Source organism: Mustela putorius, unplaced genomic scaffold (genome assembly GCF_011764305.1).
Source record: "Mustela putorius furo isolate JIRA1106 unplaced genomic scaffold, ASM1176430v1.1 tig00000487_pilon_pilon_pilon, whole genome shotgun sequence".
Lineage (NCBI taxonomy): Eukaryota > Metazoa > Chordata > Mammalia > Carnivora > Mustelidae > Mustela > Mustela putorius.
Genome location: NW_025421399.1, coordinates 2,629,120 through 2,911,469, shown reverse-complemented (window position 1 = coordinate 2,911,469; position 282,350 = coordinate 2,629,120). Strand labels below are relative to the sequence as shown.

Here is a 282,350-nt window from a genome sequence, read left to right as displayed (position 1 = left end):
CCCCTCTTTCCTGTGATTTGCTCCTCAGTGCCCAGACTAGGTGTGCACCCAGCAAAAAAGGGGAAGTTCTCACCAGGTAGGTGGAGGGAGGCGCTTCTTCCTTAGGGGCTATTAGCAGAGCTGGTGGCCTGGCAGAGCTACTTGGAGTCTCCCTGGGGGGAAAAAATGAGCGCTGGGTGAAGCGGAAGCCAACTCCAGGCCTTAGCCATTCTCTGGAGCAGGAACAGACGAAGAAGGAAAGAAACACCAGAAAGCGGGGAGAGAGAGCGAGAGCAAGAGACAGGAGTGAGGATAGGTAAGGGGCCCAAGTCTTCAGTCGCCAGTTTGTTAAGCACAAATGGTTCCAGCCATGATCTGTAAGGACAGAGCCCTCTCTGGGTTGGCTGCCCTTCTTTTCCAGGGCATCCCTAGGAGCCAGAGGGGTCTCCAGACTCTCCCCAGTTTCTACTCTCCCTCCACCACCTCAGCTGCCTGTTTTCCCCTCCAATCATTTTCTTGGGCTGTGCCCTTCCCGCCTTCTTAACTTCCCATCTGCTGTCTCACTGCTCCCAGGCAGAGGGACCTGAAGGCACCAGTGGCCACTTTCAGCCTCTCCCATTGGCTAATAATTTTTACAGTTGCTTACTAAAAAACAGGAGCCCTGCTGGGAGAGATGGAGGTAAGACTGGGAGTGAACTTAGCAATCAGCTCTGCCACTGGACGATGGGAGGGGCTGAGTCTGAATCTCCTGCACTTTGGCCCACACTTGGCTAGCCAACAGCAAGGTCTTTACAGGGAGTCCCGGCCTAGAAACTTGCCGGTGCATAGGTGAGCTCTCTTGCTCCAAGGAGTTTCCCACAGGGAACCTAATCGGGGATTCCCCCAAGATGTGGTAGTTCAGAATGCCGGGGGACAGGCTCCCCATCCTCAAACCAGTGTCTTCAATGCTTGTCTTCTAAGGAGCTTGTCTCCTAGCTATGGTGGGGGTGGGGTGCAGTTTTGAACCACTCTCTCCCAGAGTGGCCCCTTGGCTCAGTCCTACAGCAGGTGCCTCCCTCTCCACCCCATCCCCCCACTCTGTACCCACCCCCACTTCAACAGACTGCTCATTAGTTAATAATGTTAACGTGGCTGCAGCTAGTGATTAAAACCATTGGTTTGACTGAGACTTAGCGATCAACATCCCTGGCATAGTTGTTAATCCCTCGGAAATATGTTTTTAATAATCATAGGGGAGGTCAGGGTGGGTGGTCCTGGGAGCTGGGATCCTGTTCCTCCTATTCCCCCAGTCCTCGGTTCCCATGGTTTCTCTTAGGCAGGCACTCTGGGATGTATTGGAGCAGGGGAACCACTTGGGAAGACTGGCCAACTCTGCAGCAGACGGGGATGTGGGGCCTGGGGCACAGCTGCCTCCGCTAATAGGGCAGGGACGGGACTGTGCCAAGGGTGTGGCCCACATGGCTAAACGAAGAGCCCAGGGTCAAGAGCCCTTAGCCACGTGGAAGGATTAATTCTGAGCCCTCTATTGTGCACTCCTGAGCCAAATGCCCAGGGAGGAACCAGGGGTCCCGAAGATCCCCTCACCAAAGCAGCCCAGCTGCTTCTTCAGTCTGTTCCAGCCAGAAAGGGCTTAAGTCAGAAGGGTTCCATGTCCACACCCTCGGGTTTCTGGGGCCTCCTGATCATCCCATTCAATTGCTGAATTTATGTAATGCTTTTAATAATACATAATTATAATTGTTAAAGGAACAATAAAATAGGCATATAATACATGTAAACTATATATTAATATATTATGTGCAATAATATAATGATTATGATTAACATTTTATTGACTGCCTCCTTTGTCAGGCCCTTTATATATATTACCTCTTATGTTCGGAACACCCTGCCAAGCAGGCCTTATTATCCTGTTTGATATATGAGAAGTCTGAGACTCAAAGTGGTTAACTTGCTCAAGGTCATAAAGCTAATAAGGGACAGGGCTAGCCTAGCACCACCCCTAGGTCTCTGGCTAACTTCAGACCCATTCTTTCCCAAGCCTAACACTGTAGGGAACTCGAAGAATAACATAATACACCGACGGTGTTATTAAAACACTGATAGTCCAGGGGCGCCTGGGTGGCTCCGTCGGTTAAGTGTTGAACTCTTGGTTTCAGCTCAGGTCATGATCTCAGGGTTCTGGGATCCAGCCCCAGGGCTGGCTCCTCGCTCAGTATGGAGTCTGCTTGTCTTTCTCCTTCCCTCTCTCCCACCGCTTCTACTGGTCCCTGCTCATGCTCTTTCTCTCTCTTCAGTAAATAAATAAAATCTTTAAAACAAACACTGATAATCGAGCTGCCCGGACATGGCACATGTGCACACACACACACACACACACACTAAAAGTTAGATGATGGCACAAAATAGCCTTTGGCAAGCTGATGCCAGGCAATGTGGCCAAGGGCCCAGGGAGTGGTACTGGCAGTAAAAGTCACAGTTTGGAGGCGGGAGGGGCCACCAAGGGCATCAGGGATCCCTGAAGACTTTATGGGGCGAGGAGAGAGATTTGCTGGGTGGGGTAGGTGTTGGTAGTAGGGAGGCAGGAGCAAGGTGCACAGGGTGAAAGTTCAGGGGCAGTGAATAGATCAGGCTGGTCTACTCCAGCCCAGTAACTTCTGTCCCTCCACTCACCATCCCCCATACAGGCCTGCCCTTAATGGTTGCGGGGCTTCTGGCAAGAGTACAAATAAAAGGCCACCAAGAAATTTTCTAAATATTTAAAAGTTAAAAATCAAGTTATAAATCAGTGGTAAATAAGATAGAGCTTATTATCCTCTTACCTTCACAATTCTGCTTTCCTAATGACTTTGGAGCTCTGCACTGGAACGCCATCCTCTTACCTGCCCACCTTCTCTTCCCACCACCAACTGGCTTCTGCTCTGCTCTGGTGAGGACACCTGCCCAGCCCCACAGACAGCCATCCCTTGACCAGTGGGTGTGCACATTTGCGCTGGGCTGCCCTCAGCAGGATGGGTGGGGGAAGAGCTCTAGCGACCTTGGAAACAGTCTAGGGTCGCTTTGCTGGGGAATTTTGGGGAATAGTGAGGCCCTCAGCTCAGATGCAAAATTTAAGGGACACTGAAAAGCTCAGTAGTCATTTTTTTTTTTAAAGATTTTATTTATTATTTATTTGACAGAGAGAGATCACAAGTAGGCAGAGAGGCAGGCAGAGAGAGAGAGGAGGAAGCAGGCTCCCCGCTGAGCAGAGAGCCTGATGCGGGACTCATCCCAGGACCCTGAGATCATGACCTGAGCCGAAGGCAGCGGCTTAACCCACTGAGCCACCCAGGCGCCCTCAGTAGTCATATTTTAATGCAATATTTTGAAATCAAAATTAAAGCAAAATATCCATTATAAAATACCAAAGTTTTAAATAAAGACTGGATCAGTATTACTGTTTTGGTTGTTCAGGTTTTTGTCCTTTTTTTTTTTTTTGCCTCAGACTTCCACATAGCACTAGGCCAGGAGCCCTCACTCGAGGGGACCATGTAGGTTCTGGGTAGGCATATCCCATGGATTCTGCTCTGTGGGGTGGGGAGTGACTGGAGGCCCCCAGGGCAGGGAACCCTCTTGCCTAAAGCCTAAGGGTGGTACATCCTGTGCATTCCCAAAGCCCTCTGGCATCCAGCAGACCCTCTGACCTTTAGTAGGCCCTCAATAAATACTTCTTGAATAAGCACATGAATAGCACTAACTTTTCCAGAATCATCACAGTCCTATTCATTACAAGGTTACCAAGTGAGCTGGGCTACAGTGACTCAATGCGGGATCCCTGTTATAGGCATATTGGCTGGGTCAGGGCCATGAGTCTGGGAACAGAGGCAGGGGACCTCAAGGCTTAGAGAAGACTGATCCAGGATCCTGAACAGTTTGGGGCAGCAGGCAAGGCTGTGGTTGAAGAGAGTGCGCCCCAGGAGGAGAGCCAGGAGAGATGGTGGCCAGGGGTCTCAGAGGCTCAAAGGGAGCAGAGTTCCAAGGATGGCGAGGGGGGTTTGGATTCGAGACTTCCGGTGGGGGTATGGGCGTAAGGAACCAGGAGGGAAGAACTGGTTCCCAGAGGAGGGCTGAGGAGCAGGCTGGGGGGAATGAGCAGGAGCAGGACACAGAGAAGGGAGCTATGGAGTCTGGCAAGAAGAGGGCAGAGTCTGGACTGAGTGGCAAGTGCTTGCTGGTCATAGTGACCAGGCGCCTGCAGAAGGGGAGGAAGGGGAGTAGAAGCCTCCGAGTGGGGATCCCAGAAGCCAAGAACAGGTCAGTTCCCCAAGAAAGGTTCTGGGCAGCCACCCCCCTCAGCACGCTCGGGTTACACAGCAGTGTTTCCTATTTCAGACCCTAAGCCCTCGCCGGCTGCTCAGCCTCCGCCGCATCCGCCCTCCCACTCCCCCGCCCCCCCGCCCCCATTCCCCAGAGAGGGACAAACACACTTGATATATGAAGTGTTTCCACCTCGACTCTTGGGAATCCCACAAAGGCTTCAGTGTGCCGAGGCCCCTCCTCCCTTTCCACTCCCAGCTCCTCCCCTCCCTTCTGTCTGGGAGTCTGGGAATGCCTCCTTTTCCTGGGGGGGGGGGGGTTGTACGGCAGAGAGAAGGAGGACCAGCCTTGGGTGTGGAGGATTCTTGTCCTCTCCAGCCGCGCCCCTCTACAGCAGGCGGGTGTTGGGGAGCACTGGGGGCACAGGATGATGATCCCGGGTACGGCTTCAGGCTCCAGACGTCCGAAGGGTGATGGGGGCAAGGGGTTGGGGGCAAGGCGTCACTCACTTGCTGCCAAACGATGCTCCCATGGATCAGGGGGACGTTACCCACACACCACCCTTTCCTCCATACTGGAAGCCAAAGGAGAAATAGTATTGGAATATAATCTTCAAACACACTCTATGTGCCAGCCATGGTGCGAGGCCATTCTACAAAAACCATGGCCATTCCTTCCCGGGCAGCTTCTCAGGCAGGTATTTTTACAGCTGAAGACGTGGTGAGTCAAGGGACTTTGGAGGCAATTTGGCACCGTGTTCCAGACCCTAGACTGGGGCAGCAGACAGACCTGGGACCAAATCTCAACTCATAGCCTCATGAATGGGGCATGTTTCTCTACCCCCAAAGTTTCAGTTTCCCCATCCCTAAAAGAAGGGTATAAGGCCCCTCCTAGGCCTGTTAGAAACATTAAAAAAATAGGGGAGCTTGGCTGGCTCGGGCCACTTTTGATTTCAGGGTTTCAAGTTCGAGCCCCACATTGGGGGTGTAGTTTACTTAAAAAAAGAAAAAAAAGTCTTAAATAAAATATTGTGTGGGAACTACCTGGCAAGTGTTGTGTAGTAGTTGCAGAGATGACAATTATCGCACAGTCTCAGGTCCCATAACTGGTAGGGGGCAGAGCAGCCCCTGAGCTCTCCACTTCTCTCAGGGGGCAGGAGCCCCCGGCCCAGTGGCTTGTGCTTGGAAGGACCCCGTCCATTGAGGCTGGGAAGGGGATGCGTGTGTGTGGGCAGGAGAGGACTGCTTTCCTTCCCGGGAGCACCCTGGAGAAGGGCAGATCCACGTTGACTCCAGAAGAGCCTGAAATCTGGGAGGCTTGAGGACACAGCCGTCCCACCCCCAACCACAGGCACTGTGGGGAGGGGAAACCCAGCGCGACGCAGTGGGTGGTCTCTCTGGAGCTCCCCCTGACTCAGAGAGAAGCTGCAGCTGGCCCTGGGCCACACCAGCCACTCACGCACGCGGCCAGTCACACCACACGCCACCATCCCTCTAAGTCTCCCCGACGCCCACACGCGCGGTATGGTGAACACGGAGATGGGCACAAGTGGGGGTTTGGAATAAAGTTTTACATGGGGCTGAGGGAGGCTGTGGGCTGCGCGTGGGTAGTGCGCACCCACGCGGAGGATAAGCTTTGGGACTGGGTGTGTGTTGCGCGCGCGTGTGTGCACGCACACTCGAGCTCCTGCAAGCCCGACCGGAGCCGCGCCCGGGGCCCGGGGGCGCACGGGTGTGTGCCGTGTGCCAGGCTCTGGGCTCGTGTCCACGTGCGTGACTGCAAGTCCGACCGACCCCCTGGGGCTGGGGCGCTGCGGGAAGGGTCAGCCGGCAGTCTGAGCCACTTTTCATGTGTCAGGAAAATCGGGCTCCCCTTTCCGGAAGCCTTCCCAAGGAAAACAAACCGAGCCCAGCTCCCGGGGCAGACGGGGAGGGAGCCGGGGCTGGGGAAGGAGAGAAGGTGGCTGAGCTCGGGGGAGGAGGTCCCCAAGCAAGGAGGTCCCCAAGCAAGGAGGTCAAATGACACCCCTTTGGCTCCACCCTATGACCCCATTCTGATCTCTGGAAGTCGCCTGCCTTTTGCTTTGTCCTAGGAGGGCTTTGTCCTCTTTCTCCCCTTCACATCCCTTTTTCTCCTCTGGGCTCTGCTCTCCCCCTGCTTTCTTCTCTCCCTTCTCTTTCCTGTGCTCTTCTCCAGGTTTCTCTCCTCCTCCCAACTCCTACTACTCTGGCTGCCTGCCCATCACCCCTGCTTCTCCCTCACCTAGCAGGCAGGAGCCCCGACCATCTGCTACCTCTGAGAACAAGGGTCAGAAAGTCCCCATAAGGAGAACTACAGGTGTACAGGTCCTTTGGGTTTTGTTGTCGTTGTTGTTCTTGTTTTGTTTTGTTTTATTTATGGGTTGTTTTTAACTTTTGTCTTTCGGTGCCAGATTGGCTACAAAGCCCCCTGGCTAGTGCCTTCAGCTCTGGAGGGAATCTTTTATTTGTTGATTGACTAACCGACTGCTCCCTTAACCACATGTTTATTAAGTACCCCCTTAGTGCCAGGCCCCGTGGTTGTGGTTGGCCCCAAAGCTACAAAAGAGTGAAGGAAGCAAGAGAAAGAAATGGACTCTGCCTCGCAGAATTTTCAGACTGATGGGGGAGTCAGAAATTAATCAAAGCCACACACATAATATAAAATTAAAACAATGTGAGGGCACTAGACAGAGGAATACATCTACATGTATGCGTGGTGACAGCCTCTAATGAGGGAACTGACCTGATCAGGGAGATGGGAGACATTCGCTGAGGAAGTGATTAGCCCAGATTTGGGGACAAAGTAAGAGTTAATCAGGCCAAGGAGTGGAAGAGGTTGTGAAGTGACACAGATTATTGGATTGTTGCAAGCACAGGGAACTGCATGTGCAAAGGCCCTGAAGCCAGAGGGAGTTAGGTCTGTTTGTGTAACTGAACTAAGGTCCGTGTGGTGAGGAGAGGGAGCTTGGATGAACCTGGGGTGACAGCCTGTACAGTTGTTCATCTTGACAAAATTCATCTTGACAGAATGCCAATATGCTTTATTAGTGTGACCTAGTTTGTAATTATTTTTTTAAATATTCTATTTGTTTATTTGACACAGAGAGAGATCTCATAAGTAGGCAAAGAAGCAGGCAGAGAGAGAGGAGGAAGCAAGTTCCCTGCCAAGCAGAGAGCCTGATGCAGGGTCCGATCCCAGGACCCTGAGATCATGACCTGGGCAGAGGGCAGAGACTTAACACACTGAGCCACCTATGTGCCCCAAGTTTGTAATTTTTTAAAGATTTATTTATTTGACAGAGAGAGAACAAGGGTGCACAAGCAGGGGGAAAGGGCAGAAGGAGAGGGAGAAGCAGGCTCCCTGCTGGGCAAGGAGCTACTGTGCAGGATGCCTGGGGCTTGATCCCAGGACCCCTGGATCCCCACCTGAGCCGAAGGCAGACACTTAACCAATTGAGCCACCCAGGTGCTCCTATATTTTTAATTTTTTAAGTTAAGAAAGTATAAATGCATTAAGACTTTTAAATGATTAATTTTTTTTAATTAAAAAAAATTTTTTTTCCTTACCACAACAGCAGACATACATATTGGAAGACCATTAGCGCACAGACCTGGGAGACAGGTGGGAATTTTCTAATCTACAGGTGATGCCTGGTCCACACATGAATCCTTAAGGACCTCGATGTTGAAGGTCACTGTGCTGGGGAAGGGGGGAGAGGAGGGGATAGAGAATTACCCCAGTGTGTTGCCAGGCCTAGGTCCCACAGAAGAAGCCAGGCTGAGCCCAGCTCCACACCCTCTGGTCCCAGTGGGTCTAACCCTGGGCTCTGCCACCCCGGCCATGGTGGCTTGGGCTTGGGGGGTGGGGAGGGGCAGGCAGACAACAGGGGCTGGGAGAAGGATGGGAGAGCTGAGCAAGAAGGAGAGAAAGAAGGAGTAGACTATGAAGCATGGCCTGTGGACCGGGAGCTTGGGCATCACCAGGGAACTTGCAGGAACTTCAGATTCTCAGCCCCCACCCTAGACCTTCTCGATCAAAATCTCTGGAGTGAGGTGGACTTCATGGCCTTATGTTTTAACAAGTGACTCTCAGGCACTGCTCAAGTTTAAGAACCAGTAGTACAGAGGGGAAAGGTTGGTGGGGAGCACTCTCGGCTGAATCAGTGGAAACAGGAGTGGAGTGGAACATTCAGCCATGCCATCCGGCCGCCATCTATCCCTGGGTGCTCCACGGGACCCCAGCGCTCTTCCTGTAAGTCTTTCTGATGGAAGGGTGCCAAGATGGAAGTAACATGGCTCCCTTAGGCCCCGCCCCCGCTCTAAACTCTCCGGGGTCCGGGTCATTGTCTGACCTCTTGTGCTGGGGTGGAGAGTCCCCCCCCCCACCAACCTAGTCCACATGTGTGGGGTGAGGGCGGGGAAGTGACTCAGGAGGGGTGTCAGGCCAGGCCTCCTGGCAGACCCAGCTGTCCTTTCGCATCCACGCTGCCCCCTACCTCCCAGCTCCCTTCCAAGGAGCACACCCAGCAGCTGCAGGAACCACCCAGCCTGGCCCAACTCTAGCCCCGGGGTCCCCCAGCTCAAGAGAAGTGGAGTTCGACCTGTTCTTCCTTAATGGCTCCTCCAGGACCTCCACAAAGGGACCCAGACCCATCACAGCCCAAACCTGTGACACCCCCAAAGACTTTCTCTCCCTCCCCCACAAATCTCCCCTACTTGAGGGTATTGGGAAAAGCTGCCACAAGCCATGTCCTCACCCCAGTGCCCCCTGCCCGAGCCCCAAATCCAGCTGTCGGCTCCTCGGGTCACACACAGCCCACCCCCACGGAACGCCATCCCACTCTGTGGGTGGGATCTCATCTCATCTCAGCACAGGCCAAGCAGCTGGCCGCACCACCTGCCTCAGGAGAGACCAAATGGAAGGCAGAGAGGAAGGGCAGGGGTGGGGGAGGCTCTGAGGGAGAGGAAGCAGGGGTGAGAGGGCTGGGGCCAGCAAGTCTAGGATGTTAAAGCTGGAAGGGATATTAGGGATCAGCTAGCGCAGTCTGGACATTTCACAACACTCCCCCAGGCGGGAGAGATGGTTGCAGCATCTGGACACAGAGAAGGGCTCTACTCCATCTGACTGTGGTCGACCTTACTGTTCACTATCTTCCAGGAGCTTCCTCTAGTTAACTCCGTATTTCTTCTCTCCTATCATTCATTCTACTACTCCTGACTGTCCATAACTGGTACTTGGTTCATTAATTTGCCTCATATGCACCCCATATAATTTTTTATATCCTAGAAGTATGTATGCCTCCACCATTGGACTGGACATTTCCGAAGGACAAAGTCTATGTCTCTACCATCAGACTAGGTGTTCCCAGAGGACAAATGATGTCTCCCTTCCACCAGGATACGAGCTCCCTGAGAGTAGGGGGCTGGTCTCCCCTATTAGACTAGCATTCCCTAAAGGCAGGAACTGAGCCTCTGGAATTTTGTGAGTCTCCCACTCACCTCTGCGATTCTGTTCCACAGAGCCAGCTCTGGTTTAGTCCCTCAAACATGAGGCCTGGAACCTAAAAGCAATGAGCGCCTTGGACAGGAATATTCACTTCAATACTATGCCAGAAATGCGTGGTGCCCTTTGGAGCTGCTGGGGCCAATGCTTTGAGGCACGACCTGGGAATTCTCAGACAACTACTCCCATTCCTTGCCCATCCCAAGATTCCAAATTTTTGTCAGAGGGATTGTCAGCCTTTGTGCCCTGTCCCAGCAGCCCTCCTAGAAATTCTCTGAGGTTTTGAAGGGAGCTCACTTACCTGAGCTGGAGACCCTGTGAACTCAAGGACTGTTGTGGGGTGGGGGTAAGAGGAGAAGGGCCTTCCTTCTTTCTGTTGGCTGAGGCCTCTGGGGATGTTTGAGACAAATGATCCTTCCCCAAAGCTCTTGAGGCCCCAGCGTCTCATTGACTCTCTCTCTCTCTCATTTGTCCCAGCCACCCCTCACCATCTCCAGGATGAACTTCAGCTTCAGCATGGGCACCAAGCTAACCCTCTCTCAAAAAAAAAAAAAAAAAAAAGAAAGAAAGAAAAGGAAAAAGGACAAAGAAAAAAAGAAAGCTAACCCCCTCTCTATGGACTCGACCATAAAGCCTTCCTCTCTGCTCCTCAGAGAGGATGCTGGGATTTCTGTCACAACTCCCAACCAACCAAAGTCCTAGTAGATAGAGTTCATTCTAGAACCTTCCTGGCATCATCCCCCTGAACATCCAACAGCCCCTGCCCCCATCTGCAGACTGGAGGGTTAGAGCACTTTCCACATTACGCTCTATTTGCCATTTGCCGATGTGACTAACCCCACCCCAGCTCTGAAGCCTGTACTGTGAAGGATGAGCTTCTAATGGTCAATGTCCTCATGCACTTTTGCAGCCCGGTAACCAGCAAGATAAGTGGTATAGAGGTTTGGGGGCTGGCTGGATGGATACACAAAGGTACATGATCTGTACAACAACCCTCTACAATTCATAGGACAGACTCTATCCCAGTCAAGAAAGCAAGGCTCAGAGAGGCAAAGAAGTGTACCCGGGGTCCCGCAGCTAGTCTGTAGAACTGGAACACCGGGCCAGGCCCCTATTGCAGCGCTAGCTCGGAACTGAACCCAGGCCCCCAGACTCCCCATCCTGGGAGCACTGTGTGTGGTTGCCCAGGTCCCACACTGCACCTCTCCGGGAGGGGACCCAGGGTCTCCTGGAGTTGCTGGAGGATGTGACCCAAGCAGCTGCCTTCCCACTCACTGCTCAGCCCTCTTTGTGCCACATTCAAACACTTGAGGCAACAGGAATTCATTACCTTCTCCCGTTGGTCACGGTGGCCAGCCAGAGAGGAGCTTGGGTGGGTGGGTGGGGGATTTGCTGGTAAGGATCCCTAAGGAGCACACAGCAGCAACCCCCCAGCACCACTGTGTGCCTCCTGCCTCCCCAAGAAGGAGCGCTTCTGTCAAACCTCCCCACGTCTGGACAGGCCCCTTACTTGTGCCCACACCCACCCATCCACACTCACCTCCCCACACACTGCCCCCCCACACACACACACAAGTGCACCATGCGCTGCGATCCAGGTGCAGGGCCCCAGATCTCCAAGCTCCTGATGGGAGACTCAACCAAGCAGGGGGCTGAAAGCCTCTCCCCACCACCACCCCGTGTAGCAGAAGAGCCCCGTCCCCCTCCACTCGTGTGCAGGGCCCTGGCCCCTCCCGGGGAACAAGGCTGGGATTAATAAGCGGCGCGGCTCCCTCCCCTAATGGGCTCCAGCTGCACAAACATTCCCAGAATTCAGAGCCGCCTCTGTCTGGGGCGGCCCAGGCCTCAGCTCCAGCATTCCTGGCCCCCTCCCCCACGGAGCCCGGGACAGCTGCTCCGGAACTCCGGCAACTGGCTGGGGATCGAATCCCAATCTGACTTTTGCAGAGGTGGGGGGTATTGGAATGACGGGGGCTGGGGGTAGGGTGGAGTGGGGAGCAGGGGAGGAGGGAAGAGGTGAATCAACTCCGAGGGGACATCTCAGTTCCCGCCCTCCCTGCCCCTCCCCTTCCCGCTCCGCCCACCCTTCCCCAGCAAGGCTTACCCTCTGAGCTGTAAGTATCAGGGGCCCAGCTCCGTGTAACCTGATTTGTCTCCTTGGGCAGTACCTTTGACTGGCAATGCCCAGGAGGAGGGGACAGGACAGAGCTGGGAGGAAAGATAAACATCTCCCCTTGGGTTTTAAGACATCCAGCTGTGTCTCTGTCGGAATCTAACGCCTGGCAGGAGCTTCATCCCAACAGATTCTTATCAAAGACGGGTGGGGGAGTAGCAAAGGGAGCAGGAAGAAGGAAAGTGGGGTCCTCACCCTCCCATGATCCTCACTGGGAGGGACACTTAGGGACCCAGAGACAAGAGTTCTAAGTAGACAAAGAGGGGCCATGGTTGATGACAGCTCTGAAGCCGTCTGTGTTCTCTTTCCCATCTCTGGATCGGGGCCAGAACAGGTCATTCAACTGTCCTTACCCAGTTAAGCTAGTCTGTGGGACACCAAGGGCTGAGGCTAGGCGAGGAGTCCTGTGACTTGAGTTTGTACTAAGGGCCATCTGAACAGGGGATCAGTGGAGAGCACAGGTCTCCCTAAGGGGGGCTTGGGACTGGGAGTGTGTGTGTGTCTGAGGGCCCAAGCATGGATTCAGTGTCACGGAAGTGAATGAGTGTGCACACACACACGCTCCTCAGCCTCTTGGTATTCAGAAATGCCGTAAGTCCCACATTCATTGGGAAAGGCTGTCTGCTGTCACTGCCTCCCTGGTTGGAAGTGCCCCTCCATGGGGCATGTGGTGGAGAGAGGCTAAGAAGAGAAAGAATGGTAAAAGAAAAGGGAGGCCAGAGTGGGGAGAGCCCTGCAGGAGGCTGTGTGGGCAGCAGAGGCCACTGACTGGTGAGCTGAGGAATGTGGCCTCAGCTCTGCCATGAACCAGGAGGAACTTTGGACAAGTCACTTGGCTTGACCTGGGCCTTGGTTTCCTTATCTTGAATATGGAGGCAGGTTAGATTAGAATCTCTCCTGATTTCCTTCTTAGATTCCACTGTCACTAGAACTAAATTTGGGGGCACAGGGAAGATGTTCCATCTCCTCAGACCTGTGCAGATACAGGCTTTGGGCGGGCCACCAAGAGTCGTCAACAGGGACTGCATGAAAGTTACTCAAGACTCCCTCGAGAGACAATCCAGAGGAGGGGGGTGGTCCTTACCCCGGGGAACCCCAATCTCCAGAGGCAAGTAATGGCGGATTCTCCCCACCAGCTGCTCTCAGTGGCAGACCTGTGTGATGGGGGAAGTGGGCCGTTGAGACGGGGAGCATGGGGTCAGTCACCCTCCTGTGCTCGCGTACATGCTCTCCCTCCTCAGGCCCCTGTTGAGGGATGTTGACAGACCTCTCCAGGTCTTTGTCTCCACGTCTGTCCTCCATCACCTGCTTCTTCCTGGGCCCGCCATTTCTCCATGGAGGCACAGAAGGGATGGCTCTCTAATAGTGTTTGAGCCCTTTAACTCCTCTCCTTCCCCAGCTAAGGGAGCCACTCCTGAGTCACAGGGAGCTGAGGTGAGACCTTCTTGGGTAAAGGGAGAGACTGACGGCCTCTGGTTGGGGCAGGAAGTGAGGAACTGAACCCCATTTAGGATTCTCTCCAAGTGAGCCTCATTAGTCATTCGTCTGGCATTTAGTGCCTAGCTACTTGAGAGTTAGCCCGTCCTGCCTTAGAAAACAAGGAACACAGAGAAATAACATTTCCCCCAGGGGTGTGATGTTAGGAAAAACAAATTCCTTCCCCCCAGAACCAAAGGTAGAATGGGAACCAACCCTAGGCTGACCCAAGGAAACAGTAATCAACAGGCAGTTGGGTTTCAGAGCTGTTGATGTGGACCCAGGAGCAACAGGAGACCAAGATGCCTGAAGCCCAGGGCTGGGAGCCCTGGCTTCATCATAAAGCCAAAGGTAGGGGTGACTGGGTGGTGCCTGGGTGGCTCAATCATTGAAGCCTGCTTCTCCCTCTCCTACTCCCCCTGCTTGTGTTCCCTGTCTCGCTATCTCTCTCTCTCCGTCAATTAAATAAATAAAATCTTAAAAAAAAAAAAAAAAAAGAAAGGCCGCAGGTATTTAGCAGGGATACTGGGACTTTTAAAAGTGAAAAGAAGGAAAGCAGCAGACCAGGGAATGTGGAGTTCTAAGGCATAGACGGGAAAGACACTGAACTTCTACCCTCTCTCTCCTGTCCCTCCCTACTTCTTTCAGCTATCTATTGGGTAACAATCCACCCAAAACAGAGTAGCTTAAAACAACAGCAATCTCGTTCGCTCATGATTCTGCAATTTGGGCAGGGCTTGGTGTGGACGGCTTGTCTCTGCGCCGTGAGGTCTGGGCTGGGAGGGCTCAGCTGGGTCTGGAGCGCAAGGATGGATGGCTTTCCTCCTGTGTCTGGTGCCTCCGCCAATGTGGCTGGACGAGATGGGGGCCTCCCCATCTCCTTCTTAGTGTCTCATTCTCTCCCCCTCTCTTTCTAGGTAGCTTCTCCCTCTCCCGCAGCGTGGTGGCTGGCTTCCAAGGGGCAGAAGTGGGCGCTGCGTCAGGCCTCCCAAGCCCTACACTTGAACCGTCAGGACATGGGTTTGGCTGCATCCTGTCCATCAAAGCTAGTCAAAGGCCACGCGAATTCAAGGAGAGTGGAAAATAGCTGAAAGGCTCCGAATGGCGAAGGCATTGCAGTGGTCATCTTTGCAGACCGTCTGCTGTGTGCCCCTCCTCGTGCTCCCCTTTGGTCCCTTTGGCTCACTCAAGGGCAGACCTCCTCCCTCAGGTGTGGTCCTTAACCCCTTCTAACCAGTGCTCAAGGTCTGCTGTTTCTGCTTCACCGGTGCCTCTCAAATCATTGACACGGTCCGTCCTCTCCTACCTGGAATGTTCCATAGCTTCCTGAAAGGTCTCCTTTTTCCACTCATTACCTTGTCGCTTTCCACACGGAAGACACACAGATCCCCTGCGGGGGGCGCTGGTGAGACGGTGGGACGGAGGAGCCTGGGAGACCCGCGGTTCATGATGTGCCCTTTTTTTTTTTTTTTTTTTTTTTAGATTCCATTTATTTATTTGACACAGAGAGAGATCACAAGTAGGCAGAGTCAGGCAGAGAGAGAGAGAGAGAGAGAAACAGGCTCCCCGCTGAGCAAAGAGCCCAATGCCGGGGCTCCATCCCAGGACACTGAGATCATGACCTGAGCCGAAGGCAGTGGCTTAACCCACTGAGCCACCCAGGTGCCCCGTGATGTGCCCTTTTATACCACACGTATACCATCCAAAAAACTAAAATGCCTTTTAAAAAATCACCCAGGGGCGCCTGAGTAGCTCTGTTGGTGAAGCATTCTAACTCTTGATCTCAGCTCAGGTCCGGATTCAAAGTCATGCATGAGTTCAGGCCCTTCACTGGGCTCCATGGCCAGTATGGAGCCCACTTAAAAAAGATCAGCTTAAGGGTTTTTGGTTTTTTATTTTTTATTTTTTTAATTTTTTAAAAAATTTAAAAGTTTTATTTATTGACAGAGAGAGAAGAGATCACAAGTAGGCAGAGAGGTAGGGGGAAGCAGAGAGAGGGGGAAGCAGTCTCCCTGCTGAGCAGACAGCCCTATGCTGGCTTCATCCCTGTTTTTGTTTTTTTAACCCCTGAGCCTGGCTGGCTCAGTTGATAGAGCATGTGACTCTTGATCTGGGGGTCATAGGTTTGAGCCCCACCCGGGGTACAGAGGTTAACTTCAATAAAACTTTAAAGAAATGGGGCACCTGGGTGGCTCAGTGGGTTAAGCCTCCACCTTCCTTTCAGGGTCCTGGGTCTCAGGGTCCTGGGATCGAGCCCCACAACAGGCTCTCTGCTCCTCGGGGAGCCTGCTTCCCTCTCTCTCTCTCTGCCTGCCTCTCTGCCTGCTTGTGATCTCTTTCTGTCAAATAAATAAATAAAATTTAACAATTAGTTAATTTAATTTACTTAATCAATTTTTTAAAAAGAACTGGAAGCCTTTTATAAAAATCGATTCAAAGTCAAAACAATTTTTTTTTTAAAGATTTTATTTATTTATTTGACAGACAGAGATCACAAGTAGCCAGAGCAGTAGGCAGAGGCAGGAGAAGCAGGGTCCCAATTGAGCAGAGAACCCTATGCGGGTCTTGATCGCAGGACCCGGGGATCATGACATGAGCCAAAAGCAGACATTTAATGGACTGAGCCACGCAGGCACCCCTCAAATTTATTAATAGGTTAAAAAAAAAAACACCACAAATCCTCCTTGTGTCAGTCTCCTGAAAACCCCTCAGTGATGGCCACAAGCTTAGACTCCCTAACTGGGCTCACAAAGCCCTTCATGGGCTGCCCCACCCAGCCCCCACAGCCTCACCCCTTCCTACTCTGCACTCTACCTCTCCCGCTGAGAAGAACTTCTCTGACCTTCCTGCAGTTCCTGGAAAGCACCACTTTCTCTTTTGCCTTGAAGCTTTTGCACAGGTGACTGCTCGCAACACTCTATTCATCATTCAGGTCTCAGCTCAGATGTTGTTTCCTCCAGGAAGTCTTCCGTGATCCGTAAAGCTGGGGTTTGACGCCTCTTCTATGAACTCCCATAGCACCCTGGACTTGACTAGCTCCATGCTCATCAGGGTGCAGTGTCATTTCCGCCGCTTCCCCTGTCCCTCCCACTAGAGCCCACCCTGTGAACAGGAGGGGAACCAGGTCTGCATTGCTCACTGCTGCTTCCCTAGCACCTTTGAAGGAGCTTTCTACACACTGGTGGAGGAAAGGAAGAGAAGAAAGGAGGAAGAGGGATGTCTGGGTGACTCAGTTGGTGAAGCACCTGCCTTTGGCTCAGGTTATGATGCCAGGGTCCTGGGATCGAGTCCAGCATCGGGCTCCTTGCTCAGTGGGGAGCCTGCTTCTGCCTCTGCCTGCTGCTCCCCCTGCTTGTGCGCTCTCTCTCTCTCTCTCATGCTCTCTCTGACAAATAAATAAAATCTTTTAAAAAATAAAAGAAAGAAAAGAGGGGCGCCTGGGTGGCTCAGCGGATTAAGCCTCTGCCTTCGGCTCAGGTCATGATCCCAGGGTCCTGGGATTGAGCCCCACATTGGGCTCCATGCTCTGCGGGGAGCTTGCTTCCTCCTCTCTCTCTTCCTGCCTCTCTGCAGGCAAATAAATAAATAAATAATAAAATCTTTAAAGGAAAAAAAGAGGACATATTATATTATTCCACTTCTAGAAGTTCTAGAACAGATATAATTGATTGTGATAGAAATCAGAATTCCCTAGAAGATAGCGGAGAGAAACCGTCCTATAGCTTTTTTGGGAAAGATTTTGTTTATTTATGGTGCACCTGGGTGGCTCAGTCGGTTAAGCTCTTAGGCATCTGCCTTCAGTTCAGGTCATGATCTCAGGGTCCTGGGATCAAGCCCTGCGTCTGGCTTGCTGCTCAGCACAGAGCCTGCTTCTCCCTCTGCGCCCCTCCCTCTTGCTTTCTCAAATAAATAAGTTTTATGAATTTTATGAGTATTGACACATGTAAAGATTAATTCATCTAGGGGCACCTGGGTGGCTCAGTGGGTTAGACCTCTGCCTTCGGTTCAGATCATGATCTCAGGGTCCCGGGATGGAGCCCCACATGGAGCCCCACACTGAGCTCTCTGCTCAGTAGGAGCCTGCTTCTCCCTCTATGGCTCTCCTTGCTTGTGTTCCCTCTCTCTCTGTGTCTCTCTCTGTCAAATAAATATGATCTTAAAAAAAAGAAAAAAGACCAAAAATTTGTCTATCCACTCTTTATACATCTATCTGTTCCCTTCCTCCCCCAAACCTCCAGTGGTTTCTTGTAACTACGGCATAAAGTCTGGTCTCCTTGGCACTAAAACATTCCACCATCTGCCCCTTGGTCACCTCCCCTTCTAGACTTCTCTCTTTTGCCTCATGCACCCCTTACCAGTACAGGTTCGCCAATCCATCAAGAGGTTGGCGATCCATGCTTTTTCCTTATGAGACTCCCGCCCACCTGCATGGGATTCATTGCTCCCCCATCTTGCCCTTCGCAGCACTTTTGCTTGCAGCCAAGTAGCATGTAACCTGACCTCCTGCAGATCAGAGCTATTTATATATGTTTCTCTTCCTGTCTAGAATGTCTCACGTGGGTGTAGACAGACCTCAGTCCCTTAGATTGATTGACCAATAAACCCTCCAGAAGTCAGAGACAAGATCAGCGATCAAACCTCTAGCTCAAGCTCTCAACTCGGGTCTGAACATCAGAACCACATCAACTGCATACTGGATATCTTCTCCTTAAAGTAAATGTGCTCAAAACTGAATTTATGGGCGCCTCGGTGGCTCAGTGGGTTAAGCCTCTGCCTTCGGCTCAGGTCATGATCTCAAGGTCCTGGGATCGAGCCCTGAATCGGGCTCTCTGCTCCGCAGGGAGCATGCTTCCTCCTCTCTCTCTGCCTGCCTCTCTGCCTACTTGTGATCTCTCTCTCTCTCTCTCTCTGTCAAATAAATAAATAAAATCTAAAAAAAAAACCAAAAACTGGGGCGCCTGGGTGGCTCAGTGGGTTAAGGCCTCTGCCTTCGGCTCGGGCCCTGATCCCAGGGTCCTGGGATCGAGCCCCGCATGGGGCTCTCTGCTCTGCAGGGAGCCTGCTCCTCTCTCTCTCTCTCTGTCTGCCTCTCTGCCTACTTGTGATCTCTGTCTGTCAAATAAATAAATAAAATCTTTAAAATAAAAAAAATAAAAAAAATAAAAAAACCAAAAACTGAATTTATTACCTCCTTGTGGCGGAGACAATCAGGCTTACCACGTATTCCCTGTGCTCCCCTATACTTTCCAACGCTCTGTAGTCAGGAGAGGCCACAAGACTGGTTCTGGCCAGTGAAATGTGGATGGAAATGATGCACACAGTATCCAGGCTAGGGTAGTAAAACACACCCCCACACACTCCCACAGTCCTCTAGTAGCTCTCTCTTCTCCTGCTGTGTAGCTGAGGGCTGAGGACAGGAGTGAAGAAGCCATGCATTGTAGCTGGTAGAGCCTCTGTCAGCTTGGATCCCTGAGTCACTGTATGGACTAGAGACTCCCGCTGACCACACGGGACCTGTAGTGTGAGTGAGAAGACAAAAGAAGTCTTTGTTTTGTTAAACCAATGAGATTTTGAAGTTATTAATTACTGTAGCATAACCTACATGATCTTAATAGATTCTCCACCCTCAAATCTGCATATCATCTTTATTCCTTCCATTTGTGAATGGCTTACCATCCACCCAATAATCCCAGATAGAAACCTAAAGGTGCTTCCTCCATCACTTTCTTTTTCTTCTTCTTTTTAAAGATTTTATTTATTTATTTGACAGAGATCACAAGTAGGCAGAGAGGCAGGCAGAGAGAGAGGAAGGAAAGCAGGCTCCCTGCTGAGCAGAGAGCCCGATGTGGGGCTCCATCCCAGGACCCTGAGATCATGACCTGGGCTGAGGGCAGAGGCTTTAATCCACTGAGCCACCCAGGCGCCCCCATCACTTTCTTTTTGATCTGACCAAGAGAGCTTGGGCAAGGCCTCCTCCAACCCCTGCTGGGGCTCAGAATCAGCATCCCACCTGACTTCTCTACCTTTAGACTCCTCTCTTCAGCCATTCTCCACGTTGCCTCCAGAGTTCTTTTTCTAAAACACAGATCTGATCACAATACTCACTGGCTTAAAAACCTCTACTCATTCTTTATTTTCTATAGGATAAAAGCTAAAAACCTGAGGCTGGCACCAAGTACCTTGACTGCCTGATTAAGCCACCTGGCCAGTGCCTTCCCTGCCACCTGGTCCTCTAACATCCAGACACATGGGATGCCCAGTAAGCCCTCAAACATACCGGGCTTTCATGGCCTCTCAGTACCTGCAAATATAGCTCCTACTACCTGGAAATCTCTTCCTTCCCTTGTCTTCCTGGCAAATTCCTGTTCCTTTTTCCAAAATCCAAGCTGAATGACTTCTCTATGGAGCTTTAGTCATATAGCCAGGCAGAATTATTTTCTCTCTCTTCTGTGTTGCTCAGGAACCCTGAACCTTCCTTCTGCTAGCATTTTTCACAAAAATTTTAAGAATCCAGGGGCACTTGGGTGACTCAGTCAGTTAAGCATCTGCTTTGGCTCAGGTCATGATCTCAGGGTCCTGGGATCGAGTCCTGCCATCGGGTTCCTTGCTCAGTGGACAGCCTGTTTCTCCCTCTCCCTCTGCTGTTCCCCTTGCTTGAGCTCTCGTTCTCTCTTTCTGTCAAATAAATAAATAACCTCTTTAAAAAAAAAAACGAAAATGAGTAAGTAAAAAAATAAATAAATAAGAATTTAAGGATCCCTTTACAAGTTTGAGCTTCCTACTAGGCTGGGAGCTCTTCAGCCGTAGAAATAGTATCACTCATCTTTGTATTCCAAGGGGCAAAGCAGGCAGACATGTATTGGAAACATGAGTAAATGAATGGATGAAACAAGGAAAGAATTTTCTTCGATCTGTTTCTAACTCACTGAATATACCATTTGGAGCCCAGAATTTCCTCAGTATGCAGTGTTTTGGTTAGCTGTTGCTGTTTAAAAAAATTACTTCCAAATTAAATATTTTTAAACAACAAATATTTATCATCTAGCCGTTTCTGTGGGTCATAACGTCAGGCGGAGCTTAGGCGGGCGTTTTTGACTCCCCAAATCTCACAAGGCTGCAGTTAAGCTGCCAGCTGGGGTTGGGGTCTCGGCCAAAGACTTGACTAGAACAGGGTGGGGGGAAGGGAATCTGCCTCTAAACTCACTTACACGGGTGTTGGCAGGCCTGGATCCCTCACCACGCAGGGAGGAGATTACACCAAGAACACCAGGAAGCAGGGATCACTGGGGACCAACTGAGAAGCTGCCTACCACATGTAGTCATGTCATTTTTCCACTTTATTTTTTTAAGGATTTTATTTATTTATTTGACAGAAAGAAATCACAAGTAGGCAGAGAGAGAGGAGGAAGCAGGCTCCCTGCTCAGTAAAAAGCAGGGTGCAGGGCTCGGTTCCAGGACCCTGAGATCATGACCTGAGCTGAAGGCAGAGGCTTTAACCCACTGAGCCACCCAGGCACCCCAGGTTAATACCTTTGAAAGCAAAAATCTTGATCCCTGAGATGGTAGCAACAAAAAGCTCACCTAGCTCTGGTGAAAATGAATGAGTGTGTGTGTGTGGGGGGGGGGTGGTGGCGGGTGTGCACACACACAAGCATTTGTGCACCCAGAAGTCCTGAGAAGGAGCCAGTCATTTCTGCACATTTATAGTAAAAAGCAGAGATTCAAACCAAGGATTTTGTATGGTGACCGTGAGACAGAAGGCATGTATGGTGGTCCACAAGGAAGGGTATGTTGAGATAGAAGAACGTTCCATTCTGTTTTTCCCTCTAGGTCTAGAGTTAGCAAACTTGGGATCTGGACTTGACTTGGTACAAAGAGACTGTGGGGTCCTAGGGTTATCCATTTAATCCTCCTGGTTCTCCATTTCTTCTAAAGATTTTTTTTTTTTTTTTTTGACAGACAGAGATCACAAGTAGGCAGAGAGGCAGGCAGAGGTGGCAGGGGAGGCAGGCTCCCTGCTGAGCAGAGAGCCCGATGCGGGGTTCAATCCCAGGACCCCGAGACCACGACCTGAGCCGAAGGCAGAGGCTTAACCCACTGAGCCACCACGTGCCCCTCTAAAGATGTTATTAATTGATTTTAAGATTTTACTTTCGGGGCACCTGGCTGGCTCAGCTGGTTAAACATCCAACTCTTGATTTTGGCTCAGGTCATGATCTCAGGGTTGTGCCATTGAGCCCTGTATTGGGCTTCATGCTCCTGTGGAGCCTGTTTGGGACTCTCTCTCTCTCCCTCTCCCTCTGTCCTTACCCTCCTCTTAAAAAAAAAAAAAAAAAAAGATTTTACTTTTCAGTAATCTCTACACCCAGTGTGGGGCTCAAACGTACAATAGTGAGACCAAGAGTTACATGCTCCACAGACTGAGCCAGCCAGGCACCCCCGTCATGTAATCTTTTTTTTTTTTAAAGATTTAATTTTTTTTTAAGATTTTATTTTTTTTTAAGATTTTTTTTTCCCGTCACGTAATCTTTTTTTTTTTTTAAAGATTATTTATTTATTTATTTGACAGAGAGAGATCACAAGTAGGCAGAGAAGCAGGCAGAGAGAGAGAGAGAGGAGGAAGCAGGCTCCCTGCTGAGCAGAGAGCCCGATGCGGGACTCATCCCAGGACCCTGAGATCATGACCTGAGCCGAAGGCAGCGGCTTAACCCACTGAGCCACCCAGGCGCCCCTCCATCATGTAATCTTTAAGAGACTTTTAATCTCTATTATTCTGCTCTCTAAGGGAGGGGGTTAATAACATGGGCTCCAGTGTCAGACAACCTGGGTTCAGGTTCTAGGTGATCACAGTTACAGGCTGTTAACTTGAAGAGGTTACGTGACTGCTTTGGTTTCTGCAACCCATTTTTTTTAAAAGATTTTATTTATTTAGGGGCACCTGGGTGGCTCAGTGGGTTAAAGCCTCTGCCTCTGGCTCAGGTCATGATCCCAGGGTCCTGGGATCGAGCCCCACATCGGGCTCTCTGCTCAGCGGGGAGCTTCCTTTCTCTCTCTCTCTGCCTGCCTCCCTGCCTGCTTGTGATCTCTGTCACATAAATAAATAAAATCTTTAAAAAAAAAGATTTTATTTGTTTATTTGACACAGAGAGATTACAAGTAGGCAGAGAGGCAGACAGAGAGCCGGTGGGAAGCAGACTCTCCACTGAGCCGAGAGCCCAATGCAGGGCTTGATCCCGGAACCCTGAGACCATGACTGAGCCAAAGGCAGAGGCTTAACCCACTAAGCTATCCAGGCACCTCTCTGGAACCCATTCTCAGGAATAAATGAATTAATGCATGTCGGGGCACCTGGGTGGCTCAGCAGGTTAAGCCTCTGCTTTCGGCTCAGGTCATGATGATCGAGTCCCATATAGGGCTCCTTGCTCAGTGGAGGGCCTGCTTCTCACTCTGCCTGGTGACCCCCTGCTTGTGCTCTCTCTCTCAAATAAATAAATAAATAAATAAAATCTTAAAAAAAATTAATGCATGTCAAATACTTAGAACAATTCCAGATACATAGTAAGTACTTAAAGAACTTAGTTACGTCTCAGTAATCTACTGCTGCGCAACAAAGTACACTAAAACCAAGTAGCTTGAAACAATAGCCATTTTATTATATCCCACAATTTATGGGTCAGGAATTTGGGTAAGGCTTGGTTGGGTGGTTCTTCTGTTCCACAGGCATCGCTGAGGATACCTAATGATATTCAGCTGATGGATGGGCTGGTCTGGGTAAAATAAGATAGGTAAAATTAAGATGACTTTACCTATCTGTCTAGTGTGTTAGTGGGGATGGCTGAAAGGCGGGGCTCAGCTAGAACTATTAACCAGAGCACGTACATGGGCCCTCTCTCGCATGGTGGTCTCTGGATAGTCTAACTTCTTATATGCCAGCTCTGTCAGCCTGAGGGTGAGGGTTCCCATGAACAAGGTCGAAACTGCATGGGTTTTCATGACCCAGACTTATCCGTCCCATGACATCACTTCCACCATAGCCAACTGGTCAAAGGTGAGGAGTCAAGGGGAGGAGACATATACTCCGCCTTTCTACAGGAGAGTCAGATAATTTGAAACAAGGTATTATAGCCATCTCACTTTCTGCCCCCAAGGAAGTTTCCCATATGAATCTTACTGGGATGTCAGTAGACCAATCTATCCTTCTTTCTCTGGCAAGGAATTGGGATTATGTCTCCTGAGACATCAAGGCAACCAGTTCGCACACATATATCCGTCTACACACACCCAGACATAGTTGCACAATCAGATCTGGTACATACGTAGAGCCAACGCTTCTTCCGTCTGTAGCCATGTCTCAGGTCAGGGAGACCCAAAGTCCTGCCCCAGAGTTCTTTACCAGGAAGTTCAAATTCACTGGCCATCCCTGCTCCTGTTGGCACAAAAAGAGGGTGTTGGTAGGGATGGAATCCAGTCATTGATTAGAGAGAGGGCATAGATCCAAAACCCACTAACATTTGGCTTTCACATGTCCTCTGGTGTGTGTGTGTGTGCCCGCACCCCCTGGTTCTGATTGGTTCAAGTCAGTAAAGAAATGAGATCTGCTGTTGCGAGCAGGCAGGGGTGGCTCAGATGTGTGCTGCATGGCCAAGCCAGCGTGATATTGAAATTTTGCTGGGGCTCAGCCCAAATCCTTACTTAGATCAGCTCTGGCACTCTCCTCCACACTCATCCTATGCTCCAGGCACGTTCTCCTTGCCGTTCCCTGATTATGCCATGTTCTCCCATGGCTTTGCCCGTGGGGTTCCCTTTGCCTAGAAGGCCCTTGTTTTTTTTCTTAAGAACCCCAGTGTTTTCCTTTTGTATCACATGATACAGCCATCATCTGCTCATACGTCCACTTTCATCAAGAACAGAGACCATGCTCTAGTCATCACTGTCTCCCCGTGCCCAGGAGAGAACAGTGGTCAACACTGGTTGAACCAATGGCTGAACCAATAAGATTTAGCAACTATTTCTCCTCCACATCTCTGTGCTGCCCGGCTCCATCCCACGTCCCTGGGCCCCTATGAGAAGGGGCAAAGGTCTCAAAAGCCAGCGTGGAAAGTTTGGGCTGGATTCTCGAGGCCCTAGGGAGACTCTGCAGAGTCTCAGAAAACAGGACAGGACAGAGTGCTGAGCTGTAGGGGTGCGGCCCGCAGACCCAGAGGCACTCACACTCCTAATGGGAAAAGCCAGAGGATCCTGCAAGATTTTTCCAGGGTGGGGGAGGATGTCTTAAAGTTTTCAAGCCTCAGTTGAAATTGTCCATAAACACACCTGGTTCTGTTGGGTTAAGTATTAGGGTCTGTCGGGAATACTCAGACCTGGACCTGAGCCAGCACCTTCCGGGAAGAAGAGGATTCTGGCCGCAGGGATGGGGGCAGGTGCAGCTGAGAAAAGAGGTCCCCAGGACCAGCTCCTTTCCATCGAATGTGCAAACAAACCCTCCAGGGCATCTTGTTAAAATGCAGCTTCTGATTCAGTAGGTATGAGGTCAGATCCAAGATTCTGCTTTTTTAGCAAGCTCCCAGGTGATGGTACTGGGGGGGGGCAGGGGAGGGGTGGAGGGGAAGACTGGGCAGAATGCAGATGGACTCACACTTTGAATTAGAAAGACCTAGAAAACTGGCGTTAAGATCCAGACCCTGAGGCTCAGGCCTTAGATGGAGAGGCAGCCATCAGCAATGTTACAAAAATGTTGCGGAGATCATGAGATAATGCAGTATAAAGCCAGCCTGACACTCATTTGATGTACTTGGGAACCTTTACATTCTCTGATTCTCTGACCATGACAGACATCACTAGTGGATTCCAGCACTAGCTTCCATCCAACCGAGAGGATGCCTCAGAATCCATCTTAACACAGTACTCTGGGGAGCCACTACCAATTCATGACAGCTGGCATGAGGAATGACCCCATTTGCTACTTCCGGTATTGTGGTTAAGAGTCTGACTGCTTTCCCTCTTCTCGGACTGGCTAGATGCCCTCTAAACAGCTGTTTCCATGAAATCCGGTGACTTTAATATGCTGTAATTTGAGGTAAAGACGGCACTCATTTCATGGCTCTTGTGAACATTAAATGCTATTATGAAAGTATAGTGCTTAGCACGGCGTCTCGCCCATAGAAAGTACTCAATAAATTATGGCTACCACAAAGGATGAATGGGTGGACTGCATAGTTGGAGGGGATGAGAGGGGAGGGGTGGGAAAGAGGAAGGTGAGGGAGAAAAGCCAGAGCTCAGAGTGGGGAAGAAGAGGTTGACAAAGACCGTGCCAACCTCAGGGGGTGGCTGGAAGATTTTAGCTCACTCTGGATGGAACTGAGCCCCCTACCACCACGGAAGCTGTTTGAGGGGAAGGGGTGCCTGGTACTTATCATCTTGGGAGTTCTAAGCTCAGAAAGTCTTGTCAAGGAAAATTGTGAATGACTTGGAAATGGTTAAAATAATGACTCTGGAGGGGGGATTACTGTGTCTCCTGGCAGGTTATATCTGAGTCTTATTATCGTTGAGTTATTTTCCAACTCAGGTGACTGATAATAATGGAAATTATTTTGGGCCATAAGATGTGAATTGTGTCTGATGAAGACGCAGTTGATATCACCCAGTGAGTATTGCCTAGTTGTCCATGAAGCAAATCTACGTAACGTTCGTATATCGAATGCCTCGATATCTTTCCATTCTTCAGAGTCTCCTTGACATCTTACAGATTCCTTCATTAACTGAGGAGTTAAATGAAAATGTTGATGTGTTTATTGTCTGTATTTGTATAAGAGTAATTATTCTTTCTGGTAGAAAAAAAATTTTTTTAACATTCTCCTTAGCAGTGCAGACTGAGCAGGAGGTTTCCAGAAACTTCTGTCCTAGAACTTCTGTCCTAGAAGCAGGTCTCGCATGCTCAAAAAAACAGATCACATATGTCAGGTTTATAAGGGATTACGCACAATTTTATTGCATGCTTTATACTATCCAAATAGATACATCATGATTCCATATTTGAACATAGATATATTCTCAAACACTTATATAGTAAGCTTATTTAAGAAAACATAAAAACTCAGAAATCCCATTAATCCATTCATTGGCTTAAACTAGATGGTCTCCATGTGGGCGGGGACTGAATTTGTGCTTCTCTATAGTTTGGCAAGCTCCTGAGCCATGGTAGGCTTATACTAACTATACACTCAGTACTGAGCCAACACAGTAAATAAGCATTTACTATGTGCCAGCCACTGCTTTAAAGATTTTACTTGAGGGGCGCCTGGGTGGCTCAGTGAGTTAAAGCCTCTGCCTTCGGCTCAGGTCATGATCTCAGGGTCCCGGGATCGGGATGGAGCCCCGCATCGGGCTCTCTGCTCGGCGGGGAGCCTGCTTCCTCCTTTCTCTCTGCCTGCCTCTCTGCCTACTTGTGATCTATCTCTGCCAAAGAAACAAATAAAATCTTAAAAAAAAAAAAAAAAATTTTTACTTGAATCAGATTGTTTAATCCTCAAACCAGTCTTGAAAGGTAAGTATTATTACTATTCCTATTTACAGATAATGTACAGAGAAGTTAACTTGCCCAAGGTCAACACCTAGCAAGTGGCTAAGGCAGATTCAAGCCCAAGTTGTCTGTCTCCAGAGCCTGTGATCTTGGGCACCCACTATGTGCCAGGCGTATTGCTAGGCTCAGGGATACAGAGATGAAAGACCAAACACGGGCTACCCCTCAAGGAGGTCATAGTCCTGAAAGGAGACGAACAATAATGGTGATGTGCCGGGACCATAGAGAACAGTGTGGCGACAGGATTGGCTAGGGGTACGGTTGTCTGCAGAGGGGCCACTCGACCTCAGGCACATTCTGAGGCAATAAGAGTTACTATCTAGGCTAAGGAAAGGGAAGGACATTTGAGCCACAGGAACAGTACTTGCAAAGTCATGGAGCATGGCGGGTCTGAGAACATCAGAGTTCTGGAGAAGGCACAAAGGAGTGTAGGAATGGATAGTGGGAAGTGAGACTAGAAAGCGAGGAGCCAGATCCAGACCTTGGTAAGCCTTATGTGCTGAGGGAGGGAGGGGGTTGGGACACTCTCTGGAGGCCTTGCAAGACTGTGACCAAAAGACATTCAACCCAGTAGGCAGAAATCCCTTCAAGCCACGTCCCACCCCACAGAGTTCCCTGGGAGGCCTAGACCCAGAGGGAAAGGCAGTAGGGGTCAGGGACACACCCAGTGCCACCTGGAAGCAGTGGCTGGGACCCCCCCCCCCACAATTCCTGCTGCTGTGTCCCAGCCCCCACCAGCACAGCATGGCCACTCTAGGCCCACTCCCTGCTGTCGCATTCCCCCTTGAGGGTGAGGCCAGAGATGAGAATCAGGCGCCCTCCCTTCCTCCATCCCTTCCCTGCCCGCCTTCTGACTCTACCACCCTCAGCAGCTGCAGGGCTTGGCACACCCATGGCCCCCATCGGAGGAAGAACAGGAGACCGGAGCTTCCTGGGGGAGCTGGGACGCTGGGCTGTGCCCTCCCCTCCCAGCGGGCTGAGGCTGGTGATTAGCTGGGTTAATTATATCCAAACCATTTCCGATTGGCACAAGCCCACCCACCCACAGAGCCTGCCCAGAAGGCGTGCAGGCCCAGCCCGGGTCAGGATGCCAGGGCGCCTGCTACCCTGGGAGGGGTCCTGACCCCAGCCGGGACCCAATGGGGAGGGTGGTGGTCCTCCCAGTTCCAAGACCTCCTCCCCTCCCCTCCCCCCAGGCCGCCTCCTCCACACTGGCTAACCCCATCCTCCTTTTTCTTGGTCCCAACACAAATCCCTTTCCTGCCCCTCCTCCTCCAGGTTTGGAATGAAATCTCGGGGCTCTGAGTTCCGCAGGAGGCCCCTACATAAACACTCTGATTGGGGCTAATTATAAGGGCCAGGTTGGGAGGCTGGAGCCTTCAGAAAGCTTGGCTCTCAAACAAAGGGCCCAGGGCTCAGCCCGCAGCCCAGGCCGGCTCCTCTCCAGGCTTCATTAGGAATCAGGAGGGTCCTGGGCCATAGGCAGTCCTCTCTGAACCCAATCAGTTGTTCCTGGGTTTATTCCACGTCCCAAGTCCCGTCTTGTCCTTTCTCCAGGCATCAGATCCCAGCCCTGATCAGGCAGTCTGGAAGGGCCACAAGCGGGCCGGCTGTGGAGGGCAAAGCCAGGCAAGGCAAGGCCCCGAAGGAGGGGCTCTCGGGCTGTGAGGCTGGGACTGGGGACCGAGGAGGAGGGCGGAGGGGTGGGGGGAGGCGCAGGGGTAGAGGGGAGGCAGAGGGGTGGAGGGGAGGTGCAGGGGAAGCCAGCTGTGACAGCCCTAGCCCTAATTAGCCGGCTTCAAAGCTGGCTGGAGAGAGAGCCCGCCCGTGTGTGTGCCCTGCTCACTCAGGCGGGTAAGACATTTCTGTCCTCATCAGAGGAGAGAGGGAGAGAAAAACATGGCCCAACCACCTCCGAGAGCCTCTGGACTGTGAGCTGGCATCCAGAGTCAGGTGCAAAACCCGGGAGCATAGGAAATCACTCTATTTTGTTAAAACTATCAGCAACAATAGGGTAAAAAGCCCTGAAGAAATGTACATCCTTTGATGCAGATTCTTTTAGGAATTAACCTAAGTAATGGGAAGAGGGCTACAATTTACCGAACTTTAATGTGCTGGCTCTGTACCCGCACCCATCTAATCCTCACGCAAGCTCCCGGGACCGGTACCGCGGCCTTTTTACTGATGAGGACAGGGACTCCGAGGTCAGGCTCAGAGCGGATACCGTCTCGTGCCCAAGTCTGCACTCACGACCATGATCGGCCTGTGTGTGTCTGTCTTTTGCCTGTTTTTTTCCCCTCGACTCCAAAAATATTACTCATTCCCTCGATAATCTGTTACCTTCCAGAGAGGCAGGGTTGAGGAATAATCTGGGTTGGGGGATGTTCCTGGTTTTATAGACCTGATGGTTTCCTCTCCTCCTGATCCCCCTTTCCATAGTAGAAGTAATTGGACACTTGTGGCGCAGATTCCCCCCAACACACACACCCCCACTCCCCGCCCCAGGAAAGTTATAAAGGATGCCCATTGAAGAGGTGGAGAGACCCACTCCTCAGGAGGAGGAAATGTCTAAACCAGGAGCTGGAAAGCTAGCTTGGGGATGGGGCAAGGGGCACAGATAAGAGAATTCGTTGACCCCCCAAAATTCATGCAAAATTGTGTGTTCACAGGAGTCTGGCCAATTTCTCCCAGGAGAAGCTCTAGATTTTTCAGGTTCTCAGATGGGTCAGTAGCCCAGTTTAAAATCCAACTTGAGGAAAGGAAGGTGAGTGTAGGGAAGGAAGGGACTGTGTTTCCGTGACGGAGATGAACAGAAGCACGATGCCCTAGAGTTGGCAGAATCTGGGCTCGGTTTCCCCAGACATGGGCCCCACAGCACCCTGGGACAGCATCTCTCCGCTTTTGGAATCCAGCCCAGATCTAGGGCTCCAACACCCTAGAATCCAGAAGTCACCAGCTCCAGAGCCTAGTGATCCTCGCTGTTGGCGGATGTTTAGAAGAATTTTGTCGTGGAAAACCTGAGGGTCCTCTTCTGGGGCTGGTTCTTAAAGAACACAGAGTTTGCAACGAATGGAACCATTTTCAGGAGGAGAGTTAGGGGTAGGGGGTGGAAAAGCCAAAGTCTGATCAAGGGAGGAGGGAGGAGTCTGGAGGAAAAAATGCCCTAAGCCTAGAACCTAGACAACCAGCTTCTCCTTTGTGGTCTGGGGGTTGGACGGGAGAACAGGTAGGAAGCCTTGTGAGACCAAAGGCTGGTCTCAGGTGCAAGGCTTTCCTTTGGGCTGTAGACCTTCCACCAAAGCCTCCCTTAGCCCCTTTGGGACTTACCCATAGGGTGACCAAGAAATCTGCAAAAGTAGACTCCCAAGCCCAGGTGTTTATCATAAGGGCATAGAGACCCCTCTCCAGGTGGGGCAGAGCTCAGACAGTTTGCCTCTGGGTCTCTGTTCCAGGCTCAGACTCTCCGAAATTTCCTGCACTTTGGGCTAACACTTCCCTCCTCTGAGAGCTGGTTCCTTAAAGCAGTGACAACAGCCAGGCAAGAGTTCCCCCACTACTTTCTATCAGGTAATTAGCCCTTTGCCCCCCACCCACATTGGGGAAGGGGAGGGCATCTAGAACTGTCCTTTACCAAAGAGGCAATTATCACGTATCTTCTCCCCCCAACACACACCACCAGAAAACTCATTTTTTCCATTTTCTTGGACCCTCTTCCCCTCCACTGGCGGGTGACTTTCAGGGACGGAGGTTAAGAAGGAATAACCATCTTTGCCCAAATTCCCTCCCTCTCACCCCAGCTCAGGGAAGGAAAGATTATTGTGGGCAGTCCACCATGTGCTCCTGCTATCAGCGTAAGAGCCCACTGACAGATGTACCCAAAGCAGGCAGAGCTGGGCTCCTGGGGGCTTCGAGGCAGGAGGAGGGGTGCAGGGCGGGCTCTTCCGCGAAATCTTCAAGAGACCAGCTCTCCCCACCAGGCTCCATCTCCACCACTGGAACCCCTCCCCCCACCCCCAGGCTTTCACCATTCTTTCCCAGAGAGGCACTCACAATTTGTAATTTAACTCTTTCCTCCAGGCCTTGTGGGGTTCCTTTAGAATTTTGCAACAAATGGAGCTACAGGGGAGTGGCTCCCCTGCCTGCTGCTTTGATAGTTGTTATCATCTCATATTAGGACTTGGTACACGCCCTCAGTTGAGAAAAAGCTAGTTTTAACTTATAACGTTGACCCCTCCTCCCCCACACAAATCATTTGGTGGAAGGTTACATATTTTGAGAAGGGGGCTCTGCTGAAATCCCCAGGCTTCATACAATTCCAAACAAAGCCCCACATACGACTTCAATTACCACCAAACATTTCCAGGTCCCCTCCCCCAACATAAACTAACACACACAAACAAATTCAAGTAGGGGTTCTAACTTACTTTCTCCCTTATCCCAAAGAATGCCAACAAAGGGTGGTAAGGCACCCTTTCCCCCATATTTTAGCTAAAAAAAAGCAAGGTCTGGGGCAGGGAACCTCTTCTCTACCCCAACCCCCAACCAAGTAGGTCGGGGGAGAGGGAAAGGGGGGGGTGTGGTTTGGTTAAACTAATAAAATGTTACAACCCTGTTAAATACAATTAAAGGGCTAGATCTCTAGAAGATAATTAAATGTGCTTTATTATGATTATTAGCTTTTAATTTGCACTATTATCAAGAAACAGGAGATGGTGAAAAATTGGGTTCTGTGCCATACTGGTTCCACCCCACCCCTTGGTCTTCAAATCAATCATTTGGAGCTAAAATTCTAAAATATTCCAAATAGTTGAGGGAAATGATGTGTATTGGAAATTGCAATCAATTCTCATACCAGCGGGAAAGACACTTTAAGAAAAGTCTTGCCTTTTATTTTGGGGTTTTAGGGAGAAGATAAGAAACATCTGTTATAAACATTCTATCAATCTTGAGATATAGAATGTCCTGTAAACACCCAACCCCACCCCCACAGTCACAAAGAGACTGCCTAGAGCCTTCTTCCAAAGCAAAAATACCCACTTTTTTTTCGTTTCCCTTTCTGGACAAGTTTGAAAAGAAGTCTTTTGTCAAAGTTAAACTAAAAATCCCACCAGCCTATCCGTCCCCTCCCTTCAACTCAACCCATTTTTATTGCTTTTTTTTTTTTTTTGCGGGGGGCAGGGGAGACCCAACAACAAAAACCCACACATAAAGCACAAACCAACCTGCAAACTTCTTATCTGAATGCCAGAGAAGATGTTCGGTTGGGAAGTGGCAGGGAGCCAACTACAAGGGAAGGGGAAAGACACAAGGGCATCTCAGAACCCCAACATTTGTGAGCTAAGGCTCTCCCTAAAAATGGAGACAGTCAGGATTGGTACTCAAGGTAGTGGCGGAGGTGGAGTGGGGGGCGGTTTTGTTTCGGAACACATTTCACAAAGCACTACAAAGCACTTTCTGCCCACTCCAAGCGCTTGGGGCAGCAAGCTGAAAAGAAAAAAGTCAAAGAGAAGAATGATCTTCCAGCCTGCGGGGGGAGGCGGCCATTCCGCACCCCATCTCGCCCTGTCCCCCCATCCCACTCGCGGGGTTAGCCGATCTCTTTGGGGAATGCTCCAAAGATCGAGTGAAGGAGACAGGACATGTGGGGAGAGACAGGGAATAAAACAAGAAGAACCCAAGTTGGGGAAACACCCAACGACTTCCACAGGCCCAGTGAGAAGGCTCACAGATTTGGCTCTGGGAGTTGAATCTAACCCCCTCCTCCACCTCGTCCCAGAAACACCTCTTCCAGCAGGCCCAGCCCTGCCAAAACACCAAAATATTCGAACCAAAGTAGGGGATGGTGTTTGAAAAGGGCACTGAAGAAAGGAGAGGACCCCCCCCCCAAAGCCCCCTCCCTTCATTCCTCAGCCTCGGGGCCCCTTGGCGCTCCCCCCTTTTTTTCCGTTTTTCTTTTAAATAGAAAATATATAATTAAATTTACAAGACTATTTACAGTTTTAATTACAAACCTGCTGGGGGCATCGAACAGAGTTCTCTTTAAAAGGCAACCTAAAAGAGAAATGGTTTCGATTGTTCTTTATTTAAAAAAATAAAATAAGGAGTCTGTAGGACGCCCCCCACCCCCACCCCCGCAGAGGCAAGGCGCCCCCCCAACGCCCCGTGCGGGCGCGCGGGCGGGGTGGGGGGGGAGAGGCCCGCCTGGGGACACGGCCGCTGGGGCAGCCCCTCACACGGTGGTCTCGCCGTGCCGGCTGTTGGTGAGCCGGGTGTAGAACTTTCTCCACGAGTGCAACGTCTTGCCGGACCAGATCCAAAAGCCCGACGTGATGCCCACGATGAGCGTCATGAGGTATTTGATCATGTAGACGGTGAAGTCGGGCGACATGCGCGGCGTGTAGTGCGCCGGGCACGGGATGGCCAGGCTCTTGCAGTGCTGGCTCACCCACGAGCGCTCCCAGTGCTCTCGAAAGGCCTGCTCGTAGAAGTAGCAGGCGATGACGATGGTGGCGGGCACGGTGTAGAGCACCGAGAAGACGCCGATGCGCACCATCAGCCGCTCCAGCTTCTCGGTCTTGGTGCCGTCGTGCTTCATGATGGTGCGGATGCGAAAGAGGGACACGAAGCCGGCCAGGAGGAAGGACGTGCCGATGAACAGGTACACGAAGAGCGGCGCCAGCACGAAGCCCCGCAGCGGGTCCAGGCTATTGAGGCCCACGAAGCACACGCCGCTCAGCAGGTCGCCGTCAATCTGGCCCATGGCCAGGATCGTGATGGTCTTGACCGCCGGCACGGCCCACGCGGCCAGGTGGAAGTACTGCGAGTTGGCCTCGATGGCCTCGTGGCCCCACTTCATGCCCGCCGCCAGGAACCAAGTGAGCGACAGGATGACCCACCAGATGGAACTGGCCATGCTGAAGAAGTAGAGCATCATGAAGAGAATGGTGCAGCCCTCCTTCTTGGTGCCCTGCACGACCGTGCGGTAGCCGTCCTCGGAAAAGCGCTCGTTGCACACGACGCGCTCCTGGAGCACGAAGCCCGCGATGTAGGCCACCGAAACCATAGTGTAGCAGCCCGACAGAAAGATGATGGGCCGCTCCGGGTAGCGGAAACGCTGCATGTCCACCAGGTAGGTGGTGACGGTGAAGAAGGTGGAGGCGCAGCACAGCACCGACCAGGTGAGGATCCAGAGGCGCGCAAAGCGCGTCTCCTCCTGCGAGAAGAACATGGAGCCGTCGGGCCGCGCGGGCTCGCAAGGCGCCGCGCAGTCGCGCTCGCCCAGGAACTTGTAGCTTAGATAGGACGGCACCTTGAGAACGCGCGGGCAGTGGAACGGGTGCTCCAGCGTGGCGTAGCGCGGGGGAGAGCCGCCGCCGCCGCCCGGGCCACCCGGGGTGCCCCCGGCCCCCGGCTGCAGGCCCGGCGGAGGTGCGGTGGTGAGCAGCGCCGGCGTGCCGTCCTCGGAGTGGTTCTGGCCCACGCAGATCTGCTCTGCGCCGTGGCGCGGAAAGTGCTCGCAGCGCAGGCGCTCGGGCCACTGGAAGCCGAACTTGTTCATGAGCGCCTCGCAGCCCTGGCGCGCGCGCTCGCAGATGGAGCGGCACGGCGGGATGGCCTGCTCCAGCACGGTGCACACGGGCGCGTACATGGAGCACAAGAAGAAGCGCAGTTCGGGGGAGCACTGCACCTTCACCAACGGGTAGAATTGGTGCACCTCCAGGCCCGCGTCCTCCTGGTTCGTGTGGCCCAGAAGGTTGGGCATGATGGTCTGGTTGTAGGCGATGTCCGTGCACAGCGGGATGGAGATGGGTTGGCAGAAGCCGTGGTCTGGGATGGAGATGCCCTTCTCCCCGTGGAACTGGGCCGGCCCAGCGGCCGGCAGCAGCAGCAGCGGCAGCAGCAGGCGGGGCAGGGCGCTGCGGGGCCGCATGCTGGCCGCCGCCCCCCACTCGGCTCCCGGGCGCCCCCCCGCCCCCGCCCCAGGCCCGAGACCGCGCGCCTTCCCCGCCGCCGCCTCGCCGCCGCCTCCCGCGCCTCTTTGCAAAGTTTGCTGGCGGCCGCAGAGTTGGGGAGGCCGGGCGGGGGAGGGGGGCGGCGCGCCTGCCGGCTAGCTCGCCGCGGTCCGACTGAGCCGCCCGAGACACCGCGCGCTGCTTGCCCTCTCTCCTCTTCTTTCTCCTCCTCTCGCCTCTCCCCTCCCTTCTCCGCCCAGCGACTCCTTTGTGCGTTCCTCCAGCCCTCACCTCGGCCTCTCCGATCCCAATTAGTCGGTTTCAAGGGGGCCCCCGCCGGCGGCCCCGCCCTCCTCTCAGCCCCCCAAAAAGGGATCCTTGAAACCGCCCCGTCGAGATCTAAGCACCATCCCAAAATGTGCTCTCGGCCAATCAGATTTAAACCCCAGGACCAGCCCCGAGGGCTGGATTGGTCGACCACAACATAATGAGATCAGAAACCAGATGCCAACAAAACTTTCCCCCCCCTTTTGCTTTTTAAAGAGACAAGCTATTATTATATTAAGGGCTGTTTGCCCAGCACGGGATTTCTCCGGAGTCGCGGCGGCGAGATCCGGAGACACACAAGCCCCAGAATTGCGGCAGACCCAAGCCACTCGGCCCTGGATCACTCTTCTCCTGGGGGCCTAAGGCGCTCACGCTGGTACGGCTTCTTTAAATCCTTGCCTCCGCCCCTGCTCCTAGCACCCCACCTATTCCAGTCCAGTTTTTCAAATCAAGTGAAAAACCTCAACTTTAAAAAATGTTTCAGAGAGAGAAACACTTTTTTAAAAAAATGAGCGGCTCACAAAGACATTTCTCTCAGCTCCTCCTCAAGGAGTGCAGACAAAAAGTTTCACCTCACCTAGTACGCAGACCCCCTAGGAGTTTGCCTCGCCCCTCCCCCTTAAACACACCCTTAAATAACCCTCTGAAAAATGAGAGCCTGTCTCTTTAAGAGGCTCTTAAAGGGGCCTGGACTCCAGGGCGTAATTGCCCCGTAGCGAGCACAAAGGAGCCCATTATGGTTCTTTGTGTTCGGTGGCACCTCAAAGTGAGAAAACTCAGGAACTTAGAGGCCCAGAGCTGGAGGGTTGGGGCGGGGGTGGTAGGGGAAGAGGTGAAGGAGAATGGCCGAGAGCTGCGGCTTCTCCCTCCCCTTCTTCCGAGGCAAATCTTAATTATGCAAAGTAAAGTTTAGTTGCCATAACGGGGAGGTCTTAATCGAAAGTTAATGGTGGGGGGTGGGGGGTGACGGGCAGTTTTGAGTGAAGAGATGACTTTCTTAGGCCGTTGGGGGCATTTTCCTCCTCTCTCCCCACCTCTGCCTCCGTCCCCTAAAAGCTTCCAGATACTGTCTCCTGGAAGAGAGGGGAGTTTTACCCAAACCTTAAGTGATTCCACACCAGAAAGAGGTGGCCTGTGTGGCGAGGGAGAGGCTGGGGGGTTGTGGCGGATTACCTACCCCATCTCCCCCGTCTCTCACCTGGTTGGGGATGGGTGGTGGCCGCCAGAAGGGTTCCTACTAGTTTAGAACGGTCTTCTATCTTTCCCCTCCTAGGATTTTAAATTTGGGAAAGGGTTTGGGGGCGGGGAGGTTAGGAGGGATTTGCGTGTAAATCTCCAGGGCCTGATACTGGATGATGGATCAATTACCTCTACCGTGTCTTCCAAGGGAAAGGGGGCGGGGGGGGGGGGCGGATAACTTAAAAAGAAGAAAGAAAGTTGAGTTTTGAAAACCCTTTACTTCTCAGTACAATAAGTCCTCCCAGCCTGGCGAGGTGTTTCCTGCTCTGATCTAGAAAAGGATTGCTTTGCAAACCAAACAGAAACAACAAAAGAGATTTGAGAGAAAAAGAAGAATGGAATGGGCAGCAGCAGAAAAAAAAAAAACAAAAAACTCTAAATGGATACGTATAACAGATCCAGGTTGGACAGGATTTGACACACACCCCCCCCCCCCAGTTGAATGATAAGCAGATTTTCAAGTTCTTTACAATGTGAAAATGGTCCTTATTGTATCCTGAAGAATTTTTCTTTTCACTACTTTAGGAAGAAACCTTCCTAAAGCATTCTAAAGTATTCCTAACGTGCTTTTTGCTCTCCATTCCATTTACAGCTCACCCCCAAATCCACATGGTTAAGGAACAGTCTAGAGTTGTATTCTGGAGGGGCCTGAACCACACCTGAGGGCTCCTCCTTCAGTCTCCCCCTCCCAGTGTATCCCTGTGCTTCTCTAGAGCTGGGACCAAGCCCCTGAGCTGAGCAGGGAAAACAAAAATGAGTAAGACAGGCTCCTACTCTCCACTCAGGAAGCTCACCGTCTGATCGGAAATTGATTGTCAATCTCCAATAGAAATGCAGCATCTTCAATTTCCTTCCGTGACAAACCTGTTTTCCTGCCCTGGGGCCAGTTTTGAGTGACGGTTATCCCTTCCACAACCACCCCCACAAAGGGGGAGCTGGAGGTGGAAAAAAGAAGTCACAGGCCTTCTTTCATTCACGCAGAAAAGTGTTCATTCCTTCAACAGACTTTTCTTGAGTCTTCTCATTTCACACCACTGCGGTAGGTGCTGGGGGGTGGGGGTGGAGGAGGGAGGGGTGCAGAGGAAAATGGCGGCATCCCCGACGGTCAAGAGTTTGTGGTATCCCGGAAGAATAGTCATTCTACTGAGATCCTGCACTTATCTAGCATTTCTTTCTTTCTCCCCCCCCTCCTTTTTTTTTTTAAGATTTTATTTATTTATTTGACAGAGGCAGCAAGAAAGGGTATACAAGAAGGGAGACTGGGAGAGGGAGAAACAGGCTTCCTGCTGAGCAGGGAGCCCAATGCAGGGCTCCATCCCAGGACCCTGGGATCATGACCTGAGCCTGAGCTGAAGGCAGGCGACCAAGGACTAAACCACCCAGGTGTCCCTTATCTAGCATTTCTACATGAAATAAGAAATCACGCCTGGGTGAAATCACGATATTTCTCCCTTACTCTTGCCTTTTCGTGTGAGGATCTGGAATGTGAACAGGACCAGAACCTACATCTTCAGGTTTTCAGGTCTATCCACACACTTTCCACACCACAAACCCACCTTTCAATGGCAGGAGATCAGTAACTAAAGGAAATGAGCAGATTCTCTCAGTTTAAACAGTAGATTATGTCATATTGATAGGTACAACAGTTAATTCTGATTTTTTTTTTTTTTTTAATTAGCTTGAGCACTGACCTGGACCTGATCCCTGACTCGGATAGTCATTTCAGTTCTTTGTACCTTAGGTTCACCATCTGCAAAGTGGGAATGAGCCAGCAGATTTTTAAAATATGAGATTTACACATCCAGAGTAATTTCAGAATGACAGGAATACATTTTACAATCATGAAGAACCTTTCAAAACATGAAGTGACATGAATTAAATATTTATTCGGCAAACATCCTTGGATACAAAGGGTAACTACTACCATTTCTTTTTTTTTTTTTTTAAGATTTTATTTATTTATTTAACATAGAGAGAGAGGGATCACAAGTAGGCAGAGAGGCAGGCACAGAGCAGGCGGGAAGCAGGCTCCCCGCTGAGCAGAGAGCCCAATGCAGGTCTCCATGTGGGCCTCCATCCCAGGACCCTGGGATCATGACCTGAGCCGAAGGCAGAGGCTTAACCCACTGAGCCACACAGGTGTCCCACTACTACCATTTCTTGAGCTCCTATTGAACACTGCACATACACAAGAAGTATTGCATTGGGTTCATGGATGAAGAATCTACAATTAAAAATAAAATAAAAATTCATTCATTCAGGGGCGCCTGGGTGGCTCAGTCATTAAGCGTCTGCCTTCTGCTCAGGTCATGATTCCAGCGTCCTGGGATCGAGCCCCACATCTGGTTCCCTGCTCCGAGGGAAGCCTGCTTCTCCCTCTCCCTCTTTCCCTGCTTGTATTCCCTCTCTCATGTCTCTCTCTGCCAAATAAATAAATAAAATTATTTAAAGAAGAAAAAAAAACAATTCATTCATTCATTTATTCATTCATTTATTTGTTCAAGATGAAGAATCTCACCTTAGGTGAGATTTGACAACTTTCTCAACGTCACAAAGTGTCCGAGCTGAGATTTAAACCCAGGCCTGCTTGGCTCTTAAAGCTGTGTGTGCGTTCTGTCTCCTACACCACACAGCCCCTAATGTTTTATAAGAACTGTGTGCTTTTATGCACTTAATTAGGTAGTGATCACCAGAAGCAACCCTGTTCCTGGGCAGCTTGCATTCTAGTGGAAGAGGGAGACACTCACACTTATCACATAGTCACTTAAATGGATGCAAAATTGCCACAGGATTCAGCGGTATGGAGGGGAAGCCTATGCTGAGGCAGTGTAATACAGGAATCAGACTGGGTTGGGGAGGGCAGTGGAAGATTGTGTAGTTGTAGTGAGGAATAAAATAGAATGAGGTAAAGAGAACCCAGATCCACAGGGCTTTGCAGACCATGTGTGAGGCACTAGGTATAGAAATATGAAGCCCCCATCTCAAGGTGGGGATGGGCATTCCAGCCCGAGGGACCAGCACATGCAAGGGTATGGTGGGGTCAAATGGTTGGAATGGGCAGGAAGCCCAAGAATACACAAATTTGGGCCTGCTAGAGCCCTGTGTAGGAGAATGATGGCAGAGGAGATTTTAAATAAGCAGGGACCCTAGATATCGTGCACCCAATCTGGATTCCTGCCGTTGGAGATATGCTGGAGTGTGGGCAAGGGAAAGAGTCATGCCCAAGATTTAGCTGGTGCATTTGGGGAGACATGGGCAACATGACTTGGGTGAGTCAGAGATACCAGTTAGGGAGAGATTACAAGAGTCTGGGCAAGAGATGGTGAGGGCGTCCAATGAGCAGAGGCTGTGTAGTTGGAGAAGAGAGAGGACGGAGGAGGCCAACCAAGGTTTCTGACCAAGATGCCCTGATGTCATTAACGAAGCTAGGAAATGCAGACCAGGATGTGTAATGAACTCAGGCGAGCTGGTCCAAGCTGATGGTACATCCAATGGAGGGTGCCCAGAAAACAGGTGGCTATTCTAAGCCAGGGGCCAGGTGGGGGCTCTAGGCTAGATTCAGATCTGGTAACTTTAGGCTATGGTTGTTGCTAGTGCCTAAGATCACCCAGGGAAGGTGGATTGGGTGGGAAAACTAGAGCTTTGGAGATACCAACATTGAGGACAATGGGTCGAGGAGGAGGGAGACTGAGAAGGAGTGGTGGGGCCAGAAGAAAAGAGGCTAGCCCTCGTGTGAACTACACAGGCTCACTTCTCAGGACACTGAGAGTCTCAAGTTGGTTGAACTTGAATAGCTAAATAGCTGTTGTGACAATTCAATGAGGTAGAGCACGGCACTCACTTGACCTGATACAGGCTAAAAAGGTGGCTCAGTGGGTTAAAGCTTCTGCCTTCAGCTCAGGTCTATGATTTCGGGGTCCTGGGATGGAGCCCTACATTGGGCTCTCTGCTCAGCGGAGAGCCTGCTTCCTCCTCCCTCTCTGCCTGCCTCTCTGCCTACTTGTGATCTCTGTCTGTCAAATAAATATATAAATTTTTAAAAAATCTTTAAAAACATAAATAAAAGCTTGAAAAATAATAGCTATTGTTTTCAATTCAACAAGGTTTTGAGTACCTACGATATGCAAAGCAGACAAAGTCTATAGAGACCTGGGCTCCAGCTTCAGGAAACTTCGGGTCTAGGGGGGTGATAGTCTGCCATCTGCTTCAGAGCACAGCTGCTGTTCAGCCCTGAGGAACATTTCTGGTTGGTCTTGGGCTTCTGCGGTAGGGTGGGAGCCCAGATGTCCCCAGTGCGCAGTCACAGTGCCACTTCCCTAAATCTCGAGGCATTGACTGAACGTTTCTGGTTGGTCTTGGGCTTCTGCGGTAGGATGGGGGCCCAGATGTCCCCAGTACACAGTGAGAGTGCCACTTCTCTAAATCTCGAGGCACGGCTGTCAGTCATCTCTCAAGTTACAAACCCGATATCTGGAATAATTGTTGGGGACACATTGTAATGACAGTTTGCACTCCGTTTCAGGGGATGTTCTGTTAGAACAGAAAGCTCAACCCTGCAGAACAGAGCAAAGAGCTGGTAGAGAGGAAAGAAACCTGGTCTGAGGCTCAGAATGTTCTGGCTGCTGGCTCCCACACCTGCCGAGTGAGCTTGGGCAAGTCAATTTGCTTTCCCTAGCTTCAGCTCCCTCGTCTGTAGAGGGGGGATCATGAAAACAATTATTGATTTTTACCTTTGGGCCTGATAAAGGGAGCTGTGAAAATCGTATGTTTGGATCGTGGAAACTCCTTGCCCAAAAGGCTTGTGTGTTACAGGTAAGCGAAAAGACAGCTTGGCAGCAATATCCTGAACACCATGAGCCTGCTCAGAGACAGCACAGGGAAATTCCTTTGGCTAAGGAAACCTGAGGGGCTCTTCCCAGGGCTCCCCACTCTCACACAAAAATCCTCTTGTCTCTGGCCTTTCATTTTTCCAAGGAAAAGACTCTGGGTAATTGTGTGCCTGCTTGTCTCCTTGTTTCTTTCCCATTAGAACCTCTGCCTTCTGGAGAAATCACCCCCCCACCCAGCCCCCAGCAAGGAAAGGAATGTTCCTGAACATTACTGGTTGGTCTTGGGCTCCTGCGAAGAAAGGAAACCCCTTTCTTCATTTCCTCAATCCTGGGTCAGCATTCTTTCTCTCCTGAAGCACCCTCTACCCTAAAGGAAAAGGGGGGTGTATCTGTTTAGGAGGGGAGGGCTAAGGAAGAGAACTTAATGTCAGATGCTTTGAATCTTCAGTTTTTATTCTCTAAGCGAAAGGAAATACTCTCAATGGGGAAAACAAGGTTTGAGCCTTCAGAGAATCTACGGGGCTACCCGCTACCCCTCCCCTAGCGCACAAGGTATCTCTCTCTGCCTGGTCAAGAATCTTCCTTTTCCTCTTCTCCCAGCCTGGCCACTAAGTCCTGGAATTGATTTCAGGTGAGATGCTGAATTTCCTCTCCCCGAACGTGGTCCTCCACTCAGCTTTCAGGGAACCAGCCCTTAGAAATGGGCCGCAGAATCATCAGGTCTAGGACTCCCAGAGCCCCCACTGCCTGTCCACTAGTAGGTCTCTTTCAGTGCACCTCATCCCACCCCCTGCCAAGTTCCAAGTCTGTCCCCTTGGCAGTGGGGACCCAGTGGGAGGGAGGGGGGGACTTGGCAGAGAGTACAGCTGTTAGGCCCTTCCACCACCCTTCCCCAAGGTCTCTGGATGGCAAAATGGGCCATAAAAGGATTAAACAGATATAACAGATGATCTATTAATTAAGGACTTTAATTAACCCAGGCCTAGGCCAAGCAAGAGCAAGGTGTGGGCTGCTCAAGAGCAGACTGGGGAAAACAAAGCTGAAAAATCAGTGTTGAGTTTGGTTAATGAGGTTCATGGGGGTGACTCCTGCCATCTCAGTCCCAGGAATAAGTATCTCTGGGAGTGAATGAATCAGATATTTTGTCTCCTGGAAAGTTCTAGAAACTAATGCCAAGAGGAGAGGAACGGGGAGAGCCGGAATCATAGATTTGTCGATGTGGAGGAGTCCTCAGGGTTGAAGGGGGTGGGGGAACGCTCACTTGGGGAAGGATGAGAGATAGGTTTGCTTCCCCAGTGGGTTCCCTCCTGCTCCAGCAGAGGACCTCTTTCTGCTACTATCTGTACCCCATCTCCCAACTTGCTCTCTTTTTTCCCTCCTTTTTCCTTTCTTTTCACTCTCCCTTGTCCCCTTCACTTCTCCCAGAATTTCTCTCATTTTCCTCCAGGCTGGGCCACCTCACCCCCTCCCCTTTCTCCTTCCTGTAACTTAAGCTGTAGTTGGGAGTTGGAGGCGCTGGGCTGCTTTGAAAGGAGGCCCCACTGCTTTTCAGGGAGGAATTGAAACCATGGAGCTGGGGGTGAGGGGAGGCAGAGGGGGAGGGGGCGGCTTGAGAAATCAAAGCCGCTGCAGCTCCATCTGGGAAACCAACTTTGATTTACTAGTGGGGACCTGGCTCTCTAACACCCACCCCACCCCTTTCCCTGGACTTTGCTTTGTGGTGATAACTGGGGGCTGGGGAATGGGTTTCTGACTCCCTCCGCTAGCCCAAAAGCTTGTTCTTCTCCTGGGAGAACCAGCCCCAGGAGGCAGGCACGGGGGATCCTGGCTAAGCAAGACTGCAGAAGTTTCTGGAGGGGACCCTGGGAGTCTGGAACTGGGTGTGGAAGGGGACCCCTGGGAAGAAGGATGGGTCCTCCTCCCTGGCTGCCTAGCCCTGCAGACTTGGCCCTGCTCTGACTTGAAGTGATGACCTCCCCTGAGGTGTGGGGCTGGGTTGGGGTGTGCTGTCCGGAGAAGGCCAGGGCTTGCTCTCAGAACTGGGAGCTTGAGGGCTGGGGCTGGGGAATAAGAACCAGGAAAACAAAATTACTGAGAAAGAAAAGGAAAAAAAAAATCTGTTTGGATATTATTTTGTGTTGCCATTCAGTGTGGGCTCAGGACATCGCTGGCTTCCCACGGGGACTCCAGGCCACTCTGGATGGCAGTGCCAGTCTTCTCTTCCCTTCCTCTCCTGCCCCCTGTTTCTGTTTGACCTTGCTCCTCGTCTCTCAAATCCTTAAACTCCCCAAGGTTTAAGGTGCTCTGTCACCACTGTAATCAAAGTAGGGTCCCAAGGGTCTTGAACATCAGGGCCAGGGTTGGAAGAAAGGACGCAGTGAGTCACAGCTCCAAGACGTTTTTTGTGCCTGTCACTGAGGGGTCACCTAGTTCTCCTAGGTGCTGGTCCTACTGATGGGGGGCTTAAATCCCTAGACTCCTGGGTTCCAGCAGGCCCCCTGCCTCTGCACCCCCACCTCACTGGCCTTTTTCAGGGTTTAAGCATCCAATCTTCAGAACCAGCTCTCAGGAAGGGAGAGCAAGGGGCTAACTTGGCTCATTGTACCCCTGAAAAACCGAACTTTTGCAGAGCTCACAGTACTATGTGGAATTGCACCACTGGAGCTTCTGCCCCAGGACCATATTCTTGAAAGCCTGAAGTCCACAGGCCTCAGAATCACAGAAGAAGGGGCCCTGAGGCAGGAGCTGCCTATTAGAAATACAGATTTCTGGGGTGCCTGGGTGGCTCAGTGGGTTAAAACTTCTGCCTTCAGCTCAGGTCATGATCCCAGCGTCCTGGGATGGAGCCCCACATCTCAGGCTCTCTGCTCAGCGGGGAGCTTGCTTCTCCCTCTCTCTCTGCCTGCCTCCCTGCCTACTTGTGATCTCTGTCAAATAAATAAATCTTTTTTAAATGATTTTTATTTTTTTATTTGACAAATGGAGATCACAAGGAGGCAGAGAGAGAGGTGGAAGCAGGCTCCCCACTGTGCAGAAAGCCTGATGCGGGACTCGATTCCAGGACCCTGAGACCATGACCTGAGCCGAAGGCAGAGGCTTCAACCCACTGAGCCACCCAGGCGCCCTAAATAAATAAAATCTTAAAGAAAAAAAAAAAAAACACAACAGATTCCTGGGTCCTCCCGATAATCAGAATTCATAATCCTCCAGTGATTCTTATGCACACTCCAGAGCTCTCTGCTTTCCAGAGCACTCAATTAGCTTTCTGAGCCCTGGGTAATCTTGGCAGCTACCCAGTCTTGCTCTATACCCCACTCCAAACTCATTCAACAACTGTTCAAACTCAAACCCCAGTGTCACTTTCCCCGTGTTAATTTCTAGTGCGGTAGACAAGATGGACTGGCCTTCAGCATCCATTCCCACCTCCTTCTAGGTACCTTCCTGTGCTACAGAGGTTAGAAAGCCAAAACAAAAACAAACAAACAAACAAACAAAAACCTCATGGCTTAGCCTCCCTTGCAGCTAGAGGTCCAGATACAGAATGCATTCCTTCATTCCTTTGGGACTTGGAAGTTCAAGGGAGATGAGGCCATGATCTCGCTGCTCTATTTCTGCTGGCAGGTGAGGTCCTGGAATGAAGTGTGCCCCTTGTTCAGCATCTGTGGCAGGAGTAGAAGTTGGGCTCATGATTCCCCCTACCTGATGTGGCAAAAGCGGCAACTCCTCCTGGAGGCTCATTTCTGTGTCTTCATTATAAAGTCTGTTCTTCCGGTCCCCCTAACAATTTTTTTTTTTTAATGAATTTATTTATTTGCCTACTTCCTTCTTTTTTTTTTTTTTTTTTTTTTTTTTTTAAAGATTTTTATTTATTTATTTGACAGAGAGAAATCACAAGTAGTCGGAGAAGCAGGCAGAGAGAGAGAGGGAAGCAGGCTCCCTGCTGAGCAGAGAGCCCGATGCGGGACTCGATCCCAGGACCCTGAGATCATGACCTGAGCCGAAGGCAGCGGCTTAACCCACTGAGCCACCCAGGCGCCCCTGCCTACTTCCTTCTGAGAGCATGAGCCAGCAGGGAAGGGTAGGAGGAAAGGCAGACTCCCCGCTGAGCAGGGAGCCCTATGAGGGGATGGATTCCAAGACCTTAAGATCATGACCTGAGCCAAAGACAGGCAGATGCTTAACTGAGCCACCCAGGAGCCCCTCTAAATACATTCACTTTGAGGGTTCAGGTTTCCACATAGGAATGTGGGAGCACAATTCAGTTCTAGCACCTTAAGTATCCATTTATGTAAAGCACCCAGAGTGATCTTAGTTTCTATACCTTATCCTGACTTCACTTATGACCTACACAGAGCAGAACCCTTGGTGTTTTCTTTCCTTTTTTAAAAAAAATATTTTATTTATTTATTTGACAGAGAACACAAGTAGATAGAGAGGCAGGCAGAGAGAAAAGGGGGAAGCAGGCTCCCTGTTGAGCAGAGAGCCCAATGGGGGACTCGATCCCAGGACCCTGAGATCATGACCTGAGCTGAAGGCAGTGGCTTAACCCAGTGAGCCACCCAGGCACCCCACCCTTGGTGTTTTCATACTTTATGTCCTTGCCTCACTGGGTCCTTCCATAAAAGCCCTTCCACCATTGTAAATCCTTCAAGACTGGTCCCTGTGGTGTTTTCTTGACACTACCCCCACACTCCTTTCTCTGGGAGTGTGCTTATCTGGTGACATTTAGTACTTGGTATGTCTAACCCCCCCAGTTCTTAACAAGATAGTTTCTTGAGAACCGAGGCTGTGTCTTAGTTTCTGTGCATACTCTTGGGCTTATTAATAGGTGGTATATAGTAGGTGCTCAGTAAACATTTGTTAAGTGAATTAATGCCCTCTAAAAATACGACAGGGCCTGAAGAACTCTCTAGTGTGGGCAATCCAGAGATCCAAGCCTCCTGCCTGGACACCCCATCCAACCCCCTTACTCTGACAGCTTTGCCCACCTCTGGAACCCAACTTAGGGAGGCAAGAAACCAAGCTTTGAGAAGTAAGCAAGCTAGGTTTCTAGGGTCCAGGTTTCCATCCTCCAGTTTTGACAAAATTATCCAATTTCTTAGTTTTTTTTAAAAGATTTTATTTATTTATTAGTTCAGAGAGAGATCACAAGTAGGCAGAGAGGCAGGCAGAGGGAGAGGGGGAAGCAGGCTCCCTGCTGAGCGGAGAGCCTGATGGGGGACTCAATCCCAGGACCCTGAGATCATGACCTGAGCTGAAAGCAGAGGTTTAACCCACTGAGCCACCCAGGTGCCCCCAAATTAACCAATTTCTTGAAGCCATATTTATTTATTTAAAGATTTTTATTTATTTATTTGACAGACAGAGATCACAAGTAGGCAGGGAGGCAGGCAGAGAGAGGGGAGGAAGCAGGCTTCCCGCCAAGCAGAGAGCCCAATGCGGAGCTTGATCCCAGGACCCTGGGATCACAACCTAAGCTGAAGGCAGAGGCTTTAACCCACTGAGCCACCCAGGTGTCCCTTGAAGCTGTACTTAATTGCAAATGTTTTGGTCCCCAATCTGTAGCGTAAAGGGAAAAACAAATTTGATACAATCGTGGCACTCATGAAGTGGCTCCAGGAAACTGAAGTGCTCAGGTCCCGGCCTTAGTACTTACTAGTTCTCTGACCTTCAGTGAATCATTTTGCTTTTCTGAGTATCAGTTTCTCCATCTGCAGAATGGTACAATAAATCTCTCCTTTTCCCCTTGAAGTGAGGACGGACCAAGAAAATGGATTTGAAGAATTGCTTTGGGAAAAGAGGTTTAGGGTGGTGCATGCTGTTTTGTAACCTGGAAGCAGATTGTCAACCACAGGTCACCCGGAGAGGCCCCTGAACACAGGCACACGACAGTGCTCCCTACTTCACTACTACCTTCCCAGGACGGGTCACTCTGAGCCCTCTGGAGTTCAGACTATTCATCTGTAAGGTAGGGATGTGAATCTGCTCTCTCGCTGGGTGGGGAGGACCAGATAAAGTTGTCAGTGAGCAGTCAATGGACACTCAAGTCTTTAATACTCATTTTCCTCCTCTCCTTAGACCAGGTAGAAGCAGCCAAGGATGAGGTTTCACGGGAAATTGTGGCAGATGTCAGACTTCTAAGGCCTGAGGGGTTCAGGATGCTTTCGCCCCCAAGGGCTGGGTCTCTCTGATCAAACCGGGAGGAATTCTGTGGTCTGGGATCTAGCAGTATAGAGGGACAGATCTGCCTATGCTGGATTCAAAGAAAAATCTACAGGAGACTTCAGTTTGGGGGACAGAGTGTCAAGTCCTCGTTGAAGCTGGTACTCACCCAGTCTCTCTCCAGGCATCCCTCTTTTGATACCCTCCCCAGCTCCTCCATAAAGTAAGCATCCCAGAAGGCAAGAAACTCCTTAGGAAACAAAGAAAGAGATCAGACCTCAGTTGAGCCCTCTAAATGTCTCCTTTTTTGGGGAGAGGCTTTCATGTTGAGGCAGCTTGGAGTGGGGGGACCCCAAAGATGGAATTGGGAGAGGTAGCTCCTACCTTGTGGATGGGGGTCATTGGGAGGAGAAGCAAACACTTCCCTCGGCTCTCCAGGAAGCTTCCCTTCCCCACAGCTGGTGCCCCAAGGATTCCCCCCGCCCCTCCACCCCGGGCCCTTCCCTTAGAGAGAGCCTGCTGAGCCTGGAATGAGAAGAATCTGAACTACAAACAGACCTCCCAGAGGCACCCCAACTCTCCTCTAACCACTCCAAGCCAGCCAAAGCCCGGCTTCCTGGAGTGGGAGGCTGACTGAGAGGCTGGGCTGGGGTTTGAGCTACAGAGAAGGGGGCCAAGGTGGGGGGGGGTGTACTTTTTTCCTGGAGAAGGAGGGGAGGAAACGGTGAGGGCAGGGTAGGGACTAGGCCATACAAGGACTATATTTTCCAAACCAAAAATCAGAATCAGTAGGAGGAGGTTTGCAAAGGCCAGGGGGACTGAGGGTTTGAAGCTAAGCCTGTCCCAGCATAATCCAAGCTCTGAAATCCCCATCCTAGTCACCCCGATATAAGGCTAGAGGAGCAAAAGAGCCCAGTCCCTCCCCTCCCCCCAGTGCTCTCTTCCCTTCACTTGGCCTCCCTCTCAGCCAGGGTGGGCCAGAGAGGGTCTCATGGGCCTTCCAGGGGCTAGGCTCTCCAGTCCTCAGTCTGGGCTGCGTAGTGAGTCTGAGCAGGCTGTGAATGAACTTTGAGGGCTTGAGGACAGAGGCTGGAATCAGAGGAAAGATGGAGGGACCTGCCAAAAGGACCAAAGGCACAGAGCCAAAGGGGCCTCTCCTGACTGCCACACTTCTCCAGGTCCTGGCCTCCTGCCCACTGTCCCCCTAGGGTCCCTACCCCCACCTGGACCCAGCCCGTGGCTTTGATGCAAGTTAGCCCGGGCTGTCTGTGCCGTGGAAGCCCAGGGAGTGTACTAGAGGGGGGTAAGCCCGAAGAGGTGACCAGGAGGAGAGGCTGCTAGAGCTGGAAACTCCCGTGGGCACCATGACCTCTTTGCGGGGGCGCTCCCTCCAGCTTGTACAACATAGCTCCTGCCCAGGGTGGTATAGAAAGGCCCAGAGCCCGCAGCGGGCTGGGGAAGGCCGCTGAAAAGGCAGCTTAAGGGCTTCCTGCTGGGTGAGAGGGATTAGGGGCCTGTGGGGAGGGAGCCAGGCAATGAGAAAGGCCCTGGCCCAAAGCCAGAGCCCTTTGGCCAAAGGCCCTCTGGGATCAGGATCCTCTGGGTGGGGAGACGGCAGGGCTCCAGCGAGGGCAACACACTGGGATGCGAAGATACCTCAGGGCCCCAAAAATAAAGAGAGGAAGGAAGGGGAGGCAGCACTGCTGGGTGAAGCAGCACACTTCTAGTCAGAAAAGGACGGAGGGGAAGGACGGACTCCGCTGCGATCTGCTACCCCCCAGTCTGAGGTTCCCAGGCTGCGAGGGGAGCCGCTCTCTGCTTCTCAGCGGCCCCTGTGTGGAACAGAATGAAGGGCACCCACACAGGCCAAAGTTTCTGAGCGTGGATTTAGGGGCAGAGCCAAGGTGGCCACGAAGGCAAGCTGGCCTCCCCCAGCCAGCGCTGGGCTCCATTGCCCCATCTGCCTGGGCTCCATTGCCTCATCTGGGAGCTGGGCTCACAGGAGTGAGTGGGAGGAGCCAGGGTGGAAGTGGGGGTTGAGGAGGTGGGGAGAGTCAGGGGAATCTGAATTCTCCTCTGGGAACACCCCCCCCCATGTAGGGAGCAAAGACCTGTTCCACTTATGGTTATTGTCTGAGAGCCGACACGTGCATTCTAGAAATTGTAAAGTGCTAGACAAGTGTGAAGTACCCAGACCTCATTATCCCTGGAACATGCGTGCTTGTAGAAGGATGGATGTTTCCAGAAGGGCAAGGAACACACTGAGAACTAGCGCCTGCCCCGCCGGATACTTTGCCTGTCAGTATCTTCATGAGAACTTTAAGTGCATGGTTGCTCTTGCCCCCATTTTATAGATGAAAAAACTGAGGCTCAAAGTTATGTAATCTCTTGTCCAAGTCTATAGATGCTCACAAAACTGCGCATCCAAATTAGAAGGCAACACTCTCCAGTCTTTAAAAGGTTAGGTGGCCCCAGAGTTCCTGTGTTTTTATAGGATTTCTCCAGAGGTTCAATTCTTTCTTCTCCCTGGTTGGGCTCAGGCTTAGATCTTCCAGACCTTTCCCACTCCCCATAGTACAAAACATTCAGAAGGCTGGCAAAGTGGATGAGGAAGTCTGAAAGGGGGCCCGGCTGACCAGATAAGATCCGCGTGGCTACCGGGTCCATTTTCTGGGAAGGGGTTCCAGCAACGGGTACTTCAAGCTCAGGGCAGCGCAGGATCAGAGCTGCCCTGTCTCCCAACTCGGCTGGGCCAGCCCCCTTCTTTGTGCTCAGTTTTTTCCCACAGCCCCGCAAGGGGGGTGCTGGGATCCCGGGCCCACCCCCCCTCCTGCTGGGCAGCACCCCATCAAGCCCCACCATAAAAAACTCTGCGGCGGCGGCGGCCGCGGCGGCGGAGGGGGTGTCCTCACTCCGAGAAGCCAACGGCTTTCTGGGGAACAAGAAGCTTGCTAATGGCTTGGGCCCCTTCCCCAGCCCCTGGCCCCAGCCCTGGCTCCCCCAGACAAAAAGCTGCTTTACATGAGAAGAGCAGGCTGGCCTGGCCTTCCCCGGGCACTCAAAGAGGCGGCAGCCCCTGACAGCCGAGCGACTGCCCCTTCCCCCATACCGAGGCCTCGTTTAGTTGCAATTAGCAATTCTTTGCAACCCACGGGGCTGAGGGGGACGAGCCCCTCACCTCCCAAACCAGGCCTCCACGCCTGGGCTCCCTTCCCCTCCTCCCTCTGCCTCCTCCCTTCCCCCGCCCCTCCGCGCTGCCCCACCCCCAGCTCGGGGTTAGTCCGCCCGCTTCCTTAGAGCACCCAGAAGGGCCAAACCTGGGGCGGCTTGGGGAGGGACGGAGCTTGCACAGGCCGGAGGACCCCCTTCCCTGCCCCTTCCCTCCTCTCTTCGCACTTGCAACCTCCTCTCCAAATGTGGCTTAGCTTTTGGATCCGTTGGAGGGGCGGGATGGAAGGAATAGAAGGTTTTAGGACGGGGAGAGGGTGAGCTGGTGGTGTAGGGCGCCGGGTGCTGAGGGCGGGGAGGAGTCTTCTCTGGCCGATCTGACCTTTGCTGCCGCAGTGTGGGCTCCCCCTTCACTGAGGGTGTCTCAGGGTAGGTCTGGGGCCCTAGAGCCTGGATTCCACTCCAGCCAGGCAGGGCCAATGTGGTACAGCCTGAAAAATGAAAGTGGAGTAAGAACTCCAGGGCCCTTTTTAGGCTCACACAAATCCACTCCTTGGCATCTGGTCCCTGTGGAGGGTGGGGTAGGGGTACGTACGAGTGAGGGAAGGGGAAGAAAGTCTTTATCCCCATTAGTAGTTTCCTCTAGGGTCCGCTTCTTCTGTCCAAGTCTCTGGTAGTTTCTTACCATCGCCACCAGGGGGAGCCCTAGGCACAGAGGGGCCTCTGGGTTGCCTGGCTATCCGAATGGGTCTGCCCTCTAGGTCTGCCCTCTAGGTCTGTCGCTCTCGCAGGGACTTCCTTTCTCCTTGGACCCGGGCTGAGCATACCTGGAAGGGGAGATCCCATCCTCTAAGGGAATTCTGCCCCGGCTCTAAAGGGTGTGTGGACGATGGGGCGGGATGTCCCACACTGTGGCTCAGCTGGTGATCCAGAGACAAGGTCAGGTCAAGGGTCTAAGTCTCCCCAGGGCTCATCTCCGCTCTCAGTGCAGCATTTTTGGAGGAATCCAAGATTCCTGGCTGGTACTGTGGACTTCTAGGGGGCTCCAGGATGTATGAAAGCAAGAAGACAGGTGTGACTTAGAGGCAGAACCCGAGGTTTTTACTGAGCCGAGTTGGGTTTTTTTGGGGGATCCTTTGCCCATTTTTAAAAAAATAGTTTGCATTTTAAAGATTTTATTTATTTATTTATTTGACAGAGAGAAATCACAAGTAGACGGAGAGCCAGGGAGAGAGAGAGAGAGGGAAGCAGGCTCCCTGCTGAGCAGAGAACCCTATGCGGGACTCAATACCAGGACCCTGAGATCATGACCTGAGCCAAAGGCAGCGGCCTAACCCACTGAGCCATCCAGGCGCCCCTCCTTTGCCCATTTTAAGTATTGATATTACACTACCCACACAAGTGTGGGGAGGGCATGGTTTAGGCTTGGGAAGTAAGAAAGAAAGTTCTGACCTCTTTCAGCAACCGTCAGTGGACTCTCAAAATTAACTTCCTGGGAAACTGGTCTCACCGCACAACCAGGGAGGAAACTGCAGATGGAGACCCCAGGTGGTTCTAGAGAAGGAATCACTTAGGATTACTTCCTGTGGAATTTGCACGTAACCGCCACCACCCCCCCCCTTCCCTTTAGAAACCCCTAACTTCTGTTTGGGGAAAAAAATGTGTGCCCCATAAATGAAGAAGAGTTGGGAGTTCCTGCCCAGAGCTGAAGGGCTCAAAAGAGTAGAGAGGCCAGAAGACAGAAAAGGAGAGTCCTCTCCGCGAGGGGAGGGAGGCAGGGGTGACTCCCCCAAAATCTGTCCAGAAGTTTCACCATGAGGCCTGGAGTCTAGATCCTCAGAAGGGCTGGGGAAGGCTGAGCCTCTGGACACCTGGGATCCTCCCTCCTTTGGCTGCTGAGGGGCTTCGATCCTTAGACCTGCAGAGGTGGTGAGGCCCTCCTGGCCACCCACCTCCCCTGGGAGGAAAGAATTTAATGGGGGTCAAGTGTTGGGAGCTCTGGGCAGGAAGCAGTTGTGAACCAGAGGCAGGAAATGCTCCTCACAAGTTATCCTCTCACAGCAACCTCCTCTGAGGAGTTTGGTCCTCAGGGCCCTCAGGGAGTGGCAAGGAGGAAGAGGAGGAGAGGGAGGGCTGATCTGCTACTCACTGCCCTGCCCCCTTTCCCTCTCTCCCTCCCCACCCCTGCTGGAGTCTGAGCTGGCAACTTCCCCAGTCCCTAGGGCCCTCCCCAGCCTTGGGTTCCTGGAACTCCATCCTGCCAAGAGCTTTCCGTCCCACAGTCAGAGCCCCCACCTCCCACCCCACAGTCTGAGGGCCCACCAGCCTTGGCTCCCTCTGCCCATCCCAGAAGCACTCCTTGTCCCATCTCCCCGGTCGACTTGGGGTTCCCTCTGCTTTGCAGCTTTGGCATTGGCTGTCCGCACTGCTTCTCTTTCCAGGGTGGACTCCTGCAGACCTCTGGAGTTCTGAGTCCATGTGGAAAGCTTCCCTGGGCTCCTTCCTGTACCACCTTGGTCTCACTTCTCAGGACACACACCACATTTTTGCTTGGTTTAGAATTACTGGAGATCCTGTCTGTCTCTCACTGGGCTGAGAGCTCCTAGAACTGTCCTCCAGAAATAGAAGGCGAGGCATCTACACCATTTGAATGTTCTAGTAGTAAACATGTGTTCAAAAGTAAAAAGAGGGGCGCCTGGGTGGCTCACTTGGTTGAGTGTCTGCCTTTGGCTCAGGTCATGATCCTGGGGTCCTGGGATTGACCCCCACATTGGGCTCCCTGCTTAGCGAAGAGTGTCTGCTTCTCCCTCTTCCTCTACCCCCTGCTCTCGGATCAAGCTCTGTCTCTCCCATTCTCTCTCTCAAATAAGTAAATAAAATCTTAAAAAAAAAAAAAAGAAGGGATGCCTGGGTGGCTCAGTCAATTAAGCTGCTGCCTTCAGCTCAGGTTATGATCCTGGTGTCCTGGGATCAAGTCCTGCATCTGGCTCCTTGCTTGGCAGGGAGCCTGCTTCTCTCTCTGCCTCTGCCTGCCATTCTGCCTGCTTGTGCGCTCTCGCTCTCTCTTTCTGACAAATAAATAAATAAACTCTTTTTTAAAAAAAGAAGAAAAAGGTGATATTAATTTTAATGATATATATATATTTTAAAGATTTTATTTATTTATTTGAGAAAGAGACAGTGAGAGAGAGCATGAGAGGTGAGAAGGTCAGAGGGAGAAGCAGACTCCCCATGGAGCTGGGAGCTTGATGCGGGACTCGAATCCGGGACTCCAGGACCGTGACCTGAGCCAAAGGCAGTTGCTTAACCAACTGAGCCATCCAGGTGCCCTGATGATATATTTTTAAACTGAATATATCAAAAATATCACTTCTACATGTAATCAATGTAAGAATTATTAATGATATATGTGTACATTGCTATATATATGTATAGTATATGTAAATAAATGTATATATATGTGTTATATATATACACATAAATATATATGTATTTAAAGGTTTTTTTGAGTAATCTCTACACCCAACGTGAGACCCGAACTCACACCCCCAAGATGAAGAGTTCCATGTTCTTCCGACTAAGCTAGAAGGGCGCCCCTTTAATGCTATATTTTATATAGATTTTTTTCAGACGAAGTCTTTGGAATTCAGTGGGTATTTTACACTTACAGCGCCTCTCAGTTTAGATTAGTCATGTGCTCAGCAGTCATGTAGTTAGTGGTAGCCATATTGGACAGTGAGGTTCTAAGGATCAAGGATAGAGCCCCGTGTCTGTATGGAGAGTCCAGATGCCATGTTGTTTAAGAAGCCCAGTTGTTGGAACCAGACACCCTGGCTTTGAATACTAGCTCAGTCACTAACTGTATGACCTTAGGACATGTCCCTTAACCACTCTGTGCCTTAGTTGTCTCATCTGTAAAATGGGTCTAAGGAGCCTCATGGGGGTATCGTGAAGAGTGTGTGAAGTGCTTAGGACAACATTTGGCACATAGCAGTAGTGTTCAGTAAAGGTTGGCTGTCTTTGTCTCTGCGTGATGCTAACCTTGGCCCCAAACAATTGTTAGCTGAAAGACTGAATGAAAGAAATAGTCCTTCCCCTGCAGCAGATGGGAGCAGAAGTAAGCTGGGTGGGGTGAGTGAGTTTTGTCTGGAGAAGTTGGAACGGGACTGGAGAAGAGAAGGCTGTGGGTGGCTGGCAGAAGGCTCTTCAGAGGGCCAGACGGAGGTTTATAGCTGTGCTGCCATGGAATTTGGAAACAGTAACAGAACAGCATAAGGCCGGTATGATTCATTGCTGAAATGCAGTTTCTGAGGCTCCAAGAAGGGAGGTCTAGAGTTCTGGAGCCTTCAAAGAGCAGGGCGAGGTTAGGAAAAACAGCCAGCAGTGGGTGATAGGGAGTTTGCTGAGTGCTTGGAGAAAGGGACTAGTTAGGACAAATGGTCTGATGGGTGTCGGGCCCATCCCCTTGCGGGTACCCTCCCTCCCGAGCTTCTGGCCTCTAGGAAAGGCAGGCGGGAACCGGCTGCGGGCTGCATTTTGAGGCCACAGCGCCCTCTGCTGGATGTGGGCGCCTGGGGCGGCGGCAGGAGTGAAGGGTGCAGAAGTTGGGGGAGGGGGTGACAGAACTGCGTGGGGGCAGGTTCTGTGCCAGATGCGGTCCTTCCCGATCCCCAGACACCCCCGAGGAGATCAATCGGAATCTCTTGACAAGGATGTAGGAAGTTTATTCAAAATGAGCAAATTCTGAATCTCTGAAGCGTGGGTTCGCATCCGTTCTTTATTTGTTCGGTTGGTATAAACATGTACTATATTAATTTCTAGGGCTAGGAGTTAGAGACAGATATAGTAATGGTGATAGTAATAATAATAAAACCATCATCATGCCAAAATCCTAAAGATATCATTATTAACATTGCAGCTAAGGCTCATCTAGCCCTACTATGTGTCAGGGGCTATCCTTGGACACAGCTGACAGATGTCAGAGCTGGACTGGAGTGCGCCCGGGTGACACCAGGGTGTGTGCACAGAACTGTCACGTTACCTCCTGCTTCTCTGAAATAATCAACACTCTTTTTCCATTCATGTGAGATATGGTGAGTCCGGGTGCTTCAGGAATCTGGACATTTCTTATTTCTGTTTCTGCTTCTTTGACTGCTGCTGAATAATTTTGGAAAAATTAGGGCTAACATTTATTGATTTGTTGTGCACTGAATGTAGGCACTCTGCTAAGCATACTGTTGGATTAGGGGGACCTGGGCGGGGGGGCTCAGTCGTAAGCATCGGCCTTAAGCTCAGGTCAGGGCCTTAAGCTCTGGTCAGGGTCCTGGGATCAAGCCCCGCATCTCAGCAGGAAGACTGCTTCTCCCTCTCCCACTCCCTCTGCTTGTGTTCCCTCTCTCTGTCAAGTAAATAAATAAAATCTTAAAAAAGAAAAAAGCATACTGTTGGATTAGCTCTCTGAAGGCCCAGAATGGCCCTGTAAGATGACCACTATTATTTTCCCATTTTACAGAAGGGGAAGAGTATCATTTTTCTATTGCTGTATAACAAATTGCTGTGAACTTCATGACTTGAAACAACAGACATTTTTAAATTATTTATTTATTTTTAATATTGTATTTATTTATTTGACAGACAGAGATCACAAGTAGGCAGAGAGGCAGGCAGGGAGAGGGGAGGAGGAAGCAGGCTCCCTGCTGAGCAGAGAGCCCAATGCGGGGCTGGGGCTAGATCCCAGAACCCTGAGATCATGACCTGAGCCAAGGGCAGAGGCTTTAACGCACTGAGCCACCCAGGTGCCCCAACACACATTTAAAAAAAAATTTTAGGAGCGTCTGGGTGGCTCAGGGGGTTAAGCCTCTGCCTTCAGCTTAAGGTCATGTTCTCAGGGTCCTGGGATCTAGCCCTGTTTAGGGCTCTCTCCTCAGTGGAGAGCCTGCTTCCCCTCCCTCTTCTCTGTCTGCTTCTCTGCCTACTTGTGATCTCTCTCTCTCTCTGCCAAATAAATAAATAAAATCTTTAAAAATATTTTTAAAGATTTTTAAAGATTTTATTTATTTGACAGAGAAAGAGTGAACATAAGCGGGGGAGGAGCAGAGAGAGGAGGAAGCAGACTCCCCACTGAGCAAAGAGCCCAACACGGGGCTCCATCCCAGGACCCCAAGATCATGACCTGAGCCGAAGGCAGAGGTTTACCCCACTGAGCCACCCAGGCGCCCCACAACATGCATTTATTATTTCATAGTTTCTATGGGCTAGAGGTCCAGACGCGGCTTATTGGGTCAAGGTCTCACAAGGCAGCAGTCGAGTTGTCTTCTGAATTGTTTTTTTATCTGGAGGTCTGACTGGAGAAGAGACTATTTCCAAATTCGACCAGATTGTTGGCAAAACCCATTTCCTCCAGGGCACAAGACTGCAGGGTCCAGCTTCTTGCTGGCTGTTGGCTGAAGACATTTCCTTTCCACCTGGGCTTTCCCCATGTATCAGTCAGTGTCTTCCAGAGAAATTTCACCAGTAGGATGTGTGTGTGTCTAAAGATATTTATTCCAAGAAATTGGCTTCCATAATTGTGGGGGCTGGCAAGTCTGAAATCCATCGGGCTGACTGGCACACTGGAAACTCTCAGACAGGAACTGATGCTGTTGTCTTGAGACAGAATTTCTTCTTTATTCCTCAGGGAAACTTTGGTTTCATTTTTAAGGATTTTTCAATCGATTGGGTGACCCCACCCACATTACCAAGAAGAATCGTTACTTGTTTTTTATTTATTTTTATTTAAGATTTTATTTATTCATTTGAAAGACAGAGATCACAAGTAGGCAGAGAGGCAGGCAGAGAGAGAGGAGGAAGCAGGCTCCCTGCTGAGCAGAGAGCCCGATGCGGGACTCGATCCCAGGACCCTGAGATCATAACCTGAGATGAAGGCAGAGGCCTTAACCCACGGAGCCACCCAGGTGCCCAGGTGTTGACTTAAGTCAACAGCTTGTAGATGGTAACCACACCTACAATTTACCTCCACCTAGCTACGCCTGTGATGGAATGACTGTGTGCCAGATAGCCTCGCCAAGCTAATACACGACACTCACCGTCCCACCTAACGTGACTGTTTGCTCACCAAGCCAGCCAAGAGCATCTCTGGAGTGGGTTGACCAGCCGGAGGCCGTTTTCTACAATGAAATTAATAATGTGAGTGACATCTCCTCCTCTTTGCTATATTCTACAGAGTTAGAAGCAGGTCGTGGGTTGTGTCCACAGTCGAGGGAAGAGGATCCCACCAGGGTGTGAGCATGAGGAGGGGTGGCTGTCCGAGAATCTGTCCACCGCAGAAGCTAAGACTCAGGGAGGTTGGGAAAAGGCCTCGGATAAGGCAGCGGTGAAGCGGGCGGCCGGTCAGTGGCTCTCCTGACAGCCGTCTGTCGGCTCTACTCTTTGCCGAACCCATTTCCATGTGCTAGCTGAGCCCAGGTTCTTATCTTGGCCTCGGAGAACCTGGCCTTGTAGGTGTTTAACCATCACATTCAGTCTCAGGATGCCGGATCTGAGCCTCCCTGTTCCAGAATGCCTGGTTCTCATCTGCCCGGATTTCTTCTTGGAGGTGGGCATGTCTCCAGCCGTGCGGTGGAAAGACCCTGGTCCGCTCTCAGCTTTGGTTCAGCCACCAGCTCTCTGAGGACCCTGGCAGGTCCCTGGACCTCTGCCTGAACCCCAGGGTTCCCGGGCTCCTCCCTTCCCACACCCCCACATCCGGGCCTTTCCGTTCACTCTCTCCCCCATCTGCCCGCCACACTCCGGCCTCCCTGTCCGGAGGGGAGAATCCTGGAGTAGTTCTGTGCTTCCACTCCCATCTCCTTCCAATCCATTCTGCTCCACAGCTGGGATGATCACGTCATCCCCTCCTGGAAACTCTTTGGGGACTTTCCCCAGCTCTCGGTATCCATGGTGAGTTTCTCAGTCTGAACCGCAGGTCCCTGTGCTGTGTGGTCTGGGTCACACCTCCGGCCTCCCTTCCTGGCCACACAGTTCCATGAAGGCAGAGACTGTGGCTCACCGTGGCCTCCAGGAAGAGCCAACACCTACCTGATAAATGACAGCAGTGCTGTGTGAAGGAATAGAGTGAATCAGGCGACCCTTAAGGTGCTGCTTGTGGTTCTTCTAACCTCTGTCTTCTTCCTCCGATAACCTAATCTCGGGCAGCCAGGGGTTACTGTGACGGGATTCGACTGGATCCCCCAAGCGCCACACTAGGCCTTACTGTTATTCCTGCGCTTGTGTTTCTATTCCTTAGGGATTGTGCTACAAGTGACGTTCCGTATTTACATATAGGCCTGTGCCCTAACAGCTACAGTGTGCATCAAAGTCCAAAGTTGACCAGTACCTTTACTTACCTTCCACCTGCATCCGTAATGATGCCAGGATTCTTTCACTTTATGTAAAAAGGACCATTTGTGTAAACTTTATGCACAGGAAAACATTCCCTTATGAAAAGGAATCACTTGGGGCACCTGGGTGGCTCAGTGGGTTAAGCCTCTGCCTTCAGCTCAGGTCATGGTCTCAGGGTCCTGGGATTGAGCCCCTGGGTCTCAGAGAGCCTGCTTCCCCCTTTCCCTCTGCCTGCCTCTCTTCCTACATATGATCTCTCTCTCTGAACTAATAAATAAATAAAATCTTTAAAAAAACTAAGAAATTGGATAATTTTGTCAAAACTGGAGGATGGATGAAGAGCTTGGCTTCTTGCCTCCCGAAGTTGGGTTCCAGAGGTGGGCAAAGCTGTCAGAGTAAGGGCGTTGGATGGGGTGTCCAGGCAGGACGCTTGGATCTCTGGATTGCCCACACTAGAGAGTTCTTCAGGCCCACATCGGGCTCTCTGCTCGGCAGGGGGGCCTGCTTCCCCCTCTCCCTCTGCCTGCCTTTCTGCCTGCTTGTGATCTCTCTCTCTCTCTGTCAAATAAATAAATAACATCTTTAAAAAGAAATCCTGTACTCTTTGGCGGCCACTCCCCATTCTTTTCTTCTGGAAGCCCCTGGCAACCACAAATCTACCTTCTGTTTATGTCTATGGATTTGCCTTTTCTGGACATTTCTTGTAAATGGAATCACACAACATGTGGACCTTTGTGTTTGGCTTCTTTCACTGAATACAATGCTTTCAAGGTTCCTCCATGTCCTAACATGTCTCAATACTTAATTCTTTTTGTGACTGATTCCATTGTATGGACAGACCACAGTTTGTTTATGTATTCATCAGTTCATGGACATTTGGGTTATTTTCACTTTTTGGTTATTATGAGAAATGCTATTATGAACATTCATGCACAAGTGTTCATTCCTTCTCGCAGCTCAGACCTTCTGTGTCTGATCACTTTCCTTCTGTCTGAGTTGCATCCTTTAAAATTTCCTTCCACAACTAGCAGAGTGAAGCTCTGCTAATGGCAAACTTTCTTAGTTTTTACTTGTTTGAAAATTTGCTCTTGAACGCTAGGTTAGAAGTTATTTAATTTTTTTAGAAGTTATTTTTTAAGTAATTTCTATGCCAACGTGGGACTGAAATTGATGACCCTGAGATCAAGAGTCACGTGCTCTACCAATGGAGCCAGCCAGGTACCCCAGAAATTCTTTTCTTTTTTCTTTTTTAAGATTTTACTTATTTATTTGAGAGTGGGAGAGAGCATGAGTGGGGGTACAGGGGTAGAGGGAGAAGCAGACTCCCCACTCAGCAGGGATCCCAAAGAGGGGCCTGATCCCAGGACCCTGGGATCATGATCTGCGTTGAAGGCAGACCCTTTAACCAGCTGAGCCTCCCAGCCTCCCCCAGAAATTATTTTCTTTCATCATGTTCAAGATATCATTCCACTGTCTTCTAGTTTCCATTACTGTTGGTGAGAAGACTGGTCTTTTATTTCTAGGGCCACCTGGGTGGCTCAGTCGGTTAAGTGTCCATCTTAGGCTCAGGTTATGATGTCAGGGTCTTGGGATCAAGCTCCACAATCGGCTCCTTGCTCAGCAGGGAGTCTCCTTCTCCCTCTCCCTCTGCCCCTCCCCACCACTCATGCTCTCTCTCTCCCTCTCTGTCTCAAATAAATAAATAAATAAAATCTTTAAAAAAATATTTTTAAAATTTATTTATTTATTTGTCAGAGAGAGAGAGAGAGAGAGAGAGAGAGACACTGTGTGCACAAGCAGGCAGAGTGGCAGGCAGAGGAGGAGAGAGAAGCAGGTTCCCTGTCAAGCAAGGATCCCAATGCGAGACTCCATCCCAGGACCCTGGGATCATGCCCTGAGCTGAAGAAATAAATACCATCTTTTTTAAAAAAAAGATTTTCTTTCTAGACTTGTCACTCTAAAGTTTCATTGTAATATAGCTACATGTGTATTCTTTTTAAAATTAGTTAATTAATTAATTTGTCAGAGAGAGAGAGCACACAAGCAGGGGGAGCAGGGGGCTGAGGGAGAAGCAGGCTCCCTTCTGAGTAGGGAGCATGATGGGGGATTCAAACCCAGGCCCCTGGGATTATGACCTGAGCTGAGGAGAGATGCTTAACCAACTCAGCCACCCAGGCATCCTTACATGTGAATTTTATTTTATTTACTTTGCTTGGGATTCTCTGGGCTTCCAGAACTTGTGGATTGATGCCTCATCAGTATTGGGAAATTCTTAACCATTATCTTTCAAATCTCGCCCTTGCAACATTCTCTGGTCATTTCCTTCTAGAATTCTGATTAAGCTACGTTAGACAGTTTCAGTGTATCCTTCGTGTCTCTCAACCTCTTTTGTCTTTTTGCCCCTCTTTTCTGCATTCTGGGTCACTTCAGTTCCATATTCCAATGCCTTTCTGGGATTCCATTTTCCCTTAGGCTTTGGCCTAATTTATAACTCCGTTGTCATATATTTCTGATATATTTTTTAAGATTTTATTTATTTATTTGACAGACACAGATCACAAGTAGGCAGAGAGGCAGACAGAGAGAGAGGGGGAAGCAGCTTCCCCACTGAGCAGAGAGCCTGATGTGGGGCTCGATCCCAGGACCCTGGGATCATGACCTGAGCTGAAGGCGGAGGCTTTCTTTAACCTACTGAGCCACACAGGTGCCCCTATTTCTGATGTTGTTAAGGAGATGTTTAATATCTTTTTTTAAAAAAAAAAGATTTTATTTATTTATTTGACAGACAATGATCACAAGTAGGCAGAGAGAGAGGAGGAAGCAGGCTCCCTGCTGAGCAGACAGTCCGATGTGGGACTCAATCCCAGGACCCTGGGATCATGACCTGAGCCGAAGGCAGAGGCTTTAACCCACTGAGCCACCCAGGTGCCCCAGGAGATGTTTAATATCTTTTATAAAGCATTTGCGGTTGCTTTCAGCGGGGAGGTTGGTCTGAATAACTATCTAGAATAACTTACTAGAAATGGAAGTCCCACCATCCTCCTCATTTCCTCTGCTTGGTATATATTCTCCCTTCCCTGCTGAGCCAAACTGGAGCCATTCTCCAAAGACAGCCTTCACTTCTGCCTTTCCACCTCCACTGTTCCTTCTTGCCCTTTTGAACCTTCCCACCCCAGAACTAGAACTGATCGTCTCCCATTCGGTGGCAGCACCTTGGGACTTCTCTTGCATTGTTTAGTTATCAAGTAAATGTATGGATTGATTTATTGGCCCCCACACTAGATGATCAGCTCAGAAAAGGCAGGAATAGCCCTGAGCAGAGGCTCCAAATCCTGACAAATCAGTGGGGTGGGGTGGGGTGGGGTGGGGATGGGTGAAATTCAGGTTCTGGAAGTAGTTTCTGATTCTGACCAGGCATTTAGGGGTGTAGTTTAAGATTCCTCCTCGAAACTGCTTCATTAAATCCCTGTTGGCCCTAACGGACCTCCTGCTCAGAACTGGAGGCTGCGTGGAGAGGGAAACTCCCAGCTTGGAAACCCAGGATCTGAGATTTCCTTGGGGCCGACGAGGAGGCGCGAAGGCGCCTGTATTACCTCAGTCGGTCGGTAGGTGGCAGTACACACATACTCATTGCCGCTCTAGGAGCTGTTTGTTCACTTCCTGGTCCGCTGGGGCCCGAACTGGGCACTGGGGCGTGTGATTGACCCAAGCTAGACAATGCACAAGGGCCAAAACAGGATATGATAAACAACCTCCCCTCTAACGCTCTCCCTGTCCCCTCTCCCCCTGGGTCCCCTGCTACCGCAATACCCACCAAAGTCCAGTTTCCAGTCCGGTGTTTCCTGTCTGCTTAGTTTCCGCCCTTGCTGTTACCGCCTTTTCAAATGCTCCTTTCCATCGCTCTCGTAACTGTCCTCAGCTCAAAAAAATTGTTTTGAATCGGTTACAGTGATCTTAAACTTTAGATATGTAGCTATACTCTGGTTTCTCTTCAGATCAAATAAATCTTTCGCCTTTTAAACTTTATATATGATAATGAGTGCTAAGAAAAGTCTGAACCCACACTGTGCCTTTTTTTTTTTTTTTTTTTTTTTAAGATTTATTTATTTGCGAGAGAGAGCATACTGCGCATACACAGGCCAGAGCAGGGTAGGGGGGCGGAGAGAGTCTTAAGCCGACTCCAGCCGACTCTGGGCTGAGATCCCAGCCCCACACGGGGCTTGATGCGGTGGTAGATGCGGTCGGTGCTGGATCTCACAACCCTGAGATCAAGAGGAAACCAAGAGTCAGATGTCCAACCAACTGCGCCCCGGCCAGGTGCCCTCCCAACACTGTGCTTCTTACAGGCTCCTTCCTATCCCCACACCTGACCAGTGCACGTTAACAATTCTACCTAATGTCTGTCTCCCCCAAAGTCTGGCAGGCCATTTTTACTAAATATCCTAGCCCAGATACTCCTCAGGTTAAATAGTAAATGTCACTAAGTGATGGTTTCGTCCCTTAGCCTTAAGAATCTGCAGAGGGAAGGAGGATGTCTTGGCCCCTTGCTTTCTAGAAATTCTTAGAACAGTTGGCCTCAGATTTTCATGAGCATCAGAATCATGTTTTGGGAGGGGGCGTGGTATTTTGATTTGGCAGAACTGGGGTGGGGCACCATAGTTTGCATTTTTAACAAGCACTCTAAGTTATTCTGACCCCTTTTTAAGAATCTCCTCTAAAGTCAAGATCCATATAGATGGGGTGCTTGGGTGGCTCCATGGGTTAAGCCTCTGCCTTTGGCTCAGGTTGTGATCTTGGGCTCCTGAGATTGAGCCCCACATCGGGCTTTCTGCTCAGCGGGGAGCCTGCTTCCCCCCTCTCTCTGCCTACTTGTGGTCTCTCTCTCTGTCAAATAAATAAAATCTTTAAAAAATCCATATAGATAATTGATTTTCTTTCATCTCCATTTAAATTCTCAGAGACAGCTCAGACTTAGCATGTCTAAAGTGCAACTCTTGGGGTGCCTGGTTGGCACAGTCAGTGGAGTTTGTGACTCTTGATCTCAGGGCTGTGGGTTCAAGCTCCATGTTGAGTGCAGAGATGACTTAAAAAGTAAAAGCTTTAAATAAATAGAAAAATTTAAAAGTGCAACTCTTGATACCCTCCCAAATTTGTCCACTGCCCACACAACTTTCCCAATCTCAGTGAATGATTCCATATTCCACCTAGTTACTCACACCAGGAACCCGGAAGTCTTTTTTTTTTTTTTTTAAGATTTTATTTATTACTTATTTGACAGACAGAGATCACAAGTAGGCAGAGAGGCAGGCAGAGAGGAGGAGGAAGCAGGCTCGCTGAGGAGCAGAGAGCCCAATGCGAGGTTCCATCCCAGAACCCTGGGACCATGACCAGAGCTGAAGGCAGAGGCTTTAACCCACTGAGCCACCCAGGTGCCCCTATTTATTTATTTTTAAAGTAAGCTCTACACTCAGCTTGGGGCTTGAACTCACAACCCTGAGATCAAGAGTCACATGAGTCACACACTCTAGCAACTGAGCCAGACAGACGCCCCGATGGGGTCTGTGAAAGATTTCCCTTGTGTGTGGAGTAGGCTCCAGCTCCCGTGGCGGGGGGGTCCCCGCTTCACCTCTAAATCCTCTTCCTCCACTCTTTGTGGTCCCTCTCGCTTGGACTGGCTACAGGGTCCAGTAGAAAATGAAAATGTGGAGCACAGTATGAATGTCAAGATGTAACAGTTAACCCCCTGGGGTGTGTTAACCCAAGGGTGGGGCCCTTCTGAGTACAGAGCCTTCTGCTACCCGCCCTGACTCTGCCTGGAACTGTCTGCCCCAGTTTATCAGACCCGGCTCGCAGCTCAAATGTCACCTCTGCAGAACTGTGGCTGCATTTAAAGTAGTTTCACCCAGCTCCTCTCAGTCCCGTCTCTCTGTATCACATCACTGGGTGCTCCTATCTCCTCTGCACCTGGCCGTCTCTGAAATGATCTCACTTGTTTACTTGCGTATTGTGTCTGTCCCCACTTTCCCCCACTGCCAGAACGTGAACTCAATGCAGGACCCCTCCTGCCAAGTCACTTCGGTATCTCCAGCACCCAGAGCTTCAGACTAGGCACACAATAAATGTTTCATGAGTAGAGGTATATATGCTGAAGACTGCCCTCCAGGAACTGGTGTAGGGTAGAGGAGTCCTACAGCTGGCAGGAGTGGGGGGGGGTGTTTGTTTGTTTAATTATTTAAATTAATTTTTTAAAGATTAACATTTAAACAAATTTAAGTATTTTATTTATTAAAGAGAGAGAGAGCGCGCACAGGGTGGGGGACACAGAGGGAGAGAGAGAAGCAGACTCCCTGCTGAGCAGGCAGCCCAAGGTGGGGCTCAATCCCCAGACTCTGACCTGAGCTGGAGGCAAATGTTTAACAGACTGAACCACCCAGGCACCGCTTCAATTTTTTTTTTTTTTAAAGATTTTATTTATTTATTTGACAGGTAGAGATCACAAGTAGGCAGAGAGGCAGGCAGAGAGAGAGAGAAGCAGGCTCCCTACTGAGCAGAGATTCCCGATGTGGGGCTCGATCCCAGGACCCCGAGATCATGACCCGAGCTAAAGGCAGCGACTCAACCCACTGAGCCACCCAGGCGCCCCCCCCTTTTTTTTTTAATTAAGTAAACTCTACCTCTTGTAGGGCCTGAACTCACAACCCTGAGATCAAGAGTCACCTACTCCTCCAACTGAGCCAGCCAGGCTCGCCTGGTTTTTTTGTTTGTTTGTTTGTTTGTTAAGATTTTATTTATTTATTTGACAGAGAGAGATCACAAGTAGGCAGAGAGGCAGGCAGAGGGGGAAACAAGCCCTCCACTGAGCAGAGAGCCCAATGTGGGGCTCGATCCTAGAACCCTGGGATCATGATCTGAGCCAAAGGCAGAGGCTTTAACCCACTGAGCCACCCAGGTGCCCCTTGTTGTTAGTTTAAGAGAGGCATGGGAAGGCCATGGGGTTCTGGTTTTAGTTCCTCACCTACTACATGTATGACTTTGGCCAACTGACTCTACCTGCCTTAGCCTCCATGTCATCTTCCACAAAATGGTGGAAACTATACAGTGACAGCTCTTTGACAATATTGGTGGGATTATCAGAGCAAATTTGAGATGAAGGTTTGGGTTATTCTTATCTCTCCCTAAAGGAGCAGTGGGAGAGAGCCATAGGAGGGGCCCGGGGACAGTCCCTCACCTAGCCATCAGGGACTTGCTCCCCCACATGTTGTATCCAGGACTCCTCAGGAGACACAGCTGGGTCCACAGGTCCCAAACAGAGACAGCTCTTGGTTTCACCGTCCTAAATGTCCCTCCAGATGAGAAAGGAACAAAAATCTGATTTCACAGATAAGCAAGTCACCTTCCCCCAACCATGCAAACCAAACCAAATAAATAAACCAGTAACCCATTTTTGTGCCTTCCACAGGATGCAGGCTCCAGCGGATGGCGTCCAGGACACGCTACCCCCAAATATGGCACGGGGACATATTGAATATTTCAAGGAATTAAAGGAATTCAAAACATGACAGGTGGACAGAGGGTTTTCCAACGTCCTGAAGCGGGTCATAAAACTGCCATGTGTAAGTGCTCTCTGAACCTGCTGGAAAGAAGCACCCTTATTTCTGAAGACCGAGGGATACTGGGAAGAAGCTGAAGGAACAGACCTTGCTACATTTCTCTCAGTTGATGATATTTACCTCATACTCTTTATCCTATCATATCTGTCTACCGCTTTCTACTCTTCATCAAACCTAGCAGAAAGCCACTCAGGTTTAACTATTTCTTTCTTCCTTCTTAATATTTATTTATTTGTCAGAGAGAGAGCACAATCAGGGGGAGCGGCAGGTAGAGGGACAAGCAGACTCCCCACCGAAAAGAGAGCCCGATATGGAACTCGGTCCCAGAACCTTGGGACCATGACCTGAGCCAAAGGCAGATGCCCAACTGACTGAGCCACCCAGGTGTACCAGGTTTAACAATTTCTTTGGGTCTTCATTTCCTCCTGCAGGCTCCCATGCCATCTACAACTCGCCTTAAATAAATCTGTGTGCTTTTTGTCTCATTAATCTGCCTTTTATTACAGGGGTTCCTAGTGAGAACTTGAAAAGATAGAGGAGGGGCGCCTGGGTGGCTCAGTGGGTTAAGCTTCTGCCTTCGGCTCAGATCATGATCTCAGGGTCCTGGGATCTCAGGGTCTCTGCTCAGCAAGGAGCCTGCTTCCTCCTCTCTCTCTGCCTGCCTCTCTACCTACTTGTGATCTCTCTCTCTCTGTCAAATACAAAAAAAAAAAAAAAAAAAAAACTTAATAAAAAAAAAAGAAAAAGAAACAATATAAAAAAAGATAGAGGAAAAGATATTTTCCTTCTCCTACACAGCCCTCTATCCATACTTACTGACCCTACACCCTTGTAGGCTATGGGCCTCATCAATGAATCCCACTCTAGCCATTTGGTTACCAAGAGTCTGACTTTGGGTGAGATTGGGGTTGTGGAGGTCTGGAGGGAAGGAGGGCCTCCTAAGCCTGCCCTACCTCTTTCCTCCTTTGCCTTCAGTGCCCTGCCCTCCTCTGCCATCAGCTTCAACGTTCCCAGTGCTGGGCTTTCCCTATGCCAGTTCCCACTGAATAAATGTCTAGTCGGGTGTCAGGGAGTGGAGGTTTTATATTATGCTGACTGTAAATATTTTTCACAGTTACGCTATGTTACCGAGTAACATTACTATCATCAGATTTTTTTCTTATGGGGCACCTGGCCAACTCAGTGGTGGGGCGTGTAATTCTTGATCTCAGGGTTGTGAATTTGAGCCCCACATTGAGTGTGGAGATTGCTTAAAAAAATAAGATCTTTATTTTATATTTTTAAAGCCTTTATTTATTCATTAAAGAGAGAGAATACAAACAGGGAATGGGGAGGGGCAGAGGGAGAGAAAGAAGCAGACTCCACTGTGAGCAAGGAGCCCAATGTGGGGCTCAATCCCAGGACCAGGAGATCATGACCTGAGCCAAAGGCAGATGTTTAACCACCTGAGCCACCCAGGTATCCCCCCAATGATAGAATCTTAAAAAATATTTTCTCTTATAATTTTGTCCATTGAGGTAAATTTTCTCCCCCCCCCTTCCCCCCTTCCCCCCTTCTTTACTTGGTTTTCTATATTCTTAAAAAAAAAAAGAAAAGAATTCATTTATTTAATTGAGAGAGGGGGGGTGGTGCAGAAGGAGAAGCAGACTCCCCTCTGAGCAGGGGGCTGGACCCCAGGACCCTGGGATCAGGACCCTCAGATCAGGACCTGAGCAGAAGAAGGCAGATGCTTGACCCACTGAGCCATCCAGGCACTCCTTGGTTTTTTATATTCTTGTCACTGATTTTTCCCCTGCAAACACTTTGGAGAAGTATAAAAGCCTCTTTCAGACATACTAGTATTCCATCAGGTTTCTTTATGGTTTGGCAACAACCTTCCTGGGGCCTCTTTTCTCCTGTGTCCTCCTGAGTTTCATCTGGATTGGGTGATTTTAGGCCTGCCGCATAGCTGTTGTCCTGGAATGACTCTACACGCTCACCCTGGGAAATGTCTTCACTTCTTTCTCAGGCTGGATGTCTGATTTCTGGATCTCAAGTATCCCATTTTCTTGTTTTACTCTCTCATTTTGCTGTAAAGCATTTTTTGGTGGCTTCCAGGAAAGGATCTTTGGAAAATGGACTTTTGTGAGAGCTTGCAGGTCTAAATGTCATTTTCCTCTTTCATGGTTGAATAATGATTGGGTGGATATAGATTTCTAGGTTCAAAACCCTCCTCTCAGAATTTTCAGGGCATTACCCCTTACTCTGGTGTTTTGGAGAAAAGGATCATTCCAATTTCCAATCCTTCATATGTGACTTCTTTTTCTTCTTTGAAAACCTGTAAGAGCTTCTCTTTATCCCAGTGTCCTGAAGTTTCACAGTGCTGTACCTGGCAGCAAGCTCTTTTTCCATCCATTGTGCTGGGCCCTCTCAGGTTGGACAGTTAGGCCCTTAGAACTGTAAGGGCTTATTCAGCCAGAGCAGCCCCACACCTGTTGAGCTAGGTGATAGGCTGGTTCAAATGTCTACTAGGGTAACTTGTAATTCAGTTGGTCACCTAGCATGACTATGCAGCTTTATCTGTGTGTTACAATTTAATTGGCCACCTATGTGTGGCCAGGCCCAACCACATGGCCTTTGCTCTATAAAAATTAGTCTGGAAAGCTGGGAGGGGTTGTCCTCTCTGTAAGGGGCGGCCCTGACTGGTCTGTTTGACTGTCGGTTTGATTCTTGATGCTTGGCGTGAAATAAAGCTTTGCTTGACTTTTACTTTGTATCAGTCTTGCTCCTTTAATCACGGACCCATTACTGGGGTCCCCATTTTTGGGGGACCCAACATGAACCAGAAAAAGGTTACATGCTATTTCTTTAATATGCTCTTTCTTCATCTCCCCTCTGTTCTTTCTGGAAACTCTGCTATTCAGATACTGGATTGATCCTTCTATTTTCTTATATGTTCTTCCTTATTTTTCTTCTCATCTATTAAAAAAATCCTTATTTAGTGCCCCTTATGTGTCATTTATTATTCTAGGGGTTAAGGATAAGGAAGGGAATAGAGGGGAGCTTGGGTGGCTCAGTTGTTAAGTGTCTGCCTTTGGTTCAGGTCATGATCCTGGTGTCCTGGGATCTAGCCCCACGTTGGGCTCCCTGCTCAGCAGAGAACCTGCTTCTCCCCCTCCAGCTCCACCATGCTTGTGTTCCCTCTCTCACTGTCTCTCTCAGTCAAATAAATAAATACAATCTTTAAAAAATTAAAAAAAAAAAAGGGACGCCTGGGTGGCTCAGTGGGTTAAGCCTCTTCAGATCAGGTCATGATCTCAGGGTGCTGGGACCGAGCCCTGCATCAGGCTCCCTGCTCAGCGGGGAGCCTGCTTCCCCCTCTCCCTCTGCCTGCCTCTTTGTCTACTTGTGATCTCTGTCTGTCAAATAAATAAATAAAATATAAAAAATTAAAAAAAAAAAAAGAAGGGGGTAGACCTGAGAGAATCTCTGCTCTCATGGAATTAACATTACATTTTAGAAAGTGGTAAGTACTAAGGAGAAAAATAAAATTAGGGAAAGAGGCTAGAAAGTTCAGAATACTGAACTCTGTGATTTTGGGGTTTTAAAAAAGATTTTATTTATTTATTTGACAGACAGAGATCACAAGTAGGCAGAGGGGGGAAGGAAGCAGGCTCCCTGCTAAGCAGAGAGCCCGATGTGGGGCTCAATGTGGGGCTCAATCCTAGGAGCCCAAGATCACAACCTGAGCCAAAGGCAGAAGCTTAACCTACTGAGCCACCCAGGTGCCCCTGAACTCTGTGATTTTAAACAGGGTGATCAGGGAAGATCTTACTGAGAAATTAATATTCAAGGAAAGACCATAGGGTGAGGGGCAAGCCACATGGGTGGATATCTGGGAAAGAATGAGGCAGCAAGAACAACATATACATAGCCCCTAAGTGGGGCAGGCTGACACAGGAGCAGGCCTTTGGGATCAAGGTATAGCAAGTCAGTGTGCCCAGAGAGAAGGGACACAGTGGACAGAGAGGAATGAGGTCTGAGAGGTGAGGTGATGATGGTTTTTAGTGTGAATGACAGGCAAAACCACTGGAGGCTTGCAGTAGAGGACTTATGTAATCTAACTGACCTTGTAACAGGATCACCATAGTTCCTCTGACTACTGTAGGGGGTCAGGGTGGAAGCAGAACACTTAGGAGCTCTTGCCGTGATTAAGGAGAAAGTAAAGGTGGCTTGGACCAGGGTGTCTTTATATTGTCTTTTGGGAGATTTCTTGCCATTTTATTTCCTAACTCTTCTATTGAATTTTTCATTTCTGCTTAAGACATTTTGACTTTCAAAAGTTGTTTTTTCTTTTTTAAAGATTTTATTTTTTTATTTGTCGGAGACACGGCAAGAGAACGGACACGATCGGGGGAGTGAGAGAGAGAGATACAGGCTTCCTGCTGAGCATGCAGCCTGAACTGGGGTCCGATCCTAGGACTTTGGGGTCATGATCTGAGCCGAAGGCAGACGCTAAGGACAGCCATCCTGGCGCCCCCAAAAGTTACTTCTTAATCTCTGAATATTCTTTTCTCTTTTTTGGCATCCGATGCTTCCTGTTGTCCTTATTTCCTGAGGTAATCTCCTATCTCTGTGGATATTGATTACAATTCTTTTGATGGCTTCTTCTACTATTTCCATTATTTCTGGTTCCTCTGAATTCCACTTGCTGTTTTTTAACTTTGTTTTGCTTTGTTTTGGGGTGGGGTGTTTCTGTCTCACAGGTTTCTACCAATGTCTGGTTATTTTTGGCATACATTCATACATAAGAGCTGAGTGGAAGCTGTGTGTGGTTGGGGCTTCTGGAATGATGGACTTTTCTGTGGGATATCTGGACTAGAACATGACCTTTGTAAGTTGGGGAGACTCCAGTCCTATTTTTGGTATGTGTAGGATTTTCCCCACTGAGCTGGAAGAAGCCTGCCCCCAACCAGAATGTTAGCTTTTACCAAACCTTCCCATATACAGCATGGTATCTATTTCCTTATCTGTGCCAGATACGTTAAAAGAGTCTCTTTGTTTAGTCTTTTCAGGGGAGAACCCTCCAGTTTACTACCTGGGTGGGAAAAGGGGTTTAGCGTTTTACTGCTCTCTAAAGTGCCTTGTAACAAGTCCTGTTTTCAACTCCATCTACTTCTTCATCTTGGTACCTAGTGATTCCAATTCCTGAATTTTTGTGGTACACCTTAGCCTTAGTCAACTTGTTTCCCAGCTTTCCCACTCTAGGATGTTGTTTTCTCTATTCTACTAAAGTCATTTCCATTTATCTGTGCTCTCCAGGTTCCAAGATGTTTGTTTGTTTGTTTTCCTTTCCTTTCCTTCTTTCCTTCTTTTTTTTTTTTAAGATTTTATTTATCCATTGGACAGACAGAGATCACCAGGCAGAGAGGCAGGCACAGAGAGGAGGAAGCAGGCTCCCCGCTGAGCAGAGAGCCCGATGCGGGGCTCAATTCCAGGACCCTGGGATCATGACCTGAGCCAAAGGTAGAGGCTTTAACCCACTGAGCCACCCAGGCCCCCCCAAGTTTTTTTTTTTTTTTTTTAGATTTTATTTTTATTTATTTATTTTTAAAAGATTTTATTTATTTATTTGCCAGAGATAGAGGCAGAGAGCACCAGCAGGGGGAATGCAGAAGAGAGAGAGAAGCAGACTCCTGGCCAGGCAGGGAGCCTGATGGGGGCTTGATCCCAGGCCCCAGGAGGATCATGACCTGAGCAGAAGTCAGGCCCTCAACCAACTGAACCACCCAGGTGTTCACCCTTCTCATCCTTTTACTGTCATCTTAGTAGGGCTGAGAGGGAGAAGAGGTAAATGCCTCATGTGTATCCATGTTGATTCAATCTGCCACATATACCCTCAATCTCTTTACAATGTTTACAGTCTGTGTTCTTCCTCTCAGAGTTCTTTCCACTGCTTACAATTGTATTCTGCTTGGACTGGGGTTTGATGAGGCAAAGGGTAACAAAGGAATAGAAGATACACATCCTTCCCAAAATTTACATTCCACTTGACTCTCTCACGGTAGCGTAAGGGCTATTTTCCATTTTGTGATTTCTGTCAACTACTCTCTTCAAAAGCAGGGAAGTCCTCATACTCCCTCCTACCTGTTTTATGTATTTTGGCTGAGGGAGCTGGAGGACTGGGTGAGGTCCACAGAAAAACCATAGGATGGAAAAGTCTGAATCATAACCCACAGTCATTGCTGGGTCTGTGGCAGTAGAGATTACTACATTCAACTTCCTTATTTTATAAACGAAAACTGAAAGCCAGAGAGCTTTAGTTGATTTGGACCAACTTCGGTCTCTTGAAAAATACTCTAATAATAATATCCTAAAAATGGCAACTCTTAGCAGTCGAGGGGCGTGTGGGTCTAAAGTTCCCTTTGCTTGAAAGCTGCAGGGATGTGTGTGTGTGGGGGGAGCCTTGCCCCTTGCTTTTCCTCAAAGGCCAAAGGTCATTTCAGAGGTCTCATAACTGTGCTGTTTTATTTTTTGTAACACTCATCAACATTTAAAATTATGTAATTATTTTTACTATGTATCTGACATCTCCCCGCCGGAACGTAAGCCTCACGAGAAAAGGGGTCTTTCCTGTCTGCTTGCCATTTAATCCTCAGAGCAAACTGGGAATCGAAGTAGTCTGGCTCCAAAACCCGCGCTTTCAAACTGCATTATATTGCTATGTAGTGAATAAAGCAGAGAATGGACTTCTGCACACACACGAAGACGAGAGGGCAAGAAAATAGACCCTAGTCGGGGAAACCAGCAGGTGGAAAACATCCCGACGTAAGCGTATTGCGCCCTTGTAACCTTTCTCTCCGGAAGCGCTTGCCGCTCTCCGGCGCGAGTGCGCACGCGCTGCCGTCGGGGTCGCTCTGGGCCGCGAGCGGAGAGGGGATTTAAGGGAAGGTTCCGCCTCCAGGGCTGAAAGGCGCCTGCGCCGACGGGGCTCTCTTCTAGACGCCCTTTCTCGCTTCCTCCCTCCCTCGCCTGCGCGCGCCGGGTGGGCGTGGGAGGAGGCGGGGAATTGGGGAGGGGAGCGAGGGGGCGGGTGTCGCGGGAGGGAAGGAGCGAACCGGAGAGCGTCGTCCTGAGAGGAGTGAAGGCGGCAAAATGGCGGACCGCTTCTCCCGCTTCAACGAGGATCGAGACTTTCAGGTAAACACGGGCGTCGCCGAGAATCCGGGAAGGCGCTGGCGGAGCCGGCACGTCCTCATTCCCCGCTCCTAGTTCTTTTCTTCCAAGCTCTGCTCCGGCTTACGAACTGGCTTGCTCTTCTCCCGCCTCCCAATTCCTCTAGGGGCCTCCCAGCTTGAGGCGAGGCCGCATCTCCTCTCACCTCGTATTCTCTTACCTGTTAAGCTCAGACCGCCGGGTTTGCAGCTTTGGCCTGCTCGGGTGGGTTTCGGAAGCCTGGTTGGGCCGCAGACTGGGGACGGTGCTGCCCTCGGGTGCTCCGGGCCTGTGAAGGCGCCGGGCGGGCTCCCGGGGGGAAAAGAGGGATGGGTTGGGAGGGCTTCGGGCGGGTGTTGCTGAGACCAGGGTTTCCGAATTTCTGGGATTTGCTCGCACGGCTCTTCTTCGGTCGTCCTTCGTCTATCCTCAGTATGCTAAATCCCTTTCATTGTGTGGCTTTCCATTTCTTCCCATGGTAAAAGGATCCTTGAGGTATCAGCCGCCTCCTTGGTTGGTCAAACATTGAGATTTCTCTAGGCGTAAATGTTGCTGTTATTAGACCGTTCATCTTGCTTGGAAAAGAGTAAGTTACAGGACTGTGGTCGCTGTAAGCTTAGCCCCAAATCCTCCCTCGAAAGATTTTAAGAAGCGTTAATGATAAGGGACTTCCTTAGCGCGTGAGAACTAGCTCCAGAAGCTCCTTTTTTTCTTTCTTTAGTTGCAAATGCTATATGGAAAAATGTCCTTGTGATGACAGGTTATTATCGAGGGAAAAATAAAGGCCAAATTAGAATAACGCGTCTTTCAGTTGTTTTAAAATACCTTCCTGTTGAGCATTGTTATCGCAGAAATCTCGGCGACTAAAAGGGATTTAGTAGAAATTGGCTGTTTCTAGGGTAAAATACATCCTCAGAGTCTCAAAGAAAACACTGCATTACTACCGCATATCCTGGCAACAGCAATTTGGGTCAGGAGAATGAACATCAGAACTCAAGTTTTTATCCCGCTGCAGATCTTCCTCCGAGTAACATGGGATACTCTAGATACGTTTCAGAAGGCAGTTTGAAGGGTTTGCGTTCCCTGAGATGATGGAGTTGGTAAACAAAGCAGTTAAACAACAACAGTCTAGTGCATGGAACGCTTGTGATAAGTTTTGCAGCAGTAAGGGATCAAGGGGCTGTTGAAAAACCTTGTGATCATGCGCCTGCTGTCTAACTGCAGCACAATACAGGATCTCAAGGTGTTTAAGAATATAGTGCAGGTGCAGGGAAGTTGAAGCAGTTCTTATATAGCCATTTGATCCCTGAGATTTTTTTTTTTTTTTAAAGAGCTCCTGCGTGAGTAGGCTACAAGATGTGTGGGCTTTTATTGGTAATTATTTTAAAGAGACCTGTTAACTAAAATCTCAAGTGCTTTTCAGAGGAGGAAATTTCAAGGTGACCTAATAAAATTGAAAAGAAATAACATGGACAATTAAGTGATGAGGGAAAATGGCTCAATCACAGAATTTCAGCTGACTTAAACAGATTTGCAGGGCCTTGAAAGAATTTGACACCTGAATAGCAGATTGTGAATGCTGTCACCTGAAAAAATTGAGAAAGCCTCTGCCTTTTCTAGTAAGGTGACTTTCTCTTCTGATATTCTAGCTGGGTTTATCTGAAACCTGATGGGTAGTTCTATGAAGATAGTACGTGTATTTTAAGGTTTTTTTCTGCTTGTATGTTGGAATAACCCAACTCCTGCAGCTAGGAAAATGTTGGTTTTCTAAAATTCAGATCTCCTAATATGGGTAAAATAGGGAACTGGGAATGAAAACCTTTTAGACAACTAAAAGATGTTAAAACTTTTGTAAATTATTATACTAACATTTCTACTTCTTTCTTTCTTTTTTTTTTTTTAAGGATTTATTTACTTATTTGACAGAGACACAGTGAGAGAGTGAACATAAGCAGGGGAGTAGGAGAGGGAGAAGCAGACTTCTGCTGAGCAGGGAGCCCAAGGTGGGGCTCGATCCCAGGACCCTGAAATCATGACCTGAGCTGAAGGCAGAGCCACCCAGGCGCCCCTAACATTTCTATTTCTTTTTATTAAATTTTATTTATTTATTTGATAGAGACACATAGTGACAGAGATAGCAAGAGAGCAAAGCAGGGAGAGGGGGAGCCCGATGTGGGGCTCGATCCCAGGATGCCTGGATCCTGACCTGAGCCAAAGGCAGATGCTTAACCGACTAAGCCACCCAGATGCCCCTGTGCTAACATTTCTTTTATTTTCTTTTTTAAAGATTTTATTTATTTATTTGACAGACAGAGATCACAAGTAGGCAGAGAGGCAGGCAGAGAGTGAAGCAGGCTCCCCGCTGAGCAGAGAGCCCGATGCAGCACTCCATCCCAGGACCCTGAGATCACGACCTGAGCAAAGGCAGAGGCCACCCAGGCGCCGCTGTACTAACATTTCTAAAAAGTATCTATTTAAAATAGTCAACTACAATAAATTAAAAAAAAAAAAAAACTTAAAGTAGTATTTCTTCGGGATGTTTTAATAAGAAAAAATACTGATTTTCATTAATGATATCCTTCAATTTATAGTTATTAGGGAGAAAATGTAAGAGCATGCTCCTGTATATAGTACATCTAAAACATTTTGAGGTTGGATTATTAAAATTAAATGTGGCCTCCTTTTAAGATTTTGAGTGATAAACAAGGTGAAACCATTGAGTACATTTGAAAACAAATCCAAAGTAGGTTTCCGAAGAGTGCATGGATCCTGTTGCTTTTAAAAAGATCTTCTTACAGCACTAGAAATTTTTCTGTGTATCTTCTCCAGTAAGTTCTAGATGACTGTCATTTTTTTGGCTTTAAATTGGCAAGATAACTAAAAATGATAAAATTTCACTCTTTGCCAATTTACCATCACTTGCAAATTTTGGAGATTTTGTGGTATCTTGAACTTAGTATGGAGTCAGAGGTGGATTCACTTATTTGGGAACACCTGAAGTTTCAAAGGTGTTTTATGTAGTATGGTGAGGAGCTTAATTAATGGTGGCATGGCACCTGAAGCACTTAGGAATATAAAGAGTAATCATTATTAAGAACATACATTTAAACATTTTCACTAACTTCATTTTAATAATAAATAGGCACCATTCTACACACTATATGTGTATTTTCTCATAGTCTTTGCAATAACTCTATGAGGTAGGTACTATTAACGCTCTTTTTCAAATGAGGCAGCTGAGGCACAGAGAGTTAAATAACTTGGCCAGGTATATATAGCTGGTAGATGGCAGCACCTAGAGTCCCACCCTGGCTCTTAAGACTCTTGAACCTATGCACATGGCCATTATCTCTACTGCCACTTACATATTTTATATAACTAATTGAGTCATCAAATACAGAGGATAAACTTACAAATTATGAAGAATAAGTGAGCTTTTAGAGAGGTTATACAGTTAGTTTTTACTGTGTTCCCTTTTGTCCAGAACGGTTTCTTGTTCTCCCAAGGACTTAGAAGGAGACTTCTGACAGTGATGAGTTACACTATAATAGAGGACATATTGTTAACTGTTATTTTAGTTTAGACATTGTTTTGTGTGGCGTTTTTAAAAAAATATTTATTTATTTATTTGTCAGAGAGAGAGAGAGAGAGCCCACACACAAGCAGAGGGAGTGGCAGGCAGAGCAAGTAGAGGGAGAAGCAGGCTCCCCGCCAAGCAAGGAGCTCCATGCAGGACTCCATCCCAGGACCCTAGGATCATGACCGGAGTCAAAGGCAGATGCTTAACCGACTGAGCCACCCAGGTGTCCCTTGTGTGGTCTTTTTAAGTGATCTTTTTTTATCTTTGGAAATCTTTGTGGTTTAGACTCGTATTTATTTTTTAATGTTTTAATTCTGACTACTGCTTTAAAAATCTGACCTCAATTTCTTTTTTTTTTTTTTTTTTAAAGATTTTATTTATTTATTTGACAGAGAGAAATCACAAGTAGATGGAGAGGCAGGCAGAGAGAGAGAGAGAGGGAAGCAGGCTCCCTGCTGAGCAGAGAGCCCGATGCGGGACTCGATCCCAGGACCCTGAGATCATGACCTGAGCCGAAGGCAGCGGCTTAACCCACTGAGCCACCCAGGCGCCCTCAATTTCTGAATGAGACACAACTTATGCCTACATTTACCAGATTAAGGCATATTTGCTCACTGATTAAAATGTTACACAAACTAATGGAAAATACGTAGTATATGTAACTTAAGATATAGATGTATTCAGTACTTTGAATTACAGGTTCCCTAAAGAAAGTTTTGTTTGTACAGAGATGTACAACTGTAAGATGTTGTTACACTGCTCAGTGTTTAGTGGTTGTGTAGCTGTTAATGGTGATGCTCCTGAATGCTATGAGGAAATATGTTCTTCAATTCGTGTTCCTGCAGATAACTGGTGATTTAAAGTAGCCTTTCATTCTTGTTCTGAATGTGTTTTGCATTAGATTTCTAATAAAAAGGAGTTATGATAATCAATGAGTAATAAAAGAAGAGAATAAAAGTCTTAAAGTGCATAGTAAAAATAAAATTACCCAAGGGTTTTCTATACTATATGTAAGTAATCATAATGGTAAATAGTAATAAGTCATGTGTTACTTTATGTAGTATGTAAGAGTCCTGGTATTTCATGTATGATACCAGGATGTGACCTTCAGATAATTCTTAGTTGAGACCATTAAATGAGAAGGTTACAGTTTTAAAATACTTTGATCACAGAAGCATCTTAGTATATTTTCTGTGTGGTATCTTGCATTCTAATGTAGACGTGGTGGAGATGACAGATGACACGGGGAAGACTCTGCTTCCAGGGTCTCCCATCATCTGGAAGAGATGCCACTAGTTGTGGAAATCAGTGTGCACTTTGCTTGGGATACTGAAATTTATGCAAAATCATTACTACTCCCTTTCCCATATATATTATATAGGTGGACAGGGTTGGAACCAAGGCTGTACCATCAAAATACTGTTGATAAATTGTCATTATTAACAAATGCAAAATTATTGGTTAGTATATTTTCAGGTGTTCAAGAGTTACCGTGTAAGGTTAGCATAAGGGAAAGTTCTCTGGTGGTTATTTGAAGGATTAAGGTAAATATTCAAGGTAAAGGGTACTGGAAAAGGGACAGTTAAGGAATAACATCACAGAGAAAAACATAAGTTGCATTGGAGGGACAATGGGGTTGGCAGGAATTGCGATCACAGGGCTTCATGTGACAGTATGCTTACTTGTTTTCAAAGTAGGCATTGAGACCAAGAAGAAACTGATCTAGACAGATTCATTATTAGGCTGATTATTTACAGGGCTGTTCTAGTGCTATCAGCATTACAGAAAAATAGGTGACCCTGTTGTATTCATTCCATTTTTTTCTATCTGTATCACACAATTCCCATTAGAGTACTACAGAAACTCTTTTTTCCCATTTTCTTAGATATTTATGATAATTTATATAACCAGAACTAAAATTTGTGACTTAAAAAATTTTTTAGACTCATATATAATTAGCTATACTGATTCTTCTGCTTCATAGCTGAGATATATTTCCATGTAATTTCCATCTCTTTAGGTATATGATAAAATGAAAAAAGGACAGTGTTCTCTTGTGGCCAAGATGACCATTTTCTGGGGTATCTGGCTGGCTCAGTCAGTCCAGCATGTAACTCGATCTCAGGGTCACGAGTTTGAGCCCCACATTGAGTGGTGGAGTTTGCTTTAAAAAAAAAAAAAAAATTACCATTTTCTGGAAAGGATTAGGAGTTCATGAGATCTTGAATTATGGATTTGAAACCCATGTGGAGATTTCATTTTTTTTCTTGTGACTTAATAAGTTTCTAATATTTTATTAATGTAAATGGGTTCCAGCTTGAAGTAGACATCCAGTTCTTGAATTCTATTAACATTCCTTCCCTGAAACAGTTTGGTACTTTTGCTTGTATGTCTGGCATTAAATCCCTTTTCATATTAGCATCGCCGTTTAGCATTAAGTGAGAGCTGACTCATGGTTAATTACCAAAGGAATTACAAATGACCACAACAGATACTGAAAGAAGTCATTGATTTGATATTGCAGTGGATACCAGAAGATGTTGTAATGATTTTCCAGTTATAAAAAGTGAATTGTCCATTTAACTGTGGAAATCTATCTGAATGTGCTTAATGCATTGTATTAATTAATGCAAAAATTTAAATATATGCAGCTGAAAGAATATACTATATTGTCATACTAAATGATTTCTCTGTGATTTAACAGATGCATTTAATATATTATACATAATATAGGAATTTATGGAAGAAAAAGTAGCCACAGTTATTTTGGCATTATATGTAGGTTAATAGCATATAATATTTTAGTAAGTGCCCTAGATAGTAAGAAATTAAAGTTAGGGCCAAAATAGTAGTTTCCTGTAACTTAATTTTAATTTTTACTAGTAGTGTCGAGGTAAGATAAATCTTAAGTTGTGCATCATTCAAACAAGCAGAAGATGTCTTTGTAATATTAATTTGGTCTCATCTCATTAGGGTTCAGTTATTTGTTATCATCCTTCTCTGACAGTTGATTTCAAAGAGGAATTCAGTTTATCTCTCTGTTTTATGGAATTGAAATACAAAACAGCCCTTCAGATTTAGTTTTTTTTTTTCAGATTTAGTTATAATAGAAAAAATCATCGCTCATATTTTCTGACTGATATTTTAGATAATGATATTTTAGATAATTTTTGTTGGAAAAGTTAGTACTTTTATCTTATGGTTCAAGGAATATTTTTTAGTGTTGATGAGGGAGAAGTAGCTTGCTTTTTCAACCTTTTGTAGATAATACTGATCAAAAATCAAGAAATTAATTGGATAATATAGATAAAAAGCTTAAGCTAATGCTTGTGCATTTATATGCTGTAGTCAGTAATTTCCCTTATTGCTTTGAGTAATGCTATAAGAAAAATTATGAAGTATCTTAGAAGGAGCAAAAATGGTTAAAAATTTAATTGGTTTAATAACTGCCTTAGGGTATCTGCATAAGAGATACCAAGGGATATATTACCTTCAGAATATTTTCTAGTATATAAACTTATTTTTTTTTAAAGATTTTATTTATTTATTTGACGCAGAGAGGGAGGGAGGGAGAGTACAAGCAGGGGGAGGGTCAGAGGGAGAGGGAGAAGCAGGCTCCCTGCTGAGCTGAGAGCCTAATGGGGGACTTGATCCTAAGGACCCAGGGATCATGACCCAAGCTTAAGGCAGTCGCCCAACCAACTAAGCCACCAGGTGCACTAAACTTACTTTTAAAAAGGTTGTTAAAATAATATTTGAATAGTAGTTGTACTAAGAAGTGTGTGTGTATAGAGAAAACTTGAGGCTAAGAAAAGGAGCTTTTTGTCCTAGATTGAGAGGTAACAAAAGTAACAATAGTATTTACTACTCAAAATCAGCAGGATTGTTAGGTGAACAGCGTAGTCAGTAAATAAAAAGTTCAAAGTAAATGAGAGAATTCTTGAAGTGGAATGGTTGGGCATGCCTTTATGAAGAAAGTAGCATTTAAGCTGGATCTTGAAAGCTAAGACTACATCTTTTTTTTTTTTTTTTTAAGATTTTATTTATTCATTAGCGAGAGAGAGAGAGAAAGAACATGCACACTCTGGAGCAGGAGCGGTGGAGGGAGAAGCAGACTCCCTGCTGAGCAGGGAGCCAGATGTGGGGCTTAATGCCGGGACCCTGAGATCATAGGGAGGCATTCAGTTGGAGAAAATAGCCAGGGTAAAAGTATAGAATTGGAACAGGTAGAATTGTTTGTTTTTGTTTTTCTCTTTGAACAATGATTAAGCCATTGTACATAGGGAAAAAGTGAAAGCTGAGGCTACAACAATTAAGTTTTATTTTAATGCTCTAATCAGGAATGTTCCTAGCTTTATTTATTTATTTATTTATTTATTTTTAAAGATTTTATTTATTTATTTGACAGATAGAGATCACAAGTAGGCAGAGAGGCAGGCAGAGAGAGAGAGAGAAGGAAGCAGGCTCCCTGCCGAGCAGAGGGCCTGATGCTGGGGCTTGATCCCAGGATCCTGGGATCATGACCTGAGCTGAAGGCAGAGGCTTTAACCTACTGAGCCACCCAGGCGCCCAACACGGTTGTTCTTATTGGAAGATTAATTCAGACACAGTTGTTAGATGTGCTGTATATACAGTTAAAGCTGTGATAACCAGTGCTCATCAACCAGAGTTAATGTGAGTGGGGGCAAGAGAGGGATTATAATAACGGACTGTGATTGTAAGCTTGGTGGGTGGGGAGATAAGTAAGGACTTTTGGGGTGGAGGGAAAAGTTGGATCGAGTCCCGCATCAGGCTCTCTGCTCAGCGCGGAGCCTGCTTCCTCCTCTCTCTCTCTCTGCCTGCCTCTATGCCTACTTGTGATCTCTCTCTGTCAAATAAATAAATAAAATCTTTAAAAAAAAAGTTGGATCAATGGATTGTAGTCTGCAGTGGGGTTTAAGAATTGTTGGAGTGATGGGAGGTGGGTGGGGGATGAGGAAAAGTATAAAAAGGATTAAGAGTTTACTTACTGTAATGAGCACTGAGTAATGTGTAGACTTGTTGAATCATTGTATTGTACACCTGAAACTAATAGAACTTTTTTTCTCCCAAAGATTTTATTTATTTATTTGACTGAGAGTGATCACAAGCAGGCAGAGCAGCAGGCAGAGAGAAAGGGGGAAGCAAGCTCCCTGTTGAGCAGAGAGCCTGATGTAGGGCTCCATCCAACTACCCTGAGATCATGACCTGAGCCACCCAGGCGCCCCTAATACAGCATTGTTAATTACACTTCAGTTAAAAACAAAAGAATTATTGGAGTTGGAGGTACTAGAGGGAATGAGCTGTTACAGTTGGTAGAGCATAGTGCTTGAAATAGAGATTATGAAAGATTTGAGATTATTGGTAATGACATGATAGTGAAACGGCTAAAGTAGAATGGAGGACAAGATCATAAGAAAGGAAGTTAGGGAACTAAGACTTCAGGGTGTTGTAAAATCATCTAACCTGGATATAAGAATGGTAATATTGTGTAGTTGTATACTGTTATGGTTTAGTAAGTGTGCTTAGATACATTCTTTTTTTTTTTTTAAAGATTTTATTTATTTATTTGACAGAGAGAGATCACAAGTAGGCAGAGACGCAGGCAGAGAGAGAGAGAGGAGGAAGCAGGCTCCCCGCTGAGCAGAGAGCCGGATGCAGGACTCGATCCCAGGACCCTGAGATCATGACCTGAGCCAAAGGCAGCGGCCCAACCCACTGAGCCACCCAGGCGCCCGATACATTCTTGTCTAATTTCTTCCAGTAGCTCAGTGAGGTAGATAGATTAGATAGGAACTCTATTTTAGAGATGGTGAAACTGAGGCCCAGATAAATTATTTTGCCTAATTCAGAGCAGGGGTTTGAACTTTATCTTCTGATTTATTTTGTAATTTATCTTGTATTTTTTTGGTAGTGTTCTTTTTGCTGTGGTGTATAGATTGGTCTCTTTTTGAGGAGATGAGTGTTAGTTTTATCTACAGTATGCAGAGCACTGTTTCCCTTTAATACATGGCAGCATTTTCTACCAGTTACCTATCTGGTAGGAAATGGTTGGTATGTTTATCATTTTTGTTTTCTGGTAACCTCTTGGTGTTATAAACTTACTTAGTTATGACTTCTTGCTGGCCTTTTCACTGTGCATAGGTTTACCAGACAGTTCCATTTCCCAAACATTTATTGAGTGCCCATGTATTAGCATGGCATCATAAAGGATAAGAAATAAGATAAAATCAGTCCATTTTCATTTGTGTCAGTAAAAAGGTAGATGGGAGAGGAGATGGTACTTCTACTGGATGTTGTCAAATTTGGGTACTATAAACTTACCCTTGACTGTTGGAGCAGCAGAAGTTGACTGCTGTGATAGCTAGTGATGATATTATCAGCCTCTGTTCGTTGGTATGGGCCCTGTGCCAGGATATTTTGGAGATATTTATCTAATCCAAGTAGCATTTTTTTTTTTTTTAAGATTTTTATTTATCTTTTTGACAGAGAAACTCTGAGAGGGGGAACACAAGCAGGGGGAGTGGGAGAGGGAGAAGCAGGCTGTCCACTGAGCGGGGAGCCTGATGCAGGGCTCCATCCCAAGACCTAGGGATTATGATCTGAGCTGAAGGCAGACACTTAACCAACTGAGCCATACTGGTGCCCCTAAAAATGAAATCTTTTTTTCTTTTTAATAACTTTATTATATTTTTAAAGATTTATTCATTTGTTTGTTTATTTATTTATTTATTTATTTGACAGACAGTGAGAGAGAAAGCGCGCGCACATGCACACAAGCAGGGTTAGCAGCAGAGGGAGGGGGAGAAGCAGGCTCTCCACTGAGCAGGGAGCCCGATGTGAATCTCGATCCCAGGACGCTGGAATCATGACCAGAGCCAAAGGCAGCCACTTAACAACTGAACCATCCAGGTGCCCCCCCCACCCCAAAAAACCAAACTGGAGCATCTGGTGCCATTGTAAAAGGTGTATCTCTTTTCTTTTCACTTCATTGTTCTGCCATCCTTCAGTTTTCTTTTATTAACCTGGACATGCCAGGCTCTTTTCTTTCTTTCTTTCTTTCTTTTTTTTTTTTTTTTTTTTGGTTAATTAAAAATTTTTAAAAGATTTTACTTATTTGAGAGAGAAAATAAGCAAGGGGAGGGACAGAGGGAGAAGACTCACCACTGATCAGGGAAGCAGAGTGGGGCTTGATCCCAGGACCCTGACTGAGATCATGACCTGAGCCAAAGGTGAACACTTAACTGATTGAGCCACCCTGGTGCCTTGCTAGGCTCTTTTTTTAATTTTTGGTTTTTTTTTTTTTTTTTTTTTTTTAAAGATTTTATTTATTTATTTGACAGAGAGAAATCACAAGTAGATGGAGAGGCAGGCAGAGAGAGAGAGAGAGAGGGAAGCAGGCTCCCTGCTGAGCAGAGAGCCTGATGCGGGACTCGATCCCAGGACCCTGAGATCATGACCTGAGCCGAAGGCAGCGGCTTAACCACTGAGCCACCCAGGCGCCCTAATTTTTGGTTTTGCATATGCTCTTAGCTGTCTTGAATTCCTGCTACTGTACTTTTATAGTCTTCAATATAAAAGTTTTGGTGTCACCTCTGACATCTTCCTAAGTTGAATTAGTTGATTTTCTGTGCTCCCATAGCACTTTGGTCATATTTCAGTAATAGCACTTTTACTGGCAATAGTAGCAGCTCACAGTATAGAGGGCTTATTACTTTGTTGTGTGCACCATTATTTCATGTAATCTGCCAGTAGGGCAGGTTCTATTATCCCCATTTTACAATGAAAAACTTACCCAGATCCACATAGCTAGTTGAAGAGGTAGCTTTCAGGTATTTTGGACCAGTGTTGGCTCTTAACTACTGTGTTTTTACCTCTCTTACTGTATACTTCCTTATAGTTTATCTCCTCACACTGGACTTAGAACTCCTTGGATGCCAAGTCTTTGTTTTATTCATTTTTCTAGCATTGAGCCAGGGTCTGGCACCTAGAAGTTGCTCAGATATTTGAATTCACAGTTAAGGAAAGTCAGGTATTCACAGTTAAGGAAAGTAAGGAGAGGCTTAGTAGAGCCTGGGAAGCCTTGGGGACTCAGCTTCCTGCTGTACTGTGGATTATCTAGGTTGGGCTATTACTTTTTGTGGTAACCTATAAAGCCAGTTGAGGGATATTCAGATTTGGAGTCTGTATTAATGGCTAGTTATAATTTTACATTATTATGTATTAAATATAATTACAGCAGTCGTCTTTTAGTTGTGTTTCCTTTTGTGTGAAACATTACACATATACTTCTTTACCTGTGAACTAGTGCAGAAGTTTTGTCAGACCTCTGAATAGAGATCTATCATAACCAGCCAGTGGTGAAAGAAATACGTTACTATAGGTTTCAGATTCTTTTTTTTTTTTTTTTGAGATTTTATTTATTTAGAGAAAAAGCAGTTGGCGGGGGGGGGGTGCAAAGGGAAAAGGTGAGAGAGAATCCCAAGCCGATTCCGCACTGAGCACAGAGCCCAGTGTGGGGTTCGATCTCACAATCCTGAAATCAGGAGTTGGAAGCTTAACTGAGCCACTCAGGCACCCCCAGATGAATTAAACTGTTGTCTTCCTGTCTTTCTGAATGCCTCAAGAATTGTTTGCTGTATTTTCATGCATTTCTGAAAAAGGTTTATTTTTTTTTTTTTCTCTCTCTCTCTTTTTTTTTTTTTTTTTTAAGATTTTTATTTGACAGAGATCACAAGTAGGCAGAGAGGCAGGCAGATAGAGAGGAGGAAGCCAGGACCCTGGGACCATTACCTGAGCCCAAGGCCGAGGCTTTAACCCACTGAGGCACCCAGGTGCCCCAGGTTTATTTTTCCTATGGGGTTTTTAAAGTTGCTAATTTTTCAATGTAGGGCTTTTATTGGAAACAGTTCGTTCTTTTTCTAGTCAAATTACCCAGAAAATTTGATATTGCAAACAGGTGTGCATGTATTTTTTTTTTTTTAAGATTTTATTTATTTATTTGACAGAGAGAAATCACAAGTAGATGGAGAGGAGAGGCAGGCAGAGAGAGAGGAAGGGAAGCAGGCTCCCTGCTGAGCAGAGAGCCCGATGTGGGACTCAATCCCAGGACCCCGAGACCATGACCCAAGCCGAAGGCAGCGGCTTAACCCACTGAGCCAACCAGGCGCCCCAGGTGTGCATGTGTTTTTAGCCCAGTATGTGATATCCTCATACCCTTGACCCAGTGTAATGTTTTTCAAGTTCTTTATGATTTGCTGAGATTGCAAATTGAGCCAGTTATCTTTCCTGGTAATTTACATAGAAGTAAATTCAATAAATGAATTTTTCATCTGGGTATTGACTGGTTTCAGCAGTGCTTTAAAATAATAATTTATTATTTTGTACCTCTTTATTTTTTTGAAAAATATTTTTTATTTTTTTTTAGAGAGAGAGAGAGAGCACAAGTGGGAGGGAAGGGCAGGGGTAGAGGAAGAAGCAGGCTCCCTGCTCAGCAGGGAGCCATTGTGGGACTTGATCCCAGAACCCTGGGATCATGACCTGAGTGAAAGTATGTGCTTAACCCTCTGAGCCACCCAGGCTATGCAGTGATGCTATAGTGTAATAATCTGGATTTAACAGCTGAAGACATAGGCCTAGGCCTAGACAGTTTTGATAATTTATTTGCCCAAGGTTATACAGCTAGCAAATGGTTGCGATTTAATTTCAGGTATCTCTCACTTCAGAGTTCTTTGGTTTTTATAATAGTATACTGAAAGTCATTGTAAATCAGACTGTATGATTACGAAAATCATGAAGAATTGGGGTTTTTGAAGATGTTTCTGTCCACTTTCTAAGTGGAAATAACTTTTTTTTTTAAAGATTTTTTATGGGACGCCTGGGTGGCTCAGTTGGTTAAACAGCTGCCTTCGGCTCAGGTCAGGATCCCAGCGTCCTGGGATTGACTCCCACATCAGGCTCCTTGCTCAGCAGGGAGCCTGCTTCTCCCTCTGCCTGCCATTCTGTCTGCCTGTGCTCGCTTTCTCTCCCTGACAAATAAATAAAATCTTTAAAAAAAAAAAAAAAATTTATTTATTTATTTATTTGACAGAGATCACAAGTAGGCAGACAGGCAGGCAGAGAGAGAGGAGGAAGCAGGCTCCCTGTGAAGCAGAGAGCCTGATGCAGGGCTCAATCCCAGGACTCTGTATTAATTATAATACAGAGCCGAAGGCAGAGGCTTTAACCCACTGAGCCACCCAGGTGCCCCTAAACATATCATTTTTTGTCTATGGCAGGTAAAATCAGCATCATTACATGTTTTGAATTTAGAAAGTCCAAATTATAAACAAGTCTGTTACTTGAGTTGTAAGGTAGGGCAGTGATTAATATATCCCCTTAGTGACATTAGACAATCTCTTAGGGAATAAGGTAAATATAGTACAAAAGATAAATTTTGGTTGGGGAGATTTGAAGAAGAGAGAGGGGAATGTCCATAATATGCAGCTTAATAGCCAGAGCCAGGTGCTAAAAGATAGGGCTAGCATGAGTGGTACAATATACTACCAATGATAAAATTACTTTAAATTTGGCTCATACATAGTTTAAATGGGAAAAATCAGAAAGGATTTAAAAGTTGAGTCTCTATAATCCTTGTATTAAATAATTGATTTGGCAGTGCATCAGAGAGCTTGAATCCAATGACTTTGACTATGAATAACGGTTTTTCATTAATTTTGGGGGGAAATCTTGTTAAACTTTAATAGTCATAGGAAGATAGAGGAGAACATCACCTCTTCAGGGTCTTGAATATGGTGTTTTACTATTTGAGATTATGGTCTTTTGATTGTGATCTTTAAAGAATTGTCCCAATAATTTATCCTCTTCTCTAGTTTTAATTTTCCCTATTAATTGCCATATTTAACTATTGGAAAGGGTACAGGTGCAGGATTGTGTAAAGTCCAAAATCAGCACTGGTTAGCAAATAAAAGATTCCACTTATATGAATAAATTTAGGACAGTCCATGTCTCTGTTTATATTTAAATGATCTTCACAGCTAAATTTGTAAGAGAGAAGTTTCCACATTTGTCCTGTGCTTGGAAGCAGAATCCTTGACCTATAAGGAATTAGGGCTATCGTGTATTTTAATGACATACAGGTCAGCCAGGTTCTGTTCATTTATAATTAGACCCGCCACAAGTGGAAGCTTTTGTTGAGAGAGGCAGTTGAAAGAAAGTCCGTAGGGTGTTATGTATATACATGTGTGTTTTAAAACAATTTTTTGAAAAGTGAAACTGCTTCTAGTCTGGTCCCTTTGAACTTAAATTTCTGATCAGCATAAATGAAAAATAATATTTCAGTTCTGAAAGCAGATAGTATATGGATAGAAAGAGTTGATTTAGGCATTGGAATTAAGTGTTTTAAGCAGTCATCATTAAAACTAAATTTTAAGAATACTTTAATGTAGGATTTGTAAATTTTCCCGGGGTGACCATATGTCGTAGTTTATGCCTTTTGTCATGGCATGTTTACCCGTAGCCTTCCCTTTTACTCTCAAAGTGCCCTGGTTTGTAAGATACATTATGTGATCATCCTAATTCTAATGGGATTTGAGAGGTCTAAATGAGATTTTGAAAGCAGGGTAAAGCAGGAAAAAAAAATATTCCTCTTAATATCCCTGTTGAGGCCTGTACATAATCAAATGCCATATTGCCTATTTTTGGAAAGAATTTTTTTTTTTTAAGATTTTTTTTGGACAGAGAGAGATGACAAGTAGGCAGAGAGGCAGGCAGGGAAAGAGGGGAAAGTAGACTCCCCGTTGAGCAGAGAGCCTGATGCGGGGCTGGATCCCAGGTCCCCGAGATCATGACCTGAGCCGAAGGCAAAGGCTTAATCTGAGCCACCCAGGCGCCCCCCCCCCACCTTTTTAAAAAAATAACACCCCCCCCCCCCGTGTGGGGCTTGGACTTAGGACCCCGAGATAAGGAGTTGCAGGTTTTAATGACTGAGCCAGCCAGGAGCCTCTGGAAAGAATGATCTTAATAAGTCTAAGTTCATCAGGATGATGGAAATTGTATGTGTGAGGAAAAATAAGAAATACTACTATCATCATGGTCACCACTACCACCCCCACCCCACCCCCACTACTACTACTACTGTTCTTAAAGTTTGTAGGATAAGCACTACTGACTGAGCTACCCAGGTGCCCCAGCATTGGTACAGTAATATTAACTAAACCATAAGCCTTATTTGAATTTTACCACTTTTATCCACTAATATTCTTTTTCTGTTTCAGGATTCCACCCAGGATTCTAAATTAATCGCATGTAGTTATTTCTTCTTTGTGTCCTCTAATCTGTAATATTTCCTTGGTCTTTCCATGTTTTTTGTGCTAACTAGCAGGTTTTAACTAACTTTTCTATATGAAATACTGTTTTATATAGTTTACAGTGGTGGAAACATGAGGCTAAGAATCAGGACCCCAGTGCTAAATTGTACACCCGTTACAACTTAAAGTTGATGTAACACTGTGTTTGAACTATAAATAAATAAAATTTCAACAAAAATAAAATTACATTTATTCCTACCATATACCTTATCCCTGACCCAAAGAATCAGAAGTCTTTGTGAATTTGGGACAGTCTGTGTTAGTTTCTTATTTGTGAAGTAAGGATGATTAAAGGGCGCCTGGGTGGCTCAGTCAGTTAAGGGTCTGACTTGATTTTAGCTAGGTCGTGATCTCAGGGTCATGAGACTAAGCCTTGCTTGGGGCTCCGTTCTAGGTGTGGAGCCTGCTTATGAAGATTCTCTCTGTTGGGTTGCCTGGATGAGTCAGTCAGTTAAGTGGCTGACTCTTGATTTTGGCTCAGGTCATGATCTCAGGGTCTTGGGATCAAGCCCCACATGGGGCTCTGTACTCAGTAGGGAGTCTGCTTTAGCATCTGTCTTTCCCTCTGCCCCTCCCCCCCTACACTTATGTTCTCTCTCTCTCTGTAAAATAAATAAACCTTAAAAAAGATTCTCTCTCTCCCTCTCCACCCTGCTCACATGCACTCTTGGTCACTCCAGAAAGGAAAAAAAAATTTTCCTCTAAGTATAACTGATTGCCACATCCTGTATTATCTAAGTTTGTGAGGATAAGGTTTCTGAAGTTATTTTATAAAGCTGAAAGAATCTGTGCATGTCTGAGTGTATGGAGTGGTACTGACCTTTCTCAAAACTTTATTTTAAATCTAAAACAGTTTTAGATTTATGGAAAGAATGTTAAGATAGTAAGAGTTCCCATAGATATGCACCTAGTTTCCCTTATTAACATCTTACATTAGTGTTTGCCCATTTGTTACCATACTAACAGACTAATAATCTTTACCAATGGATATTGATATATTATTATTAATTCCAGTCTGTATCTGTATCCTTAGTACTCCCCTCATGTCCTTTTCTGTTTGAGGGTCCCATACAGGATACCTCATTACATTTAGCTATCATGTCTCTTTAGAACCTGTTTGGCTGTGTCTGTTTGTAATAAATTTTTAAAGGGCAAAAATTTAGTTAATGTTGTAATTGCCATTAATTTGGGGTATAATTTAATAAAAATTTCAGTTGTCTTAAGTACCTATATATGTTGCTGTTTTGTCTTGTTTTTTTTTTTTAATTTTAATTTTAATTAATTTATTTTTAATTTAAAGATTTTTATTTTTATTCATTTATTTGACAGATCTCAAGTAGGCAGATAGAGAGAGGGGGGAAGCAGGCTCCCCGCCGAGCAGAGAGCCCTATGTGGGCCTTGATCCCAGGACCCTGAGGCTTAACCAACTGAGCCACCCAGGCGCCCAAAAGTGAATATTGTTAAAATGCAGGCTGTGTTGTAACAGTAGAAAGTGAAGGAAAACCCTACTTCTTTCGTTCTTTTTTCTTCTTTATATTTTCAAATGAAAATATTTATTTTTTAGAGAGAGAGAGCACAAGCAAGGGGAGCAGCAGGTGGAGGGAGAAGCAGGCTCCCCGCTGCGGGGCTGGATCCCAGGACTCCAGGATCATGACTTGAGCCAAAGGCAGACACTTAATGACTGAGCCACCCGGGCACCCATTGTTTTATTTCTAAGAAGTAATCACTTACCAGCTTTATAGTTTTGTAGCAAAATTTTAAAATGGACATATTTTGGGGAAGAAATGTTTTGGAAATGTTGACCATGGGTATACTCAAAGTATTACCTCTCTTTTGTTGTTTACTTTTTTTTTTTAACATATAGAATTTATTTTTTAGAGCATTGTTAGATTCTCAGCAAAATGGAGCTGAAAGTAGAGTTCCCATATATCTGTTCTCCCTTCACACAGTGTCCCCACCATCAATATCTCATACCAGAGTGGCATGTTTGATACTGTTGGTGTAGTTCTGTTGGTTTTGACAGATGACATGTATCCACCATTAGAGTATTATACAGAACAGTTTTACCACCCTAAAAATGTCCTGCACTAAGCCTATTCATCCGTTCTTATTCCCTGAAGTTCCAGGCAACCACTGATTTTTTTTTTTTTTAAGATTTTATTTATTTATTTGAGAGAGGAGAGCAGGAGCAGAGGGAGAGGGAGAAGCAGACTCCCATCTGAGCCAGGATCCCAGTGTGGGGCTTGATCCCAGGATCCTGGGGTCATGACCTAAGCCAAAGGCAGACGCTTAGCTGACTTGAGCCACCGAGGCACCCCAGTGTCTGGGATTTTAGCCATTCTGTTTTATATGTAGTGGTATTTCATTTTAATTTGCAATTTCTTAATGATGTATGATGTTGATCATCTTTTCTTATGCTGATTTGCCATCTGTATTTTTTCTTTGGTGAGGTATCATTTCAGATCCTTTGCCCAGTTTTAAATTGGGTTCTTTGTTTCTTATTTAATTTTATTAATTTCTTTGTATATTTTGGATAAGTTTTTTATCAGATGTAACTTTGGAACTGTTTTTTCCCAGTTGGTGATTTGTGTTCTCATTTTCTTCACAGTGTCTTTTCCAGAGTAGAAGGTTAAAATCTTAACAAAGTTCAATTATTTTATTTATTTATAAAAAGATTTTATTATTTATTTGACAGATCACAAGTAGGCAGCGAGGCAGGCAGGGCCGGGGTGGGGAGGGTGGAAAGCACGCTCTTCGCCAAGCAGAGAGCCCAGGACCCTGGGATCATGACCTGAGCTGAAGGCAGAGGCTTTAACCCACTGAGCCACCTACGCGCCCAGTAAAGCTCAGTTTATTATTTTGTTTGTAACTCATGCCTTTGGTGTTGAATCTAAAAAGTCATCACCAAACCAAGGTCATTTGTTTGCTTTTACTTGGTTTACATGTCATGGAATAAGACTACATTATTTTGGTGGTAGGTGAAAAATGTTTTATGCTTTTCCACCAAGGATTATTGCCATTGTTGTTAATATTTTTCTTTTGTAGGAATTAATGGCATATGTTTTTGTATTAACAAATTTTAAATGACTTAACCATTTTCTAGAGGCTAAATTTAATTCAGCTTAAATTTGCAATTGTGAAATTTTAGATCAAGAAATGACCTAGGGGCGCCTGGGTGGCTCAGTGGGTTAAGCCGCTGCCTTCGGCTCAGGTCATGATCTCAGGGTCCTGGGATCGAGTCCCGCATCGGGCTCTCTGCTCAAAGGGAGCCTGCTTCCCTTCCTCTCTCTCTGCCTGCCTCTCTGCCTACTTGTGATATCTCTCTCTCTGTCAAAAAAAAAAAAAAAAAGAAATGACATAAAAGAGTGTCCAGTTAAAGTTCTTTATTTTGTAAATGAGTACACAGTGGATGCGAAACGTAACACTGTTTGAAGTCATACAGCAAATTAGCAATATCTATAGGACTTAGAATTGGTGATAAACAGTTTAAATTACGAAGATGAAGCTTGTAATGATAATTTCTCTTGTGTGGAAAGTATTTTTTGGTTGGTAGGTGCTTTTTATTGTTTGTGACTTGGTATTGTAGTCCTAATATTTAAAAGGGTAAGTTCTAAGACCGTGAAAAATAAAAGCAGTTTTTATACTTCTCAAATGTTGCAACTAATTGGCTGGTTTATTATGGCAAATGAAGCAGATACTTATGTCAAGAAGTAATCTCAGTTCACTAATTCAGTTATGGTGAGTTGTGGAATATTGCTTTTCAGGCTGTTTAAAGTCATCTTCTATCACTAAAATCATATTTTTAAAATAATTACTTGAAAGAGAGATTGAGGAGGTGGTGCGGGAGGGGCAGAGGGAGAGAGAAGGAGAAGCAGACACCCTGCTGAGCAGGGAACCCAGCTCAATCCCAGGAACCTGATCATGACCAGAGCCGGAGGCAGATGCTTAACTGACTGAGCCCTAGGTGCCCCTAAAATCGTATTTAAATTTAAAAAAAAAATTAAACTTTAGGTGTTCGTTAGATGTATTTCTTCAAATCAGCTCCTGTCACATTTTCAGTATGCCACTCAGTTTTTGTCCATATAAAGAATCTTACAGGGGTGCCTGGGTGGCTCGGTGGGTTGAAGCGTCTGCCTTTGGCTCAGGTCGATCCAGGGTCCTGGGATCGAGCCCCGCGTCGGGCTTTCTGCTCAGCGGGGAGCCTGCTTCCCTCTCTGTCTCTGCCTGCCTGCTGTTCTGTCTACTTGTGATCTCTCTCTGTCAATAAATAAATAAAATCTAAAAAAAAAAAAGAAAATCTTACACAGTTGTAATTAGTTAACTGCCTTTTTTGTTTTTTCCCCTTCTGTGTAACTTAACCTGTTTCTGTATAGTTTTAAAGTTTTTATTGTAACTCCCTGATTGTTGTGTTAATAAAATAGTATTAAACTCTTCCCCTATTGGACATCTCCTGCTGCTGTTGTTTTTTTTTTTTTTTAATAAGATTTATTTGAGAGAGAATGTGAGAGCCCCCCCCTCAGTTCCCCCATTGCCCGGGAGGAGGGATAGAGGAAGAGTCTTAAGCAGATTACACGTGGCTGTGTCTCACTAATGGAGATCACCACCTGAGCCGAAACCAAGAGTTGGATGATTAACCTACTGTACCATGCCATAATTGAAATTTATTAAAGTTGGGATTATATGATGATGATTCCTAGATGCCTTTTTTTTTGTTTGTTTTTGAATAGTCAACCTCTCAGCAGCAAAAGAGCAATTCTGGTGTCAGTTATTGAGAATGCTGGCAAAAAAATTAACTGAGCTTGTGGCCTTTATGTCTGATGTATTTGCTTTTTAGGAAAAGTTTCGAATGTCCAAAGAAATCATGATTTTATTTTCTTTTTATATTTCAAAAAGTGGAACTTATATATTTTTGAATCAACACGACTTTAAAATTTTAAAATAATGTCATTAGAAATTTATTTCAAATGGTGCTAAGCATTTAAAGATAAACACAGAATGGTTGTGATTTCCATTAGAGTATTTAAGTCTTAGGGTATTAAGTATAAAATTCAGAAGGAAAAAACATGGAGTTAAAAACAGGGCCTCCCTCGCATCTCTTGTCTCTTAGGCACTCAATTCTCAGAGTTTATCTGTAGTATCAGCTTGTAGATGTATTCTAGAGTTGCCTGTGCATGTTTTTTAGTTTTATTTATTTATTTATTTATTTATTTTTAATGATTTTTTTTTTTTTATTTGAGAGAGAGAGTAGAAGTGGGAGGAGGAGCAGAGAGAGAGGGAGAAGCAGACTCCCTGCTGAGCAGGGAGACAGATGTGGGGCTCCATCCCTGGCCCCCCAGATCATGACGTGAGCCACTCAGTCACCCAAGAGTTCCAAAGGTTTAGAAAAACTTAGCTGGCTGTGTTTAGCAATTTGTTAAGTATCTTACTTGAAACATGTTCGTAATCTACAGAAGGATTTTCTAAATGACTAAATCTGGGGCACCTGGCTGGTTCATTCAATACAACTCTTTGATCTCAGGGTTGTAAGTTTGAGCCCCACATTGGGTATAGAGATTAATTAAAAAATAAAATCGTTAAAGTGATTTTAAGTCTACAGATGAAAGGATTTTGCTAATGATTCATTATCTGTTTGGAAAAATTTGAGTGATCTCTTGTGCAGTAAGGATGAACTAGAATGGCTTTTCTTAGATGTCCATATTCTTTTTTATGGAGTTGCTTGGTAGTTCTCTCATAATATCTGCAGGTGTTTGTGCTTTTATTATATCATCTTGGATAGTGATAAATTTGGGGGCAGTTCTCTTTTGATTTAAAGCATGGTTGTCCTAAGTTACTCTAAAGTAACTTTCAAAATAGTATCCAGTTATTGTTGGTCGGATGAGATTTTATCTTTAAATCCTATAGAGCTGTGGAGTGAAAGAGTTAATAGATTTAGTGAGGCATTGTTATGCAATGTGAGGTTTTTGAGTTAATCTGAGTATTTGGATGTTTACTATTTGGGAATTTTGAAGCACCTTGCAATTAATGCCTTGTAGTAACTATTTTTAATCTTTTAAATGTTGTTTTAGAAGTTAAAAGAAGAGGCAAGTGTTAATTTTAAAGAGATTGTCAGACAAAATACTGGAGATAAATCCTTTCAGGATTTATAGCTATTTTTTTCATTTTTAGTATTTGTTGATGATTGCTTTTCCTCCTTCTTGGAATGTCAGCTCTTCAGTTTTTAGGATTTGCTTTTTTTCTTTGGAAAACCCATTCCTGTTACTCTTTTCTTTTGGATAGACTCTTCTGCAAAATTTTATTTTTATCATTTTTATTGTAGTAAAATACAATATAAAAGTACCATTTTAAGTACTTTAAAGTACAGTTCAGTGGCATTAAGTACATTAGCTGTTGTATGACCATTATCACCACCACTGTCTAATTCCAGGATTTTTTTTTTATCAGTACCACACAATTTTAGCACCTAATTGTTCTGTGATGTTTAGCCACCACATTTTTAGGGTTATAAGAGATAAATAAGATTTAGTTTTGTTCTTAAGGACTTTACAGTCTGATGAGAGAAACAAGTAACCTAGTGTTTATGATACAGTGTGGCAGATTATATGTTTTATATCTCTATCATTACGTTTTTTTTTTTAATTTTTTATTTTTTATAAACATATATTTTTATCCCCAGGGGTACAGGTCTGTGAATCACCAGGCTTACACACTTCACAGCACTCACCAAAGCACATACCCTCCCCAATGTCCATAATCCCACCCCCTTCTCCCAAACCCCCTCCCCCCAGCAACCCTCAGTTTGTTTTGTGAGATTAAGAGTCACTTATGGTTTGTCTCCCTCCCAATCCCATCTTGTTTCATTTATTCTTCTCCTACCCACTTAAGCCCCCATGTTGCATCACCACTTCCTCATATCAGGGAGATCATATGATAGTTGTCTTTCTCTGCTTGACTTATTTCGCTAAGCATGATACGCTCTAGTTCCATCCATGTTGTTGCAAATGGCAAGATTTCATTTCTTTTGATGGCTGCATAGTATTCCATTGTGTATATATACCACATCTTCTTGATCCATTCATCTGTTGACGGACATCTAGGTTCTTTCCATAGTTTGGCTATTGTAGACATTGCTGCTATAAACATTCGGGTCACGTGCCCCTTTGGATCACTACGTTTGTATCTTTAGGGTAAATACCCAATAGTGCAATTGCTGGGTCATAGGGCAGTTCTATTTTCAACATTTTGAGGAACCTCCATGCTGTTTTCCAGAGTGGCTGCACCAGCTTGCATTCCCACCAACAGTGTAGGAGGGTTCCCCTTTCTCCACATCCTCGCCAGCATCTGTCATTTCCTGACTTGTTGATTTTAGCCATTCTGACTGGTGTGAGGTGATATTCTATCATTAAGTTTTTTTTTTTTTTTTAAGATTTTTTATTTATTTGACAGACAGAGATCACAAGTAGGCAGAGAGGCAGGCAGAGAGAGAGAGAGAGGGAAGCAGGCTCCTTGCTGAGCAAAGAGCCCGATGCGGGACTCGATCCCAGGACCCTGAGATCATGACCTGAGCCGAAGGCAGCGGCTTAACCCACTGAGCCACCCAGGCGCCCTCTATCATTAAGTTTTATTCAACCAAAATTTTACCTTGAAAAATTGTGCCCTACCACTCCACACACTCAATTAATGTAGGCTCTTTAGTCTTTTCATTTAGGTCAATTAAGGACTCAACAAACCATCATGCCTGCTTCTGTAACAAAAAGGGAATCAGAAAATTGGTATTCGGATTTAATGCCAAATTATGAGCTCTTCTTTTCTAATGAAGCAGGGAGATGAGAGAAAACCATAATTAGCGAGAACTTCCTAGTTGTCTGCACCTATCCGCAGCTGAACTGTTTTGACTTATTCTAGTTGCAGTGACTCCTTGCTTGATTATGGTCAAATATGGCATTACACAGACATGTTTATCTCTCTCGGCAGATCATTTGAGGAATAGCTGTGTTTGGAATAACGTGTCAAGAGATTGTGTGTTCAAATTCCTTGAAATTTGGGAGTTAGCACTTAAAGTTGAATTTTTTAGCAGTTTTAGTTAAAAGCAATGTTACCAACGTTGGGCAGTATTATAGGTTTTGTTTTCATTCTTCTGTTACTTATTTTCTTTAGTACGGGATTGTTTATGAAAAGTTAAACATGGATCTTTGTTTCTAAGATCCTACAGTCTTCGTAATATAGTCAGTCTGAGAAGAAGTTAATAATCCAAATGCTTTTTAATAGTATTTTAATTAGCAATTTCAGTGTTTGCAGTATAGGAAGAATTCATATTACTAGGCCTAGACTCCTCTAATAAATTATTTTTGTAGATTTAGAAAAGTCTGAATTTTTGACACAGTTTTGATTGCGGAAAAAGAATGAAAATTTAAAATAACAGCTAGTTTGATTAGATTATTAATAATTTCAGCATTTATTACTTTTGAAAAATAACTGTAGTCTTGTTCTTTCAGGGTAATCACTTTGATCAATATGAAGAAGGACATTTGGAAATTGAACAGGCATCACTTGACAAGCCTATAGAATCGGTAAGATGATCAGTGCTTAATTTTGGGTCATAGTTAGTTAGGTAGTGTTCGTGTGACACTTGATGTGAATGAATTTAAATTTATTAATTTACAGTACAGTTTAGAGTGGTTTTTTTTTGTTGTTGTTTTTGTTTTTTTGCATGCCCTACAATAATCAAATAGAGTTTGGGATGTAATCTAATATTTAATGTTTTGGGAAATTGGTCTGAAAAATCTAGAAACAACTTAGCATTTGATGAAAAAATATCATTTTGGTCCATAGTGATACTCTGTTAAAGATAGCAAGTTAAAGTTTAGTATTTTTGTAAATTGAATAAAGGAGTAAAATGTATTTTGATCCTTGAAAAGCTTCACCTTTCTTGGGGAACACAATCACGTGTGAAATGTTCCATTAGGAATAGTTGACTAATACAGTTAACCAGACACTTGTGAAAAATGAAAAATTTGGTAGCTTATGTAGATGTCTGGTTTTTGTGAAAAGCTGATTCTATCTCTTTACATGGCTTAGTTTTAGATACTGATATAAAGTAATAGAACAAGGGATTTATTTTCCTGACTTAATTTTTTTAAAAAATCCCAATTTTTAAACATTATTTTCATTTTGAAAAGACTTTTATTTTTAAATTAACACAGTTCATTGTTAAAAAAGTCTAAACTTGTCAGTATTGTCAATATTTAATATTTGTGGTTAGTGTACATATTTTAATAAGGGTTTCAGTGAGTTATTGGTAAACTTGAGCAAAAATGACCAAAGAGGAAATCTTAATCTTTATAGCAGTCAAGACATATCCCCTCTCCTTTTAAGAAACATTAGCTTCTCCTCCTTCCTCAGGAAGATAAGGCAGTTTAGAGAGCACAGATATTTTAACTTTAGCTTTTATTTTCAATCTGTAACATAGTAAAGGATCAACATATATTTATGTTCCTGATTAGGTTGGTGTTGTGTGTGTGTTTGTGTGTGTGTTTAGATGTTTACAGAAATTTACACAACTTGGGGTGTTCGACATTTTTCTTCCACAGCAGTTGGCCCATATTAGCTAAGCAGCCATGATCTGGTTTGTATTGCACGGTCTGCCTTTTTTTAATTTCTTCTCTAGGGTTTCTTTCTCCCCCACCTCCCCTTCTTATTTCTGTTCTTCTGGTCCAGTGAACACTGCATATAGTACCTTCTGTCTTAATGTGCTGGCATGATGCTAGACTTAGGCATGGCAGTAATTGATGACGCATGTGATAATGCTGCAGAGGGAGAATTCATATCTGATAGTTTGCTGAAAGCCCAGTCTTGTGTTTTGATTTGAGGATATAATGCCAAGTCCACATCGCTTAGTTAAAAATCACTGAAGTATGTGCCTTGTTATATCACCTAGGGAATTATCACAAGGCAGAATTTTACAATGAAGTCTGTAAGCTAGCTAGATTAGTATTTTGTACTTGAAAAATAATTTAATTTTCATAGTTTAAGAACAGATAGCTATCAGAAGCAAGACCCAAGTACCATATCTACAAGGTACATGGTTAATATTCTTAAATAAGCTGCATTCTGTGGGTACTCTAAGTAGTAGGAAATGTAATTAGACTAAATTTGCACCTTAGTATTCATTATTACTATACTCAATAAAGATTTTTTAAAAACTTTAATAAACATTTCTAAAGCAATTTAGGGCTGCATTTTAAAGTTTTGGAAAATTCCTTCCTTTGGTGTGTGAGGCTAATGCTGTTTTTCCTCTCACACTGTCCAGGATTTTTTCCAGCACATGTCATAGGAAGAATGCTATCAGAAGACAGTCTGACTGAGTAATCATTGTTAAGTAATCTCAAAGAGTAGGAGTGGAATTGATACGTGCTCTATTTATTGAGCAGTATTATCTTCACTTAAAATAATGAATGGTATAGTACTCAACTGGATATTTAATTTTTAAAAAATGAATAAGTGTATGTTCAGAGCTGTATATTAATAAATTATATTTCTAATGAAAACTTACTCCTGAAACAAATAAGTAAATATTATTGATGTGGTAGTTTAGGTAGTGGGAGGAGGTGCTTCCTAGTCTACATTGTGTTAGATAGAAGTGGGGACACACAACAGGAGGGATTTTATTTCTTTTACCAAATCACTGGGGAACAAATTGATTAAAGAAAGGTTTTAAAGAAACTTTTGCTAAAACAATTGGCATGAAAGTTGGTAGTGTGGTATCAATTCCCCTCTTCTCCTCCCATCCCCCACCCAAAAGAAAGTGCCCTATCACCTAAGGAATACTCACTAAATAAGTATGTTTTAGTTATATGGCTGGTTGGCTATATTGAACTCTTTTGTTCTTAGGGGGAAAATGGCATTGCTTCTCACATATAGAGTCTCTGCTGAATTAAAATCTTTCTCTGCAGCAATATCTGTTGAGAGGTGCTGACTGTTTTGCTACAGCATGCAACTCAAAAGTGGCTGGAAATATGCAGCTTTGGGAGTCTACAGATCATTGCAGGAGCTAAAGGTCTAGTCATTTTTTTTTTTTAAAACAAAGGTAATCTGCAGCAGCTGGTAACTGTGGAAGTCTCTGCACAGGTTTGTGCCAAGAAATATGCCTGTGTGAAGGGTTATTGTGAGTATAGGATTAAGGTCTTTTCCATTGGTAATAGGGTAAATTTGTTGCAAACTGGCAAGATGGGGAATGCAATACAAAGACTCAATAATGCATTATGCTTTTAGTAAACTTCTGAAGTCCAGATTTGTTAGATGATACAGGTATTTCCTTTCAATCAGGAAGTGTGGGAAACACCTCAAAATCCATCATTTATAAAGTATTTCATAATTTTTGTTTAAAAAGTTTTATTTCCCCTACTTTATTTCAACCAACCAGATATCTTTCAGTGAAATTTTTGGTCAGGAATAAAACTTTGTTCTAAGAAAATTATGAAAGAATTGCCAGACAACTTGATTAGAGAAAATGGAAAGTATTAATGTTTTACCTTTATTACAAAAAAACTTCTTAGGATTTGAATTTTAAGTTATTGCTTAATGATTTTTTTTAAGTTGCACCCATTATAATTATATGCTCTATGTTTTTAAGAAAGATAAACTACTTAGAAAACAAAACTTAATCTAAAGCCATAGCTCAGTCTAGAATTCCACATAGTTCCAAGAACTGGTTGGTGTGATTTAGGATATAATGGTTTTTATTACTTTTGTCACCGACAATGAGAAATGAGATGGGGGCATGATTATAAGCTATACCAAAGGCAAAATACCTGCATCATAGTAAAATTGTCACAGTTGCTGTTGGAAGTAAAACTATCATCAGCCATTAGTTGGTCTTTGTTTTACCTGATAAAAATCCTGTCTTTATAGTTCTTAGGTTGACTGAGCTGTTTAAAAAAATTAATGTACGTTTTCAAACTCCAGTTGCTGATGTTTACTTTGCTCATGTAGGGATTTAGAAGTACATGTATAATTGAGTTTTGTCATGTTGCATATCTGTTTAGATCTGTGGACTCCACTAGTTCCAAACTGTAACTATAAGACTGCTGATTTGACATTTAGCAGTGACCATATGTGGACTGCACTATAAATAATGTGCTTCTTGGAGCTGAATGGTGTAGCATTACTATATGGCTTTTCTCTCTAGTCTTCATTGTGTCATCTGTAGTGAGCTATAGATTTTTTTGTTTCGGGAATTTTTACAACTTGTTGTTTGCATGGGTTCACCTAGTAGCATTTGGTTTTTGCTTATAGAGTCTTTTAATACACAATCAGCAAAGCTTACAATCCACTCAAGAGACTTCCCATTTTTGTCACTTGAAAATGGTCTAAAGGGTGTAAATTGAATGTGGCTGTCAACTGAAAGAAAATTGAGTGTGGAGTTAATAAACTCATCCAGTTACTGACATAATTGTAGTATAGTTTTCTCTTGAGACATGATATTCTGTTTCCTGCTATAAAAACTGGAATCAGACTCTTGAAATAAAATAAATTTTTATCTGTTTTTTGGCAGGGTCCCATTTTACAGATTGATGGTGCTGTTGCCAAAATGGTCATTGTTATTATGATGGAATATAGTTTATGGAGCAGAAAAAATTTCTTGGGAAAATTTTCTGCTTGATAATAAATACAAGTGTTGAGGAATGGCTGAAACAATAATGAGGGTTTTTTTTTTTTTTTTTCTGGTATTGTGTTTCAGCATGTTGATAGTTTATAATAACTTACATTTCTTGCTTTCAGAGATGTTCCCATTTAAGAATTATATTCTCCTTTCTTACACATATCATAGAAGGGAACAAAGAATAATAACATAGCATTTTAGTTATAGATTTAACTTTAGAAATAGAAAAGAAAAAAGGCCAACTGAGATAGTAGGTATAAAAAGTTTGGGTTTTCAGTTCAGTTTCATGGTTTGACCAGAATTAAGAAATTCATAAAGAAACCAAAGAAAATGCCACACTGCCACCATTTTGGTCTTGAGCACACAGAGGAAACAAATAGCTTGTGGTAACTCTGAATTAAGTGGAACCCAGTTTTTTGCCTGCCTCCCTTGGGCAAAGGTCAGTTGCTTTATCAGTTAATTTAGGATGAGTATTTGCCTTTATGTGCCTGGCTGGCTCAGTTCATAGAACATGCAACTCTTGATCTTGGGGTCATAAGCTTGAGCCCCATGTTGGGGGCAGAGTTTACTTAAATAGGTAGGTAGGTGGGTAGGTAGGTGGAATTGTCCTGCAGTTCTTCCATGTGCATCTAATTTAAAGCAGCCTGTTATTGTCATGCCCCTTTGTCAGTTACAAACCAGACAGTGTTATAAAAGAAAAAGAATTCTGTTACTTATTTTTGGTTCTATGACATTACAATTAAACCTTAAATTACGTATTTTATTTTAAAATCAAACACAGTGGTTTTTTTTTTAGTTTTTTTTTTTTTTTTTGAAAGATTTTTTAGTCACTACTGAAGTGACTGAAATAGTAAAATGCTGCTACTTAGAGGTAAATTTAGTGCTCAGTGCCCTTGTTATGTCTAGGTTACCTGTTTGAGCTTTAAATCACTTACTCCAATTTATTGTCATAAATAACATCCATGGGAATAATTAGAAAAATCACAACTCCAGGTAGAGATAGGAGATTACTATTTTCACAGGCTTATGAGTGAGTTCCTTGTTCTTTCACTGTGAATGTTCAGTGAACATTTTGATCATTTCAGAGATAGGCAAGTCTGCTTTGTTCTACTTTGTTATGAGGTATTTTGGTGTGTCTTCCTTGTGTTACCCATTATCCCTAAGCCTATTGGATTTTTGACAAGTGTTTATAAAACTTCTTTTCTTTTTTTGGTAGGAAAAGGGACCATACTGAATACTAGCCCTTTCTGCAGAGATACAGAGCTGCCTTTTTTCCTCCAAAAGCAGGTAGTCTGGAATGATAGGAAAGGTCCAGATTTTCTGTATTAGTCATTCACTTAATCTAGGAGGTTGGTAAGGGGAAGAGGTTCTGGGAGAGGTATGTCCATTGTTTCTGTTGCCTTTTGTTGTAACCATAAGGACATAGAGTGGCATGGTAATTTTAATATAGACCCTAACATTCTGTTCCTTGTTAATAATTAGGAATATAAATTTAATTAAAGAACAGTTTTCACCTAAAGTTTGAGAAATGCCACTATCATTTGTATCAATAGCTTTTTTTTTTTTGAGGTGACAGCCATCTTGAGTGGTTTTGTAAAAGTGGTGCTAATGTGTATAATCCCTAAAGTTTTCTTTTTTCTTCCTCTCCCTTTAACATTTGCTTTTCCTTTCACTGTTGTCAGTCACAACACGCTGCTCTTGAATCTCTCAGCTGGTCTTGACTCGTGAATTTACTTATGCTTTCACTCTTCTTTAATAAATACATTAATTGCAAGCAGTGAATTGAAAACAAGACAAAAAAAAAAAACGACCATTAGTGATTGGACAGTTTCTTACTTTGTGTTACATTTAACTGTTCTTTTGACAGCCCAGTTTTTAAAGCCAGGTTCGTATGGAAATGCTTTCACTCCACTTGCACTGCTTTTGGAAATAGCATACTGCTTCATCTGTCTGTTTATTTTAGTGCATTCATAATATAACACAGTCAGCATAATGTCTCATCTCCACTTAGCCAAAGATTGAGTTTTCTTAAATAAAAAAAGGGGGCAGCAATTTTTGTCAGCATGGTTTAATATCCTAAATCTCTGTGCCAAGTATAGTTGTAAAATTATAGATATAAAAGTAGCTGATTAAAAGATTAAACAATAATTTAGTCAACTACATAATCTTAGAGTCATTCTGCTATCCTTGTCCTTTCCATAGTTACTTACTTGTAGGAGTTATGATATAAAGTAAGGATTTTATGTACAGGTAAGTTTATATTTATGGTAGGATAATAAAGACCTCTTCATTTTCTGCTAACACTACTTGTATTAAGACTTTAATTATTTTTTAAATTTTTTAAGTCTAGTAATGTGGAAGTCTTCAACTGAGTTTATACATAACCATGGCATTTTCAAATTCTTTTAGTTCCTGGCAAAAAGTAATTTCTAGTGACCTTTTGTGTACCATATTGATATTTTATCTATATGTTTAAAACAAGAGTATCTTGTTTTTTTTTTTTATATATATATATTTTATTTATTTGACATAGAGAGAGAAATCACAAGTAGGCAGATAGGCAGGCAGAGAGAGGGGAGAAAGCAGGCTCCCTGCAGAGCAGAGAGCCCGATGTGGGGCTCAACCCTGGGATCATGACCCGAGCTGAAGGCAGAGGCTTTAACCCACTGAGCCGCCCCCCCAAGAGTATCTTGTTTTAGAAACAAATTTTCTTCGTCTTTTTTTTTTTGAAACAGATTTTCCATTATTGTTTGCTCCTTTTTTTTTTTTTTTTTAAATGTACCGAGATCTGCACCACCCTCCGACCCCCAGCCTAATCACTGAAGTAATCAGTTGCTCAGCCAAGTTTTCCTGTTTGCAGTTTGCATGTTATAAACTTGTGGAAGGAAACTGTCCCCACAGCCCCCAACTTAAAAAGAACATTGGGGAGGCTTACTCTTCCTCTTCTAATTTACCGTCTGAAAAGAAAAATAACAATAAAATAATTTTTTTTCTATAATTTTAAAGACCATTTTATCTATGAATAGGGAGCTAGAAGATAAAAAACAGTTTTAACAGGAGATGTTTGATTTTAAATCAGTAATTCGTGGCTTTAACTTTTTAGATGGATTCAGGAAATAGATTATTTTCTTTTTGTGTGTGTATATTTTTTGTTGTTGGGTTGTTGTTGTTGTTTTTAGGAAATAGATTATTTTTAAATGGTGATACCAGGTTAGTACTGTAAATTACATTTTAATGCATAGAGAACCCTTTGTGTTTGTTATTTGAAAGTGTTCCCATGAGTTTAGGAGCATTTTAGCTGACATAGTTAATGGTTATATTAGTTTCGTCTCCATACTTTATAATATTTTAAAAAGCAAACGGGACAAAGATATGCAGAGGTTTCTAAGATCTTGAACCCTTACACAGAAGCTGACATTAATTGTTGTTTCTGGTATCTTTTCATACAATTTACATTAAAATACCTTTTCTGATGTGCTCCTAGGAAGATGAGACATTATGTATATTGATTTTTCCCCCTACATGCACTAATGGTTCTTTACTGTTAACTTATTGCTAGGCCTGTTTCATTCTAACATTTTAGCATTTTTGTTAGATTACATGTTGAAATGCATCACTCAGTCTGTGCTTGAGCTCATTTTATTTTTCTGTTTAATCAGTTTAATTTCTTGTTTTACTAACCTCACTGTTTTTTCAGTTTAATATTGGCTGCATGCTAGTTAAATATTTATATATTTTATATATATATATATATATATTAAAAAAACCAATCAAGTCTAGCCTGGATTTTGCTCTGATTGTGTTTTCATTTCTAGTGGTGGGGCAGTCTTACACTTACAACTTACTTTGTATCATGAAAGCCTGACACATAAACAAAATAACTAAACACAGTGTAGATTTTCTTTAAAAAAAAAAATCTTAAAGTGGTGCTGTCTAGGTGGTGGATATGATTGTATAAGTACCTTGATTTTATGCTTTTTAATGTTAGTTTTAAACTTCATAAATGTATTCTTCCCCTTTTCCCTTCCTTTTTTTCTCCTTTTTGAAATGTTATGTACAAAAGTTGCCCAGCACACCATCAGAAAGGACCCTTACCCCTATGTTCTTCCCATATAAAATATTGGTCAGCATTTCTTTTTACATTAATGCCCCTTTTATTGGGCACATTTACCCTATTATTAGCATCTTTTTGCATGCAATATGTAGAATTATCTCTTGCTCGTCACCTGTTTAAATGTCACTAGGAAGGGAAGAATATATTATTGGAATATTTTTGGTTTGTCTCTCTGTTCTGTCTGTCAGGATAATATTGGACATCGCTTACTCCAGAAACATGGGTGGAAGCTGGGCCAGGGATTGGGAAAATCTCTTCAGGGTAAGTTTTTTAAATGTACAAAAAGAAAGAAAGAAAAAAAAATGTTTTTGATTTGATCTTATGCTTGAATATATTGATTGTCTTTTTTTTTTTCCCCCTTAAGTGTTTGGGCTTTTCCCCCCTGCCTTTTCTCCCCTAGAACAGTCTATATTTTTCCTATAACTGTATTTTAAGTTACTATTATGCTAGTAGTTTGCAAGAGTAAACTATGTCATGAATACTTTCAGGTCAAACATTGTGTGTGTATGGCTGGACTGGTTTTAAATTTTTTTGGTGGGGGCGATGGGTGATGGGTGGGTAGAGTAAAAGAAACACACTGTCTCAGAGTGTGCTTTCTTTGTGTCATTTAGCGATGTTGTATTGTGGCCTCAGTATTATAAAAGGAGCCATTCAACAGCAGAATTTAATTTTTGCCTTTCCAAAGCTGGTGATTGCCCATGGTTCTTTTTCTCTGCAGTCAGAAGCCACATAGTAGTAGAGAGAAGAATTAACCCACATGAAACAAAAAATGGAAGCAGAAGTTTGTTTCTTAAGACTCTCTGAGCAGAGGTCAATTTCTCAGGTTCAGATCAGGCTCTGAAAAATATATGACTTAAAATTTCCATTGCATTTGTTTTTCTTTTAACTGTAGTAATCATTTGGATAAAAACAAAATACTTACATTCTCCTTTTGAGTACTTGTTAGTTGGAAACCAACTCCGTTCACTTTTTAACTCCTTCATGTTCATGAGATACTATTTATTCTTCGTGGATATGAACACTACTTCAGAAATGATGGGAATCATTGCACTACTACTTCTGGTCATGGGGAGGGGTCTCATTGTATAAAGGGATCTTTGAGGAGAGGTTTACTTTTATTGACTAATTCTTTGAGTTTTGGAAATAGATTTTTACATTTTGGGAAGTCTAATCAACTCAGTTGTATGTGTTAAGGGCACAGGATAGGGCATAAAGTGGAATGTTCTAGTCTTTAAAACCTTTGCTTTTTTTTTAAGATTTTATTTTTTTGAGGGAAAGTTGGGGGTGGGAGGGAGGAGCAGAGGGAGAGGGCCAAGCAGACTCCGTACTGAGTGTGGAGCCTGATGAGGGGCTCAGTTTCACAACCCTGAGATCATGACCTGAGCTGAAACTAAGAGTTGGACACGCAGCTGACTGAGCTACCCAGGTGCCCCCTAAAACCTTTGCTTTTTAAATTATAATCCTAGTAGTTCTATTAAAATTAGTATTTATTACTAAGCAGTAATCTGTTTTGGGGGGGAGATAGAAAGATTTGATTACCATTAAACTTGTTTTCTCAGTGGCACAAGAACTCATTACAAAATGACTTCATAATGAGTTGGTACAAAAAGTATAGTTAAGAGCAAATTTGTTTGAATCCCAGAATTTTTCATTTGTAAGCATTAGAGACTTAACACCTAGCAGAGGAAAAGAAAGAGTAAGAGAAAGTGAATTTAAGAAAAGGAAGGTAATTGAATACTCACTTGTTTTTCAGTGATAGAAAAATTTCATTTTTACCTTAAGGATACTGTAGGGGCGCCTGGGTGGTTTAGTCGGTTGAGTTTCTACCTTCGCTTGTGTCATGGTCCCAGGATCCTGGGATCAGCCTGCATGAGGCTCCCTGCTCAATGGAGACCTGCTTTTCCTTCTCCCTCTGCCATTCCCCGTGTTTGTGCTCTCTGGCTCTCTCTATCAAGTAAATGAGTACTAAAAACAAAAACAAAAAAAACCCAAAACTGTAGAATTTTGGTTGTGTTTTGAGCTTTGAGCTCCTTGAAAAGAGTTTTTATTCATATTTTGACTCCCATCTTCATCGTTGCAGGCATACAGTAAACATTTAATGAATCTTAAGTCCCTTATTCATCTAAATTAAAAGGGAATTTGAAGCCCGTATCTTTTTTCTTTTTAATTGTGGTAAAAATTACTATCTTAACCTTCTTTTTCCATCTTAACCATTTTATTATTTTTATGTTTTTAAAAGATTTTATTTATTTATCTGAGAGGGAGAGAGAGAGCACATGAGTGAGCAAGAGCATAAGAGCAGGGAGAGGGAGAAGCAGACTCCCTGCTTAGCAGGGAGCCCAGTGCAGGCTGGATCCCAGGCTCCTGAGATCATGACTTTGCCACCCAGGGACCCCTCATCTTAAATGTGACTTAAACATTTTAACACTACCATCAGTAATGTTCACTAAATTCACAGTTATTGTGCAAAGCCCATCTGTTTTGAATGGCTGGTACTGTATCTTTACCCTGGAGAAGAATGGAATCTTATTGTATTACCAGTGTTAAAGGCTGAGTTTAATGGTCTTGTAAATGGATCTTGATTTTTTTAGTGTCAGATTCAGCAGTGTGCATACTTCTCTTGCATAGTTTTCTCTGTAATAACCACATGATCTAACCTAGAATGTGGCCACATTTATGGCATGTAACATGACAGATTTTTTTTCATTGTACCAAACCTTTACTACAGATAACCATTGAAGAAAAATGGTTATCTAGTCGATCTAGTGAAAATGATAATGCCTTTTTAGTATTTCATAGCATGTAATTTCTGGGCTCATCGCTTTTTAAATTCTGTCAGTTCTCCTTTTTATTTGATTTTAGGGCTCTAACATCTTTAACATAGCCATCCACAGGGCGCCTGGGTGGCTCAGTGGGTTAAGCCTCTGCCTTCAGCTCAGGTCATGATCTCAGGGTCCTGGGATTAAGCCCCCCATTGGGCTCTCTGCTCAGTGGGGAGCCCGTTTCTCCCTCTCTCTCTGCCTGCCTCTCTACTTCTGATCTCTCTCTCTGTCAAATAAATAAAATTTAAAAAAAAATAGCCATCAACTAAAATTTAAACCTGATCTCTTCAGGATATTTTGTTAACATTTAAAAATTATTTCTATCAGGGGTGCCTGGGTGGCTCACTCAGTTGGTTAAGTGTCTGCCCTTGGCTTGGGTTATGATGTCATGGTCCTAGGATGGAACCCTAGTCTGGTTCCCGGCTCAGCGGGGAGTCTGCTTCTCCCTCTTCCCCTGCCCCTCCACCCCTCTCCTTTTCTCTCTCTCTCTCAAATAAATAATCTTCAAAAAAAAATTATTATCCATCCAAGGTTTTTACAAAGAGTGTCATCCTTGGAGGTTATGGTGCAAACATCTTGTCACTGGATAGATTGGGGAATAGAGTATGCTGACTCTGGAATGAGATTATCTGTGGCAGGGTAGAGTTTTGTACTTTATAAATTGGGTTTATTTTTGTACTCAAATTTCCTTTATTCTTACCACTTTTTCTCTCCCTTAGTATTAAGATATTTCAGAAGTTTTTTTTTTTTTTTTTTAAGATTTTATTTATTTATTTGACAGAGAGATCACAAGTAGGCAAAGAGGCAGGCAGAGAGAGGGGGGGAGGGAAGCAGGCTCCCCACTGAGCGAAGAGCCCAATGCGGGGCTCCATCCCAGGACTCTGGGATCATGACCTGAGCCGAAGGCAGAGGCTTCAAGCCACTGAGTCATGCAGGCACCCCAAGATATTTCAGAAGTTTTTAAAAAAAAGAACTTTTATTGTGTGTGGCAGATAAGTGATTGCTAGTATTTAAAAAAAAGACTTGCAGGGCGCCTGGGTGGCTCAGTGGGTTAAGCCGCTGCCTTCGGCTCAGGTCATGATCTCAGGGTCCTGGGATCGAGTCCCGCATCGGGCTCTCTGCTCAGCGGGGAGCCTGCTTCCTCCTCTCTGTGCCTGCCTCTCTGCCTGGTGATCTCTGCCTACTTATGATCTCTCTCTCTGTCAAATAAATAAATAAAATCTTAAAAAAAAAAAATAAAAAATAAAAAAAAGACTTGCAGAAAAGATATGTTGACAAGGTGTCTGAAGGGAACACCACAGAGAAAAAATTTCTTATGGACAGTTGCTTATTGTAGAGGCAGAGGATGTATTTAATTTGGAATAAAGCAACAATGAATGAATGATAGTTGTATTTTGTGGCAGTTGGACTAGATTTGTTTCTTGAAATTGTTTTATAACCTTCTGGAAGGTTTAAAATGGAATGGAGGGGTGCCTGGGTGGCTCAGTGGGTTAAGCATCTGCCTTCAGCTCAGGTCATGATCTCAGGGTCCTGGGATCGAGCCCCGCATCAGGCTCTCTGCTCAGCGGGGAGCCTGCTTCTCTCTCTCTCTCTCTGCCTGCCTCTCTACCTACTTGAGATCTCTGTCAAATAAATAAATAAAATCTTTAAAAAAAAACCTTAAGGCCAGGCAGAAGCAAGATTAATTTTCTCAAAGAAAATCTATCACAAAAAGATTTTCTCGAGGCCATTAAAAAAAAAGTTAGTATGATGCAAGATAAATGGTATCTCTGCCTACTTGTGATCTCTCTCTCTGTCAAATAAATAAAAGTCTTTAAAAAAATGGAATGGAATGCAGCTCAAATTTTTATTTTGCTGTGAAATGTGTAATCAGTAGGTGTAGCTCAGACGTGGGGTACCTAAACTCCCTTTGTTACATTGTCTAGGTGCTTTTTGATGATTTGGGGTTTTTTTGTTTTTTGTTTTTAAATCACAAGCAAAAGTTCAGCCCCTGGGAAAAATAAATGAGGTCTGATATTGTTTCATAGCTCACCCTGTCTAGAAGGTTCAATCAGTAATAGACAACCAACACATAATTACTGAGATAATAATGCATTCTAGCTATACTGGCTATAAATAGCATAAGCCAGGGACAGAGTAGGTAAGAAATTGTTCCTGTTCCCCAAGTCTTGCTCTTTTAAACTATTGTAGGTTTTGAAGGTTTCTTGAGTTTTATACTTTTATGTACTTGTTTCATGTTTAGAATTAAGTACGTGATCAGTCTGAATATGTAATTGACAAATCACTCCAAGTTCATTGAGTGTAGGGCATCTTGTCTAGTTTTGTGTAAAAGTACTTGGTGTAGGATGTGAAAGCAGTGTGAGCAGCATTTCGAAATACAAGATCTAGGTTTGAGTTTGGCTCTCTGCCTCATATTTTAAGTAAAGGGACAAGTTACCATCATGGAGCTATTTTTTAAGTCCAGTAAATTTCAGTCCAATAAAATCTTTGCTCATTTATTCAGTTATGGGGTGAAGTAAATTAATATAAATTATGAATTTGCTTTATTAAAACTATAAAATGCTACGTAGATGCTGATTGCTGTTAACACCCTTGCTGTATAGATTTAGATGTTTGAATTGAACTGGAGATAATCCATCTGTAGGTCCTTTTTCTTACCGACTCTAAGTAATCTGTACACCTGTTGTGGGGCTTGAACTCACAACCTGAGATCAAGAGTCATACACTCACTGGGATCAAGAGTCCTACGGCTCAGGTCACTCAGGGTCCTGACGAGTGAGGGCCAGCCAGCAGGGAGCCTGCTTCCCCCCATCTTTAGGTCTTAATCAAATAATAAATAAAATCTTTAAAAAAAAAAAAAAAAAAAAGAGTCATACACTCACTGACTGAGCCAGCCAGGTGCCCCCCATCTTTAGGTCTTAATCAGAAACCTAAATATAATTAAAAAAAAAAAATAGAGGGGCACCTGGGAGGCTCAGTTGGTTAAGTGTCTGCCTTCGGCTCAGGTCATGATCCCAGGGTCCTGGAATTTAGCCCCACATGGGGCCCCCTGTTCAACAGGGAGCCTGCTTCTCACTCTCCCTCTGCTGCTCCCCATGCCCATACTCACTTTATCAAATAAATAAATAAAATCTTAAAAAATCTTGCTAGTCTGTATTTCCCAGAATTTACAGTATAGTAGCTATAATGTCCTCAGTATGTGCTAGATAATTGACTCCCAGATCTGTATTTTTAGTGCCCTGTGCATTTTAGGCTCTCTGAACCCCTTATTTTGGTGTCTCTTTCACTAATTCTGAGATCATTAGTTATTGCCACTTCTGAGCCTAATTTGCACAATCTAAGAAGAGCCCTAATCACTTAACAGTGGCATTGGGAAAACTGGTGAGCCACCCAGAAAAAAAAAAGTTGGATCTTCACTGTGCTGCCTTACCCTGACATATATTCAAGATGGATAAAATATTTAAATGTTAAAAAAAATAATAAGATTTTTAGGGTGTGCACTGGGATAATTATTTTATTTTACTTTATTTACTTTTAAAGATTTTATTTGAGAGAAAGCACAAGTAGAGAGGGAGGGGCAGAGGGAGAGGGAGAAACAGACTCCCCGCTGAGCTGGGAGCCCCATGTGGGACTCCATCCTAGGACCCTGGGATCATGACGCAAGCAGAAGACAGACATTTAACCGACTGAGCCACATAGGCACCCCAGTAATTACTATTTTAAAAATAATGTTGGAGCCATGCCTGGGTGGCTTATTTGGTTTAGTGGCTGCCTTTGGCGTGGGTCATGATCCTAAGATCCTGGTGTTGAGTCCTGCATCAGGCTCCTTGCTCAGTGGGGAGTCTGCTTCTTGCTCTGCCTGCCACTCTCCCTGCTTGTGCTGTCTCTCTATCTCTCTCTGTCTGTCTCTCTGACAAATAAAATAAATAAAATCTTGAAAAAACAAATAAAAATAATGTTGAAGGAGCACCTGGTTGGCTCAGTTGGTAGCACATGCGACTCTTGATCTTGAGGTCATGATTTCAAGCCCCACGTTGGGCATAGAGCTTACTTAATCATGTTGGAATAAGGATTTTTTAAAAATTAACATATAAGGTATTATTTGCCTCAGGGGTACTGGTTTGTGAATCATAAGTCTTAAACAATTCAAAGCACTCACCATAGCACATACCCTCCCCAGTGTCCATAACCCAGCCACTCTATTCCTCCCCTCCCCACCCTCCAACAACCTTCAGTTTGTTTTTTGAGTTGAGTCTCTTATGGTTTGTCTCCCTCCTGATCCCATCTTGTTTCATTTTTTCTCTCCCTACCGCCATAACCCCCTGCCCTATCTCTCAAATTCCTCATGTCAGAGAGCTCATGTGACAGTTGTCTTAGAATGAGAACATTTTTAATTTTATATAAGATTGGACATGTTCAAGTTGGTATGGATGTAGACCTCTTCTTTTTTTCTTTTCTTTTCTTTCTTTCTTTTTTTTTTTTTTTTTAAGATTTTATTTATTTATTTGACAGACAGGCATCACAAGTAGGCAGAGAGGCAAGCAGAGAGAGAGAGGAGGAAGCAGGCTCCCTGCTGAGCAGAGAGCCCGATGTGGGGCTCGATCCCAGGACCCTGGGATCATGACCTGAGCCGAAGGCAGAGGCTTTAGCCCACTGAGCCACCCAGGTACCCCTAGACCTCTTCTTTTCTAAGTTTAACCCCAAACCCAGAAGCCATTAAAAAAGGATACATTTTACTATATTTCATTGTAAATAAAACAAAAGAAAAAACAAACAACAAATGGGGAAAATATTTGCAATATCTCATTATAGACAAAGGACAAGTTTCCTTCATGTATTTATCTGTTGCATGAAAGACTTACAGCCTAAAGAGATGATATAAATGTTGTTTGTAGAAGAGTAATGCAAATGATCTTTTTTTTTTTTTAAAGATTTTATTTATTCATTTGACAAAGAGAGACACCTCGAAAGAGGGAACACAAGCAGGGAGAGTGGGAGAGGGAGAAGCAGTCTCCCCACAGAGCAGTGAGCCCAAGGTGGGGCTCGATCCTAGAACCCTGGGATCATGACCCAAGCCGAAGGCACACTTCAACAACTGAGCCACCTAGGTGCCTCGCAAATGATCTTTAAGTGTATGAAAATACTCTGTTTTTTTCATAAGAGAAATATGCATTTTAATAACCACAAGATACAATTTTCCACTTTTGCATTGGAAAGGTTAAAAAAAAATTTCCCTGGTCATAATTTGGGAAAACAGGGATTTATATCATAGTCAGTAAGAATAAATTGGTAAACCACTGCAGAGAACAATCTGAATTACTTAAAGATTAAAACACATGTATCCTGAGGCACCTGGGTGGCTCAGTCAGTTGGATGTCTGGCTCTTGATTTCAACTCGGGTTGTGATCTTGGGTCATGAGATCCAGGCCTGTGTTGGGCTCCACCCTCAGCGGGAAGTCTGCTTGGGGTTCTCTGTCTCCCTCTATTCCTCACCCCCTCAAATATATAAATCTTTTAAAATAAAATGCGTGTATTCTAGAGGTCAGCAATCCTGATTTTCTGTTCTTCACTTACTCTTTGAAATGCACAAAATAATGTTTCATCAAGGTTATTATGTCATGTTGTTTTGTGATCATGAAAGATTGGAAACAGTCCACCACATATCATTGATTCCAAGACTTTTTTTTCATATTTTAATAAAGGTAAAATTAATTGCATCTTATTAATGGAATTATAGTTATAATTGGCAGCTGTTAAATTTCTTTCAGGCATATAAAATATTGTGTTTGTGGTTAATGGCATTTTGGATTTGAAGAAATAGAGTACTAAAATTGTATAAAGGGAAACCATGCTGCTTTAAAGGGATGGAAGTAGCTTAGTATTTGGTATATGTAGAACAATTTCCAAGGTACATTAAGTAGAAAACAATGTACAGAACAATGTGTGGTATATATTAAACTATCATTTGTGGTAACTACATACATAGATACACACACACACACACACACACACACACATTTATATATATCTCCAGCTTAAAATTGTTCCCCAGAATCAGACCACCTACCTGTGTGAAGACCTTATTTAGGTACCTGTTCACCGTTATTTAAAATGAGTTATTTGTTAACTCCCAAAACCCCAGACAGTTTTCAAAATACAGCTCTCTATTTGTGAATTTATTTATTTATTTATTTTTTAAATTCTTCTTCTTTTTTAAAGATTTTATTTATTTATTTGACAGACAGAGATCACAAGTAGGCAGAGAGGCAGGCAGAGAGAGAGAGAGGAGGAAGCAGGCTCCCTGCAGAGCAGAGAGCCTGATGTGGGGCTCGATCCCAGGACCCTGGGATCATGACCTAAGCCGAAGGCAGAGGCTTTAACCCACTGAGCCACCCAGGCGCCCCTCTATTTGTGAATTTAAAAAAAAGTTGCCAGGGGGGTACCTGGGTAGCTCATTCGGTTAAGCAGCTCAGTTGGTTAAGCATCTGCCTTTGGCTCAGGTCATGATCCCAGAGTCCTGAGATTGAATCCTGCCTGCTTCTCCCTCTGCCTGCTGTTCCTCCTGCGTGTGCTCTCTTTGACAAATAAATATATAAAAATATTATTAAAAAATAAATACCAAAAAATATATAAATATAAAAAATTTTTAATTGCTAGGATATAAAGGGCTTAAACATTTCTTCTTTATTGCCAAGTAATTAATATGGTTGTATAGTAACATGTCTGTCCCTTTTGTTGACACTTAAGCTTTTCCAAAATTCTGGTGTATGTGAAATGTAGTTCTAGATTACTCACATACCTTTTTCTTAAAAATGCCAAATTAGATTTTTGAGAATGAGATGTAAATATTTTACTATATAAAATCTTTGGCTGAATATATCGTGTTGAGAGCCATGAACTGAAGCATTCCAGTACGAAACCTTCAACAGGTACATCCTATGAGGTATACCTATATATTTATGTTTGTATTTTCTTGACTGTGCAGAGAAAAATCCTTGTAAATGCACACTCTGAGGGAAACTGAGTTGCTTTTTATTGTATCCTTTTAAAACTGATACACTTATATTGCTGTTCATTTATTTTAAGATTTTTTTAAAATTTATCTGACAGAGAATGAAAGAGCACAAGCAGGCTGAGAAGCAGACAGAGGGAGAGGAGAAGCAGACTCCCCACTAAGCAGAGAGCCCCACGTGGGACTCCATCCCAGGACCCTGGGATCATGACCCAAGCCAAAGGCAGATGCTTAACTGACTAAGCCACCCAGGCACCCCTACTTACATTGCTATTTAGAAATACAAACGTTGGGGCACCTAGGTAGCTCAGTTAGTTAAGTGTCTAACCCTTGATCTCAGCTCAGGTCTTGATCTCAGGGTCGTGAGTTCAAGCTCCATGTTGGGGCTATACTCTGGGCATGGAGCTTACTTTAAACATATGTATATAGAGAGAATTGTTTTGAAAAAGAGTAGGCAAAATTAGAGCAGAGTTGTAAAGTAGGGTGTGTTGTTTGTTTTCGTGTATATGCCCCCCCCCCAATCCCTGTTCTATTTTCAGTTAACAAATAAATGGTGAATATAGGTGGGTAGGGTCTGTATTAGTAATAACAGTGTTCTTACTACATTTTATGACTGAAGGAAAACTAGACTTGGATTCAATAGCACAGAATAGAAATACATAGTATTACATTTTAGATTTGGGGTGCCTGAGTGGATCATTTAGTTAAGCACTGACTCTTGATTTCAGCTCAGGTCATTCTCTCAGGGCTATGAGATCAAACCCAGCATTGGGCTCTGGGCTGGGCATGGAGCCTGCTCAAGATTCTCTACCCTCCCACGCCCTCCCTTAAAAAACAAAAAAAAGAAAAAGAAAAAAATAGACCTTTTTGTTAAACTAGATTGTTGATCTTCACTAACTTTCTAAGAAAAATCATTCTTTGGATGAGAAAAATAAGTTTTCCTTTTTTTTTTTTTTTTTAAATTTTATTTTTAAGCAATCTCTGTACTCCGTGTAGGGCTGAAACTCACAACCTTAAGATCAGGAGTTGTATGCTCTGCTCTCCTGAGCCAGCCAGGCATCCATAAGCTTTAATAGTATAATGACATAGATAAATTTTGTGGGTAGAGTCTTTGTAAAATCTAAGTTGTTGTCATTTTATATTAGTTTCCCTTTGAAATTTATTTTGCTTTGGGAAAAGGAAATTACGGTTGGTACATATTATGTGCCAAACATTGATTTAGAATCTAAATGTTTTGTATGTTCCACTTAATGAAATATTATTAGTATAATCATTTCATAAATGAAGGAACAGTTTTGGAAAGGTCATAGGTACTGAGTCTCTGCCATTCAAGTATAAGCATGACTTTGAAATCAATGTTCCTATATGTATACCTTTTCTCAGAAAAAGCTGGTAACTGGAAATAAGAGTAGTTGGGGGAGGATAGACGTATAGGACTACTTGTTTCTATGTATAGAGATCATCACATTTAAAAGATACATCAGAAGACATTAAATATGTGTTAAGTTTGTGGCAAAATAACTAGAAAAGAAGTGGCAAGTTTTTAAAATGAAAATTTGGAACAGTTAAATACAGAAAGCTATTTTATCATTCCAGTACCCTTTTTTGTAAGTGAATCTAGGTAAACTTTTATTATATTTATATATCTTTTTAAAAGATTTTGTTAAGTAATCTCTACACCTAACCTGTGCTTAAACTCAAAACCCTGAGACCAAGAGTCGTGTGTTCTTCTGACTGAGCCAGCCAGCGCCACCCCCCACAGCCCGCTTTTTTAACCAAGAAAAGAGTGAACTAGTTACAGAAGCAGATTGGATGTTATCATGGTAGATTACTTTGAAGGAGACATTGGTGAAGAATTACATGGAGTTATTTGCACATTTATTGAATATTTACTTCATTCAAGAGACCATAATAAAGAGTATACATAGTATTATAAGATACTGCCCTTACTCATCGAGTTTGCTATTCATTTTAGGAGTTAAGGGGGAGGATTCTTAGAGTAAATGGTATAAGTCCTCAGAATGAGGAATGACACAATGAAGTCTTGAGGAGGGAGGAGTGAATATTACCAAAGACAGGAGATACTGATGTATACAAGGTGGTTACTCCATGGCTGGCTGGAGTAGGGAATGCCCATAGAACTTTCATACTGTTTTTATTTATTTTTCTTTTCTTTATAATTTATTTTATTTAAATATAGCTAATTAACATGTAGTAAGTGTATCATTAGTTTCAGAGGTAGAGTTCAGTTACTCATCTGTTGCATTTTAACACCATTGCTCATTATATCACGTGCCTTCCTTAGTGCCCATCACCAGTTACCTCATCCCCCGTATACCTTTCATATTTTTTTAAAGATTTTATTTATTTATTTTACAGAGAGAAATCACAAGTAGATGGAGAGGCAGGCAGAGAGAGAGAGAGGGAAGCAGGCTCCCTGCTGAGCAGAGAGCCCGATGCAGGGCTTGATCCCAGGACCCTGAGATGATGACCTGAGCCGAAGGCAGCGGCTTAACCCACTGAGCCACCCAGGCGCCCCATCATACTATTTTTAGAAGAACCTCTCCAAATATTTTTTTTTAGGTTGAACCTTAATATATGAAAGGTGGGGTGGGAGTTGGTGGATGACACAGTTTTTTTGGTTGAAGCAGAGTTCTAGGTCTCCAAGAGCAGCTTGGAAACCATAAGTAGAAGGCAGTTATGGGAAATTGGTTTGAATAGGCACAAATCAGATAACTTACTGTTGACTATGTGCTAAGCACTTAACAAATATTTAGTTCTTACAGCAAGTCTATGAGATAATTGCTGTTACTCTCATTTTGCAGAAGAAACTGAGACTTAGAGAAACCTAGTAAGCTGCTCAAGAATAAGCGGCCAGTAAACAAGGGTATCAGAATGCAAACCTTTTTTTTTTCTTCTACATTTCAAAACTGCTTTTAACTACCCACACTGAATGCAGAAGGCTTTAATACTGCTCCAGTTTAATGCTTTATTTTGTAAGTTTTTGTTCAGAGGAGAGACTTTCATAGCAAAAAGATGTTAAAGATAATTTTATCTAAAATTCATTTTACAGGGACACCTGGGTGACTCAGTGGGTTAAGCCTCAGGTCGTGATCTCAGGGTCCTGGAATCGAGCCCTACATTGAGCCCTGCGTTGGGCTCTCTGCTCAATGGGGAGCCTGCTTCTTCCCCACTCCCCCTGCTTGTGTTTCCTCCCTTGCTGTGTCAAATAAATAAATTAAAATAGTTAAAAAAAAAAAAGATCTTAAGGGCGCCTGGGTGGCTCAGTGGGATAAGCCACTGCCTTCGGCTCAAGTCATGATCTCGGGGTCCTGGGATCGAGTCCTGCATCGGGCTCTCTGCTCAGCAGGGAGCCTGCTTGCTTCCTCCTCTCTCTCTCTCTGCCTGCCTCTCTGCCTACTTGTGATCTCTCTCTGTCAAATAAATAAATAAAATCTTTAAAAAAAAATCCTAAGAAAACAAAAGATCTAGAAATAGATCTAAATGTATACAAGGACTTTTTTATATGATACAAGTGGTATCTGAAACCGATGATTAGATGGGCCGTTGTATGATGCTGGGACAACTGGGTAGCCATCCAGAAGAAATCAAGTCAGATTTATACCAGGACTCACACACTAGGGGGCGCCTGGGTGGCTCAGTGGGTTAAGCCTCTGCCTTTGGCTCAGGTTATGAGCCCAGAGCCCTGGGATTTAGCCCTGCATCCGGCTCTTTGCTTAGCCGGGAGCCTGCTTCCCCACCGCCATTATCTGCCTGCCTCTCTGCCCACTTGTGATCTCTGTCAAATAAATAAATAATTTAAAAATAATAATAAAATAAAATTCATTTTACAGATGGAGAAATGTTAGGTTTATGGTTTCAGAATGTCTTTGTCATAGTGCTGAAACCTCGCCCCAGATTCTCTGATTTGTGATCTCTTGTTCTTTCCAGTACACCAGCCAGGACATCTGTGGTAGAAGTTAAATGCTAGTATGATCGAAGTATGTCTGAAGATGAGTGGAAGACTGTTTAGAAAGTTGTCCGGGTATGAGTTGATGAGGACTTAGAATAGAGTGGTGGCAATGGAAATGGAAAAGAAGACAAAGATATGAAGATGTGAAGGTTGATAAATGAACCAAGAAGCATAGTGTATAGTTACTTCATGCATATGTCTGACTGGCAAGCTCTTGTTCGCTGGCTTTAGTGTTAATCCTTTATAATAGCCACTAGCATTTATTAAGTGTCCAGTGAGTGCTTACGAATGGATTATCTGATTTAAATCTTTTTTCACGTAGATATTTTTTTTTTTTTTTTTTTAAGATTTTATTTATTTATTTGACAGAGAGAAATCACAAGTAGGCAGAGAGGCAGGCAGAGAGAGATAGAGAGGAGGAAGCAGGCTCCCTGCTGAGCAGAGAGCCCGATGCGGGACTCGATCCCAGGACCCTGAGATCATGACCTGAGCCGAAGGCAGCGGCTTAACCACTGAGCCACCCAGGCACCCATTTTTTTCACGTAGATATTATTCCTGTTTTTTAGGTGAGGAAATTGACATTATGAGCAGTGCTTTTGCCCGAGACCTTATAGCAAATAAGTGATAGAATACTTGTACCAAAACTATGCTTTTAATCAATATGTTGTAGTGTACCTAAAGTTTGTGTAGTGTACCTAAAGTTTGTGTTGTAGTGTACCTAAAGTTTGCATTCGTTTATCTTTCTCTGCTCTGGAAAGATAACGATGGTGGTGAGAAATGCAAGTATTACAGAATTGAGATAACGATAGTTATTCTGGCCAAAAAAATTGAAGATAGCCATGAATGTGATTTTTTTTTAAGGCTTTTAAAGTGGTTATATATATTATTCATGATTAACATAAATTTGTGTATAGTCAGTAGAAACTTAAGGCTAGATCGAGTGGTAAGAACTTTGGCCATGTTTTTAGGGATGCTTGGTAATCGGTGTCCAGCAGGGGGAAATACTGTAACTTCTGTCTTATATTCTAATCCCCCCCCCTTTTTAAAAAAGATTTTATTTATTTATTTGACACAGAGAGAGAGCACAAGTAGGGGAAGGAACAGGCAGAGGGAGAAGTAGGCTCTCCGCTGAGCTGGGAGCCTACTTCTGTGGACTGCATCCCAGCACCCTGGAATCATGACCTGAGCCGAAGGCAACTGCTTTAACGACTGAGTCACCCAGGCACCTGATCACTTTTTATTTCTCATACTTTATATTTGTCTCTGCTGGCACTTTAAGGTTTCTTAAAGATTTTATTTATTTGAGAGAGAGTGAGAAACACTGCAGAGGAAGAGGGAAAAGCAGGCCTCATGCACAGCAGGGAACCCAATGTCGGGCTTGATCCTAGGACCCTGGGATTATAACCTGAGCTGAAGGCAGGCATACCTTCTGAGCCACCCAGGTGCCTTTTTAAAAAAAGGTTTATTTGTTATAGCGATTGAGAGAGTGCGCACACATGTTGGGCAGGGGAGAAAGAGGATCTCAAGCAGACTCCCCACAGACGGCAGAGCCCCCCCCACATGAGGCTTTAATTGCAGAGATCACAACTCAAGCCAAAATCAGGAGTCAGGGGCACCTGGGTGGCTCAGTGGGTTAAGGCCTCTGCCTTCAGCTCAGGTCATGATCTCCAGGTCCTGGGATCGAGCCCCGCATCGGGCTCTCTGCTCAGCGGCGAGCCTGCTTCCTCCTCTTTCCCTCTCTGCCTGCCTTTTTGCCTACTTGTGATCTCTATCAAATAAATAAATAAAATATTTAAAAAAACAAATCAGGAGTCAGAAGCTCAATTGACTGACCCATCCAGGCACCCCAGAACTTCTGAATTTTTTAAAAGGAACCAGAAGTCTAGATCTATCTTCCTTTTTTGTGGGTGGGGGTGAATTCCCTGTTTGATAAATATTGGCTCAAAGTTTTAAATAATTTGGGATAAACAAAACATATGGAAGACCTAAATTTGACTCACTTTAGGTTACCAGTTATGATTGCTTTTGAAATTTGACATGGGTTTGAATTTGAGCTCTGTGACTAGTAAGCAGTGTTTCCTTGCTATACCCTCAGTATACCATATTTTAAAGATTTGGAGGTCTAGGGAATTGAACATGATGGTATATAAGTTTTATACCTGTATTCAATCTCATTTTCCTCCTCAGTATGTAAGGTAATGGGAGATAATGCCACTTAGTAGGTGGGAAACTTTATCCGTGGTCAGCTGCTAAGGCTAAGAGCTGTGTTTGTAAATGCACAAATCTTTTGACCTCTACTCCAGTACTTTTTCCATTAAACTTAATGGTTTCAAACTCTAATGAGCGGCAGAATCACTTGGGTGCTTGTTAAAAATGTAGGTTCCCAACCAGCACAACTCATTGGGTCTGGAGTAGGGTTCAGAAAATTACATTTTATTTTTTGTTTTTTTTTTTTTTGTATTTATTTTTTTAAGTAGGCCTCACACCCAGCGTGGAACCAACACAGGGCTTGAACATAAAACTGTGAAATCAAGATCTTAGTTAAGATCAAGAATCAGATACTTAACCAACTGAGTCACCCAGGTGCCCCAGGAGATTACATTGTGAACAAGCTCCCCCAAAGAATTTTGCTCTGGGCCATGTGAATAAAATAGGCTTCTCAGAAAACTACCTTCACTATAGCAAGTAGGTTAGACAGTTGGTTCTTTTACTCTTTTTCTTTTATTAGTGATTTTGGGTCTGAATTAGTGTAATGCTGTTTATTTTTCTTAATAGTCTTATCCTTAGCCTGATTTATATTGTTTCCTCTACCGTATTATGGATTTCTTGCACTCGGTTAATTCACATGATTTTTTAAAAATTGCATTTTTTTTTAAAGATTTATTTATTTATTTGACAGAGATCACAAGTAGGCAGAGAGGCAGGCAGAGAGAGAGGAAGGGAAGCAGGCTCCCTGCTGAGCAGAGAACCCAATGCGGGACTCGATCCCAGGACCCTGAGATCATGACCTGAGCCGAAGGCAGCGGCTCAACACACTGAGCCACCCAGGCGCCCATTTAAATTGCATTATTAAAATGAAACTGGTTTATGTAGAAACTGGGTTTCTAACTTGGGCAGGAAAGTGTCCAAGAAAGTTTTTTTTTTTTTTTTTTAAAGATTTATTTATTTTAGACAGACAGGAGGAGAGGTTAGAGGTAGAAGAGAGTGAGTCTCAAGCCGACTTGGCGCTAAGAATGGAACCTGACTGGGGGCTTGATCTCAAGACACTGAGATCATGATCTACCAGAAACCAAGAGTCTGACCCCTAATGGGCTGCGCCACTCAGGTGCCCCTCCAAGAAACTTTTAAAATGAGCAATATAGAGTATATAGTGATCATGATTCCTTGTAAGTAAAATCGTCCAATCAGGTAGAAATAATTGAAAATATAAAAATTCATTACTGAATCAGTATTTGATAAATAGGAACTAAGAAGAGACAAAATTGCTTTCAAAACTGTATGGAATCATAAATTTTTACAATTGTTAAAAAAAAATAGAAAGAAAAAAAGAGAAATTCTAGGGATGACCTAGGATCTCTGGACTCTTAGTAGAGACTACAAAGGAAATCAGGGATTTTTCAGTTTCAATCTACTTGACATTCTGAATTTATTTGTATATTCCGTGTGGACTTCATGTATTACTAATTTGATGCACAGTGGATTAGAACTTGCTCTCCAGTACACATACATAGCTGCTGTTTTCTTCCAGGTGGCAGTAATAGTCAAATAGTAAACATCCTGACAAAATGTTTAATTTTCTCGATTTTATTTTAATTAAATATATTTTCTTAGGTGATTTGAACTATATATTTAATTTGGAGAAGGTTTTGCTAAAATTTAGTTTTGTTTTTTAAAATTTTTATTTATTTTAGAGTACATGAGAGCATGAGCAGGGGAAAAGGGCAGAGGGAGAGAGAGAAGCAGCTTCCTCACTGAGTAGGGGGCCTGGCTCAGGGCTCCATCCAGGACTTTGGGATCATGACCTGGGCTGAAAGCAGACACTCAACTCACTGAGCCACCTAGATAACCCTAAAATTATCCTTCTTCAGGTTCATTCTTTTGGCTTGGATTTAATATTTATGTTAACATCACTTTTCATACTCAGTCTCATTTTGTTAATGGAATGGTATATGGGAAACATTTTTAGATGATTCTTTGGTTATTGATCCTGGATAATAACTTTCTGCCATCTGCAGATAGAGTTGTTTCATTATCACCAAACTGCATGTAAAACATTATAATTTGTCACGGCTTCTATTTTAGAGTATCATTCATTTTATTTTAAAAATACCAAATTTGGAGGGGCACCTGGATGGCTCAATCGTTAGGGGTCTGCCTTTGGCTCAGGTCGTCATCCCAGAGTCCTAGGATCAAACCCTGAGTAGGGCTCTCTTCTCAGCGGACGCCTGCTTCATCCTTTCCCACTCCTCGGCTTCTGTTCCTTCTCTCACTGTGTCTCTTTTCATCAAAAAAAATAAATAGAATCTTCTTTAAAAATTTGGAAATGAAAAAGCAAATTGATTTTTTAAAATTTTCTTTCCTTTAAAAATTTTTTTTTTAATTTTTAAAAAATTTCTGGAGCCTTAAGGAGATAATTGGTTTAGAGTTCAACATCCTACATAGTGAGTTATAGTTTCCAAAGCATCTTCTATTTGTTACCTCTCAATCTGCATACCAAACCTGAAAGTGAGGATAATATCCATTTTGCAGGGGAGCCTGCTGAGACACAGGCTCTGGCTGTCAAAGGTGACACCGTGGTTTAGAAATAGTTTCTTATTGGAGAACTGCAATTTTGTAACCCAGCCTTTTTAGGGAGTTCCTAGAAAAATACAGGAAAACAAATATTTAAAGTTGAACTGGGGAGAGGGTTAATGTTGAAAGTAAAGGAGGAACAGTTTAAATGAAGCTGGAAAGTCTTTTTTGGATTTTTGAGGGATCCTGGAATAGTAAAAAAATTCTCAAGGTAATGTTGAAAGTAAAGGAGGAACAGTTTAAATGAAGCTGGAAAGTCTTTTTTGGATTTTTGAGGGATCCTGGAATAGTAAAAAAATTCTCAAGGTAGTTATAGGAAACTCAACCAATAGTAAGAGAATACAGCTCTAAGAAGGTGTTGGATTGTTGTATGCCATAGGACTGGCTACTGTCTACATAACTCCTCCAGATACTGTCTACTCAGATATTTTCCACTTGCTAAGAATTGAAGTGAGCCAGCGTGCCTGACAGGTGCAGTCAGAATATTGATCTCAGGGTTGTGAATTTGAGCCCCATGTTAGGTGTAGAGATTACATTAAGGAATGAATAAATGAACAAGTGAATGAATTTGAGCCCCGTGTTGGGTGTAGAGATGACATAAATGAAGGAAAGAATAAATAAATAAGCAAGCAAGCAAGCTTAAAAAATATTGAAGCAAGCCTTAAGTCTAACTCCTTAAACATGTAATGCTTTCTTTTTTTTTTTTAAAGATTTTATTTATTTATTTGACAGACAAAGATCACAAGTAGGCAGAGAGTCAGGCAGAGAGAGTGAGAGGAGGAAACAGGCTCCCTGCAGAGCAGAGAGCCCGACGTGGAGCTCTATCCCAGTACCCTGGGATCATGACCTGAGCCGAAGGCAGAGGTTTTAACCCACTGAGCCACCCAGGTGCCCCTAATGCCTTCTTCTTGATTGCTAATGAATGACAGTAGATAAAACCAATTGAACAAGTCTCTAAGTAATGCAAAATTCAAATATTTTTTTATGATAACGTACATATTTTTTGAGATATGAAGGCCTAGGTAATATAGTCCTGTGTTCTATTTGATGAAATAATTACTTGATGTACAAGACACTTAAATTACCACAGTTTCATGGCATGAAGCAGAGGGCACTATGATGACCAAATACATAGACCTGAATAAGTTCTAGACCCGCTATGAACATGTTCATTCTTTTGAGTAAACAAATGCTTTTTAATTGAACATGACTGTATCCCAGATATTGTGTCAATTACTCGGGATACAAGCATAAGTGAAACTCAGTGCACAGAAGTGATACCCAACATTTTTTTTAATTTTTAATTTTTTAAAGATTTTATTTGACAGATAGAGATCACAAGTAGGCAGAGAGGCAGGCAGAGAGAGAGGGAGGGGAGGAAGCAGGCTCCCTGCTGAGCAGAGAGCCTGATGTGGGGCTCAATCCCAGGACCCTGGGATCATGACCTGAGCCGAAGGCAGAGGCTTTAACCCACTGAGCCACCCAGGCGCCCCCCAACATTTTTTTAAAACTAAGGACCTAATACTCTTTTTCTCGTACCCATTGAGCCCCATGTTTTTTTTGTTTTTTTGTTTTGTTATTTTAACCTGAAATTGTATGTATGCATGGTTTGGTTTGGTTTTGTTTTCAGAGAGAGAGAATATGTGTACCTGCTCGGCAGGGGAGGTGAAGGGGCACATGGAGAGAGAGAACCCCAAGCAGGCTCCTGCCTAACATGGAGCCTGATGTGGGGCTTGATCTCACGACCCTGAGATCACAGCCTGAGCCGAAATCAGGAGTCCGATGCTAAACTGACTGAAGCACCCAGGTGCCCCCCGAAATTGTATTTATTAAATTGGTTTTCCCATTTAAAAAATAAATTGATCTTTATATTATGGTTAGTATGAGATAGCCTTCAATGAGTTGGTATAATTTTAGCTAAAACAATCTTACTTGGAGTAAAAGTATATTTCTTTAAGTAATTTATTTATTTACTTTTTAATTAAAAGCACCTCATGCACTCCCTTTATTATTCTCTTCTAAGGGCTTGAGTATCTCATATCATCCCTTGAATTCCCTGAATCCTTTTCAGATTTAACATTCTGATTCCATAACATATTCATTGGTAATGCTTTTTTGCCTTTTCTCTGTCCTTGTTCAGTAATATTAGGCTATGTGATTAAAATTGAACTATTTTTTATCTTAGGAAGCCAGATCTGATACCTGGTAAGATGGAGGATGGGAATTCTTTAGGTCATAGTCAAATTTCTGTGCCCTTAGAAAACATTTGTATTTGAAAATCAAATTATATAGGTTGTTGTATAGATCACTAAACTGGCTATGGCAAGAATGTAGTTAGTTCTGTACTGGAGAATTTGAATTCTGTTGAGTAGGAAGTCTTTTTTTTCTTTTTTTTTTTTTGAAACCGTAGGATCTCAGGGCGTGGGGGCGGTGGTGGTGCCTGAGTGGCTTAGTCAGTTAACCATATGGCTTCGGCTCAGATCATGAGCGGCGTCCTGGGATCGAGCCACTTGTCTGGCCCCCTACTCAAAGGGGAGCCTGCTTCTCCCTTTCCCCCTGCTCCTGATTTCTCTCTCTCTCATTCTCTCTCAAATAAGGGAATAAAATCTTAAAAAAAAAAAAAAAAAAAAAAACCCTTAGAATCTCTGTTGGGAATAGTTAATGTTCTTGATGTTTCTAGTTAGTGTTTCAGGGAGGTAGCATTTATCATATTATAGTTACTAAGAAAAAGTACTTAAATGATGCTGAAAGTAATCATTGTTTTCATGGTACTGAAGACTTATTTTCAGGAGAAATTTTCCAAAGTGACACTTTGGCTTGGAAATAGATGTACCATTTTTCACTCTGTTTGTGCGAGTTGTGTGTAATCACTGTTTCAATAAATGAAATTATATTCGATGCATTAATGTAGGCTACTAAGAGTCCTATTTTGAATAGTTTTGCAAATCAGAGAATATTTCGTACATGTATTTGAGTTTCTAAAAGTAAGAAACAGATTTAAAGATGCCAGGACAGGCTCTTGGACTTAATTAGTTTAGTGGCCACTTTTTGAAGTGGATATTGTGACTTTGATGGCTTTTATATTTATTTCTGCTTTATTATGATCAGTCTTTTAAAACTATTTTCGACACCGTAAGAGAACATCAGATATTTTTAAGTATTCTCAGGTATATGCACTGGCTCTATAAATGTTTTGCCCCACCCCCATGCCAGAAATTTAAGTAGGTAAGATTATTTTGTTTAATTATTGGTAATTAATGGGGGTTTAGAACTTTGTGTTGATCACTGCCATATGCCCAGTGCCTTCCAACAATGTAGTAGCAGTTCAGTAAATATTTGTAATGAATATTTCTTGACTCAATCTTAGTAAGGGGAAAGACAGCAGAAAGAAATTGAGGTGTTCTTATATATCTATTGACTGTCCAACCAGTCTTTTAATTATTTTGGAAGCTTCATTTCTAATCTGCTTCTGTGGGGAAATCATATGCTTTTGAAGTGTCGCTGATTACCAAATTATGGTTTTTTAAAAATATTTCCTTCTCAGTTATTCTGTTCCTGGAGTTTGTCTCTAAAAATAGTATTTCTCGAAAAAGTATTCTCTTCAGTCCAATTCTTTGGGCCAGTTTCTTAGATTAGTCCATCTCTATTTTCAAATCAAAACCGATTCATGGGGATTTTCTCAGAAACAAGGTGGCTATAGTCAGTGAATTTTTATATTTGGCCTTATTTTCTCTTCAGTTATGATAAGTCATAGTAGTAGCTTCACATATTTGCAAGAGATGCATTTTTTTTAAAAAAAGATTTTGTTTTTATTTGATAGAGAGAGATCACAAGTAAGCAGAGAGGCAGGCGGCCGGGGGGGGGGGGGGGGAAGCAGGCTCCCCACCGAGCAGAGAGCCCGATGTGGGGCTCCATCCCAGGACTCTGAGATCATGACCCGAGCCGAAGGCAGAGGCTTAACCCCCTGAGCCACTCAGGCGCCCCTGCATTTTTTTTTTTTTTTAAGATTTTATTTATTTATTTGACAGAGATCACAAGTAGGCAGAGAGGCAGGGAGAGAGAGAGGAGGCAGCAGGCTGTCCACCGAGCAGAGAGCCCGATGCAGGCCTCGATCCCAGGACCCTGGGATCATGACCTGAGCCTAAGGCAGAGGCTTTAACCCACTGAGCCACCCAGGCGCCCCAAGAGATGCATATTTATATACAAACATGTCTTACTTTCGTCGTATAAGTAGAAGTAAAACTACCTTTTAAAATATACCAAGTACAATTTGGGTTGGTTAATGAAACATGTGAAGTTTTTTCCTTCTCTTTAGAAAAATATTTTGGTGGGGTGGTCACCTGGGTGGCTCAGTTGGTTAAACATCTGCCTTTAGTTCAGGTTATGAACCAGGGGTCCTCCAATGGAGCCCAGCGTCGGGCTCCCTGCTAAGTGGGGAGCCTCCTTATCCCTCTAATCCTGCCTGTCCCCACACCCACCCCCTTTCCCGCTCATGCTCATTCACTCTCTCTCTCTCTCAAATAAAATAAATATTTAAATTACTGCAGTAAAAAATTTACTGTAATTTTTTTGCTGAGTTATAATTGTCATACAGAGTATTAGTTTCAGGTATAGTACATAATGATTCAATATTTGTATATATATTTAAGGTTTTGATTTAGAAAATAAGAACACCAGTGTTTTGTTTTGTTTTGTTTTTCCATCACATGAATACATCAGTATTGGCCTGTTCTAGGTCTGGTGTGTTTTCTTTTTTTTTTCCTCCCCTCCTCCAGTTATCTAGATCACAGTCCTAGTATTTATTAATCTTTGGCTGAGGAGGACAATTTCTTCTAAGGAAAGTGTGTACTGTTCTCTTGGAAGTTGTGTCTTTTGGAGTGAAATAAACAACAAAATGTTCTTAATTTTATGGATTTTAAGAAATATTTTCCTCCTTTAAAGGAAACAATTAGGGAACCTGGATTTAGTTCATTTTATTTTATTTTATTATTTTTAATTGGCTTTTGTGTGTTTTTATTTTTAAATTTTTAATTTAATTTAATTTTTGGAAAGGGAGAGCAAGTGAGAGAGTACAAGCAGGGAGAGGAACAGAGAAGCAGACTTCCCACTGGGCAGGGAGCCTAATGTGGGGCTCATGACCCACCCAACCCACTAAGCCACCCAGGTGGCCCTTTAAAATTTTTTTAAATTTTTAATTTTTTTAAAAGATTTTATTTATTTATTTGATAGAGACAGCACAAGCAGGCAAAGCAGCAGGCAGAAGGAAAGGGAGAAGCAGGCTTCCCACTGAGCAGAGAGCTGGACATGGGGCTCGATCCCAGGACCCTAGGATCATGACCCAGAAGCTTAACTAACTGAGCCATCCAGGCGTCCCTAATTTTTAACTTTTTTAAGTAGGCTGCACACCCAGCATGGAGGCCAACTTGAACTCATGACCCTGAGGTCAGGACCTGAATTGGGATCAAGAGGCTGGTGCTTAGCCTGCTGAGCCACCCAGGCACCCTCTTTCTTTCTTTCTTTCTTTCTTTCTTTCTTTCTTTTAACAGGCACCCCTTTATTTATTTTTTTAGTTTTAATTTTAATTTTTTAAAAGATTTTTATTTATTTGCCAGAGAGAGAGAGAGAGAGAACACACAAGCAGGCAGAGAGGCAGGCAGACGCAGAGAGAGAAGCAGTCTCCCTGCCGACCAAGGAGCCTGATGCGGGACTCGATCCCAGGAGCCCGGGATCATGACCTGAGCCGAAGGCAGCGGCTTAACCAACTGAGCCACCCAGGCGTCCCTTAATTTTTATTTTTTAAAAGATTTTATTTTTAAATAACTTCTGTACCCAACATGGGGCTCAAACTTACCACCTTGAGATCAGGAGTCACATGCTCTACCAACTGAGCCAGCCAGGCACCCCAGTTCAATTTATTTTTCAAAAAAAAGTTGAGTTTTCTAGAGAATATCATACTAGCAAACATTTGGTTCCTATCTACTTTTTGAAAAGTGATTACTGTAAATTGTTATTCAGGTTTTCCGCAGTGGTGTTCTTTATGATAGGATTTATCATTAATCACAAATGAGTAACTTGAGAGGTTTTTGTTTTTAACCTGCAGTCTCTTTCTGTATTACATATTGTTCTCTGTCTTTTCCCACTAGGATTTTTTTCTTTGTCTGGAACCTCTTTAATAATGGAAAGAAATTACTGCTTGGCCCAGACAATAATGTCATCTTCAGATTGTTTTTTGTTTGGGTTTTGTTGTTGTTGTTGTTGTTGTTGTCATCATATATATATTTTATAAGTAAGCTCTGTGCCCAGGGTTGGGCTTGAATTCACAACCCAGAGATCAAGAGTTGTGTGCTCCGCCAACTAAGCCAGCCAGGCACCCCTATATATATAATATAATATATATATATTTTAAATTGAAGTATGATTAGCATACAGTGTTATATACTACTTTTAGGGGAACAACATGATTCAGCAGTTCTGTACAGTACTCGGTGCTTACCGCAATAAGTATAGTTCCCCCTCTGTCACCAAAATGTTATTATAGTACCTTCAGATTATTTTTAAAGCCAGACTCTTTGTTTTCTGTGATGAGTTACCTCTGAGTGGACTAATTATAAGTGGGACAGCCATTTTGATGCCACTTTCTCTGGAGTTCCGGGTCTCCTTCAAAGCTTGGCTTTGTTGTATGCAGAAAGAAAGATGTTGGCAAGCCCTGGAAGACTTCATTAAAAGGAAACAAAGGAAAGCTACTTCAGGGGTTTTATTCATTCATAACAGTTTGAGTTCACAACAGAACTCAAATATACATTAGTTTTCTAAGCACTTAGTGTTAAAGGTTATTTTCCAGACCTTTTACTTATATATATTTTTAGAAATTGTCTTGATGACTCCCTTCCCAATCCACAAATCCTCTTAGAGTTCTTTTAGTGAAGGAAATGATCACTGTCCAGTTGATCTGTCTTTGATGTTATTTCTTTAAGGAGAAGTCCCATTTGGGGCCCTGAATACTGATTTACCAGAATGAATAGTTAAATTAGAAATTGGAAGCTAGAGCTAGTTCTCTTGCTTTCAAGCCCCCCCCCCCACCGAATTGTTAAAGAGGAGGTTGTACATGTTCTCAAGTAGCAGTGCAAAAATCCCACATCCTGGGCCAACCAGTGTGAAAACAACTGATCTAGCACTAAGTGTCCTTCCTCTTCTTTAGCTGAAATTGGGGGAGGGACAAACCAGTTGTTACTTTACCCCTTCCCATCTGCCTGCTAGAAGGCCTGTTTCCTACCCTAATGGTTTCTGCCTAACAAATGGTGTTTCTTTTTTACAGCATTATGATCCTGGACTTGTTGTGGTGATGGTAAACTTAGCAGTGGTAATTTTTTATTTTCAGACTGAATTACTCCTTTTGTCATCAGTGCACCAATATGTTAGGCTTACTTTCTCTGTTGTAGCCTTCATCCTTCTGCTTGGTCTTTTTCATTTTCCTTTCCTTTCCTTATGCAACTTGTCTGATCCTTGTTCATTAAAGGGTACTGTTAAGAAGGGTTGTATCTGTTTGTGTAGAACTGCCAAAAAAATCAGTTAAAACATTAAATTCTAATACTGTCAAAAACTTGATTTTCCCACAATGTAATGGGCACTAGCACTTGCTACTGCAATTTATAAATAAATTAAAACAAACTTTGACTGCCTTAGAAGGCAAAAGTACTAATGCAGAGTTTATGAACAGGGGTTTACAGAGGTAATGAATTTATACCAAAACGTTGATTCTTGCAAAACAAATTCTGACAGACCAAAAAGAAACCAAAGCCAAAAAAAAGTAAATTCCTTTGACATTTCTTTTCAATTCTTTCATTGGAACATTTGTGTATTTTACCAGTAAATCCCTGATTGAGACGTTATGAAAGTGATATTACACCTAGGAAGTCATTTTTATAACCTGTCTTTAATTTGGTCCTTTTGCTAAAGATTGCAGTCACTGCTTATTTATTATACCATTGGGCATAAGGTAGTATACATCTTCATTTTGTTTAACTGGCAGTCTTTGATAGTTTCTAAAAGAAGGCTGTATTTTAGAACTTTTTTCCTTTTTTTTTCCTGGCATGAAAAGATCTTTATTAACTTAAACTTCCACTGTGATAATTATTTTTAATTATCTCCTTATTTATTGTTTGAAAACTGTAATGGGATATTGGTGATAAGTAAACTTCCGAATTTGTTTTTCATTATGTTTTAAAGACAAAAATTAAACACATATGGAGCAACTGGATATAAGTGGTTGCCAATCACTTTGAAAACAGTTTTTTCTTTTTTCTCCAGGACCAAGCCTAGTCATGAATATGACATTTATTTATTTTTAATTGGTTTTGGTAATACCTAAGATTTAGCCTGATAAAACTCAACTTTTTAGCCCAAAGGTATAATACATATGTGTGTATAACAACAACAACAAAAACACACACACACAAAAAAAAAAACCCTTAAAAAAAAAACAATTGTTTACACCAGCCTGAGTGAAATGATGAGGGAAGTAAACATTGTGTTTTTTCACTAAAGGTGTACAACGGATAAGGTAAGTCAGTCCTCTTTTCAGTGGGCTTACATCACAATAAACAGCGCAAGTTGTGATGTAAAACAGCTGTGGTAGTAAAGTGCTTGTCTGCCCCATTTTGCTTTGTTTGGCTGGTTATGAGTGGATTAAATATACATTTTTAAAAATCTCCAGCATAGATTGATTAGTTTAAAGTCAATTTTCTTCGCAACTAGTCCTTTTCACAGCTTACTGATTGCCGCAGCCAGTGTTAAATCTGCTCTGGAAAATGAGACCTCAGAGCACCAGTTTTAAAAGTAAAATGAGTTTTTGTTCCTAAGGGCAACTAACCATTGCTTTTAATTTAAATGTTGTCACAGCCCCAGTTAATTTTGAAAACAAAAAAAATTAGACATGCTGAATTGCAATTACAGAGTTTTCCTGTATCATGTTTGAAACCGTGCATTTTTTTAAAATTTAACCATATCAGTTGAGATTTATTACTAGTTTTAAAAGTGTGTATGGGAGGGTGTCCGTGAACAGTAAGAGTGATTCTTGATGGAAAGTTATTTGGGGATCATTTTAAAAAGCAGTTTCTAAAGTTTTTGATTTTAAATCTCCTGGTGCCATTGCTTAGAAGTGATTTGCATTGCTTATTTAATTTTGTCATAGTAATCTGGAATTTTCCCCAACTGGAATGTTAGCTAAGGTGGTTAGTTGGGCTTAAACTGGGAGAGGTAGGTTTGGTTGTAAGCTGTGAGAATGGCTTGTGTTTGGTTCACTGTAGCTTTCTGGTCTCTGCACTCCAAGGCAAGATCTCTAACCACCCAAACCCAATGTATAAAGTGAACTGTTGGCTTAGCTTTGCCTCTTACCTTGATTATGTGTTCCTGTTACAGGGAGAACAGATCCCATTCCGATTGTTGTCAAGTATGATGTCATGGGCATGGGTCGCATGGAAATGGAGGTAAATTGATCTTGTTAGCTAATTTTTTTTTAAACGGTGTACTTAAAATTGGTATTAATTCAAATTCAGATGCCAGTACAAAAATACACTTATCAGATAGAATATAGTTTTAATATTTTTCTTAGGAAATTAAAAAATATATTTTACATTCTCATTTAGTGCTGGCTTTGAGGCAGGTAGGTGACAGACAATGCCCCTAAGGAAGTTGAATGTTTTGCCCAGGGTTATGCCACAAGGCAAGATCAGACTTAAAACCCAGATCCTGGTGCTTATTTCATTAGGCATTGTTGTTCAACTCTGAAAATATTTGCTGTGGTAGAAGCCTTGCGCCTGTGTACAGCTGTCAGCTGTGATACCTTCTTTTCATTGCCTAAAATATTTTCTTTATTTACTCCTAATTCTTCGGCATTGAACATTGAAGTAAAGTCTGTTATCAATAAAAAAAAAATGTGCCTGTTCGGAACTACCACCGTGATAGGATTAATTAGCTATTTTGCACACATTTTTCTCTGTGGGGTGAGAATGAAGTAAGAGGTAGCTGAGTATAATACAAAGTTTTTAATTTCATGTAATACTGTAGTTGTGTAAATAATTTTTTAATAGCTAGTTGGGGTACTTTAGGAATTATGACTAATTATATTTATTTTTGTTAAGCTCGATTATGCTGAAGATGCTACCGAACGGCGCCGTGTCCTAGAAGTAGAGAAAGAAGACACAGAAGAATTAAGACAGAAGTACAAGGTACTGAATGAAGCCATTCTTTGGTGTTGGGTGCTCACACTGAAAGTGATACTCATTTTGGTGAAAGGAATCTCTATTTATGACAGGATTTGTTTAACCTTCAGTGATGATTATTAGTAGGCCTCAGGTTTCTGTTAGTTTCCTGTATTGCTGTTGTAAAAACTGGAAAGCTAATGCTTCATAAGTCTGTTGGAATGATCGCATTCGTCTTTGGAAACACAGTGCCTGTACATAGTAAGGAGTAGTAGCAATAAAAATTGTTATTTAAGAGTCCTTTGGGAACTTGAACCTATTGACAGGGCTTTTGTTTTCAGTGGGTGGGGTATTTTAAGAGTAACAAACTGAGGGGCACCTCGGTGACTCAGTTAAGCAGCCAACTCTTGATTTTGGCTCAGATCATAAGATTGAGCCCTATGTTGGGCTCTGCATTGGGCATGGAGCTTCCTCAAAATTTTCTTCCTCTCCCTTTCCTCTTTGCTCTCTCTCTCTTTTTAAGAAAAATAGAGAGAGGGGGGCGCCTGGGTGGCTCAGTGGATTAAAGCCTCTGCCTTCGGCTCTGGTCATGATCCCAGGGTTCTGGGATCAAGCCTGCTTCCTCCTCTCTCTCTCTCTGGCTGCCTCTCTGCCTACTTGTGATCTCTGTCAGATAAACAAACAAAATCTTAAAAAAAAAAAAAAAAAATAGAGAGAGAGAGAGAACATCACTATTTTCCTTTTTAAGGGATTAGTTTAAATTGTAGTTTTAGACCATGTTATAAGTTAGCTTTCAAATAGACTGACCAGGAACATGCCTTTCAAGATGTACTAGGCCCAGTCTCTACTATAAAATAGGTAAATTTGAAGGTATCAAATAGGCTTAGTTAAGATTATCATGTAGAAACTGATTTTCATCATGAACCTTAAAGTGGGAAGATGGAAGAGGGATTTATTTTTAAAAATCTGTTCTACTGTAAAAAAATAACTAATATAAAAACTGACAGAACTATATGGAGAAATGTTACATCTATCACAATAGTGGGAGATTTTAATATATGTCTTTCAGTAATTGATTTAAAAAATGGAAGAGACATTCAGCAAAGACTTTTGGAAGATTTGACTAACACATTAACAGATTTCACCTGCTGATTATATAGAATTGTGAACCCAATCACTTTGAAAATCAGAAAACTTTTTTTTTTTTTTAAGATTTTATTTATTTATTTGAGAAAGAGTGAGAGAGAGCACGAGAGGGGAGAGGGTCAGAGGGAGAAGCAGACTCCCCCCTGAGCTGGGAGCCCAATGTGGGACTCAGTTCTGGGGCGCCAGGATCATGATCTGAGCCAGAGGCAGTTGCTTACTTAACCAGTTGAGCCACCCAGGTGCCTGAAAATCAGAAATTTTGAAAATATGTGGAACATTAATTTAAACAAAATTTTCTACCATAATAACCCATGTCATAAAGTATCAGCAAATCTCAAAGAACTGAAATCAAGCCACAAAGCAGTTTTTAAAAATTTATTTATTTTTAAATATTTTATTTATTTATTTGACAGAGAGACCTCGAGAGAGGGAACACAAGCATGGGAAACGAGAGAGGGAGAAATAGGCTTCTGGCTGAGCAGGGAGCCAGATGCGGGGCTTAATCCCAGGACCCTGGGATCATGACTTGAGGTTCAGACTCTTAACGACTCGGCCACCCAGGCACCCCAGCAGTCAGTTTTTTAAATTAAAGATAGAAAAATCCCCTGTAAATTATGAGAAAATTATTTTAGTTTCCAGTAAGTGAAAGAAGAAATCACAATGCTAATTGGAAAATATTTTGGACTGAAAGATACAAATACTATGTATCAAAACTTGTAGGATAAGGGCGCCTGGGTGGCTCAGTGGGTTAAGCCGCTGCCTTTGGCTCAGGTCATGATCTCAGGGTTCTGGGATCGAGTCCCACATCGGGCTCTCTGCTCAGCAGGGGCCTGCTTCCCTCTCTCTCTCTCTGCCTGCCTCTCCATCTACTTGTGATTTCTCTCTGTCAAATAAATAAATAAAATCTTTAAAAAAAAAAAAAAAAAAAAAACAACTTGTAGGATAACCTAAAGCAGTATCATATGTGTTAGCAAATATATAGCCTTGAATGCTATTTAGAGAAAGAAAATGAAGTAAACATTTTTCTCAGGAAGTTAGGAAAAGAATAGCAAAGTAAATCAAAGAATGCAAAAGAAAAGAAGTAATAAAAGATAATTAAGGTTAACAGAAATGAAACAAAAAACAAAGCCAAAAGTTAGGTACTTCTGGTGATATTAAGGAAGAAAAGAACTTAGAAAACTAGTGTCAGTAGTGAGAAGATAACATTGTAGGTATAGTAGGCAGCACTAAAAAATAAAAATCTTCCGATTAACCTCATGCCGCCAAATACAAAAATTAGGTTTAAATGGACAAATTCCTAAGAAATTGAACTTGCTAGAGTATACTTTAAAAAGAGAAAAGAAAACTATTATATAAATTGAATCTATGGTAAAAAGTCTTTCCATAAAGCCCAAATAACTTCACTAGTGAGTTCTGTCAAAATTCATAAAATAAATAACTTCAGTCTTTTTTTTTTTTTTTTTTTTTAAGATTTTATTTATTTATTTGACACAGAGAGAAAGAGATCACAAGTAGGCAGAGAGGCAGACAGAGAGAGAGGAGGAAGCAGGCTCCCCGTTGAGCAGGGAACCCAATGCGGGGCTTGATCCCAGGACCCTGAGATTATGACTTGAGCTGAAGGCAGAGGCTTAACCCACTGAGCCACCCAGGCGTGCCAATAAGTTCAGTCTTAACCAGCAACGTCTAATCTTCCAGAGAATTGAAAAGAAAAACTCCCAGCTCATTTCATGAGAGATAGTACCACCTTGATTCTAAATACTGACAAGAAGGATACTTAATGACACTCTGGTTTAAAACACAGATGCAAATCTTAAACCACTAGCAAATACCAGAACCAATTCAGGATATATCATGACCATGTTATGCAAAGAATGTAAGATTGATTTAATGTTATAAATGCATATAGTGAACCACATTAAGAGATTAAAGGAAAAAAAACTAGGGGTACCTGGATGGCTCAGTTGGTTGGGTGACTGCCTTCGGCTCAGGTCATGATCCCAGAGTTCTGGGATCAAGTCCTGCATTGGGCTCCCAGCTCCATGGGGGGTCTGCCTCTCCCTCTGACCTTCTCCCCTCTCATGCTCTCTCTCACTCTCCTATCTAATAAATGAATAAAATCTTAAAAAAAAAAATAAAGGAAAATTCTATTTGACTATCTCAATAAATGCCAAAAAAGCATATATAAAGTTCTCCATTCATGCATGATGAAATTCTTGTCTATATTGATAAAGAATCTTCTGATAGAAAGCCTACAAGATACAATATTTAAAAGTTGAGGACTCTGGGGCGCCTGGGTGGTTCAGTGGGTTAAGCCGCTGCCTTCGGCTCAGGTCATGATCTCAGGGTCCTGGGATCGAGTCCCGCATCGGGCTCTCTGCTCAGCAGGGAGCCTGCTTCCCTCTCTCTCTCTCTGCCTGCCTCTCTGTCTACTTGTGATCTCTGTCTGTCAAATAAACAAAAAATTAAAAAAGTAAAATAATATAAAAAAGTTGAGGACTCTCCTTTTGGGATGTGGAAATAGCAAGGATGACTGCTCTCATTGTTTCTGTTCAGTGTTGTGTTGGAGGTCCTAAGCAACACAGTAAGATAGATAGGCAGAAACAAACAAACAAATATATAAGAGATGAAAGGAAGAGACAACTGTTTTTGTTTGCAGGTGTGATTACTTACACAGATATCTGAAAGAATTTACAGATAAATTATATAAATTAGTAAGTTTAGCTGGATGCTAGTTTCAAAATCATAAACTAAAATTATATATATCAACAAAGAGAAAATGGACATTACAAAAATTTCAGCATTGTAATAACAAAAAATTTATGAAACACCTAGGAATTAGAAGGCAGACCCTTATGTATTTGACCATATATACCATGCCATACCATACAGTAACAACAATCATACCATAAATAATCTGTGTAAAAGGAAAAAACATAGAGCTTATAAAAGATAGTATAGAAGATTCTTCTAGCTGTGTCTAACTTAGATAAGTACTTGTTTTTCATTTCAGCGGTACTTTCTTTGATGTTTTATTATGAAAACTGAGCATACAGAAAAATGGAAAGAACTATATAGTTAATACCCATATACCAACCACTTATACTCCATAATTAACGTTTGTAAATATGTTTTATTACATGTCTAGCTTTTTTTTTAACGATTTATTTATTTGAGAGACGCCTGGGTGGCTCAGTTTTTTAGGTGTCTGGCTTCGGCTCAGGTCATGATTCCAGGGTTGCTCAGTGGGGAGACTGCTTCTTCTGTCAGCTTCTCCTCCTGCTTGTGCTCTTTCTCTTTCTCTGTCAAATAAATAAATAAAATCTTAAAAAGATATATTTGTTTGGAGGTGGGGGCAGAAAGCGAGAATCTTGAAGCAGACTCTCCACTGAGTGCAGAGGACGTGGGGCTCTATCCCAAACCTGTAAGATCATGACCTGAGCTGAAACCCAAGAGTTGAATGCTTAAGACCCAGTTACTGATTGAGCCACTGAGGTGCCCCAGATGTCTGACTTTTTAAAAAACAGCCTCACTGACTTCCTAAATTCTTGAAATACCTCTTTTATTCTATTTCTAATTTGTTTTTGGTTTTTTAGTAATGTCTAGGTTTTGGATTTGGGGTGCTGTTTGTGCCTTTTTTCTTTTTAAACACTTTAATGTTTTTATTTTGTAATTTCTTTCAAATCTTCTATTAACTGTAGTACATGATATGTGTTTTTATAGTTTGTTGCATCTCCTGACTTTTTCACAGTGGTTTTGTCTCCTTGGGTGGCTTGCAGTTTTGATTGTCATCTCATCATTCTGTGGAAATTTCTTGCAACCTGGATTTTGGAGGGAGTGCTTATGAGATAGTTTCATATGTGCCCTTACTAAGATATAGGGTCTTTAACTGCTAATGGACTGGTGTTTTAAAATGTTAATACCTAAACTAAGGATTCCTGGTGTAAATCCTTTACGTCCACCAATGACGGGTCTGAAGTTCCAACATCTTATACATGACTCTTTCCATTTACACACTGATATATGGTGAGTTTCTTGGTGTCTTCATGGACAGAAGGTAATGAGATAGTTCAGTTTTTCTAGTTTCTGTTTCAAGGGTGGAGACAACTCTTTTTTGGGGGGGGTGGGGTGGGAGGAGTAAACTCTACCCCCAACATGGGGCTGGAGCTCACAACCCTGAGATCAGAAGTTGCAAGCTCTACCAACTGAGCCAGCCAGGGACTCCATGGAGACAACTCTTCCTGACTCTGAACTTTTCAGAGTGCTTACTAGCTTTCTTTCGTCAGGGTCCTGAAGGCTCACCTTCAGGCATCTAGGGATTGCCCTGTCTTGTTGAGTTCAACTATATGTTAAAGTGTGTGTGTTTTAAAGATTTTATTTATTTGAGAGAGAATAAGAGAGAACACAAGCGAGGGAGAGAGGTAGAGGGTGAGGGACAAGCCAACTCCCTGCTGAGGAGCCTGACTCTGGGCTTGATCCCAGGAGTCCAAGATAGATGCCCCTTTTTATTTTACTTTGTTCAGAATTATAGTATAGTGAAATCTTCCTCTTCCTTCTGTTCCTTTTTTCTTTTCCTGTTCTCTTCTCCCTGCCCTTTTCTTTATGCACTGTTATAACGCGTTAGGCTGGCTTTAGCACTTTTCACTGAACCACTTTATTTAAGGCCACAAAATACCTCTGTTTGCTAAATCCAGTAGCTCTTTTAAAACTTATTCCATATTCTGTTTCTTGGCATTGTTGAATACAATTGACCATTCTTTTTTCTTTAAAACATTTTCTTTTCTCTTGCTTTTGAAGATTTCATACTTCTCTAGGTTGTTCCTATCTTCCTTGCTGCTTCTGTATAGGTTCCTTCATTGGTCCCTTCTTTTTGGCCTAAACTTTCAGATGTTGGAGTTCTTCATGTTCAGACCTAGACCTTCTTGTTCTGTCTAAACACTGTCCTTAGGCCCTGAATGATTATAATACTGTGTTTCATCATCTTTCACATGGTTCTTTTTTATCCTTTAGAACTTAGCTTTGAAACCTTCTCTCATTACCTAGTTTAAATAAGTCCTCCACTCTGCCTTATTCTCTTGCAGCACTGTCTTTTATCATTTATAATTATAAATTTTTGTTTCTTCACTTGTTTATAGTCTGACTGCTGTTTGGGCAGAAATGGCATTGAGAAGAGAGACTATTTGTCTGCCGGTAATAATACTACAACATAATGCCTGGCACATAATTGCTCAATAAATATGAATTGAACAAACACATTCTTTGAAATAAGGGGAAGAACCAGATTTATTTGGTTATACTGTCAGAAATAGAAATATTCTAAAGTGGGGCACCTGGGTGGCTCAGTCGGTTAAGCATCTGCCTTTGGCTCAGGTCATGATCCCAGAGTCTGGGGATCGATCCCCATGTTGGGCTCCCTGCCCAGTGGGGGGTCTGCTTCTCCCTCTCCCTCTGACCCTCAACCTGCTTGTGGTCTGTCTCTCTCAAGTAAATAAATGAAATCTTAAAGAAAAAATACTCTGAAGAGTACATTTTATTGTTTTCAAATAAAAGTTACACTATCAAGTGAATAATAAATGAAATAGCCGGGGCGCCTGGGTGGCTCAGTGGGTTAAGCTGCTGCCTTCGGCTCAGGTCATGATCTCAGGGTCCTGGGATCGAGTCCCGCATCGGGCTCTCTGCTCAGCAGGGAGCCTGCTTCCTCCTCTCTCTCTCTCTCTCTCTCTCTCTGCCTGCCTCTCTGCCTACTTGTGATCTCTCTGTGTCAAATAAATAAAATATTTTAAAAATAAATAAAATAAATGAATGAATGAATGAATGAAATAGCCAAGTAGTTCACAGCCTCTTAATATTATGCATTCTATTTTAAGGCTCTTTTTGTCCCCCAGCCCAAGAAGTTATTTCTCATTTGAACTCTTCATATTGGGTTAAGCAAGAATTACTTATCTCCCTTTTATTGATCAGATGCACAGAAATCTTGTTAGATCTTTACTGTTTGTGAAACTTTTTCCCCTTCCTGCTTGTCACTCATTTATTTCACTGTATTTGTTCTTCACCTTCCCATGACCTTGGAACTTTGATTTTAGTAACTTAGCCCCTCCTTAATTTGTACCTGTCAAGCACCACAGATTTTTACTTCCCTCAACATTTTGATCCCAACTCTTTTCTTCCTGATTCTTGTGTCATGGCTACTTCTTCTTTAAAAAATATTTTTATTGGGCGCCTGGGTGGCTCAGTGGGTTAAGCCGCTGCCTTCGGCTCAGGTCATGATCTCAGGGTCCTGGGATCGAGTCCCGCATCAGGCTCTCCACTCAGCAGGGAGCCTGCTTCCTCCTCTCTCTCTCTCTCTGCCTGCCTCTCTGCCTACTTGTGATCTCTCTCTGTCAAATAAATAAATAAAATCTTTAAAAAAAAAATATTTTTATTTATTTATTTGACAGAGAGATCACAGGTAGGCAGAGGCAGGCAGAGAGAGCGGGGGAAGCAGGGTCCCTGCTGAGCAGAGAGCTCGATGTGGGGCTCAATCCCAGGGCCCTGGGATCATGACCTGAGCAAGAGGCAGAGGCTTAACCCACTGAGCCATCCAGGCACCCCTTTATAGCTACTTATTTAACCAAAGCCTGTCTCCAGTCAATACAAATACTTGTATTTCTACTGCACCTGTAGTGCAGTATGAGAGTGGTTCTGATGCACTGGGCTCAGAACTGCCAAGTAAGCTTCCATATGTCATTTCCTACTTAGTCTCCTCAGCTCTCATTCTTAAGCATTGGTTCTTGGGCCCTCATCTTTCTTCAACTGCCCTTGTCTTTCCTCCATCTTTTCTTACTCCTAATAGAAAATTTAACAAAATGTGGACCATCAGGTCAGAGTGCATTTATGCCTGTAATATCCACCATCAAACTAGGACCCAAATATTCCTGTCCTTAAATTTTTCTCCCCTTTTCACTGTCCGTTAAAGGATAATTCCTACCTATGAATTCTGGATCTTAGACCTCTCTCTATCTTATAAAAGAACTTTATATCTTTGTAAAGGTGTAACCTTTGGGGCATCTGGGTGGCTCACTCAGTTAAGGTCTGCCTTCATTTCATGTCATGATCCCAGGGTCTGTGGATCAAGCCCCATATCAGGCTCCCTGATCAGCGGGGAGCCTGCTTTTACCTCTCCTACTGCTTGGACTCTCTCTCTCTCTTTCTGTCAAATAAATAAATAAAATCTTTAAAAAATAAAAAGGTGTAACGTTGGCAGCCTCTCTCATTATTCATTATTTTCCTTTAACCAGTAAACATCACACATTTGTGGGGGAAGAGAATCACTAACTGAAGGAAAAAAACAAACAAAAAACCTCTGTTGACTCCCACTCTCTGTGTCTACTGTCTTCTCTTTTTACATGTCTTTTTACACTGCCTCATTTATGTCACCTTCCATTCTATTTGCAGATGTGTGGCTCTAAATTTAAATAGGTTTAAATTTAAACGGAGAAGAAATACAATCCCATTTTTGACACCTTAAGTATTTTATTAAATACCAATAAGATATTTTAAAAATATGTGTAAGATAAGGGATGCCTAGGTGGCTCAGTCGTTAAGCATCCATATCTTGATTTTGGCTCAGGTCGTGATCCTGAGATCAAGCCCCGCATTGGAATCCACACTCAGCGCAGAGTCTGCTTGTTCCTCTCCTTCTGTTCTCCCCATTCCCCCTCCCGCTTGCACATGTTCTCTTTCTCTCTGGCTCTCAGGTAAATAAAATCTTTTTTTAAAATGTGAAGATATAAAGAATAACTACCGGGGTGCCTGGGTAGCCCAGTCATTGGGTATCTGCCTTTGGCTCAGGTTGTGATCCCAGGGTCCTAGGATCAAACCCACCTAGGGTGGGCTCCCTGCTCAGCAGGAATCCTGCTTCTCCCTCTCCCCTTGCTTGTGTTCCCTCTTTCTCTGTCTCTATCTCTCTCTCCCCCTCTGTCAATAAATAAATAAAATCTTTAATAAAGAAAGAATAACTACAGACACTTGTGTGTCTTCTACTCAGTTTAAGAAAAAGAACTTAATCAGTGATTTCTGTGATTGCATTCCATTTCTTCCTTGTTCAGGGGTAAGCACTACATTTTTGTGTTTTATCATTCCCTTCCCTTCCCTTCCCTTTTTCAGATATATTTTTTTTGGCTGAGATAAAATTTACCATTTGCCATTTTATAATATACAATTTAAAGACCCTAGCATATTCACAATATTGTACAACCATCAGTACTAATTCCAGAACATTATCCACTCCAGAAAGAAACCCCACACTCTTCAGCAGTCATTCCTCACCCCACCTTCTCTTCCTGAAAGCCACGTTCTGTCTCTAGGTTTGCCTGTTCTGGACATTTCATATAAGTTGAATCATTCATTATGTGGCTTTTCATATCTGACTTCTTTACTAAGCATGTTTTCAAGGGTCATTCATGTTAATAGCATGTGTAAGTACTTCATTTCCTTTTTATGGCTGAATATTACATTGAAGAATATATTATAGTCTGTTTAATTATTCACCGATTAATGGACATTTGGGTTTTTTCTACTCTTTGGCTATTATAAATAGTGCTGCTGTGACCATCTTGTACAAGTTTTTGTATAAATATATTTTCTGGTTCTCTTGGATATCTACATAGGAATAGAATTGCTGGGCATATGGTAACTCCTATGTTTAACTCTTTGAGGAAGTGCCAGACTGTTCCAAAGTGGTTGTACCATTTTACATTCCCACCAGCAGTGTTTGAGAGTTTATTTCTCTACATCCTCACTTACATTTTTTTTATAGCCATCCTAGTGGGTATGAAATAGTATCTGAGCATGATTTTTATTTGAATTTTCCTGACTAATGATGTTGAGTACCTTTTCTTGCACTTACTAGCCATTTGTTATTATTTTGGAGAAATATCTATTCAGATCTTTTGCCCGTTTTTAAATTGGGCTGTTCTTTTATTGTTATAGGAACTCTCTGTTAATTCTGGAAATGAGACCCTTGTCAGATACATGATTTGCAAATATTTTCTCCCATTTTGTGATTGTCTTTTCATTTGAAAATGTCCTTTGATGCACAAATTTTTAAAAATTGATGAAGTCCATTATCTTTTTCTTTCATTGTTTTTGTTTTTGGTATCATATTTAAGAACCCATTGCCCAATCCATGGCCATGAAAATTTATACCTGTGTTTCCTTCTAAGAAGTTCAAGTTTTAGCTCTTTTATTTAAGTCTTTGATCTATCTTTTGAAATAAATTTTTAAAGTTTAATTTTGTATGTCATGTTTGGTAGGTGTTTCAGTTCATTCTTCTGTGTATGGCTACCCAGTTGTCCCAGTGCCATTTTTTGAAAAGATTGTTCTTCACCACACGGTCTTAGAACCTTGTTGAAAATCATGGTCTTGGGCACCTGGGTGGCATAGCAGTTTAAGCATCCAACTGTTAGTTTCAGCTTAGGGTCCTGAGATTGAGTCCTGCATCTGTCTCTCTCCCTGCTTGGCAGGGAATCTGCTTTGGATTCTCTCTCTCAAATCTCAAATCTCAAAAAAAATCTCAAAAAAAAAGAAAGAAAGAAAGAAAGAAAATCACTATCTTGCTTATTGTTGCTTTGTAGTAAGGTTTGCTATTGGGAAGTGTGAGCCTTCCTACCTTATTACTTTTTAGGATTGTTTTGGCTAATCTTGATCTCTCCCAATTCTTAGAATCAGTTGATCAATTTCTACAAAGAAATCAGCTGTGATTCTGATAAGGATTATGTTGAATCTGTAGGTCAGTTTTGGGAGTATTGTCATTTTAACAATGTTAAATCTTTCAATCCATGAATACAGGATGTTTTTCCATTTCTTCAGATCTTTTTTTGTAGATTTTATTCATTTACTTCTCAGAAAAAGAGGGAGAGAAAGGACAAGCAAAGGAGGCGACAGTCAGAGGGAGAAGTAGGCTCCCTGCCGAGCAAGGAGCCCAATGCAGGACTTGATCCCAGGACCCCGGGATCATGACCTGAGCTGAGGACAGCGGCTTAACCATCTGAGCCACCCGGGCATCCCTCTTTAGATCTTCCTTTTTTAAAGGATTTTATTTATTTATTTGACAGAGATCACAAGTAGGCAGAGAGGCAGGCGGGTGGGGGGGAGCAGGCTCCCTGCTGAGCAGAGAGCCCGATGTGGGGCTCGATCCCAGGACCCTGATACCATGACCTGAGCCGAAGACAGAGGCTTAACCAACACTGAGCCACCCAGGCGCCCCATCTTTAGATCTTCTTTAATTTCTTTCAATATTTGTTAAGTGTTGTACTTCTTTTGTTAAATTTAATCCTAAATATTATTTTTAAAATGCTATTGATTTTCATATATTGGTTGATCTTTTATTTTCTGCAACTTTGCTAAACTTATTTATTTATTTCCTTATTTATTTTTAAAGATTTTTATTTATTTATTTGACAGCGAGAGAGATCCCAAGTAGGCAGAGAGGCAGGTGCAGAGAGCCTCATGCGGGTCTCGATCCTAAGACCTTGAGATCATGACCTGAGTTGAAGGCAAAGGCTTAACCCAATGAGCCACCCAGGCGCCCCTAAACTTATTTATTAGCTCTTACAGTTTTTTATGTGAATTCTTTAGGATTTATTACATGTCATATCATCTATGAATAAAGATAATTTTGTTTCTTTCCAATCTAGATGCCTGTTTTTCCCCTGTATCTAATGGCCCTACCTAGAACTCCCAGTATATTGTCAAGTAGAAGTGGCAAGAGCAGACCTCTTTTTTCTGAACTTTGTATAGGGCAGGCTTTTGGTCTTTAACCTTTAAGGATGATGTTAGCTAGGGCTTTTTCATTGATGCCCATATTAGATTGAGGAAGTTCTTTCAATTAGTAGTTTGTTGATTTTTTTTTTTTCCGGTCATGAAAAGGTGTTAGATTTTGTTGAATGCTTTTGTTACTTTTTGTATCTGTTGAACAAATAGGGATTCCCCCCTTTATTTAATACAGCATATTATATCAATTTATTTTTATGTATTGAATCAACTTTGCATTCCTTAGATACTCTTACTCGGTCATGGTGTATGACCCCTTTAATATGCTGCTGAGTTCAGTTTGCTAGCATTTTGTTGAGGATTTTTTTATCTGAATTCATAAGAGGTACTAGTTTGTAGGGTTTTTTTTGTGAAATGTTTATATAAGAGTAATACTGGTTTCATAGAGTGACTCAAGAAATATTATCTCCTCTTTTATTGACAGCCCTCCTTTTCCCCAAGATTTTATTTATTACAGAGAGCTCAAGGGGGCAGAAGGAGAGAGAGAATCCCGAGGGAACTCTGTACTGAGCACTGAGTCTGAAGTGGGGCTCAATCCCAGAATCCTGAGAATATGACCTGAGCTGAAATCACCAGTCAGATGCCTGACTTGAGCCACCCAGATTTTAAATGGTTTTAAATTGTCCCTTAGATTTAAAAATGGTTTTACAATGTGTTTTGTATCCCTAAACATGTATTGTTTAATTTGAACATGGTTTTGACTATTTTATTATTTTTTGTTAAGATTTTATTTATTTATTAGAGAGTGCACTTGAGAGAGAGCATGAGCAGGGTAAGAGGCAGAGGGAAAAACAGACTTCCTACCAAGCAGAGAGCTCAATGTGGGACTCCATTCCAGGACCCTGGGATCATGACCTGAGAGGAAGGCAGACAGTTGCTTAACCAACTGAGCCATCCAGGTGCCCCAATTTTACATGATTTTGAACTTTATGTAAATGGAAACATATTTCCTGGTATACGTGTATGAGAGTTTATCCAGAGTTTGGCCTTTGTTCTTCTTATTCTATTACTTTAAGTAGTTATACCTATATATTTTTCCTGACCTGTATATATTGATAAATAATGTCATTATCATTTTTCCCCTAGAAATTCTAAGGTCTCGGATTTATAGAAAAGCCTTTAAAAATGTTAATTCCTTGGGGCGCCTGGGTGGCTCAGTGGGTTAAAGCCTCTGCCTTCAGCTCAGGTCATGATCCCAGGGTCCTGGGATCGAGCCCTGCATCAGGCTCTCTGCTCCACCGGGAGCCTGCTTCCTCCTCTCTCTGCCTGCCTCTCTGCTTACTTGTGATTTCTCTCTGTCAAATAAATAAATAAAATCTTTTTTAAAAAATGTTAATTCCTAGTTTTATTTTACTGTGTTTATATATGTTACTTAAATTATCTCTTTTTGCAATTTATTATGGTTTCCTCTATAGCCTAATACAGCCTTTTTTGATGAACATTCTATGAGTACTTTAAAAGGTGTGTTTCCTATTTTTAGGCCACATACCTTAATATATTAATAAGGTGTTCGTGGGGCACCTGGGTGGCTCAGTGGGTTAAGCCTCTGTCTTTGGTTGAGGTCATGATATCAGGGTCCTGGGATCGAGCCCCACATTGGACTCTGCTCAGCAGGGAGCCTGCTTCCCCCTCTCTCTCCGCCTGCCTCTCTGCCTACTTGTGATCTCTCTCTGTCAAATAAATAAATAAAATCTTTAAAATAAATAAATATATATATATTACTGAGGTGTTCAGTGTCTTAGTTAGTTTTTATCTCTTTGATCTGTCATTAAATAGGAGATGATTTATCAAATCTCCATATTTTAATAAATCTCTGATTTCTGCATCATGAATGTTACTGCTAGATTATGGTAGATATTAAAATTTTTAGATACCATGAGTTGCCCTCATTGACATTATTAAGTGCTTTTCTTTATCTTCTTTAAAGCTTTATAGTGTAATCTGTACCTCATTTGAAAGTAAGATCTTGATTCTGCTTTCATTTTGTGTGTATTGTCTTGTATATTTTTGGGTTTGGGGTGTGTTGTTTTGTTTTAATTTTTCTTTAAGGTTTTTATTTATTTTTGTGAGAAAGGGAGACAGAGCTAAAGAGCGAGCACAAGTGGGGTTGGGGACAGAGGGAGAAGCAGACTCCCCGCTTAAGCAGGGAGTCGGACCCAGAACTCGATACCAGGACCCTGGGATTATGACCAGAGCCAAAGGCAGATGCTCAACCAACTGAACGACCCACGTGCCCCTGTGTTTTTTGGTTTTTGTTTTTTAAGCTATTTTTTTATTTGAGAAAGAGAGAGAATGGCGGGGGCGGGGGGTGTGGGGAGAGAAAGAATCTCCAACAGACTCCCTGCTGTCTTTAAAGCTGGACACATCTTGGGGCTTCATCCAGTGATGCTGAGATAATGACCTGAATCTAACTTAGAGTCAGTTGAGGGGTGCCTCGGAGGTTCTGTTGTTTAAGCATCTCCTTTGGCTCAGGTCATGATCGAAGGGTCCTGGGATCAAGTCCCACATTGGGCTCCCTGCTCAGTGAGAAGTCTGCTTCTCCCTCCCCTGCTGCGTGTTCTTTCTCTCTCTCTCCCCCCCCTCAAATAAAAAAAAAAAAAAAAAAGACTCAGTTGGGTATCCAGCTGAGCCACTCAGGTGCCACATCTTTGTTTTTTATGTTCAATCCTTCTGAATTACTTTGTTTTGGACGTACATCTTAAAATTTTCATGGAGTTGGCTTTAACTTTGCATTACAATATGAAAAAATTTTTTAATGATTTAATTACATATATTTTTAAGTAACCTCAAATTCACATCCCCATGATCAAAAGTCACATGCTTACTTGACCGAACCAGCCAGTGCCCCCAATTTTTTATGTTTTATGTGACAGATAGGTTCGGTTTATTTTATATGAGGTATTTTTTTTTTTTAATATAGGGATAGAGATAGATATAGAGGGACTGTATTTTGTTGTAGTTCCCTTTAACTTAATAAAATAACCCTTTGTTCTCTTTGTCTTTTAGTGTCCATTATTTACTTTAGAAATGGCAGGTTAACCTGCTTTTGTCGTCTTACTCCCTTTCATTTCTTCTACCACCTAATATTAGTAAATATACTTAGTATGTAGCATACAATTAAATATAGTTGTATAGTATTTATATTACTTGATTTTCAGTTTTGAATAAAATTCTTGTTACTTTAATTACAGATGCAGTAATAGGCAGAGCTCTAATTCCCATTTGCTGTCTCTACCTACCCTGTCCTGTATGTAGCAGTTAATATACTATCATTTCTGTTTTGTGAGGGGATATAGGATGTATCTTGTGATCTGACATGCTAGTAGCTCTGCTTCTTTGAACCTCAGTTTTGTTTTTTTTGTTTTTTTTTTTTAAGATAAGAGAAGTTTGTTTGTTTGTTTTTAAGATTTTATTTATTTGACAGATCACAAGTAGGCAGAGAGGCAGGTGGTTGGGGGGGTGTGGGGGAGGGAGCAGGCTCCCCGCTGAGCAGAGAGCCTGATGTTGGACTTAATCCCAGGACCCTGAGACCATGACCTGAGCTGATGGCAGAGGCTTAACCCTCTGAGCCACCCAGCACCCCAATATACTGCTCATCGAAGTCTTATGCAGATACATTTGATGGGAAAATCGCATGTCTGAACCCTGGTTTTAAGGGAAGTTGAGAAAGTGAGTTTTCTGACTTCTAGCTTGAGAAAACCAGCACTGATAAGGAAGAATATCCACAAGTTACTTAATAGCCAGACAAAATGAAACTGCCCAGGGTGCTTAACAAAAATTACCATGAATGAGAGGCACCTGAATGGCTCCTACGTGTCTGACTCTTGATTTTTGGCTCAGGTCATGATCTCAGGGTTCTGCACTCAGAGCAGTCTGCTTGTCCCCTTCCTCTGATCCTCCTGCTTGTGCTCGCCCTAGCTCTAAAATAAATAAATAAAATCTTTTTAAAAATTAGGTGAATGATTGAATATGGCGAAAGTTATGGGACACCTGGGTGGTTCAGTTGGTTGGGCGACTGCCTTCGGGCTCAGGTCATGGTCCCAGAGTCCTGGGATCAGGTCCCACATTGGGCTCCCACTTCCATGGGGAGTCAGCTTCACCCTCTGACCTCCCCTCTCATGCTCTCTCTCACTTTGTCTCTCTCTCTCTCTCTCAAAATAAATAAATAAAAATCTTTTTTAAAAAAAAAAAAGTTATAATGTACTGTATATTCACTTTTTAGTTTTAATAAATTTATCCAAACTGGTTAATCCTGGCATTCCACAAAATACAGCAACCTTTTCTTGTTTACTAATTAAATAGTTTATGTGAGAAATGGTAGATGGTAGAACTACCCTGAAAGGGTAGATCTACCCTTAGTTTTGAAGATAAAAAACTGAATAGAAAAAAAGCCTTGGAAATGAGACTTATCTTCAGATCCATTAACTGGAAAGATCTACTAACAGTGAGACTGATTTATGTACCCCTGCTGTAAATGACTCACAAGTCGTCATTTATCATTTCTTTCCTCTTCTCATTCCTCTGTAGTCCCTTACAGCAAATGTATACACAGTTGACCCTTGAACAACGCAGGGGTTCCCACGTGGTCAAAAATGCATAATAACTATCTAGTAAGAGCCCACTGTTGACCAAAAGCCTTACCAATAACAGAAACAGTTGCTTAACATATATTTGTATATGTGTTACATAGTTTCTTATGATAAAGTATGCTAGCAAAAAGCAAATATTAAAATAAGATATATTTACAGTACTATACTGTATTTACTGATAGTGTTACGTCCTCTTATTTTTTTTATAATTTATTTATAATTTTTTATTATTTATTTTATTTTTAAAAAGATTTTATCTATTTATTTGACAGAGAGAGAGTGCAAGCAGGGGGAGCATCAGGCAAAGAGATAAACAGCCTCCCTGCTAATAAGACTTAGTTCCGGGACTCCGGGATCATGACCTGAGCCAGAGGCAGAGGCTTAAGTGACTGAGCCACCCAGGCGTCCCCTGTCCTCTGTTCATAAGATGAACCATCTGTCAGTACCTACATCAGTATTGTCTTATATGATACAAAATACTGTAGATGTTATACTTATTACTAATACTAGACATCAAAAATGAAAAGATAATATGGGAAACAGTTTACAAGTATAACAGTTCATGCATTGATAATGAAGAAGCAATGGTATGATTGCTTCATTTTAGCCTAGTTAATCAATACAGTTGTTTCACAGTAGTCTAGCCTATACACTAATGAATGGTTATAAAGTTCTTATGACATACAGCAGTCATATTCATAATAAAGTAGTAGAAACATTGTTATATTTAATACATATATATATATTTTTAAGATTTTATTTATTTATTTGACAGAGAGAAATCACAAGTAGTCAGAGAGGCAGGCAGAGAGAGAGAGGAGGAAGCAGGCTCCCCGCTGAGCAAAGAGCCCGATGTGGGACTCGATCCCAGGATCCCGAGATCATGACCTGAGCCGAAGGCAGTGGCTTAACCCACTGAGCCACCCAGGCGCCCCTAATACATATATTTTTATCTGAGGTTATACTCGGCTTCTCCAGTTGCAAGGGAGAAAGCCATACCCTACCATAATATAGTTCTTTGAAAGTAAGATAGTAAGAAAGCCAATACATTATTTTAAAAAATTTTTTAAATTAACATATAATGTGTTATTAGCCCCAGGGGTACAGGTCTGTGAATTGCCAGGTTTACACTTCACAGCACTCACCATAGCACATATCTTCCCCAATGCCCATAACCTAACCACCTTCTCCCTACCCCCTTCCCCCTGGCAATCTTCAGTTTGTTTTGTGAGATTAAGAGTCTCTTTTTTTTTTAAATTTTTTAATTTTTTATAAACATATATTTTTATCCCCAGGGGTACAGGTCCGTGAATCGCCAGGTCCACACACCCCACAGCACTCACCAAAGCACACCACCCCCCAATGTCCATAACCCCACCCCCCTTCTAAGCCCCCTCCCCCCAACAACCCTCAGTTTGTTTTGTGAGATTAAGAGTCTCTTATGGTTTGTCTCCCTCCCCATCCCATCTTGTTTCATTTATTCCTTTCTTACCCACCAGACCCCCCACGTTGCCTCCTAACTTCCTCATATCAGGGAGATCATATGATAATTGTCTTTCTCTGATTGACTTATTTCGCTAAGCATAATACCCTCTAGTTCCATCGCAGAGAAACCAATACATTATATTATTAATTTCCTATCAGATGTCACTTACCTTATTCCTATGTAAGGATAGTCTACCCACTTCCCATACTAGTCTTATACATGATGTCCTTCATAATGAATGCTTAGACAATGATGATGACACAAAAACATCTCATGCAAGTCTTTCCATATAGTTACTACATTTTCACACAAAGACACACACACACACACAAGAGATAAGTTTATTAACTATATGGCATAATGATTATATACTGTTCATTAAGTGGAAGTGGATTATCATAAAGGTCTTCATCCTTACTGTCTTCACATTGAGAAGGAAGAGGAGAGATTGGTTTTGCTTATAAGGGGTGGAAGATGTAGAAGGGGAAATAGAAGTTACTTAGTGTAACTTTACAGAAACAATGTCATTGGGGCACCTGGGTGGCTTAGTGGGTTAAAGCCTCTGCCTTCAGCTCAGGTCATGATCCCAGGGTCCTGGGATCAAGTCCCGCATCGGGCTCTCTGCTCAACAGGGAGCCTGCTTCCCCCTCTCTCTCTGCCTGTCTCTCTGCCTACTTGTGATCTCTGTCAAGTAAATAAATAAAATCTTTAAAAAAAAAAAAAAAAAGAAAGAAAGAATGTCATTATTTCTGTCTGACTTCTTGCTTTTTCATTTTTTAAGAAAATGTTTCTAGGGCACCTTGGCGTCCTGGTGTTGTGATCTCAAGTTCCTGGGGTCTGGCCTGGGGTTGACCTCCCTGCTTGTCAGGGAGTTGGCTTCTCCCTCTTTGTGCTCATGCTTTCTCTCTCTCTCTCTCATATAAATAAATAAAAATATAAAACAAACAAAACAAAGTCTCTATACGTCATCTTCTATCCTTTGCTTTAATTTCAATGCCCATATCATAGATGGGTCCATATGGTAAAAAAAGTCAGAAGCAGTCTTGAATTATCCCAACCCTTCTTCCAGATAGTGTAACATCAGTTTGTTTTCTGGCACTGCTTCTTCTACATTTCCTTCCGTATTATCTGGCACTGGTTTTAGAAGCACTCATCTTCCATTAATTCCTCTGGTGTGGTGTCTGTCATCTCTTGAATTTCTTTAAAATTCATATCTTGAAACCCCTCCCCACCACCACCACCCCCCATCTATAATCTCTTTTGTGATTTTCTTGATTGGCTGTATTTTAAATTCTGTGAAGTCATGCACAACTTCTGGACACCATTTTCTCCAGCAGGAATTTACTGTTTGGGACTTTTATGGCTTCCATGTTTTTTTCTGTAACAACAGTGGCATCTTCAGTGGAATAATCCTTGTTTTTGAGGTTCTCCTTTTGAGGTCTCCTCCATAGTGTTGACAGTCCTTTCTATAGTGTACTGTGTATAATGACCCCCTGATCCAGAGGCTGAATTAGAGACATTGTATTTGGGGACAAATAGACCATTTCATTGCCTTTGCTGTTGAACTCATCCAGTTCTAGGTGGCCAAAGGCATTGTCAGGTAAATATCAAAAGAACTTTGAAAAGCAGTCCATTACTTGCAAGGTACTTCCTGATTTCCCCTGAAGTCATCAGTGGTACCAATCAAGTAAAAGCATTCTTGTTGTCCCAGCCTTCTTTTTGTACAATGGAAATACTGTCAGCTAATGCTTATCTTTTTCCTTCAAGGCTTGGGGGTTAGTTTTATAGATAATGGCGGTCCTAATCATAAGCCCAACTGCGTTTGCATAAAACAGTGTGTGTTAGTTGATCCCTTACTACCTTAATCCTGGTGTTTGTTGCTTCTCTTCCTTTCTAATAAATGTCCTTTTGACATTTCCCCCTCCCCAGAATAGGGTACTTTTGTTTGCATTAAAAACTTGTTCAAGGGGCGCCTGAGTGGCTCAGTGGATTGGGCCTCTGCCTTCGGCTCAGGTCATGATCTCAGGGTCCTGGGATCAAGCCAGCATCGGATCGGGGCTCTCTGCTCAGCAGGGAGCCTACTCCCCCCACCCCTTTTCCTGCCTCTTTGCCTACTTGTGATCTCTTTCTCTCTGTCAAATAAATAAATAAAAATCTTAAAAAAAAAAAAACAAAACAAAATTTGTTCAGGCAGATAACCTTCCTCTTCAGTGTTTTTCTTGATGGTGTCTAGGCACGGTCTGCTCCTTTTGGTTGTCAGAAGCCACTTTTCCTGTTATCTTGACATTTTTTAGCCAGACCTCTGTAAAAATTACCAAATCATCTTCTGCTGGCTTTTAATTCTCCAGCTTTAGATCCTTCACTTTTTTTTTTTTTTTTAGGATTTTATTTATTTATTTGACAGAGATCACAAGTAGGCAGAGAGTCAGGCAGAGAGAGAAAGAGGAAGCAGGCTTCCCGTGGAGCAGACAGCCTGATGTGGGGCTCGATCCCAGGACCCTGGGATCTTGACCTGAGCCAAAGGCAGAGGCTTTAACCCACTGAGACACCCAGGCGCCCCTAGATCCTTCACCTTTTGCTTTAAGTTGTCATATAATCCCTTTGGCTTTTTGTAAACCTTTTTTTAAACAGACTGTTAAGTCTGTACGTATTCTTTTCTTACAGCAGTCCTAAACCCACACAAAAACTGCATTTTTCTTTTCTTTCTTTCTTTCTTCTTTTTTTTTTTTTTTTTTTTTTAAGATTTTACTTATTTGACACAGAGAGAGACCGCGAGAGAGGGGATACAAGCAGGGGGTGTGGTAGAGAAAGAAGCAGGCTTCCCGCCAACCAGGGAGTCTGATCATGACCTGAGCCCAATGGCAGACACTTCTACTGAGCCACCCACCCACCCCAAAAACTGCATTTTCAATGTGAGATTAAAAGGTTTTGCACAAAATGGAGCACCTGGGTATCTCAGATGGTTAAGCGTCCCGTTCTTGGTTTTGGCTCAGAGTTGGGAGATTGAGCCCCACATCCATCTCTGCGCTAGGCATGGAACCTGTTTAAGATTCTGTCTCTGCTGGACTCCTGGGTGGCTTAACCAGTTAAGCATCTGCCATCAGCTCAGGTCATGACTTCAGGGTCCTGATATCAAATTCCATAGCAGGTTCCTTGCTCAGCTGGGAACCTTGCCACTCTTCCTGCTTATGTGTGTGTATGCTTGCTCCGGCACACAGGCTCACTCCTGATATTTAAAAAAAAAAAAAAAAAAAATCTCTTCTTCTACTCCAGCTAACTCTTAATAAATAAATAAATCAATTAATAAAAATAAAAACCATTTTTCACCTGCTAATATAGCTATAGTGACAGCTTCATGGATTTCCTTTTATTTTTTTTTTACAATGGTCCTTACACTTACATTTCGAGATTCATTAATCTTGACTGGCAAGCTGCCACTGTTGGAGATGGGAATCTGTGGTCTGTATCAAGCAGTTTAAATTTTCCTTAGAATATCATGACTTTTCTCTGCTTGTGAGCACTTTCAGCATCACTAGTGGCACTTTGTATGGGTCCTGTGGTGTTCTTCAAGGTTTACAATATTGCACTAAACATAATGAAAAATACACAAGATCTGGGAGATACCACTTTTTACTGCAATACCCAGCTTGCCAGAGAGCCAAACTGCTCATGCAGAGATGATTAGCATCACACACAGCTGTAAATGGATACTTGTAACACTTGAACTCGCCCCAGTTGCAACAAGAGATGGCTATGAAATCATAATATTACAGCATGTACTACATTTAATTTTATGCAGTTATGACTTAATACATTGTATTTACTTTTGTTTACATTTCTTTCTGCTAGTGGTGCCATGGAAGGTCTGTAAGTGTGCACCTACGATTTGATAAATTACAACTCTTTCTTTTCAAGTAGGCTCCAAGCCCAGTGTGGAACCAACTCAGGGCTTCAACTCACGACCCTGAGATCAAGAGTCAGATGGCTTAACTGACTGAGCTACCCAGGCACCCCTAAATTTTAACTTTTTATAGTAGATTTGTATGTCTTTTATGGTAGTAAATGATAAACTAGTATCTACATGTATTTTATTCATTAACAACTGTTAATGTTCTTTTTTTTTTTGCTTCCTAGTCTGTGTGGTTTATCTGTTTTTTCAAATTCTTGCAAATCTCCCAAACTTTGTATTGGGAAAAAATCATATAAGTGGACCTGTGCAGTTCAAAACCATGTTGTTCAAAGTTCAACTGTACTCACTTTGTTTTGAGATGTCATTTGATGTTTAGTTTTTAAATGGAATGGGTAAGGCAAATTGGACCACCTTTTTGGGTCAGTCTTGTAGTTTTTAGCCAAAACCTCATAAAGACCAATGGATAAGCAATATATCTATGTTGGCTTTTCAGATTAACTATGCAGCTTATTTGGAGAATAGCTTCTAACTGGCTGCAGTCTCAAGTAATGCTTTTTGCCATAAAGTCTAAAAAAGATGGGGCCCATGGCTGGCTCAGTGAGCAGAGCATGTGATTCTTTTTTCTTTTTTCTTTTTTTTTTTTTTTAAGATTTTATTTATTTATTTGACAGACAGAGATCACAAGTAGGCAGAGAGGCAGGCAGAGGGAGAGGAGGAAGCAGGCTCCCTGCTGAGCAGAGAGCCCGATTCGGGGCTCGATCCCAGTCCCTGGGATCATGACCTGAGCCGAAAGCAGAGGCTTTAACCCACTGAGCCACCCAGGGGCCCCGAGCATGCAATTCTTGATCTCTGGATCATGAATCTGCGCCCCACATTGCATGTAGAGATTGCTTAAAGGAAAAAAAATTGTTTTCCAAGTTAAAAAGTTGAGTATTGATATAGTTGCTCCAGCTTTATTTTGGTTAGGATTTGCCTGGCGTATCTTTTTCTATCTCTTAACTTCCAACTTTCTAAGTCCTTGTGTTTTAGGGGTATCACTTGTAATCAGCATATAGTTGGATTCTGTTTTTCTGGAAGCTTCTTAGTACATTTACGTTTCCTGTCATTACTTATCAATCTGTCTTTTTAACTTCTGTTTTCCTGATTTTTCTGACCTGTTTCCCTTGATAAAATTGAAGTTTTCTTACTTTTACCCCCTTTACTATTTCTAGCCTTCTAATAATTACCCTTGGAATTTTAATGTAAATATGCTTAATTTAACAAAGTCCAAAGTTAACTGTATCTTGATTAGTAGAAAGACTCTAGAACACTTGAACTTTGAACGCCCCTCTTCTGTTATACTTGACCATTATAGCTAGCATTTGGCTTTTATCCTTTTTCAGTCTTGCAAACTAGGTTTTTTTGTTGTTGTATATATATATTTTTTATTGCTTAACATTTACTTTCAGATTTCAGACCTTTTTACTGGCATCATTTTCCTTCTTCCCTAAAGCATATGCTTCAGGAATCTGGGACTTTCAGGCCCACAGTAAGAAATACGTTTACTATTGCCACCACTTAAAACTGAAACAAAAGTTTTACAAGATAGTATTTAGCCTTATGTGAAATATACTCTGTATTTTGCTATTTTTCCCCCTTTTCATGCCTGTTTCAATCTACTAAATTAATGCTGTGATCCATTGGTGAGTCACAATCTGTGATTTCAGAAATACTGCTTTAGAAAGGTTCTTTTTAATGAATCTGTTGGTAAAACTCTTCATTTCTTCATTTGTGAAAATAGGTCATTTGTTATACGAATGACATATATTTTCTCTCAGCCCACTGAAGCACACTGTCTTACCTTCTGTTGCTTTTGAAACTGCTGTCAAACTGATTACAGGTGATCTTTTTTTTTTCCTGGATATTTTATGATTTGATGGTCTTTTTTCCCTTTGTAGTCTCACTCAGCGTGTTTAGGTGCATATTGTTTATGTAGCCTGTGTGGTATACTTTGTGCCTCCTGTATCTGGAGTTGTCTTACTAATTTGAAAAAATCCTTTCTATCTTTGGATATTTTTCTCATCTATGCTGTCTGTTCTCTTTTTCCTGGGATTCCAGTTATATACGTGTTAATATTCTTACTATATTCTTCATGACTTCTAGACCTCTTTTTCACATTATCTGTTTGCTTGTCTCTGTGCCACATTCTAATAATTTTAGTCTTTACCTCTTTTTGTTTACTACATCTTTTTTAAATTGATATATAATTTACTTACTATAAAACTCACCTTTTTGGGGCGCCTGCGTGACTCAGTGGGTTAAAGCCTCTGCCTTCGGCTCAGGTCATGATCCCAGGGTTCTGGGATCGAGCCCTGCATCAGGCTCTCTGCTCAGTGGGGAGTCTGCTTCCTCCTCTCTCTCTGCCTGCCTCTCTGCCTACTTGTGATCTCTGTCTGTCAAATAAATAAATAAAATCTTAAAAAAAAAAAAAAACCCTCACCTTTTTAAAGTATCCATTGGTTTTTAATATATTTTGTAAGTTTGTGCAACCATTGCTACCATCTAATTCCAGAACATTTTTACCTCCCTACTATGTTTTTTAAATTGTATTTATTTATTTATTTATTTATTTATTTTTATTAAGTAAGCCCAGCACAGAGCCTAGTGCGGGGCTTGAACTCATGACCCTGAGATCAAGACCTGAGCTGAGATCAAAAAGTTGGACAGATGTTTAACCAACTGAGCCATCCAGGCACCTCCCTGCGCACTCCTCTCCACCCCCCCACCCCCAATTTCTTTTTTGAGCTGTATCTGGTCTGCTTTTTTTAATCCATCCTCTAAGTAGCTGATGGATTTTTTTGTTTATTTTTTACAGTTAGCTGTCTCAATTATAAAAGCTTTTTTTAATGGGTGGCCATCCTCTAAGATCTCAGGGTCCTGGGATCGGATTTTGCTCAGCGGGGAGCCTGCTTCCTCCTCTCTCTTTCTTTGCCTGCCTTAGCTGTCTCAAATAAATATAAAAATCTCATTTTAAAAATCTCTCATTTTGGTCTTTCTATAGTCTACCTAGGTTTTTGTTGTTTTCTGTTTTGTTTTGTTTTTTGTTTTGTTTTTAAGCAGGCTCCACACCCGACATAGGGCTTCAGTTCGTGATCCTGAGATCAAGTCATGCGCTCGACCAGCTGAGCCACCCAGGCATCCCTAGTTTTTTGTTAAGGATTATATTTTAAGAAATTAAGCAATCTGTACACCCAACACGGGGCTTGAATTCACAAGCCCAAGATTGAGAGTCATGTGCTCTTACCAACTGACCCAGCCAGGTGCCCCTGTAGTTTGCCTAGTTTTTAAAATATGTTTAATGTTTGCTCGTTGTTTTAATTCCATTTTATATTTTAAACATTTTATCATTGCTTTGTATTATGTAAAAGACTATTCCAGTATCTGAGATTTCGGGTGTCTAAATCTGTTGCTTGTTTCCAATGACTTTCACTTTTGGACAGATTAATTTTCTTTCTTTCTTTTTTTTTTTTTTAAAGAATTTATTTATTTACTCATGAGAGACAGAGAGACAGAAGCAGGAGAACCAGGCTCCCCGAGGAGCAGGGAGCCTGATGCAGTACTCGATCCCAGGACCCTAGGATCATGACCTGAGCCAAAGGCAGATGCTTAACCATCTGAGCCACCCAGAGTCCCTGTGGATAGATTTATTTTCTCTTCTGTGTGTCTAGTAATCTTTGATTGTAACCCCTGTTTTGTTGATCTTAATCTAGGAAAATGGTAAAGGGAGGATGTTAAACTGGAGGATGCTTTCTGAGAGTGTTTCTTATTTCCTCTGCCAAAATGCAGAGATCCTTGGCTACTCTCCAGCCCAGTTATAGGTTCTTTTATTTATTAATGAGGCTTCTCTAATCTAGCACCCCCATCTTGCTGAAACACCAGACTCCAGTGTCACCCACATGTCCTAAGAAAAGCCCTTGTGCATCACAGCCCTGATTTCCGTTTCAGATGATAAGTTGCTCTGTTTTGTTTTGTAGTGCTTCTTTTGGGGATTATACTTACTTCTGTGGTTTCTACAATGCAATAAAAATTGTGTTTTTTAGGGTACCTGGGTGGTTCAGTCAGTTAAATGTCTGACTTGTGATCTCAGCTCAGTTGTTGATCTCAGGGTTGTGAGTTCAAGCCCAGCATTGGATGTTTTTTTTTTGTTTTTGTTTTTTCCCCCCCAAAAATTGTGGTGTTTATTTCTCGTTTGTTTGTTTGTTTGTTTGTTTGTTTGCCAGGAGTAGGAGTAGGGGATGACACCATAATGCCAAAAAGCAAAGTAAAAATTAAATTCTTTTTGGGGGCATCTGGGTGACTCAGTTGCTTAAACATCTCATTCTTGGTTTCTGCTCCGGTCATGATCTCAGGGTCCTGGGATCCAGCCCTGAGTCTTTGGGCTCCTCACTCTGCAGGAAGTCTGCTTCTCTCCCTCTGCCCCTCCCCTTGCTTGTGTGTGTGTGTGTGTGTGTGTGTGTGTGTGTGTGTACATGCACGCTCTCCTAAATATATCTTAAAAAGACTAATTGAAGACAACTAATTTTTTAAGAGTTTATTTATTTGAGAGAGAAGTTGAGGTGAGAAAGAGAACATGAGTAGAGGAAGGGGCAGAAGAGAGGGAGAAGCAAATAGGGAGCAAGATGCAGGGCTTGATCTCGGGACCCTGAGATCATGACCTGATCTGAAGGCAGATGCTTAATAGACTGAGCCACCCAGGTGTCCCTAAAGATAGCTATTAATTTAGATAATACAGTAAGTTTCCTGAAATCCTTTATCATTAATGGCATCCCATACATGATAAACACATGGATTAATTAATAGTATAAGTTTACTAGATAAAATGCAATGTCTACAAAAAAGAAATACCAGTACAACTACACACAAATCACCCTGCCACATTGCCACTGTGTTCCATCTTTTATTGGTACCGCTAAATAAGCCCCCTTTTCTCTTTTAGGTAAGACTCCCTCTTTATAACATTCATTTAAATTCTACCAACTTAATTTTTTGTTTGTGTTTTGTGGTTTTTATAGGATTATGTTGACAAAGAGAAGGCAATTGCCAAAGCATTGGAAGACCTCAGAGCCAACTTCTACTGTGAACTCTGTGATAAGCAGTATCAGAAACATCAGGAATTTGACAACCATATCAACTCCTATGATCATGCACACAAGCAGGTGAGGAAATGCTTGCTAACAACAACAAAAAAAAACTTTGTTGTTATAACTATTGAATTTTATAAATGAACCCAAAAAACTTTGTGACTATGGTTTCTTATATCTCTAGTCTTTATCTGAGGTCCATCTGGCTTACCTGATTTTATTTTCAGTGACAGAAGTCCCGACAGACCTTCTGAGAATTTATGTAGAGTGAAGAATTGTGAGCTTTATAAATCTTCATAAAGTTTTTGGCTTTGAATGGTTTCTGTATTTGTGTTTAATTTGGTAGTTAAACTGAGGATCACTAGGAGCTTTGTTTCCCTTTCTCCCTCTTTCCAAACATGTTAATCTTTGAACAATTATCCCAGACTCTGGTCACTTCATCCTCTCTCTATATATATTCATGCTTTATTGGCTACTGTTTCCTATCGGTAGTCAGTTTTGTTATTTGGTATGCCTTGGAAGACAGATAAATCTTGAAAAGAAAAACAGAATTAGATGCTATCTTAACTTGAACAACAACAACAAAAAGCCCTCTGATGCTGCATGTTGAAGAGCTTGCTAAAAAGTGGTTTATACTTTCTTTGTAATCTTTTCTTTTCTTTTTTTTTCTTTCATTTGTTTAGAAAATAAAATTGTACCTAACTAGTTACACACATAAAGAAGGTAGCAGTAATTCCCCAGGGGGGATTTTGGAAGGAAGAAATGAATCTTTAATTTCTTATAGTACAGTTCTGGCTTACTAAAGAATTTTGAGCCATTTGATTTGGGATGATTTTAGTAGAACTTGCTAAGTCTTTGGATGTTTGGTAGTTGTACTTGTTAAACTTGTAAAATTTATGAGCATTGCTGGAATGCTCTTGTAAGTGGATCTGTTGAACCAATGTTTTTTTTGACCTTTGCTTTGTCTTTCAACCAACTATAAGATTTCAGTGCACAGGTAAAGGGCAAGTTTTGATTAAGTTTTACCAGCACAAGGATAGTTTGTAAACTCTTATACTTTTTGCAGTAGTTTCTTCCACATTTAACCACACCTAACCAATTTAAGATTCTTCTACTAGTAGAGTTGTATTCAACACATCCTTGAACTTTTTATACACCTTTGGACATTGTTATACTGTCAGTTCTGCTTAATTTGAAGAATTAAAAATTACTATATATATGGCCAAGTTATTTTGGCAATTATCTTACTTTTTCAAAGAATCATGTGTCAAGAAAGAAAGAGTTATAACAGCAAATACTGCTTATCCAGTAACTTCTCAACCTTTTCAGTGTATATATAATTCAAATTTGGGGGGTTATTTTTTATGGAATTAAGAAGGACATTTAACATCTAAACACATAAATGCTTTTTCGGGCTCTTGAGAATTTCTTCAATCATGTGATGGGGACATCTGGGTGGCTTAGCAAGTTAAGCCTCTGCCTTTGGCTCAGGCCATGATCTCAGGGTTTTGGGATCAAGCCCCACATCGGGCTCTCTGCTCAGCAGGGAGCCTGCCTCTCTGCCTACTTGTGATCTTTCTGTCTGTCAAATAAATAAATAAAATCTGTTAAAAAAAGAATTAACTGTGATAGGATGCCTGTCTGGCTTAGTTGGTCAAGTATGTGATTCGATCTAATGGGCCATGAGTTCCAGCCCCATACTGGACATAGACATTACTTAAAATTTAAAAAAAAAAATTGTCTGGGAGAAATTAGAAGACTCCAGAAGAAACTTTAGGCACCAAAAGGAATTTTAAAAGGTTACATTTGCAGTTAAAGAGAAATCTCTTGAGTAAAGTTTCTGTTAGGAAAAAATAAATCAGGAAAACTGTCATTCAGACTTGAACAGTGTTTATATTGCTCTTTAAAGGGAAAAAATTCTATCAAAGCAACAGATTTACAAGTTAAATCTGAGCAGAAGTACAGAACTAGTGAAATTCATACTGACAACATTAATGTGGTGGACGACAGTGTTTTAGTGATGTTGCTTTCAACTTTTGAGAGTAGTAGTAATTGTTGCAGCTTTAGTTCTTTTGAATTCGGCATGTTATTCCCTCTGCACTTTGGGATGACCCACTTCTCTCTCTGCTTTTCTCTTTTATAGTTGTTTTCCACATGGGGAGATGTTGTCCTCCAAGGAACACTTAACACTGCCTGGAGACATTTTTGATTACCACAGTTAGGAGGGTGGTGCTACAGGCATGTAATAGGTAGAGGCCAGGGGTGCTTCTGAACATCCTACAACACACAAGAAAGTTCTTTGCAACAAAGAATTACCTTGCCCAGAATGTCAACAAATGCTGAGGTTGAGAAACCCTGTTCTGTTAGGATTACTGAAAAACTATCAAATACATATGGTATTGTGCTATCATTTGGCCTTTGCTTGGTACAAACAGATAACTATCATTTTAAGTCCCCAGTTGTATTCTAAACTTTTATAAAATACTCATCTAGATGATCCCAAATATTTATTACTCTGGGTTTGTTTGTTTTTGTTGTTGTTGGTTTTTTTAGATTATCATCAAAATGAAAACACAAAAGTGAGGATATCTTATAGGGAACTCATGGATTATTTTTCCATGAATATAGAAATATGTCTATGATCTTTGGTCTAGGAAGAAGTCTTTAGCTGGTATGATTAATGAATGTATGTGAGCTTATTTCTTCACCATGATCAAAAGCCCCTTCCTAGGTATTAAAAAAAGAACAGCAATAGTATGAGTTTATTATTCTCTTTGCTCTTGGAGTGTTCTTTATTTGGTTGAAATGTAAGCTTTTTCATCTTTCTTTATACTGCTTTCTTAGTGCAAATAGTAGAATCTTGAAACAGTGCTATAGATATATAAACCAGAAAATGCACAGTACTAAATTTTTTATAGTTCTACTCTTCCCTGTACTTAGAATTTCTAAGGAGCCTTTAATCCCCTTGGTACAACACAGCCAAATAATCCCTAAGAGGAGGGGCGTCCTCTTTTTCATTTCTCTTTGATGGACATGAACTTACCATACAAATGGACCTACCATTTTCCACATTCATGCTCTAAAATCATAAAGACGCCCTGTCTTGTCTTCCAGGAAGGCACACAGGATTATTATGAATCTGAGGTAATGGGTAAGTACATTCAACCCTATATGAGTAATCCCTAGTTTGCATCTTCCGCCAAATTTTCACCATTAAAAATTTCCAGAGAAATAATCTATCATGTTAGTGGTAAACTACTAGTATAGACAGGATCATGAACATACCCTTATCTTCATGAAGCACAAATAATCTCTCAGAAGAAGGCTACACGGTCACTCTGATTTGTGGTGATTTGGGAGGAGGGGGGTTGTTATATGCTGCTCACTACTCTAGTTTTTCTCAAATTTTCTAAGATTTTTATGAAGAAAGTCATTAACCCACAAATTTTAAGACCCAGCTGGATCTGCAAAGATGAAAAAGCTCATGAGACATTTTGGCTCTTGTCAGCTGTTTAACCCTCATTTTAAGGTAATAATTTCAGTACATTTTGAAGGGACGGCCCTTCCATTCCTCAAGAGATAGCCCAGTTTGTGATTCCTTTTTATATAACTCAGTCCTGATATGCCTCAGTGCTTACTGAATATTAGTATCTATCTTCTGGCTTAATTATGGTACAGTCAAAATTACTCTGAAACTACACATTCTTCTTTCTCTACCTCCTCGCCTCTTTCATTATTTTGTATCTCTAAAAACATGTCTCCTAGTGGATATGACCATGGAAACAATTTTCTTAAGTTTTCATAGGGCCTAAATTTCAAACTGTAAAGAACATTCTCTTTCTTGAAAGTGGCATTTGTAGCAACACAGTAATAGTGCCTTATTTCTAACACTGTTTTTTGTTGTTATTTTTGTTTTGCTTTCTTTGGTACCTTGTTACCTAGTCAGGATTCTCCCAGTCTTACTCTCTTTTATTTGTGGCACTAAGGGTCCTCCTCACCGGCTTCCAGTACATAAGCCAGAGATCACAATTGTCCCATAGATGTATCTTGTCTGGCCTTTGCAGTATTAGATTTTTTCCCTTTAATTTTGGTTGGTTCCCGGCTTTTAAGATGAGATTTTACATAATTCAAACTTACCTTGAAAAATTGAAATAATCTAAGAACACTGGGCCTACATTTTAATACAACAATTTGTTAAAGCTGAATAGTTGTTATCTCTTCAGACAGGCACATGCTAACGTTCTGTTATCTGTGGTTCCACATAATCTTTGCTCTTATGTCAAGTTGTATGACTCATAACTGTCCCATCCCTCTAGACATTTGGGTTTGTGACCCAGGCCCGTACCTTCATTTTCTCTCCACACAGGCATTCTAATTGACACTGGGAAAGTAGCACATTGAAAAGCTGCCTCCTTCTTCCTCTTTAAGGGGCCAACTTTGCAGTTTGAGAACTACCTGAGGTAGTCTGATCCAGTTACCAAAATCTGGTACAGTAAAGCAGCTTTGAGAAATTCTTTTTGCTTGCATAAAAAAACCAGTGTCTTGGTCAGAGGAGAGAATCCTTTCAGCCTGCCTCTTCTTTCTGCTAACATCGGTTCAGTATGAGACTTCTTTTAGGTTTTTTTGAAAACACTGAAATCTCATTTAGTACCATGTCTGTTTCAACTGTATAAGTAGCTGTTTTATGAGCTTTAAATAGCTGAACTAAAACAGAGTAAGCCTGTAGCAGCCATCAGTGACTTCTCTACAAAATGGAATCTACTACTGCATAATTTAGTTAACTTTGTCTAAACTGTTACAATTACTTTTTGACAGCATTGCTTACTTTTAGTTGACTGTGACAATATCAAGTAATATGTATTACTAAGGAACAGAGATTTTAGAGTTTTCCTCATTATTCAAAAATGAAATAGGGATGCCTGGGTGGCTCAGTTGGTTGGATGACTGCCTTCAGCTCAGGTCATGATCCTGGAGTCCCAGGATCGAGTCCTGCATCGGGCTCCCAGCTCCATGGGGAGTCTGCTTCTCTCTCTGACCTTCTCCTTGCTCATGCCCTCTCACACTGTCTCTCTCTCAAGTAAATAAATAAAATCTTAAAAAAAAAAAAATGAAATAGGTTCTCAATTGAAATAAGGTCCGAGAAATTCCTTGGTAATGGAAGGAATAATCATTTTTGGACTTCACATGGCCTTCATTCAAGTTTGGAGTCCCTTTCCACTTGAAGATTCACTGTTTATTGGTTGCATTTTGCCTCTCAAGATCTTTACTGCATTTGATCCTTTGTATGCTTGGTACATAGGGCATCAGGATAGTAAGCATATCAAAACCAATTGGACCTCTGGCAAGCCACTGTAGATTTGAGGAAATTCAGACTGAGTTCTCTTTTTTTGGTGCTACTTTGATATTCAGGGCAAGGGAAACATGAAAGTAAATTTTTAAAAGGCAATTTAAAAAAAAGTAAAATTGAAAAATAATTCTGGGGCTAAAATTAAAAAGAAAATGAATCCTTCTAAAAGAAATGAAACCACAGGGGCCCCAGCTAGATCAGTTGGTGGAGCATACGACTCTTGATCTTGAGGTTGTGAATTTGAGCTTCACATTGGGCATCAAGCTTATTTTTAAAATAACTTAAGAAGTGAAACCATCAAGACTAGATACCAATGAAGATATTCTACACATACCTGTATTTCATGTGTTTATGAAATGTTTATCCTTAGAAAACCATAAATTGATAATTGTAAAGTCATGAAATAGATTAGGAAAACCATGAAGTATTTATGAATCCTAACGCTTCATAAATGTTGACTTAAATAGCATATGTCACTTCTGAAGAGATTATGCTTACAGAAGCAAAGCAAATGTGAAAAGAGGAATGCATCTAAGAATCTGAGCATATTAACCTGTAGCAGGGAGATGAAAGTTTGTACCACTGTGTATGTTATTTTTCTTTGGGACTATTTTGCTTAGTATAAGAGAATTGACATCATTTGGCTAGTCTTCCAAAACCTGGGCATGTTTTGAGCCTTTTCACTTGTTGAATCTTACATGCTGACTACCACAGCTTTTCTTGGTGGTAGACTTCTTACATCCAGCTATCACAATCTAGTTAACCTTGGAAAACTGTTTCTCTTTAGGGAAACTGTCTGCTTTTGTGAGCAGACAGGGATGACCCTAAACAGACCCTTTGGGAACTTAGTTTGCTAGTAAACCCTATATTTTCTTAGGAATTTCTAACTCCGTTCTTTTTTTTTTTTTTTTTTTTTTTTAAGATTTTATTTATTTATTTGACATAGAGAGTTCACAAGTAGGTAGAGGCAGGCGGGGGGGGGGGGGAGGAGCAGGCTCCCTGCTGAGCAGAGAGCACTATATGGGGCTCGATCCCAGGACCCTGAGATCATGACCTGAGCCGAAGGCAGAGGCTTTAACCCACTGAGCCACCCAGGCACCCCTCTAACTCCGTTCTTTATCTTGGCACACTTTCCCAGTATGAATAAAAATGATTCTACCCTATTTATGTTCTATGCTTTTCAGCCTGTTTTCTGCCCCTGTACGTTTGTATTTATCAGAGTCGTGCAGTGTGGTGGAGATTCTTGCATGAGGGCTGTATGTTCTATTGTAGTCTGAAAAGGTAAAGCAGCCTAAGAAACAATGATAAGTCTGTGAGTGACAGAAAAGAGCTCTGAACTGAGATGCTGCTGTTCTGTTTGCAATAAGCCTAAGCTGTTCTTAGGAATTATGCTCCTTTAAATTCTACAGTGAAAGCATACCTTTGCCTTCAGTTATGATCTGGAAGGCTATGTAGATATATATGGATATATATAATATATATCTATATATAGATACATTTTTTTAAAGGTTTTTTTTTTAATCTACTTGAGAGATCTTGCGCATGGGGTGGGGGGGTGGGGGCAGAAGGAGAGTAAGAGAGAGAACCTCAAGGAGACTCCACACTGAGCACCGAGTCTGACATGGGGCTTAGTCCCATGACCCTGAGATCATGACCTGAGCCAAAATGAAGAGTTGGACATCCAACCTACTGAGCCACCCAGGCACCCCATATATAGTAATATTTAAAACTCATTACCCGCAAAACCACAATGGCATACCATTTCACACCCATTAGGATAGTCAGAATTAAAAGACACAGTAACATATGTTGGAGAGGATATGAAAAAACTGGAACACTCCTACATTGCTAGTGGAGTTGTAAAATGGTCTGGCCCCTCTGGGAGACAGTTCGGCAGTTTGTCAAAATGTGTTAAATATAGAGTTTACCGTATGACCAGCATATACTCAAGAAAAATGAAAATATACATGCATAAGAAATGAAAATACATGTGCACAAATAAATGTGCGTAAGAGGGGCGCCTGGGTGGCTGAGTTGTTATCCCAGGGTCCTGGGATTGAGCTCAGCATTGGGCTCCCCACTCAGCAGAAAGCTTGCTTTCTCCCCCTCTCATTCCATCTGCTTGTGTCCCCGCTCTTGCTGTCTCTCTGTCAAAAAATAAATAAAATCTTTATTTTTTAAATGTGTATTAGATTGTTCATAGTATCCAAAAAGTGGAAACAGCCCATATACGTACCAGTTGATGAATGGATGAACAAAATGTGGTACATCTGTACAATAGAATATTATTCAGCAGTAAGAAAGAATGACTTACTGATACATGTAGCAGGCACGAACCTCGAAAGTGTTATGCTAAGTCAAAGAAACCAGTCACAACCCCCCCATGTTGTATGATTTTATTTATATAAAGAGTTTAGAATAAGCATGTCTGTAGAGAGCATATATTAGGTTTCCAGGAACTGGGTAGAAAGGGGTAATGGTGATTGACTGCTAATGAGCATGGAGCTTCCTTTGGGAGTAATGGAAATGTTCTAGAATTAGATAGTGTTAATGGTTGCACAACTCTGAGAAACCCACTAAATTTTACAGTTTAAATGGGTGAATTTTATGCTATGTGAATTGTATCTCAAAATTATTTTTAAAACTTCATGCAGTTTAAAATTTGGTGGTGGTGATGGTGACTATATGTACATATACATAGGTGTGTGAAAAAAACGGTAAAGGATGCACCCTGCTTCTGCAGAAATATACCATGTTTTAAGGCATTTTGCTGAATTCCTGAATATATTGAAACGAATATTTAATAATAGCTTTATGACATATTAATTTGTTATTTACCAAATTATATTAATAGTGATTGTGTTGCAAAATAATTGGGCATAAATGGTAAGTATTTCATAACTGACTAACTAGGACTACTCTTAGCCAGCAAGAAAGAATGTATGCTACTCTGCTTTCCTCTGATGTTTTCAGTATCTATGATCAGCATTAATGTTTAGTTTTCTGTTACCAAACATTTGGTTTTCTCTGTTACTTAACATTTATTGTCATAGCTTACTGATGAACATGTGCTAAAAGAAAGAATTTACATCTAATGTTCAGTAACTTGGATTTCCTTAATCATTCAGCTACAGTCTTCCTTCCCTGAGTAGTTTATACTTGGGCTTTCTGTGTTCTTTCCTGGTCTTTTTCTTTCCTCACCACATAGTGATGTTCTGGATGGTCTCATTCAGAAGTATCAAACATCAAAGACTTTGCATTCGGGAAACCTGGACAAGTAATAGCTAGCATAATTACTCCCCTTTGGGAAGGGAGAAGAGATTGATGTTGTATCATGAGAAAGAGGAAGGGAACTGGGGAAAAGAGGGCATGGATTTGGGGTATGCAGGATTGATGACTGGGGAAAGGGAGTGGTTGAGGTTCAGAAAAAGCTGAATTGGGCTCAGTGGGTGGAGCATATGACTCTTGATCTCAGTAGAGATTACTTTAAAAAACAACAACAAAAAACAACTGGATTATACTTAGCCAGAAAAAGAGATTGAGGTGGGAACAATTTCTTTGCTGTTCCCTGTTTCTGTTCATAACCGACAAATAATACATAAAGTATTTGCATTCCCTTTCTCAACAACTCATTACCAAACTGAAACCAGTTTGGTAAATGTTTATTGATTATTTCTTTTGTGCCGTGGACAACAGTATGTGATTGCAGGGTTAGTACAAAGGAAGACTAAGCTTGGGTCCCTGTTCTGGGAGAGTGGGGTTGTTTGGTAAGAGGAAGAAACTGGATAATCTTTTGACCCTAACAAGACAAAATCAGGTTTTCTCTTTAGAGTTGAGTAAATATTAGAACCTGGGATTTTTAGTGGCAATAGGAAATACTCTCTGTTTTCTGATGTCTCAAATTCCCTTAATCTGAAAACAGTAGCCTGTTTTTCTTTAAATTGAGGTAATAGATTTAAAATACTTGAGAGGGGTGCCTAGGTGGCTCAGTCGGTTAAATGGCTGCCTTCGGCTCAGGTCATGATCCCAAGGTCTTGGGATTGAGCCCCACATCAGGCTTCCTGCTCAGTGGAGAGCCTGCTTTTCCCTCTCCCTGCTGCTCTGCCTGCTTGTGCTCTCTCTCTCTCTGTCAAATAAAAAAATACGATCTTTTTTAAAAAAATAAATAAAATACTTGAGAAAGACAGTAGATTTATTTCTAGTAGATTATACCCAGATACTTAAAAAAAAACAAAACAAAAACCTACAGCATCGATTTTTGTTAGAAAAAAATAGCAACAAAAGATGCAAAAAATATTTTATTAATTCAGACCCATATTTTGTTGCTGGGGGAAATTATGTGCAGATGTATCTGTGTCATTCATTCCTGGGTCAAACAGTGTCACCCCTTGCTATTGTACTGCTCATTGTTGATAATGTAAGCAAATTTATCACCCACATTAAAAACCTGGTAAATTTACCAGATTCTCATTTCTCTGGTTTAATTTGTTCAGATTTGGGCAGTGGAGCCAAAATTTGTCTGTAGTGGACATTTTGCTGCCAGCACAGTGCTATGTAGGCTGTGTTTAAGAACTGGAATGTCATTTACATTGAAGTGGTCTTCAGCTCAAAGAGCCATGGTTACGTTGATGGGTATTTCAAGAGCTAGATTATTTAAGGTGTGTCTCCCCCATGTTGGTCTTTTGGGAAATTTAATGAAAATCCTGGCTAGCATGTATTGAGAATCAGTGAGAAGTGGCCATTTTGTTCTGTGCTGCAAATGTGTACTTTTTTTGAAACATGCTATTGGTTTTTCAGAGCAGGATCTTCAAATTCTTTCATTTTGAATGGTGTTCGGCCTCCCTTTTCTTTGAATGAAATATTGTCCAGCTAAAAATGTCTTACATGGCTTAAATTTTTACTTGTATAGTTCAGTGAAGAAGCAATGTTATTAGCAACACTTCAGAAAGCGTACTTTATAATTTTCAGAGATAAGGACATAGTTGAAGTTAGCTTTGGTGATTAAATATGTCCCCTCAGATCAGTCTGTGTCCCAGTTTGGATTCTAACATGAATTTTTTTCTATGCATGGAGTGAAATTTGCTCAGCTTTCAAAACATTTTGGATTGATGGCACATGGACAATATTTGGTCTCCTTATGCGAACTCTGTCTCTGACAGGCAGGTACTCTGTTCCCCTCTATTCTTACCTTGAAGATGTTACCTGAAATTGTGTTCCTCTTTAGAATTCAAGAGGAAAGTAAAAGTATAGGACCCCGAGAGAATTTCATATGAACATTCAGTTGAAAATGAGCCAGGCTTTTGGAATATACTAGCCAACTTTGGAAAATCCAATTCTGAATTAGGGACTTTTTATCTTTACAAAAATTACTTTTTTTTTTTTTTAAGATTTTATTTATTTATTTGACAGAGAGAGAGATCACAAGTAGGCAGAGAGACGGGCAGAGAGAGAGGGGAAACAGGCTCCCTGCTGAGCAGAGAGCCCGATGCGGGACACGATCCCAGAACCCCAAGATCATGACCTGAGCCAAAAGCAGAGGCTTAACCCACTGAGCCACCCAGGCACCCCCAAAATTACTTTTTATATAGGAATTGAGAACTTTCTGATTCATACCCCCCCAATTTGGCCTAATTCTTTCTTATTTATTTGTTTGTTTGTTTGTTTATTTTAAAGAAATCTCTAGGGGCACCTGGGTGGCTCAGTCAGTTAAGCATCTTACTCTTGATTTTGGCTCAGGTCTTGATCTCAGGGTTGTGAAATTGAGCCCGAGTCAGGCTCCATGCATAGCGTGCTAGCCACCTTAAGATTTTCTCTCCCTCTACCCCTCTCTATTTCTCTCTCTAATAAAAATAATAATAATAAAGTAATCTCTGCACCCATCATGGATGCATGACCCCATGACCCCCAGATCAAGAGTGGCATGCTCTACCAACTGAGCCAGCTAAGCACCCCTGGCCTAATTTTGTCCAGAAGTGAGGGGCTTAACATTTTAGGTTTTTTGATTCTCTAAAGAATGACACTTCTTTATTGGATGAGAATAATAGCTAGGAAAACGATATGTGTTATATTAACTTGACATTGTCCCTAGTAGAGTCATGAAAATTATCAGGGGTGCCTGAGTGGTTCAGTTGGTTAAGCATTTGACTCTTGATTTCAGCTCAGGTCATGATCTCAGGGTTTTCAGATCACACCCCACCTCCAGCTATGCGGTGGATGTGGTACCTCCTTAAGATTCTCCCTCCCTCTCTTAGAAAAAAAGAAAAGAAAATATTTCTGCCCCTCTCTCTGTTTTCTCCCTCTCTTAAAAAAAAAAAAAAAAAAATTTTTCATGTCAAACTTTTCTACAAATGGTCAAAAAGTTATTTGGGGGAAAAAATTAAGGGTCCAGTGTTTAAGCCGAATTATTCACCAGGCATTTACCAGACACTTTCTGTAGACTTACTACTGTTCTATACACTTTAGGGTTGATTATAAATGTCAGCTATCTGAGCCTCATGTTGAGTGTAGAAGATTACTTTAAAAAATTTAAATTTAGGGGCGCCTGGGTGGCTCAGTGGGTTAAAGCCTCTGCCTTCGGCTCAGGTCATGATCCCGGGGTCCCGGAATCGAGCCCCACATCGGACTCTCTGCTCAGCGGGGAGCCTGCTTCCTCCTCTCTCTCTCTCTCTCTCCTGCCTACTTGTGATCTCTGTCTGTCAAATAAATAAATAAAATCTTACAAAAAAAACTTTTTAAATTTAAGGGGCGCCTGTGTGGCTCAGTGGGTTAAAGCCTGCGTTCCACCCTCTCTGCCTGTCTGTCTGTCTACTTGTGATCTCTGTCTTTCAAACAAATAAAATTTTTTAAAAATTTTTAAATTTAGGGGCACCTGGGTTGCTTAGTGGGTTAAAGCCTCTGCCTTCAGCTCAGGTCATGATCCCAGAGTCCTGGGATCGAGCCCCCCATCGATCTGCAGAGCAGAGAGCCTGCTTCCTCTTCTCTCTCTGCCTGCCTCTCTGCCTACTTGTGATCTCTGTCAAATAAATAAATAAAATCTTCCCCCCAAAAAAAAAATTTTTTTTTTCAATTTAAAAAAGTGGGGGCTCAGCTCTGTTGGTAGAGCATGGGACTCTTGATCTTGGGGTTGTGAGTTCGAACCCCACGTTGGGTGTAGAGATTACTTTAAAAATAAAATGTAAAAAAATCAGCTATAGTCTCTGCCCCAGATAAAAAGGAAGAGACAGTATTAAACACTTTAGACATGCAGCGTGCTTTTTATTTTGACACTTAACCTCATAAATCTGTTGCCAGAATGGCTCTGTTTTTCTAATGGGGGAACTGGAGCCTCAGAGAGATGAAATCACATGGCTGGTGATGAATGAATTTGGACACAAGTCTTTCTGACTCTGAAACTACACACAGTTGAGTTAGTGCCAAGTATTTTGGTGGCTAGATGAGTACTAAGACAGTTCAGAAAGAAGAAAATTTTATAAGGTACGAGTAGAGATTTTGTGAGGGGAATTTAGTTTGACCTTGGGTAGGAAGGAAAGATTTGGAATTAGGAATCCATTTTTATCATCAAAATGCCCTCATCTGGGAGACCTCAATACACATTTGAGTTTGGGAGAGTTGCCAAGCCCCATGTTTAAGGTTTGGGTTAGAATTCTGGAGTTCTAGTTTTACATTGAGACACCAGACTTTAAAGTTCGTAAAGGTAGGGGGCACCTGGCTGGCTCAGTTGGTAGAGCATGTGGCTCTTTTTTTTTTTTTTTTTTTTTTTTAAGATTTTATTTATTTATTTGACAGACAGAGATCACAAGTAGACAGAGAGGCAGGCAGAGAGAGAGAGGAGGAAGCAGGCTCCCTGCTGAGCAGAGAGCCCAATGTGGGACTCGATCCCAGGACCTTGAAATCAAAAAAAAAAAAAAAAGTTCAGCGGTAGGGGGACACCCACTGAGCCACCCAGGCGCCCAGCATGTGGCTCTTGATCTTGTGGTTGTGAATTTGAATCCTGCACTGGGTGTAGAGATTACTTAAATCTTTTTAAAAAGATAATAATAAAGTTTGCAAAGGTGATTTAGGAATGTTTGCTACACCCCATATAGGTGTATATCTTTGCCTAGAATGGGGCTATAACTCGGATTTGTTTTACTGATACCGCATTTTCTTCCCTCCCTACAATTACGTTGTGGTAGGAATTTGAGATAGGGCATCTTCAGGAAGATGTGGACATAGTTTTATCCCTTCAACTTCAAGGTTGCATCAAGTGGTTACTGAATGACTGGAAAACCTAACCTCTGTCTGACTCAGCCTGGAAACTCCAGGCTTTGATAAAATGCTCATTCTTTTACACAGTGTCCTTTAGGGGTAACCCTCTTGGGTCCCCTCCCTTCTCAGGAACTTTGTACTATCACTTTGTAATAACTCAATAAACCTTGGTTTGCTGCCTACCAAATTTTATTATTATTATAATAATAAAAATAAACAATGTCCTTTAGTTTGGGAAATAACTCCTAACTAAAAGTAATGAAATATTTGTAAGAAGAAAGGAAACGATGAGGCTCAGGGAGATTTTACAGGCCTGGGGGGTAGCTAGAGAGAAGATGGCAGATATGAGAAAAACATGTTCTATTTAAATTTCAGCTAGAAAACTTGGTAAATGTTTGGCACAGAGAAAAACTAGGTTTGTAGCCTGAAATAATCATATAATAGTCCTGACAGGCTCTTTCTGCCTCATTCCCCTTGAAAGGAGGAAATTGAAATTCATACTTATTCAAAATAATTGATTCGCCATCTTAAAGAGGTTTTTAAGAAGTCTTAATTCTGGATAGCCAGCTTCAGTAACATAGTTTGCCGGCTGTTGGTTACTTGAACATTCCCAAAATAAAGGTAAATGAAAATAAGATTGACTGTTTTTAGGTAGCAGTGGTCTTCCCTGAAGTTCTATTAACTGTTTTTCCTGAATTCAGATAGGTCTGTTTATCTAGGAGAGATTATTACTGTGTCAGTCTGTGTGTATGTACACATATATGTGTTGTACAGGTGCTTCCCTTCTCCCCGACCCTTTTAGAGTTGATGGCTTTGTCCCTGATTGTTCAGTATAATAGTTTGCAGATTCACTAAGAGAGCCTGTGTAGTAATGCTTGCTTTATTTTTTTTTTCTCTTTCACTCTTGTTTTATTTTTACTTTTTTTTCTTTGTGATGTGACATTTTCAGCTGATGTATTGAAAGCAAATCCTTCTAATTTGGGAGCCCAGATCACAAGAGTGAGTTTTTCTACTAGTGTCTTTAGCTGTATACCTTTTTTTGTGTGTGTCTTTTCACCCTTTTCCCCCTCCCAATTCAAAAGATTTCAAAACACATTTCATAAATATTAGATAAGAAAAAATCCTCTGTCTGTTGAACATCATGCCCTTCCACAAAGCAATGTCCACTTTATATTGGGTCAAATTCCTTTTCCTAATGCTATTATAAAAGCATAGGCTAATGTATGTGTTTTGTTTTGGTTTGTTTTCTATATTATCTAGTACGTTGGAAATAATTTTAGTTCTGTCTTCATTGCAGATATGTCTGGACTTTGTCACCAGTGTGTCATAGCACTGTTCTTTTTTTGGTTGTTGTTGTTTTGTTTTGTTTTGTTCTGTTTTTAAGGAAAATTATATAGAAGTTTCTGAGAATGAAAAACCATTCTTTATCAGGATTTTAAGCAATAAATTCTCTGACTTATCTCTATTTTCCCTCCTCATCCCCTGGATGTTCCTCTCAGGGCCATGACGGAATGAAAGAGCAATACACATTACTCTCTCATTTCAGCAGACTGACCAGACGCAAGTGGTCAGACTGCTGAGCTCTGAACATGCGAGCATTGGAAGATGGTTGGTTTCATAGTCAAAGGAAAACTGTTCATGCTGAAAAGAAATCACAGCACCTTTTTATGGTGAAATAAAAGTATGCTTTCTATTTGCTATTTTGATGCAAATCAGCTCCCCATGTAAGCTGTACATTGCTTTCTAAGATCTTACACCTGGGTAATTTTCTGTACTAGCCTAACCCCTTTCTGTTCTCTTTGGCTTGTGTTATTACAGTTTATCTCATGTTCTGTTTGTCTAGTTTTGCATCCTGAAGGAGCAGGTGATTAAATAGTCCCTTTTCTTTCCTCCTAGTGTTCTAAAATTTGCTTGTTGCTTCCGAAATCATTTAATTTTGCCCCATAAAGCAAATGGTATGCTGTCCTAATTAGAAATGCAGGTATTCCAAGTGTCTTATCCAAAGTAATCAGCCATTGTGTTTTCAATTACTATCAGAATATAACAGTGTATTCTACGCTAGCACTGTAACCACTGATTGAGGTAAATATCCTAAAGGCCTTGTTTTCAGGACCTCCAAATTATTCTAAAACACCCACCCTCTATTTCTATTTTTTTTGTTACCCCAGAGATTGAAAGATCTTAAGCAGAGAGAGTTTGCTCGAAATGTCTCTTCAAGATCCCGTAAAGATGAGAAGAAACAGGAAAAAGCCCTTCGGCGGCTCCATGAATTGGCAGAACAAAGGAAACAAGCTGAATGGTGAGGATATTTTCTCTCAGAGGGTTCTACAGATAGTTTTAATCCTTAAGAATTAAGAATTATAGTTTATTAGTAAATCTTTCATACTGAAAGCCTATCTATTATTACAGTATAATATACTGATTTTATGAATATACACTTCTGAGGCCGGATCCTGTCTGTGTGACTTCAGCTATCTAAGCTTTATGCCTCAGTGTCCCTATCTATAAGATGGGAGATGATAATAAGAGTTTACTTGTTGCATTCGTTTTGGGGAGTGATTATCTTTACATCAGAAGTGCCTTGTAGAAGATGTTCAGTGAATCAATAAATTATAAAAATATTATTGTTCCCATTCTCCAACCGTGTTTTATAGAAAAGGACATATATCCCAGTATTCTTTTTTATAACTAAACAGTATGGGGCAGAGACTCAAGTCAACTTTCTTTTAAGTACACTGTACAGTCTGTGCTAATCACTGAAACCTAGGGAATTCTATCAGTTTATTTCTCTGCAGCTTCCTGCATTCTTGAGTTTTCTTTTTAATCTTCCTTCATGATTCTTGATGATTATCAATTTGGGGGCTGGTATTTAGCCTTTGGTGGAATTTACTCCACCTAAGGCTGAATTTCTAAGCAACTAGTCTTGGGGGACCCAGTCTTTGAGCATCTGAGGATTCATGAAGTATGTGCCTCAATCAGAAAGACTTAGCCCCCATGTTTGTTTTTAATGGCTGCCCAGGACCAAAGGAAGGAACTGGCTATAGGGGAAAGAGAAACTATGATTGTGTCCTTCAAAAGTTCACAGCCAAGTTCCTGGACTTACTAAGTTACTAAATTCATTTTTGTCTCAAGATCCCTTTTGTTTGTTTGTTTGTTTAACTTATTTACTTCTCTAGCATTTTCAAGGAGAGAACACATAGTTTTGAAAGAGAGTTTTGAAACAGAATTAACCAGTGAGCTCCAATGTTGAGTTAAGCTGCCTATAAACTGGTTCTGATTCCTTCTTTGGCAGCTTTTTAATATCATAACGCATTCCTCTTGGGCATATTGCGAGGGCAAGTATACCTCTATAAAAAGTATATACCAGGTCACTTTCTAATTTGGGGCATATTTTAATATATGTTTTTCTTCAGAGGTGACTTGTAGTTCTCAGTTTTATAAGTAAGCAGTTTAAAGATGACCAAGTAATCTCTTGAGAAAGTAAAAGAAGGTTTTGACCCATCATCAGGTATTTCATTGTCCCAGAATTAATTCATGACCCCATAGTAAGTGTTGTTGAAGCAGTTAACATGGCAAAGACTAAGCAAAAGAACAAAATAAGATCTGTTTTTATTCAACTTGAGGGTCTCTTTGCCATGGGGTAGGTTTTATGACACAGTGTAAGTGTCTCTTGCTATTTAAATGTTTGGGATCCTATCTTCCATTAGCCAGAGACTAGATAGCAAGAGATACCACGTTCTCCAAATATATTTAGTCTCTGAGTTTAGGATAGTGAGTAGCTAGGGATCAGATAAAAAGACTTCATCCAAACAGATATGTAATTCTCCTCACTTCTTGAATTTGGCTTAAAAATACCTCAGATGAATAGTTCACACACTGTAAAAATTTCAGGCACGGCTTGAGTTTAAAACATTGGCTTTGAGGCTCCCCCGTGTTCCTGTTTTCAAAGCTGGGAAAGCGTTTATAGCATCATGATCCTTGTACAGAATGCCCAGAAATTACAACAAAACCAAAGCAAACGCTTTAGTGTGGCACCCAAGAAATAGACACAGACTCTTAGTTTCTGAAACAGAAAAACTAACCATGGACCACCATGGAGTAGCATGGTGGGGGTTTCTGACTATGTTAAACTCAAAATATCCGTATTTTTATTTTTTTATTTTTCATTTTTTTAAAGATTTTATTTATTTATCTAATAGAGGGGGGAGGGAGGCAGACTCCCTGCTGTGCAGAGAGCCCTATGCAGGGCTCAATCCCAGGACCCTGAGATCATGACCTGAGCCAAAGACCTTGGCTTTAACCCACTGAGCCACCCAGGGCCCCCATATCCACATTTTTAAAAATAAAATTTTAAAAATACAGAGGAAATTAGGGGGGGTTTTAGCTGAGTGAAATACAACCTTTGTGAGTAGATGTTCAGCCATATGTTTGATGGCACACTGATGGGTAGGATGTTTCAGTAAGGAAGAAGAACAAGAGTGCCTGGCTGGCTGAGTTGGAAGAGCACACAATACTTGATCCTCAGGGTCATGAGTTCAAGCCCTATGTTAGGTATAGAGATTACTTAAAAATAAACAAACAGTGGTGCCTGGGTGGCTCAGTGGGTTAAGCCTCTGCCTTCGGCTCAGATCATGATTTCAGGGTCCTGGGATTGAGCCCCACATCGGGCTCTCTGCTCAGCAGGGAGCCTGCTTCCCCCTCTCTCTCTGCCTGCTGCTCTGCCTACTTGTGATCTCTGTCTGTCAAATAAATAAATAAAATCTTTTTAAAAAATGTAAAAACAAACAAACTTAAAAAACAGATACAGGGCAGGTCACCTTTACTAGGTGGTGACAACAGAGTATTTGAGCTGTGTGATACAGCTTCACTTTTTAAATTTTAGACTGATTAGAAGAAATAATAGTAACTGACAGGTGCTGGGAATACACCTAGTTAGTAGAAAAAGCGAATGAGACTTTGCCTAAACTCACAGAGCAAGTCCTCTTTTTAGCACAGGGCTAGGAAACAACCACCACTTAGTATCTTTGAGGCCTACCTACTACAGATGGTGGAACGTAAGAAATAAGTGGGTTGTTTTTATGTTTTGTGGGTTTTTTTTTTTTTTTAAGATTTTATTTATTTATTTGACAGAGATCACAAGTAGGCAGAGAGAGGGAAGCAGACTCCCTGCTGACCAGAGAGCCCGATGTGGGACTCGATCCCAGAACTCTGGGATCTTAACCTGAGCCAAAGGCAGAGGCTTAACCCACTGAGCCACCCAGGTGCCCCAGAGATAAGTGTTCTATAAGAAGTATTAAATGTACCTCTAAACTTTTTTTTTTTTTTTCATTTTTCTAAACCATTGTGTAGTGCACCTGGAAGTGGTCCCATGTTCAGACCAACCACGGTGGCTGTAGATGAAGAAGGTGGAGAGGATGATAAAGATGAATCAGCTACAAACAGTGGCACAAGTGCTGCTGCCACTTGTGGCCTGGGATCTGAATTCTCCACAGATAAAGGAGGCCCTTTCACTGCAGTACAAATCACTAATACCACTGGACTGGCACAGGCCCCTGGGTTAGCCTCCCAAGGCATCAGCTTTGGCATCAAGAATAATTTAGGGACTCCACTACAAAAATTGGGAGTGTCATTTTCCTTTGCCAAGAAGGCTCCTGTCAAACTCGAATCAATAGCATCAGTTTTCAAGGACCATGCAGAGGAAGGGACTTCTGAAGATGGAACAAAAGCTGATGAGAAGGGTTCTGACCAAGGACTGCAGAAGATGGGAGACTCTGACGGTAACAGTAATCTTGATGGTAAAAAAGAAGATGAAGACCCTCAGGATGGAGGGTCCCTTGCCTCGACGTTATCTAAGTTAAAAAGAATGAAGCGAGAAGAAGGAGCTGGGGCTGCAGAGCCAGAGTATTACCACTACATTCCCCCAGCACACTGCAAAGTAAAACCAAATTTCCCCTTCCTACTCTTTATGAGAGCCAGTGAACAAATGGAAGGTGATAATAGTATACACCCAAAGAATGCCCTAGAGAGCAAAAAAAGCAGTTCTCCCAAGCCTAAAGGCTGTATCAAGGTCGCAGCAAGCCAAGGAGCAGAGAAGACAGTTGATGAAGTCCCCGAGCAACAGACGGCAACCAGCATCACAGAGCCCTCAGAGCCTGGAAGCAAAGCTGAGACAAAAAAGGCCTCGGGAGGGGATGTAAGTGAGCAGAATGTAGAGAGTCCAAGTCAGAAGGGTTCAGAGAACCAAATATGCGAGTCGAACCCTTCTAAAGAAACCTGTCAGATCATCGCAGCAGGGAAAGAAAGCCAGGAGGGACCCAAACATCCTACTGGTCCCTTCTTTCCGGTTTTGAGCAAAGATGAAAGCACTGCCCTCCAGTGGCCATCAGAACTCTTAATTTTTACCAAGGCAGAACCCTCCATTTCATACAGTTGTAACCCTTTATACTTTGACTTTAAACTTTCAAGGAACAAAGATGCCAGAACTAAAGGGACAGAAAAACCAAAGGATGCAGGAGGCTCCTCAAAGGACCATCTCCAAGGCCTTGATGCTGGTGAGCCAAATAAAACCAAGGAGGGGGGAGAGAATGTAGAACATTCCTCGGGAGGCAGAATGGATGCACCTGCTTCGGGGTCTGGCTGTAGCAGTCTGAATAAGCAGGAACCTGGGGGAAGCCATGGGTCAGAGACAGAGGACACAGGGAGGAGCCTTCCTAGCAAGAAAGAACGGTCTGGGAAGTCCCACCGACACAAAAAGAAAAAGAAGCACAAAAAGTCAAGCAAACACAAACGGAAACACAAGCCTGACCCAGAAGAGAAAAGCTCTAAGACAGAGTCTGGGGAAAAGTCTAAGAAGCGCAAGAAACGAAAACGAAAGAAGAATAAGTCATCAGCTCCGGCAGATTCTGAACGGGGACCCAAACCAGAACCCCCTGGGAGTGGTAGCCCTGCACCGCCCAGACGACGGCGGCGAGCTCAAGACGCTTCCCAGCGGAGGCCCCTCCCAGCTGAAGAGGGGGGCAGTGGCAAAAAGGATGAAGGTGGGGGTGGTGGCGACTCGCAGGATCACGGTGGCCGGAAACACAGAGGTGAGCCTCTGACTGCATCCTGCCAGCGAAGAGCTAGCGCCAAACGGAGCTGCCGGTCCGGCCACCGGAGTCGCCCCAGTAGTGGAGATGAGGACAGTGATGACGCTTCATCGCACCGGCTACACCAAAAGTCTCCATCCCAGTACAGCGAGGAGGAGGAAGAGGAGGAAGACTCAGGCAGTGAGCATTCCCGTAGCCGCTCCCGGTCGGGCCGACACCATTCCTCACACCGTTCTTCCCGGCGTTCTTACTCAAGTAGCTCAGATGCTTCTTCAGACCAGAGCTGCTACAGTAGACAGCGCAGCTACTCTGATGACAGCTACAGCGACTATAGTGACCGATCTCGAAGGCACTCCAAGCGCTCCCATGACTCTGACGACTCCGACTACGCCAGCTCCAAGCACCGGTCCAAACGGCACAAATACTCCTCTTCCGATGATGACTACAGCCTCAGTTGCAGCCCGTCCCGGAGCCGCTCTCGGAGTCACACCAGGGAGCGCTCGCGGTCCCGGGGCCGCAGCCGCAGCAGCAGCTGTAGCCGCAGCCGGAGCAAGCGGAGAAGCCGCAGCACCACGGCCCACAGCTGGCAGCGGAGCCGAAGCTACAGCCGTGACCGCAGCCGCAGCACCAGGAGCCCTTCCCAGAGATCGGGTTCCAGGAAGGGGTCATGGGGTCACGAAAGCCCCGAGGAAAGACGTTCTGGTCGTCGAGACTTCATCCGCTCTAAAATCTACCGCTCCCAGTCTCCCCACTATTTTCGATCAGGCCGGGGAGAAGGTCCCGGGAAGAAAGAAGATGGCAGAGAAGACGATGGCAAAGGGACAGGCCCACCGTCCCAGAACAGCAGTGTTGGTGCAGGAAGGGGGTTAGAAGGTGACTGTAGCCCCGAAGACAAGAACTCTGTCACTGCCAAGCTGCTGCTGGAGAAGATCCAGTCAAGGAAAGTAGAGAGGAAACCTAGTGTGAGCGAGGAGGTGCTGGCCACCCCTAATAAAGCCGGGCTCAAACTCAAGGACCCCCCGCAAGGTTACTTTGGGCCCAAGCTCCCCCCGTCTCTTGGCAATAAGCCTGTCCTTCCACTGATAGGGAAGCTCCCAGCTCCCCGAAAGCCCAACACCAAGAAATGTGAAGAGTCTGGCTTAGAAAGAGGGGAAGAGCAAGAACAGTCAGAGACAGAAGAAGGGCCTCCAGGGGGTAGCGATGCCCCATTTGGACATCAGTTCCCTTCAGAGGAAACATCTGGCCCCTTATCAGACCCACCCCCAGAAGAGCCAAAGTCTGAGGAAGCTACTGCTGATCACCCTGTGGCTCCACTAGGCACCCCAGTGCACTCGGACTGCTATTCCGGGGACCCCACCATCTCCCATAACTACCTCCCTGACCCCAGCGACGGGGACACCCTAGAGTCCTTGGATAGTGGCAGTCAGCCAGGCCCTGTGGAATCCAGCTTGCTGCCTATAGCGCCAGACCTTGAGCACTTCCCCAGTTATGCACCTCCCAGTGGGGATCCTAGTATTGAGTCGGCTGATGGGGCTGAGGATGCTTCTCTGGCCCCACTGGAGAGCCAGCCCATCACTTTCACCCCCGAGGAGATGGAGAAGTACAGCAAGCTCCAGCAGGCCGCACAGCAGCACATCCAGCAGCAGCTTCTGGCTAAGCAAGTGAAGGCCTTCCCCGCCTCGGCTGCCCTGGCCCCAGCCACTCCGGCCCTGCAGCCCATCCACATCCAGCAGCCAGCCACAGCCTCTGCCACCTCCATCACGACTGTCCAGCATGCCATCCTGCAGCATCACGCGGCGGCAGCTGCTGCTGCCATTGGAATCCACCCCCACCCGCATCCCCAGCCACTTGCCCAAGTACATCATATTCCCCAGCCCCACCTAACCCCCATTTCCTTGTCCCACCTCACTCACTCAATCATCCCTGGTCACCCTGCCACCTTTCTCGCTAGCCATCCCATCCATATCATTCCCGCCTCAGCCATTCATCCTGGGCCCTTCACCTTCCATCCTGTCCCACATGCCGCCCTCTACCCTACCCTGCTTGCTCCACGGCCTGCTGCGGCAGCTGCCACCGCCCTCCATCTTCACCCACTACTTCACCCCATCTTCTCAGGTCAGGACCTGCAGCACCCGCCTAGCCATGGCACATGAGTTGTGGGATGGGAGCCCAGGTAGGGCCAGGGAAGGTGACCCACGTATCTTCCCTCGGGGGTGTTGAGCCATTAATACCAGCAAGTACCAGCTGGGATGGGCAGTGTCTGACAGCCAAAGAATCAAGTTTTGGCTTGCAGGGGTGGTTTTAGATTTGAGGTTTGCTTTGGGTTTTACTATCAGGGATTTTTTTCCCCCTTCCCCCTTTCTGTTTGTCCCTTCCTCTCCTGTGTTTCCAAGCTAGGGAAACACCAGTAAGTGCTCCTAACCCCTCTGCGGCAACATCTCCAAACTGTGAAGTTTGGATACTCTTCCCTCTACTTTTTATCCTCTGCTCTTCCCTTCTATAAATTTTTAAACATTCTCTTCCTCTCTGGCCGGCAGTTTGTCCATCTGGTCCTGCCCACTCAGTGTCTTTGACCATCCCTTGGTGACCTTGTGCTATCCCGGGTGAGGTGGAAAGGGAGTCTGACCTGGAACCAGATGCTACTCAGGCTGTTATTCAATCCACTTCCCACACAGAGAGCCACACTTTTGGCCCTGTTGTCCTCATGTCCCTCATCCCAGAAGAGATACCTGCATATCCCAGAAAAAGAAGATCCTATCATGAATAGAAGCTGTGCAAAACAAAGTCGCCCGTGTGCTTCCCCAGAGAGGAGCTCATGTGTCTGAAGGGTGTATTTTCTTCTGTCATGTTGATGTTTCCTTCTTAATTTATAGGATTTTTTTTAAATGTAAAAAATTGCACTGAACTCTATAAACGTAAATGCTGCTTTTTGTAGCTCATATTAAAAAAGGTTCCATATTTGTAGTATACTGCAATAATATTTTTTACATCCAGCTCTTTAAGTGATCCTTGTTCTGGTGGCTTTGTGTAAATATGTTTGCCCTAGTTGAATTAAGAAACTTTAAAGGTTATAAAATGAAAACAAAAAATAAAGTATCTGTTTTCTGCTAGATGCAAAAATGACTAAGCATGTATATTTTATCAAGCTCATGTATTTTTTGAAGTTATGAACTATAAAAATGTTAAAACAAAAAGAACATTGTTTAACATCTTTTGCTGGGATGAAATGTTTAGTTAATTTGCAGTAAGTGGTGCCCCCAGCACTGGGATTTTTGAACTAATGGGCAGCAGCCAGCTGGGGGTGTCAGAGGGATCCTCAGTTAGGACATCTCCCTCGTGCTTTGCAGTTTTGTACAGAGAAACAGGAAGACCCACAGAGGAGGAAGGAGAGATTCGAGGGCTTTACTCTCCGGAAGCAGTGAGATTCAGAGTGATTGTCCAGGGGGCGGTTTCCTGGGTTTCCTGGGTGCCTTGCTCCAGGCAGTCTGTTTGCCTTCCTAGTACTTAGCCCCCTCTGACAATTTTTTTTTTTTTAATGTGCCTTTTGGGTTGGCTAGAAACTGAAGTAGAAGTAGACTTAAGGACGATAGAGTTGAGATAGTTTCTTCCTTCTCATGTGGGGAGGCGAGCACATTTATAGATACTGCAGATTCTTTTGCTTCACAGTTTCCATGCCTTCTGCCCAGCCTAGCTGAAGCAGTGAAGATTTTTTTTTTCCTTCCATGACACCTACCAGAGGAAGTACCACCTCAGTTCCTCTTCCTCCTCTTGCCTTTCACCTGGGCTCTCAGACCTAACACACCGACCCGTTTATATTGCGGGTCTCATCTTCGGCGCAGTTAGCAGTTCCCTCCGTATTCCTGTGGCTAGAATTAGTTGGGTGGTCACTGGACAGGAAGAAGTAAACCCTGCTTACTTGGCCCGAGGCTCTGTGTTCTGCCTTTCTTCTCAGATTCCCAAAAGAAAAAAGTTTTTGAGTTTATGAGAAGCAAGTGCTGGGCAAACAAGGCTCATGACTGAGCCTCCTGCCTATGCAGGCTCCTCATCCGATCAGAAGCCTCACTCTTGATAACTAGCACTGGAAAGATGAAATCACCTGTTCGAAGTGAAGGGACTCATTTTTCTTTGCTTTCAGCCCATGTAAATATTTAAATACTACAGTATTAACACTTTCGTGCTGCTTCCCATTAGCTTGTAGATGGAGCCATACTCTGGCTGCCTCTCTCCCTTCCAGGGGGCAGTTTTCTGTAACTTTGAGAACAGTGATTTTAAAACTTAAAAAAAAAAAAAAAAAAATAACCTATCCTTACTTACAAGCATTACAGATTGTATTTAACTTTATCACATATGATAGAGATATATATGCTGTAAAATTAGGGAAAGGAACTTTCTAATAAACCAATGATTTGTGGAAACGTGGCAGAGTCTGTGGTGATTGTTGTCCCATCCGCTCAAGTTGGGAAGGAATGTTACGGGTCACCTGTAACATTTTGTGAAATGATCAGGAAATCGATCCTTGTGAATGAGTTGCTTATGATGTTCGGGATTTAGCTGCTCCCGACAGGCTGCCCGAGTAAAGGGGGAAAACTACTATAGAAGGAAATAATCGCGGTTAATTTTCTTTCGGTCTTAGGTGGGTATCTTGGAATGTGCACCTCCTTTCCACTCTCCCACAAGAATTCTCTTCCGTGTCTCCTTTTTTCCTCAGTTTAGGTCTATAATCTATGTGCGGTAGAACGTAGGGCATGTAGGTGCTCACTAAATGGGTTTGGGATTTCTGGCTTGGATTTTTGGAATTTGGGATAAACTTCAGGGTGATGGGATTACAAATTACCTGCCGGGCCTTTGCCTTCCAAGTGGAGTTTTGTATACCCTACCAGTCTTCTGTTCTTAACCTTTTACTAGTACACTGCAGTGCTTGAAAGCTAGCTGGTAAAAGGAAATGTGCTGTAATTGTTGGAGCAGATAAAAGCCTCTATCTACTCTTCTGTTTAAAAAAAAAAAAAAAAAAAAATCACGGGCGCCTGGGTGGCTCAGTAGGTTAAGCTGGTGCCTTCGGCTCAGGTCATGATCTCAGGGTCCCGGGATCGAGTCCCGGATCGAGTCCCGCATCGGGCTCTCTGCTCAGCGGGGAGCCTGCTTCCCTTCCTCTCTCTCTCTGCTTGCCTCTCTGCCTACTTGTAATCTCTCTCTGTCAAATAAATAAATAAAATCTTTAAAAAAAAAAATCACAAAAGGCAGAGAAAGTTAAGCATCAAAAGCTAACCATAGATTTACAGTGAGAAGCTTTCCTCTTCTCCTTCAGCCTTTCAGGAAGGAGTAGTTCAGTGTCTATTTCTTTCCTGTTCTCTCATACAGCTCCCCTTGACCGGAGAGAAGCTGTTCAATTTGAACCTTGGGTTGGATACTGAGATCTGCCTATTTTCCTAAAATACCAAAATCCCTGCCCAGAAAGAAGGCATGTTAGGAAATAAAAGTGACTTTCTGAGCGGGCAGGGAGCGGTGAAAGAGGCAGACTGGCCTACAGAGAACGCTGGCAGGGGGAGATGTGTGTGTGTGTCTATAATTCCAGTAAGGTTCTTTCAGCTCCTGCCTCAGCCACCTGAGCAGGAACACGGACGTACTCCCTCTCCTGCACCCTTGATACTAAATTGGGCCTCGTCAACCATTTCCATTATTTGCCAGAAAATACCTTCACCTCCCTTTTATCAGCTCCTGTCCCCTTTATCAGAATTACTGCAGCATTTTCCTGGCTGGGCTCACCAGGATCTAACTCCCCATTCCATGTGAACTTACTGGCTTTCAAGAATGTGGGTGTGATTCATTTTATATTTCCTGCTTCCCAGAAGAATTGTAAGCTCAGAGAGGAAAAGAACTGATTCTTACACTTCTTTTATTTTTTTCTTATTTATTTAAATTTTTAAATTTTATTTATTCTTTTATTCTTTCTAAGTCCCTTAGAGTGTTTTTTACATAAAGCCGAACACATAGTAAACATTTTAACTGTATTTTTAAATATGAGCAAAGAGGGGCGCCTGGGTGGCTCAGTGGGTTAAGCCGCTGCCTTTGGCTCAGGTCATGATCTCAGGGTCCTGGGATCGAGTCCCGCATCGGGCTCTCTGCTCAGCAGGGAGCCTGCTTCCCTCTCTCTCTGCCTGCCTCTCTGACTACTTGTGATTTCTCTCTGTCAAATAAATAAATAAAATCTTTAAAAAATAAATAAATAAATATGAACAAAGAATATTAACTGCGGACTATGCAAGGGTTTAGCAAGGAAGCATCAAAGATGATAAAGGATTTTTATGTATCCACATCACCTAGCTCAGTGCCAGGCACATAGAAATGCAATAATTTTTTTTTAAAGATTTTATTTATTTGACAGGGAGGGAGGGAGCAAGCACAAGCAGGGAGAGCAGCAGAGGAAGAGGAGGAAGTAGGCCTCCTGCCGAGCAGGGAGCTCAATGGCGGGGCTTGAACCCAAGGCCCTGGGATCATGACCTGAGCTAAAGGCAGATGCTTATTCAACTGAGCCACCAGGGGCTCCAGAAATTCAATAATTACCGACTTTATGAAGCCTTAACAAAACTTTGGATTCATTGAGGAATTCTAGGACTCAGGGTTGATGGGATGGGAAAGTGGGAGCATGGATCAACACTCCACGGCTACTGTCTCAGAAGGGAGATCAACCCAGCCCTGGCTCGGAAGGGACACCGGTGAGAAACCGAATTCTCAAATACCAAACTTCTCTCCCTTCCCAAATCAGAGCCTTTGCCTATTTCCAACTTCAGCTGATGGTACCACTGTCCTACCAGCCAGCCAGGCGCGAAAGGTTTGAATTAACTTGGGCACCTCCCTACCACATCCAATTACGAATCGAGTAAGGGATAGGATTTTGAGCTGGGTGCTGAGGTGGTGAATTATGAGGGGAACAGAGGAGCTGTAAGGATTCCAGGATGGCACAGGATAGCTGGGCAGGGGGCACCTGGGTGGCTCAATCTGTTAGGCGTGTGCCTTCGGCTTAGGTCATGATCCCCAGCTCCTGGGATCGAGCCCCATGTTGGGCTCCCTGCTCAACAGGGAGTCTGCTTCTCCTTTTGCCTCTCCTCGCTCATGCTCGCTCTCTCAAATAAAATCTTGGGGGTGGGGATCCTTGGGCGGGATAAAGATGGTGGTTAAGTTTGGTTACAAAATAGAGAGCAAAAGGAGGATGCAGCAGTCTTCCTTGACCGTGAGCAGATCTCTTGAATTTCCCTCCTGAGAACCTGCTTTCTGGGGGAAGACCTGCAGTGCCGGTAAGATTCGGCACTCCTCTTCTGTAATCCAGAGAAAATTACCTTGCCTTTCTGCTCAGAACCGTTCCTTCTCTTTCCACTGTGTGACTCTACGTTTGTATCGCCTACCCTCAGTGCGCACTCCCGTTCAGTCCGTCTGTCAGCAATGCCTACTAGGTGCAGGACTCCCGGCCAGGCCCTGCGGCCGCAGAAAGGAACCTTACTCTCGAGGGAGTGAGTCACGGACACAAGCAAGTGTCACTATGAATGGACCGTGACTAAACAGCATGATCAGGGCTGTGCCCACATGTGTCAACTGCAGAGTGCCAGCCTGGGGAAATCGAGGGAGGCTTCCCCTAGGCAATGAGCCCATAAGAATCCAGTATTGACTGGACAAGAGCTCTGTCACCCAAGAAACAGTGGAGGGTCTGCCTTCAGCTGAACAGCTGGCGTCTGGTCCCAGAGCCTGTGAGCCAGAATAGTCTGGACTGCACTCTAACTGCATCTCCTTTCCCCTTCGCCAGCACCGGCTGCACTGGTGGCGGCACTAAGACCTGGCCTGAGATGGAGGGAGAGTAAAGCAGCTTATTGTACCTATACGGCTGACCAAGACCCTGGGAGGAGGAAGTGGGTAAGTGCCTTATCCAAAAGGATACAGCAGCCTCAAGTCTTATCAAGGGACAACAGCTTCCTCCTTCCTCCACCGCTGACCAAGTCACAGTGGGCCACAGCACTGCAGGCAGCTGTCAGGCAGGACAAAGAGCTGTAAAGCGGCTGGAGTGGAGGTGTATGGACCAGTTCACGGTTATGCCACCCCAAGCAGAAAGGAATGGTGGCTTCCACTAGCATGGTGGTGGTGGAAATGTGAAGATTCAAGAGACATAGTTAAGAGGCAGAACCAATAGGACTCGGTGATAAACTACTCTCAGGAAAAGGGGCGAGTCATGCTTTTCAGCCATTAGCATCCACCCCCAGGGTGGCCTCACCCCCTTCCTGGCAATCCAAGAAATCATATGGTTCCAGGGCCTGTAGCTCCTTCCTCTGCCTACTGCTCAGCAAGTGGGTTCCAGTTTGATAAGAAAAGCCTTCCTGCGGTGGAGACCAAAAGGAAGAGGAAGGAGCTAGTCCATTCCTGCCGAGGAGGTTGTGGGAGAAGGAAGATGGCCAGAGCTGTGTATCCACTTCATGCCCTCTGGCTTCTGGAGTGGGTGCAGCTGCTCTTGGGACCTGGGGCCTTCCCCCCGGCCTGGGCCTTGAACCTGGACCCAAGGCAACTCACCTTGTACACAGGCCCCAATGGCAGCCACTTTGGGTTTTCACTGGACTTCTACAAGGACAACCAAGGGAGGTGAGCCTGGGTTGAAGTCTGGGTGTTGGGAGAGACCATCACCACTTCTGGGAGCCTCAAGCTCCCCATTTGTTACCTAGAGGTTGAGGAAAGAGACTCTTAGGCTCTACTTCAGAGTGAGCTCTTTTTAGGAATACTGGCAGGAACTAGCTCAGGTTAGAGTGTCAGGGAGGGGCACACATGCAGAGGTGGGCACCAACACTACAGCCAGAACAAAGGGAAGATAAAAGTTGATGGCTTACTTTTCCCTCAAGGCTCAGTTGTATGACCGATGCCACCTTGGTCTCCTCAAAATACAGAGAGGAGCACTTATCTTAAAATGACTTGCCCCACTCCCACCTTGTTTTTCTACCCCATGCCCCTCATTCCCATCAAAATTACAAATATTTGAAAAGAAACAATGGAGCATTCACGGCCAGAATTAGCGGCAAAATCAGACTTCCAAGAATAGAATCCTGGTTCCTTCTCTTTACAGTAACTACCCTGCATGATGACTTATTGTGGTAGCCGCAAGGATGCCCACCCCTGGGGATGGCAGACAGTCTTCAAGTACCCACTTCTTGGGGGATTTCCTCTGCTGAAGAGTCACCTCCCCCAAAGTCCCCTTTCCAAGGTGGCCTACAACCAGTGGCTGATCAATGAGGAGTGTGGAGGGAGGAGAGATGTGGAAGGGTCTGATGATCTCACCTCAACTTGGGATGGTTCTGAAAGGTCCTTCTAGTTCCAGAGCTCCTAGGATGTTGAGCCACACCTGTCATTGGCCCTGAATCTGCATCATACTCCTTTCCCTACCCACTCCTGTTCCTTTCCCTTTCTTTCTTTCTTTTTTTTATGATTTTATTTATTGGAGAGAGAGAGCACACAAGCAGGGGGAGCAGCAGGCAGAGGGAAAAGCAGGCTCCCTGCTGAATAAGCAGCTGGATATGGGACTCGATCCCAGGACCCTGGGATCCTGACCTGAACCGAAGGCAGACACAACTGACTGAGCCACATAGGCATTCCGTTCCCTTTTTTTCTGCAGATATTGACCTCATAGGCATTACTTAAACATCCTGTGAGCTCAAAAACAAACAAACAAAAAACAACCAAACAAAAAACAGAAAGAAAGAAAATAAAACATGGCATTATTGTCACCAATTTATATATGGTAGAACTATGACTTGAACTTACATCTACTAAGATCCTGTTATATCAGTACCCCACTTTAGAGGGGCTCAGTAGCTTCCCTAATCACCATTAAACCTAGCTCTCAGGAAGGTATCTGGTAACAGTCTTAAATACCAGGAAGCAGGGGCGCCTGGGTGGCTCAGTGGGTTAAAGCCTCTGCCTTCAGCTCAGGTCATGATCTCAGGGTCCTGGGATTGAGTCCCGCATTGGGCTCTCTGCTCAGCGGGGAGCCTGCTTCCTCCTCTCTCTCTCTCTCTCTCTCTGCCTGTCTCTCTGCCTACTTGTGATCTCTGTCAAATAAATAAATAAAATCTTAAAAAAAAAAAAAAATCCAGGGAGCATGTAAACAAACCCCTGACTTAAGGTGTGGGGCACAAGGGTGTGGGATGTGAAGTTTGGGTGGTGTGCAGATCTTAGGAGATCTTTTTCAGCAAGGAAGACAAACTCTTCATATTCTAACCAAACTAAACGGTTATAGTACCAGCTTTACCCTTAACTTACTAAATTACTTTACGCACGTGGTTTCCCTGCTGGGAGACAGCTTCCCTGGCCATAACATCAACAGGCTGACCTCCATGGTCTGTGATGCCCGGTTGAGGGAAGATGATCCAGTGCCCTCCAAGGCACACAGCCCTTCTGGGTAGTGCTCTCAGCGCAGGCGCCAGGGCATGTGGTACCTCGGGATTCGCCCCGCACTCACCCAGCTTTCCTACGCAGAGTGGCCATCGTGGTGGGCGCCCCACGGACCCTAGGCCCCAGCCAGGAGGAGACAGGCGGCGTGTTCCTGTGCCCCTGGAAGGCCGAGGGCACCCAGTGCACCATGCTGCCCTTCGACCTCAGTGAGTCCAGCGCAAGGAGGGAAAAGGAGGGGCTACAGGGGGCGTGGACAGCCGTGCTTAAGCGCCGCACCCTGATTGTGCCCTCCAGATGATGAGACCCGACAAGTAGGCTCCTACACCTTCCAAACCTTCAAGTCCCGGCAAGGACTGGGGGCGTCGGTGGTCAGCTGGAAGGACAACATTGTGGTGGGCGCTGCGGCACGGGGAACCGAGAGCAGTCGGGGGCAGGGACACGTGCGGGGGAGGAGGGGACCCGACTCCCGCTGGTTCCCCACTCTCCTGTGGCCCTGTTCCAGGCCTGCGCCCCCTGGCAGCACTGGAACGCCCTAGAAAAGACCGAAGAGGCTGAGAAGACGCCCGTAGGTGGCTGCTTCCTGGCTCAGCTCCAGAACGGCGCCCGCGCGGAGTACTCGCCCTGTCGGGATAACACCATGAGCCAGGTTTACCAGGAAAACGGCTTTAGTGAGTTCTGCTCTCCATTTGGCCTCCGCCCACTCACGGAGCCCTAAGCCCCGCCCCCAACTCCTACGCCCCACCCCGGCCCCGCCCCGGCCCCGACGCCCGCGCACACTCCCGGATCCGCCCCTTCGCTAACTCCTCCTCCTTCCGTCCCCCAATAGACGACCGGCGCTGCTGCGAAGCGGGCTTCAGCTCCGCGGTTACAGAGGCGAGAAGGGAGCCCAAGCGGCGTGGGGGCGGCTCCCAAGCAGGGTTCCTTCTCACTTCCTGGGCTTCCCTTTCAGGCTGGAGAGCTGGTGCTTGGGGCCCCTGGCGGCTATTTTTTCTTAGGTACCTGACCATCTGTACACCTCCCTCCCTTCTCTGGGCCTGGGGAGACTCCAGGAGTCTGGGTCCCCACACCCGCTGTCTCTCGCGCCCTAGGTCTGCTGGCGCGGGCTCCCATTGCCACTATCGTCTCGAGTTACCGCCCAGGCACCCTCTTGTGGCACGTGGCCTCTCAGAGCTTCTCCTTGGACTCCTACGAGCCGGAGTACGAGGACGGCTACCGGGGTAATCCCGGCCCCTCCCTTCTAGCCTCCCCGCGCCCTCAAAGCATCACCGCGCACTCCGCAGGCTGGGTCCTGCCCCTGCGGGAGCGCCCTCAGGCCAACTCGGCTGGCCAACCCCGCACCTAAGACGTCTTCACCCTCTGTGCCCACAGCTTTCTCGCCACGGCGCAAGTCCCATATACCCCTGCTTACCTTTCCCACCCTGGATTCGCAGCGTGGCCTAGGGCGGGGCTTGGCCTCAGTTTTCCCGTCAATACAACGCAGGGTTTGGCCTGGGTGGTCCCTGAGACCCTTTCTTCCTGTCCCTTGGCCCTCTCCCTGCTTCGCCCTCTCAGAAAGAGTAATTCGTGCTGTGTCTTCAGGGTACTCGGTGGCCGTGGGAGAGTTCGACGGGGATCTCAACACCACAGGCAAGAAATCCATTTAGGGGCAAAGGTTGGGAACCCCAACCCCGGGGAGGAGCACTTACAAGTCCTGCACCGAAGTCTCCCCTGGGTTGCAGAATGGCGGGTGGGAGGTGGGGTGGGTAGGTTCAAAGGACTTCATTCACTCTGGGGTCCGGCTCTCCCCAGAGTATGTCCTCGGTGCCCCCACCTGGAGCTGGACCCTGGGAGCGGTGAGTGCCCCCTGTCCCGCCACAGGGCATCCCAAAACCCCCGACCCCACTCCTCAGCCTCACAAGCCCTCTAAACCTCCTGCCTTTTCTCAATGGGAGGCTCTCCTGGGGAGCAAGAATGAGGCACTCCTTGCATTCTCTGTGCAGGTGGAAATTTTGAACTCGAACCACCGGACACTGCACAAGCTGCATGGAGAGCAGGTGGAGGCCCGCCATGGTGGGGGTGGCCGAAGCTGGGGAATTAGAACCCTAGAATATTACAGGGATGGGAGGGGCAATGTGTAAGAGAGGGTGCCGGTCTAGGGGCAGGAATTAAGTATGCCTCCTCTTCCTGCAGATGGCTTCTTATTTTGGACACTCGGTGACCGTCACTGATGTAAATGGAGACGGGTGAGGGGCGCCCCATCCCTACCCGTTTTGGGTACCCAGTCATCAGAGGGGTTGACTGTTTTCGGTCTCCTCCTTTCCTTGCCCACTCCCACATGACAACCAAGGAGGGGAGAGGGAGGGCGAGAATGGAATGGGCAAGATTTGGCTCAGGCCTGCATCATCCCCCTAACCCACCCCACCGCGCTGCCCGTCTGGCCTGCAGGAGGCACGACCTGCTGGTGGGCGCACCACTGTACATGGAGAGCCGCACTGACCACAAACTGGCCGAGGTGGGGCGCGTGTACTTGTTCCTGCAGCCTCGAGGTCACCACGTGCTGGGCACCCCCAGCCTCCTGCTGACCGGCACTCAGCTCTACGGGCGATTTGGCTCAGCCATCGCACCCCTGGGCGACCTCGACAGGGATGGCTACAATGGTAAGGGAAGAGAGGAGCCCCACTTGCTGCGAAATGGTTAACAGTCATAGCAAAGATCATGGGTTTGACCAGAGGGCCGCCAGAGCCGGGAACCAGGCTTTTGGGGAGAAGAGTTGAAAGGGACCACTTAGGATTTGTTTGCATCCATCCAGGCAAGAGAAGGTGACCACCTGGCTGTGGATTTTGGCGGTGGAGTTAGAGATGGGTTGATTTCACAGGTATTTAGTACCTGGACTATTAAGACTTGATGGGTGGCTGGATGTGGAGCAAAGAGAGAGCCAGGAGTTGAGGGGGTGTGGTGCCTTCACTGCCTGGAACTCAGGCCAAGTAGCGGGACTGGGAAAGGGAGGGCAGGGGGGTGGAGATCAGCAGGTCATCCCTGGGCATGTTTGACCTCGAAAGACTTGGGAGCATTAGGCAGACTTCCAGAGAAAAACCACGTGTGCTTTCCCCACTGGCACCAGAGAGTTCCAAGTGAGAGACAGAGGCTTCAGGAGGGTGAAAGAGGTCCCCAGCACCTGTGAAGTAAAAAAAGGCATCGGACAAAGCCCTGGGGAGCAAGAGCGCTTAGGGGACTCCTAGAGGAAGTGAGTCTAGAAAGGAGACAGGAGTGTCCAGAGAAGTAGGAGAGAAACCAGGAGATCTCTTGGCCCTGAACTGAAGGAAGAGAGTGCTCTGAGCAGGAGGAAGGGGGTCAGCGGCTCCAGATGCTTCTGAAAGACATCATTAGATGGGGTTGGAGAAGTCTCATTGGGCTTTAGCAAGAAGGAAGTCATTGGTGACAATGAGAGGAAGTGGTTTCAGGGCTGGGTAGGCACAGAAGTCGGAATGCCATGGGGTAGAGTCAGGAATGGAAGTGAAGAACTGGAGGCAGCCAGTGTAGACAGCTCTCGCAACCAGTTTGTGAAAGGACAAAAAGAAGGAGGAGGAAGAGGAGGAGGAGGAGGAGGAATGGGGGGAGGGGAGGGGGGAGGGAAGGAAGGAAGGAAGAAAGAAAGAAATGATTCCTGAAAGGAGAGGAGGCTCAAGAGAAGGTTATTCTATTTCAAAGCCGATGAAGTAGGTTGAATGTGGAGGACATGATCTGGTGGGGAAACAGGGTGGTGAGGGAAGCGAGCAGGAGGGTCCCCGTGATGCTCGGTGGGCGAGGCTGGGCTGGGATTGTTTAGCCTGGTGGCAGGGCACAGGAGTTGGGGAAAGTGGGTTTGCATTTACACCACAACAGTGGGACTGCTTCTCTCTGTGAAGGAGGTAGGGGACTGGGAGCTTGAAGAAAGTTTGAAATAGGTGTGAGCAGAGTGGGAGAGGGGGCTGAGCAGACCCCCTCAGGACAGCTGGGCAGCATCTTGATCCCTAGTTTCCATGGGTGGCGAGGAATCCCTGGGGCCCCATCTGCCGAGGTCTGGCCAGACTTGCTGAGGACCTGGCAATGGGGTAAGGTGGCAGAGGATATGACCGGGGTGGTCGAATGGTCAGAAATAAGGAAGAGATGAAGATGTTAAAGGTCAGGGGCACCTGGGTGGCTCAGTCATTAAGTGTCTGCCTTCAGCTCAGGTCATGATACCAGAATCCTGGGATCGAGCTCTGCATTGGGTTGCCTGCTTGGCAGGAAGCCTGCTTCTCCCTCCCCCACTCCCCCTGCTTGTGTTCCCTCTCTTGCTGTCTCTCTCTGTCAAATACATAAATAAAATATTTTAAAAAAAAAAAAAAAGAGATGCTAGGGCACGTGGGTGGCTCAGTGGGTTAAACCTCTGACTTCGGCTCAGGTCATGATCCCAGGGTCCTGGAATCGAGCTCCACATCCGGCTCCCTGCTCAGCAGGAAGCCTGCTTCCCCCCCCCCCTCTCTGCCTGCCTCTCCGCCTACTTGTGATCTCTGCCTGTCAAGTAAATAAATAAAATCTTAAAGAAAAAAAAAATATGCTAATGATCAGGAGAGAGGGGAGGCCCAGAACCTGGGGATGAGACTGGTCAGGGTGGTCTTATTTGGATGAATTCTTTGTAACTCAATCAGAAAAATCAATAGATTTTTTAAAGGAAAAAAACGTCCTTAGAAAACAAAGTCAGAAGACAAGGAAAGACAGTTACAACATATACATAAAAGTTCTTATTCCTGTCACATGTAAAGGATTCTTACAAATTAATAAGATTATGATGATTAACAAATACATTTTCAAGAGTGGTCTTAAAAGTTATTAGTGATGACAAGCCCCTAGTGTGGCTCTGAGTTCGCATGGTGGAATTGAAATGGGGTGAAGGGGGAGCCTTCAGTTAGCTCAGTTGGTTAAGCATCTGACTCTTGATTTTGACTCAAGTCATGACCTCAGGGTCATAGGATAGAGCCCCGAGCTGGGCTCTGTGCTGGGCGTGGAGCCTGCTTGGGATTCTCTCTCTCCCTCTATCCCTCCTGCTAGCACACACAGGCATTCTCTCTCTCTCTAAACAAATAGTCTGGAAGGAAGGAAGGGGGGGGGGGAGGGAGGGAGGGAGAGAAAGAAATGGATGAAGTTCCTTAGGGGAAAAGGGGGCCACTACTTAATAGGTCTTGGTTATTTAATCTTCTGGGACTCAGTTTTTTCATCTAAAATGGAATAATAGTGCCCAATTTTCAGGATTAAATGAAATCATGTCAATATATTTTCCTCAATGGACACCAAGGGCTGCTACTGTTTTTATAATCATCCTACTTGGTGGGTCTCTTTTGTTCTGAGTTGTAAACTCCTGGAGGGAAGGGCAGCTTCCTCCTTGACACTGAATTTTGTATCCCTCTGCTGGTCTCCTGGAGTCTGTGGGAGGGGGAGCTTGGGGCCACCTGGATAACAAAACAGAAAATGGTAGCAAACAGCCATTGCCCTTCTGTTGCTCCTTCCAGATGTTGCAGTGGCCGCCCCCTATGGAGGTCCCAGTGGTCGGGGCCAAGTGCTGGTGTTCCTGGGTGGGAGTGAGGGGCTGAGTTCACGCCCCTCCCAGATCCTGGACAGCCCCTTCCCAGCAGGCTCTGGCTTCGGCTTCTCCCTGCGAGGTGCCACAGACATCGATGACAATGGATTCCCAGGTGCCCCTGGAATGCCTCCAGTAGCCCAGAAGGGCTCTTGGGTATTAGCCGGAGATGCTGAAAGACACAGTCAGGGGCCTAGGCCTCACTGAGTTTTCTGACCCTTCTGGGAGGCTGGGAAGCTGGGGGTGAGGGGTAGGTCAAAACTCCAGTGGGGGAAATGGTGTGGGAACCCCTGAAGACCCCGAGCCTCCTCTAACTGGTGATTCTGATCCCTCCACCATCTGTAGACCTACTGGTGGGAGCTTATGGGGCCAACAAGGTGGCTGTGTACAGGTGAGTGCTGGCCCCAGGGGGACTGTGGGGGAGGGTCCACACCATCAAAGGCTCCTGGGCCAGGAGGATCCACAATAGCGAGCCTCTCCCCATTCTGCCAGAGCTCAGCCAGTGGTGATGGCCAGTGTCCAGCTGTTGGTACAAGATTCACTGAATCCTGCTGTGAAGAATTGTGTCCTGCCCCAGACCCAGAAGCGCGTTACTTGGTAGGAGGCAGAGGGCAAGGATGGGTCGGGTGAGGTCTGGAACCTTAAGGGGCCCTAGCTCCTGAGCCCAAATCCTATCTTTGCAGCTTTAATATACAGATGTGCGTAGGAGCTACTGGGCACAACATTCCTCAGCAGCTGCGTGAGTGTCGTCATGGGAACAGAAGGGAGGGGTGTCTGGGCTCCGTTGGAGGCTAGCCTGGGAGACCCTGACCCTCCCCTCTCGCCTTGCCAGCCATAAATGCAGAGCTGCAGCTGGACCGGCAGAAGCCCCGCCAGGGCCGGCGGGTGCTTCTGCTGAATTCTCTACTGGTGGACACCATGCTGCGTCTGGACCTGGGCGGGAGACAGAGCCCCATCTGTCACACCACCATGGCCTTCCTCCGAGTACACCCGGGCGGGGGATGGGAAGGGCTGGATGTGTGCAAGCCTGTTCCTCTAGCCCTGGGTTGTGGGCCTGGGGCTAGGGGTACGGGAGTGGTTAATGGGACGTGTCTGGCAGGGTGCCTGCTCTGACTCTTGTCCCCTCCCTAGGACGAGGCCGATTTCCGGGACAAGCTGAGCCCCATCATGCTCAGCTTCAATGTGTCCTTGCAGCCCAGGAAGGATGGAGTAGCCCCTGCTGTCGTGCTTCACGGAGACACCCATGTCCAAGAGCAGGTCTGGGGGGAAACGGGCAATGGAGGGGCAGGACCTCTACCAGAAAGTCAGGGTTAGGGTTAGTGTCCAATTCCTAACAGGATCCCCAAAACCTTGATGTGACTACTCATCTCCAATGTCTTCTCTAAACCTTAATGAAAACCCCCAAGTCTCAAAATTCCTTAAACCCTGTTCCAAGCCCCACGTGTGGTTTACGTCACCTGTCAACTCCGACAAACCCATAAACCCCGATGTCACTGTCCTGATATTGTCCCAAACGCTGATGTAGATGGTGTCAGCTCCAAACTCCTTTTCATCCTCGGACCTTCTAATTCCCTTGGCCCTGATGTGACCCCCCAAACTTCACATGTCCCCAACTCACCCGCACCCCTCACTGTGCCTCTTCTAGACCCGCATCATCCTGGACTGTGGGGAAGATGACGTGTGTGTGCCCCAGCTCCAGCTCTCCGCCAGCGTGTGAGGAGGCGTGGGCCCCATGATGCCCCTTCACCACCTGGGGCCGCCCCCCTCACCCCACCCAGACCCTGGGCCCGGGGCCAGGCCTCCTCCGCTTTACTCCTTTCTCCCCATAGAATGGGGTCCCCACTCCTCATCGGAGCCAATAACGTGCTGGAGCTGCGGATGATTGCAGCCAATGAGGGCGAGGGGGCCTACGAAGCCCAGCTGGCCGTCCACCTGCCCACAGGTGCCCACTACATGCGGGCCATCAGCGACATCAAGGTGAGGCCCCACCTCGGGGGCATTCCCAGGGACCTGCGGGGTGCAAGAGCCTTGCCTCTCCTTTTGCAGCTGAGAGGCCCCACTTCTCAGGCATGGTTGTAATTGTAATTGGGAAAAGGAGTATTTGCTAATAGCGTAAAATCCGAGGGCTCTTCTAAAGCCCAAAAGGAAAATGGCTTAGGAACTAGGTGTTAGCAGGAACTCTCCACCTCTCCACCCCGGCACACAAGCCCCCTCCGGACTTTCCGAGAGCGCTTACATATACCTAAGATACCCCAACCATCTTCTTTCTTGAAACTCCCTCCCTGAAGGGCTTTGAGAGACTCATCTGTAACCAGAAGAAGGAGAATGAGACCAAGATGGTGTTGTGTGAGCTGGGCAACCCCATGAAGAGGAACGCCCGGGTGAGGCCCCAAGGCATGGGTACTGGGTCCTCGCCACCAGGGCTCAGACACAGCTGAGTTTTAGGAGCTGGGCTTGGAGTCCTGTAGCTCTGGGTGGGAATCCTGGTCCTCACACTCCCTGTGTTCTTGGCCTAGTGGCTTTCCCTCTCTCAGTGGGTTTCTGAGATAATGGGACAAGGCTGCCCAGAGTGGGCATCTGTCTGGGCTGTGACTTTGGCCCTCCCCGTCTCTCAGATAGGAATCACGATGTTGGTGAGTGTGGAGAACCTGGAAGAGGCCGGCGAGCATGTGTCATTCTGGCTGCAGATCAGAAGGTACTGGACTGGGGAACATACCTACCCACCACCCTTCCCCTGGTTGATCCTGATGCAGACACTCTCAGAGGCCCTCCTTCCAGAAGGATCTTTTGGAACGTCTGCTCTGTAGACTTCCCCGTTCCCTTTCTTCCCCCAGAGACTTGTTTCTGAGTCTTGGAGCCCTAGAAGCTCTTTCACAGGTCTAACTTCAGTGCGGCGTGCTGACTGTGCGGTTAGCGCTTTCCCAAATGCCTGAAATTCTGGCCCTGCCCCAGAGAGTTGTGATGTCCACTGGGCTGTGTGCCTGACCTGCTTCTCCTTATCCCTTTTCCTCCAGCAAGAACAGCCAGAATCCGAATAGCGAGGCTGTGCTGCTGGATGTCCCGGTCCGGGCAGAGGCCCACGTGGAGCTTCGAGGGTGAGACCAGGGACAGACCAGGGAGATGGTGGGCAGAACCCTTGCTTCACAGGGCCTTGGGGGAACCCCTACAGGTGACTCAGCTGATCAAGCTCACCTGGAGGGATTCGGGGCCCACAGGAACTCCTTTCCAGCCTCCCTGGTGGTAATAGCCGAAGAAGAAGACAGCAGGGAGAACAGCTCCAACATCTGGGGCCCCAAAGTGGAGCACACCTACGAGGTAGGAAGGGCCTTCCAGGACCCAGGCTGGGGTGGGGCAGGGCCCAGGAGCTGCGCCGTCCGTCGGCGCTGAGCCACCTGACATCCGACCACCACCACCCGCCAGCTCCACAACAATGGCCCTGGCGCTGCGAGTGGCCTCCGGCTCAGCCTCTGCCTCCCTGGCCAGTCCCAGCCTTCCGACCTGCTCTACATCCTGGACATACAGCCCCAGGGGGGGCTTCAGTGCTCCCCCCAGCCCACACCTAACCCCTACAAGGTGAGAGCCTGGGTGAAAGAAAGACTTGTGGCTGGGGCCTCAGCCCATCAACCAGAGCCCCTCCCGGAGTTGGGGGGCGGGATGAGTGGAGCTCAGACCAACTGCTTGCCTCCCCAGCTGAACTGGAGGCAGCCTACCCCCAGCCCTTCCCCTACGTCCCCTGGGCGTCACAAGCGGGAGCGCAGACAGGCGTCCCTGCCAGGGTCCGACCAGCCCGCCAGGCCTCAGGATCCAGTTCTCCTGGTGAGCAGGCTCCGTGGTCTCCAGCCGGGGCCTCCCTGGGGCGCAGGGGCAGAGGCTCTGGGAGGCAGGGCGAGGGGCCCACGGTGTGATGCAGGCCTCGGGTGGACCGCAGGTGAATATGAAGGGTGGGGCTTGTGTCTGGGGCCCGCTGTGGGTCCTTGAATCTTTAAATGTTCCCAGTACGTTAAAGAAAATGAAGACATGCCAAAGCAGAGTTACAAAAATTCTGGGTGTCGAATGCTGTATGATGACCCCCTTCTTCCCGCCCTTTCCCTGCATCTCTGCAACCCTGTGAGCAGCCCCGTTTAGAGATAAGGGCAGAAGCTTGATTCTGAAGCTCTTCCTGGGGGTGGGGGTGGCCGGAGCTCCCTGTCCTCCCTGCCCCTTTCTACGATTGGGTCCTTGGGGTGGTGAGGGCTGAGGGGTCCGAAGGGCTGGGAACTGATGACGCATCCCCTTAGAGCTGCGACTCGGGGCCGCATACGGTGGTGCAGTGTGAGCTGCAGGAGATGGCGCGAGGCCAGCGGGCCATGGTCAGGGTGCTGGCCTTCCTGCAGCTGTCCAGCCTCCAACAGGTTGGGGCGGGGCCGGGGGGGCGGAGAGAATACCAGGGGCGGGGCTTTATGGGGGTGTGTGCTGGGGCGGGGCTTTATGGGGGCAGGGACCACGCCTGCTCTGGGCCAGATGGGGCCACAAGGGGTGAAGAGGGAGTGAGCGCTGGGCTTACTTTTGAGGGGACAGGATTAGGCCAGGACCAGGACTCCTGCGACCAGCAGGCCCATGTAAATGGCTTTCACCGCACCCCGTTCAGAGGCCCCTGGATCAGTTCGTGCTGCAGTCGCAAGCTTGGTTCAATGTCTCCTCGCTTCCCTACGCTGTGCCGGCCCTCAGCCTGCCCAGTGGGGAAGCTCTGGTGAGTACAAGCCTGTGGGACCCACTGTCTTCCCAAGCCTCCGTGCCCCACAGGATGGGGGCGGGGCATCCCCGGGTCTGAGGGGTGGCACAAGTGGGTGGCTCGGTTGGGGGTCCTCAGCCCACAAGTCTGAGTCTTTGGGAGAGGCAGGTGTCAAGGTGTCTGAGAAAGCATGTGGGTTTGCCCTCAGGTGCAGACGCAGCTGCTTCGCACCTTGGAGCGGGACATTCCCATCTGGTGGGTACTGGTAGGGGTGCTCGGCGGCCTGGTGTTGCTCACTCTCCTGGTCCTGGCCATGTGGAAGGTGAGGCATGAAGGGACTTTGGGGTCCCTGGGTGGGCACAGGCTTGACCCTGCCCGACCTCACAGGGAGGCAGAGAGATGGTGACCCAGGGTCTGTCCGCATCTCCACTAGTAAGTGCTGTTCTCCAGAGAACCTCTCCCAGGCCACAGACCCCTGGGAGAGGGGCACCTAAAATCCCTAGGGCCTTGCAGCCTGTTTCCCGCTGAGAGGAAGAGTCCCAGGAAGGGAGCCCTGCCTTCAGGGATTCCTTGGCTGCTGAGCAGGACAGGGCTCACCTCCAGACTCCTTCTCTGAGTCTGATGCAGACCCTCTGGGGAGGCCCTGCGGGGTCACTCCCTCCTCTGTGCCAGGAGGGCTGTTCTCAAACTCAATTAAGTGCTCAAGCCCTGGGAAGTCATAGTGCTTTTAGGGAAAATCATGCATTAGACTTATAGTCATCAAATACATGTCACTGTGAGCTTGAGTCACATGGAGACCTAGCAGCCAATATTTAAGAAAAATTCAGGGAAAGGGCAGGGCACCTGGGTGGCTCAGTCCGTTAAGCGTCTGCCTTCAGCTCAGGTCATGATCTTGGGGTTCTAGGACTGACCCCTGCATGGGGCTCCCTGTTCAGCAAGGAGTCTACTTCTCCCTCTCCCTCTGCCCTTCCTCCCTGCTCATACTTTCTCTGTCTCTCAAAAAAGTAATCTTTTTTAAAAATTCAGGGGGAAAAAAATTAAAAACAGTAACTTGTGACATATGTTATCTCAGAATGGGGAAGGCCTCCATTTGTGCACGCAGGGGGATCTAAGTGTGCTGGTCCGGGGAGAGGACCTTGTGATTGGCTGCTTTCTAGCCTGCTTCTTCAACTGCTGCTCGGGGGCCCACTGATGATCTTTACATCCTGTCCCCGGCCCCTGTGCACCCCCAGGTTGGCTTCTTCAAGCGCAACCGGCCGCCACTAGAAGAAGATGAGGAGGACGAATGAGGGGGTGGCCCATGCCCTGTCCTATGAGGAAGGCTGGGAGCTGTGTCTGCTCTGCCCCTTCTTCAAGGTGCTCCCCCCAGCTCTGCTCACCCGTGGCTTGGAGCTGTCCCATGGAGGCCTCCTGGGATTCTCCCCCTCTGGTGAGAGCTGGCCACTCCTTTCCCTGCTGCCAAATAAAGAGCTCCAATCCCCAGCATGCTGTCTCCACTCGGGTCAGTGAAGAGAAGGGGACCGGGGACAGGTGATGCTTGGAGAGAGGGGTTGGGGCTGGCAGAAGTGTGAGCAGAGTTGCCTGTTACAGACAAAAGTTGTCCATTACTGTCTTTGGGAGTTTCTGGGAGCAAAGAGTGGGGGCAAAACAGAGGAGAAAGGGTGGCAGAGCCTCCAAGAAAGACTGGAGGGGGATGGGGTATCCGAGGGTAGCTGGGTGCATATGGAGACTGGGGGCATCAGAGAAGGCAGGCTGGTCCCTGGTGGACAGCTTTATTTATTTATTTATTTTTTTCTTGTGGACAGCTTTAAACAGTATTTTTTTTTTTTCCATGATTTTGGAGAGATAATTCTCAAGTGGACCTGGGATTTGGGAACATAACCTGCACTCCCCACTCCCATTGAAATAAACAAACAAACAAAACGCCTTTAAAGCCGGCTTCAGAGTGAAGAGGGGGCAGAGGGAAGCTGACTAAGCCCTCAGCCTGAAAAAGGGAGAGGAGAAAAGGCTTTGCTGTCCAGGGAGAGAAGCACACCAGGGATAGGAAAGCAGACTCTGCTGTCCAGCTCCCCTTCCTCCCCATCAAGGAGAAGCTGTTCAGTTAGGAAAGCACCCCAGGCAGGGGTGCTAGGAGCAGAATACAACTCTCCCTCCTCTGCCTGCCAACACTGGAGTCCCAGGATAGACAGGAAGGGGGAGGGGGTCCACCTGGAGTCCTGAGAAATGTGTTGATTGATGGGTTCAGTAAATATTGATTGAGCCCCTCCCATGTGCCCGAGACTCTGCCAGCGCTGAGATGGAGCAGTGAAGAGAGCCAAGTTCTGGCCCCTTGTGAGACTCACATTCAACCAGGGGTAAAGAATAAATGAGCATGTACATGTGCGGTCAGTGGTGGTCAGTACTGGGAGTTAGAACCCAGGGAAGGAGATTCTGGTGGAACTATGTGGAAGAGAGCTGCCATCTTAGTTAGAGCCGTCAGGGAAGGCCTCTCTGATGAGGGGAGCAGAGAGAGGGATGAATGAGCCTGGTGGCTGCTCAGGAATAAGAGCGCGATCTGGATGGAAAGAGCAACAGCTGAGAAGGCGCTGAGGTGAGAGCAGGCTTGAGGTGTTGAAGTGAAAGCAAGGAGACCCGTGGACCGGAGGCCAACACGGTCCAGATGAGGACAGGGGTGGGGGCAGGAAGGCAGCACCTTTTGGCCATTCGTAGGACTTGGGACTAGATGCCAGGTGTTGGGGGAGGCCATTGAGGAACAGACTTACCTCACAAGCGCGGCTGCTATTTGATTTTACCCAAAGGGATAAAAGGTAAATTTTGCAAAGGAAACAATTTGACATCCATGGCATGGCAAGTTCCAGAACAGGTTTTTAGTTGGGTGACTTTTCCTAGGAAAAGATTAAGCTGCTGTGATCCTTACACACCAGCCAGACTCCCTCTCCACCCCACCATCGCGACTGGATAGTGCCAGACAGTCGATCTTGATCCCGCAAAGCATTTGGCATTTGCCCTTATAGACAAGACAGAACATGAGCTGGATTTAAAACTGAGCAATTTTGATAAAGCTGAAGGAGATCCCTATGAGGCTGTTCCAAAGCTCTATCCCAGCCCTGAGCTGCCTAGCACTGTCCTGAGTCCCCTCCATGGAGGCAGGGAGGCCGCTCTCTCCCACCCTACAGATGGCTGCTGGCTGTGAGGGAACTCCAACACAATGGGTGACTGCAGCCGATTCAAGGCAGCCTGGACAGATTGTGAAGTTGGGTTGAAACCAACAAGATGAAATTCACCAGGGATGAGTGCTAAATCCTGTGCTGAGATTGCGAAAATTTGGTTACATAAGAAGAGGGCTGGGAAAATCTGGTTAGATGGAAATTTATGAGAGAGAAAGAGGGAGGGAAGGGGAGAGGGAAAGACAAGAAAGAGAGGGAGGGGAGGAGGGAAGGGAAAAGGGAGAGGAAGAGAAAAAGAATCTGGTATCACAAACTTACAACAAGGTCCCCTTAAGTCAGAAGAGCCAACCAGGGGACCCAACCAAGAGAGGAGCCTGCTGTCTTCTGGGGGACAAGGTCCTTGCTCTAGGTATCCAGTTCCCCTTGGGGCACCACCTCGTGAGAAGCAGGTGAAAGCCAAGGAAAAGCAAGAGCATAATATCAAATTAGATGAGGATTTGGCAGCCCAGAAGCTGAATGAGAATGACAACCAGAAACTGGAAAGAAAGTGAGCTTGGCTGAGCCTAGGTCAGGCTTCAAATGTGGGGTTCAAAATGTGGGGTTCAGTGGCGGAGGAAGAAGGAAAAGTCTGTCGCTCATGAACCAGAACCAGTGGGACCGACGGGTGATTCTTGGGGAAAGGAAAAGGGCGCTTGCATCTCTAGAAGAAATTCCCAAACATTATGACCGTCCAAGAATGAAGGATCTCATTACCTGAGCAGAGGTGAGCCTCCACGTCAACCCGGGCGGACAGGAACACCATTGATTGCGCCCCTGCTCCTGTCAGGCATCTGAGAAATCCTTTATATCATCATCACATTTAACCGTTGTTACAACAGCCCCACGAGGTAGAGATTATTACAATTCTCACTTGAAAGGAAGGCCGAGGACCAGAAGGCGAAGTAACTTGCTCACGGCTCAAGAGGCAGAAGCTAGTCTGGGACTGGGGCGATTCCCACTGCGTAGGTGTTTGTGCGGATAGAACAGGGCAGTTTCTACACTGTTTGGAGACGCTCCTGACCGACCGTACTACCTCTTTGAGTGTGTTGTAAGCAGTAGCCTCTCCTCCCTCACAAATTTTCCACCAAATTTCGAGGGCTCCGGACCTCCAAGAACCCGGGTGAGTAGACCAGGGCCGTCGCACTCCCTTGCAGCTGGGGTCCGCGAGCGCGGGGTGGGGTCTGCAGGGTGGGCGGAGGGCTGGCAGGGCCCGCGCGCGGTGCGCAGAGCTGGGCGGTGAGGGGGCGGCGCCCGGAGGTCCGCGGGGTGGGGCGCCGCCTGCAGGGGGCGCTGGCGGAGGCTCCGGGTGGAGACAATCGCGCCGAGCTGCCGCCGCAGCCAGAGCGGGAGCCCGAGCGGCGCGGCGCGGCGCAGAGCTGGGGCTGAGCGGGGCCGGCCGAGCGGGGCCGGGCGGGAGCCATGGGCCGCTAGGGCCCGGCCGAGCCCCGCGATGCCGCCGCCGAGTGGCCCCAGCGTCCTCGCGCGGCTGCTGCCGCTGCTGGGGCTGCTGCTCGGCGGCGCCTCCCGGGCTCCCGGCAAGTCGCCGCCGGAGCCCCCCAGCCCGCAGGGTGAGTCTCGGCCAGGAGGGGCAGCGATCGCGGGCCTGCGCCCCCTCGATCGGGCCCCCGCCCGCCAGCCCCCTCTTCGCGGCGCTCGTGAATTGGGGGTACTCTGTTCCCTGGGTTTGGGTGGGGGGGAGCCCGGAGACTTCGGGTCGGCGCTTACGGGGGAGAGGAGGGAGGGAGAGGGCGACTGCCGGGGCGGGGGTCTTGGGGAGACACAATGGGGAGAGCGGGGGTCCCCGGGCTCCGCGCCGCCGCCCCCTCTCGCCTTGTTTTTCTCTCTCCGGGTCCGCGAGGCGCTGCTGCCTGAGCCATTGTCTACCGAAGACACCCGCCCAGGGGCGGGCTGGGGCGGGCGCCCGCTCCGCAGCCCCCTGCGGGTTCCTCGCTCCCGACCCGGGCTGGGTGGGGGCGCCAGCACCGGCTGCCACCTTGGACCCGGACGGGGGCTGGGCGCCTTGAACAGGGCTGGAAGTGGGGAGGGGGAGTGGGTGAGGCGGTGGGCGGATTGACTGCTCGAATGGGGTTCTTCGCCCTGGAGCTTGACAGCCCCCGGCCGGCCCCCCGGGTTCAGAATTGGGGGTGTACCGAAGAAACGCTGTCGGCCCTTGAGGGGGGAGGGGCTGCAGTTTGGGGGGTTCTGGAAAAAGGGGTACGTGGTGATTCCCAGCCAAAGCGCATGGCAGGGCTGTGGTGGCGGAGCCATGCTGAGCTGCCTAGCTGGCTGTGGGCTGTGCCGGCTGGGAGGGCAGGTGCCTGGGTCCCCGTCCAGCAGACCTCCGGCTGCTCCTATCCCCAGCCCATCCCCGGTCACCCCCTCCTCATCTAACCTTTGGGTAGCCGTGAAGCAGAGCCTCCGGGCGCCTCACGGGCCCAGGTGGGTGTGTGAGGTGGGGGCGGGGGAGGCTCTTGCAGCGGGAGAGGGTGGGAGAGCTAGACTCTGGCTCCTGGGTTCTCGCGGGGGCCTCCGCCCACTCCAGCCCTGCGCCCACCACCCCAGCTACCGTTCCCTCTGTCGCCTCTGGGCCCCATCCCTGCCTGAAACTGTGCTCTCCACTCCTCTCCACCAAGGAGCTGACAGGAAAACCAGGGTGGGGGGGGGTGTCTGGTTGAGGGAAGTGGGGTCCGGATGAAGGGAGGGGGTCGGATTTCCTCCTGGAATGAGGCAGAGCTGAAGCCTGGAGAGGCGGATACAGTATGGAATGTCAGGCTTGAGAAATGGGGAAGGCTCACCTCCGGCCTCAGTCTTCCCCGCTCTCTGCAGGAGGAGAGGAGGCTTTGATGGGTAGAAAAGGGCCCTGGTTTCTCAAAAAGCTTTTCCTTCAAGTCCTGTTCTCCAGGGGAGGGGGTCCAGAGAATTAGCTGAAGTGGAGCCAGGAGACAGGGCTCTCCCAGGCCCCTGGCTGAGAGCCCAGGTCGAGGGTAAGGGGACAAAAATCTGAGGGGCACCTGCCTACCCCTTCCCACTGACATGTCCTTCGGGCCTACCTGCCCACCCCGTGTTGTTCCTTAGGCCCCCTCCCCTCTTTTGAGGCTCTGGCCCTTGAACCCCAAGCATTCCTTCAAATGACCGTATTCCAGACTCCTGGGTCCCCTCTTTCCAGCTGCTCCCTCCAGCTGCTCCTTGCTGGGGTAGGGGTGGGGAGTAGCCAGGCCTCTCTAGCTTCTCAGAATTCCTCCTGGGTAGTGGGGGAGGAGGGGCAGGAAGATTGCCAGCTCCTGGGAAAACCAGAGAGTAGGAAAGAATCAAGTGTGTGCACCCACCCTGCCAAGTTGGGCTTTGGCCTGGGAGGGGTGAGGGAGGTGGGTTCAGGCGAACAGCTGGATGGGATGCCAGGGCCAGGCGTGGCGCTGGCCTCGGGGCTGGAAGCTTGAGATGAGACACCTGTCTCCATTGAGTGTCAGGCTCCACGCATGAGGCCCCCCGCCCCATGCAGGGACCACCCCATGCCCTGCTGCCCCAGGCTCTTCTTTCTGTACCTGGACTCCCCCAGGTTTGTGTCCCCACCTGCCTCCGGGCCCTGCACTGAGGCCTCTGTACCTTTCTAGGCATGGACACCTACTCCCATCATGAGCAGCAAGGTAGGGGTGAGCCAGGTTCTTGAGGGAGGGGCCATGCTGAGTGGGAAGAAGTAGATGGTGCTGTGGATCAGAGAGGCTGCCTGGGGAAACCCCTGAGAACAACTCTAGGCCTGGTCCCTGCCTGGTCACCCCATCTGAGCTCAGGACACCTGCACACCCATCCTGGCCAAGCTCTCCGGGGGCTGGGAGCAGAGACAGCTGGACTTCCCTTCCCAGGCCTCTCCACACCAGTTTCCCTTGGGCCTGGGTCGGCCCCCCCAGATCTCCTTCCCCTTGCCGGGGCCCCAGCTCTCTGCCCATCTCCTGGGAGGAATGAGGGCGTTGCCATGGTGACTGACTTGTAGCTGACCAGCTGGGAGGGGGCAGGCAGTCCCTGTGAGGGGGAGGGGTCAGGAGGTACTTGTTCAGGCTTAGGGGTTGGGGTGAGTCCCTAAATCTGAAAGGAAACAGGCTTGAGCAAAGGATTCTGGGAAAAGGATGAATAAGGGGAAAGACCAGCTCCCTAGTGTCCCCTTCTTTTCTTCAGAACCAAAGCTCTGACCCAGCCCCCCTTGCAACCCTTCTCATTGGCTGAATTCTGACCTCTCTCCTCTCCATCCGTAGACCCTTGGTCTCCTCTTATTCCTCCTTTCTCAGCCCTCTTCTCTCTTCTCTCTCCCCTCCCTGACACCAGCCCCATGGGGTCCAGTGGTTAAGAATTTGGGTCTAGGGACACCTGGGTGGCTCAGTCCTTTGGGCATTTGCCTTCGGCTCAGGTCATGATCCTGGGGTCCTGGGACTGAGCCCCGCATCAGGCTCCCTGCTCGGTGGGGAACTTGCTTCCCCTTCTCTCTCTGCCTGTGGTTTCCACTGCTTATGCAAGCTGTCTCTCTCTCTCTCTCTGTCTGCCAAATAAATAAAATCTTAAAAAAATAATAATAATTTGGGTTTAGAGGCAGACTCCCAGGTCTGGATCCCATCTCCCCCCGCCACCCCACCGAACCCCCGGCCAGCAGCAGTGCGAATATCTAAACTCTGAGCCTCAGCTGCTTTATCTGCAAAATGGGCTTCAGAACATATTTTATGGGGTCTAATGCATCATTGACTGTAAGACGCACCATTATTTCATGTGCCAGGAAGAAAAGAAAAAAAAAAAAATACTGCCAATCCTGATGATGATATCCTCAGTGAGAAGCATATTCTGAGTTCAAAAATGTAAAAATGCGGGAAAGTGCGTGAGTGAGACTTGAAATATGGTAGTAGCACCACCTGTCTCATAGGCTGATGTGGGGTTTAAAAGAGGGCGCTAGCAGTGCTGACTCTTCCAGAGTCTTGTCTAGCCTGGGCCCCAAAGCCGCTCCCAACCCACCGCCTCCTACTCCTCCGATCTCGGGACTCCCCCCGCCCCTTCTCTTTCCCACCCCCCATCCCTCCTCACTCTCCTCACCCCATCTTGTCCACAGAGATCCTGATCAAGGTGCAGGTATATGTGAGCGGGGAGCTGGTGCCCTTGGCCCGGGCCTCCGTGGATGTGTTTGGGAACCGGATGCTGCTGGCCGCTGGCACCACGGACTCGGAGGGCGTGGCCATACTGCCCCTCAGTTACCGCTTGGGCACCTGGGTGCTGGTCACTGCTGCCCGCCCTGGCTTCCTCACCAACTCTGTGCCCTGGCGTGTTGACAAGCTGCCCTGTGAGTGCAGGGGCAGGCGGAGGGGGGCGGGCAGCAGCTGACCCCATCAGCCCCTTCCCAAAATAGCCCTTGGGGGTGGCGGGGGCAGGCTCTCCAGCAGCTGCTGCCCGGACTGGGGTACGCAGAGGGGGCTGAAGGAGGATGAAGTCACTTGGATTCGGATGGAGGGAGTGCCCGGCCCTGGGTTTGGGGGGGGTGGGAGGGCTTTTTCTGGAGCTGATGGGCCACCCCTCCCACAGTGTATGCTTCAGTCAGCCTCTACCTGCTCCCCGAGCGGCCGGCCACCCTCATCCTGTATGAGGACCTGGTGCACATCCTTTTGGGCTCTCCTGGTAAGGCTCCTCTTTAACCCCCCAACTCATGCCCACCCCTCTTCCTTCCCTCTGACCTGGGTACAGAGAGCTCCACTCTTCTATGTATGAGTGCTGTGTGCCCTTGAGCAAGTCACCTAACCTCTCTGAGCCTTAGTTTGTTCATCTGTAAGATATGGATATTATCTATAATATCATCAATTGGAGCTATATCATAAAATTGAAGTAAGGATTAAATATCAAGTATGAAAAAACAGCACGGAAGGTGGTCAATAAATGTTTTTGTTATTGGGGCTTCTCGTGGTTTCTATTCTCCCTCTACTCCTACCATTAGCATTCCTGTTCCCTGCCACCTGTTTCATCAGTGGATCTACACATACTACTTGTGCACCTACTGGGTGCCTGGCAATGTTAGAAGACCACGGGAGGGTCATTCCATAGGAACTGAGCAATTCTCAAGTGCAAGGCCTAGACCAACACCACAGTATCTGCTCACGGCTCCAGTCTCACCAAACCAATCCTTAACCGCGCCAGGCATTGTGTCTGGTGCTGGGGAACAATGGGAAGGAAGAACAGACCCACTCCCTGTCTTATGGAGTTCACGGACAAGTAAGACGACAGACAAACACGTCGCTACCAACCCTGAACTAATTATAAGGCAGGCGGAACAGTGGAGTAGAGGGCAGCGGGCTTCAGCACGGAGACAAGCCTGACCTGTGAGTGTAGCAGGGCGAGAGAATTTGGGGAAGGGAGCTACAGGACCTTGTGGGCTCAAGAATTAAAGGGTGGCACAGAGCCCTGCACTGGAGAGGAATCAAGATGCAGGGGGGAGAAGGGTGCAGCGGGGCGCCTGACTGGCTCTGCAGGAGGGGTGCCTGGTTCAGACTGGTTGATCTGGCTGGTACTAGGGAGTCATGGTGGGCTTGGGAGAGAGAGAACCTGCCTCCCCAATTTATATTCTTAGCTTGAGTCCTTGTCTCCAAGGAGCTCGTTGGCCTGTCTTCATCTCCCTGGTCCTGAACCAGAGGCTTCTAAACTGTCCTTGGAGGTTTCTACAATGCCAAGTGAGGGGTGCGGGGCTGGCTCAGTCAGTAGAGTGTGCAACTCTTGATCTCGTGAGTTCAAGTGCCACTTTGGGGCATGGAGCCTACTTTCAAAAGTAATAGTAAATAAATAATAAAATAAAAGGCCAAATAATCCTTTTGTGGCCCCTGGCTTACGACGGTCCCATGGCTCCCATGGCTTTCAGAGTAGAGCCTCGAGTCCTTCACAAAGCTGACCACACCCTGTGGGGTCTGCCACTTAGTCACCCGTGTCCGTGGACCAGCCCGCTGCCCTGTGCCTTTGGGCCTTTCTCTCCTCCGTTCTCTTGGAGGTCCCTTTGCACCTTCCTTCCTGTGGGAGTCTTACTCATCCTTATCCTGCAAGACTCCATTGGAAACCACCTGGGTGGCTCGGTGGGTTAAAGCCTCTGCCTTTGGCTTAGGTCGTGATCCCAAGGTGGCTTAGGTCGTGATCCCAGGGTCTTGGGATCGAGCCCTGCATGGGGCTCTCTGCTCGGTGGGGAGCCTGCTTCCCTTCCTCTCTCTGACAGCCTCTCTGCCTCCTTGTGATCTCTTGCTCTGTCAAATAAGTAAATAATCTTAAAAAAAAAAAAAAAAAGACTCCATTGGGCCTTCCCCAGCTGGGTGGACCAAGTGCACTTGGCGCCCCACCATTTTAATAACAAGTTAGGATGGAAAAATGGGCCAGCACCACACTTCCTGGGTTTCCGTCAGGCTCCAGGACTGTGACCTTGGGCAAGTCACTCAACTCTGGCCTCCATTTCTTCGTGTATACAACAAGGTCGATAATGAAAGCACCTACTTTAGGGCCTTTGTACTAATTACAGGGATTAACACAGGAAGACTTAGATGGTGTCCAGCGTATCTTAAAGCTTAATACATGTTAGCTACGACCATATTGTATTAGAATTTTGTTTATATGCCCCCTCCACTCCAAGACAGACAGACACACACACTCACACATAAAACCTAAGCTGTGTAATACAGGAGCCACTAGCAACATGTGGCTATTTAAATAAATTAAAAGTAACATTAATTTTTTAAAGATTTTATTTATTTGACAGAGCGAGAGAGAGACGAGCAGGAGGAGTTGAGGGAGGGAGAAGCAGGTTCCCTGCTGAACAAGGAACCTGACATGGGGCTTGATCCCAGGACCCTGGGATCATGACCTGAGCCGAAGGCAGATGCTTAATGACTGAGCCACCTAGGCACCCCCAAATTCATTAAATTTTGAAAAATTATAAATAAATCCAGTGTCTGAGTCGCACTCGCCCCCTTTCAAGTGCTTAATAGCCATGGGTGTCTAGTGGGTACTTAAATGGGCAGCACAGAGAGAGAACATTTCCATGCAACACAGCAGGAAGTTCTGACGTCCCAGAAGGGACAGCCCTGCACAAGACTGTGAACTTGAAAGCAGGGAACTGAGGACTATGTCTTATTCATCTTTGTATCTCCAGCACCTAACACAGTGCCCGCCACACAGCTGGCAACAGTCATTGTTTGAGGACCCAAACCTCATCATTTTATAGATTATTGAGGAAATGGTGTTTCAGAGAGAGCAAGTAATTTGCTCAGGGTCACATAGCCAGGACTAGATTTCAGGTCCAAGTCCTTTTTCCATGTTAACATTCTATGAATGCAGTTCTCTCCCCGAGTCACCAAGCTCCCTGACCTTCCCAAGTGGCCTGACCCAGTGACCCCATTCTCCTCAAAGACCTGCTTTCTGCTCTGGTCCCTGGGCAAGCCACAGCAGCCCCCTTCTCCATCCAGGTGCCCGCTCCCAGCCCTGGGTGCAGTTCCAGCGCCGGGCTGCCCGCCTGCCTGTCAGCTCCACCTACAGCCAGCTCTGGGCCTCCCTCACACCTGCCAGCACCCAGCAGGAAATGCGCGCTTTTCCTACCTTCCTGGGCACTGAGGCCTCCAGTTCAGGTAGGCTGGGTGTCCGGCACGGAAGGGACGTTTCCCCCCATCCCACCCCCAGGATTTAGCTCTCAGCCCCTGTGTCTCCTTTCCCCCAGGCAATGGTTCCTGGCTAGAGCTGATGCCACTGGCTGCTGTGAGCGTGCATCTGCTGACGGGCAATGGAACAGAAGTGCCGCTCTCGGGCCCCATTCACCTGTCCCTGCCTGTGCCCTCCGAGCCTCGCGCCCTGACTGCTGGCACCAGCATTCCAGCCTGGAGGTTTGACCCCAAGAGTGGTGAGTGCCTCAAGGGGCTGTGGCTGCTGGAGTTTGGGGAAAGCAAGTGGGACGTAGATTGGCGGGGGGGGGGGACACATTGGGTTTTATGAAACTCCTGCCTCTTCCAGGGCTGTGGGTACGCAACGGCACTGGTGTGATCCGGAAGGAAGGCCGGCAGCTCTACTGGACCTTCGTCTCCCCTCAGCTGGGGTACTGGGCAGCTGCCATGGCTTCCCCCACCGCTGGTGAGAGACACGGGGATGGCTGGGACCAGGAGCCGTGGGGGAAAGGGAGGCTGGGAGGGTGTGGACTCCTGAAGGAAGAGCAGTCACAGAGAGCTAACCCCTTGCCTGGCACAGGACTGGTCACCATCACATCAGGCATCCAGGACATTGGCACCTATCACACCATCTTCCTGCTCACCATCCTAGCAGCCCTGGCCCTGCTGGTGCTCATTCTGCTGTGTCTGCTCATCTACTACTGCCGGTGAGTGCCTCGCCCCTGCGCTCCCTCACCCCCACCCCCACCCCCAGCCTCTGCTCATCCCCTGCACCCTGAGGCCTACCTTCTGCCTGGGGTGGGGCTGGGTGCTAGGCCCAAAGAGGCATGAAGTACAATTCCAGTCTTCAAGGCACTGACAAGGCACCCGAGAGACTGGGGGCTGAAGTAGGGGGAGAGGAGGCAGGACCTACAGGCCAGGCCCCTCCAGGGGACCCCTGGCTGGACGTGCTCCTCCCAGGCTCTCACAGCACCTCCTGCATGTGAAGGAGTGCAGCTCCCTTCAGGGGGGTTGGCCCTCCCACAGACACTCAAGGCTCTTTCCACAAACCTCTCCCAAGCCCTATCCAGCTGCCCCAACATTTCTCCCTGGGTCCCAGCCATTCTTCTCATCCCTCCAACACTGTCCATCCCTCATCTTGCCACTTCGGAGTTAGGAAGCTGCTCAGGCCTCCCTACCCTTTCCTGAAGTCCTGGGTCGCTCCCCCCCCACCCCAAACACCTTCCAGGAGGCGCTGCCTGAAGCCGAGGCAACAGCATCGCAAGCTGCAGCTGTCCGGGCCCTCCGACGGTAACAAACGAGACCAGGCCACCTCGATGTCCCAGCTCCATCTCATATGTGGGGGACCCCTGGAGCCCGCCCCATCGGGGGACCCTGAGGCCCCGCCCCCAGGCCCCCTGCACTCAGCCTTCTCCAGCTCCCGAGACTTGGCCTCCTCCCGGGATGACTTCTTCCGCGCCAAGCCGCGCTCTGCCAGCCGTCCGGCAGCCGAGCCTGGAGGCTCCCGCGGGGGCGAGGGCGCGGGGCTCAAGGGCGCCCGCTCCGTCGAGGGTCCCGGCGGGTTGGAGCCAGGCCTGGAGGAGTACCGGCGGGGAGCCTCGGCGACCCCGGCCTTCCTGCAGGAGCCGCCCTCGCCGCCGCCGCCCTTCGAGCACTACCTGGGCCACAAGGGGGCGGCCGAAAGCAAGCCCCCCGACTTCCTGCTGTCGCAGTCGGTGGACCAGCTGGCGCGGCCGCCGTCGCTCAGCCAGGCGGGGCAGCTCATCTTCTGCGGCTCTATCGACCATCTCAAGGACAGTGTCTACCGCAACGTGATGCCCACCCTGGTGATCCCCGCGCACTACGTGCGCCTCAGCGGCGAGGCGGGCGCCGCGGGGGCGGGCGATGAGCCAGCCCCGCCGGAGGGCACCGGCTCCGGCCCCGCGCGCCCTTTCCCCCCGGCCGACCCCCAGCGCCCGCTGCTGCAGGGCCACTCGGGCGCGGGCGGCGAGGGCGGCGGCGGTGGTGGTGGTGGCAGCGGCGGCGGCGGCGAGGCCTGGGGGGGCGGGCGCTCGGCGCCGGTCAGCGGCTCGGTCACCATCCCGGTGCTGTTCAACGAGTCCACCATGGCGCAGCTCAACGGGGAGCTGCAGGCGCTGACCGAGAAGAAGCTGCTCGAACTGGGCGTGAAGCCTCACCCGCGCGCCTGGTTCGTGTCCCTGGACGGGCGCTCCAACTCGCAGGTGCGCCACTCCTACATCGACCTGCAGGCGGGCGGGGGCGGCCGCAGCACCGACGCCAGCCTGGACTCGGGCGTCGACGTGCACGAGGCGCGGCCCGCGCGCCGGCGGCCCCTGCGCGAGGAGCGGGAGCGCGCGCCCCCGGCCGCGCCGCCCCCGCCGCCCGCGCCCCCGCGCCTGGCGCTCAGCGAGGACACGGAGCCGAGCAGCAGCGAGAGCCGCACGGGCCTCTGCTCGCCCGAGGACAACTCGCTGACGCCGCTGCTGGACGAAGTGGCGGCGCCCGAGGGCCGGGCGGCCACTGTACCCCGAGGTCGGGGCCGCAGCCGCGGGGACAGTTCCCGCAGCAGCGCGAGCGAGCTGCGGCGCGACTCGCTCACCAGCCCGGAGGACGAGCTGGGGGCGGAGGTGGGCGACGAGGCGGGCGACAAGAAGAGCCCGTGGCAGCGGCGGGAGGAGCGGCCGCTCATGGTGTTCAACGTCAAGTAGGGCCCCCGCCCGGCCTGGCAACGCCTCCCCCACGTCGGCCCCCACCCCCTCCGCCCGGGCCTGCCCCCAGGGTACGCGCCCAGGGGAGCGGCGGGGGCCCTCGCTCTTAGCCCCCCAGACCACCCCTTCCCCCGCCTGGAGAGGGGCCCAGGGGGCTGCGGAGCTGTCCAGTGGTATGTGCTGGGTAATGTCTCGGGAGGGACCCATGTTGGCCTCGGAGAGGGAGGTGGGAGGGGTCCAGACCCCCATTGGGAGTTGCTGGGGAAGGAGGGCTGGAGGGTGGGGAAGCAGTGCCTGTATAAACGTGGCTGTACATAGAAAGATCTATTGTGGGAAAGCAGGAGGGGCGACTGGGCCTCAGCTGCTCGTGTGAGGGCTGGGAAGGGGCCTTCTCTGAGGACCCTCCGGGAGGGGAGGGGGTGCTGCCTGCTGACTAGCCCACCTTTGGGCTAGGATGTCACAGGGCTGGTGGCTGGGGCGGCTCTGGGGATTAGGGGATGTGATGGGATTGCTGTGGGTAACGGCAAATATAAAACTGGTGAGATGAACTGCGTGTGTATCTTTCTGTGAGGTTAGGGGCTTTTGCTCAGAGGGGGGCGGGCAGGGTGGTCGAATCAGACACTGTTAAGAAAGTGAACAAACTTTACTGCAGCACATACACACACGCACGCCTGTGGATAGTGAAGAGCACCTGGCCACAGGGTCCACGGAAATTGGGGCAGGGGATGGCAGCTTGTTACATGGCTTTCGCCATAGCCCCCCTTGAGACAGGGAAGGCCTTAGATTGAGGCCCCGACTCCCATGATGGGGGTGGGGCATCAGAATGGGGGACTCTAGGAGAATTTGGTGGGGGAGAGGTGCTGGGGAGGCCTGAGCAGTGGGGACCCTCTGAGCAGGGTCCCGAGGGCTGCAGACTGTCTTCAGTCCTTAATGTCGCCTCACAGCAGCTGTCTCGGGGCTGGGTCCCTCAGTGGCATGTCCCAGCGCAGGCTCTCCCTCCGCAGACACTTGGTGCCCTTGGCCCCACAACGGAAGCCTGCCGGGCAGCAGTGACGCTGATCTGCACAGCAGACACCCTGACAGCCAGGGGGAGGGCAGGGAGTCAGAGTCGGATATAGTGGGACCTGGCTCCCATGAACGACCCTGGCTTCCACAGAAAGCCAGTCCCCGGCCGGGGAAAGGGGGGTGGCACTCACCTGGCGATAGGGACAGCAGGCCCAGCCCCCTCGGCTGTCTCGACAGCAGGTCTGGTTATCGTGGCAAAAGTGCCCTGCCCCACACTCCACGTTTCCCACAGCCACCCGAGAGCCATGGGCCAGGCGGGCAGCCAGGTGGGCCGAGTCCGCCTCCTTCTCGCAGGATCGGGCTTTCACGTTGCACGTGTACCCAGCCGGGCAGCAGTGCTGGCGGTCCTCACAGCACACAGCCTGCGAGGGACAGGGTGGCCTTCACGTCCGCCCCCCCCCCCACACTTCCCAGCCCCCACGGAGGACTCGGTTCCCCTGTCCAGGGCAGGCAGGTGGGCACTCACGTGAGGCAACTGGCAGCAGGCCCAGCCCCCACTCAGGCTGGGGCAGCAGGTCTGCCCCACGGGGCAGCTGGTGTGCTGGTCACAGCCCATGTCTCTGCGGTGAGACAGGGAGGCCTGGCGGGCAGGCATCTTCTCCAATCCAGTCACCGTCTTGCTTCCCTTCTGACAGTGGCCCTCGGCCAAGCACGTGTAGCCATGGGGGCAGCAATGCTTGTGGTCTGAGCAGCAGACAGCCTGGGGGGGCGGGGGGCAGCATACGATGGCCTGGGAAGCTGCTTTGTGGGACAGAAGCTGAGCCCTTGCCTACCCCGACGCCCTCTCCTGCTCACAGCACCTCCAGCTGGGAATGAACCTGACCGAGCCGGTGGGCCAGCTGCAGACCAGGCAGAGGACTGAAGAGCAAAGCAACAGGAGTCTGACCACCTGCCCAGGCCAAGACACCGGTGTTTCCCCCCTCCGCCACCCGCTCCATACTCTCTCCCCCCTCCCACACACCTCTGGGGCAGGACAGCAGCCCCACTCCCCAGATGCCAGTCGACAGCAGGTACTGGAGGAGGGACAGCTGGTGATGTTATCACAGGGGACATCGTTCTCCACCGCCTGGGGGATTGGCAGGCGAAGGTGGGCTGGGGTCCGCACCACCCAGGGCATCTGGCGAGCCTTCTGTTCACAGGTGCCCTTCGCTGTGTCACATTTAAACCCAGCTGGGCAGCAGTGTACGTGGTCTTCACAGCACACAGCCTAGGGTGGGTGGACAGGGGACAGTGGGCACAGGGGCCTTGCTGGCTGCAGCTTCCTGCTCAGCCCAGCCCACCCAGCACTCCTGCATACCTGGGCGAAAGGGCAGCAGCCCCAGGCCCCCGACTGCAGGCGGCAGCAGGTGTAGCCATCTGGGCAGCTCACCTCCATGTCACATTTCACTTCCTGCACTGTGAGAAAGCCACAGGGGACAGGTCAGCAGTGGCGTGGGGGAGCCTTGAGAAACCCCTTGGCCGGCTCCACAGCCAGAACGAACGCTAAGGATGGACAATATACTGAGACCACCCACCCCAAGCAGTGACACGAAGGCAATGACGAGTGTGGAGGAAAAGGGGTTGTACATGCCCTGTCCCCTCCATGCGGCCCTCCGTCCCCCACCCCTGCCTGTGTTCCTGGAACAATTTGGTGGAGAGTTCCTGCACACGGAGCCGCTGCGATGGGGTCAGCAGCCTGCGTCTGGTACCTGCATTTGCGGGCAGCTTGGTGAGGAGGTCCGTAGCGTTCTCCTTGGAGAGGCACTTATTCTGGACTAGGTCGCACACAGTGTCCTGGGGGCAACAGTGCAGGTGGTCCGAGCAACAGATGGCCTGCGGGGTGGGAGGGCGGTCCAATATCCTCCAGGGCTCAGGGAGCAGCCCAGTGACAGTGGACGCTGCCCCAATCCCCCACTAGGGGGCGGCATGAGTCCTCAGCAGCCAGGCTCTAACCCGCCTGCCAGCCCGCCCCACCCCAGGGGGAGTCCTTTGGAGGTAGGTGTCCCAGCCAGGTGGCTGTGGGCACGCAGCCCCTCACTCACATTAGGCATCGGGCAGCAGCCATAATTCCCACTGGGCAGCTGGCAGCAGGTAGAACCATCAGGACACTGGGACTGTCCATCTGGGCATAAGATCACTGCAAGGGGAGAGAGGTGGGCGGTGAGGAACTCTTCCCCAGGCTGGGAGCCGCGAGAGGCCTTACCTCCTTTCCAACATGCACCCTCGACGCTCCCACCTCCTTACCTGCCCCACTACTCCTCCGTGCAGGGATCTTCTTTGCTAGGGGGTGGGAGCCTGTAGCCGTGAGGCAGCGGGCATGAGCCAGGTCGCAGGATGTCCCATGGGGACAGCAGTGCACCTTGTCTTCGCAGCAAGAAGCCTGCCGAGAGAAGCTTCCAACTCTGTCTTTGCCCCCTCCAGCCCGCTGCTCTGCCCTGACTTCTCCCTCCACCCCCTATCTTCCCAGACCTGTACCTGGGGCATGGGGCAGCAGCCCCAGGAGCCATCTCGCATAGTGCAGCACGTGGAGGAGTTGGGGCATTCGAACCGGCTGTCAGGGCACTGGATGGCACCCAAGGGGTTGGTATCTATGGATAGGACGACCCAGGATCCCGTCAACCCAGTTAGCGAAGGCCATCGTCCCCATTACCTGCTGACACCCCGGCCTGCAGGCCCAGCTGAAGGGGGCTGGTGGTCCCACACTAGGGCTCGGCGCTCTCCCAGGCACCCCTAACCCACTCTCCCCACCAGCCAGTCCTTGCCTCAGCAGTATGGCCCAAGGCCCGACTAGGCTGCCCTGGAACCAGCCCAGCTTGACCTCTCTCCACCCTCCCAAAGCTTGGCCTGGGGCCTGGAGTCTGGCATTCTCTCTCCTGCTCCTTCCTAGCCTCGCGCTCTTCCTCCGTCCCGAGCAAAGGGGTTGCTTAGTACAGATGCCACAGGAATGAGGGCACAAGGGCAGGAACCAGGTCGCCCAGCTGGCTGGATTCCTGGGCTGACCAGCCTCCACCAGCGGCCCATCTGCCTGCCCTCCACCTCCACCCCTACCACACCTGATCTCTGGAAGCAGGACCGCCCGTCGGCGCTGCAGTGGTAGCCCCGAGGGCAGCAGTGGTGGCCATCAGCGCAGGACACGGCCTGTGGGACACAGAGACACCCACGCTGGCTCAGCTTTTACCTGGGGTGAGTCGGGGGAGAGTCCAAACACAGACCTGAGCCCCTCCGTTGAGCCCATGGCACCCTCACCTCTGGGAACGGGCAGCAGCTGGAGGTCCCAGAGACGGTGAGGAGGCAGGAGTAGCCAGGAGAGCAGTGGGCATCTACCCGGCAGGGGCGCCCCAGCTGCCCGCTCAGCACTGTGGGCCACTGGCCCTGGAAAGTGAGAGATAACAAAATGAAGGACCCAAGCCCGGCCTCTTCCTCTGGCCGCGCTGAGATGCCCCTTCGGGAGATCCCAGCCAGCTCTTGCCTGGGCCGCAGGGCGCTCACCAGAACAGGATGGCAGCAACTGTAGCTCGCTCCTCCTGGGTCCAGGCAGCAGGCCCCAGGGCAGAACTGACCATCTGGGCACTGTGTTCCAGCCACCAGCCCTGCCACTAAGGCCACCCAGCTCACCACGGTCCACATGGTCTGCCTGCAAAATACCAAGAGGCATTTGGCAACGAGCTGAAGCCCATGCGACCCTGGATTCGGGGGCCAGTCACTCACCCAGGTGCAGGCCAGATAGCACCCGAGCCTCCTGATCCAGGCAGGAAGAGAGATGTGGGGCCTGAGATTCAGTTTCCTGTGTGTGTGTTCACTTGTGCACCCACGCGTGGACAGTGATGAGCACGGACACAAGGATGGGTGTCAGTCTGCGTCCTCAAAATGTGGCCAAATGCCTCAGTCTCTGCAGGTGAGTGTGTAAAGATGCAGGTGTGTGAAAGGAGAATTTGCGGGTTTTGTGGGTCTGGTCTGTAGGGATATGGGTCACCTCCATGGAGTGGGTGAGGTCTCAGGAGCCATGGCAGGACTGTGGTGGGGAGCAAAGGGGGAGTCCCCCTTGAAAAAAACACAGGGTTGCACTTCCCTCCCCAGCTGATGCTGTGTTCACACCTGCCAAGGCCTGTTGGGGGGAAGGGGTGTCACATGATGACATGGGAAATCGTGGGGTTGAGAAAGTTGTGAAAAGGGAAGTGTGGTAGCCAGTGGAATCTGGGCTACCGTCCCCAGAGGCCAGCCACACCTGCCCCCCAACCGTCCCCAAACCACCCAGGGAAGGGGTGCACAGGCTGGGACAGCCTTTGAGACACCTGTGTTCTCAGGGCCCCCCAATACCACCAGACCCTTTCAGATTCCCCAGACATACCACCCCAACCCCTGCCCAAACTCTGCCTCTCCCCCTACCTGGAAGCCGAAACTCAGCAGTACGGGGAGAGGACCACATAAGCCCACCCCGCCGCACCAGCAGAAGGAACCGATTATGAAGCTCTGTGGGGAGTAGTCTCTCACTTCTTAAATGACTCTTCCCCAACTCACACAGACTCACTAGTTCAATGGGAAGGGCCCAGGAGATGTCACCCTGCCTGGTAATGTTTGTGGAGCTTCTCCTGGCCCAATTACAATCCTATTTTCTTCCTTCCTTGCAACAATCATCCAAAGTAGTCATAATACATTTACTTTTCAAAGGAGGAAACTGAGGCTCAGAGAAGGAACATCGCATGTCATATATCCAGTCATGGAGATGACAGGCTTTGAGGGCTGCAAAGCATACTGGACCTGGGTTCATGTGACAAAGTGGCACCATGGACAGTGCCAGGGAACAGACCCCAGACCTGGGGGGAGAGTAGAGGCCTGGGGTCCAAGCAGAGGTGGGATACAGAACCATTTTCTGAGCAGGTAGACAAGGGAGGACAGAAACGAGAAGCTCGGGGGCTGCGGGGATACTGCACTTGGGTGCTAGTCCTCAAATCACCACCACTGATGGTGAGAGCCTCAGAAATTGCTGTCTCTGGGGCTCAGTTCCCCCATGAGTCTCTGTGTGGACACTGACACTAAGTGTGGTGAGGACTTACACCCACCCAGTCACTAGCATCCTTCTCTCCCTCACCTGGCTCTCTTCAGTGACCCATTCTCAGCTCAGACCATTACCAGGAGGCCCCCGACTGGCTGATCCTGGACCTTGGCCCCTTTCACCCTCCCCTTTAAACCCACAGCTCCCAGGCAAGGCTGGTCCCACCTGCTTCTTGGGAGTCAAACCTCAACCCTCCAGAGGCTGTCCCACTGTCCTGGGTTGGCCCCGAAGGGGTGCCTATCTGCACAAATCTGGGTCCACAGGGCACCCTAGTAACATTTATGCATACTTTCCTATCATTGGTGTCCTAAGGCTAGGGAGTATAGCGTGTGCTTCTAGTAAATAGCTAAGTACAGACGCACACCCACTTGGGACCAAGGAAGAAGGGACCCAATTCCTCTCAGTGGGGTTCTGAGCGGCGGCCTCTCTCACTCTCGCCCCACAATGCCACAGTAGAGAGAGGGACAGAAGCCTCAAGCCCCCAGCTCTGCCATCTCCCACTAGGTGGCAGCCCCCAACTCCGAGTGTCAGAAGAGAGATTCCCAAAAGGTGAACGAACTCAACTGCGAGTGAGCAGGAAAAGTGGCAGGGAGAGGCGGAAGTTGGCTGGTCCCACCCCCCACGAGAGGAAGTAAGGGAGAGCCAGACACAACCCAGGCGTTCGGTCACTACTCCCAAGCCCCTGCTGCCTTGGAGGAGGGCAGGGTCTCCAGCGCACTCGCAGCCGTCTGAGCTCCGGGACCAGAGCGGGCGCCTCTCTCGCTCCCAGGCATCCCGGGGACCACCCACCACCACCACCCGCAGCAGCACCTGGGCCGGCGCGAAGCCGGCTCAAGAATGGAGTGGTCCCTGCTTTGGGAGAAGGGGTTGCAGCTTCCGGGGACGCTGGAGAGGGAGACAGCCGCCTTCTATTGGGGGGGGGGGGGGGTCACTGCAATCACTGCTTACTTCCCTCCACCCCACCCCGTAAGACTGCCTCCAGTGCCATCGGAAACCCCCAAAGGAGCTTCCCTAAGCCAGCCTTCTCTTGCCTCCCGGCAGGAACTCCGAAAGAACCTCAAGCCCTCAAGTCCGCCCGGCCGGACCCCTGGAAGAAGCGAGAGGTCTGCGCGGTTGCCCTCCTTACCTGCGACCGGCTCCGCGCTCGCTGGGTAGCCGCGGCCGGGGAAGCTCACGGACTAGGGCCTGGCAGCGCGATGGCCCGCCCACCTCCGTTTCCATTGGCCAGGTGTCCGGGCTGTGGCGCTCCTACTGGCTACTGGTCGACGTAGAGGCGGGGCCAGCCTGGAAAGCCGTGCTTTTTTTCTTACTCAATTCTCTTTCCTCCCTCCCTTCGTCTCCCTTCCCACCCTCCCCCCTCTTTTTTTTACGGGATCATGTGATTGGAGAATCATGTGATGTCCTGGCCCGGCTCAGCCAGGCTGCGGGTGCCGGATAGAGTTTGCCCGAGATGGGGCATCGCTTATCCAAGGACCGTGACGGACAAGGCAGCTGCCCCTTCCAGGGCGCCTTCCAGGGCGTTCACGGGATGTCTGCTTCTGGATTAGGGACATTCGTGCACCCTGTTTCTACTCTGTTCAACAAACTCAGAATACAGGCTGGGCAGCCAGACCCCGTACGGGTTGAAGGAGGGTCGCGAGGGCAAGAATAGCTCTCGGGCGCGTTCCTCAGGGTGCTCATAGCGGGGTGAGTGGGTGGAGAGATGAGACAAGCTCACATTAAATCTAATTTAAGGTGCAAGGTCGTGTGCCAGGTGTTACGGACGTGTGTGTGTAGGTCAGAAGTGATAGGTTGGCTCTGGGCAGGGGGGAAAATATTTAATTCCACCTTAAGGGCACCTTTTTTCTTCAAGATTTTATTTATTTATTTGAGAAGGAGCATGAGCGGCAGGAGGGGAGAGGCAGAGGGAAAAACAGACTCCCCGCTGAGCAGGGAGCCCCACTCGGGCCTTGATCCCAGGACCCCGAGATCATGACCTGAGCCAAAGGCAGATGCTCAACTGACTGAGCCACCCAGGCGCCCCTTAAGATCACCTTTTTTTTTTTTTTAAAGATTTTATTTATTTATTTGACAGAGAGATCACAGTAGACAGAGAGGCAGGCAGAGAGAGAGAGAGGGAAGCAGGCTCCCCGCCGAGCAGAGAGCCCGATGCGGGACTCGATCCCAGGACCCTGAGATCATGACCTGAGCCGAAGGCAGCGGCTTAACCCACTGAGCCACCCAGGCGCCCTAAGATCACCTTTTTGAGCCGAATCTGGGAGTATATTAACTGGCAGGTGGAGAAGGGTTGGAGAAATGCCCGGACAGGGGGTGTTGGGAAGAGTATTCCGAAACCAGATGGGAAGAGCAGCCTTGGGCAGGGATTAAATGCCATGTTCAACATAGTGGGCTTAAGGAGCTGTTGGGTGCCTGACACAAGGCTGTGCTGGGGAGTAGGTGTATAGTGGAAGTGGCTTCCTCCTTTGAGTCAGCCCTGCCTTCCAGGAATAGACATGACCGGTGAGGAGAGAACCGTGGGGCACAGACCGGATTGGCCAGGAACAAGAGCCAGGCTGCTTGGTGCCAAAGGGCCCTGCTCTGGCCAAAATGATAGATGCACCAGGAGGGAGGAGAGCCCCAGAGAAAGCGTGGTGCCAGCCCTGGGAGGACAGGCAGTGTTTGGTTATACTGAGTGGCTGGAGAGTATTGCGGGCTCAACAAAGAGCTGGAGCTGAGGGGAAACCTGGGGGAGAAGACAAACAGCCTAATTCAGGGGTGAGGGCACTCTGTGTTTGGCAGCGGTGCTCAGCCTTGGGCTAGAGAGGGCATGGAGAATGCGTGAGGCTCCTACCCGGGGACATTTGTGCAGTTTCCCTCCTGTGTATCCTGACACAAGGGGGTCCAGCCTATGCCTCCCTTACCAGAGCACGTGCCCTCATACTTATCATGAAATGTTAGGGTAATCAGTAAATAAGTCTATTCATCACAACTACACAGAGCCAAATAATAAATAAAATAAATGCGGGAGATAAAACTGGAGTGACTAAAACAAGTATCACGGAAAGTATCCTTAAAGGGTGATTTGCCCACCAGGGACATTTGGCAATGAGCAGAGATAGCCTGGGTTGTCACAACTAGGGCGAGGTGCTACCCGCCTCCAGTGGGCACAGGAGGCCAGGGAGGCTGCTATATCCCACAACACAAAGAGGGTCCCCACGACAAAATGTGAGTTGTCCTGTCCCTGTGAAAGAGCTCAATGTTTCCTTCACACAGCTTCTTTTCTCTTATTTCATATGTAAATATATATATAGAACTCTGCACCCAACAGGGGGCTTGAACTCAGGACTGTCGCTCTCGCTCTCGCCAGCAAGAACACCCGGAGACACGGAGTGACAAGCCTGCGAATCTTTATTGTTCTCTCCTTGCCCGGATGTTTACCCCTATTTGTATCCCCTCTCCTCCCATCAGCAGACTGTACATGTGAAAGGAAGCCTGATAGCATGATAAAAAGCACGCAGTGTCCTCGGGCTACCTGTTCTGGGCATAGCCAATCATCTTTCAGGTGGTGCGCAGGTCCTCTGTCTGGCCGCAGGCGCAAGCGCTATGTTGTCTGCTATGTACGTAGCTGCCCCCCGACACACGACCCTAAGATCGAGAGTTGTGTGCCAGCCAGGGGCCTCAGGTATTTCAGCTATTTTAAATTAATATTATCTGATTTCCAAGCAACAATCGGTTAAAGAAAGATCAGGGGATGTGTGCATTGAAGTTTCTAGAAGCAGTCACTTAGAGTTTAGCAAGGATTAAAAGTATTTAATGGAAAAAAATGCAAAAGGCAGACTGAAGAACCTAGAAGTGCAACATCCTGGGTACATGGGGTAGGGGCAAACAGTCCTGGATGAATCCATGGGCCTTGTAGGCTTCACTCTCAAGGAACAAGGTAATAGTCTAGGTGTGAGCCCAAGCTTTAGAAAAATCTGAATCATATGCGGTTACTCTGATTACTATGACAAAGAAATATTAAATGTATTTATTAAGCAAAATTTATTTCCTTGTCAAATGAATGCAGTGAAATTCCACTTTAGTTGAGAGGGTACAGTTCCCCGAGGACTACAGAACATCTCTCACATTCCTCAAGAAACACTCCAGTGTCCTCAAACTCTCCAGTTTAGGAATCTCTCTCCCTCTGCTTTTTTCCTTTTAAGGAGTTTGCATCGTTTTTTAAAATAGTACTAAAAAGAAGCAAACTTCAGAGTCACAAATAAATATGACATCAAAGGTCCATCTCCATCCCCATTTGCCCCATTCCCTGAGCCCTCCCAGCCCCCTTTGGCCAGGCCTTGTGTTTTTAAATTTTGATGAAATCAATTGACTGTAAATGTGAGGGTTTATTTCTGGACTCTCAGTTCTATTCCATTGATCCATATGTCTGTCCTTATGCCAGTATGACATTGTCTTGATTACTATAGTTTTGTAGAAAGTTTTGAAACTGGAAGAAGAGGGGTCCTTCGATTTCATTTTTCAAAATTGTTTGGGCTATTTTGGGTCCCTCAAATTTCTATATGAATTTTAGGATCAGTTTCTCCAAAGGTGACAGCTGAAATTTTGGTAGGGAATGCACTGAATTTACAGGTCAATTTGGGGTGTGTTGCCAGCATAACGGTTTAAATCTCCCCATCCATGAACATGGGATGTCTTTACATTAATTTATTAGTTTGACATTTGCCAAGTATTCTATGCTATAGATGTTACATAGTTTACTTAACCAGTCTCATTTCATGGATTTTTGTGTGTTTCCATTTTCTTTGCAGTTACAAATAATTATGCAATAATTGCATGTGAACATGTCTCTGAGTGCACATGTGGGAGTTAAACTCCTAAATGTAATATTGTTGGGTAAAGAGTATGCACATTTGAAACGCTAATGCCAAGGAGCACCTGGGAGGCTCAGTGGGTTAAGCCTCTGCCTTCGGTTCAGGTCATGGTCTCAGGGTCCTGAGATCGAGCCCCGCATCAGGCTCTTTGCTTGGCAGGGAGCCTGCTTCCCCCTTTCTCTCTGCCTGCCTCTCTGCCTACTTGTGATCTCTCTCTCTCTCTCTGTCAAATAAATAAATAAAAATAAAAGTATTTTGAAATGCTAATGCCAAACTGATCAAGTTCTAGAACCTAGGTGAGGTTTGGTGGGCTGAGGTCCGGAGCCGATGACCAAGAAAGAATTCTTGAGACATCTTTGGTGCAAAATGGTGGTTTATTAAAGCACGGGGACAGGACCCGTGGGCAGGAAGAGCTGCTGCCGGCCAGGGTTGTGAGGATAGGCATGTTATATGCCCTGCTGTTGGGGGAAGGTGAGGGGAAGGGAGGTATCAGTGGAGTTTTCATATGCTAAAGAGGGCCTACAAGGTGCCAGGATGTTCCAGGCCTGCCGGAGGCCTTGCCCTTGCTGTTGGATCAATGTTGTCTTTAGACCAGCCATTAACATTAAGATCGTTGGGAGACTTTTTGGTGGGGTGTCACAATCCTGCTATCAATCATCTTTGTTAGTGAGATTTAGGACATTTGTAAGCCAGCTTTTGCTTTGTCCTCAGCCAGCCTCCTGCTCCCTCATCAAAACTGCTTTAAAATTTTTCCAATTTACACTCCCAGCCACAGTATTTGGAGAAACTTATTTCCCATACAGTTATCAACATTGAATAAGCCAGTTTATTTTTAAAGATATTTATTTATTTAAAAGAGACAGCAAGAGTGCTCAAGCAGGGGGAGGAGCAGAGGGAGAGGGAGAGAGAATATCAAGCAGACTCCTCACTGAGGGCAGAGCCTGATGTGGGGTTCCATCTCATAACCTTGAGATCATGAGCCAAAATCAGCAGTTAGATGCCTAAATGACTGAGCCACTCAGGCATCCTGAATACACCAGTTCAAAAGATGTCTTACCAGGGTCACCTGGCTGGCTCAGTCAGAAGAATGCATGCAGCTCTTGATTTCAGGGTGGTGAGTTTGAGCCCCACATTGGGTGTAGAGATTATTTAATTAAATAACCTTTAAGTAAGTAAGTAAACAAATAAATAAATAACAAAAGAGATTTTGCCAATCTAATGACAAAAGATAGTCTGTGGTTGTTTTATGCGTATTTCCTTGATTCTAAGGAAGCTGAGCATTTTTTCAAATGCTTATTCTGCGTATGTGTTTCTTCTGTGAATTGCCTGTTTGTATTGGGGTTCTCCAGAGAGACAGAACCAATTGCTGTGTACGTAGGAAGACATTTACTGAAAGTAATTGCCTCATGTGATTATGGAAGCTGACAAGTCCAACAGCTGAAGTGTGGGTCAGCAGGCTGGAGACTCAGAAGAGCCAAAGGTGTGGAGGAAGTCCAAAGGCAGTCACTGGAGAATGTCTCCTTGTTTGGAAAGGCCAGGTTTTTTTGTGTTCTATTCAGGTCTTCCATGGACTGGATGAGGCCCTGCCACATTATGGAGAGCAATTTGCTTTGGCCAAAATTCTCCATTTAAATGTTAATCTCACCCAAAAACATCCACCAAGTTGACACATAAAACTAATCATTACGTTATTCTTGATTATTTTTCTTTAGTGTTTGTCTTTTTCTAGTTCAACTGTGGGAACTCTTTGAATGTTCTGGATATTATCTATATTGGAAATATTTTCTCCCCATGGGTCATTTTGTCTTTCAGCATTGTTTACGGTTTCTTTTGAGGTCAGAAGTTGTGTTCTTGTTGTGCCATCTGAAATCTAGTAATCAATCTTTTCCTTTATGGTTTCTGCCTTTCCCCCACCTCTTGCTTAAGAAATTATAAATAGGGGCATCTGGGTGGGTCAGTGGGTTAAGCTGCTGCCTTCGGCTCAGGTCATGATCTCAGGGTCCTGGGATCGAGCCCCACGTGGGGCTCTCTGCTCAGCGGGGAGCCTGCTTCCCCCTCTCTCTCTGCCTGCCTCTCTGCCTACTTTCGATCCCTGTCTGTCAAATAAATAAACAAAATCTTAATAAAAAAGATAAATAAATAAATTTTTAAAAATATATAAATATGTTCTGCTATAAATAGGGTCTGTTTCTTTTTTTAAGAAAGATTTTATTTATTCATTTGCGAGACAGAGAGAACAAGCTGGGGAAAAGGGGTAGAGGGAGAAGGAGAAGCAGCCCCCCTCCCCCGCCACTGAGCAGGGAGTCAGACTCAAGGCTCCATCCCAGAACCCCGGGATCATGACCGGAGCAGAAGGCAGACACTTAACTGAGCCACCAGGGTGCCCCAATGTGGTCTGTTTCTATTCCTCTTACACCCCCAGCTGCATGACCTCAGTGGCATCAGAAGTAATAACAGGAGGTTTCACTGAGACCTGGCCTGGAGAGGCCTCTGGATGTGTCTCCCTGGCCAAGGGGTTTCCTCCAGGTTAGCCCCAAGGCTACTTTCCGAGGTAGTGGTCTGGGCAAAGGTTGGGCAGGTTCCTTCTCTCTCTCCTTCCTCCCACTTTTCCTAGCCTCTTCTTGATTCTTCCAATTGTCCCTCAGGGTTTTCTTCATTCAGAGTTACTATTCTGGAAGAGTCACAGAGACCCCAGGGCTGGGGCCTTTCCTCTCAAGATCCTGAGTTGCCAGACAAAACACGAGATGTCCAGTTAAATTTGAATTTCAGACTGGAAATGAATTTTTTTTAGTGTAAGTATGTCTCATGCATTATGTGAGACATACTTACACGTAAAAAGCCTTCATTATGTATCTGAAATTCACATTTAACTGAGCACCTTGCATTTTTATTTGCTAAATCTGGCAGCCCTAAAGACTGAGGTTGGAGTGAGGGCATAGAAACAGCCTCTCCTGGCTCACACCTACTCCTTCCCCTTCCTGCCTGAGTCACCTTGGGTGAGCAATTGTTAGCGCCTGCCCTCATCATCGGGCACCTGACTGGTGAGCCTGCAGGGCTCTGCTAGGTTCTCCAAGCTGTCTGGGTGGTGTGGGGGAAGGGATTTGGGACTGAGCCAGTGACCTGGCCAGAGGCTGTGGGAGGATATTTGGCAACAGAAGTACTAGATGAAATCAGGAGAGACCTCGGCTCCTGTCCCACCATAGGCTGCGAACTTGCCCAGTGCCAGTGGGCACGCCACTTTCCATGTTGTTGTTGTGTTTTAATCAATTACTGCATTTTTTTTCTCCCCCAAGTAATCTCTATGCCCCATGTGGGGCTCAAACTCACCACCCTGAGGTCTAGAGTCGCATGCTCCACCGACTTAGCCAGTCCGGAGCTCCAAATCAATCATTATTTTTAACCGAAAGTAACAAGTAAATGCTATTCAAATTATAACACAAAGCCGCACTCTCACCCTCTCTGTTTTCCTACCCCAGAGATCCACTTTCAAATCCTGGAAGTTTTCTTCTGTGAAACTTACATTTCTAAACTTCTGTGAAACTTGCATTTCTACATCAGTGTGGATTTGGGAATTCTCGCCTCTGGGCTGGGTGTCCTCACCTGAGCAGTGAGGTGAGCGCTGCCCTGCTCCCTATCTGCTGGGAACTTCTGAGTCTACAGTGAGCAGCGACGACCCCCTAGTGCTGGAGAGAAGGAAGCTGGGTAGTACCCTAAAAACCAGACGTGTGATGCCTGCGCTCTGGAGGGAGGAGGAGGAGGGGAGGAGACTGATGAATGGGGGAGGGGAAGGCGTGGGGAGAAAGCGGATTCTTTGGCTCTGCCCGGGGCCTGGCTGGAGGGGTCTTCCGGGATCGCTAGCCCATGCTTCTTTTCATCCCTAGCTCTCCGTTGGCATCACCTGGGGAGCTTTTGCGGCCCCAAAGTGCTGAGGTCTGAGAACCCCTCACCTTGCTCCAGCCTCCCTCTATGGAATGAGGAACCTGGTTCTCGGGGAGGAAACCATTCTCCAGTTCCTCTTCCTCTTACGAGCTGGGCTGCGTGACCCGATGCCGCAGCAGCCCGGTCTGTCTGTACATTATGGACTTTGAGTTTGAGGCAGTTCCCCCCACGGAGGGAATGAATGCCTTTAGGGCGCTGGGCACAGAGTCCGACCCAGGGAGCTGCCTCATGGTGGTGATTCTTGCCCTCAGGCCCTCCCAATGCAGCCCCCAACTATAGGTTGCCCTGCTCCTCAAGCCCACCTCACAATCTCCTCTGAGAAACCTCTGGATCCTCGCTGGGGCTGCCCCCAATCCCAGCCTGCTGGTCCTCCTGCCAGAGCTCTGTCCCCCTGGGGCCACACGCACTGCACCGGGTCCTGATCCCTGTGCTGATTCACTCCTCCTATCCAGGCGTTCTGCCTCCTGCAGGAGAAGGGGGCACATTCCTGGGTTAAAGTAACAGCTTCTCCCATTCTGAGACCTGTAGGATGATCTGGAGATGAACTTCCAGGTGAGGGCAAGGACTGATGCCAGCAAATCTCCAGGAAGCCAGAGCAGCCTTTGGGACTGGCAGGTGGCAGGTAGCAGGGTATAGGAACTAGGTCTTTCCTGGAAACCTGGACAATGGGCTTGGAACTGAGCAGCCTCGGGACCTTGTCATTGCCTGCTGACCTTCAATTCCAGCTCTGCCTCTGACCTGCTGGGTGACTTGGGCTTATTTCTTGGACCCTAAATGTGATAGAGAGACTGTAATCACCACCTGAGGAGTTCGGGAGGACCGAATGTGCTGACGGCCCTGTGGAAAGTCACACACACACACACACACACACGCACGCACGCAGTCGTTCCTGTCTTCAGCTCAGATCGTGATCTGGGCATCCCGGGATCGAGCCCCTCACTGGGCTCCCTCCGGCTCAGCAGGGAGTCTGCTCTCCCTCTCCCTTGGGTTCCCTCCACATATACCACCCTTCATGCTCTCCCTTTCTCTCAAATACATATATACATAAGATGTTTTAAAAAAGAATTTTTACAACCAAACTGCATTTATTCAGGACCAAGGAATTCATTTTCCTGTTTTATTTTTTTTTAAAGATTTTATTTATTTATTTGACAGAGAGAGATCACAAGCAGGCAGAGAGGCAGGCAGAGAGAGAGGAGGAAGCAGGCTCCCCGCTAAGCAGAGAGCCCGATGCGGGGCTCGATCCCAGGACCCTGGGATCATGACCTGAGCTGAAGGCAGCAGCTTAACCCACTGAGCCACCCAGGCGCCCCCATTTTCCCGTTTTAATTTACAAAACCCATGATGCGAAAATCTGGCCTTGCTGGAGGGGGGAAAAAAAGGAATCCAGCCAAACCAAGACAGGGGCTCAGGTCCTCCAAACCCTTCCCAAGCTCCTCTAGGGGGCAGGTCCTGGGCCCACAGGTAAGGACACCCTGCTCCAGCCCTGGGAGGCAGTGGTCCCTGAGCTGGGAGGCTTGAGAAGAGCTGGGCCGTGTCAGTGGTCTGGCCAGTGTCCTGCCTTGCTGTAGGTACGTGGAGTACCCTTCCCACCCTGTGCCTTCTTCTGAACTTGAGACACCCCCCCCAGGGACAGCCATGCCGAGTGGCTGGTGCATGCCTGGTGGAGTTCAGGAGTTGGAGTCCCGCTCTTGTCAAGGGCGGCAAGTGGACAGGCTCGGTGGTGGAAAGGGAAGGACAGCTTGGGTTGTTGACTCATCGACCATTAGAGCTGGGAGGATAATGACCTTAGAGACCTGGGAGCAGAATGGACACAAGAATTAGGACAGTATTTTGGATGCCTACCCTGTGCCAGCTCACTGAGTTCTTGTAACCACCCTGCAGGGTAGTGGTAGTTATGAGGTCTTGTCCAGGACTGCTCGGCTCCAAAGCAGGAGAGTCAGGGCTGAGTCCAAGTCATGCAGATCCCAGAGCTTTTGCCCAAAGCACCAGGCTCCACTAGAAGCTGACACCAGCTCAGCTCAGTCGGCCTTCCCAGCCCTTCCAGCCTACTGAGTGCCCCTGTCCCTTCTCCAGGCAGACCCCACATGGGCCAAGAAATACCCACTTCAGGACACCTGGGTGGCTCAGTTGGTTAAGCAACTGCCTTCGGCTCAGGTCATGATCCCAGCGTCCTGGGATCGAGTCCCACATCGGGCTCCTTGCTCGGCAGGGAGCCTGCTTCTCCCTCTGCCTCTGCTGCCTCTCTGTCTGCCTGTGCTCGCTCTCTCTCCTCTCTCTCTGACAAATAAATAAATAAAATAAAATAAAAAAACAAAAAAAGAAATACCCACATCAAGGTGCTGGGACAGGTCACTTGACTCCTCCAAGACTCAGTTTCCTCATCTGTAAAATGGGTACACAGTAACCTCCGTGTGCCCTTTCCACAGGTATGCGAGGTTCACACGGAATGATGGATGCCAAGAGGCCTTGTAAACTAGCACATTAGAACTGGGAGGAATCCTTTTTAGGACATCAAAGGGGTTCCTCTTGTTCATCTGATGATCTATCCCTGAAGTGCCAGGCCAGGGGGCCTAGGTGAGAAGATGGCTCTCCCCAGACAGCTCAGAGAGGTGAAGTCACAGTCACCTCCTTCAAGAGCTGAGGGGGAGCAGAGGAGGCGGTGGCAGGGAAGGTGGGTGGGGTGGAGGGAACCGTCCCCCCCCCCCATCACCCTTTCCAGGTCATAAGTCCCTTTTACACCTCTCATGTGTCTTCACCACTCAGGAGTCCCAAGAGGGAAGCAGGAGCAGGAAGAAGAAGAAACAGAGGCTCGGAAAGGAGACAAAGTCCTCCAACAAGTGAGCAGAGAAATCTGTACGCATGCGCGCTTCCGGGGACTTTGACTCAATCTTTAATGCCCGGATGGTCGGGGGTGTACTTGATTTCAGTGTTTTAAAGAGGTGGGTCCTGGGGCACCTGGGTGGCTGAGTTGGTTAAGCATCTGCCTTCAGTTTAGGTCTTGATCTCAGGTCCTGGGTTAGAGGAGTCGGTTTGTCCGTCTCCCTTCACCCCTCCCTCTGGCTGTGCACTTGCTTTCTCTCTCTCTCTCTCTCTCAAAAATAAATAGATAAAATCTTGCTTTTTTAAGATTTCTAACTTACTTATTTGACACACAGAGAGATCACAAGTAGGCAGAGAGGCAGGCAGAGAGAGAGAGAAAGAGGAAGAAGCAGGCTCCCTGCTGAGCAAAGAGCCCAATGCGGGACTCAATCCCAGGACCCTGAGATCATGACCTGAGCCAAAGGCAGAGGCTGAACCCACTGAGCCACCCAGGTGCCCCTCAAATAAATAGATAAAATCTTAAAAAAAATTAAGAACTGGGTCCTGCTAATGTTTTCTCAAAAGTTTCCATTATGCCAGGTTTTGTACGAGGTTCCCCTTTAATCTTTAACGTAACCGCCCCAAGTAGCTACAGTTTGATCCCTGCCTTACAGTGAAGGAAGACAGACCCATAGAGGTTCAGCAAATATCTAAGGCCATGGAGCTGGGAAGGGGTGAAGCCAGAATTTGAATCCAGTTGGACCCGGAGCCTGTGTTTGTGCCCATCACAATATTCTTCCCCTGGAAGTTACTAGGACATCCCTGGCCCCCATCTGGGCACTTCCTTTCATCCCAACCCGCTCCAGCCTCCCTCAGCAACTCCCAATGGGTGCTCCCGACCCCCTAGTTCTCCCGGGTGGTCTCTGGGCCAAGTTCAGGCCCCCTCTGTCACATGACCTGTTGTCTTGCTTGCAGGGATGTTCTCCCTGTCTGCCACTGTCTTATGTACTCATTTGTTTGTGTCTCTTGCAGCAGGGACCTTATGTGACTCGTTCCCTGCTGTCTCCTAGTGCCTACAACAGTATTTGGCACAAAACACTCAAAAACTGCTAAAAAGAAAAAAAAGAGAGAGAGAGAGAAAGACTCAGTAAATTAAAGGAAAAAAAAGGGGGGGGGGAGATGCACGCCAGCCAGCCCTTTGGTCCAGGCCCCGCTGGACCAGCTCCTCCTCCTTTTGGTCCCCAGTGACTGGCGCTCAGCTCTGACGGGGCCTTGCTGGTCCTGTGGCCAACATTCTCCAGATAGCACTGGTGGCTCTGAGAAGCAGAAGCCCCCCCTCCCCCAGAAGGCCATGTTACTACAAGGGACTGGGCTGTGCCTGGTGAGCTCATGGTCCTTTCTGAGGTTCTCAGTCGAATCTGATCCGAAGTCTGCATTTTGGTCACATATGTGTTGTATCCTAACAAATCTTCAGAAAAGAAATTCAAAGATAATATAATTTTCCTATGCACAGTGTTTTTAGACATTTATAGACAATTCAGAGTGGGCTATAGAGGAAAAGTAAAAAGAAAGGAATTTATAATAAAATAATATGCATTTCTATATGTGAAAGCTCAGGCTTGACCCCATGAGAGAATAGGAGCTTGCAAGTGCCCACGACTCACTGACACTGGAGAACCATGAATGTCGCCATCTTGGCTCAGTGCTGGAGTGTCGTGTTAGCAATTCAGCTCACATGGACCAGGAGGCCACCGAGAAAAGATTTTCCAAAACGGTGAATTATCTTTGATGAAGTTCGAACGGAGACAAAGTCAAATCTTCTGTAGGATTGCATGGTGGTTTTATTTCTGAGAAATTCAATTATTTTAAAACAATTTTTTTAGGGGCACCTGGGTGGCTCAGTGGGTTAAAGCCTCTGCCTTCAGCTTGGGTCATGATCCCGAGGTCCTGGGATCGAGCCCCACATCGGGCTCTCTGCTCAGTGGGGAGCCTGCTTCCCTTCCCCTCTCTCTGCCTGCCTCTCTGCCTACTTGTGATCTCTCTCTCTCTGTGTCGAATAAATAAATAAAATCCTAAAAAAAAAAAAAAAACCCACAATTTTTTTTTAAAAAGCTGTGGCTGGGATAGAGAGCTAGCCTCCGGGTCAGATAATTATGAACGTGTTTCTAATGTATGTGGCTGGCTAGAAAGACAAAGGAAAACTGAGTGGCGTGCGAGACAATTTTTTGTTGTGTCAGGGTGTCCTATACTTTAAAGGACATTTAGCATCCCTGGCCTGCCATCTGTCAAACGCCAGGGGCCCCAGTCTTGTGACAACTACAGACTGGCCTCCTACATTTACAAGATGTCCTCTAGGGGGCGGTAGCGCTCTGGTCGAAAACAAGGAGCTGGCACCAGCTCCCAGCTTTTTAATTTAACTCTGTCTTTGAGACTGTTTTATATCATAATGTGGAACTCTGCGTCTCTTTCCAGACTGGGTGGTGATTGTCGTGTAGACGTACAATCTGGATGGCATTCCGCTGTTACAAACAAGGCTACAAGGACTGCAGAGTTGGGGTGTCATTTCACACCTGCGGAAGCCCGGCAGCAGAGGAATTCTTAGAAGTGGCCTGGCTGGCTCACAGGGTTTGGGCATGTGGAATTTTCATAGTTACAGCCAAATCTGCCTTCCACGGAAGTAGACGAACCTACATTCCCTGAGCAGAGCAGGAATGAGCCCGGCCCAGAGCTCTGGGAGTCAGGCTGGGAGTGGGAGTGGAGAGAGACAATTCTGGAAGGTCTTAGTCAGGACCCTTCCTTTCTGGGGGCCGCCTCCTCAGACCACATCCAGCGTCCCCTCAATGAAGCCTTCGGTGTTCAGAAACTCCCCAACCCACCCTCTCAGGCCTGGGGTGGGAAGGTGGGGTGGAGGGGAGAGGGTTGGTGAGTAGAGATGTCCCTTCCCAAGTGGTTTGATCCTAGCTATTATGGGTATCTTTTTAACCTTCAAAAAAAACCAAAAAACAAAAAACAACTTTGTTGCTTTCTGGTTCTTTAAGTATTTCAGAGGGAAAATTTTCTTTCCCCCCAACTTTTTTTTTTCCAACTTTTTGTTTTTGAAAACTAAAAATTTCAGACAAATTGCAAGAGTGGTACAATGAGCACCCATATAACCTTCACCCTGATTCACGCATTGTTCACATTTTGCTACATTGGCTGTATCTCTCTCTATTTTGCAGAACCGTTTGAGACTAAGTTGCAGCCACTCAGCCCTAAACACTTTAGTGTGCATTTCCTAAGAACAAGGACATTTTCTAGCAAAACCACAGTCTGGTGATCACACTCAAGAAAGTTAACCTTGGGCGCCTGGGTGGCTCAGTGGGTTAAGCCGCTGCCTTCGGCTCAGGTCATGATCTCAGAGTCCTGAGATCGAGTCCCACATCGGGCTCCCTGCTCAGTGGGGAGCCTGCTTCCCTCTCTCTCTCTCTCTGCCTGCCTCTCCATCTACTTGTGATTTCTCTCTGTCAAATAAATAAATAAAATCTTTAAAAAAAAAAAAAAAAAAAAAAAAAGAAAGTTAACCTTGATGACGTAAGATCTATAGGCCTTACTACGTTTTCTCCAGTTGGCCCAATAAAGTTTTCTGTAACTCACCCACGCCTCCCGGCCCTCAAGGTCCCATCAAAAATCTGACTTGAGGGAGGCCAGGGTGGCTCAGTCAGTTAAGCCGCTGCCTTCTGCTGAGGTCATGATCCCAGGGTCCTGGGATAAGTCCTCTATTGGACTCCTTGCTCCCTTGCTCGGCAGGAAGCCTGCTTCTCTCTCCACCTCTGTCTGCCACTCTGCCTCCTTGTGCGCGCTCTCTCTCTCTGACAAATAAATAAATAAATATATATCTAAAAAAAAAAATCTGACTTGGCATTTAGCTCTAGGCCGGGAGTTTGGATTTCTCCTCTGCAGCTCACTGGGCCTGCTGCTGTGGGGCCGGCCTCCAGGAAGGCAACTCCAGGTGGGAACAGCGCTGGCCGTGAACTCACAGGTGAAGGTGGGGTCCACGAGAGGAACCTAAGCCCTACTTGAACCCCACACATGTCTTTCTAGGCCCTGGGTATGCAAGCTGGGAGTGGGGTTGGGGAGGACACGTCCTGCCGCTGGGCTTGCTGGGGAAGAATTCAGTCTCACAATAAATTACCTTCCGTGTCTGTCCCTCCTTCAGTGTCAGTCAAGGACTTGTCCATCCATCCCCACAACAGCTCCTGGGGCTGGTACTGTTTTCTCCCCTTTTACGATTGAAAGGCGTTTCTGTTTTTCCATCTGATGAGGAGGCCAGTGATGGCCACAGGATGAACCATGGCCAAGTGAGCCAAGACAGTGGCTGTTTCCTCCTCAGGTGTCCAGGCTTGGGCATCTCAAGGCTGCTGCTCCTGCCTGCAGCCGCCATGACCATCCTTGGGAGAGACAGCCACCGGCTCCAGCGGTGCTTCGTTGCCCAAAGATCACCTCTCCTACCTGCCCAGATGGCTGCCACGATGGGCTTTGGTCGAACCAGTGATGCCTCAAGGCATTCCTCTGTGGCAGAAGCAGGGACTGTGATCTGATCATCTCTGGGGTCCTGATGGGACCACAGAACCATTTGTCAACTCTTTAAAAAAAAAAAAAAGATTTTATTTATTTATTTGACAGACAGAGATCATAAGTAGGCAGAGAGGCAGGCAGAAAGAGAGAGGGGGTAGCAAGTTCCCCACGGAGCAGAGAGCCCGATGTGGGACTTGATCGCAGGACTCTGGAATCATGACCTGAGCTGAAGGCAGAGGCTTTAACCCACTGAGCCACCCAGACGCCCCTCATTTGTCAACTCTTGACAGGGCTTTCACAGACCAGAGTTTAGTTAGGAGTTTGTAAATTGGGCGGGATTATTTGCAGATAAGGAAACTGAGGTGTAGCAACAAATCTCAAAAGCATCCTATCACAAGAAGAAAACCAGAAATGGAATGCAAGCCCCTTATTCTGCTGTGGAGGGGGTGGGGACTGAGGCTCAGAGATCACCAGACCTGGTTCCTGACCTCTACTTTACAGGGCAGGAAGGGGTGAAGGGAATTATTACTCTCTGTGCCTGTTTTGGAGTCAGAGGTAGGACCAGAACCTGGTTCTCTAAAGGGCCTTTCCAGAACTTTCTGTGATACAGTTCAAGTGTTGGTGTTGGTGTTGGGGGGGAATCAATAATAATGATGACAGCAATAATAATAATAGTCATTGAGTGTTTGCCACATGATAGACAAGGGTCCAAACACATTACAGCTACTAACTAATTGAATTCTCAAACAATTCCTGTTAGGTGGGTGCATTATTATCCCCATCAGCTCATTTTATAAAGGGGGAAACTCGGGCTTCGAGGAGGTAAGACATTTGCTAAAGGTCGCTCAGCTCCTGCAGGAAACAGCCAGGTCTCTGCCTTCCAGCGGCTCTGACCTTGAGACAGACAAGGGCTGTTGCCCTATGGGCTGTATTCTTGGAGTTCTTGAAGCCTGCGGCTCGGCTCGATAAAAACTTCACAGGCGAGCAGAGAACCCAGGCTGAGTGAGCATGGGGTTGGTGGCAGCTCCTCCGGACTCAGGCAATTTTGGGTTTGAATTCTGGCTCTTTCATTTCAGTGACCTTGGTGCGATTGATCTCTTAGGCCTTCATTTTCTCATTGATAAAACGGAGATTGCACAGGAGAAGTCTTGGTTCCGTTATACACTAGGAATCACTATGCCTGTGACCCTTAGTTTCCTCCTCTGTAAAATGGGGAGAGTGGCTGTGGGCTGGGGACTGTTCAGGTAAGCCCTAACTTTGAGGCTATGAAAGACCGAAATAGAAACTGGGTTATGGTATTAACATACAGTTGATAAAATGATTTTGTGTAATTTCAGACCTCCACTGGATGGGGGAAAGGGAATGCAAAGGGCACCTTCTGTCCTGCCCTTTCGACCAGCAGCCCCTTCACCGGTTACTGTTTGCACTCTCCCGCCCCCGAACTTGGGCTGCCAAGCCTCTCAGAGCCGGAAAGCCAGTTTCAGGGAAAGCTGATGGTTGGCCCCTTAGAATCCATGTGCAAACCTCGCGGGCGCTGAATGGCTGGGCGACTTAAGCCCGAGAACCTGGTGACGTCAAAGTCACGCTCTCCCTTCTTAAAGGTGCAGGCTTGCACGCCGTGTTCGTTTTTCTGTGTTCGGACAAATAATTAGGACCGCACAAAAGTTTTAAAGGCGAGGCAGGTGGCGGGCTTTCTGGTGCGGGGCTTGCATGGGAGACAGATTTGTCTCCCTGAGAAGCGCGATCAGAGACGCCAGCGCAGTATTTAAGCCCACCTGTCGCCCAGGGAGGCAGCCTGGTGCAGGGTAAAGTACCTGGAAGGTTCGAACTCCAGACACTAAAACTTCGAGCCTCAGTTTCATCTTCTGTAAAAACGAACCAAATAATAATATATTTCTAAAAGTTTGGGGGCATAGAAGTAATGTTGTGAGAGTAACCAACGGAAAAAATGTCAGACCCCTTCTTCCGTACTCAGTCCTCTCACTGTGCGAAGGAGGAACCCAAGGCCCAGAGTGGTGGTGTCACTTGCCCAAGGTCACGCGGTGGTGGGACTAAGTTGAGTCCGGCTGACCCCGGGCTTCCTGGCTTCCTGGCTCCCGGGCCAACCTTCTCCCTGCCCCAGCCTGGCTGGCCCGAGTCGCACCTCGTCTAATCCCAGCGCCCACGGGCGCACGGGACCCAGCGGTCTGCCGACTGGTTTTGGATGCGCCTCAGTGGATCACCTGTAAAATGGGGATAACGCTAATTCCTGTTTGGTAGGTCGCCATTATGTTGTAAAGCCTCAGCAAGGAGCCTGGCTGGTAACTATTTGTTATCGCTACTTGATATCCCCGTGGCCTTGGAAGAACTGATTCAACTGCCTTCTCGCAGATGAGGACGCTGAGGAAGAGGCGGAGAGCGCGTTACCCAAGCTGGCCCGGCAAGATAAGGGGAGCGCCGGGACTCCCGGGACAACGCTCGGCCAGGGCACTGGTGGGATGGAGTTTGTGAGAATACACAGTTAACTGCGGTGCTACCGCCGGTCACGCGCAAAGTGGAGACCCATGACCTTGCTTGGAGCGCTGGCCCGGCCGGGTACCCGCGGCGCAGCGGCAGCGCTGGGAGTGGGGCGCGGCGGGTCCGGGAGCTGCGGCTGGTGGGCGGGGCCGATGGAACTCCGGGCATGTAGCTGGTCGGCCGGTGGAGGGCGGAGCCTCGTGGCGCGGTCCTGGGGGCGGGGCGGGCTTGGGAGCCTTCAGCGACCGCCTTGGTGCGGGGCGAGCGCGCGCGGACCGCACACCGGCCGCGGAGCCGCCATGGGCCCGCTGGGCCCCGGGCGCCGTGCAGCGCGAGCACTGGCCTGGAGTCAGGTGGGCAGAGCAGGACCGGGGTTAAGGGCCTGGCAGGGAGCGGGGGCGGAGATGGGCCTCCGGAGGTCCCGGGGAACCTGACCCGGGGTTGGGCTGGGGTCCCGGACTCTCCAGACGTCAGGCAGATCTGGTCGTCCCATCCGGCGTCCGCTGCGCGCGGAGACGGGGTTGCTCCGAGGAGCAAGGGGAGATCCTGTCTTCGCACACCTTCTTCCCGCTCTCTTGGTCGAACCTCCGGCCTCTGTCTTGGGGAGAGAGAGCAGAGAGAGATTGCCCTTCCCATCCAGGCCTGAGGGACTGGCCCTTCCGGCCTCGGGAGGGCCGGGAACCCAGCCTTCAGTTCCGAGAGCGGACGGTCTTTTCGCGGCCATCAGATTTGTTTACACGTTTCCCCCATCGCTCTGCCCCACCTTCCACTCCAGGTGATGGGGCACAGAAGTGCCCGCCTCGGGAGTCGGGGGCTGAGGAGGGGGCTCAGGCGTTTGATCGATCTTTGGGTTCTCAGGGCCAGACGGGGCGCCTTCCCCAATGAGGGGGCACAGTAATTCCGTGTTACTCACAAGGGGGAATGACAGTGGACCGTTGTTGTTTCTTAAGTAATGAGTAACTACCCAAGTTTCCTTCCTGTCTGCTCCCAGAGTGACCTTGTTCAGGTCGTTTCACCTCTCTGAATCTGTTTCTCCACTGGCAAAGTAGAGCTGACTGAATTGCTTTAAAATGTAATTGTGGGGGTGCCTGGGTGGCTCAGTGGGTTAAAGCCTCTGCCTTCGGCTCAGATCATGGTCCCAGGGTCCTGGGATCGAGCCCCACATCGGGCTCTCTGCTCCGCAGGGAGCCTGCTTCTTCCTCTCTCTGCTTGCCTCTCTGCCTACTTGTGATCTCTGTCAAATAAATAAAAATTTTTTTAAATAAATAAATAAATAAAATGTAATTGTGAGGGTATCTGGGTGGCTAAGTCTGTTAAACTTCTGCCTTCCGCTCAGGTCATGATTCCAGGGTCCTGGGATCCTGCCCCGATTGGGCTCCCTGATCCTGGTTCTCACTTTCCTCCCCACTGGTGCTGTTCTTTCTCTCAAATAAATAAAGTCTTCAAAAATAAAAATAAAAGGTAATTGTGAGGATTGTCTGAGTTCATATTTAGTGTGTGAATTCAGGTAAAGGGCTGTGTCAGATCCCAAAGTGCCCCTGCCTCGTGTCTCCCCTTCCCACTGGTTTTTGTTTTGTGAGTGGCGGTTCCAATGGACTTGTTTGTTTTTCAGAATTGAAGCTACAAGATGGCTGACCAGGACCCTGGGGGCATTAGCCCCCTCCAACAAATGGTGGCCTCGGGCACTGGGGCTGTGGTCACCTCCCTTTTCAGTAAGATCTGGGGAGGTGGGAAGGGGACAGCTGGGGACTGGGACAGGCCAGAGATTGGAGGCGACTTGGTCCTGGGGTAGGGGTCAACGGTGGGGTCCTGAAAGGAGCCTTCAGACCTGCCCTTCTTCTCCAGTGACGCCCCTGGATGTGGTGAAAGTTCGCCTGCAGTCTCAGCGCCCCTCGATGGCCAGCGGTGAGTGCCTAGACTTGGAGCCCAGAAGGGGCCTGGGCAAAACCAAGATCTCCCAGAGATGGGGTCCCTGGGACAGGTCGGAGTGGGGGGGCCCTTCTGACTTAAGGGACTGTCTTGTGTTTTAGAGCTGATGCCTCCCTCCAGACTCTGGAGCCTCCCCTACGTGAAATGTGAGTTCCCCAAACCATAGGGAGCTTGTGAAAGTCCAGGGCATAGAGTGGCCCAGTCTCCCCAGGGGACCTGAGTGCCCACAGCCCTACCACACACTTCCAGGTCCTACCAGCGAGCCCTGTGTCCTGAACAAGAATGTTCACCTGGAGACCATGGCTTGTGCTGGCCTCCAAGGGATGGGACTCACCCCCCTCCCTGCGGGGTCCCAGGGCAGTGTCCTCCTAATACCCTCTTCCCTTCCCCAGTGCCCTCCTCTCTCCGATCCACAGGGAAGTGCCTCCTGTACTGCAACGGGGTCTTGGAGCCCCTCTACCTGTGCCCGAACGGTGCCCGCTGTGCCACCTGGTTTCAGGACCCCACCCACTTCACCGGCACCGTGGTGAGGAGGGGCTGGGCCCCCACCTTGATCTGAGTGCTCTGGAGGGATTCACTTCGGTCGGGTGGGAGACCCAAGGAGGAGTGGGTGGTGAAAAGCAAGTAGCAGTAGCCGGGGCAGCTTGGGAAGGGCTCTCCGGTGGAGGTGGTACCTCTCTGTGGTTTGAAGGGTGAGCGGGAGTCTGTTGGGAGCTAAATGGGTGATTGCACGTGTGCTGGCCTGAGGGGCTCTCGCCTCCCAGCAGGACCCAGGGCTGCGGGCGGAGGTGAGGGCATCAGGCTGGGGCCCAGTCCAGGTGGGCCCCATCACAGGGCTCATTCGCATTCCTCCTCCCTCCTTGTGGGCTGGTGTCTGTGTGGCCAGGACGCCTTTGTGAAGATCGTGAGACACGAGGGCACCAGGACCCTGTGGAGCGGCCTCCCAGCCACCTTGTGAGTCTCCCAGTCCCGTACATTGCTTTTCCCTGCTCTCCTCCTCTGATCCTTTACTCTCCTGTCATGGTGGCTGGGGTGGGGGCGCCTGGAAGGTTGGGAGCCTTTGGGAGTCTCAGCTAACGTCTGTTCACGCTCCCAGGGTTATGACTGTACCGGCCACTGCCATCTACTTCACCGCGTATGACCAACTCAAGACCTTCCTTTGTGGTCGAGCCCTGACTTCTGATCTCTACGCCCCCATGGTGGCTGGCGCACTAGCCCGCTGTGAGCACAGCCCCGGGGCCCTTGATCTCTCTCTGAACCCCAGCTCTGCCGGAGCCCGGTGCGGGCTTCCAGCTCTAGTGTCTGGCAGCTTAGGGGTGGAGGGATCTCTTGGGCCCCTAGATCCCGGGAGAGGCGGTGTCTATCGGGCCCTGTGAGCTGACCCCTCCGTACTGTTCCCCTGCAGTGGGCACTGTGACTGTGATCAGCCCCTTGGAGCTGGTGCGGACCAAGCTGCAGGCTCAGCACGTGTCCTACCGGGAGCTGGGATCCTGTGTCCGAGCTGCCATGGCCCAGGGCGGCTGGCGCTCACTGTGGCTAGGCTGGGGCCCCACTGCCCTTCGGGATGTGCCCTTTTCAGGTAGGAGTTGGATGCGGGGGGTGGGGTAAGGGAGCCTCTGGATGACATACAGGTGGTCTACAGTGTGGTGACTTTGAAGTTGCTTTTCTGGACCTTGAATATCTCATCTGTGAAATGGGTTCAGCGGGTGGGGTAGTCACCCAGGTTTCCAGGAGAAAATTCTCATGGAGGATCTGTCACAGAAACTGGTCCGCCACAGACAGTCCTCATTCTCCAGAGGAAGGGCTCGTTGCATTGTGCGGGGGTGAAAAATGGGAGGTTCGAGGCCACCCTGCTGCCCTTCCTGACTCTAATGAGTGTTTCCCAACATCCCCAAGCCCTGTACTGGTTCAACTATGAGTTGGTGAAGAGCTGGTTGAGTGGGCTCAGACCAAAAGACCAGCCATCTGTGGGCATCAGCTTCGTGGCTGGCGGCATCTCAGGGACGGTGAGTTGATTGGGCCCAGACAAGGCCAGTGCGTGTGGCCTTGGGAGGCCCGAGAGTTGTGGGAGGCGCTCCAGGGAGACGGGCTTGGGTAGCTCCCTCTTGAGAAGCAAGCTCACCCTGCCTAGTGAAGCCCTAGCTAAGGCTGGCAGAGCTCGGCTGGATACGAGGGAGGGGGTCCTGGGACCCGAGACCAGCCCTCTCCCCATCCCACCAGGTGGCGGCCATCCTGACTCTACCCTTTGACGTGGTGAAGACTCAGCGCCAGGTCGCGCTGGGAGCAGTGGAGGCTGTGAGAGGTGAAGGTTCTGGCTGGTGCGGGGCTGTGCGGGTGGGGACCCAGGCGGGGTCCTGACCTGGCTGTGCCTCATGTTTGCAGTGACGCCCCCACGCGCCGACTCCACGTGGCTGTTGCTGCGGAGGATCCGGGCTGAGTCAGGCACCAGGGGCCTATTTGCAGGTGAGTGTGTGTGTGTATGTGTCCAAGCTCAGGAAGGATTAGGGCCCCCTGGGGTCCTGACCTCTGACCCTAACCCCCACTCCCTTTGCAGGCTTTCTCCCAAGGATCATCAAGGCTGCTCCCTCCTGTGCCATCATGATCAGCACCTACGAGTTTGGCAAAGGCTTCTTCCAGAAGCTCAACAGAGAACAGCCTCTGGGCTCTTAGAAGGAGCCGGGGGACAAGGACCCCATCTCTTCTGTGGCTGGGGGGTGCCGAAGGAGACTGAGCCAAGTGCCTTGTCCTCAGCACTGAGGGGAGGGGCCTCATTTCCCATCCCCCTCAACTACGAGTCCTAGGGGTAGGGGCTTGCCCCACGAGGCCTGCCCACGCCCCTTCCCAAAAACAGCTTTATTCCTGCTGTTTCTCATTCCCAAGCCCCAAGGATAATCACTTTTCCACCACCACCACCCCTACCCCAAGTTCAAGACCAAATCTGCTATCTGTCCCCTCCCTTGCCACCGTTTCCCTGTGTGTTTGCTGTAGCGGGGGTCTGCTCCTGGGAGCCACCAAACCCTGGGCCTGGTGTAGTCTGCCCCCCCCCCCCCGTCCCTGTGAATTCCTTGAATCTAAAGACGATGAACCTCTCACTAGCGCCTGTGACTGCGGGGTGGGGAGGGGTCGGGAGGAGGAGGACTTGGTGAGTGGTTTGCACAGAGGAGGCCTGGAAGGGACCCAGAGGTTGGCTCTGACGACCCAGGGTATCCACAGAGAGGACACCCTGCCAACTTAGAGCTGGGTCAGAGTGAGGACCCAGAGTTGAGGGGGTGACGGGTAGTGTTAGAGCCACGGGGGAGGGTGGCAAGACCTCTCCCCACGGATACCCTCCAAGTGACAGCAGAGGGCGGATGCTTCACTGGGGGTGCAACTCTGGGCCAAAGCTGAATCCCTCAGGATGAGGAAAGTCTCAGAGAACAGGGCCCTTCCAGGGCTGGCTGCCTCTGTCCTGCCCTCGTGCTGTTCAATGTCTTCCCTGCTGGGGGCTAATCAAGTTACTAAGAGCGTCAGGTTGAATGGGGCACCGACACGTTGTGGTCTTTCCCTGGACAGGACAAAAGCACCCCAACTTCCTCAATCGTTCTGACCAGTTTGCTCCCGTGGGGCGCACACCCGTGGTGTCTGGTCTACCATCACCCCGGTTACGGACCCAGCAAGGGCTCTACTGAATTGCACCACCTTAGGACAGCTCCCGGTCCCAGCCCCCCACAGACAAAGTTGCCCTCAGTCTTCTGGTTTTTATTTGCTGGATCCCCTCAGAGCCCCTGCCCTGGGGCTGAGGACGGAGTGACTCTGGGGCATACACAGGGTCAGACTGGAGAGGCAGGGGGGTGGGGTGCTGAGGTTGGGCCATCAGCTCCTGAGGAGGGTGGTGGGGGTGAGCGAAGAAGAGTCCGGTAGGAAGCCAGCCAGGTGCCAGGGTCCCCAGAAGAATGGTACGAGGTTTCCCCGGGCACCCCGTAGCCTGTGGTGCCCCTGTGTCCTGGCCCAGGCAGCTTCCCTTTGCAGCTCCTGCTCCCTTGGGCAGAAAGTTAAAACGGGCAAGAAGCAAAGGGTGCCTTTGGCAAGAGACCCATGGCTGGGTGGCCAAAGTTCTCTGGAAGAGTGGCCTGGATTGGGGGGACTCTGTGCCTGTACCCCTGGCAGGGGGGGCCAGCACTGCCCACGCCGCTCCTCAGCTGGGGCTCAGTGCCGGGCTGCCCTCTGGACTGTCGCTCACCAGGCACTCGTTGGATTTGAAGCTCGCCAGGGACTTGCAGCTGGGGATGGAGGCCAGGGAGCCGCAGAGGCCCAGCATGGAGGGCGTGGGGTCCTTCCCTGAGGAGAGAGGGCGGGTGAGGCTGAGCCAACCGGTCTGCCTGTGTGTGAGCTGGGGAAGGGGGGAGCAAGCGAAGGTGAGGGAAGGGTAGCCCTCAGGTCAGCACCCCCCCAACTCCCCCTGGAGATTTTCCTCATTTCTGGAGTATTTGGTATTTTCAAGTAAACCAGGGTAAACAGCTGGCCATGCCATGCCCAGTGCCGGGACACTGTATTGTAATCGTCAGTTTATGTCTCTGTCTCCCCCTGAGGTTCATCCTCTCTGTCTGTTTATTAAACACACGGTGAGCACTTGTTCCGTTCCAAGCACTGGGGATACAGAGAACGGACGAGACACGGTCCCTGCCCTCACGGAGCTCACAGTCTGGTGGGGGAGACAGACACACAGACAATCACAAACACAGTGTGGTGGGGTTCCACGTCCACAGCCTGCCTTGTCTCAAAGAAGATCTAAAGTCATCCAGAACAGTGTGGTGTTGGGAAAGAAAAGGCAGGAGTCCAGGCCCCAGGAAAACTAGGGTAGGGAACCAAGGTGAAGCCAGGGGAGGGCAACACAAAATGCATGCGTTGAAGTCCCGGACATTCGCTTGAAGGGAGCCACTAATTTGGCTCTGAGCTTCCTGGCAGCCAAAGAAAAGGGGGAAACAAGGGTCAGGCAAGCGGTTCACAGAGCACATGAGATAAGAGCAAATTAGTTAGGCAAATAATTCCCCAGGAACCTGTGAGCCACGGAGCCCCCAACAATGCTACACTGGGGATTAACCAGCAGCCCCGTGTTACTGATGAGCAGGGTTTGGCAAGGTGAAGTGCCGGACCAGAGACCGAGCTTGAACAACTGGAAGAGGTGCTGCCTGGGCTTTGCAGCAGGGTCTGTCCAACACCCCAAAGCAAGCTCTTAAATGCGATGCTAAGCTCCCCTGGAAGGGCTCAGTGAAGGAGGGACTCGGCCAGGGTCACCGCAGGCCCCATGGCCTGGCCTCAGCTCTTCTTGAAATGATTTTGGGTGCTGGATTGGGGGGCTCACCGATGGGGCCCCAGGGCTCCTCGTCCCGTTTGCCCTCTCCCAGGCGCTGGGAGTCCGAGCTCAGGCTGGCTTCAGCTGACAGTGGCTCCGTGCTCATGAAACTGTGTCTGGAGCAGAGCAGAGGGCTGATGTGCAGGCAGAGGCCTGCAGCCCGTCCCCAGCCCCCCTACCAGCCCCACTTCCCCAGTAAGGACCTGCACCGAGGCCCAAGCTGAGCCCCGCTGAGGCTTACCTCCGGTACAGCTTGGGGTTGTTGGTGCCCTCTGCCCCACTGAGCGTTCCCAGGGATGGCCATTGGTTGACCAGGGGCGTGGTGAGGTCTTTGGAACCCTGGGCCAGGGGAACGTGGTCACCGGGGATCAGACCTGTCCTGGGATGGGGAGGAGGGGTCAGGCCTGACTAGGAGAGGGCACAGAAGTGGGGAAAGAGGGGCTGAAGGGGTGCTGAAGAGGGAAAGCCATCATGCCCACAGTTTCTGAGCAACAAATGAGGTCTGAGTAACGTTCTGCAGCCATGCTAGCTGATGGAGGAAGTGGGGAGCCGGTTTTGGGGGGGTCGGGTCGCTGGATCTTATTTTGAGGGCAATTTAGTTCACCGGGGAGGGGGTCTTGGGGTGGAGGTGAAGGTTTGATCAAATCAGTGGTTTGATGCTGGCGGTGGGTGGCGCTGGCTGCTGTTATCAAGAAAGCGGGGGCGATGTGGTCGGGGTGGCGGGGACGCGGCGAGGGTGGGGAGCGGGCGGGGAGGACAGGGGTTGGGCGGCGGCGGCGCTCACAGCTGCTCCTGCAGCTCCAGGATCACGCCTTCCAGCTCCCGCTTCTCGCGCTGGTTCTGCGCCGCCGCCTCCTCCAGCTGCAGCTGCAGCCGCCGGTTCTCCGCCTCCAGGTCCTTCAGTTGCGACTCGCGCAGGCGCACCAGCTCCTCCAGGTAACCCTGCGGGACGCGGGTTCAGCGCCGGCGGCGGGACGCGGGTGTCCCCGCGGACGCCGCCCGCCCCCGCTCCCCCGGCGCGCGGCACGCACCTTCTGCGCGTAGACGATGCGGAACTTCTGTTCCATCTTGTGCCATTTGCTGTACCAGCTGTCCTCGTCGGTGACGAGCGGCAGGTACGGGTGCTCGGGCGAGTTGTCCTCGCTCGTACTGCTCTCGGCGCTGTGCCGCTCCTCCTCGTCCGTCAGGTAGTCGTAGCTTGGGGGGAAGGCGCAGTGGGCACGGCCCGCCCTGCCTGCCGCTGCCCGCCCTCCCCCAGCCCCGCACCCACGCACGGCTCACCTCTGGGTGAACTTTAGGTAGGGTGTGTAATCGATCACCACGGGGGTCTTCCCGTCCAGCACTTCGCCCTTGAGACAGAAGCTGGGGGCGGGAGAACCACAGGGTGGGGGGCGGGCTTGACGGGATGGGAGTGTGGACATCCTCGGTTCAACTCCATCCGTCCCCGCCCCCGAGACCCCACCTGAAGTCTATGGCGCTCAGTCCGATCAGCATCCCGGTGAGGACGGTGGCTTCCTCCCGCAGCATGATGGCTCCAGAGTCATAGAAACGTCTGCGGGGGTAGAGGGTTGGGAGTTGGGGGGAGGCTGGGTATCGAGGGACTGACGGTGCCGCAGCCTCATCCGCCCAGGGAGGCCCCAGCCCTCAGGACTTCTCCTCTTGGCTCACTACAAACCTTTCCTAGAGGAAGGAGGTATGTCTCTCCTGCTCACCCTTCAGTGTGGATCTTGGCTCTCCCTCAGAGTGGCGCCCACTGTGTCTCCTGTGTACTAGAACGTGTGTTCCCCGAGAATACTCTCCTTGATCCTCTGAACTACCCCTTTCCCACCAATTATGGGACCATTCAGATCCATACAGTCAGGAAACAAGTTCTCATCGTTAGTGCTTGACATACAGAAGGTGCTCAAAAACGTGTTGATGTGAACTCTGAAATATGAGGTCAGACTAGAGATAGAACGGAATAAAGCCATCAGGTTGTATGTGACCACTGGGTTGCGGGGCAGGGTGGGGCGTGGAGACACATACTGCCGACTGTACTCTGTTGCAAACACCCATCCTGCCTGTGACCCCTGCCCCTGAGACCCAATCTCTCTGCAAACCCACAGTGCAGGGACTCAGGCTCTGCACACCAGGACTTTAGTCCACGGGTGGCAAGTACAGACTGCTGCCACTGTTTGGGAAGTAGGCAGGGCTCTGTGTCACAGGTCATGGAACGAGTCCAACAGATAAAATGATGCATAGTTGAGGCTTGTTCAGAGGCATGCTGAGGTTAGAGCTGTGCATGAGATCAGTACTGTGGAGTGTTAGAGAAGAATGAATGTGACTTGGAAGAAATGGTGGTGATGCTAAAGGCTGTCTGGGACTGTAAGCTCCTCAGCCAGAGGATAGTCTGGGAGAGGGAGCCTAGCAGGGCATGCTGGGAGTTGTAGTTCAGGGACTGAAGTTTGCTCCAGAAACTTAAGGATCAAGTATGGTTAGGCCGTGAGCTCGCACACTGGGACTTGTGGTCTGAGCTGATGGAGAGGGTCTGACCTGGTGGTCCGGGTGTCCCGCAGAGCTGTGGTGATATATTCTGACATTCGTTTCTCCATCAGTGCTACCCGGATCCACGCCCGGCCCTGGAAAGCACATTCAACTTTACTTGTTGCCCTGAAGGGACTCAGGAGTGCACCATTGGGTCTAGACCTCCTGTGGCTCTTCCACCCAGTGACTGTAGGCAGAGTTGAGGAACAAGGAGCAGGCAAATCCCACCTGTATCCCCTGCAAGCAACAGCTGGCCTGGCCCTGCCCATCAAGGCCCCTCACCTTGGCTCGGGCTGTGCTGATGTTCTCCATGTTCTCGATGCTGCTTACACAATTGTTGGGCACTTTGCTGCAGGCCAGCCGGATATAGTCCCAGAAGCCCCGCTGCCCGTCTGAGCTGAACCAGCTCACTGGACCTGCTGGGGCACAGGCTGAGCCAGGGCAGGGAGGGGGCTCAGCAAAACCAGGGAGTTTGTAGAGGGTCCGTGTAATGGGGCGTACACATGCTAAGTATTAACAGCCCCACCTGCACAGAGCTCCTATCCCAAACACATGCGCCCACATACCTGTACACAGAAGGCACGCTAGCATGTACCAGCACGCCCACTGATGGGGCTTGTGTGCACCCACCTATGTGGCCAGAAGACCCCCTCCCCTCTTCCCAGCTGTGTGCATGGCCCAGCCAGAACTGGGGCCAGGATCAATGATGGGAAAACCACAGGAAAGATCAGAGCGGGTGGCTGGAAGCTAAAGCCTAGGAGGGCTGGACAACGGGAGACAGGGAGCTGGGCCCACCTTTGAAGCGGTGGCTGAGGATCTGCTCTAAGATGGCTGCAAAATTCACAAACTCCTCGGATGAGTCATCGATGGGCTCCGCTGTGTATTTCTCCAGCAGCGTTTTCACAGAGAACCTGGCAGGAGGTCGGGAAAGGGGACAGCGGCGTGTCCAGTGAGAAGACAGACTAATGGACTTTTAGAGGAGGGGTGTTGGGCGAAGAGAGGGAGAGAAGGGCAGAGGAGAGGTCATGAAGAGGGAGGTCACGTGGGGAGGCAAGGGAACGGAGGCGAGAGGCAGGGGAGGCACACAGTGACCACAGAGGTGCTATGACATGGGAGTGATAGAGTGGCAGGCGGGAGACTGATGGACAAACAGGTGACAGGAGAGCTGACAGCCAGAGAAAGGAAGCTTCAGGAGTAAGGTCCAAGAGAGGAAAGAATAGTAGGTAGGCCGAGGAGGCCCTTGGAGTCAGGGGACTGTCCCAGAGCCCCTTCTTTCCTGCCCTTGCTTTGGGGTTGCGTTTTTGATGGGTGTGTGTTGGGGGTCAGCTAGGCGTTCGAAAGTGGGCTTGTACCCCTGCCCGGAGCTATCTTCTGCTATTGCTGGAACAAATTTCCGTCCCTCCCTGGGCAGGGGGGGGGGTCAGTTGGGCCAGGGCATGTGAGTTGAAGCTGAGCACATGGAGCGTGGGCCTGCAGGGGTGGCCAGGTGGGCTCTTAGCGCACGGATGCCCCCCTTCCCCCTTCTCCTTCCCAGCTTGGTCGCCCACACACCAGCTGCCCAGAACCAGGCAGTGCAGAGCTGGGCTGGGGCGGGGTGTGTGTGTGTGTGCATGTGTGTGTGCAGGGTATGGGTCTGACACACACACTGGGTGGGAGGGGGCATTGGCAGCAAATCTCTGGGAGGGGTTTTAGGGGCCCAGACACCTGGCTTCTCAGAGAGGAGGGGAACAAAGGAAGGCGATGGAGACCAGCACCCCTTATCCCTCTCTGCAGTCCTGCTTGGAGCCTCAGCTACCTCTGCAGCCCCTCCCTCTGCGATCTCCACCTGCCACCGCTGCAGTGGGTGGGGCTGGAAAGAGGAGGAGGCTCCCAACCTCCCATTATTGCCCTATTGTGGGCGGCAGAGCTGAAGTGGGGTACCCAGGGATACGGGGGCTGCTTGGCACTGCCCTTTCCCCCGGAAGCTTATCAAGCCCTGTGACGTGCCAAGCACAGCATGTACTCCTCACCCAGCCTTACAACAGCTCTGGGGTAGGTCCTCTTAGCATCCTCCCCATGTTACAGATAAGGTGACTGAGGGTTCAAGAGGTTGACTGATCTGTTCAGAGTCACAGGGCTTGTGAGGAGTCAAGTATGGATGTCTGACCCCAAAGCCCTTGCTCCTTCTGCTACATCCTGGGGCCTCCTGCTGGCTGTCACAATCACCGAGGTCGGGGAGAAGCCCCTGCCTCCTCTGCCTTCCACTCTGCAGGCTCCGGGCCCTTAGCACTGGCCTCTAAGGCTCTCAGGCCAATGGCAGACTGGAGGCAGTCGACCTCCCTCCCTTCTCTTTGGGCTTAGAGCTGGTCCGGGGCCTGAAATCAGAGCCAGATCAAGTGTGGGGTTGTAGTAGGGGGGAGGCAGACTGCTGGGCTCAGATCCTGTTCCCTTGTGATACCCTTGCGGCCTTGGACAAGTCATTTAACCTCTCCGAGACCCAAACGGGAATAATAGTACCTGCCCCAGACTCCAGGAAGGACTGGGAGAAGGAGCCTGTGTATAGCCCATTGGGCAGGGGTGTCGAGGAGCAGGGCCATTCATGGGAAGGTTGGCCCAGCCAGAAGGAGGCTGTGTTTGGGACATTAGCTGGGCCTCATTGTGTAGCACACACCACCCCCCTATCATGGTATTTTCTGGTCATCTGGGTCAGCCCTCAGTGGGGGCCTGGGGCTGGTTTCAGCACGGCGGCCATCTGCCATCCCTCATCAGGGGTGCTGTAGAACTGGCCATCGCCCCCGGGAGCCCCATGGTGTGTTCCCTGTTCGGAGGTGCAGCGGCTGCTGCAGGTTACAATGGAGACAGGGAGGCCAGGGCCCAGGGGAGCCCTTGGCCTGCTAAAGGGAACTGTTCTGGGAGCTGGAGGCGAACCACATGATGGCGATGAGGTGGCAGAGGCCCAAGGGGTTTCTGAGCCTTTACCATGCCCCCAATCACCTCCTAAACTATCCCTCCCATGGAAGCTCTAAGCCCACTTCCAATCCACCAGAACCTCTGGTGCTCTGGGGTATGCCAAAGGGAGATCCCCACTTCCCCAACACTGGGGAAGGCAGGCAAGAGAAAGAAGTATCTTCTTCTCAGGGACAGAAAGGACATCATCAGGGCCGGGCTATTTCCATATGCCAGGCACTGGGCTAGGCTCCTACCGGAATTATGCCGTTACTATTCCAGCATGGCTGTTACTTCTACTGTGGGGAAGATGAGACACCCAAGGCCCAGAGTGGTTAGGAAACTTCCCCATGGTTGCACAGCTAATAATGGAAGAAGTAAGAGCTTGACCTTAGGATCCTCTGGCCCCAAAGGCAGAAAGCTTTGTTTTATGCCACACTGGCAGGATTTGAGGGGTGAGGATGGAAGCGTTGGCCTGTACTCTGGTCTGGGTGGGCCATTGCTGCACTCATTCCTTCTATTCGTTCCAGGCATTTTTATAGAGGTCTGATGTGCATAGCACCGTTCTAGGGACTAGGATATAATGGTGTGAGACAGAGGCAGGATGGCTGGGCGTGTGCTCAGAAACCTGGGAAGGAGCTATGGGAGGCAGGAGCCAGGGCATCAGGTGAGTGCTGATTCCTGGGGGAAGCAGCAGGGCCCAGGCCTGTGTGTAGGCAGGTGGGGTGGCAAAGCAGCTGAGCCCTGCACTTGGAGCACCCTGCCCTCAGAGGTGGCATGTCAGGGGGTGGAAGGCAGCTGGTGGGGGGATGGGGGTGGGGGGAGTGGTCCTAGAGGGAGAGAGGAGGGCAGGTGAAGCTGAGGGACAGGGGCTGAGCAGCTGGCCACTGGTGGCTAAGGGCAGGGCAGTGAGGGTGAGTCACTGCAGGGCTGAGATGTGAAGGATCACTTCCTGGGCCCCCCAAAAAGCAGATGAATCTTTCCCAACACTGCGACAGCTCCACCCTCAGGGACCAATGGCCCTGCCCTCCCAGTCTCCTCCCTTGAACCCGGGAGACCCAGGCTTCTGCAGTCAGACCCTCAGTCCTTCCCATGGCAGGCCCAATGCCCCTCACTCCTCACTGGGTGGATTCGGGGGCTTTGCCCACATCCCCAGTTGACCCTGCCACAGGCTGCAGTTGCCCAGAGATGGAGGAGGGCACCGATCTCTGCTCCTGGATTGGAGCATGGGAAAATCTCTCAGGAAGCCCCACCCCAGAGAGGCCAGTCTGACACGGATGGGAGTCAGGGTACGCTTGGAGGGCGAGGGCGCTCACGCTGCTACTCCTCGGTGCTTCCCTGCCCACCCGGCCCCCGCCCCCAACTAGGGAACCAGCCATCCCACCCCTCCCCCTCACACACAATGTCACTTCCTGGTTTTCACAGGAAGCTGCAGTGCCAATTAAACACCCCTCACCCCCAGGCCCCGGGCTGGGCATAGGCCTTGACTTGGCCTAGAAGGGTAGGGACCAGACCTCCAAAGCCCCTCCCGGTCTGGGCCTGAGGGACAGTGGACGCGCTTATCTTAACTCTGTGCTTCCTCCCTTTTATCCGCGGCTGCCGTGCGTCCTCCCGCCGGCAGGCTCAGTCCGTATCTCCGCAGCCCGCCCCGACGCCTCTCCCTGACCACCCCCCGCCAGCGGCGCCCACCTGCACACGGTGATCAGGTTCCTACGTTCCACGGCCACATTGCGGGAAGACGCTTTCTTGGAGGACAGCCCCAGAGCCATGGTGGTCTGGACAAAGCTCGCTTCCATCCAGATGTGCGGCCACTGCTGCCGCCACCAGCTGCCCCCCCCACCCCGCCTGGCGCCCCGGCCCCCTCCCCCGTCGGATCACAGCTGGGCCCTCTGCCCGCCGGGGCCCCTCGATCCCTGCACGGCCATCCCCCTGCCGCTGCTCCCGCTGCCCGGCCCCCTGGCACCCTCCCCCGGCGGCGATTCCAGAGCAAAACAAGGCCGGGGAGGGAGCTCTCCGAGGTGCTGAGCCGGGGCCCGTCACCCCCTCCCTTAACTGCCCGCCCCCCTCGGCCGGTGACGTCAGGGCCCTCGGGCCCCGCCCCTGGCAGGCCGGGCACCAATCCGCAGAGGATGCAGAATTTGGGGGTGGGGGCTGGGGCCCGAGGGAGGGCGAGGGGGTCCCCGGAAGAGGCAGCGATTGGAAGAAGAAAGAGGGGGCATCTGGCCTGTTCTCCACTCCCACACTTAGGGCGGGGGACCCCTCGCCTCGCGTCTCTGAGTTCCGACGACGAAACTCTTGTTTCTGACCTGTGATCCGTGGTGTCTCAGTTTTCGTCCTGCGGCCGGAGAAAGGAGGTCCTCACCTTCATCCCAGCCCTGCCTCTCCAACTGTTCTGTGTGTGTATCTCAGCGAGGCCGGGGCCAGGTCTACGTCCAGAGAGCGCAGGTGGCCCCTGTGCGCTAACCTAGGAGGCCAAGGGGTAGTCGGAGAGACTGCATATCTGGTGTTTGACTTGTCAGCACCAACGGATGGATTCAACTGCTCCTGGGATGGGGGATGGGAATCCAGAACAAGCTGTAGGAGCCCAGGGCCTGGAACCACTCAGGACAGGGAGACCAGACTGGCAGCTACGGGCCTGGGTTCTGTGGCGGTTCCCAGCAGTAGGACTCATACCCATAGTGGTGCCAAGGCATTGCTTTCTCTCAGAGTCCTACCCCCTCACATCACCCCAGGGCAGCTGGCTTGAGGTTTAACCCCATGGCTGCCAGCATTGCTGCATTGAATCTCTGCAAGGCTAGGAGGGCCCCCACAGCTGATTGCATCTTTTAGGGGGAGGTGAAGGAGATGGATGCATGGTCTGGCTTTCTTGTCCCCCGGTTGCTCTCTCTTCCCTGGTCTCACCTGCTCCATTCCTCTACTCAACCTGTTCTCTTTCATACACTGAAATCCCCAGCTCCTACAGAAATCTTTCTGTGTTGTTTAAGAGGGGGTCCACCCAGTTTCCCCACCTGGCTTTAGAAATGTCCATCCTAGGGCTCAGCTGATACCTAATCACCAACTCTACCCATATGCTAGATTTACTCCTCTTTCCTAGCGTATTGTCTTATGTCTCCACATTGATTCAGATGTGCACCAACATCTGAATATGATCAGCAGGCAGGGAACCTCTGTTGGCACGATCAGAGGAAGAAGAGATGAAAGGACTGTACAAGTTCACAACCGTGGTCTGACTCCCTGGGGGTAGGGCATAAAGTCCTGGCTTCTGGCACAAATCTCATGCCCACTCAACCTCAGCCTCAATTTTTGGCTTCTGGGACCTTAGACTTGGTCTTTTCCCTTCCCCTTTGCCTTTCCCTTCTTACTTCACTTCTAGAAGCCCCTCTTACCATCTTCCTGCCTCCAGATACAGAGCCAATGCCAATCATGATGGCCTTTTGTTTTTTAATTGCAGGATATGTTATATGCACGTAAGAGCACATAAAATACATAGGTTCAGTTTAAAGATTTAAAAATTTAAAGTTTAAATTTACATAACAAACATCTGTGTCATCATCTTAAAGATCAAGAAATAGAAAGTTGTCAAGAACTCAGGATTTCCCATGTACTTCTCCCAGATCTTGTCTTCATCCGCACGCCCAAGAGATAACCATGACCCTTACCTTTGTGATAATCCTTTCCTTGCTTTTCTTAATAGTGTTATCACCTATGTGTCCATCAATAAAAATATAGTTTAATGTTTCTTTATTAAAAGAAATTGCTCTCTTTTTATTCTTTCTATTCTTTCCATATTATTTTTTCCTTGTATACTATTCCAATGCATGTCAATACTACAGTTTATCTAGTCTACCATTGAGGGTAACTTTGTATATCAGCTGGAGCCTAGTAAGAAAAATAGAAACTGTACTGTGTATTTCAGATAGAGGAGATTTAATACAGGGAATCGGTTATACAGGAGTTAGAAGGCTAAAAGCAAAAAGAGAAAGAGAACACCGAGACACCATAGAACTAGTAACTAGATGAAGCAACAAGGGCTGAGGGAACAAAAGAGAAGAGGTGGGATTATTGCAGGACTCTACTCAGGCAGTGTCATCAGTGGTCTGCTGCTTAGTCCTCAAAGGAGCCATCTACAAAGATGATTCTTGGCATGCAGGAAGAAGCCAAAGACTGGAGCCTACTTCCAACAAGAGAGCAACTTTGAGGGGCGACTGGGTGGCTCAGTGGGTTAAAATCTCTGCCTTCAGCTCAGGTCATGATCCCAGGGTCCTGGGATCGAGCCCCGCATCGGGCTCTCTGCTCAGCGGGGAGCCTGCTTCCCTTCCTCTCTCTCTGCCTGCCTCTCTGCCTACTTGTGATCTCTGTCAAATAAATAAATAAAATCTTTAAAAAAAAAAAAGAGAGAGAGAGAGCAACTTTGAACAAAACCAGAAAAATGGGGAGATAGTTTCTTCTGCCTTCTTCCTACGTTCCATCTCTCTCTAGTGTCTCCTATTAAAAAAAGATTATTTGAGAGAGACAGAGAGCAACCAGAGGGAGAAGGAGACTGGCAGACTCCCCGCTGAGCAGGGAGCTTGATGGGGGAGCTTGATCCCAGGACCCTGAGATCATAACCTGAGCCAAAGGCAGATGCTTAACCCACTGAGCCACCCAGGTGCTCCTCTCAAATAAATCTTAAAAGGAAAAGAAAATACCAGTAGCTTCTACAATCCTTATTTCCGTAACTTGTCATAAGTTGATCTTTATAACTCTTCTCTTCCCTCATTACTCATTTCATTTTCACTTTGCCCTTAGCCAAAACCTCAGTTTGTTGTTACTGTTTTTAACCAGGTCAAGTGACCAAACCTTCCTTCTTCATGAATCTAATTCCTCAGAATTGAGTTCCTATGTTTGTTTGTTTTTTTTTTCTTTAACTTTCGGTATTGGACTTGGAAGAAGAAAGAGCCATGCTAGAGAATCACATGAGTTCTAGACATAGTCCTCCCTACCATCATCGTGTAGCGGCAACTCAATAACCCTTGGTATTTAGGATAGTCACCCCAGAAGGTAACCTCTTTCTGTGCCCTGAGCCCCAAGCAAGCCTTAATCTCCAGCTGAGTGGAACCATTGTTGCATCGCTTAAAAGCATTCTTCCCTTGGTGTAGTCAGTGTTCTCCATCCTCCTTCCCCATTCCCTAGGCCCTTGGGTACACTGGAAGAAACTCCAACTGCCAGAAAAACTGCAGCTCTTTCCCTGAGGGCTTTTCTCTGGCCACTGAAGCCTGCCTTACTAACACTGGGCAGGTTGAAAGTCCTGGGGAATGGTCTCCCATCCAGAGCAAACTTCAGGGAATACTGGATGGGGATCAGTGAATAAATACCTCACCTCCCTCAGCCTTCACGTGGGAAGGTCCTGAGGCTCAATGATTACTGTTTCCTTGAGCTTCCCAACAGGATTTTAAGCTCTTGTGGTTCACATGCTTATCTTGCTTGACAGTATACCCTTTATTGACCTCCTCTCCTTCCCGGTGTTACTTTCCCACCTGCTTCCTGGTGGTTCTTAGCATTGTTTCTCAAATACGTGCTTTTGAATCCTTGACTTAGATTCTACTTCTAGGGCAACCCCCCAAAATAGAGCTGGTGTCTGAGGTGGTCCTAGGAAGCAGATCTCAAGAATAGGATTCTGGAATTGGACCACTCACCTTCCAGATGGCAATAAGGATTCTATTGCTGAGGTAAGCAGAGCCCTGACATCCTCTAGAGTACCACACATCCCTGCCACCATGGTGAATGTAGGGATGCGCTACTAGTATTTGAGATATAAGAGGGAAATGATGATTACAAGGATTGTGGGATTGGCCAGTTAATGCATTTGTTAAATGCCATCAAAGTGCTAAAAGACAACAATGAGAGACTCACTTCAGCCAACTATCAACTCAGGGTACAGTGTAAGAGCCAGAAAGCATTTATGGCAGCATTTAAGGGAGCTCTCATCCGCAGCTTGTGCTGGTCAGACTGTGCTGAGAATCAATCCCATAATCTGAATGCAAGAACAGCAGAATGATATGTTTAAAGATGCAGCAAGACATGACCCTAGTAGAGAAAGAGTAGGACCCTCAGACCTGGTATGGGATCATCTGTCTAGGAAGCCCCAGGCTTTCCTGAACCCTTTGGGCCAACAGAAGTGGCCTCTTCTTGTTTGTGGAAGAGAGCAGCCTCTTCTTGCTTGGATACCATGCAAAGTTCTCCCCTGAGGCAAATGCCTCGCAAGATGATACGTGCCCTCTTCAAGATTGGACCCTGATCCCCTCTGTGATTCTAAACCAATAACTGTGGTCAAGCATCACCATGAACCAAGTGGGAAAGTGGGGAACCAAGTGGAGAAGTGGGGAACCATGTGGGGAAGTACTGTCCCAGCAATGGGAAGACTATAGGATCTGGCTAGCCTGTAGCAGCAGAAATTGAGAGAACATGCTTGGGAATGGATCTTGAGGGTGCTGGACTGGGGCCAGGGGGTGGAATATAAATAAGTCTGGATAATGGAGAGTTTATTGATCTGGGATATGCTACCATGACGGAGACTTCAGCATTTTAAAGGCTTGCCAAAGACATCCAAAGCCAGTTACAATATGCTACTGGCATAGATCTTTAAAGTTTAGGAAATCTATGCACTACAGCAAATGAGTAGGAGATGCTGGAACTTCTTTGGCAGAGTACTGGGGAAGGGGTTCAAAGGCGCAGAGAGGTGGGCACACCAGAATGAAATTCTTATTGTATGTGACCAGAGAACCCTCCAGCCTCCTGTGCTCCTCATGAAGGTTCAGAGATACTGCCTTCAGTAGAATGATAAGAAATGGGCTAGTTATTGGAGGACACTGGCACCATGTGTAGCTCAGTAGTGACTCTGCTCTCCAGGCAAAAGTTGGTGGTAGTGGAAACTGCTGTGGAAGTGGGCTTCCGAGAGTCAACAGGTACAACAGGAACCCAGAACAGAGGCCAAGTGATAGCCCTTAACCATCAGAGTCAAGGTGGACATACTTACTGCAATGGACAGAAAGACCAAAACGGCCATCTGGGATCTCTTGTGAGTCCCTATTTTCAATTCTTTTGCATTGCTGTGTCATATGGTTATTCTATATTTAACTTTTTGAGGAACAGCCAAACCATTTCCACAGTGGCTGAACCATTTTATATCCCCACCAGTCATATATGAGGGTTCCAATTTCTCCACTGGCACTTCTTTTTTTTTTTTTTTTTTTAAAGATTTTATTTATTTATTTGACAGGCAGAAATCACAAGTAGACGGAGAGGCAGGCAGAGAGAGAGGGAAGCAGGCTCCCTGCTGAGCAGAGAGCCCAATGCAGGCCTCGATCCCAGGACCCTGAGATCATGACCTGAGCCGAAGGCAGCGGCTTAACCCACTGAGCCACCCAGCCGCCCTCCACTGGCACTTCTACTTTCCATTTTTTATAAGTCATCCTAGCAGGTATGAAGTAGTATCACATAGTGGTTCTGATTTGCATTTTCCTAATGACTAATGATGTTGAATATTTTTTCATATGTTTATTGGCCATTTGTAAATCTTCACTATTTAAGTCCTTTGACAATTTTTTAATTGAGTTGTCTTTGTGCAATTCATTTTTAAGCTGATCCTGCTAATTTACTTAAAAATTCTATAAGCTAAAATAATTGACCTGTAGCTTCTTTTGGATTGTCTAGACACAAGTAGTTCATTTGCAAAAACAGGTTTGTTTTTTCCTCACCAAGTAACAAGCATCCTTGCCCTGTTTCCGACCTCAGAAGGAAAGATTTTGTTATTAAGTGTAATGTTTGCTATAGGTTTTATTTTTTTTTAAGATTTTACTTATTTGTTTGAGAGAGAGAGACAGCATGAAAGAGAGAGGTCAGTGGGAGAAGCAGACTCCCCGCGGAGCAGGGAGCCCTATGTGGACTCGATCCCAGGACTCCAGGATCATGACCTGAGCAGAAGGCTCAACCAACAGAGCCACCCAGGCGTCCCTGCTATAGGTTTTTTATAGATATTCCTTATCAGGTTACAGAAGTTCCCTTCTATTCTTAGTTTGCTCAAAGTGTTAATCATTAATGGATGGCAAATTTTATCAAATTCGTTTTGTTTCTGAGATGAATATGTGGTTTTTACACTTTCATATTCATGTGGAAGTTTACATTAACTGATTTTTCTAATGTTATAAATTCCATTTATAGGATAAGCCAATTTGGTCATGGTGTATTATCTTTTATATATATTTTATATATTACATATATATATAATATATATTCCAAAAAAATTTATGTTAATGTGTAAGATTGACCTGTTATTTTCCTTCGTTGTGCTATCCATGCCAGGTTTAGGTATTAAGATTATGCTGTTAAATGAGTTAAGACATACCCTCTTATTCTTTATGCTTTGTGGAATAATTTGTGAATCTTTGGAAATATTTGCTTCTTGAATATGTGGCTGAATTTGGTGATGAAACTATCTGGTCATGGAACTGTCTTTGACTGCTGATCCAATTTCTTTAATTGTTGTGGATTATTTGGGTACTCTGTCTGTTCTCTTGAGTGTTTTATTTTGACTTTGTCACTTGGTGTCTCCGTTTTTAAAAATCAACATTACCGAAGAATAATTTACACACAATAAATGTGCCCATGTTAATTTTACAAGTCGGTGAGTTTTGACAGATATATACACCCACAGAAAAAATACAGAATATTTCCATCACCAGAAAGTTGTGTTTTTTTTTAGCCAAAAAGATTTCTTTGTGCCTCTTCCCTGTCAATCCTCTGCATCACACCTCACCTCAGGCAGCCATTTATCTACTTTCTGTCACTCTACATGTTTTTGGGTTTTTTTTTTAGAATTTCATTTAAATGGAATAATATAGGAGACAAGATTTTGTGTCTAGCTTCTCTCACTTAGTGTAACGTTTTGGAAATTCATTCATGTTGCTGCAAGTATCATTAATTCAGCCCTCATTATTGCTGGTGGAGATCAGTGGATAAATACAGTGGGTGATGAGTATTATTCCACTGTACGGCTGTAACACAATTTATTTGTCTGCTTACTTGGGATTGGGACATTGGGATTATTTTGATTCTTTTTTACTATTTTGGCTAATACTACTACAAATAGTATTGTATAAATTTTCAATACTTCTAATTAAATTTTTTTGTTTCTCTTGGGTATAACCTAGGAATGGAATTGCTAGGTCATAGGGGAAGTATGTGCTTAACTTTATTTATTTATTTTTAAAGATTTTATTTATTTATTTGACAGACAGAGATCACAAGTAGGCAGAGAGGCAGGCAGAGAGAGAGAGAAAGGGAAGCAGGCTCCCTGTGGAGCAGAGAGCCCGATGCGGGACTCCATCCCAGGACGCTGAGATCATGACCTGGGCCGAAGGCAGCGGTTTAACCCACTGAGCCACCCAGGCGCCCCTGTGCTTAACTTTATAAGAAATTTCCAAAGTGGTTGTACCATTTTTTACATCCCCATCATCAATGTGTGAGAGGTCCACTTGCTTCATATAGTTGCCAAGATTTAGTGTTTATATTCTTTTTCATTTTAGCCAGTCTGGTAAGTGGGCGGTGGTACCCCACCATGGTTCTTCTTTATTGAGGTATAATTTATAGATAGCAAAATGTTTAGATTTTGAACACGCCATTCACTAATTTAATAGGTAGACACAGTCAAGTATCTCACATACCAGTTAAGAACCCAGAACATTTCCAGGGCACCTGGGTGGCTCAGTGGGTTAAAGCCTCTGCCTTCAACTTGGGTCATGATCCCAGGGTCCTGGGATCAAGCCTCATGTTGGGCTCTCTGCTGGGCAGGGAGCCTGATTCCCTGCCTGCTTCTCTGCCTACTTGTGATCTTTGTCAAATAAATAAATAAATAAATAAATAAATAAATAAATCTTAAAAAAAAAAAAAAGTAACATCCCCATCTTATTAAAAAAAAAAAAGAACCCAGAACATTTCCATAACCCCAAGAACATTCCCTGTGCTTTGTCCCAGTTAATCCCCACTACCACCGAAGCAACTACGATTTCTAGAACCATAGATTAATTCTGCCTATTCTAGAACCTTTTATAAATGAAATCATACAATAAATAAATACTCTTTGACTTTGGCTGTTTTCATTCAGTGTGATGCTTTTTCAAGTCACTGATGTTGAAGCATGGGTAAGTAGTTGTTTATTTTTATTGATGAGAAGTATACCACAGTTTGTCTAGTCATTCTCCTGTTGATAGACGTTTGAACTGTTTTAGTTTTCCTGTTGTTATGAACGAATCTTCGATGAACGTTCTCATTCAAGGTTCTTGTGAACATGTATTTCGTATCTTCTTGGGTAAATAAGTAGGAGTGAATAAATGAATCATCAGATAAATATATGATTAACTTTTAAAGAAACTGCCAAACTGTTTTCCAGAGTGGTTGTACAGTTTGTACAATGTATAAAAGTGTAAGATTTCCGGGGTGCCTGAGTGGCTCAGTGGGTTAAAGCCTCCTTTCGGCTCAGGTCATGATCCAGGGTCCTGGGATCAAGCCCCACGTCGGGCTCTCTGCTCAGCAGGGAGCCTGCTTCCCCCCTCTCTCTGCCAGCCTCTCTGCCTACTTGTGATCTCTCTCTGTCAAATAAATAAAAATAAAATCTTAAAAAAAAAAAGGGTAAGATTTCCAATACTCCACCTCCTTTCCAGCACTTGGTGCTGTTGATCTCATGTTTTAGCCATTTAAGTGAGTATGTAGTGATGTCTCATTGTGGACTTAATTTGTATTTCTCTGATGACTAATGATGTTGAGTTTTTTCATGAGCTTATTAGCCATTTATTTCTATGTATGTATGATGTGTCTGTTCAAGTCTTCTGCCAATGTTTTTTACTGAGTTGTTTGCCTTTTTCATTATTGAGTTGCAGGAGCTCTTTACATAGTCTATATACAAGCCTTTTGTCAGATACCTATGTTGCAAACATTTTCTCTCAGACCATGACTTATTGCGTTTCTCAAGGTGCTGGATTTTGTTGTTTTCCAAAATGCTGGACTTGGTTCTAACAGGCAATTAATTAACTTATTCATGATAAACCTAATTCTTTCAAAGCGTATTTTTAAGATGATAGGGAAGGTCAAAATTTGCCTTTACTCTAAGGTTAAAATGACCCTACTACTAAAGTGTTTGCTACCTTTCTGGAGTTTCTACTGAGTGTCTTGAGTGTTTTAACAAGGATTCTCCACTCTGGGTGGCCAGAACTTAACTATATCCTAGTCTTCTGTAATCTCTGAAGTTTTCGCTTACAGCTGGCCACTCACTGTCTCAGATGTAAGGAATTTTACCCTCATATTCATGGCTTAGTATTCAACAGCAGTCTCTAGGATAATCTGATGCATATTTCTGGAGCTCTTTCCATGCATAGCTCCTTTTTCTTTAGTATTCCATTCTGCAAATTCCAGTTGTTACAGCTTCCCCAAGCTCTGACCTCTCATCTCAACTTTAGGACGTCCCAGCACTGTGGTCTCGACCGTGCCCCCAGGCAGAAACTGGGACAATCATAGGGCTCATTTGTTTTTCCCCCTTCTTCTAGATATCTCGGCCCTGCACTGCCTATCATCAGTCTCTAAAACTGTTGCCTCATATATCTTTTCTATTTTTCTAGTTATTTACAGCAAGACAGCAAGCCTAATGCTTCTAACTCTATCAGGATGAGATAGAATTTCCTTTTTTATTCTTGAGTTCATTGAAGTCATAATTTTCTTTTCTTTTTATTTTTATTCTTTTAAAAGATTCCATTTATTTCTTTGACAAAGATCACAAGTAGGCAGGGGGTGGGGGGAAAGCAGGCTCCCTGCCAGACATGCGGCTCGATCAGGACCCTGAGATTATGACCGGAGCTGAAGGAAGACTGAGCCACCCAGATGCCCCAATTTTCTTTTCTTTAAGTCATAATTTTCTAAGACTTTGTCCATTTTATTGAAAATTTAAAAATTTTGGCATAAATTTATTCATAATATCCTCTTGTTTTTAATGTCCTTAAATTTGGTAGTGAAGTTTACCTTTTCATTTCTTTATTTTATTTTATTTTTTAAGATTTTATTTATTCATTTGACAGACAGAGATCACAAGTAGGCAGAGAGGAGGCAGAGAGAGAAAGAGAGGAAGGGAAGCAGGCTCCCTGCTGAGCAGAGAGCCCGATGTGGGGCTCGATCCCAGGACCCTGAGATCATGATCCGAGCGGAAGGCAGAGGCTTCAACCCACTGAGTCACCCAAGCGCCCCTCATTTCTTTTCTTTTTTTTTCTCTTTTTTCTTTTCTTTTTTTTTTTTAAGATTTTATTTATTTATCAGAGAGGGGGGGGGGGGAGAGCGAGCACAGGCAGACAGAATGGCAGGCAGAGGCAGAGGGAGAAGCAGGCTCCCTGCTGAGCAAGGAGCCCAACGCCAGACTCGATCCCACGACGCCAGGATCACGACCTGAGCCGAAGGCAGCTGCTTAACCAACTGAGCCACCCAGGCGTCCCTTCTCTTTTTTTTTTTTTTTTAAAGATTTTATTTATTTGACAGACAGAGATCACAAGTAGGCAGAGAGGCAGGCAGAGAGAGGAGGAAGCAGGCTCCATGCTGAGCAGAAAGCCTGATGTGGGGCTCAATCCCAGGACCCTGAGATCATGACCTGAGCCGAAGGCAGAGGCTTTAACCCATTGAGCCACCCAGGCGCCCCAAGGCCATAATTTTTTTTTTAAGATTTTATTTATTTATTTGACAGAGAGAGATCACAGCAGGCAGAGAGGCAGGCAGAGAGAGGGGAAGGGAAGGAAGCAGGCCCCTGCTGAGCAGAGAGCCCGACGCGGGACTCGATCCTAGGACCCCGAGATCATGACCCGAGCCGAAAGCAGCAGCTCAACCCACTGAGCCACCCAGGCGCCCCAAGGCCATAATTTTTGAGTATTGCTTTAGCCATATCCCACAAATACTTTTTCATTCAGTTCAAAACATTTTATAATTTCCATTTTAGTTTCTTCTTTTAACCCATGGGAACCAGTAGGACAGACAGATGTACAGATAGAGATATATAAGCATGTCTCCTCTTTCTGTGAGGAGACAGAATCTTTTCTCTATATTTATCTATATATATTTAAATATATTTATCTTTTCTCTATATTTATTTTTTTTTAGATTTTATTTATTATTTGACAGACAGAGATCACAAGTAGTCAGAGAGGCAGGCAGAAAGAGAGAGGAGGAAGCAGGCTCCCCGCTGAGCAGAGAGCCTGATGCAGGGCTCGATTCTAGGACTCTGTGACACATGACCTGAGCCGAAAGCAGAGGCTTTAACACACTGAGCCACCCAGGTGCCCCTGTTTATATATTTATAAATATATTTTAGATATTTATAGATAGATGTTTATGTATTAATAAATACATATAGATATTTATACATAATACATATAAATATTTATATTTGGTATATTTGATTTACTGCTTTATCGTGAAGAAATTCACTTACTCAGTTCGGGGGCTGGTTAGGCAAGTCCAAAGTCTGTAGAGCAGGGGCTAACACTGCAGTCCCCACGCAGAAGTTCTTTTCCATCATGGAGCCTTTACTTCTATTCGAAAGGCCTTCCAACTGATTGGAGAGGACCATCCATATTATGGTTTACTTAAAGTCAACAGATTATACATACTATCAACATAATTAATGGCTGGTGGTGTTGACCTACCTCACAGCTGAGGTAGCATGTCAGGTTACTCACCTGTAAAGTTATGTGCCTCCCCCACGCCCCCACACACACTTCCCAAACTGTGGTCTTTTTGAAGGGAGTCACTATGCACTGCCTACACCTGAAGAATGGAATATCTATCTATCTACCTATCTATCTATCTATATATATATTTTAAGATTTTATTTATTTATTTGACAGACGGATATCACAAGTAGGCCGAGAGAGAGGAGGAAGCAGGATCCCTGCTGAGCAGAGAGCCGGATGCAGGGCTCGATCCCAGGACCCTGGGATCACGACCCAAGCTGAAGGCAGAGGCTTTAACTCACTGCGTCACCCAGGCGCCCCGAACATCAATATATATTATCTAGAATTCTTCTGCTTGGGAGAATTATCTCTTCCCCTCCATTTATCAATTTACTCAATCATTTAAATATATCAATACAGACTCATAGATATTTATTTTATACTTTGGGCTATAATCCAATACTACTTTACTTTTTTTCCTCAAATTGTTCTAGGTTGGACCACTGGGAACTGCGTGGTATGTATTTTCTCATCTTCTTCCCTATACCTTTCGGCATCGGCAGGCACATTCAACAAACATTTACTGAGCATCTAATGTGTGCCATGCCCTGTGATAATCATCCATGACCTTCTTGTAGTTTACCGCATAAGTGGAGGGAATGGAGAGGAAGAAGGAAACTGGAAGTTAGAGCTCTGAGATTTGAACATTAGCAAGAAATGATAGGCTCTGATTTGGGTTGTAGAAAGGTCATCAGTTATAGGGAAGCCAATGGATAGCTCCTTGATGACTGGCCAGATAAAGTCAAGTTTTGCAATTACTCCCGGCTTTCTGGCTTAAGCAATGGGTGGATGGGGATGTCATCGGCTGAGATAGGGCAACTTGGAAGAGCACCAAGTTGCAAAAGTGTGCAGAGTGTAAGGAAAGATAGCTCAGGAAAGACAAACTTTGGGGAGCACTGACATGGGGGGAGGTGATAGGAGGAAGATGACTCAGCCTAGAGAAGAAACCATCAAAGAGATAGGGAACTAAAAGCAGACATTTCCAAGAAGGGAAAGGCTGCACCTGTCAAATGCTACAGAGAAATCCAGCTGGGGAGCTGGGCAGTGTCCGTTAGATTTAGCAACTAGTTGGTTATTAGTGGAAAGGGGAGATGGGAAGACACTGGACAGTTTTGGGCAGAGGAGGGAACGGGAGGTGAGGAAGAGGAGTTGAGCTGTGAACGGGAGCGCAACGAGGCAATCGTTGTAGGGTCAACAGAAGATCCGTTATTTTAATGGGATAGACTTAAGTTCATTTAGGGCTGTAGACAAGACCGTGTGTGGGGGAGGGATGACATTGAGGAAGACCAGAAGTGGTGGTAGGGGTGGTGAGGGTGTGCTCAGGAGGGGTAGGGAGTCCCAAGGAACAGCCTGAGCCCCCTGGAGGGCAGGCCTGTTACTACAGATAAGTTTACAGGAGTTGGGGGTGGAAGAGGTTATTTATGAACTTCATTAAAGTCCAAGGGCCTTCACTAGTGGAGAGAAATCCTCATTAGTAGTAAACTTGGTTTCATGTCCCATTTATTAACCTTCTGAATCTACTGAGGAATTGCTAGTGCTTTAAGCAATCAACATCTCTCTAATACTCACACAACAAATTCACCCAAATCAGGAATTTGACAAATTAAATTTCTCTCAACATTTTCTTTCTCTAAACAGAAGCACGAATTGCCTTTTGGCAATGACAATGAAGCTAGGAAACGCTGATTAGTGCGTTTACTATGTGCCAGGCACTGTCTGACGTGCATTATATGCTGTATTTCATGGATCCTCACAACCCCAGGAAGAAGGTTCCAGACATCACCTGCTTCCATTCTGGCATCTGAGTGAACTAAAGCCCAGAGAAGTGAAGTAAATTGCCCAAGGTCGCACAGCTAGAAAATGCTAGAGCTGGAATATGAGCTAAGTCACTTGGGCCATCATGACTCTACACAGTGGGGCACCATAATGAAAACAAGGCTGATGTGGGGGGCACACTTTACACACCTTGAACAATCAGCAAAACATATACAAATAAAGTTATTTCCAAACATAATATGTCTGGTTACCAGGCCAACTGAGGCTTCTTTGTAATGGGTATTTTCTTACTTTCTTTCTTCTTTTTAAAAAATTTTATTTATTCATTTGACAGAGATCACAAGTAGGCAGAGAAGCAGGCAGAGAGAGAGGGGGAAGCAGGCTCCCTGCTGAGCAGAGAGCCCGATGTGGAGCTCGATGCCAGTACCCTGAGATCATGACCGGAGGTGAAGGCAGAGGCTTAACCCACTGAGCCACCCAGGTGCCCCAAGTAATGGGTATTTTCCAGGGATCTAAACTCTGCCTTTAAAGTACAAAATGAGGAGAGGGAGCTTAGAGAGAGCAACCTGGGTGTTGGGCCACAAATGGTCTGAGCGAGGACCTCCAACAGCCGAGTCCTGGATGTAAGAGGACACTCCTGTGGTGGGATCGTGCAGGGTTTCCGGGGCTGCTGGGCAGAGGAGCCAATGGAGGAGGGTGCTGGCCATCCTAGCATTTGAGATTGAGAAGGGATGGTGGGACCCACCAAGTGGGTCCTATGCAACACCTAAAGGCTTTGAGCTCATCTGTATACCTCTCTGCTACATCACAGTTGGGGGGGGTGGCACAGGAATTCCTGCTCATCCTGAGGTTTATAGGCCCAAATGAGGTATGACTTGTTGCCTAGGAGGCTCCCATGGGTTCTTGGCTGCTGCCATTCCCTGCACAGCCCCAGGACTGTGGGGTTTACTCTCCCAGACTTGAGGTCCCAGGCCCCACAGCATGGGTTTGAAGCTTTTGTATCTCCAAATACCTAGTATGGTGCCTGACACATTATAGGGCAAAATAAATGTTAGGGACCTACTCCTTGTGTGAATAAATGAACTAAGTCCCCGCCTTGTCAGAGTCGAGGCTTAGCAAACCTCCTGTCTTCCAGCTCTCCGGAAGACAAACTGAGGCACGGACTGGAAACACTTCCCCCATGCTCCACTTCCAGCCCCTATCAGACCCAGTATTTTTTCTCCCAAGGCAAGATGAATTAATGTTCCCTCCGAAGTCTCCCAGCTGACAGCACTGGCTCCTGAGATAGGGGCCTGGGCCCTGCAGACACTGCTCCCTACTCCCCACCCAACCCCACCCGACCCTACCCTACCCCACCCAGGGCCCCTTCTGCACCATGGGTCAGGCCCAAGTTGAAATTAACCAGTGGGAGGGGGGGCAGGACTGAGGCTCTGGGTCCTGATTGGTTGTTCCAATGCATATTCAAAAAGAAATAAGGAAGCCCGGGTGGGTGTTGGTGAGTTTGGACTTGGGGGCTCCCTGCCCTCCTCCAAGCTGTGGGAGGAGCCGCTATTGAAATGAGTCTGTTGGAGCATGGTGGCCTCCCCACCCAGGGTCACAGAGGCACATGGAAGAATAGAGGTTTCTGAAGTTTCCCCCACAAACTCTCCCCAGCTCAGTCATCCTGTTGGGATTGAGGGTGGGCAGCTCAAGGTCCCCTGATGTAGAGAGTAGGCAAAGGAGGAGAAGCTAGGGTCTGGGGTTTTTGAACCCAGAGACCTTGTACTTCTCCTGCCCCAGCAGCCTGGGCTTTGGGCATCAACCCCCACCTGCTGGAAATATCACGTCCCCAGGGCCCAGCATCTGGAGGCCTCCCTCAAGAGACCCCCGTGCTGACTTAGGGTTTTCTCCTAAACGTAGCAATAGCTACTAATTATCAAACACAACTGCGAGCCTGGAGTTTTCTACAGGGCTTCTGGTACAAAATCTCATACTACCTCATAACCTCTCTGGGAGGCTGAATGTTATGGATGAAGGATCTGAGACTTTAATAATATCTGGGAACTCATTCAAGGGCACATAGCTAGTAAGAGCCCAGATGCAGTTGGTTTGACTCCAAAGCCATTGGCTTAACCACAACTCCCCTGCAAAACACACACACACACACACACACACACACACACACGACGGGACACACCCATATTCCCAGCCCTGTGACAGACCCTGCCATCAGCTGTCAGCCAGAGGCACCAAACATCTGGCTGAGCAGATAGGAGGAACAGAGAAGGCGTGGAACTGTTGGAGGAGGGAGGAGCTGTCCCTTACGTCAGGCCGGGCCCTTGGCGGGAGGAGCCATCCGTCTCCTCCAGGAGTGATGGTGAGAGAAACCCCCCTCCCCCTGCTGGAAGGGGAGGCCCAGACAGGGAGCAGTACCTGCCCAGACGTGGGGCAGCCACACAGAGAGACCCCAGGGGACGCATATAAGAGACAAGTCGGGGCAAGACAGGGAAGATGGAGGGAAGAGGGAAGCAGAGGGCCCCCAGTCCTTCTTCTGCTCCGGTGTGCCGGCGGCGATCTTCCCAGACGGGCGGCTGAATAGGAGCGAATTCCTGCGCCTTCTCCCCGCTCCCCGCTCTTGCCTCTCTCCCCCACCCCCACCCCCTCTTACCTCTCCCCGCCTCTCCCGCTCCCCCAGCCCCGGCCCAGCAGGTGTGGAGCTGCGGCCCTCGCTTACTGTGGTCTCTTGTGGAGTCACAACTGCAGCCTTATGCATTCTATCAGCACTTTCCTTTAAAACAAAGGGCACGGAGAAGGTGACTGGGGGAGTCCCCTCCTTAATGCTGGGGTTCCTCGCACACAGCAATTTTTGGCCGTCTGCACGTGGCACCCTGCTTACTTTGACTCCTGGCATCAAGGATCCTCCGAATCCAGAGGGATATATCAGCCTGGGGCTGACCCCCTACTCTCCCCACCCCCACCCCACACCCCACACCCCGCCCCCAGCCCCGCAGCGAAGGAGGCTCCTCCACACTTCCGAGTAGGCCTGGAAAGGAGGGGGGAGGGCAGGCAGCTTCCCAGTGGAGATTAATGATCCTCAATAGCCCGGATAAGGCGTAGGCGGCCTCCACCCCACCTAGTTCCGAGCTCCTACTGGGTGCGGGCCTGTCCTGTAAGCAGAGGGGGCTGAGTCACGGGGGGCCCTGGGGAAGTGGAGGAAGAGCACTGTGGAGGTCCCCTCAAGAAGACACAGAGAGGAGCAGCCACAAAGGGGTGCACAGTGGCAAGTCCACCAAAGGGGAGGCGGCCAGAGGGACTGGAGCTCAATTTTAAACACTTAACCAGGGGAAGGGAGAGTGCAGAGACCAGGACTAGTCGGGCAGGACCTGGGATCAAGAGCAAGTTCACAGCCAGGAGGCCAGGCCAGGAGGTCAACAGAAACCGAGTCAGAAGGAAGAATTTGGACTTTATCCTGAGGTCGCCAGGAGCCGCTGGGAGTAGGGAGGGAGGCCAGGGTCAGGCGGCCCCTGGAGCCTGTGCGTGGGTCCCTGTGTGCCTCAGCCCCCTAGCCCCGCAGGGAGGAAGAGGGGACTGCTCCCCTAGCTTCCTCCGTATATGCGTGGCTGCCACCCATGGGGTGCCCAGGTGGGGGACCTCTCTCCAGCCCACTCACCTGTGGGTTCTCTGCCCCACCCCCAAGATCCCCCCCGGGTGTGGAGCTCCCCCCACAAACAGGCCTGCATCCTGTCCTCCCCCCTCCCCCACCACTGTCTGGGCCCTAGGTGGGGGGTGGCAGAATTCAGGCCCCAATGTGGGTTCAGCCCAAAGAAAGGGGTAATGAAGGGGCTGGCCCATCTGTCCAGCCCGCCTGCCAGCTCCACGCGGCAGCCGCGTACTCTCACTGACTGTGAAGAGCCGTTTCCTTGAGGGTTTTCCCTCCTTGTCACCATCCCTGGCTGCCTGCGTGGGAATCCTATCCCACTTCCATGCTTATGAGCAGGGTGACCTCTGGGAAGCTACTTGACCTCTCTGTGGCCCATTTCATTCAAATATTGGGAGGATTAACAAAGAACAGCCTGTAAGACCGCTCACCTTTTTGAAGGGGGTCTTTATGCCCTGTAATCAAGTCTTTTTTCTTTTTCTTTTTTTTTTTTTAAGATTTTATTTATTTTAATTGACAGAGAGACACAGCGGGAGAGGGAACGGAGCAGGGGGAGTGGGAGAGGGGAAGCAGGCTCCCCGCTGAGCAGGGAGCCCTTGGGGGGGCTCTATCCCAACACTCCAAGACCATGACCTGAGCCAAAGGCAGACGCTTAACGACTGAGCCACTCAGGTGCCCCTGTAACCAAGTGTTTCTGTATGGCTGAGGAAGCAGAGGGTCAGAGGTTGCTGGCTAATGGGAAAAAGTTTGTCCCAAGTCTAAACTCTTCCTCATTCCAAAGCCCTTCAGTCTCGGGGGATTTGCGTGCGGTCCATGGGCTGTGCTACCCTTGGGGACAGAGGCTAGACCATGGGGTCAGTGTTGGATGAGAAAGAACCAAAAAAGGATGATTTGGACCAGGATGTGCTGGGTTGGGAAATGGAAGGGGCTAGTGCTACAGGGGAAAGAGACAGCATTGTCAAGGTTCTGCACCAGACGGTCCCACTTGTCTGGAAAGAAGCCTCCTCTTTGAAGCCTTCCCTGACCACTCTGAGATTTTATCACAGAATTCCTGGGGACTGAGCAGTTGCAGCTCAGCCTTGGTGAGCAGGGTGCCCTGTCACTGCATGCGATTAGGGCCAACCATCTATGCATCCCTGAGGCATTTCTAGAGAGTTTCCTATGTATTAGCTCATTTAAAAAATTTTTTTTTCATTTATTTACTTGACAGAGAGAGAGAGGAGAGAGCGAGCATAAGCAGGGAGAACGGAAAAGGGAGAAGCAGTTTCCCCACTGAGCAGGGATCCTGATGCAGGACTTGATCCCAGGACCCAGAGATCAAAACCAGAACCGAAGGCAGTTACCCAACCAACTGAGCTACCCAGGCATCCCTGTACTAGCTCATTTAATCCTCCCAAGGGCCCTAGGAGGGAAGGATGATATGTTTACAACCTCAGGCCTAAGGTTCAGGGAAGTGTGAATGTCTTGCTCACCGAACATCAGCGGAGACCCAAGTTGTGGCCCCCTCGTTCCAAGTCACACACGGTCTGCCCACTCCAGCATTTTTCCTGAGGGTGGGTTTGCCTCTAGGCCCGTAATTTAAATTCCAAGTTTCCTAACAGCCACGGGACTGGGGGGTAGGAAGATCTTATAAGATGGGCTGGTAGTTCTCCTTCCACTGAAACAAAGGGAAACAAAGAAACCTATTTCTTCCTAGCACTGGGTTCCAGGACTAACTAACTCATGGCTTCTATGTAATGTCCTCTCACCCAGGGATTTGCAGAAGAGTTACAGAAGCCTGTCCAAACAACCAGCTCTTGTGTTGATCCCATTAGAAGCTAAAGGCAGGCGATGATGAGAACTCATGGTAGAATTTCCCAGGGACACAGCACTAATAGACTCTACGTGATTGCTTCTTGGCTTCTACCTTGATCCAGCGTGGAGCTGAGTGATCAGAGGAGCCGCACGATAGGTAGAAAGAGTTGAAACGGCAATGCTGTGGACGCAGAGAGCAAGGTTCACATTTTGGCCCTGTCACCTGCTGTGTCACCTCAGGCAAGTTACTTGATCTCTCTGAGCCTCATTTCCCCCATCTTTAAGATGGGAATGAGAATACTTATTATTAAATAGTTACTGTGGGGAGTCATTCATTCATTCAGTAAAAATTCAGAGCCTACCTGTGCCGGACACTGTGCTAGGCTCTGGAGATACAGTGATGGACGAGTCTAGCAAAAAAAATTGCCCTTGTGGAATTTATGTTCTACTGGAAAGATATAATTAAGCAGGAAACTATCAGCTGGTAGGAAAAAGAAGAGGATTTAACAGGTGATATGATTCTGGAAGAGATGACAAGGCGTCCTCTAATTTTCATTCTCCTTTTCTTCCCATGTACTAGAACTCTGGACACAAGACTTCCCAAAATAAAGACTACATTTCCCAGGCTCCCTTGAAGCTGACTATAGCCATGTGACTAAGGCCTGACTAATGGGATGTAAGCAGAAACAGCCTCCAGGAAATGGCAGCTCTTCCTTGACCTTTTCTTCCTTCCTATTGCTTGGAATGCAGAAGTGATGGCTGAAGCTCAAGCCGCCATATTGGACCATGAAGAGAAAGCCACTTGCCAAAGATGCCACAAAATAGAAGGTACCCTGGGTGAAGTTTCTGACACTGCAGAGCGCCAGGCCACCAGGGACCTCCTACCTCCAGATTTTACTTCACAGAGAAATAAACTTCTGTTTGGCTTAAACCACTGAGATTTTGGGTTTTCTCTCACACACAGTCTACCCTGATTTTCCTTGACAAAGTGATGGAGTAGTGGGGGGTTATCTCTAAATGGTTGGTTGGAGAAGGTTTTTTGCAGGGTGATATTGATCTGAGGCCTGATGAGAAGGGGCAGCCAGGTAGGGACTAGGGGGAGTATCCAGGCAGGGAGAGGAGAGACAAGCAGTAATGATGCAGGTGCCTAGGGGGCCTGGGCGGGGGGGGGGGGCCTCAGTCGGTTAAGCATCTGCCTTTGGCCCAGGTCATGATCCCAGGGTCCTGGGGTGGAGCCCTGCATTGGGCTCTCTGCTCAGTGGGGAGCCTGCTTCTCTCTCTGCTTCTGCCTACTCCTCCCCCTGCTTGTGTTCTCTCTTTCTCTGTCAAATAAATAAATAAAATCTTATAAGGGAAAAGAATGATGCAGGTGCCTTAATGGAGGAGGAACAGGGGGATGGGCAAAGGGAGTGGGGAGTGGGTGTCACCTGCTGTGGGGAGGGGGTGTCACCCCACATGGCGGGGAGTCATGAAGGATTTTACACAGGGGAGTGAGGTCTTTTGACCTGTTTCTAAACGATCACTGTGCAAGGTGACTGAGTGGTGCCGTCAAAGCATCTGACTCTTGGTTCCAGCTCAGGTCCCCCTCTCAGCGTTGTGGGATCGAGCCCTGCATCAGCTCTGTGCTTAGCACAGAATCTGCTTAAGATTCCCTCTCCCTCTCTCTCTGCCCCTCCTCCCTACACTCTCACTCTCTCTCAGATAGATAAACAAACCTTTTTAAAATATAAATAAATAAATAATAGACATAAAAGGTCACTCTGAGTGTCGGAGGGCTCCTAGGGGGCCCAGGTGAAGTTGGGAGGCTCCTGGGGGTGGCTGAGAAGTGGGTGAGATACAGGATTCCCAGGGAGAAAGGCTGGGCTGGTTCATCCTTAAGCATCTTTCCAACTCCACTCCATGCCCCGCCTCCCCTGTTCTCCTCCCCCAACTCCCCTCATTTGCCCTAATGATGACTGGTCCAATGTGCAGGGATTACTGCCCCATTTCCATTAACCCCTGGCTGGCTCCTGCTCACGCTGTACCTTACACCTCTGGTCCTTCCAGGTAGGAAGCCTTGCTCCCTCTTCTGATGCACTTTTCTAAAACTCAGCTCAGAAAACTCCTTGGGGACATCTACACTTCGCAAACTGCTTGTCCTTCAGGCCTGCCCTTCCTTTGTTCATACCCTGACATTGCACTCTGCGATTATGTGCGGCTCTCCACGTTGGACATAAACTCCTTGAGGGCAGGTGCTGTGATTCAGTACCCATAGCTCCTAGGGTACTTTACATGTGTCTGGAGCAGGTGACATTGTCAAGGTAGTTCCCATCTTCATGTTGTCTGGTCTTCATGACAGCCCAGAAAAGAAACCTAAGAGTGGAGAGGGGATATGTCCAGCTCAAAGTCACATATCCATCTAGGTCACAAAGCCTCCTGTCCCAGCAGTTCCACAGAACCCAGACGTCCCAGCCATGGGACATTTTCTCACTGTTTGAGTCCCCAGTCCATGAGGGCAGAGGAAGTCATATCTTAACCAGGAAATACCCATGGGCCCCTCCAGGTCACCTGGCCAGACCCTCTCCCATCTGGCTACCTCCTGGCTCCCTTCAGTGGGTTATGCCATGCCATCTGGACATCCCCTCCCCTTAGCGGCCACTGCAAACCATGGCCCTCGTTGTCGTGATCGTGGGCCCAGATCTTCCCTCTTGTGCCTACCGGGGAACTGTCCAGCAAGGTTTTGCTGGGGGCTTGCGGGGAGCCGCCAAACTCACCCAATGTGTACCCAAGAGCAGCTGTGAGATTATGAGCTCTGTCTGCCTTCAGTGGTCACTGGCCCAAGCTGCTCCACCTAACACCTCATTGCCAAGTCCATTGCAAGGGAAAGCTCAGGGAATTGCCATGGAAACACCCCCCCCCCCCCCCCCCACTTCCTCACATGGAATCTCAGCCTCTCCACCTTCAGGCCAGGAGAGAGAAGGCAACCTCCTTTCCAAGGCCCACTGTCAAGTCCTCGCCTCTCACTGAGGACTGACTACATCCCAGGATGATGGAAAATGAGAAAGTCTCATCCCTTCAGGAGTACTGAACTCCCTGCCAGAAGTTCTCCCTCTGGGGCAACCTGTCCCGGTCCGTGGTCTGGGCTGTGTGGTCCACAATAACATCATATAGGGAGGGCACCAAGTCACTGCTCAGTGGGGTGGGGCTCCTCAGACTCAGTCCGGGGGTCCACCCTTAGCTTCCCTTGTTCCTGCAGACACTTGACCTTAGCTCCCAACCTTCCATGGGCACAGACTTGGACAATGACACCCGTGAACCTGGGGGAGGGGAACCTGGTAGGCTCTTCCCTTAGAACTAGGAAATGGGAGGGGGGTGGGGGGACAGGAAGAGGTGGCAAGAAGTAGTCCATGGGAAGAAGGAGTCAGGATACACACTCAAGGCACCCTGGGGCCCTGCTTCACTCCCCCACTTGCCAGGCGTTCTGACCATCTCTGTCCAGCCCAGGGTCATGGCTAAAGGGAGGTCAGCCCCTCTCTTATTTGCCCAGCACCTCACCCAGTGCTAGGCTCGTGGAGCCTTCAGATGACCTGAAGTCCAAGTTGGACTAAAGTGAGTGATGGGAGCCATCCTTTCTTCCTGGAAAAGCATAAACAATCAAAATGCGACATTGGGCAGATTTGGGGAAACATCAGCATTCAGTCAGGGCAGTAAGAATGACCCAGAACAGGTGGTATGAGTAGAAAGAACCAGAACACAATCTGCTCTGCTGCTGCTTGGGTGTCTGGTGGGCTGTCCGGGGATGGTATCTGCAGAACAGCCCAACAGCTGGGCCAACCGTCCTCCTAAGCCAGATGTGCCCGCCACCACCCCACAGCCGCCTGTCCTTTCTGAACAAGGGAAGGGGGCTCCCGTGCTGCCTCCTGGCTCCTGCTGTCTCTCACTCCTGGGTCCAGCGGAAGGGCAAGGTCCCTGGGGCCTCTGGGTTGCGATGTGAGGGCAGGGGCTTCATTTAGCATCTGCTGCCCCCGCTGTCGCAACCCAGGCTGGCCAGGGCTTGAGAAAGATCCTCCAAGCCCAGTGTGAGCTCCAGTCCTGGAGCAGGAGGAGGCATCCCCCAGCTGCCTTTCGCTGGGGCCTCTGTTAGCGACTAGCATGATGGCCAAGGGCAACAGGAGGGAGCACAGGGCTTAGCATCAGGCAGGGAGTGGGCCTAAGGCCCAGCTCCCGTTCCCCCAGCCAGGAGGCCTGGGGCAGGTAGCCTACCTCCCTGCCCCAGCTTCCTCAACTGTCAGAGAACAACAAGGAGCAGAACCTTCCTCAGAGGGGCTCAGAGAGCACTGAGGGGTAGTGCGTCTGAAGGGCTAGGCCCAGGGTCTGCATACAGCCTGTGTCAGGCCATCAGCTCCTCTCTTCACTGGGAAAGTGCTGGAATCCTCTGTCCCTCCAGCTGCCTTTTGTGGGAACTGCGGACACAGCAAGGAGTAGATGAAGCCCTCAGCCCAGTGTCTGGACACTGGAGGAATCGGCGGCCTCTTTCCCTCTCTGTCAGGCTCGGCACAGTGTAAATTTGTGGTCGAGACCCAGGAAACGGTGGGGAAATTGCTGGATATGCCATCGATCTGACCCTGTCTGTCTGAGTTGGAAATGGGGCTTCCCCAAACTGGAAGCCACAGAACCGGGGACTCTCACTTTATAGTAAGGACACTAAAGCCCAGAGAGGGCAGGCACTTGCCCAGGGGTCCCACAGCCAGTGGGTTTTGATGCTGGCCTGAGATGGTTTTCATTCTCGGTGCCTGGAGCCGTATCCATAAACCCCCTCCTCTGTCTGCTTTCAAGCCTTTCTTCATTCTTGCCCATCTGAACTCATCTTTCAGTCTCTGCTTCTCTAGCAACCGGAGCCCAGGGACAGGTGACTGGCCTAGCGCCCCCAGGAGCAGAAGCTGCCCTGCTGGGGGGTGTGGGCAGGGGCACGGCGGGGGCCGAGAATGCGGGCTGCTCTGGCCTGGGGGCCTGGGCCGGGCTGCCAACAGAGAAGCCAGTGTGCCCAAACATTGCTGCTTTGTGAGCTCTGAGCTCTGTGTGGGGAAGGTTGTTTTTGTTGACCTGACATTGTTTCAGGTTGACTGAGTGGCAGCGTCTTAGCACCCTGGGACCAGCTCTTTGGAGCCATCCAGGGTCTTGGGGAGAAGGTGGCTAGGGAGCCCTAGTCTGGGGCAAGAAGGGGACGGGGCCGCCCGGAGCCTGTATGCACTGAGCAGGTCCCTGTGGGTGAGGTGTAGAACAAGAGTGAGTTCGGAGAAGACACCGAGAGAGAAGAGGGAAGGCACCTGTGTCTTTCAGGGCGAGAGCAGAGGAGCCTGGCCAGAGTGAGGAAGGACAGAGGCAGGACAGGAACCCCCAGGAGCTGGAGCAGACCTGCCGGGAGGCTGAGAGCTCGAGAACCCAGCCATCACACCTTAGTCGGCGAAGGAAGACCCAGGAGAATCCCTGGGAG

General features: G+C 46.8%; 7 protein-coding genes and 1 long non-coding RNA gene across 18 annotated transcripts; 4 read left to right on the top strand and 4 right to left on the bottom strand.

The window, feature by feature from the left end:
- Positions 1–31,893: 31,893 nt before the first annotated feature.
- FZD2 (frizzled class receptor 2) lies at positions 31,894–35,394 on the bottom strand. The gene has a single exon (XM_004772766.3). The coding sequence runs from the start codon at positions 34,954–34,956 to the stop codon at positions 33,256–33,258; it is 1,701 nt and encodes a 566-aa protein (XP_004772823.2). The 5' UTR covers positions 34,957–35,394; the 3' UTR covers positions 31,894–33,255.
- Positions 35,395–47,702: 12,308 nt separating this feature from the next.
- On the bottom strand, positions 47,703–48,027 carry LOC106003764. Its single transcript, XR_001176442.2, has 2 exons — positions 47,920–48,027; positions 47,703–47,785 (listed from the first exon to the last, which is right to left on the bottom strand). It is a non-coding gene; the product is annotated as an uncharacterized LOC106003764 (long non-coding RNA).
- Positions 48,028–73,615: 25,588 nt separating this feature from the next.
- On the top strand, positions 73,616–187,579 carry GPATCH8 (G-patch domain containing 8). 4 transcript variants are annotated; one of them, XM_013045936.2, is made up of 9 exons: positions 98,339–98,419; positions 104,378–104,395; positions 106,813–106,885; positions 132,538–132,582; positions 134,640–134,707; positions 135,362–135,448; positions 162,413–162,556; positions 178,244–178,374; positions 181,425–187,579. In XM_013045936.2, the coding sequence occupies exons 5-9, from the start codon at positions 134,681–134,683 to the stop codon at positions 185,311–185,313; spliced, it is 4,278 nt and encodes a 1,425-aa protein (XP_012901390.2). In that variant the 5' UTR covers positions 98,339–98,419; positions 104,378–104,395; positions 106,813–106,885; positions 132,538–132,582; positions 134,640–134,680; the 3' UTR covers positions 185,314–187,579. The 4 variants fall into 4 exon arrangements, with proteins under 4 accessions (XP_004772584.2, XP_012901390.2, XP_012901389.2 ...); XM_004772527.3 differs by lacking the exons at positions 104,378–104,395; positions 132,538–132,582 and adding an exon at positions 73,616–73,871 and having other exon boundaries at positions 98,345–98,419; XM_013045935.2 differs by lacking the exon at positions 132,538–132,582.
- A 3,934-nt stretch (positions 187,580–191,513) lies between these two features.
- Positions 191,514–205,348, top strand: ITGA2B (integrin subunit alpha 2b). Of its 2 annotated transcripts, XM_013046021.2 has the most exons (31): positions 191,514–191,779; positions 193,664–193,785; positions 193,874–193,971; positions 194,082–194,247; positions 194,406–194,452; positions 194,529–194,574; positions 194,668–194,796; positions 195,158–195,205; positions 195,368–195,411; positions 195,559–195,612; positions 195,749–195,801; positions 196,004–196,215; positions 199,087–199,269; positions 199,500–199,545; positions 199,647–199,751; positions 199,838–199,893; positions 199,987–200,138; positions 200,286–200,411; positions 200,800–200,867; positions 200,984–201,131; positions 201,443–201,535; positions 201,770–201,849; positions 202,169–202,249; positions 202,370–202,469; positions 202,575–202,727; positions 202,845–202,970; positions 203,151–203,261; positions 203,432–203,545; positions 203,782–203,883; positions 204,074–204,187; positions 205,098–205,348. In XM_013046021.2, the coding sequence occupies exons 1-31, from the start codon at positions 191,592–191,594 to the stop codon at positions 205,152–205,154; spliced, it is 3,222 nt and encodes a 1,073-aa protein (XP_012901475.1). In that variant the 5' UTR covers positions 191,514–191,591; the 3' UTR covers positions 205,155–205,348. The 2 variants fall into 2 exon arrangements, with proteins under 2 accessions (XP_012901475.1, XP_004772590.1); XM_004772533.3 differs by lacking the exon at positions 203,151–203,261 and having other exon boundaries at positions 191,518–191,779.
- A 3,021-nt stretch (positions 205,349–208,369) lies between these two features.
- On the top strand, positions 208,370–218,975 carry FAM171A2 (family with sequence similarity 171 member A2). The gene is made up of 8 exons (XM_045080782.1): positions 208,370–208,639; positions 212,158–212,385; positions 212,625–212,717; positions 215,531–215,689; positions 215,779–215,958; positions 216,069–216,185; positions 216,300–216,426; positions 216,948–218,975. The coding sequence occupies exons 1-8, from the start codon at positions 208,522–208,524 to the stop codon at positions 218,425–218,427; spliced, it is 2,502 nt and encodes an 833-aa protein (XP_044936717.1). The 5' UTR covers positions 208,370–208,521; the 3' UTR covers positions 218,428–218,975.
- Positions 218,976–219,051: 76 nt separating this feature from the next.
- GRN (granulin precursor) lies at positions 219,052–225,756 on the bottom strand. Of its 2 annotated transcripts, none has more exons than XM_004772535.3 (13): positions 225,651–225,756; positions 222,961–223,105; positions 222,718–222,843; positions 222,525–222,609; positions 221,947–222,059; positions 221,716–221,851; positions 221,514–221,608; positions 221,181–221,304; positions 220,790–220,887; positions 220,454–220,699; positions 219,959–220,192; positions 219,624–219,854; positions 219,052–219,503 (listed from the first exon to the last, which is right to left on the bottom strand). In XM_004772535.3, exons 1-13 carry the CDS (start codon positions 225,743–225,745, stop codon positions 219,366–219,368), a joined length of 1,866 nt encoding a protein of 621 aa, XP_004772592.1. In that variant the 5' UTR covers positions 225,746–225,756; the 3' UTR covers positions 219,052–219,365. The 2 variants fall into 2 exon arrangements, with proteins under 2 accessions (XP_004772592.1, XP_044936718.1); XM_045080783.1 differs by lacking the exon at positions 225,651–225,756 and adding an exon at positions 223,180–223,343.
- Positions 225,757–243,363: 17,607 nt separating this feature from the next.
- SLC25A39 (solute carrier family 25 member 39) lies at positions 243,364–248,186 on the top strand. Of its 2 annotated transcripts, none has more exons than XM_004772537.3 (12): positions 243,364–243,518; positions 244,778–244,877; positions 245,011–245,070; positions 245,196–245,240; positions 245,511–245,620; positions 245,981–246,048; positions 246,191–246,315; positions 246,500–246,673; positions 246,991–247,100; positions 247,315–247,396; positions 247,477–247,557; positions 247,649–248,186. In XM_004772537.3, the coding sequence occupies exons 2-12, from the start codon at positions 244,793–244,795 to the stop codon at positions 247,762–247,764; spliced, it is 1,056 nt and encodes a 351-aa protein (XP_004772594.1). In that variant the 5' UTR covers positions 243,364–243,518; positions 244,778–244,792; the 3' UTR covers positions 247,765–248,186. The 2 variants fall into 2 exon arrangements, with proteins under 2 accessions (XP_004772594.1, XP_004772593.1); XM_004772536.3 differs by having other exon boundaries at positions 245,487–245,620.
- Positions 248,187–248,817: 631 nt separating this feature from the next.
- RUNDC3A (RUN domain containing 3A) lies at positions 248,818–257,928 on the bottom strand. 5 transcript variants are annotated; one of them, XM_004772540.3, is made up of 11 exons: positions 257,564–257,928; positions 253,745–253,860; positions 253,232–253,380; positions 252,959–253,044; positions 251,889–251,978; positions 251,708–251,788; positions 251,458–251,623; positions 251,211–251,368; positions 250,668–250,805; positions 250,436–250,542; positions 248,818–249,411 (listed from the first exon to the last, which is right to left on the bottom strand). In XM_004772540.3, exons 1-11 carry the CDS (start codon positions 257,668–257,670, stop codon positions 249,269–249,271), a joined length of 1,341 nt encoding a protein of 446 aa, XP_004772597.1. In that variant the 5' UTR covers positions 257,671–257,928; the 3' UTR covers positions 248,818–249,268. The 5 variants fall into 5 exon arrangements, with proteins under 5 accessions (XP_004772597.1, XP_044936715.1, XP_004772596.1 ...); XM_045080780.1 differs by having other exon boundaries at positions 253,232–253,368; positions 257,564–257,864; XM_004772539.3 differs by having other exon boundaries at positions 253,232–253,365; positions 257,564–257,864.
- Positions 257,929–282,350: the final 24,422 nt, after the last annotated feature.

Coding starts and splice junctions, on each gene's coding strand:
- FAM171A2 (XM_045080782.1), top strand. CDS start 208,522: ATGCCGCCGCCGAGTGGCCCCAGCGTCCTCGCGCGGCTGCTGCCGCTG. Junction 208,640..212,157: donor GGAGCCCCCCAGCCCGCAGG/GTGAGTCTCGGC, acceptor TCTTGTCCACAG/AGATCCTGATCAAGGTGCAG. Junction 212,386..212,624: donor GCGTGTTGACAAGCTGCCCT/GTGAGTGCAGGG, acceptor CCCCTCCCACAG/TGTATGCTTCAGTCAGCCTC.
- RUNDC3A (XM_004772540.3), bottom strand. CDS start 257,670: ATGGAAGCGAGCTTTGTCCAGACCACCATGGCTCTGGGGCTGTCCTCC. Junction 253,045..253,231: donor TCAGCACAGCCCGAGCCAAG/GTGAGGGGCCTT, acceptor TGTGCTTTCCAG/GGCCGGGCGTGGATCCGGGT. Junction 250,543..250,667: donor AACCCCAAGCTGTACCGGAG/GTAAGCCTCAGC, acceptor GCTCTGCTCCAG/ACACAGTTTCATGAGCACGG.
- FZD2 (XM_004772766.3), bottom strand. CDS start 34,956: ATGCGGCCCCGCAGCGCCCTGCCCCGCCTGCTGCTGCCGCTGCTGCTG.
- GRN (XM_004772535.3), bottom strand. CDS start 225,745: ATGGAAACGGAGGTGGGCGGGCCATCGCGCTGCCAGGCCCTAGTCCGT. Junction 222,844..222,960: donor GTTGCTGCCATCCTGTTCTG/GTGAGCGCCCTG, acceptor CTCACTTTCCAG/GGCCAGTGGCCCACAGTGCT. Junction 222,610..222,717: donor GCTGCTGCCCGTTCCCAGAG/GTGAGGGTGCCA, acceptor TGTGTCCCACAG/GCCGTGTCCTGCGCTGATGG.
- SLC25A39 (XM_004772536.3), top strand. CDS start 244,793: ATGGCTGACCAGGACCCTGGGGGCATTAGCCCCCTCCAACAAATGGTG. Junction 247,101..247,314: donor CTGGCGGCATCTCAGGGACG/GTGAGTTGATTG, acceptor CCATCCCACCAG/GTGGCGGCCATCCTGACTCT. Junction 247,558..247,648: donor CACCAGGGGCCTATTTGCAG/GTGAGTGTGTGT, acceptor CTCCCTTTGCAG/GCTTTCTCCCAAGGATCATC.
- GPATCH8 (XM_004772527.3), top strand. CDS start 73,827: ATGGCGGACCGCTTCTCCCGCTTCAACGAGGATCGAGACTTTCAG. Junction 98,420..106,812: donor TTGACAAGCCTATAGAATCG/GTAAGATGATCA, acceptor TCTGTCTGTCAG/GATAATATTGGACATCGCTT. Junction 135,449..162,412: donor AATTAAGACAGAAGTACAAG/GTACTGAATGAA, acceptor TGGTTTTTATAG/GATTATGTTGACAAAGAGAA.
- ITGA2B (XM_013046021.2), top strand. CDS start 191,592: ATGGCCAGAGCTGTGTATCCACTTCATGCCCTCTGGCTTCTGGAGTGG. Junction 193,786..193,873: donor CATGCTGCCCTTCGACCTCA/GTGAGTCCAGCG, acceptor TGTGCCCTCCAG/ATGATGAGACCCGACAAGTA. Junction 194,797..195,157: donor GTACGAGGACGGCTACCGGG/GTAATCCCGGCC, acceptor CTGTGTCTTCAG/GGTACTCGGTGGCCGTGGGA.